The sequence below is a fragment of the Lynx canadensis genome, chromosome C2 (assembly GCF_007474595.2).
Source record: "Lynx canadensis isolate LIC74 chromosome C2, mLynCan4.pri.v2, whole genome shotgun sequence".
Taxonomy (NCBI): domain Eukaryota; kingdom Metazoa; phylum Chordata; class Mammalia; order Carnivora; family Felidae; genus Lynx; species Lynx canadensis.
Genome location: NC_044311.2, coordinates 88,049,460 through 88,337,817, shown reverse-complemented (window position 1 = coordinate 88,337,817; position 288,358 = coordinate 88,049,460). Strand labels below are relative to the sequence as shown.

The 288,358-nt window shown below is 40.6% G+C and overlaps 2 protein-coding genes, 1 long non-coding RNA gene and 1 pseudogene across 7 annotated transcripts in view; 1 reads left to right on the top strand and 3 right to left on the bottom strand.

The window, feature by feature from the left end:
- SLC12A8 (solute carrier family 12 member 8) overlaps positions 1–81,850 on the bottom strand; it is a 116,964-nt gene extending 35,114 nt beyond the window's left edge. The window contains 7 exon segments of the mRNA XM_032594586.1: positions 5,218–5,305; positions 6,833–6,920; positions 21,957–22,070; positions 67,798–68,029; positions 76,376–76,567; positions 81,402–81,548; positions 81,698–81,850. Coding sequence (XP_032450477.1) covers positions 5,218–5,305; positions 6,833–6,920; positions 21,957–22,070; positions 67,798–68,029; positions 76,376–76,567; positions 81,402–81,548; positions 81,698–81,850 — 1,014 coding nt within the window.
- Positions 34,887–46,003, top strand: LOC115524078. The gene is made up of 3 exons (XR_003971940.1): positions 34,887–35,108; positions 40,017–40,127; positions 45,212–46,003. It is a non-coding gene; the product is annotated as an uncharacterized LOC115524078 (long non-coding RNA).
- A 4,099-nt stretch (positions 81,851–85,949) lies between the features above and the next one.
- LOC116738295 lies at positions 85,950–89,808 on the bottom strand (annotated as a pseudogene).
- A 31,493-nt stretch (positions 89,809–121,301) lies between these two features.
- On the bottom strand, positions 121,302–243,924 carry ZNF148 (zinc finger protein 148). 5 transcript variants are annotated; one of them, XM_030330255.2, is made up of 9 exons: positions 243,678–243,924; positions 207,055–207,136; positions 198,733–198,868; positions 188,823–189,171; positions 163,189–163,314; positions 153,448–153,571; positions 151,962–152,045; positions 124,545–124,663; positions 121,302–124,228 (listed from the first exon to the last, which is right to left on the bottom strand). In XM_030330255.2, the coding sequence occupies exons 4-9, from the start codon at positions 189,153–189,155 to the stop codon at positions 122,630–122,632; spliced, it is 2,385 nt and encodes a 794-aa protein (XP_030186115.1). In that variant the 5' UTR covers positions 189,156–189,171; positions 198,733–198,868; positions 207,055–207,136; positions 243,678–243,924; the 3' UTR covers positions 121,302–122,629. The 5 variants fall into 5 exon arrangements, with proteins under 5 accessions (XP_030186115.1, XP_030186116.1, XP_030186117.1 ...); XM_030330256.1 differs by lacking the exon at positions 243,678–243,924 and adding an exon at positions 229,269–229,382; XM_030330259.1 differs by having other exon boundaries at positions 122,790–122,943; positions 243,678–243,867.
- Between the last annotated feature and the right edge of the window lie 44,434 nt (positions 243,925–288,358).

The following is a 288,358-nucleotide window of genomic DNA, read 5'->3' as shown; positions in this document are numbered from 1 at the left end:
CTTGCAGTGCAACATAAGCTCCTGTGTCTCATGCATCTTGCCCCTGCCCCTGCCCCACCACACCTAACAGTCTGGCAAACAGGCTCAGCACATGCCCATGGAATTCATGAAGCTTCACGACTTCACTGTGACTCGTTCCCTGGATGCCTCACAAAATTGGCAGATAAACTGGCTCCATTATCAATCTCTGATCCATTCTGAGATGCAATCCTTCACTTCTAACCTTTGTTTCTGTCTTCTTGACCAAATGCATCCTGTATTTGCTGGTTTTAAAAATACATAAACTCCATGATGAAATTTTATCAAAAGCTTTATAGAAAATCTAATTAGTAGTTCTCTGATCTGGCTATACCTAAGAATCACTGCAGAAGTTTTGCTTTATGAGTGTAGGGTGGGGCACAGACATCCTTGATGTTTCTGAAACCCTCCAGGTGATTCTAATGCACAGCCAGGGTGGAGAGCCACTGGGCAAGGTGCATTGTACCCACCACGCTGTCCTTTCAGAGAATTCTCCAGGAGACGTAGGCATGGTATCTCCTTGCAGAAACTGTATTGCTTCTTATCCAAAAGATTATATATATTTATGTTAAAATTTTTTTTTTTTTTTATTGAAAGCCTGTCCATTTACTCAGATCGGAAATGAGATTCCCTAATTTGGCTTCCTCCTAGTGTGGGGCTGACCCAGGAGCTGGAGTCTCTGGCACCAGGATGCCCATCTTTGACCAGCCTTCCCACAAACACTCCCTGGGATTCCTGCAGGACCTTTGGGCTAGGGGTAGGAGAGGGGACTGTCCAGGTATAGTGACTTGTTATGCCCAGTGTATCAATTGTGTTTACAATGGTCTGTTCACTTGATAATCCTTTTATATAAAATTTTTATTGGGGTGCCTAGGTGGCCCAGTTGGTTAAGCGTCTGACTTCGGCTCATGATCTCACATTTCTGGAGTTTGAGCCCCGCATCAGGCTCTCTGCTGTCAGTGTGGAGCCCACTTTGGATCCTCTGTCCCCCCCCCCCCTCTCTCTCTCTCTCAAAAATAAATAAATATTTAAAACAACAAAAAACCTATTATTCTGGTTATTCTGTCAATTCTGCTGAAAAATGAAATGTCTCATGTCTGGATGAATTATAAAAACTCCATTCTATTTCTCTCTCCCATGTGCATCCTATTTTGTCCCCTCTATCTGCCATCCATCCATCCTTGGAAGCATTCACTGAGGACAGTTTAGGTACCTGGCACAGTGCTGGGCACAGGGTAAGACTTTTGAGGCACAGCAGGAAACCACACAGCTTTGCTCCCAGCCCTTGGAGAATTTAATCACTGTCTCTATTCATACAGAACTACAGACTTGCTAACTGTGCCAGTGGAGATGGAAGTGAGCATTTATTTGAGCAGATGTGTGTCAACAGCTCTTTATGGGGGGAAAAAAATCACCCCTCTGTCATACACCTGTTTGAGCCATCACAAAAAATTCTGTCTTTCCAACATATTATCTGAGGTGGGAACTACCCTAATTTCTTTCCTCAGTAACTACTGATAAAAATCATAATTCCATCTCTCTGCTTTTCCTATTATGTCCCAACTCCCATTGGAGCTTCACTAAGAAATCCCACCTATCCACTGGCTGCTCCCTTCTCCTGAAGGATTGGATTCAAAGTCATTTGCAGGGTGCTCATTCTGCCTCATCCAATTCCTATGTGCCCTTGATGTTACTCAGGAGTATATCCTGAGACCCTTTATAATCCCAAATTGCCTCACAGTCCCCTAGTTTTCTCTCATATCAGACATGAGTTTTCTCATACGGACCTTACACCACAAAATGACCAACAACTCAACTTTCAGTCAAGTTTTCTCTCTCGCTTCATAGCCATTTTCCATCAGGAAATAAAGATGGCTTCACTTCCCGAGAGGCAGTTCCGTGTCCGTGATGGGGAGCAGAGGGCAGCCAGGATGGGCTGGACGGTGGATACTCAACAGCTGGCGAGGCTCCTTCACCAGCCGAGGGCCCTGCCCTACCCCATCTTGCCAAGCACAGCCTGTGCCCTGGGCACTCAAGGTCCCTCTTGAATACATGAAACCATGACTGCCAAATCTATGGATACCTCATTTTTAACAAAGATGCTTTTGGGGTACTTTTCCTACTTAGTTTGTTCTTATTTTGCTAGGTAGCAAGCTCCAGCCTTCCTAAAGTACTTGGTCTTTTGGATGTTAATAAACATTTTTTTTCCTGAACTGTATACAAGTTTATTCTGAAACAATTATTTAATCTGTTCAGTTTTACCCCTACTAATAACTGATCTTTATACAACTCCTTTTCTATAACTGAATAATATTGGGATTGATATTAGGACTGACTTTTTTTTTTCCTATCCTGCTAAATATGCTGGATTTGTAGGGGGAAAAATATGCCCCATCTATAAGGTTATCCCCATAAGTAGTGTACAGAGGAGTCCAAATTTAATAAGCACCTACTATGTACCAAGTATTGTGCTTTACATAGATTACCTCAGAGCCACCACAATGTACTAAAGGTTTTTTAGAAAGTGTAACACTACAGAGATTAACACCCAAAAGCCAGGGAAAAGTTTCAGTGGGGCATGGATATAAAACAAAAAAGAAACTTCTTAGAGAAACTGTAGGCTGGGAAGCCAAATAATTAGAAATAGATCTGAGAAGCTGCTGGAAACCCAAAAAGAAACAGATGAACTGACCAGCTGCAGAAAGAAGGCCGGGGCGGCCAGCAGCCATTGAAGGTAAGTGTTCTGGCAGAAAGCATCCGACAGAAAGACAGAGACATGCCCTGAGGAGCTCTGAGAGAACCAGCACCAAGGGGAGCATCCTGGAGGCCTGCCCTGGTCTGTGCCCGAAGGGGAGACCCTCAGGACACACAGACCAGACTGAGGAGGATTTGCTTCCGCGGGGGCCAGAAGAGCTCAGAGATGGGCTGGCTCAGAACCCAGGCCATAGCTAAGACACGAAACCGGATGAACAGTTTACTAAAACCAGGTGAGGGTGGTGAGCTGGGTCAAGTAACCACGTGGGACACTGTACACTTATACCCTTCCATTCTCCAGGCAGTGCTAATAAAGTTGTTTGTGGCCCAGCTCACTGCCTGAGTATGTGCCTGCTACTGCAGCTGAGTCAGTCCCAAGGAGGAACACCGAAAGCCAAAAGGAGGAAAGCCAAGGTTCAAGGCTTCGAAGGGGGGGGAAGTCCTGTGTGATCCCCTTTGTAGGGGGCGGGCTTTGGGGAGCAGCAGCACACCAGAGTGCCGCCACTTTAGAGTTGCCCTGGTGGGTTCTGTCCCTGTTGACCTACTTGCTGTGCCAGCCCCTGTTTGCTGCTGAGAACCAAGAACAGTATCTTTCCTTTCTTTTAGGTTTTACAACTGTCTATTCTAAGACACAGTCTATTCCTCTCCAAAAAATGAACTCTCCACCTCTCATCCTGATGTGTGCACAATGTCATTCCCACAGATCGTTGCCAAGCACGGTTTAGCAGGTGCCCCCAGCTGGCTAAATGCTTGCCTACCTGTTCAATGTCTGGGACAGGTGGCATTCCAAGCAAGCTTCCCCAGTTCATGTGTCTATTATTAACAGTGGAATTTCCACCCACAAAGGCTTTCCCGTGCTGTCCATGGAGATGTTTTTACTTTCTCATTGTAGCCTTCCTTGGATACAGGCTGCCTCCCATCCCACATACCTGTTTTTAGTTCTTTCTGCAAAGGAGGGGAAGGAGGGAGAGAGAGGAGCCCCAGACCAGGGGATAATTTGCTGTGTTCCATCCAGATAAGAGCCTCAAATGGTTGAAAGGACCTCTGTGAGGGAATCTACTAGAAAGAAACCAGCTTTAGAGGCAGGCGGAGCTAGCCAGCTAGCTAGCCACTGGCAAGCTGCAGACAGCAGCAGGCAGATTCCCCAGGTCCAAGGATCAGCTGTTCCCTGAGGCCTTTAATTCCTCTGATGCAGCCAAGCTTTTCATTCCACAATTAGAGAAAAGGCCCCTTGGAGGTGAAATTCAAGATGGAAGCATGCATACAGTTAAACATGAGGGCTGTAGATTCCTTCCCTGAGAGCAAACCTCTCTCTGGGGGTTTAAGACCTTGGTCCCTGGAAGTGGGGTGACAGTCCTCTCATTACCTGAGCAGCTCCCCTCTTTTAAAACCTGCTTTCATAGTCAAGACCCCTGAAAACATAAGTCATCTTTACATCGTGGCCTACGTATCTTAAAAAGAAACATGTGCTAATGTGGAAACCAAGCCCAAAAGTAGCTCAGAAGAGAAAGTTCAGAGTTTTCTGCCCCAGGCTGCCCCAAGGAGTGGCCAGTGGCCCTCCATGAAGACCAGCAAAGTAGCTTTTGCCGAGCCTCACACCAGGAGAAAATGGTACTTTCTCCCAAAATAGGAGCAGAAACACTCAGAAGTTAACTAAGAAAACTTTCCTAGCCTACTACATTTCTCTGATAACTAACAGGAATCTCAGGGTCCACTCATCCTCTAGGAACTTAAGGAAAGGTAGGAGTTTTTGGGGATTTCCAGAAAAGCATATGGGAATCTTATTCTCCTAGGTTCTAGAGATGCCAAATGAGTGTCCTTGACTGTCACACGACCTCTATCCTGTAAAGGGCAGCTGTGGAACGTGAGGAATTTGCTAACCTTCTGGCAGGCGGCGTGTACAGCTCTTGAAACAAAGATATTACGGCCAGATCAACCCCAGCCCACCCCTGGGAGAGAACACAGAGTCAAGGTCCTCAGAGGGCAAGGCGGGCCTCACCCTGGTGTTCTGGACTCCATCCACTTAGCTGCCTCTTTTCTGCCCATCAGCCTCCTCCTTTTACCGGCTTCCTTACAGCAGCACTTTCTGCTCATGGTAGGAGGTGAGGCTTTTGGCAAAAATGAAGGACTGGTTGAGCAAGGGATTTTTGCTCATGGTATCCTTTGTTTCTGTCCTGATTTCTGACACGAAGAGATGGTTGTGTTCCATTGTTTAGTCACCTGCATGTAAGTGCCTTTCCAGGGGCTGTTATCTGTTTCTAGGGATCTATAAGAAAAACCTCTACCTTTTCCATATTTTTGCCCTTCTTCCCCTGCTACTTCAGCCCTGGGCCCAAGACTCTCTGGATTCCTAGGCAGGGCTGCAAGAGGGAGGTAGCCATTTGTTATGGGAGCAAATAAACGAACCAGCAGACTGAGCCCTTCAGCAGTGCTGGACTCACCCACCTTTTCCGCTATCAGGAAGTCATAGCGAAGGGCCTCTCGGGTGCAGACAGCGCCCAGCAGGAAGACAAATACGATGTACAGAAACCACCTGCAAAAAACCCCAAGAGTGGAGCAGAGCTACATCCCTGACTTCGGCCAACCCCATCCCAACCCACCCCACTCAGCCCCTGGGTCCCGTGGGGACTTGTCTCAGAAGGAAAGAGAAAGGCCAGTCATAAAGCCTCCCTCGCTTGTCTGAGGGGGCTTTCAGTACTCTTTCTCCTCTAGCATCTCTTGCCAAAAAAGTGTATCATTGTTTTGTCTCTGACATCAAAGAAGAAAAACACACAAAGTGTATTGGGAGTGGGGAGCGAGAGGCCCCACTGACCTCTAGGTTGCCGGGACTCAGGCAGGGTTGACGGGCAACCCCCCAACCCCCCTTCGTACCCCTGAAGAACAAGTACATGATCTTTCAGGCTTCTCGGTCCTGCTGTTCCTTGGATCCCAGATGATAGAGAGCCAAGCCAAGTGTGAAAAGGGCAGCAGTGACCTGGCTCTGCCCCCAGGCACCCTGCGACCTTGAAAAAGTCACATGATCCCCGCAGCCTCATTCCCATCTGGGCAGTGAGAGGATGGGCCAAAGGTTTCTCCAGGGGCCTCCCAGCTATGACCTCCAAATGAGGCAGGGTTCTTTCTTCTCTTTCCTTCCCAACACCCCATGTATGCTCTGTTGTCTCCATTCTCTTCCCCACGCACAGCCATATTGAGCACAAAATAGACTGAAGTGATGGTGTCACTATAATAAGCTAAGAGCACAGTCAGCATTTGTGAATATTTTAACGATATCATGGTTGAAATAATACGGGCACTTTTAACTTCTCAAGACATTGTCATGTCTACCCAGTGAAGGCAGAGAAGCTTCTTTCTGTAGTACTGAGAATAAAACAGAAGATTCTAGAAGGTCAGAAGCAGACCCGAGGCCACTCAGTTTGCTCCTGTGGGTGGCACAGTGTGAATTAAAACCCAGGGAGCCTGACAGCCTTGGAGAGGTGCAGGGGAGGCAGGCCGGGTGAGGACGGTGGGGTGGGGGGGGGGGGGTTGGTAAGGAGAGCCTGCTATGTGTCTTTACACACAGTATCTGCTCCACAGTCTCTGGGGCACACATATTCTCATTATCTCTACTTTCCAAGAAAGGAAACAGAGGCTCAGAGAACCAAGTAAAATGCTCAAAATCACACAGCCCCCCAGCAGCAGAGCTGGGATAGAAATCCCAACATGTCTGATTGCAAAACTCTTCACCTTTAAATTCCTCCCAACGATCCTGGAAAACCAATGGTTAAAAAAATCCCCAAGTTCAAAATGGAAGTGGGGGAGGAGGAGGGGCAGGAGGCTGAGGAGAAAGGAAAGAAAGGATTCCTCCTCCTCCCGCATTCCCAGGCAGGGGGTATGAAAGGGCAAGCGTCTGAACCCACCAGACGTGAATTTTCCAGCCCGCTGAGTGTTAAAAGGAGAACTGGAATATGAAATAGATTGGCCACAGTTGGGGCACTCTCAGAACAAAAGGGGCAATCCCCTCTTTTGCCTGGGGTTTTCTCTCCCTCTATCCAGCTGATTGCCATGAGGGGAACTTACTTACGAGATGCCAACAGCTGCTATGGAGCCCAGGGGGATGCTGGCAGCGGGCTCCCTGAGGTCACCCCCCATGTTGAAACCAGCCATGACTCCTGAAAGACACCCAGACAGGGGAGAGGGGTGAGCAGCGAACTCCACTCCATGAATCGCCTTCTCTTCATCAGGGCCCTCTCCTGGAAGCTATCCCACGGCAAGCCCTTCCATCTGCAGTTCTGGCAACTGAGCTTCTCAATCTCCCCTGGCAACTAGGGAGGCATCCGTGGGGCATGAATGGGACCTTTGTGGATTGGATGATGCTTGGGAGGAAAGCCCTGCTGGCCACAAAAGCATCTTATGGTGCAGTGCAAAGTAATGAGGGTGAGTGAGGCAGCTGGCAGGCTGCACAAAGGTCCTGTGGCCACATACTGAGCTCTGCCTCTACCCACCCGCCCCCCCCCCCCCGCCAATTCCCTGGGGAGACTCAGCCTTAGCAAAGCACCTGCTTTCCCCTCTTCAGCAGAGTTCCTTGCTTCTGCTTCCCACTGACTACACTGGGGTTCAGGTGTCCTGGGGGGCAGGTTGCATTCAACAGCCAGAGCCAGAGACCAAAGGGCTCTAAGCAAGTTCTAAAGAACAATCCTGAGAACAGTCTAAAGAACTGAGTCACAAACTCCTCTTCATTATTGCTTCTATTCCCCAACCACACTCATGAGAAGTCATAAATTAGTCATGATGGGGAGGGAGGGCAGTGTGGGATGGGGAGGGGGGACATCGCCTCTGTCCATGCTCACACACAGAAGAATGCAACAGATGATGTGTTCTGAACATCAAAAGTAGGTCCAGCCCACAAGTGCTCTATAAGTCCTGGTCAGGAAAGTTTCACAGAGGGGTGGGTGCATCTCCAATGTGGCCTTGCAGGAAGATTTACATGGGCTTAGGGACAGAGCTGGGTCTAACCCCATCATTATGGATTTATGAACACTTTCAACCTGCCAGTGCCTGTGCTAATGCTCTCCATGCATTTTTTTTATTTTGCTTTATCCTCACAACAATCACATCAGAAAAGTAGAATTATTTCCCCCATTTTATAGAAAAGGAAACTAGTGATCAGAGAGGTTAATTAAAATAGCCGGAGGTCACACATTTAGTAAGTGGGAAAGCTAGGATTCAACCTCAGTCACTCTGACTCTGAAAATTATGCTCTTACCCACCCCCCACCCTCTATAATGCTTGTTGGGGGAGCTCAGGTGAAATGGAGTCAGGTGAAGGTATGGAACCAGGGAGCTAATGAGGGCCTATTTCAAAGGGTGCCCTGAATGGGGGCCCCACACTGGGACTGAACATGGGTTGACCAGCAATTAATTCCATGACTGGGACTTTATCCTCAGTAAATGGTCAAGGATATGAGATGTAGCCAAAAATGTTTATAAATGCTTGTCTATAATAGTGAAAATGAGAAGGAACCTAATGTCTACAAGTAAGGGATTCGTTCAATAAGTGATGATATGTCTTTCAGTAAATACCAGGGCTCTGCGTTATCAGAGATATGTTGTGACATGGAAAGATATTCAAAAGCTATTGTTTCATTTTCAGACGCATATTAGAAAACATATATGGCATGATCCCATTGTTGTAAAAAAAAAAAAAAGGCAACAGATAAATTTATGCATAGGGAAAAAAAAAAGGAACCAGGACATGTTTTAAAAATGTTAACAATGTTATTTCTGGGTGATAGAAAACAGATCATTTTTTATATTATTGCTTATACATATATATATTTCTCAATTTTCTACAGTGATCATTTTGAAACTGGGGAAAACTAATTTTTAAAGGGCTTTTTGTTTTCAAACCACACATTAGGCACCTCTTCTTTCCTCCTGTTTCTCTTCTTCCCAAAATCTTATTAAAAGGGTAGGAAAGGGGGAAATGCATACACGCCTCTAAGAGGAGGATTGGGATGGGGCATCAGCCATAAGTAGACGAAAGGTTGCTACAGATGTCTGGAACACAGAGAACGGCGAAAATGACACAGAGTGAAAGGGAAGGAAAAGAAAGCCTTAGAAAACTTCTCTAGAGGATCTGAATAAACCCGAGGAAAACCAGGGCTGTTAGTGTGGATGTTTACACCCAAAGGAAGCCCTCTTCAAGAACTAGCTGTTCTCACAAATCTATTGCTGTCAAGTTGCCTGTGAAGGAAGAGCCCCTTTAGGGAAACAGACCTACACACACTACAGCCAGGAATCCATGCCAGCAACCAAAGATTGCCAGGGGTGTGATGAAAACCAGCAACAAATACACAAATACATGCATGATAAAAATAGAACAACCTGGGCTGGAATAAAAGTATAAATCAGGACACAGAAGAGAATTTTGAAGAAAATAGTAATGAGTAGCTCCAGACACACCCAAGAAGAATATTCTATCTATAAAGCAAGATGCAATGAAAAACAAAAATAGTGCAAGAACAAAAAAGAACTTTTGGAAATTACAGAAATGATCACTAAAATTAAAAATGCAGAAGATTTGAAAGATAAAGTAAGTATCCCAGAATTGAGAACAGAAAGATGAAGGGGTACAAAATTTGAGGAAAGAAGAGAAGAAATAGAGGAAATATCTTATAGCTACAACATCCAGCTAACAGGAGATGCAGAGAGAACAGAGAAAACACAAGAAATAACCAGATAAATAAGTGAGAAGTAAATAATAGATAACCAGAAGTAAATGTCTCCAAACTGGAGAAGACACGCGTCTACAGGTTGAAATATCCCATAAAGTAGACAACACAAAGATCAAAATATAAAAAGTCCATACCCAAATGCATCGTTGTGCAACTTCAGGAAAAACCCTAAATATTTCCAAAGGTAAAAACTGAACACTTATAAAGGAAAAAAATTAGACTTCTCTTTGGCAACAGTGAATGCTAGAAAACAATGGAGTACTGATTTTAAAATTCTGAGGAAAAATTATTTTGAAACGAGAATTTTAGCCAGATTACCAATTAAGTGAAAGCAAAGTTTAGTAGAGAAGAGCTCAAAAAACTGACCTCTCACATATCATTTCTGAGGAAGATACTAAAGCATGTACTCCAGCAAAATGAGGATGTAAACCATGAAGGAGGAAAACACAAGATTCTGTTTGACTCGGAAATGGAGTAGAGTCCCAGAATAACAGTTGTACCGCAGAGAAACCAGAAGATATTGAGCAGAAGGATTGAGGCCCCAAGAGAGAGGCCTCTGAATAGGAACTGGATTCAACACAATGAACAAACTGGACTAACAAACTGAATGATTTTAAGGACATGCTGACTGTATATTTTGGCAACAAGAGAAAAGAAAGCTTATTGAAACTCCAGGAAAAGGGAAGAAGAAAGTCCATGTCTAAATAGGATTCAAGCTAACATGTCATGACATGATTTTACACAACTGATAAAATGTAAGAACAAAGTAAGTCATTTGGCCACGATATTAGGAATATTCTCCCCTAAATGGCACAAGGACCTCATCAGAATCACAGCAAAGGAAATGGAATTCTAGCTGCTGCTTCACTCTTCAATGAACAACAGCTACATAGTCACAATAGGATATATGTTTACTGTTTTCTGACGTCTAAAAATTGACCTATAGACAAGCACAGAGGACATAACTCTAGTTACAAAATGGAATATGAATATTATCTACCTTGACAATATAAAAGTAAAGCTATGACTAACTGATATCAGGAACTAATTTTAAAAAGAGACAGAGAAAGAAGTAGAACACAAAAAGCACTAATAATTTCATCATAGTACTGTTGAAAAACAAAAATATAAGTCCCATGATCTTTCACTCAAGTCGGCTTAACTGTTACAAGCTTCAGTGCATTTAATAAAATACTTGAGGGGCGCCTTCAGTGGGTTAAACATCTGACTTCAGCTCAGGTCACAATCTCATGGTTTGTGAGTTCGAGTCCCCCATCGGGCAAGCTTGAGAACCACATTAGGTGAGCTTGAGCCCTGCATTGGGTGAGCTTGTGCCCCACTTCAGGTGAGCCCCACTTCTCTCTCTCCCCCTCTCTATCTCTGCCCCTTTCTCTCTAAAAAAAAGAAAAGAAAAGAAAAGAAAAGAAAAGAAAAGAAAAGAAAAGAAAGAAAGGAAGGAAAAGAAAACTTGAAAGATTCTAGCAATGAATCTAGCCTTTTGAGCTAGCCATTAAATTTGGTAGGTAAATAAGGAAAAGGCTAGTGAATATTTTTATACCAGTTGCAACTAATTTTAAGCTAATTCTAAACTTATTCTGTATCTTGTTATCATAAAGGAGAATTTCTAGTGTTTGCTAAAAAGAACAAAGAAATTTCTAATACTGAGCAGTTTGCCTTTGAAGTTACAAAGATTGTTGACTTGTAAACTTAAGACCAAAATGTTTTTTTAATAGATTTGAGCCTCTGTGTGTCTGTGTGTCTGTGTGTATATGAAACTGTGTCTGTTCACTTAAAGTTGTAGACTACAGTTTTCAGAGGATGTTGCCCATTCACCTGCTAATAATCAACTTGTTATGGCTTCCCTGATACTGCTCTAAAGCACAGATACATGGGCATTCACTTTCAAATGTCCTCTCTCTGAAACAGAGCTTTTCCTACTACTTTCTCTCTTTTTTATTTTTTTATGTTTATTTATTTTTTGAGAGAGAGAGAGAGAGAGAGCATGAGCAGGGGAGGAGCAGAGAGAGAGGGAGACACAGGATCCGAAGCAGGCTGTAGGCTTTCAGCTGTCAGCACAGAATCTGACGCGAGGCTCGAACCCACAAACTGTGAGATCATGACCTGAGCCGAAGTTAGCTACTACTCTTACTTTCTAATCTTATACTCTAATAAACTTTTGCCTGCTGCTAAAAAAAGAAAAAGGAAAGCACAAATACAAAAAGATTATACAGATTCCCTTACAATTAGGGATTCCCTTGAGATAAATGAAGTATTCCTTGTAAAAATATTTTACACATAAAAATAAATATGACTGTAATACATTAATCTTAAAACACAACACAGAATCTCAATTTCCCACACCAACAATAAAGAATGAAGGGATGTAGCCCAAAATTGATAAAATAACAGAGATTTAAGAATATTATTTAAAGTTAAAAAGTTAATTTAAGAAAAAAAGCAACGTTAACCATCAAAATTTAGGAAGTCAATGAAGGAGCATGTAAGTAAGCTAAACTCTATCTCTGAACACAGATTCAATAGATTATGTCTTTGATTCATCAAGTTACAGATTCAAGCTTATTGTTTGGTAAATATGCAGCTAGCTCCCAAAGTGCTAAAAATAATTAAAAGTGGTTGCTCCCATGGAGGGGTATCTGGGGTGGTAACGGGTAGAGTGGGACACTATTGCTTTATATTATAAGCACTTCTGTAGGATTTTCCTTTTTGTCATGTGTAGGTCTTATTTGTATCAAAAAAAGGATACCCACAACCTGCCTCACTCTGACCAGTGTTCCTGAGACCAGATCTGTCACGGAGGCTCTGTTCAAAGGCTACGGGCTCACAGCTCACTGCCAGAACTACCTGGTGTCAAGGGCATCCCTGGCCAAATATCCATGTTCACCTGACTCCCAGACCCCACTAACTTCATACACTAATACCAGCCCTTCCTGGACCTCCTAAATTCTGACCTCTGCAAAGGTTCCCACCTGTCACCAGGTTCCCTGGTAACTCACCTGCCTGGCCACATTGCCTCCCAACATCTACAGTGGCCTCCTCATTCTAGCTCCTAGCCCCTAGCAATTTTATGCCCATTCATTCAGCATTGTAAGATTACATACCACTAATTATTCTGCCACTTTAGTACCTCCTACAATTTGTCACATCATTTTGTGCACCTTCCATCAGATCATTTACAAAGACCCACAAGGACTCCACTGATATGTATGCTCTGTCTAGGAAAGTGATTGACTAAGCCTAATTGCTTCCTGCTTCCAACCAGGTTCTATATTCATAACAAAAGCCCTTTTCTTCACCCAGAATCCCTTACAGTCCATGACCCAACCTTTGATCACAGTTCTTGATAGCTGGCCTGGTGTGGGATGCCCTGGGATCCTGGTCAGTGGGAACAGAGAGGATAGACATGGACAAGGCCACCCTCAGGAACACAGACAGCCAGAAGTTGGCTTTTGAGACAAAACAGAGAAGCCAAAGGGTAGGTAGTCGGTAGGACAGACACAAAGCATCAACGACAGGGAAGTACCTGCTAGACAGGTCATTCCTGCCAGGCTACTGTAGTGATCTATGCACACCTGTTAGACTGGCTTGCACACTGACACTGTCACTTCCAGAATTTCACCCCTGCATGACTACACAATTCCCAAGCAGATGAGCACTAGTTCTGGTGAATTCGAAATTTCTCGCTTGCCAGCTGGATCTAGAAAAATTATTTTGAAAAAAAATTTTTTTCAACGTTTTTATTTATTTTTGGGACAGAGAGAGACAGAGCATGAACGGGGGAGGGGCAGAGAGAGAGGGAGACACAGAATCGGAAACAGGCTCCAGGCTCCGAGCCATCAGCCCAGAGCCTGACGCGGGGCTCGAACTCACGGACCGCGAGATCGTGACCTGGCTGAAGTCAGACGCTTAACCAACTGCGCCACCCAGGCGCCCCTAGAAAAATTATTTTGATTTAGTAATTTTTTGCCCATGCTTGTCAAGTATTGTAGAGATTCTCTAGTTTGGCTTTCTGTCTGCTTCTGCTACCATTTTAAGATATCACTGTTAATGTTAGAGCTGAATTTAGGGTGGGTGTAGAAGAACAAATACTATTTCCGAGAGCATTGGTGTCCAGATGTTTTACAGATATTAAAGGGAAAAAAAGCTTGGGAAAATCTTGATAAATAAGGTTAGAAAGTTTTTTACTGCTGGACTTACCAGTGCCTACAATATGCTAATTTTCATCATCCATCGCTAAGAAGAGAAATGTAACACAGCGTTTCCCAAAACTCACTTAACAATTCTACATTATTTTTTAAAGAAAAACTATTCATTACTAGTGTTCCATGGAAGACAGTTTGGGAAACACTTGTGTCCATTTTATAATTACTATTTAATCTTTATACTTTTCTTGGGAGGCTTCCTAAAACTGCTTAAAATGGCTACTTAGAATCAACAATTCTTAAAGCTAGAGGTGTCCTATAGGTTATCTACTCCTACCTCTTATTTTACATATGAGGAAACTGAGGCCCAAAGAGGAGAAGTGATTTTGCCCAAGTTTCAGGCTAACTGCAGTACTATCTTCAAGTTTCCTGATCTCAAGTCAGTGTTCTTTCCACTATGTAATACAGTTTCTTGATTTCTAACACCCATGCTTTTCTTGGATTTCCCTTTTATAACCAAGTAACTGTATGATTAATTTGGGGTTACCTCCCCCACAAGAAGGCTGAATTTATCAGTTATGATCAGCACTATACATTGGTTTACCCACAGGTACTTTCATCACCAGTTCCAAATCACTAGTCTGTGCCTGGACCAGGGCATTTCCCCTCCTGGTAGGTCTTAAACTGCCAGTTCCAGGAAGCAGTTAATTGCTTTACCTGAAACCACATTTCTCCCTGCATCAGGATGACAATGTAGTCTGTGCACATGTGACTTTGGTAAACAGCTTCCTTCATATGGTTTCCTTCATATGCCTTCTGATTTGGTCTTCCACCCTAGTTCTACAGACTTTTAGCATGTTTATTGTCTCAGCTTTTGTATATATGTGAGCTGGTGTTGGCCATCATCTTACCAGCTTAGGTTTATGAGGCTAAACATCCAGAGCCATCCATAGTCTCCTGGGCATTGACATTATGCCTATAGCTGGGGTGGGTGTCACCAGGTGAATATGGTGCTTGGGCTTAATGCCCCAGTTCAAATATCTGACCTAAAAACAGGCATGGATGGCTAGGGGAGGAACTCATCCCCTCTACATCTCAAAAATAAGCTGTGGTTAAAAGAACCAGTACTTCAAGTAACCACTTGCTTACAACATTTGCAAGACAATGGCCATGTCCTTTTGGAGGGTGGGGGGAGTCAACCACAGCACACACACTTCATTTGTTGCCTGCCATCACAATCCCACTCCCCACCCTACTTTCTTATTTGTTACTGAAAATGAGAATTCGTAAGGGGGAAAAAAGTCTAATAGTTTTTCTAGGCTTTTCTGGTTTCTGTTAGTTGTTCATCAAAGAACGACTCTTTCTCAAGGAGGTTCCAAGCTTCCTCCTGGGTGCTTTTCAACCCAAATCTGTGTTCTTAGAAACCTTTAATTTTCTCCTTCAGCTTTAGCTTAATTGTATCTCTGATGCCTATTTTCTTTCTTCTTTTAAGTTCATGAGTTTATTTTTCTCTATCATTAAGGCAGAAGATCCATGCACTAAAGTTCCCATGTCTTCTCTGCTGCCTTTTGTGCTGAAGGAAGCAGTCTGTTACTGTTTGGAGGCAGTGTGGCTCTGAGCCTCAGTTTCCTCGTCTACAAATGGGGATATGATTATTTATCTGACAGAACTGTTGTTAAAGTTAGAATGAGCATTTATAAGGCACTCAGCACAGTGCCTGGCACCTAGGAGGTGCTAAAGAAATGTCCACTCAGGAGAGACGGGCTCCGTCCCTCACTCAGAGATCCTTGGGTTCCTAAGGACCTTGGTGGTCTCTCCTTACCTTCCACCTGAACTCCAAACCTATTGGTTGGTTTTTCAGCTGTTCCCGAAGGAACCTTTCATCCCCTCTTGGCTCCATTCTCTGAGGCAGAACCTGTCAGGCCCCACCCTCTCGATGCCTTAGAGTTTCTGCTGAGACAGTGTCAAATAATGGAATGTTTAAATCCCAGGATTCAATTCAATTCAATTAAATGCCAGATTTGTTGGCTTCTGGGTCGGGGGCAGCTCCAGACAAGCGTGCATTCTCTCTTCCAGCATCCTCTCCAAAGTAGGTGGGAAGCAATGGGGTTCAGTACCTGGGGGAAATAACCTCTCTTTGTTATTGTTCCCTCATCCATAAAATGGAATAATAACAGAACCCATGGAAGGGTCCAGGTTCTATGGAGTCTGACACTTTAAAAACAACACAGACTCATGAATATGAAATTAAGAACAGGGCATAAGCAGGAGCTTACTCAACTGAGGGACCCTGAAGTCTAGGGTTCATTGCCTTCAGGGTAAATCTGTGCTTAATCGAAGCAGTGGGGCTGTGGTGGGGTTTAAGTGAAAGACTATATGTAAAGTGCTCAGCATAGCTCCACACGTAGTAGGCTATTATAATGCTAATGATTATTACAGATATTTATAACAATTTTGATAAAATTATATGTTAATTCCATAAATAAAATTATAAAAAGAAACATGACAATAATTATAAAGCTTCTTTTCTCTTGTTCCTATCCTACTCATCAGAATGCAGTGGAGTGAGCCCCACTCCAGCTTGTCCTTACTTGAGGCTCTCTCTTCCTTAAACCTGTGGACCCCATTCTCTGGGAGTTTCCATTTCCTAGTTCCTCCATGTACTGTGGTCCCTAATCCCTGGAGTGGCTGTGTGTGTGTGTGTGTGTGTGTGTGTGTGTGTGAGAGAGAGAGAGAGAGAGAGAGAGAGAGAGAAAGAGAGAGGGAAAGGGAGAGAGAGAGAGAGAGAGGGAGAGAGAGAGAGAGGGAAAGAGAGAGACAAAGAAACAGAGAGAGAAAAAGCATTCTGTGGGGTGGATATTTGTTTCTCAGGGCAAGTTTTGTTGTGTAGCTTGGAGAAGGAAAGTGCTTTAAGAAACAAAGCAAATGCAGAATCTACTCCAAGGTCCCAGCCCCACCCTGCAGCCAGTACTGCAGGGTGTGGTGGACTTTGGGGAGAAGGACAGAAGGACAAAAGGACATGCTTCATAAATCCAGAGAAGCCACTGAAACCTAGACTTCAGCTGCTCCCCTCAGGAAGTGTCCTGCCCTTGAGATAAAATATCTGAAGTAATTTAAATCATATGTCTGACTGGAGATGGGGACACAAGGTGGGGGGACTTTTGTTTGTTCTTCCAAACTCCTCTCTCCTCTCCACAGCCTGGAGGTTCTCTTGTTCCAGAAGAGGATGGCGTTGGAGGGAGCCCCAGCCATGACTCACTCAGAGCTAATCCTTGGCAAATCCGTCACCATGGAAACTGCCAATCATCCATGCTTTTCATAGCTTAACAGAACATCTGCCAGGGGAAAGCCAAGTGATACAAATTGTTCGTCCTGCCTACCGTGTTTACACTGGGGCCCCTGGAAAACAGTGAGAGAGCCAGAGAGGCAATGTTCCATAGCAGGATGGTGGCCCAACTCTGGTCACTAATTAGCCGGGTGACCTTTAGCAATCCTTCATAAGCCCCTCTGTGCTCCTCCTTCCCCAGCTGGTCACATAAAAGATCAGTCCTTCTCAACCTGGTTGGGCCAAGGGGCAGTGGGAGAGACGGGGAAGCCTATCTCCGGAGAAGCGTGAGGTAAAACAAAAGGCCTGTGTAGATAGTTTCTTCAATATTATAATTTTATATTTGGACTTTTACAAAACAATATTTTCATAATTTAAGCTGCAGAATATAAAGCTTTACTAATATTCTTAGGTAGCAATCTTTCTCAAAGGAAGGACAAATATACCCCTCTCTGGTCCAGAGAAGCATATCAGAATTTCTAGTGTAGGTGAGGGTTTCAGTATCATTATCAAAAGTGAATATGGATTAAAAAGAAAAAGTTGAGGGGCACCTGGGTGGTTCAGTTGGTTAAGCATCTGACTCTTGATTTCAGCTCAGGTCATGATCTCATGGTTTGTGAGACTGAGCCCTGCGTCGGGCTCCTCACTGTCAGTGCAGAGCCTGCTTGGGACTCTCTCTCTTTCTCTCTCTCTCTGCCCCTCCCCTACTCACGTTCACGCATGCTCTCTTTCTCTCTCTCTCGCTCAAAAGGAATAAATAAAACGAACGAGAAAGAAAGAAAGAAAGAAAGAAAGAAAGAAAGAAAGAAAGAAAGAAAGAAAGAGGAAGGAAGGAAGGAAGGAAGGAAGGAAGGAAGGAAGGAAGGAAGGAAGGGTGGAAGGAAGGAAGGAAGGAAGGAAGGAAGGAAGGAAGGAAGGAAGGGTGGAAAAAGGAAGAAAGAATTGAGAGCTGCTGAACTAGCAGATCTCAAATGTTAGTCCCGCTCAGACTCTGGGCCACTGTGTGGCTCTTCAAACCTCAGGCTGCTGCTAATTCCTTGCTGGAGGGAGAAGTACTGAAGAGGGGGGCACCACTCCCTGCCCCCCGTCAGACCAGGCATCCCCTCTCTTCTAAGACACAGGGCCTAGAGAGGCAAAGGAGGGGAAGTGTGGAGCAGCGTGGAGGGGGCCCAGCAGGGTCACACTATTGACACAAGCTCTTGTGGGTGCCTGAGGACACCCCCTGGAGTGCGGCCAGCCAAAGAGGTCCACAGCCCTGCCTCAGGTGTAACTGTGGCCCTGACACCCAGGCAGGGGTCCAAGGAAATGCTCAGGTGGGAAGTCTCTTGAAGGTGTGCTCTGCCTGTGTGGGGGAGGGAGGGCAAGTCAATATTTTCAAATGTCAACTTAAAAAAAAAATTTCCTCTATTCATTTCCCCCCTTGCATTTTCTGCCCATTCAAGAGGAAGTTGACATATATTTCATTGCCTTGAGGGAGATAACGTGCCAGAAGGAAGCAGAATTTGCCTGCAACCTGTTTTGGGTTCTGTTTCTCAAAAGCCTGAGCCCTTAGGAGATTTTTAGAGAAAAGAAACCGCAAAATAGGTGGGGGAAAGCATGGCAGGGGCGGGGGCGGGCAGTGGGGGGGGGCGTGGACATAGTTTGGTACATAGTTTGCTGGGTCCAGTGTAAATAAAAATATAAGATCCCTTGTTCAAAAATTATTAAGAGTTTTAGCAAAAGTAAATCATTACACCGAGCAGGGGGCCTTTCTGAGCGTGGGACCCAGTGGGAATGCATAGGTTCATGCCCATAAAGCTGGCCCTGGACAAAAGTGTCTGCCATATTATTACAGAAGATTGCCCCTGGAGCTGAAGGCAAGGAGATAAAGGCTCATAAGATCTGGAGCCGTGTGGATGTGCAACCCACTCCTGGTCAGCACAGCAGGAGCCCCATAAGACCCCTGGAAGGAGGGCCTGGAAAGTGCATAGGCTCTAAAGCATAGGGCTCCCTATGTACTTGAGCATGTACTTGAACAGATGTGCAGACAGGACATCTGGCTGTGTGTACAATGATGCAAAGCCAGACATGCCTTGGGACTTGGTAAGACCCTAAGACCCTGGAACAAGATGGCAGGGCAATGTAGAGGCATTGATGAATGACTGACATCCATTTTTAATCATCCTGGCAGAATGAAGACTGAGTCAGAGACTGACTCTTTTCATTTCATAAAAATGAAAGAGATGCATTACTTCTGGCACATCTGGATTTGTGGACCAAGATTCTACCTGCCACTCCTGAGGTCTAGCTCCAAGCTCACTTCTGTGGTCAGCCTGGGAGGTGGGGGTCAGGGCGGCGGGTCAGGTAGGAGACTGCTGTGGTGATCTATTGAGAGATGAGGCTTGGACCAGAGTGGTCAGGTGGTAGAGGTGGAAAGAAGTAGGAAGTAAAGGAGAAGTTCCTTTAGGAGGACTTGGAGGGTACTGGTGAGAAAGAGGACGTTATCATGAATAACTCCCCATTACTGGCGTGAGCAATTGTTTGGATGGAGATGCCATTTCCTGAGATCAAGAGTAAAGGAGAAGAACCAGTTGGGGGATGGGTGGGATGGGCTTGGTTCTGAACATGTTGGGTCTGAGATACCCAGTGGATGATGCCAGGTAAGCAACTAAGTATATGATATGAAGCTTAGAGAAATCTGGGCTAGAGGTACAAGTCTGGAAGTCATCAGTCTTGTGAGTGGTCATTGAACAGTAGGCATGGATGAGATTCTAAGGAAAACAGTAGAGAAAGAAGAGAAAAACCCCAAAATTTAATGGGCAGGCAGAAGAGGATGTACCCAAATAGGCAAGTCAGAGAGGCAGGGGGCAGACCAGGAGGTGCTACATCAGAGAAGGCAAGAGAAAAGGAGGAAGTGGAGGTTGCCAGTCAAATGCACTGAGAAACTAGAGATGATAGTTGAACTGAATAGCATGGCAGCCACTGAAGACTCTGGAAAGGCCATTTCAGTAGAGAGGCAGGCTCAGAATTCCAAAAGAAGAGCATGGACAAGGGCAACAGGAGGCAGGAAATGGAGACAGGAGCACAAAGCCCCAGTGCTTGATTGTGAAAAGCAGAGAAAACATGCATTGCTGGAGGCCAGAGTGGGATTCAGGAAAGCTGATTAAAGGCGATTAACATTGTTCATTTTTTTTCATTTGCACAGCTTTACTGAGGTGTAACTAATATACGATAAGCTGCACACGTTTAAAGTGTCATAATCTGGAAAGTTGTGACATAGGGATACACCTGTGAACCTATCACCACAGTCCAGAATAGTGTTTCATACCCCCAAATTTCCTTGTCCCTCCCTCCTGCTCCCCACACCCCTATTCCCCATCCACTGATCTCCCTTCTGTTACTATAGTCTGCATTTTCTAGAATTTTATATAAATGGAGTTTTGTATAATTTTATCTTTTAAAAAAAGTACTTGTTTTTGTCTGACTTCTTTCTTGCAGCACCATTAATTTTTTTTAATGTTTATTTTTGAGAGAGAGAGAGAGAGCGCAAGCAGGGGAGGGGCTCACAAGCAGGCTCCAGGCTCTGAGCTGTCAGCACACAACCCAATGCAGGGCTCGAACTCACGAACCGTAAGATCAGGACCTGACCTGAAGTGGGGCGCTTAACCAACTGAGCCACCCAGGTGCCCCGTGCAGCACTGTTATTTTGAGGTCCATCTGTATTGTTGCAGGTATCAATAGCTCATTCCTTTTTATTGTTGAGTAGTTTTACATGGATGGCTATACCATAATTTATCTGTCAGTTGATGAATATTTGAATTATTTCTAGTTCATGACTATTACAAATTAAACTGCTTTTAACAGTCATGCACAAGTCTTTACATGTTTTCACTTCTCTGCATCGGATAACCAGGAGGGAATGGCTGGGTGTATATTTAGGTTTCTTTCTTTTAAGCCTATATAGTACCTGGTATTCCCAGGCAGTTGCCCATCCACGCACTAACCAGGCACAGCCCTGCTTACCTTCCAAGATCAGACACATTTACGGTGCTATGGCCATAGACTGTTCAATTTTTAAGAAATCATCCTACTGTTTTCCAAAATGGTTGCACAGTGTATGAGAGTTCCAGTTTTTCCACATCCTTGCCAGCATTTGTCACGGGCAGCCTTTTAAAGTTTCAACATCTTAGTAGCTTCTCCTCCTTTTTCTATCCCTATGTTATTTGAGGAGAGGATCATGAGCAAGGAAATAGCCACATGAAGGCAGGCAGAGGGAAGAGGGGAGAAGGACACGGAGACAAGATCAGCCACACTCCAGGCCACTGATGCGGCCTGATCAAGAGTAAAATGCTTCTCTGAGTCTGTGCCATGGGACAAGTCCAGTCTCTAGCAAATGGTTATTTCTTATGATCATTCAGTCCACATGTTCGCTTACCACCTTCCGGGCCAAGGCCTGGAGCCTAAGACAAGATTTCTAGAGGGATCTCAGCTTTGTAATGCTCCTCCCTGGCCACTGTAGAGCAGAAAAATGGGGAAGGTAGGGCAGGGAGATTCATTCATTGTCCAAGGGTCCTGATCTCACCCACACCCAGTACAGGGAGAAGACAATGGCATTTCTCTGCCCCCTGGAGAAGACTCACAGGTTGGGGTAGGGAGGAGGGGAGTTTCTAGACCAAGTTTGCACCCATTCTGTGGTGGAAGGGGCAGCTTGCCCTGCTAAGGAATCCATCCTGCTCAGCCCTAAGAGAAATATGTCTCCTCTACTGACCGGGCCAAGAGGTTTCAATAGATAGGTATGGAGGGGAAGGAAGAATAAATAATGCTGGAGCCTTCAGGAATTATGGAGAAGTAAACTCTCTGTTAATAGCTTTTTAGGCAAAGCTAAGGCCATCTCTAAAGTCAGATAGACATCCTAGGAGCATATGCAGGCCATTTATAATACTGAGTTTTAGAAACCAAGCATTTATACCCCTAATGCAGGAGTGAAAAAGGATCCAAATTACTATACCTGTAGCCGCTGGGAAGAACACCCCAAAAACAGTGAAAAAAGACTCTCCGGGGCTGTAATCTGGCAGAGTGTTGTTCTGTAGCAGTTCTGGTGAATACCCAATAAAACCGTGCTCTGAAATAATACAAAGGAGAGCAAAATGAGTCAAGTGAGAAGATACAGCATGCAGGCTTCCCTAGATTACAGTCCTAGCTTATATAAATTTAAATATTAAAAGGTAGGGGTCTGAGGTGCCTGGGTGGCTCAGTTGGTTGAGCGTCTGATTCTTGATTTTGGCTCAGGTCATGATCCCAGGGTCATGGGATAGAGCCCAGGGTCAGGCTCTGCGCTGACAGCACAGGGCCTGCTTGAGATTCTCTCTCTCCCTCTCTCTCTACCCCTTCCCCGCTCTCTCTCTCTCTCAAAATACATAAATAAACTTAAAAAAAAAAAAAGGTAGGGGCGTGTCTGTGAGAGAAAGGAAAAGGAAGAAGTGTGACAGAATCGGCCTTAACACTTCCAGGGCTGGATTTTGTATGTCTTTATCTACAGATATAGGTAGATAAAATGACTTGAAGGAGAACAATAGTTACCTCTGGGAAAGGGAGCATTTTTTCCTTTTCTTCTTTTTTCTTTACAGATTTCCGTATAGTTGGAATCTCACTGAGCGTGTATCTATGTATTTTCTGTTAATTGAAAAAATTAAGCTACCTTCCCTCTTCAAAAACCTCTCCACGGGTCCCTGTTAGCTGCAGAATATAGTCCAAACTCCTTAAGATGAATATCAAAGCCCTCTACAACCAGGCAACATGCCACCATTTCCTGCCTTTCCTCTGCCCAGAAGTCACAAAAATGACTCTCCCCAAGAACACCAGTAATACCCATTCCTGTGTCCCTGCCTTCCAGACCCTTCTCCCACATCTCTAAGCATCAATGCCACGCTCACTTTTTTTTCTTTTTATGTTTATTGATTTGTGAGAGGGGGGAGGGACATAGGGAGAGGAGGATAGAGGATGTGAAGCAGATTCTGCACTGACAGCAGAGAGCCTGATGAGGGGCTCAAACTCATGAACTGTGAGATCATGACCTGAGCCATAGTCTGATGCTCAACTGACAGAGCCACTTAGGTGCCCCACTGCCATGCTCACTCTTTTTTTTTTTTTTAATTTTTTTAAATGTTTATTTATTTTTGAGAGAGAAAGAGAGACTGAGTATGAGTGGGGAAGGGGCAGAGAGAGGGAGAGGGAGACACAGAATCCGAAGCAGGCTCCAGGCTCTGAGCTGTCAGCACAGAGCCCGATGCACGGCTCGAACTCACAAACTGCAAGATCATGACCTGAGCCGAAGTCGGATGCTTAACCGACTGAGCCACCCAGGCGCCCCGCCATGCTCACTTAAAGCCCATCTCAAATGCTACTTCCTTTGGCTTTTACATCAACTCCTGATCAGAATCAATTCCTCCTAAGTGCCCTCATACTGTGACTGGCCATATTAGATCTTACCCCAACTAGACTCCTTGGGGCGAGAAACCCAGTCTCACAAATGTCTGCCCTCAAGAGTCAAGCACTGTGCCTGTCACACGAGAGGTAGGTGGCAAATATGGGTCACATTAAGAAGAATCTTTCTTTTAGATCTTGGCTATGGGCACATCTCGAATCCATGCTTTCACTTTGACTTGTTCATAGGCTGCTTTTTAGCAAGAACATCTCAGATCCGAGTTCTTCAAAGCATTTTAAACATTTGTACACTGACTTCAATAAAATTTTTCAGGTGGTTTTAAGCCTATTTTGTTTCTTTGTCAAAGGAGGTCACTTTGAAGAGCATCTGTGACATGTTAGTGGGCTGGGGAAGTTTAAGATCCAGATCAAGTATTCTTAGGCTCAGGAACATCCAGGATATCCAGCCTCTGCTTTTGAATCTCATCTCTGAGAATGAGTTAGTTTGTTCCTGTTAACTATAGCCTAAGAGAAGCCAGTCCTGCCCTCCTTCCCTCAACCCCCACAACCACATAGGATGGGCGTCTAGCCACCACTCCAGCCGACCCCTGGAGCTGTGGTGACAGAATTTCCTGCCCGACTGTCCTCCACCTACCTCAGGGCTTAGCTTCCCCCTGGGCCTCAATCCACAAAAGAGCTCCTGCTCACTCATGAGCCCAGTGAGATCACCAGCGCTTTTCACAGCTTCCAAGATTCATAACTTAATAGGAAAAATATTTAAAAAAAAAATAATAAAATGAAAGCTCAGTGAAGCACAAGGGACCCTTGGGAGTCCGGTCAGGACTTAAAATCACTGTCGATTGCTTTCTTCTGCCTGAATGCGGAATTTGTCCTGAGACATTAAATCCCAAGTACTGTGCAACATTTCTGAATGGTTTGGCATCTTCACAGCTGGTCTTCCCCTCATTAACAAAAAAGCAATAATGGCTGAGTTAACTTTAGTTTATCCGCTGGCTGACCCCACTGACTAGCCTTTCTGAGGTGAACACCAAGCCCAGCCTGCCTTGGAACAGAGTTCAGCCAAGCTGGAATGCTGCACAGGTCTGAAGGCCCATCTGAATGCAGGGCTGTGGGCATGCTGGGCGGGCCAGCCGTGCAGGACAGAAACACCCCATCAGGCTTCACTGATCCCTGCAGAGGAGGCCCATGGGAGCTCAGTCAGAGAGGGGTATATGAAGGCTTTGCCTAGGCCCCATGGATGAGTCTTCTCTCCCTCCACCCCACCAAGAACCACAGATTGAGAGCCTAAGTCACTTGGCTCTCATGGGGGTCTGTGAGGAGGCCTGCCTCATCCCCTGTCTCTGCAGGGCCTATGGCAGATGCGGCCCCACGCATTCCCCAGCACACGCTCACGCCGACGTGCTGCTGAGACAGCCCTCTCCCTTCAGATGTGCTTCTGAATCTTTCTCAAGGAAATCATCTTAACTTTGAAAAGAACTTTATGGACAGAAACATTTCAATGCTTTACTTATAATGATGTAAAATGGGGAGTCTAAATGCCTAACTATGGGGAACTGAAGTATTTTAAATGTTTGTAAAGGGCTTTTAGCACCACAGAAAATTGTCCATGTTATGTACGATACATGGTGAAGCAAGAAACCTGGATACCATTTATAGTACAAATACCAAAAGAGTTTCAATATACACGTGTAAGAAAAGACTAGAAGGAAACATACAACATACTAACTATGAATATCTATATAATGCAATTATGAGCAATTTCTCTTTTCTTTTTACAAGTGTTCCACATTGTCTTTCACAAGTTAAAATCGACTTACCAAAAAAACAACTATATCTTTCAGAAAAACAAACAAAACATCCCAGGACTGAAAGCCTACCTTCTCTAGACAACTTCTTTGTAAACAAGTATCTTTTCTTTCTTTCTTTCTTTCTTTCTTTTTTTCTATTTATACTCTATCTGCTTCTAGAAATGATTTCAGTGATTTATGAGAAAAAATAAAAGACGGGGCAGATAAAAAAAGAAAAAGAAAGGAAGAAAGAAAGAAAGAAAGAAAGAAAGAAAGAGGAAGAGGAAAGGAGGGAGGGAGAGGAGGGCAGGGAGGGAGAGGAAGGAAGGAAGGAAGGAAGGAAGGAAGGAAGGAAGGAAGGAGGAAAGGAAAGGAAAGGAAAGGAAAGGAAAGGAAGGAAGAAAATGAAAGAGAGAGCACAGGGCTGAGCAGATCCCACCTGCGAATAAACTAAAATTAACTCAGCCACACCTCCATGAGACACGCCGGAGGTCTCCAAATAAGGCTCTGAGGTAAGATCCTGCAGTGATCACCCTCACACTAGAATCCAAGGCCCAGAGAGATCATTTGATGACTATTTGGTCAAGCCCACTCAGGCAGGGACAGACCTCAGGCACAAGTGCCACTTTCCAGTGGATGAGAAGGAGCTCCAGAAGCTTGCATAATGGATCTGCTTCATTTCCTCTGCCTTTACCTTCCCAGGCCCTTATGACTCCCACCCCCTTACAACCTCACCACCGCAGGCCCCCAGTCCTGAGCCAGCCCCCAACGAGGTTTGGCCCTACTGGTCCCCACCCCAACTTCTGGGGACCCAGTCTCTATCCCACACCCCAAGCCAAGTCAAGCTGAACCTCAAGCGTATGGCAGGGTGGGTGCCCAGTTCAGGCACTGATGTCCCTGCCTGGCTTGTACTTGCTGGCTGAGGCATGGGGTGAGATCAGCTGGTCATATCCAGGGCACAGGGCTGAGAGGACCCCACCTGCCATGTCCTCTTACAGTGCGTCCTCAAGCCTGATGTACTGACATCCAGAACAAAGGTTCTTAATTTGGCTAGTTTTGGCCCCGTTTGAGAATCTGTTGAAAGCTGTCCCCATGGACAGCACATTTTACACATCATTTGGAGGTTCCCAGGCCTTTGAAGTCTCTTTGAGGGACATGTACCCCGAAGTTCAGGACTTCCACACTAGGGCTGCTTCTGCACCTGAGACTTCCACCAGGCCGTGCACCCCTACGGCGTCCCATGCCCTGACTGCTACCATGCCCTGCCTCACAGTGGCAGCAGCCCCAGGTGACACAGCCGGCAAAGTTTCATACCACAGTCCTTGCCAGGCAGTGAGGAGTGTCTCTGTGCACAGGATTGTGCAGGTTCCATCTTCAAGGACATCACAGGGCAAACTCTCTTCTGAACACACTGACGTGCAGCCCTTTATTGAGCACCTCCTATGCACCAATTACTGGGAAGTAAGTCCTCTACAATGTCATCCCCGATTCCCATAACTACCCTGCAAGATCAGATATAAGGACAGTTGGCTCAGGAAGGCACAGAATCTTGTCCAAGGTCACACAGCCAGACCTGCCTGTATTACAGCTGCTGCCTCTCCTGTAGGAGACCAGTTCCCAGATCCCCAGCACTGCCCTCCCCACCAAGAGGGAGCCAGCTTTGGTCCTGGGCAGGCCTGTGGTCTGTAGGACAAACTCTTCTGGGGACATCTTTTCCCCAGGGGGATAGTGCTAAGGCATACAGCATAGATTCTCATCAACCCCTGAAACCCACCCCCCCAAAGATCACAGGATCTCCCTCTCTCCATCTGCAGGGGGCTAACAGAGGGTCTCCCCTGTGGAATGCCACATGTACCAAGGGGTATATGACTGGCTGAGGCTTGAATAGCTAGAAGAAGGCAGAGCCTAGCTTGGACCCAGATCTGTTTGAATTCAAAGTTTTCCATCTACCATACTGTCTCTCTGTAATTCATCCCGAGCTGTTTCCCTAGAGATCTCTAAGGCTTGTGTTTTTGCCCCTGTAAACCTCTCAGTTCCTCTGCTGGTTAAACAGGGAGCCAATCTGGGGCATTCTCAGCTGACATCTTCCAACTCTGAAAGGCCCGGGATGCTCAGTGCCTGCACCTGCCACATGTGAATGTATCTGGGTTTGACCCGAACATCTGTTTCTGTATTTACCAAAAATACTTTGGCCCCATTTGAGCTATGTGCTTTTAGGAACAACAAAAACAGAATGGGGGTGGAGTGGGGAGACATAGAGGGAGAAAATAAATCAAGACAAAGTCCAGGCAGGAATGGGCAGAGGGAAGATGCTTGAAGGTCATCTACAGAAAGCCTTGGCCTTTCTTCCCAGAATCTGGTAACACAGCTCCTCTGGTTGCCATGAGTGGGCCCTGATTCTGCAGGGTCTGCTGTCTGCTCCCAAGGAGTACCCATGGGAACCCAGCCACCTTGCCCTGGCCCAAGGCTGTCTGCCCTGGTCACAAGTTGTGACAAACCGCAGCTCCCAAGCCCTCTTGTCAGGTGGCTGCTGGGAAGCTTCCTGTGGCACCTGTCGCTCCCCCACTCCTGCCGGCCCCACCTCTGGGGTCTGCTGAAATTAGAAGAGGCAGTCGGGAAGTCATCAGCCCCCACATGTGGGTGTCAGATTGCTGCTGCTGACTAACTTAGAAAGTGAGATTTCTAAAAATGACACTGGCAATGGGGCAGGGGTGGGGGGCACCTTGCTGTGAGTAGAGCTGGGGGGGTGTGGGGGCAGGCTGGGGCTTCCGCCACCGGCACCGGCTTTCTTCTTGGCTCAGGTCCCTCACTCCGCCCCCAACCCCGACCAGCAAGACAGCCCTTTCCTGGGAATGGACAATGGGAGAGGTTGGTCCAACCAGGAATAGAAAGAGCGGAGGAAGGGCCTGGGAGAGAGGAAGGCAGGGAGGGCCCCAGAGGGCGGGCTGGGGCCTGAGGGATCACAGGAAGAGCAACTCTGCAAGGAAAAGGAAAGGAGAGGCCGAGGTTCTGGGAAGGGACACACACCAAAACAACGTGGTGGAGGAGTGGGGGAGGGATGGGGACAAGGCCACGAGGAGAGGGGCCAGCAGAGGCTCCCAGTCGAGGAGGAAGTACAGTAGGCCTGCAGTAGGGGAAACACGAATTGGGTGCCTCTCCCAGGAGCCCAGCATCATGCTGCACACACACCCCTCCCCTCAGGCCCTCCCTGATGGTGGTGCTGGAATGGTGGCCTGAGGGTCCGCCCAACCTCCAGGGCTGTTGTGACCACTCTAGGTTGTCACCCTGTGGGGAGAGATCTGCAGCTTATGGGAGAGAACAGGTCTGAAATAGCCTCACAAAGATAGGTCAGTGAAAAAGGGAAGAAGAGAGTGTCCAGGGCCCCATCCTGCTACTAAGTGCCCCACAGAGTTCTTGCCCAAGCAGCCCCCCAATTTACTCAGACACTGCCCAACCCCAGACAGTCCAAGGTGGACAAAGATGGGCAGTTCAACCTGCATGTCTCTGCCTGCTTGCACTGGCCAGTGGAGTTTTTCCTCCTCTGGGCTGTGGTGTTAGCTCCGGGAGCTGCAAAGGGGCGGGGCGGTCAACTTGGGCCCAAAGAGCATGGATTTGGGAGAAGAGAACCAAGAGTCTAGATACAGGGGTTGGTGCCCTGGTTCCTGGGGGACAGTGAGTGAGTCCTTTTTCCCTTTGAAATACAAATTCTGACTGTCACTCTGGGATGAGCCCAAGGTTCCGCACCCCTACTGAGCGTCCAGGTGATGCAGACCACACACCCAGGTGCAGGTGCAGGGCCTACCAGGTGATGTTTTAGATCCCTTCTAATTCTGAAAGTGGCCCAGCCAGAAGCCCACTCTTTTTTTTTTTTTTTAATGTTTATTTTTGAGAGAGAAAGCATGAGCAGGGGAGGGGCGGAGAAGCCGTGGGGGCAGGGGGGACAGAAGATGTGAAGCAGGCTCTGTGCTAATAGCGGAGAATCTGATGTGGAGCTCAAACTCATGAACCGTGAGATCATGACCTGAGCCGAAGTCGGGCGCTTAACAAGCTAAGCCACCCAGGCGCCCCCCAAGAAGCTCATTCTTAACACTCAGTACCCAGAGTCCAATTATACCACTGATTTCCAGCAGCAGACCTAAAATCCCAAACTAGCTTCTAGAACATCACAGCACCACCCCCTACCTCCCTGATGCCCCCTCCCTTCCCTGTGGTGGTGATACAACATGTGCTACAGAACTGTGACATCAGCTTGCCGTCACATTCCTGAATATGTTAAGGAAACAAAGCAATTATGGATTACAAGTACTGCTACTAGGTCTCCTGTTGGTTATTACAGCATCTTGGGTGCCCTCCATTAGTGCAGATAACGAACCTTCATGGTCTAATCCGTGGACCCATTTTGACAACTGAGCTCAGAGATGCAAACCAGCTATGCAAAGCATGAGAGCTGGAAGCAGAACTGTGGCCCTAGCTTGGAGTCCAGCCCGGAGCCCACAGAGTACCGAGCCCCAGTCTGCAGGGCTATCTCATTAAACTGGGTCATAACAATCTCAGTCCATTACAGGTACTCCACAGAAGTGCTCTGAACTTGAACTGGGTCAGGCTGTATTGGTTGGGGCTGTGTTGACCACAGACTGGAGAGACAGAAGGGAAATGATGATAGGTTTGGAAGAGGCTCCCAAGATGCCCACCCACAGCACAGCTTTCCTTCCCCACGGGAGTTCTGGGCGGCGAGCTGCTAGCCTTCCCCACACCACAGTCTCCTCTCTGGCTTTGGCCTCTTTGGAGTTTGGTCCTCCAAAGAGAGGGTGGGGAGAGGATGTGAGCAGGGTTTCCAGCTCCCAGGCCCCCACCCAGAGAGAAAATACACAGAGGGAGGGCTGGGCATTCCAGCAGTGGCCAGAAGGGAAGTCTGAAGTGGGGCTGTGCCTGCCCAGAGGGCACAGGGAGGAGCAGTCTGGAGCCTCGAGGCCCCTGGGGATGGCCTCCACCCTGAAGGACAACTGGCTGGCGGGAACAGTGCCGGAAAGCCCCCAAGGCTGGGCAACCCAAGGGATGAAGGGTCTGCGGGGAGAGGTTAGGGGTGCCCCCTTGGAAGGGGGTGGCTGAAAGTTTCCCATAACAAGAGAGGCTCCTGCCAACCCTTACAATCCCTACAATCTAGGATGGACTGTTCAGAGATTCTTTCTGAGCAAAGGAGTCCTCACTTGTGAAAGGGAGGAAGAACCTTGTCTTGACAAAGAATGATTTCTAATACCCAAGAAATTGTTCAGTCTGCTGAAATGGACTCTATTTTAAATGCTTAATGAATCTTTTCTTGCCTTGGGGTCAGCCAGCTGAGATAAGAAATTTTTGCCTGGAGATGCCTACAGAGAAAAGAACTGTCAAATGCCCCAGAACATGAAAGGGCCTGACTTTGGTGGGAACTTTTCCTGGGCCCAGGAAACAAAGAGGTATCTTGGGATAAGACTAGCAATTGCCACACACCCTGAGTAAGGCTTTATCCCAGTCACTATTCTAAGCCCTTTAAGTATATTAGCTCAGAACGATCCTACAAGATAGGTGCATTTTTCAGGTAAAGAAATCAAAGCACAGAGGAGGCTAGATTCAACCCTTGGCTGCCACTGCTGGGGTCAGTGCTCACTCAAGGATGCAGGGAGCCTGGGAGGGGAGCCAGGAGAATGAGCTGGTCAGGCTGGGGCCCCGACTGAGGGGGCTACAGAGTCTCCAGTGGCCGCTCACAGCTCAAAGGAACCCTGAGAGGAAAATCGGGCCTTCTTATCTCCTAGGGTAAAGGAATGCACTCTCCCGCCAGGATAAGTGGCTGTTTTGACAGGAAATCTCCACCCTGGCTGTGGGTTCCACCCAGCCACCACTTACTCCTTCTGGCCGTCCTGGCCTCTGACATCCCAAGTCCCATCCTGCTTAAACTCCAGGCCCAGAGACCCCGAAATAATCCTAACCCAACTGGTAGTCCCCCAAATGGGCTGTTCCTACACAACTCTAGCCCCTTTGGCCGTCAAGAGTTCTGACCTTCCCTAGTCTTGCCTGGACACCCTCTCTCTGGGGCAGGCAACCAAGAAGGGGGGTGGGGGGTAAGAGGTTAAGTGGCCTCCCGCAGGGGGTTGTCAGCAATACAATCACAGTTGTGTCAGCAAGCCCACCCTCCTGCCAGGCACTCTGCTGGAAATACTCAAATTCCCAGACGCCCCTTCCTCTCCCCACTTCTACAGCCATAGGTACCTCTTTCCCACCACCCGCCCTACCCAAAAAAGAAGGGAAGCAAATGTTCTCTTAGAATTCCATAGCAGAAGATTCAGCATCATAGGACCATGAAATGATAGTGCCACAGAGGCCTTTAGCCTCAAATCCATTTTACAGATGGGAAGACTGAGGCCTGGAAAAGAACCCCGCACAGTTAACAGCTGGTCAGGCAAGACCAGAACCCAGTGTGGCCAAGCCCCCATCCAGTGTGCCCGGTAGGTCCTCACAGGTCCTGTGACAGCACTCATCTCTCTGTTGTCCCTGCCTGGCTACCTACCAGGTGGGGGCAAGAACCATGCTGTCTTATTTCCTGGTGTGTCTCCAGTATCTAGACCCAGGAAACATACAAAACCCATAAAATATTAATAATTAACAATGGAAACAACCCAAATGCTCACCAACAGATGAATGGATAAACAGAATGTGGTATGTCCATACAACATAATATTATTCAACCATACAAAGGAATGAAATACTGACACATACTGCGACATGGGTGAATCTCAAAAACATTATGCTAAGTGAAAAAAATACAAAAGGACAAATATGGTAAGGTTCCAGTTACACGAAACATCTAGAACAGGCAAATTCATAAAGACAGAAAATAGAATAGAGGTCACCAGGGGCTGTGGGGGAGGGATGGGTAGTTATTGCTTAATAGACATAGTTTCTTAGAAGCAGAAAGTCATCATGGTTGCACAACGTGAGGAATGTAATAAATGCCACTGGATTGTACATTTAAAAAATGGTTGAAATGGCAAATTTTATGTCACATATGTTTAACCTCAATAAAACATAAACAAGTCACTTGTTTCCACAGTGCCCCCTGCAGGGACCATCATTGTATCCCTGTTTCTGGCCTGGGCTCCTCTCTGCTTTGCAGATGCAGAAATAGAGAATAAAGGGAGCTTCCTGGCTGCAGCTTTTCAGAAAGTGAGGGGCAAAGCCCCAGGTACGAACAACTATTCCTAGCGGTAGACGCCTCTGGCAAAGGTATGGGAGCTCAGCTCTTGCCGAGTGGAGCTACTCAGTGAGCCATCTCATCGCCATTCCTGTGGGCAGATTTTAGGAGAAAGCACCATATTCTCAGGAGCTTCGGCAGAAATCAGGGCTCCCTTTGCTGACATCGAGAACCTATGGAGTTTTATTCACCAGCGGTGGGGAGTAGGATGGGGGATGGGAGCGGGGATTTGAGGCAAAGCTGTCAAGATGCACAGAATGCAGTTTCTCAATAACACCCATATCCAGCTCCCACCCAAAACTACAGTAAAGTCAAGGGCACTGTTATCCCAGCCTTGCTTTTAGCACATGATCCCACTTTCGAGAACCTCACAGTCACTATGACCCCAGGCCTGGGAGCAGTTGACACAGGTCCCACTTAATGAGAACTGGCCTTAAATGGATATGCCTTTACCCAGGGCTGCCCTGGGCTAGTGCCCATGCTGTGTACACACCTCCCTCCAGGGCGGCTGCTAGGGATGCTCTCCTCTCAGCCCCTCAGTCTTCTGTCTCTGAGAAGGGCAAGCAGGGCAGGGCAACTGCCACCTCCCAGGTTGCTGCAGACCCAGAGAGGATGCAGTTTGGTTTGAGTGTGTTCCTTGATGACAGGTTTCTTGGTCTGCGTGTTCCTTTGTAAGTCTTTGCATGCCTTTCTGCAGGAACAGTAAGGTGTGTTCATACAGTCCCCCCAACAGATTAGGAGCTCCTCAAAATCAGGGACAAGTTCCCTCCTCTCTCAGGATCCTCTCCTCATCCCCAGATGGATGCAACAACTGGGGGTGCTCAGTGGGAAGGGGCAACCATATATCCTGCCTGGGCCGGTCCCAGCTCACACCTGTTGCCTGAGAGTATTTTTCAGTAGAGCCCAGGAAGTGTTCTGATAACCGGCTGACCTGGGGGGCAGGGGAGGCACGATACGGCAGAGAGCAAAGACAAGGGAGGAAAGAGGACACTCCTCTAGGCAGGACTAGGTTGGAGCCTGTTACAAATGCAGAATCTCAGCTCTCTCCTCTCCCCTTCCCACCCCCACCCCTACAGAATCAGAATCTTCATTTTGACAAGATCCCCAGATCTTGAAGCTAGAGAAGCTTGGAGTCGTGGAATATAACCCAGGGACCCCCAGGGACATATGTATCCAGGAAAAACAATGATAGTGATAATAACGTATTGAGCACCCACTTGGTTCCAGCTACCACACCGGACCTCTTACCACTTTGCGCCAACTACGACACTCGTACGTTATCGTATTTTATGCTTTGACAATCCAGCAAGGTAGGCATTGTGACCTGCTCTTCAGAAATGAGGCAGGCAGTCAGAAAGTCCATGCCACAAATTATAGGCTAGCTGGACTCTGAACACCGGGTCTGATTCGAAAGCCACAGCTCTGACAACTGTTGTAAGTATGGTGCGGTGTTTCAAATTGGGCCAGCAGTTACAGCCACTTGTCAACTCTCTACAGGGCCTAGAAATCCACTGGCAAGTGCAATGAATTCCAGGGGCTGTTCCATTGCCCGGTGCTGGCCCGAGCACCTGTGTGCTGGGGTTGGGCCAACGCCGTGCCAGAGGGCTCACTATGTCTTCGGAAACAGTCTCTGAAGATGAACACGCATGGCCCAGCCCCCAGTGAGCATTAAGATCTGTGACTGGAGTGACAAATAAATTAAATGGTAAGCAGGTCTGGGGCCACTTCTGCCACAAGCTCAGCAACTTCTAGCACTGGCCTCGCCGGGGCCAGAGTGGGGGTAAAGGGGAGGCTCACACAGGGCCCCATTCTATAATCTTCAGATGTCTGATTTAGGGCTTCATCTACTACCAGCCCCCAGGAGGCAGCACCTTCCTGCCAACTGCTCCCGTGGCAAACCCCACACTCCCCTCCAGCCAGCGTTCAGAGGCTCCCCAGGCCACAAAGCCAGGCCCAGCCACAGACGCCGGCTCTCAGCTGGTCCTCTCTGCACCACCTACCCTCAGCCTGGGACCGTCTGTCCGGTTCTGTGTCTATATAGGTGGTCGCCTCATTCCCCACCCGAATGTGAGCGACATGAGGGCACGTCTCCCTGACTTTGTCTCTCACAGACCCACCGCAATCCAGCAGGTGCCCCTCAAATGCCTGAACTAGGAAGTGCCATTATTAGCTCTTCTACAGAACCACGCAGGGTATTCTGCCCACTCCCCACAGCCAGAGGCCACTTCCGTGTGCAGGGAGAGGAGCTGGGGGCACAGGCAGGACACACATACTAGCCCATCCCTCAGGGTGTCACCCTCCACTTCCTTGGAACTCCCAGCTGTTCAGGGCTGAGGCAGGCAGGCCCGTCAGTGTGAAAGAGCCCTCCCAAGCCAGTGATTTCATGCTTCAGGCATTTATCCCCAGAACTGGCCAGGGAGCCCAGCAGGCCAAACCCCCTCCTGCTCACAGAGCCAGAGCAGACACAAGGGTAGAGCTGGACAGTGTTAGCTCTCACTTCCTTCTGCAGCCTTGACTGTGTTTCCATGGCCTCCTCAGTCTAAAGGTTGCTTCTCTGCCTTCCACAGTCAAAGCCAACAAATGAAAATAATCACTAGTGGGAGCTGGGCGGGAGTACCCAGGATTCTGGTCAATCACTCTTCAACTCAGAACAAGAGGAAGGCCTGCGGCATGTCTGCTCCTGCCCTCCTCCAGCCAAGGATGAGTAAGTACTTCTGCCCACAGAAAACCTTCAATATATCAAAGGCCGGATCCAAAAAGCCAGGAATTCGGGTACCTAAGGTATAATTTTCTCCCCCTTCCAAAGAAATCTTAAGTATTCAATTCATCTAGTTTTAAAACCAAGAACCACCAACATGAAATGTTATTCTATAGGTAGAACAAATAAAAGAGCATATGCTCTCTTCCTAATTAGGGCAGCAAGGGAGAGGAGGAGAGAAGGAATGGACAGGAGGAGGGATGGCACAAGATCCAGACAGGGCAGAGAGTTCAAGAAAGAAAAAAGAACACTGGGGAAGAAAACCAGAGAGATACAAGCCTAAAAGAAGGAGCGAGGCAGGAAGGAAAGAGGAGACAAACTAGGTAAGTTTTGAGAAATGCTGAAGGTCACAGTTTGTTGTTGGCTCGGAGTGCTCAAGTTCAGAAATCCTTACCAGGACATGAGCCTTTGTTTACAATTCTCCCCAGTTCTAACCGTTAAAAATTCCTCTGTTTGAATCCTTAATCTTTCCCCTTTCTGGGCTAACCATGCCTTTAAGAATCTGGCACTAGTTCTGGACCCTCTCCTAGAAAAATATATTTTTTTTATATAAGATTTTGCATGCAATTTCAGGGGCTTGTGGACCCTAAGTTACAACTGCTTCCTCTGAAAGGTCCACTTTGATTGGGAGACCCGTAACAGCCAGAGAGAAAACATCCCAACTGCCAGATTAAACTCAAACAAGGGCAGGATGTGTTGAATCTTATGCGTATACAAGCCATCATATCAAGCTTTTAAGAACACCATTGGCTCCTTGGACCTTAACATCCTTCCCTGGTTACCACCCCAATAATGGTACTAGAAGCAAGGCTGGTTACTTGAAGGGGCTAGCTGTGTGTTTGGATGGTTAAAAGGTCTGCCTTTGATGGAGGTCACAATCTCTTTATTTACCTGGAAATTAACCTTTTAGAGATCAATGGGATTATTAAATTACCCACAGGCAGTAGGTCCCAAATCTGAACGTGCATTAAAAATTACCCTTGTGCTGGGGCGCCTGGGTGGCTCAGTGAGTTAGGCGTCCGACTTCGACTCAGGTCATGATCTCGCGGTCTGTGAGTTCGAGCCCTGCGTCAGGCTCTGTGCTGACAGCTCAGAGCCTGGAGCCTGTTTCGGATTCTGTGTCTCCCTCTCTCTCTGACCCTCCCCCATTCATGCTCTGTCTCTCTCTGTCTCAAAAATAAATAAACGTTAAAGAAAAAATTACCCCTGTGCTGATTTAAAATGCAGATTATTAGTTCAAAATTTGATAGTCTGATTCAGAGTGTTTTTCTAATGAGCTCCTAGGTGATTCTGATGCAAGCAGTCCCCAAACCAAACTGACACACTGTTCTTTAAAAATTGCAAGCCTGGGAGGATGGGTTTCTGGGCCAGCAGATAAGCAGATTCCCTGCTCATTGTAGTGTCCTCATATACCAGGGGCAGGACTAAGCACATATGCAAGGGAACTTACTATGTGACTAGGTTTTGACCACTGCATCAGAAAGGCTACCTTTACAGGGTAAGAAAGGATATGAATAAGGCAGGACATAAAAAGTATAGTGCCAGGTGAAACTCTCCAAGGGCCTTAGGGCAGTGGTTCCTAGATCTGTGGGCACATGAAGAATCACCTGGAGTATACTTCTTACAATTCAGATTCTCAGGCCTCGGGCTACTAGGAAATATACATTTATACCAGTAACAAGATTCCCTAGTTGTTCTGACACACATACAGGTATGGAAACTTTCTTGTTTATGGTATCCATAGGCCCAAGGGTATGTTGATCAAGATACAAGACCATTATACAAGACAATTATTGCAAAAATGCTTTGAAACACTAAAATGCCCTCAAAATTCTCCAGCAAAGAACAGTGAACATTACCAGGGTTTCCTTCTTGTGTCTTTTTCTTTTCCTCCTCCCCCTCCACCTTCTTTTTCAGGGGGGAAGCCAACTAGAGGAGGTGGGCCACGCTAAATGCCCAGAATGGGTTCCAGATGGTGAAGATTTTGGCCTCTTGGCCTGACTGTCCCTCCCTTACCCTGGAGTACTATACAAATATTATCATTTTCTGGCTGTGCAGTGACATGAAAATGGCTGGGAGGCACTAGGTCCGTGTCAAAGAAACTCATACAGGGAGAGAGTATCCTCTTTGGTCCAGAAGACAATGCCGAAGCATTTTCTGATCTTTACAAGGTGGAACTTCCACATAGGAAGGAAACCATCGTGTGTCCAAACTGATCCACACCAGGCTTGGCATGTGATTGGGGGTTGGGAGGAGGCATCCAGAGAAATGCTGCAAAGACGGCCCCGTTTCAGACTGCTGGACAGGGAGGTCCAAGCACAACACGCTGCAGCTACTCCACCCTCGGACAGGACATCGTGGCAGTGAGACAGCCCCACCCTTGTCTAGAATCCCCCTAATGGCCAGGTACTCCTTTTTACTGTATTTCCTCAATTTGACTCTGATTTTTTTTTTTCATTTTGATTTCCTGAAACTTGGATGTCTTACAATCAACATGTAGACTTAAGGTGATGGTTTTTTCCACCTGAAAATTTAGTGTGTCTCAAACTTGATGGTGTTTTAAAATTGAGAAAATAAGGTTTATCACCTCATTTAACCCTGAAGCAAGCTGTGAGGCAGGTATCATTATTCTCTTTTTTCCAGATGAGGAAACTGAAGCGCAGACAGAGTTCACAGAGCGAGGGAGTGACAGGGCCAGGACTGGAACCCAGTCTTTCGTGCCTCCTTCCCAACATTCTGTGAGCACATTTAAGGGTCTGAAAAATGGCTTCCACCCGAGTTACTGCAGTGCAAGAAAGCAAAAAGTGATTTTCCTCTGACTTCAAATAGAACTTGGAGAAAAAAATGGAAAAATGGATAGGGTTTGTTTGGTTGCTATTGTTTATTTTAGACCATAACTGAAGTTTCTTTATGACTTTAGGAACTTAAGACTGCACCATACAGAGAACTATTCCCGTTTTTTTTTTTTTTTAATGTTTATTTATTTTTTTAAGAAAGAAAGAGAGCACGAAGGGGGCGGGAGGGGCGGGGCAGAGAGAGGGAGACACAGAATCTGAGGCAGGCTCTAGGCTCTGAGCTGTCAGCACAGAGCCGTGCGCAGGGCTCGAACCTAAGAACTACAAGATCATGACCTGAGCCGAAGTTGGACGTTTAACAGACTGAGCCACCCAGGTATCCCCAGAGAACTATTCTTATAATGATCACATCTGGCATGTTTAATTTAAAATGGTCCTCAATGGAACAACAATTATCAATTTCCTGCTTGAATTTACTATTTTATTTACTTTTGAATGTTTCTAATGATTTTTGGCAATCAGGATTTTAAGGTGTTGTACCTTAAGATATCTAGCATTTTCTGTCAGTTTGTGAGGAGCAGGAAAAAATTTAACAGAATAAATCATCATCAAAACAATAAAACCAAAATGCTATTCTCCATAATATTCAGGAAGTGCTCATTTTCTTGAAAGCAGCAGGGAGGTGGGTGGGGAGAGAACCCTCCCCCATATACACACATACATAAACTCAAAGAAAACCACAGCCACTATTGACATATAATATTATTTCTAATTCTTAAGAAATGCCCTTCCAGGGAGGCATTTATTTCCATTTTTCAGACGAGCAAACTCAGAGGGTTTCAGTGACTCGCCTGCCGTCGCATAGCTTGTAAGAAGCCTGGGTTCTGGTAGCACTAATCATAAAAACACAGGGGCACCTGGGTGGCTCAGTCGGTTAAGTATCCAACTTCAGCTCAGGTCATGATCTCGTGGTTCCTGAGTTCCAACCCCACATCGGGCTCTGTGCTACAGCACAGAGCCTGCCTCAGATCCTCTGTCCCCCTCTCTCTCTGCCCCTCCCCAGCTCGTGCTTTCTCTTTCTCAAAAATAAGTAAACATTAAAAATGGTAATAATAAATAAATACATAAAAGCACATATTATTGCCATTAACAATGACCTTCCCTAATCATCTCCATAGTTCATGAGGTAGGGACCATACCTATTTTATTCTCCACTGTATGCTGGAGCCTGACTCCTGTCACCCAATAGCTTCCATAGCTACTGCCTGGTGGGTGGATGGAAGGAAGACAGAGGGAGGCCGAATGGAGTAAGTGTGCAGTGTGCTGGCCCCCCAGGCAGGCGCTCCTTCCACCCTTCCATTCCACTTGTCTGGAGTCTGTGCTCTGACAATCTGTTTGATCGGCTTCATTCTCTACAACTGGTATCACACTTCCACAAGCTGCTCTGATTTGTGTTCTCTAGAACTATGTCCATCTCCTTATTGGAGCCTGATCTATTCTGGTTCCTTTCCCAGTCAGTCACTCAGCAAAGCGTAACTGACAGCCAGCCATGTGACAGGTCCTTTCTAAGGTGCTGGATAGAAAACGGGGTAAGGTGCGCTTCCTGTCCTTGGGGCTCTTCCAGCCTGAAAGAGTGACCTCTGTACTCTCTGCTGAGCTCTGCGTCCCTCAGCACTTTCTGCAACTACCTGCCAAACTCTCTTGGCCTCCACCAGCACTTCTGCTATTTCTTTTGTTTTTTTTTATAAATTAAAAAAAATTTTTTTAACCTTCATTTATTATTGACAGACACAGAGAGAGCATGAGCATGGGAGGGAGAGACAGAGGAGGAAACACAGAATCCAAAGCAGGCTCCAGGTCAGCACAGAGCCCGACGCGGGGCTCGAACTCACAAACTGCGAGATCATGACCTAAACTGAAGTCAGACGCTCAACCAACTGAGCCACCCAGGCGCCCCTGCTATTTCTGATGCTTTGTTTTGTTATTTTTGCAGACATAGAAGAAGGGCCCAGTTGTGATTCTACTCTCTTTTAGTGTGTTCTTGTACTTTTTCACTTAGGCTATGTTTCACGTGCTGGCAGGCAGCATCATACAAAGTTCTGTTGAGTTCTGAGATGGGTATGACCGGAAGGAGCAACCTGGGGAGTGAAAGAAGCCCCCTGTCTTACAGGTGAGGAAACAGAAGGTACATGGCCCTCCCCAATCGCTAGTGGAGCCTGCTGCTCTTGTCAGTGTCCTTCCATGACACCTACCATGCATACCAGTAGATGAGGGGTTGGTTCGGAAAGGGACCACAGCCTGCTGAGTTCTAACGAATGATGAAATCTAAAATCAAGTTCTTTTAGGAGGCAACTGAGGTAGGGTCCTGGCCCAGAGTGCACAGGCAGTGTTTGAGGGGACCCTGGCCAGAGATCTCCCAGTGCCAAATGCTGCAACCGTGGTTCCCATTCCACTCGACTACTGAACAACTTCCCAGGTGCATTTTAAACATCACGCTGTAAGTGTGCTGCTTATTTAACAATTCAGTCAACAGCATGGCTAGGAGCAGCATGAGTTTGAGGGTTAAGAAGGACATGGACCCTCAGGGTCAGACTCTGGCTTCATGGCTTACTAGCTGCGTGGTCAGGAGGAAGACAACCTCTCTGAACCTCAGTTTTCTTATCTTTACGGCAAGGACAATAACAACACATTGACCCCATAGACACCGTAAGGATAAATTGAGATAGACGATGCCCAGTAGAGTGCCGGCACGTGGGGAGTATTAGCTACTATGACCTTCCTTGGTCACTATGCTCTCTTCAGATTTTATATTCAAGAAATCTTGAATAGCGGTTTGACCCACTACTTTTTGTCTCTTAATAAATTATTTCACTTTATTTTTTTTTTCTCTACTTACAAGCAGAAATACACTTAGTGTTTCCAAAAGTATTAATTGTTTCTGGGCCATTCAGTAAAGAAAGTCAGGCAAGGGTACAGGTATGAGATTTCTAATGTACCATCTGATATAGACATGCGACATTAAAATCTGATGGCCTATTAGAAACAAGTTTGGAAGTAGTAAGAGTGGGGTAGCAGTTTGGGAACCACTTCATCGTTAGGTTTTCTCCTGCAAAAAGAACAAAAACAAAAACAAAAACAAAATACCTTCATAATGCAGTATTTTCACTTCTTCAGAAAAGTAACATCAATTCTTGGAGTAGCCCAGGAAGTTTTTCCCTTCACATCTCTAGATCCAGTGTTCAGGGTGAAAGAGACTATGTTCTGGGCTGCAGACTTGTGAGGCAGACCTTATTTGCACATGCGAAAGATAGCCATCTAGAGCACTAATGTGGGCCTGGGGGCAAGCAGGGACCCCAGCCCTGCCCAGGGCCCAGGTTTCTCTCCTGGTGCCTGATTAGGGAGCCTACCATCCACCAGGAGAGGATGTGTGTGAGAGAGACTCAAAACACCACGCACGTGAAACCGCACAAATGAGCTCAGTTCGGAGAAAGCATTAGTCACTGATTCGTGGATGAGGCAGGTCAACACTCAGGGGAGGAAGTCAAGTGCGTGGGTTCGGGTGCCGGGCGCTGCGGCCGGGTGCTTTCTACAAAGCATCTCAGGTGGCCAGGTTAGCAGCGCAGTCACCTCGTGGCTTTTATGTGTGCGTGCATTCACACAGCCAGTGGTGTGGGGTAAAGCAAATACTTACAGCAGAATCTGGGGCATTTTCTTATTATTTTGGATCATAGACTAACAAGAAACAAAACAATCATGGCTCTCGTGGTTAAAATAAATTTTATTTGCTTGTGTTTAAGGAGTGTGTGTTCCTGATGGTGGTGGTGGTGGTGGAGTGTACAGAGAGTGAGGGGTGGGGGGTGGAGGGAGGGGATGGAAACAATGAAGTGGTATTTAGAAACAAGAGAATGAGATCACAAAGCTGTTTTCCCAAATTGCATCTGGTCTTCCTCTCTACCCCACGGCTCCTGGCAGTGTAAGCTGGACGCTTGAGGCCCAGTCCCCTGCCTTAAGGCTCTCCCCCTGTGCACCCACACTAACCCCAGGCAGGGCTCTCAAAGAGCCACTGGGAGTCTGTCACTTCCCTACTCAAAGGAAAAACCCACTGACCTTGCTCCATGTTTAGGATTTCTGTATCTTTAAACCTCCTGTGGAGTTCTAAAGTTATTCCTAGTTATTTTGTTTGTTTATCTGTTTGCTTTTCTAACTAGAAGGACTAAGAAAATCCTCAAGATAAGACATGTCATCAAGCCTATGTTTATATCACATTCCATCTGGGGCTTCTGAATGTTGCTACATTAATTTTAACTTTAAAAAATACTATATATGGTGTGAGCCCAATTATGTAACAAAAAGGGGGATAGAAAAAAGGCTATAAGGAAATAAACTTCATACTTCATATTTTAAAATTAAATATGTTATTCTTAATAAAAATAAATTAACACTATAATTTAGTATATACTATCTATTATGGACTGAATGCTTGCATCCCCACCTAACCCACACCCTCCCCCCCCCCAAATCCATATGTTGAAGCTCTAGAATGGCTATATTTGGAGACGGAGCCTCTAAGGAAGTAATTGGTGTTAGTAAGGTCACAAGGGTGGGGCACTGAGCAGATAGGATTAGTGTCCTTATCAGAAGAGACACCAGTGGGGCGCCTGGGTGGCTCAGTCGGTTGAGCGTCAGACTTCAGCTCAGGTCACAATCTCACAGTTCGTGAGTTCGAGCCCCGCGTCAGGCTCTGGGCTGGTGGCTCAGAGCCTGGAGCCTGCTTCCGATTCTGTGTCTCCCTCTCTCTCTGACCCTCCCCCATTCATGCTCTGTCTCTCTCTGTCTCAAAAATAAATAAACATTAAAAAAAAATTTTTTTAAATAAAAAATAAAAAAGAGACACCAGAGAGCTAGTGACTGCATACACTCTTTCCCAAACTCCCTACCTCTCTCTCTCTCTTCCTCTCTCCCTATCCTCTTCCAACCTGCACATGTACACACACACACACACACACACACACACACACACACACACACACACAGGCACAATGAGGGAAGGCCATGTGAGGATACAGAAAGAAGGTGACCGTCTACAAGCCAGGAAGACATTCTTCATCAGGAACCAAATCAGCTGGAACCTTAATATTGGACTCCTAGCCTCTAGAACTGTGAGAAAATTAACTTCTGTTGTTTAAGCCCCAGTTTTTAAATTGGCTAGCTCCTCTTAGCCCATGGATGAATCCTGGCCACTCTGTAGTGGACAATCCAGGAAACCCTTGATACCTGTCATACTTATGTCTTTTGAGAATATGAGTCATGAAAATTTATTTCTGCCCCAAGATTTCCTTGGAACCTACGGCCCTGCTTTCCTGGACACATCTCTGAACCAGAGATGGCAGTCTGAGCCAAAGGTGACTCCACAGCCTGGTCCTGAAGGAGTCCACCGTCCAAGAGATTCCCCAGGACATCCTATCCAACCAGGTGTTGTCTTGGCAAGAATGTACAGGGAGACTCTGAGAGAAGGCAGCAGGGGACAGCAGGTATCAGCTACCATTGTAATCTCAACAGAGAGACCAGCTAATGTTCTAGTTCTCACCAAGGCAGATCTCTGGAGCACTGGGATCCACAGGGGTTACACAGCAGCCCTGAGTTTCCTGAGCTTCCTCTGTCTCCTCAGAACATGGCTCTTCATTGAACCTAAGGAACCTTATTTCCTTCTAGCTACCCCCCTCCACCCCGTGGTCCTATGCTCTAGCACACCTAACTTCCTGCGCTTTCTCAAATTTTTTATACATTTTTCATCTCCATGTCTTCATATATACTGTTCCCTTTCCTTGGGATCACCCTGCCCAGTTTGCCACCAGATGAACTGCCGAGTAACCTCCACAGTCCATTCAAACGTCGCCCTCTCCTTGAAGACTTCTCTGACACTCCAAGGTAAAGGTCTTCCACCACCCCCTACCAGTGTGTTTTCCTTTACAACATGTACCCCACATCTGGTGATTATTTGGTTAGGGGAGAGACTGTACCTTATCCCTGTGTATAAACTAAACTTCTAGCATTGGGTCTGCACATAGCAGTGCTCAGAAAAGGTTTTTGATTAACTGATTGCAGGGAATTGATTACAGAGAGGGAAATAAAGCTTGGGTGGGAGAGAGACAGAGACAAAGGACAAAGGAAGGACAAAGTGGCAATAAAGGAGTCAGGGAAAGACAAGGCGTCAGCAAGACACAACTTTAAAATGAACAGTGGAAAATCTTTCCAGGAATAAATGCATTTTCCCATTTGAAGCTAAGGTTTCATTTCTTTTTTTTTTTTTTAATGTTTACTTATTTTTGTGAGAGAGAGAGAGAGAGAGACAGAATCTGAAGCAGGCTCTAGGCTCTGGGTTGACAGCACAGAGTCCCATATGGGGCTCAAACTCACAAACTGCAAGATCATGACCTGAGCCAAAGTTGGACACTTAACCAACGGAGCCACCCAGGCGCCCCAAGCTAAGGTTTCATTTCTAAGTAAACTATTTCTCTGTTTATTTTCAGTCCTAGTGAGCCCCGTTGCCCATTATAGAACCCTCTTTAGACAACTGAAGCTTTTTCCTTAGTCACTATTCCCACATATTTCAAGCACAGAGTCCTATTTTCCTCAGAGCAATACCTAAAACTTGTTTCCCTATAGGCTGCAAACTCTCCAAAATGGGGGAGGAAAGCTCGCTCGTACAGGTACAGTCACTTGGGAGGGTTTCCACGATGCTAATTCACAGTTTCCGACTGGGATGATGAAGTACCACCACCTAAGGTCACACGTACTGGAGATAACAAGTAGTCACAAGTATTTATTGTGACCCTAGGTCACAAATCACATTGTGGCAATCCACCAAGAGAAAATGCCTTCTTCCTATCTCTTCTACAGTATCATCCCAAGCAGCTTCATAAACACTCAGAAACCTTATGTTTCAAAAATATTATTAAGGTTTTCACAAATGGCTCCCCAAATCAGAGGTACAATCCCCACAGGGTTTATAGTCTTAAGGACAAGACCTCAGAGGCTGCCAGAGCAAGAGAGATAATTTCTTTTTTCTAGAGAAAAAAATCTCTAATTTAAAAAAATGTTTAAACATGGTCAGTCTGTCATTTAAAAATATTAACACCAGACCTTTGGGGTAAGATGGCAGACTGAATATCTGTACCTAATTTTGTTCCTTCCACAAATCCCACTAATACATAGTAAAGAGGGTTGTTTTGTTTTGTTTTGTTCTGTTTTTAGTATCTAAATCCCTAAGTATGGGGAAAACGGCACCAACATTTTGGAAGCTGAAACACGCTGGGTGGTCCAGTGGTCCTGAGATCAGACCTGAGAAAATGGAATCTCAAACCAGCAAAGGGAAGCTGAAAACCAACCTGATTTACCCCACAAAATTCTCCAAAGTCTCAGATGGATGGCACCAGGTGTCTGGCCATGGGAGAGAAGGTGCATTAAAACCAGAAGTCCAAGGCAGACTCTCTGGGAAGTCAGGCACCTGGTGCTCTCTGGCCAACAGAAGTCTGCAGCGTATTCATTCTCTGGAGACGGCAAACCAAGGACTTTGACTGGAGTGCCAGGCCCAGCTGAGAAAAATCGAGTCCATGTTTACTGAATACTGAAGCAGGGGTCCCCAACCCTTTCCCCCAACTCAGCTCTCACAACAAGGGTGGCTTGACTCATCCTTCAGGCAGACTGGAAGATGCCTCTTTGAAGAAAGTGAAACATTTCATGAAGCACCTAAAAAGATGATCCTGGGAGAGTGTCCCCAATAGCTAGTGTACCCAGACTAAACTGACCGGACCCAGCTATGAGCTCAGACTTCCAATCGGCCTTTTCTCCCTACTCTTACTCTGGAGCAGAAAGCCAAGAATGACCAGATATCTGATAAGTCCCTCTGATAGGGATGATAAAGACCCAAACAAAAGGAAAAGGGCAGCTTAAAGGAAACAGAAACTTTGCAAAGATAAGAAAACTCTGAAAAATATATCAACAAATACTCTGAGGGCTACAAGAAAGTATTGCATCCTTGAAGCAAACCAAAAAAAAAAAAAAAAAAAAAAAAAAAAAAAAAAAAAAAAAAAAAAGGATGTCATTAAAACAATAAAATGAAATGTAATAATCAAAAAACTAAGAAAAAGGTCTTGATTATTAAAAACAGTTTAGCAAAATAAGAAAATTGATTGAAGGCATACAAGACTGAGTTAAGGGAATCCTCAGAAAGTGAAGATAAAAATAGGTAATAAAAAAAATCCCAAATAGTAAAAGTACCAGAGAGAACAGAAAGTGTAGAAAAATATCACCACTGAAATAATTCAAGATGATTTCTCAAAACCGAAAGATACATTACCAGACCAGAAACGGCCCACCCAGTGCCCAGCATAATATAAAGAGAACCTCATGTTCGTGTATTGTTTTGAAATTTCAGAAAACCGAGGACAAAAAGAACTTCCTACTAGTTTATAGTTACATGTAAAAGATTATGAATCAGAATGGACTGCTTAACAGCAATACTAGAAGCCAGGAGACAAGCAATCAGAAGTTTAAAAGAAAATAGTTTGCAACCTAGAATTTGACATCCAGCCAAACTATGGGTCGAGTGTGAGCACAGAAAAAAGAATTTTCGGACACAAAAAGTCTCAAACCACTTCTCTCCCATGAGCTCTTTCTCAAGAAGTTACTGGAAGATAACCTCCATCAAGATGAGACAGCAAGGGCACCTGGGTGGCCTAGTCAGTTAAGCATCCAACTTCGGCTCAGGTCATGATCTCATAGTCCATGAGTTCGAGTCCTGCATCAGGCTCTGTGCTGATAGCTCAGAGCCTGGAGCCTGCTTCGGATTCTGTGTCTCCCCCTCTCTCTGCCCCTCTCCCACTCGCACTCTGTCTTTCTCTCTCTGTCTCAAAGACAAAGTAAACATTTAAGAATTTTTTTTTTTAAAGATGAGAGAGCAAATCAGAATGACATTTCTGATGGAGATCCAACAGAGAGGGGAGATAAAGGAGGGTGAACAGAGATTCTGGGTGAACAACTCTGCACATGCATATGGGGTGACCTCCCAGACTGGAGCAATGGGACCAAGGACATGCTGAGGGCCCTCATCACCAAGCTCTCTGGAGCCCACCACACCTAGTTTTTTTTGTTTTTTTTTAAATTTTTTTTTTCAACGTTTATTTATTTTTTGGGACAGACAGAGACAGAGCATGAATGGGGGAGGGGCAGAGAGAGAGGGAGACACAGAATCGGAAACAGGCTCCAGGCTCTGAGCCATCAGCCCAGAGCCCGACGCGGGGCTCGAACTCACGGACCGCGAGATCGTGACCTGGCTGAAGTCGGACGCTTAACCGACTGCGCCACCCAGGCGCCCCCACACCTAGTTTTTAACCTGAGGTCAGAACACTGGCCTGAGCCTATCTCAGAATCTCATGTACTTGGTTCATCTTGACCATGAACTTGACCATGAAATTGCTGCCCTCACCTCTTCAGCCTACTCGTCACCCCATAGAACTGTTCTATTCGACCGACTGCCAAGGGCTAAGGATGGTAATGAGGACCTCAGACGTAAAAACAGACAGCAGTTCTGTACGCCAACACACCCCTCCAGATTTTAGTACCTGACACATATTACAACCCTGGGAAAGTCAGGGACCTGAATAACTGAAAGTCAGATTACTCTGGTGAGGAAGGAAGGAGAAGCCCCTGGCGGAGAGCACAGGGAGCCCTTGAGGGAGCAACCTTCTATTTCCTAACCTGGGCACTAGATGACATTCTGCTGTTCTTTAACCAGCATGGATGTCTCAGACACTCTTCTGTACACAATACATGTTTTAGAATGAAATAACTTAAGAAAGTAATTGTAATACCAATATTGGAAGCATTAATGTTTTTCCTCCTGTTTAGAGACCTCCCCTTCCATGTTCTTTCTCTGCAAAGTGATGTACTTCATTTTACAGATAAAATCATAACTGTTTATATTTATAAAGTAATATACATTTTGTGAGATGTGGGTATGCCTTCTGTAAAAACTTTGAGAATCTTCGTTTTGCACTTTCACAGTGTCAGGCAAAAATTATATTACCTCGTAAAAAGTGGCGTGAAGACCAGATGAAATTAAGTCGGGAACTAGAAGGTCCCCCATCTCTGACTGCAGGCCTAAGTCTAGAGTCATGAGAGTCTTAGGAGGCATAAAAGTTAAGGACTGAGAGCCTGGGCTCTGGGTGGACTATCCGGGTTTGATTCCTACCTCCACCAACAAGGCAACCTCCAGCAGGTACTTACCACGCACAGCCTCAGTTTCCCCACTTGTAAAATGGGAATAATCATAGTACCTACCTCTCACTGTAAGAAGTAAATAAATTAACACATGTACAACACATGAAACAATGCCTGACATATACTAAGTGCTCAGTTTTATTACTATTATATAGATAAGCAACTGTCTTACTATGCATGGCAACTATCTTTCTACAGAAGAAGTTATTTCCATCGAAGAAATCCATGAGTGTGGGGACTCACTGTGGTCAGCCCTTCTCCTCATGGCCTCCTGGTGTTCCACAACTACCACCATCTTCTAGTCAGTGGCTGCTCGAAGATGCAGGTTGGATGAAGCAGGTGGCCTTCGCAACAAATTGTCCAAGCCTTTTCACACTTGGGACTGGGACATGGTTCCCTAAAAATGGCAAACTTGGCTTGCAGGTGGGCTGTCAAACAGCATAGCTGCCTCCTTCACCAACTAGCATCAGCCAGCACACAGGGGTGAGCAACCACTTTGCTGTAAACACGAGTCACACATGGGCCTCGGGCTGCAGTGGAGTATAGGGCAAACAGCACTGGATGGGGCGCTGGGAGAACTGGCTTGCAACTGTGGCTCTGTGCGACCCAGCAAAGGTCACTCAACCTCTCTGTGCCTAAGTTTCCTCACCCACAGGATCAGGCACATCACCCAGATTCAACATACTGAAGTTCAAGGAATCTAGGCACATGTCAGCTTTCCCTTCAATACCATATAATTAGTGTAGGGGTAAGAGAAGACACTCATGGGACAGTGAGGCTTCTGAAAACACAGCCCATCATCCAAAACTGACTGCAGTTCTGGTGGTGACCTGCTTGGGCTTCCATTCCCATGTCTAGGCAGAGCCCATAACAACGTTATCACTTTTTAAAACATACATCTAAACTAGTTCCTATTGCAGACAATTGGCAGGTGCCCAATTAATAGATTATTCCACCAGACAGTTGAATGCATTGGCCATTGGTCAAAAATGAGGTCACCACAATCCTATGTGCTATAACTGGAAAAGCCTAATGAAAAACAATTGTCTATTTTTTAACAAATAGGAATCCATATTCCCATCTCCCTTAATTTGCCTTGCTTGGTGTGTGGTTCGGGAGCAAAGGAAGATTTTGTTCAAGGTCAAGTTGGCTTTGCTCTTTGACTCCTTTGTTGTGCGTTTGACTGTCCATGCATGTTTCACATCAGCAAATCCCCAGCCGGATTCCAGCTGACCTACAGGAATTTCTAGCCAACATTGCCAGATCCCTGGTCTTTCTCTCAAACCTACACAGTCGGAAAGAACGGGTCAGGAGACTCCTGTCCCAGCCATCTGGACACACATGCTCAGTGGATATGCATAATATGAAGCACATGTGCTTTCTCAAAAAAAATTTTTTTTTTTTTCCTAAGGGATACAGAGCTGTTATTAACAGAGCCTGTGGCATCCTTCCAGCACACAGACATTCCCAGACAAAACCATCCGGGCTGACCTGCTGCAGGTAAGATCTGCACTCTGATTTTACCAGTGATTCATCTACACTCTTTTGTCGAGCATTTAATGCCTCTCCAAGCATCTCCACTCCTTGCAAACAAAAAATCCAGGAGGAAAACTTTCAAAGCCAGTTTCTTCTCAGCTGCAACCCTTCCTTCCTTCCTCCTTCCCAAGACTGTCTGACTGAACTCGCAACCTGACCCCACCCTGGGCTGGGCCCTCCACACAGGCATTGTGGCTTCTCTTGCCAGCTGCAGCCTGTGCAGACAGAATACCTGGGAACTGCTGCCAAAACAGGAAGGTCGGCGCCTCTCAGAAGGGAGGCCTGGGGAGTATCCGTCTCCTAGGTGACTACAGATAAGAGATGAAGGGGCCAGGGCTTTCCACACCTCCAGTCACATTCCAGAGCCTTTCCCTTGTACCCTCAGTCTATCTGATTCATTCTTCATTCATTCACTCAGCAAACATACTGAGCACCTGCTGATATAAAGCCCTGTTCTGGAGCTGGGGACAAAAGGGGATTGAGATGTCTGTCTGTCTCCAGGGGCACCAGTGTTGCTGTGACAGGCCTCTTGGTGTAGGGGCAGCCCTGGACACCTTGGACTTCTCAGGAGCCCCCGGTGAAACCACCTCTCTGCACTCCCACCAGTAGAGTCCCGAAGATAACATGACAAACAAGGCAATGGAGGGTTTGGGTAGGGGACTGGGCAGTAGATGATGCAGCCCCAGCCCCACCTCCTGGGCCTCATCTCTCCCTGAGCACAACAATATGGCTTCCAGAAATTAGGTCCACTTTCTGGTCCCAAGGACACATCTTGTCACAACCAATTGGAAGGTTGGCCGTGCTAATTGGCATACCTGTTGGGCTCTGATCTGGTGCGTGAATAAACCTTTCAAGCCTAAATCATCAACACCGCCTCAGTCTGCAAAAAGCCTTCAAAAGCCTGCTCATTACCAGTCTACAATGGAGCAAGTCTTTAACTGGATAGCAACTAACTTGTATCCATCATGGCAAAATCTGTGTTTTGCAAAGGGGGATTAGGGCAGTAATGAGGACCCCAGGCTGAGCCAGAAACCCCAGTATAGTAGCCCATTCAAAGGATCCAGCCATGAATAGCGGTAGAGGGAAAGAGAGAAGTTCGGAGTAGGAAACCAGGATATGAAGGGGGTGGGGGGGAAGGAGTCAGAAAGGGATGGAGAGAAAGGAAAAGAAAGGAAAAGAAGATAGGAAAAATCTAAAAGAGGGCTGCTTCCCATCCCTTTTACCATGGCCACAAATTCCAGCAGATGGTCGGCTGTCCCCACTAGGGGTCCTGTGGTCCTGTTCCTTTCTGAATTAGCAAAACTTTCCAAGGAGTCACCTAAGAAAGTGCAGAAACTCTTACCTCTGCTGGGGTCAGACGGCCTGAGACCAACAATATGGAGGACTGAGGGCTGAGCAGTCTGGGAGCCAGGCCTCACCGCTGCATTCTCCAGGAAGAGGAATGGGGCCTGAGGACCCAGGAGGGAGCACCAGGTCCTATCCTGATTGACACCATGCCCTGCCCTGAATTGGATCCTGGTCAGCTGACCTTGTCTATTCCCACAGTGCCGGAAGGATTCGGGAACCATGTTTTAGCCACTTCAGTACCTGGTTCTGGCTCCTCACCTAGCCTCATAGTCCTCTGTCTCGTTCCTGCTTCCCCTTCAAGCGCTGACCCATAATATCTCTGATCATGTATGGGAAGGCCCAGCCGAGACTAACAGGTTCTCAGACGCCCTTGATCTAAAGGAGAAGGTGAGCATAAAGGATATGGTGGAGGAGAATGGCTCCATCACCCTTGTTCAAGAGCATGCCAGACCACCATGGAATAGTGCTTTAGAGTCAGGAGCTCTGGGTTCCAATTTTGGCTAAGTCACTTACTATGCAATCTCAGGAAAGTTGCATAACCTCTCAGGGCTTCAATGTTCCTGTCTGTAAAATGGGAATAACCATCCCACCCATATCACTAGGTTGCTTTAAGGTTTACTTAGAACGATATATGGGAACACCTGGGTGGCTCAGTCAGTTGAGTGTCTGACTTTGGCTCAGGTCATGATCTCACAGTTTGCGAGTTCGAGCCCCACGTCGGGCTCTATGCTGTCAGCTCAGAGCCTGGAGCCTGCTTCGGATAATGTGTCTCCTTCTCTCTGCCCCTCCCCCGCTCACACTCCTCCCCCCCCCCTCAAAGATAAACAAACATTAAGAAAAAAAATTTTTAAAGAATAATATATGTAAAGTGCCTGACATAAAGTTGGCACTCATTATAATTTTCCCACATACATCACACGAATAAGCAGGTTTTGTGACACATAGGGCCCTTAGCTGAGTGCTAGCCAAATGAGACAGGCAGAGGAAGGAGGAGCTAGTCTCTGTCCTGAGCCCCCTCTTAGGGCAATGAATTCTTTGGTCTCGTCTCCAGGATTCTGCCAGTCTGAGCAGTATGATACGTGGCCTTACCACTGTCTGGCTCTTACTCCACTGAGTTTGTGTTAGACAGCAAAGCAGATGCTATATGAGCAGGGGCCCAGACAGGGGTTCTCGACCCTGGGTGTACAGTAGAATCACCTGGAAAGTTAGAAAATACAGCCCAATAGGTCCCGCCCATCGGTGCTGGGTGACTTGGTCTGGGGTGAGGCTCCCCTGTCACTTCTAATGTGCAGGCAGCGTTGAGACCCCTACCAGGGATAGAGGCTGGGTCATCGGTTATTCCAAGAAGACTCTATTCCATTCTGCTGGACCAGGGAGGGCTGAGTTCCGAGGCCTGGCTTCTCAGAACTTACTTCACTTCTTTGGGTTCTTGCACCTGTGAGATGGAGAAAATAACCCGGCCCAGCCTCCTTATCTGTGAGGGTCTCGTGAGATGGTGGGTGTGAAAGCTTTCAGTACAGCATCACCTACTGACCACCGTGTAAGTAAAATGCCAATGCCAGGATACCATAGACCATTCTACACAAAGGAGTCGTGCTTCCTCCTAGTACCTCTGTGGGCAGAGAGGAAAGACTGAGCGAGCTACCCTGGGACAAGGCTCCCTGGCCCTCAGAGGCCAGAAAACAAACAGCCAGAATCACGACTCCACACAGAGGCCACCTGGGGCACTGCAAGGCCTTCCAGGCAGGCCTTGCTCCCAGGCTTTGGAAAACCCTTCCCAGCAAAGCTATACAGAGATGCCCTCCCACCACAGGGGGAAAGGAGCCCACAAGGAAGGCTCGGGAAGACACGTGGCTGGGAAGATGATGCTACAGAGTCATGATGGTAGCTGGGCCACTGTCTTCATGCCCTAGGGAAGATGTTCCAGAGTGGGGGCACAGATGTGCCATCTGCACCTGCTGGCACCAGAAGAGGTCGCAGTCTGCATCACCATCTTTCCCTTAGTGTGCGCATTCCTGCACAAATATTTACTGAACTACTATATGCCGGGCACTGTGCATCCCAGGGACACCACAAGCCTTGTCCTCAGTACCCCAAGTGCAGGCTGATTGCAAGCTCCAGGGAAGCAGCCAAAACATTCATGTGTTTTTTATATCCTGAATGGACCAGGAAACCATCGTCGGAAGAGATTATGGGGTATGTTCTTTGGTAAAGAATATTAATCTTTAGGATACCTGCTTTGTATGTTAGGAATTCTATCAGAGAGGATTTGTTGTTTAATACGGAAAAGTGAAAAAAAAAAAAAAAGCCTCTTCTGTGAATTAAATTCCATCTTAGTATAAGTGTGGTGCTATTGGCTTCAAAATGGGCATGCTGTCCCCAAGCGCCAGCCCATTCCGGTGCTTCATCTCCAGGCCTGACTGCCCCTGGGAGCCCTCGGCCACCACACATCGCTGCCTTCTAGTCGTCTCCACTTGGACCTCACTTGAACTCTTATGCTGACCTCTCCCTCTCCCCCACATCTATTCCTGCCAGATTCCTCCCAGATCCCAGTAGCACGAAGCCATCAGCCAGTCAGCCTCGTGTCAGCCACGTCGCTCCACTCTGCCTCATGCCTACATCCCACCCTGCCATCTCATCTGTCTTTAACCTGCCCCCTTTCCTGTCTCCAGAGGCTCTGGAGCATCACTGCTTTCCCAGATCACTGCAACAGCCTCTCAAATAAGTTTCCTGCCTCCGTCCTCCACCCCTACCCCAAGCCACTGGTTTTCCATACCGTGGCCAGAGCAGTTTTCTAAAATGGAAAACTTATGTCACATTTCCCACTGCCCCAAGACAAAGCCCAGGCCCCTAAGCGTGACAGCCCAGGCTTTCAGGAGCTGGCTCCACGTGCTCTGCAGGCTCCTCTTCACACGTGCCACTCGGGGCTCTCTCATTTTCCCAAGCACAGCAGGCTCCTGGGTCTTTGCATGAACTGCAAGATGTGCTTCCTTCTCTTCTTCCTCTGGCTAAATCCTGTACTCCTTTAGCACTCAGAGCTCAGCAGGAATCTGCTCTGGAAAATCTTCCCTGACTCAAGCTGGACTGGGAGTCCCCCCACCCCAAAATCCTTGTCACAGGACTTGTCACTTAATAACCGTTTACTTGTCTGGGTCTCCCGGGACACCGTAAGAGTTAAAATGAAAGAAATGGCAAGGCATGACCTACCGTGAACAAATCTCAAAAATATGGGAAAAGCAAACTGCAAAATCATTCAATCATCCACACTATTTAAATATTTACCAGGTGAGTGGGTCCATACGGTATGATAAAATGTGTGTAAAACTTTCAAACACTAAACAATAATAGAGATCAACGGTGGTATCTACATATGTTAGAAAAATAAAAACACACGGGAGGGACAAATATCAGACTCAGGATGGTAGTCGCCGGGGGTGGGGGGGGGGGGAGAAAAGGGAGTGGAGCAAAGTACTATTTAATTTTTTTTTTTTCAACGTTTATTTATTTTTGGGACAGAGAGAGACAGAGCATGAACGGGGGAGGGGCAGAGAGAGAGGGAGACACAGAATCGGAAACAGGCTCCAGGCCCTGAGCCATCAGCCCAGAGCCTGACGCGGGGCTCGAACTCACGAACTGTGAGATCGTGACCTGGCTGAAGTCGGACGCTTAACCGACTGCGCCACCCAGGCGCCCCGCAAAGTACTATTTAAATTGTACCTGTAACAGTTTACACGTTTTTATTTTTAAGAGAGTTCTGAAACAAAACTGGCAAAATATCATCCATTAAATTTGGGGGATGGGTAGATGAGAATCTGTTACATTATTTCCTGTATATTTGAAATATTTCATCAGTACATTTTTTAAAACTTTTAGTGAGGAACCAGAGTCTCCAATGCCCTCGTTAACATCCTGGGGGGCCTGAGCACACCGCTGTGGCTGCCCACCCCACCACACAATCAAAAATGCAATCCGGTGTCGTAAACACTTTTATCCTCACTTTTGCCAATGAGAAAACCAAGGCTCAGAACAAGTAACCTTGCTCAAGACCACCAGAGGCTTCCAGATTTCAGACCATATTCTTCATATCCAATTCCTACTATTTCATCCAAGAGAGAGCACCTATGTCAAACGGAGTATGTAGAGAGAATTCTAGATGTAGGAACAGGGCTGTATTCATATGTATTTATGACCCAGTGAGTGGAGACATTTCTGGGAAGAAGAGGGTGCAGGAAGGTGCAGAGTTGGAGATGCAACCAAATAAGTAATTTGGGGCTAGCCCGTGAAACTCAGTTAATACAAACCCACTAGGTTTGGACTCTGTCCTATAGGCAATAGAAGGCTGCTGGAAATGTTTAAGCTGGAGAGTAACCTAAGCAAAGCATGGTTTTAGGAAAAGTAATCTGGCTTCAGTGTACAGGAGGGTTGGTTGCCCATAGGAGATGGGTAGAATCAACCAAAAGGAAGTTCCTGGAAGGATAAATTCAGATCTGGAAATCATCTAAGTGCCCCACATAAGAAGTGGCCTCTGCTGATCTAAGGGGAGAATTGTTGGGTTGAAAAGGGTAGGAAGGTTTAAGCTACACAGAGAAATAAAAGTTCACTCCAGCTTTCCAGGCATGGGGAAATGGTGTAGACATTTGGGAGATAACCTAATTATTTGCTTATTGAGTTTTTTTCAGGTGTTTTGTTTTGTTTTGTTTTGTTTTGTTTTGTTTTGTTTTGGCTAGGGGGTGAGGAGGAGAAGATAAATAAAGGGAAGAGGAAAAAATGCAAGACTTCAGTTTTGCTTCTAATTCAAGGTGATGCTCAGACATCCAGGGAGAAATGGAATGGCAGTTGGTGACATGGGAGCTCCATCCAAGAAAGCTGAAGAAGCAGACGACAACAGCAGTGGTGCTGGCAGGATCCCTCTAAAGAAGACAGCACAGAGAAAAGCAGCGCTGACAACTGACCTGTGGTCCCCTGCCTGTGTCCAGGACAAGAAGACTCAGAAAAGAGTCAAGGAAGCATTGTGTTGAAGAAGAAATGGGAAGAGACTGATTCCAGTCAGCACAGGTGGTTGCCGTAGTCTGAAGGTTTGTGTACCCTCCCCTCCAAATTCATATGTTGAAGCCTAATCCTCAGTGCGATGGTATGTGGAGGTGGGCCTTTGGGATGTGATTAGGCCATGAGGGTGGAGTCTTCTTGAATGGGATCAGTGCCCTTATAAAGGAGGCCTCAGAAAGTTTCCTTGCCCTCTGGTCACATGAGGACACAGTGAGAGGACAGCCTTCTACAAACTAGGAAGCAGGCCCTTGCAAGACATTACATCTGCCAGTGCCTTGATTTTGGATTTCCAGCCTCCAGAACTGTGAAAAATAAATGTCCATTGTTTATAAGCCACCCGGTCTAGGGTATTTTGTTATAGCAGCCTGAGTGGACTGAGACAGTGGTCAGTGGTGCAAGGGGGTCAGGTATAAGAAATGAGCAAAGGTTCTGGATTTAAAGACCAAGAGGTCAGTGGGACCTCAAGTACAGCATTTTCAGCAGATGGCAGAGTCAGCCATGCCTGACCCTTGATCTTTTAATAGCTCCTAACAGCAAGCTGGCCTTACAGCTGGGCATAGGCAGACCCAGATCCCACCCGCCAGACTCAGCACATGAACCTGTGCCTGCCCAAGCCGTGCACTGAGCAATAGCCCCCTCCCACGGATGGCAGTGTACCCAGGCAGAGCAGAGCATGTGAAGTGGACTGGAGGAGACTACAGACCCATGCAAAGCAGCCATCTTCCTAGATAACCAAAAAGTTAAGCTTGGAGATGCATAATTTCATTTTTAAATGCAGAACATAGAATTAAAATGTGCCACATGTCACTTTATTTTCTAAAATGTATTTTATCTATATTTGCCTGACTTCTATGGCAATAAAATCATTTTGGCATGACACACATCTTACATAAATGAAAATATAATCCAACAAAATGGCATTTTAGGAGCCTTAAGCCAAACAAATGTTTGAGAGGGCCTTGTTTAAATTAAGTTGCCGTGCTATTTAGCTTTTTACAGTAATGTAGCTGTGTCTCCACAGAGCCTTGTGCAAGGATGCTGTTTTGGAAGAGACAGGATGGGAGATGGGGAGAGAGAGAGGGGCCTGTGCTGACTGCTTGCAGGCCAAGGAGTCAAGAAGTGAGGAAATGGAGATGAAGAGTAAGATCCATTTTTATAGGCAGCATGGAGACGAAATGAGAGACATGACATAGTGGCTTGAGATGCAGGATGAGGTGTGACATAGGAGCCTGAGTGCAGGGAAGGATGCACCAGGTGAAAGACACCAGACTAAATGAAAGTCTGCACCCTGACCATGAGTCCACCAGCCCTGTTCCTCTGCCCTGTTCCCATCACTGTGGCAGCCAGGCTTGTCCGAGGCAGGAGACTGGAGAGTTCTCTGGAAGACACTAACTGTACCAGAGGAAAGACCTACAGAAACTCACATTTGGGAGACTTGGGTGAAACAGCCCAGTGTGCCACACCATCACCCCACAGTGAAGCCTCTCACCACAACTGCCACCTCCGCTACATAGACCTTCCAATGGCTGACCTGTGCCTCCTTATTAAAAATGAATGGGGGCACCTGGGTGGCTCAGTCGATCAGTTGAGCATCCCAACTCTTGGTTTTGGCTCAGGTCATGTTCTCATGGTTCATGAGAGCCCCAAGATGGGCTCCGTGTTGACAGTAAGGAGTCTGCCTGGGATTCTCTCTCTCCTTCTCTCTCTGCCCCTCACCCTTCCCCAACATTGTACGCATAGGTGCATGTGTGTGCACACTCTCTCTCAAAACAAATAAATAAACTTTAAAAATAAATTAATTAATTAATTAATTAATTTAAAAAAATGAATGAACAGGGGCATCTGGGTGGCTTAGCTAGTTGAGTGTCAGACTCTTGATTTCACTCAGGTCATGATCTCCCAGTTATAGGATTGAGCCCTGTGTCAGGCTCCACACTGGGCACTAAGCCTGCTTCGGAGTCCCTCCCTGCCCCTTCCCCACTCATTCTCTCTCTGTCTCTGTCTCTCTCTCTCAAAATAAATAAACTTTAAAAAAGAAAAAAAAAAAAAAGAATGAACAGCCAGGGACTACCAGACATTGAAGAAGGCTTGCAGCACTTAACACAGAGAACAAAACAAGATAATAGAAACAAGGAAATGTTGAGAGCAGAAGAAAATTTGACAAGAAAAAAAAAACTCCTATAAGTTATAGCCTAAAAGAATCAAAACGAGATATTATATTCATGAAACAAGATTCTCAAATTATCAAAGAACAACAAAGAGCTCTTGGAAATTAAGGCTAGTCAAAACGAAAAATTTACTACATTAGAAATAAAGTTGAAGAACTCTCCCATACAGATGGAAAAAAGGAATATGCTAGAGAAGAGAGAAGATGAAAATAATAATAATAACAGGAGGTTCAAGCCAGGAGCTCTAATATCCAAGTATTCAGAATTCAAGGAAAAAATTAAAAATTAAAAAAGAGAGAAAAAACAAAGGGGAAGAAATTGTCAAAGAAATAATTTGAAAATTCCAGATCGAAAGTGCCCCAGGTCAACAAATAGCAATTTTCATCATGAAATCTTAGAACCTCAAGGGAAAAGGGAAGGTTCTGAAGCACTTGAAGAAGAGAAAGAGGTCACTTACCAGGAGCAGAAATCCAAATAGCACCAAACTCCTGGATGCTGCTGAATGCCAGAAGGTAGAGCGATGACTTCAAAATTCTATGGGAAGTGATTTTCAGCCTAGATTTTTATATCTCCTACCAATCACTCCTACCAAAGTGACATTTTCCATCCTAGACAGAAGAGGATGATTTGGGATCCAGACAGTAGGGACAGCACCTGGGAGAAGTGAGGGCAAGTACCAAACAACAGCTGTGATCCTGGCCTGATATCATCCATCCAGAAGGAAGGTGAGGATGGGGTTTCCAAGAGAAAATGTAATATAGGGAGAATTGGGGAAAATGCCTATACATATTTAAAAGCTCTATGGATGGGGCTCCTGGGTGGCTCAGTCGATTAGGTGTTCATCTCTAGTTCAGGTCATGATCTCACAGTTTGTGGGTTCAAGCTCCTCATCGGGCTCTGTGCTGACAGCTCAGAGCCTGGAGCCTGCTTCAGATTCTGTGTCTCCCTCTCTCTCTGCTCCCCCCCCCACTTGTGCTCCGTCTCCCTCTCTTTCTCAAAAATAAACAAACATTAAAAAAATAAAAAATAAAATAAAAATAAAACTCTATGGATATTTTTATAACGGTGATTTAAAAAAACTAGAGGGGTGCCTGGGTGGCTCGGTTGGTTAAGCATCTGACTTCGGCTCACATCATGATCTCATGGTTCATAGGTTCGAGCCCCATGTCAGGCTCTGTGCTGACAGCATGGAGCCTGGAGCCTGCTTTGGATTCTGTGTCTCCCTCTCTCTCTGCCCTTACCCCACTCATGGTCTATCTGTCTACTTCTCTCTCTCTTTCTCTCAAAAATAAATAAACACTAAAAAAAAATTTTTTAAGCTAGAAAATAAAGCAAATGAAAAAAATAGAGCATAGTGGATTGAATTGTGGACCCTAACAAGATATGCCCACACACTAACCCTAGAAACTTGTGAATGTGGCCTTATTTGGGACATAGGTCTTTGCAGATATAATTAAGTTAAGGATCTCCAGATGGGATCATCTCGGATTATCCAAACTGGACCATTTCCAGTGACAAGTTGTCCTCCCGAGTTTCTCACAGAGGAGAGGCAAGAGGAGGAGAAGGCCATGTGACCACAGAGGCAAAGGTGGGAGCAATGTGGCCACCAGCCAAGGAACACCAGGAGCCACCAGAAGCTGGAAGAGACTAGGAAGTGTTCTCCTCTAGAGACTTGGGAGGGGGTGTGCCCCTCCAACACCTCGCTCTTCCACCTCTGGCCTCGAGAACCATGAACTGTTATATTTCTGTTGCTTTAAGCCACCCAGTTTGCGGTGGTTTGTTAAGGCAGCCCCAGGAACTAAGACATAGAGTAAGCTTAGTTTCAGGAGAAGCTGAAGATATACAAACAAGAAAGCAATCAGAGTATGCAATTTGGCTCAAAACTGAGTATCTTTATGTATATGTATTACTTTAAGTACACATAAAAATTAATTTTAAAAGAACAAATGACATATTAGAAAAAACTTTTCAACATATACAACAAACACTGTCTAACACTAATAAAAGCTAACCAGGTATTTGTTTTATTTTGAATTAATTGTGAAGGTAGAAGAGTTACAAATCATTGAAAAGGAAGATAGCACAAAGGAACAATAGGGAAAGATTATAAATAATTCAAAGAAAATAAATATAAATGGCAATAAAAATATGAATAAAATAATTCTCATTAATGATTTCAGAAAAATTTATTTTTTTTAAAGGAGCACAATTTTTGCCCATCATTTCTTGCCAGAAATTTTAAAAAATGAACGTATCCAATATTGTTCAGGGTATGGGGAATCAATAACTCTTACACACTGTCAATGAGAGTTCAAAATGGAACAACTTTATGAGAAGCCAGTTTGGCAGCACATAATAAAATTAAAAAAAAATCTTTTAATGTTTATTTTTGAGAGAGAGACAGAATGGGGGAGGGGCAGAGACAGAGGGAGACACAGAATCCAAAGCAGGCTCCAGGCTCTGAGCTGTCAGCACAGAGCCCTACACAGGGCTCAAACTCACAGACTGCGAGAGCATGACCTGAGCCAAAGTTGGACACTTAACTGACTGAGCCACCCAGACGCCCCAGAACCTATCAAAATTTAAAATATTCTTGACCTTTGTCCTATTAATTCTATTTACAACCCTTGATCCTATAGAAATAAGCTTTAAATTTTGCACAACGATATTCATGTCAGCAATACTTCTAGTAGCAACAAACTAGAAAAAAACTAAATATCCATCAATAAACAAATGTTTAAATATAAAGTATTTTCAGCTTGTTATATGGAATACTATTTATATGTCAAAAAAAGAATGAGGGAATCCCAAATGTACTGACATTACAGTCATGATGTCCATAATATATTATTGAGTACAAGAGGAAAAATAGCAGGGCGCCTGGGTGGCTCAGTCGATTAAGCGTCCGACTTCAGCTCAGGTCATGATCTCATGGCTCGTGAGTTTGAGTCCCGCGTCGGGCTCTGTGCTGACAGCTCAGAGCCTGGAGCCTGCTTTGGATTCTGTGTCTCCCTCTCACTCTGCCCCTAACCCACTCGCATTCTGTCTCTGTCTTTCTCAAAAATAAATAAACATTTAAAAAAAAAAAGAGGAAAAATAGTAGAACAACAGAATTTAAGCACATTTTTACAAAGAACTATGTTATATGTGTTTATGTACATGCACATGCACTTGAAAATAGACTGGAAAGATATTTACCAATCTCCCTTTGGGGAGCAGGAGCAGAAGAAGAGAGTAGGGGAGGGAACTTCCACTTTTTATTTTATATTTCAATATTTTTAAAATTCTTATAAAACATTTGTCTCTGAAATAAAGGGGAAATATAATTTCACTTAAGTGTACTTAAATTTTTTTTTTCTGATTTTAAAATGAACTGTTATGGTTTAAAGTGTGTCTTCAAATTCTTTGACACGTCTCCATTCAAAATTATAGAAACTAATTTCCCTCCCTTTGAAGAGGACCGAACTAAGTGATTCACTTCTAACAAAGAGACTATGGCGGAAGTAGGGCTCTGTGACTTCTGAAACTAGATCATGTGAAGGACAGAGCGTGCGCTCTCTCTCCTTCTTGTTCCCTCTGATTGTTTGCTCTCAGGGAGGCTGGCCACTGCATGACTTGGGGACACGTAAGCAGCTTTCAGGAAAGGACAACATGGAGGAGGAGGGAGGCCTCCCTCCAAAAACCAACCCCAACTTGCCAGCCAGCTCCTCCAGCCCTGGTCAAGCTTTTAGGCAGCTGCCGCCCCTGCTGACGTCTGACTGAGCCTCATGAGAAACCTTGAGCCAGAACCACCAGCAATGCCGTAGCTAAGTTCCTAGCCCACAGAAAAGGCAAGAAATAATAAATGTTGATTGTTATCTTATGCCACTAACTTTTGGGGTGATGTATTTGACAGCAGTATATAAGGAATGCCTGTACCAAGCTCCCTGGGGAGGGCAGAGGTGTGAAAATGAAAGTGCGGTCTTACTTTCCACATTCTTACTTTATACATTCCAGGACTGTTTAGATTTTTTTCTAGTTAGTCTTTTATATTTAAATAAAGAGACAGAAATAAAGTTAGGCTTAAGTGTATTTTTAAAACATTCCTTCCCTGATTTTAAACATAACACAAAAGAAAATGGACAAAGTTGCAGGTCTGACACCAGCCAACCCCAGCCCTCCCTAGAAAGTAGCAATAACCACGCCAGTGTGGTATTGGAGAACAAGCAAAGAGCACTAGAACAGAGCAGGGAGCCCAGAAATAGACACACACAGATACAGTCAACAGATCTCTGACAAAGGAGCAAAGGCAGCGTGGTCTTTTAAAAAATGGTGCAACACCAGGGCAGGCACATGCAAAAGCAAATCTGGATATTGACCTTACACAGTACACAAAATTGACTCAAAACAGATTACAGATTTAAACGTAAAACACAAAACTGTAAAAAGTCTAGAAGATAACATAGGAGACAATCTACATGACCTTTGATTTAATCATCAGTTTTTTAGGTACAACACCAAAAGCATGATCCATGAAAGAAAAATATTGATGTTAGATTTCATGACAATTAAAAACTTCAGCTCAGCAAAAGACATTGTTAAAAGAATAAAAAGATGGGGCACCTGGGTGGCTCAGTCGGTTAAGCGTCCGACTCTTGATTTTGGCTCAGGTAATGATCTTACAATTTGTGAGTTCGAGCCCCACGTGGGGCTCCAGGCTGACAGTGCTGAGTCTGCTTGGGATTCTCTCTCTCTCTTCCTCTCTCTCCCTCTGCCCCTCCCCTGCTCTCTCTCTCTCAAAATAAATTAATAAGAACTTTAAAAAAATAAAGTATTAAATGTAAAAAGACTATCAATATAGAATTATATATATATATTAATAAAAACTTTATAAAAATAAAGTATTAAACGTAAAAAGACTATCAATATAGAACTCTATATCTATCAATATAGAATTATATATAAGGAAAGTCCTGGCTCGGTCAGTTAAGTGTCTGACTTTGGCTCAGGTCATGATCTCACAGCTTGTGAGTTTAAGCCCCACATTAGGCTCCATGCTGACAGCTCAGCGCCTGGAGTCTGCTTTGGATTCTGTGTCTCCCTCTCTCTCTGCCCCTCCTGCAGCTTGTGCTCTTTCTGCCTCTCAAAAATAAACATTAAAAAAATTTATTTTAAGAATAAAAAGATAAGCCATGGACCGGGAGAAAATATTTACAAGACCTACATGTGATAAAGGGTTTGTGTCCAAAATATACACAGAATTCTTAAAACTCAGCAATAAGAAAACAACCAGATTAAAAAATGATCAAAAGACCTGAACAGACACCTCACCAAAGATGACATACAGATATCAAATAAACATATGAAAAGATGCTTAATATTATATGTGATTACTGAATTTCAAATTCAAATAACGAGATGCTACTATTACAGAGAGATACATATCAGAGTGTTTAACATCCAACACACTGACAACACCAAACACTGGTGACAATTTGGAGAAACAGGAACTATCACCAGCTGCTGATGGGGATACAAAATGGCACAGCCATTTGGGAAGGCAGTTTGGCAGTTTCTTAGAGAGGTAAACATAGTCTTACTGTATGACCCAGCATTCATGCTCCTAGGTATTTATTCAAATGGGTTAAAAAGTTGTATCTTCAACAAAACCTGCACACAAATGTTTACAGACATTTTATTCATAATTGCCAAAAGTTGGAATCAACCAAAATGTCTTTTAATTAGGTGAATGGATTAAAAAAAAACTGAGTTACAACTACACAATGAAATATTCAGTGACAAAAAGGCATGAACTAGCGAGTCACAAAAAGGCACAGAGAACCCTTGAATGCATTTGCTTAGTGAAAGAAGTGAGTCTGAAAAGGCTACATACCATATGATTCCAACTCTAGGAAAGGCAAAACAAGAGAGGGAAAGAGTAAGATCAGTGGTTGTCAAGAGTTCAAGGGTGGGAGGAAGGAGGAATGAACAAGTGGAGCACAGGAATTTCTGACACCTTAAAACTATTCTCTACAACACTGTAATGGTGGATACACATTATTATTGTAAGAGCTCACAGAACTGCATAACACAAAGGGTGAATCCTACTCTAAACCATGGACTTCAGGTACCAATAAGGTATCAACATTGGTTCATCACTTGTAATGAACATGCCACAGTAATAAGAGATATTGATAAGAGGGGGAACGGAAGTGGGGAAAGGAGAGGGAAAAGATATGGGGACCTCTGCACCATCTGCTCAATTTTCCATAAACCTAAAACTGCCCTAAAAAATTCAGTCTATTAGGGGCACCTGGGTGGCTCAGTCAGTTAAGCATCTGACTCTTGGTTTTGGCTCTCAGGTTGTGATCTCACAGTTCATGAGATTGAGCCCCGTGATAGGTTCTGTGCTGACAGCGTGGAGCCTGCTTGGGATTCTGTCTCCCTTTCTCTCTCTGCACACCCCTTTCTCAAAATAAATAAATAAATAAACTTAAAAAAATACAGTCTATTAATTTTTTAAGTAGCACTAACCAATTGATGGAAAAGGATAACGCCGCCACCCATAACCTCAGCAGAAAGACAGCCACTGCTGACACTTAGGTATAGTTCCTTCCAGTCCTTTTTCCAGCCTTTTTTCAAATGTCTATGTGCATGTCGTTTTTCCAAAGGGCTGAAATCATTCTGCTAAATGCATTCTGAAGGTTTATGATCTAGTTTTAGTTTGGATTTTTAACTGCAAAGAAAGTAGCCCATATAAAACATCAGTGATACCAAAAACAGATTTGAGAGGGGCCAGTTGCCATGGAAATGATTGAAAATAAATTTCACTTCACACTACACCCTGCTAATGCACTGACCAGAAAGAAGGAGAAATACTTGGAGTAACAGAAGAGCAGCCAAGATAGCTTCTAATCGAGAAGAAGGAAAACACATCGGCCTAGTGAGGTTTCAAAGAGGCTAGAAGCATCAACCTGCAATTTAATTAATTAAGCTTTTTCAGCAACCACGCTGATGGAGGGAGAAAGCACCCAGGAATGGGAGACTGGAGTGGACCCCCTCGCCCCCACTGACAGTTAGTTTTACAGCCAAACAGCCAGCAGGTCTCCCTCCGGATGTGGGCTTGTCTCTGCAGTTGGTGCAAGGCCAGGAAACAAATCATTCCTCCCCTGCGATGGAGATGCTCCAAGTGTTTAGCAAGCTGCAAGGCCCAGGCGCCAAGTGATCGGTTTGGACACTGCATTGGCTCTTAACATTGGAGCAGGTCCTGGGGCAGCCCTCCTGCACAGGGCTTAACCCTTTAGATGCTGGGTCATGGGCAGTCTGGAGGTTCTGGGGCAGGGATCAGGATGTCAGAGTGCAGGGGGCACTCAGGGAGCTCAGGGGAGAGACTATTTTCCAACAGAAGAATTTGAACATATGAAAAATAAGGCCAGAGTAGCGTGTACCAACTGAATTCTGAACTTCCCGCAACCAACATCTTTATGAAAGACAAGACTATTTAGAACACGCGAGGGCAGCCCTCACGGGGAAAGCAGAGCTATTATCACCAAAAGGCAGCTGGTGGTGTAAAGACAGACATCGCTTCCTACCTAGGAAACAGCGCGACTACATATGTGAATAGATCCAGTTTCATTCCCAGCTCTGCCACAGATCACCATGAGTGATATAATCCCCAGTTTCCTCATCTGTAAAATGGGTATAACTGTTCTTCTCTCATGGGTTATGGTAAGGATTCCACGAGCTAAGTCATGTGCAGTGCTAAGCACCAGGCCTGGCACAAAGCAGGCGCTCGCCCCCACCATCACAGGCCCTTGTGCTGCAGGTCTTTTTCTTTTCTTCTCTTTTCTATCATAGAGGATGGCCCCATTTCCCTTTCCCTATCCAGATTCCAATGTAGATGCCTGGCCACTGTTGCCATAAAAAGCCAGAGTCCCCAAAGTGTGAAATATCAGGCAGCTATCTTTTTTCTTTTTTTTTTTTTAATTTTTTTTTCAACGTTTATTTATTTTTGGGACAGAGGGAGACAGAGCATGAACGGGGGAGGGGCAGAGAGAGAGGGAGACACAGAATCGGAAACAGGCTCCAGGTTCTGAGCCATCAGCCCAGAGCCCGACGAGGGGCTTGAACTCAGGGACCGTGAGATCGTGACCTGGCTGAAGTCGGACGCTTAACCGACTGCGCCACCCAGGCGCCCCTTCAGTTATCTTTTTTCTAAGGCACCCATGAACAGCCCTCTACTCTGGAGAGGAACAAAGACTTCTGATGCCAAACCAACCCAGACCACAAAGCTATACCCTTACAGACACTGTGGGCAACAGCATCCCCCTCAAAGCATAAGGATTGAGGATTATAGCTGCCAAGCATCCTCCAGGCCCAGGAAAACCCAGGGTTAAACAGTGGTCCATCCGTTACCAACATGTGACACCATTTCCAAATGGTCCAGAATACACCTGCTGTTTATTCTCCTTCTTTAAGCTTAGTTAATGGACTTATGTTCTTATTTTGAAAGAAAATGTACTATTAAAGAAACTATAGGTGATCAACCTATATCTGTTCCCATCTCCCACAAATGACAGTTGGTAGCATTTGTAATATTTGCATCAAGTCCTTTTAACACAAAAGAGGGGCGCCTGGGTGGCACAGTCAGTTAAGCGTCCGACTCCTGACTTCGGCTCAGGTCATGATCTCACGGTTTGTGGGCTCGAGCCCCATGTCGAGCTCCATGCTGGGCATAAAGCCTACTTGAGATTCTCTCTCTCTCTCCCTCTCCCTCTGCCCCTCCCCCACCAGCACACATGTGTGCATGTGCGAGTTCTCTCTCTCTGTCTCTAAAATAAAAAATAGGGGTGCCTGGGTGGCTCAGTCGGTTAAGCGTCCGACTTCAGCTCAGGTCATGATCTCACGGTCCGTGAGTTCGAGCCCCGTGTCGGGCTCTGTGCTGACAGCTCAGAGCCTGGAGCCCGTTTCAGATTCTGTGTCTCCCTCTCTCTCTACCCCTCCCCTGTTCATGCTCTGTCTCTCTCTGTCTCAAAAATAACAAATAAACGTTAAGAAAAAATTTAAAAAATAAATAAATAAATAAGTGAAACAAAAGAAATAAAATATGACACACAAAATTGAAATCTATCTTCTTACCTACTTTCAAATCTATTTCCTGCCCACTCTCCCAACTACTGTTAATGAATTTAATCTTTATCTAATCCAGTTCTACTTTATTCTTTGTTTTAAATGTTCCTATTTTTTTTTAACAGAAAGAAAACAAAAAGGAATGTGGAAAATATGCTAAATGAAAATGCCTGTGTGAGGAGGGGCTTTCGGGCCTCTGCAGCCAAGATACACCCACTCACCTGCTCCAGGAACAGCACACTCCTGGTAGGCAAAGCTTATGGGGAGGTAGTCCTGCAAACTCACACCTACACACATCTAGAAAGCAGTGCAGACCCCTAGAAGACCCCATCCACTCAACTCCCAAAGGCTTACCTGGGTCCAGGTGTGTGAAAGAGCCCACCACGAAGTCCAGTGTGGACACGGCCAGCAGGAACAGCAGCAGCAGCTGGAGGCGGATTATCCATTTGACACCTGCTAGGTTAATCCCCAGCAAGGCCAGATGCACCGCCACCGAAATTCCTCGCACGGCCCAGATACTCCTGAGGCTCAGCAAATCGGAGATGGACTCAGCAAAGCCGGTGATGTACATGGCCCCTGCGACACACTGACAGGCAAGCAAGGTGGGAAGAGTTGGCAAGAGAACAGAGAATCAGGAACCCGTGGGTCAGACCCGCCCAGCACTGAGGGTTGCACCCACCCTCATCAGGGCTCAGCACCTGGGAACCAACATGGGGGAGGGGTCAGCGAGCCCTTCCTGGCCATGCCCTCTGCCTCTGGCCCCATTTCTTCTCATCTACGTCTCTACCATCACCCAGAGGGGAGCACAAATGCCAGTCAGTAGTGACTAAGATGAGAAGGAGGGAGATGGGACTCGGGGCCAAAGAGCACTCTGGACTTCTCTGTCTGAGTTATTCAAGAGCTAAACAGAATAGAAGCACACAGGGGGTCCCCTCGCAGAGCCTAAGAAAGGCACTAACGCAAACCCCAGTTTTTTCTCCACTTCTTTGTAGGTCACTATTATTTAAAAAAAAAAAAAAATTACCTGAAACTTAGAATAAGAAAAAAAAGTGGGCAGCAAATCCTTTCAATGTCATATGGAACAAAGGCTACCCAAGGACTGGCTAGGTGAATGTACTTAGTTCTACTCATTGTTTACTATTGATTAAACGTGTTAAATGTCCCAGACTTTATGAAGTTACTGTCCATTTATAGATTTTTTTTTCCCAGCAGAGATGCAAATAGCTTCTGTCCAGTGGAACAGACAATCCAAAAGATTCGGTTTCTTATCCTGTAAGACATTAACCAATTTTGTATCAGCAATCTTATCCTTACATTTATTTATGAAATTGCTTCACCAGGAACTAGGTACATCTTACTGGCTCCTCCATTAATTAATTAGTTAAAAAAAAAATCTTTGGTCCATGTATATTTTATATTTGCCTGAAAGTCATGATTTTATCTTTGAAAAAAATATTTAAGGGGCACCTGGGTGGTTCAGTGGGTTAAGCATCTGACTTTGACTCGGGTCATGATCTCGTGGTTCATGAGTTCGAGCCCCATGTAGGGCTCTGTGCTGACAGCTCAGAGTCTGGAGCCTACTTAGGATCCTGTGTCTCCCTCTCTCTCTCTGCTCATGCTCTGTCTCAAGAGAATATATATATAAATCTCAACTTCAAATAAATATTTGAAAATAACACCAACCTCACTTTTCATAATTCCTCAGCACCCTTCTCTCCATAAGGCTTGATCCTTCCCCACCCCCAGGCCACTGGGTCATGGTCATCACTGTGCTCTGTTCCCATTGTTCTCTCAGGAAACAAATTCTTCTTGGGCCTCAGTCAAGTTCCTCCTCCATGAAGCCTTTCCTCATCCCCCTTTTCTGAATAAATATTATGCTTACTGCCAGTAAGTAATGCAATTAATTATCTGGGTCAGTAGTCTATTCTTAGTTCATGCATATAATCTTGTCCCCTACCCCAAGCCACCAAGAATGCAAACATCCTAAGAAACAAAAATGTTTATGCTGATCATACCTCTTCAAAGCCCCTACATTTGCTAACTATGTTGCAAACATTCAACAGATATTTTGTGATATGTTGACTGTATGAAAAGAGTTCTGGGAAGCGGGTACCATTAATTTCCTGCTCTTTTAGGTAAAGACCAGAAGGGCGATATAATTTCTGTACTGGAGAGGAGCTCAGGAAGGAGGTCCCATTCTTCACTGAGATCAGCTCATTTTGCTACTAGACATATACCATCATTGTCAATGTTCCCCAAACTTACACTAGGCATTTCTGTCTATATTGGAGTGGGGAGGGGGGAGCCCAGTAAATGTAAGCAGAAGGAAAGTCATCCTTGAGAGAGAGAGAGATGAGAGAGAAACATCACCTCATGACTCAAACTTACACTTGGCTAAATAACAAGAGTGTGACAGGCATAAGGATGCTGCTATTCTGTCACTATCTGGCCAGGTCAACAGGACTCTGCATGGCCAGATATATCAGAATTTAAAAAAACAAATGGTAACAATGCAGTGATGATCATCACCTTCCCAGGTGTCTGACACCGCACATGTGCAGAGGGTGACACCAGAACTGGAATGCAACCATTTGCATCTGGAGCTTCCAAACCCACCATTTTCCTTTTCTAGCTGGTGAACAGAATTTGCTCACATGAAGTGGGCCAAGCAGTAAAGACTGCCTTTGTCTCCAGTGGCTCCAGGAGAGTCCCTCTCTCCAATTCATAGCTAAAATCACTTTTTAGCCTGAAGATGCTAGGAACAAAACATAAAGGAAAAGCCTGTGGAGGCTGTGTGAAAGGACATGGTGGTTAGGAGCATGGACTGTGAAATCAGACCAGGGCCAAATGCTGTGGCTCCCAGGCTTAGCTGTGTGACTTGGGAAAGTGTTTTAAGCTCTCTGTGCCTCATTTCCTCATCTGTGAAATACAAATAATAATAATAGTACTTGCTTCAAAAGTTATTGTGAGGGGGCACCTGGCTGGCTTAGTTGGTTGAGCGTCCAGCTCTTGGTTTTGGCTCAGGTTGTGACCTCATGGTTCTCGAGTTCGAGCCCCGCATTGGGCTCCACATTGACAGTGGGTAGCCTGCTTGGGTTTCTCTCCCTCTCTCTCTGCCCCTCCCCCACTCGCACTCTCTCTCTTTCAAAATAAATAAAGTCAAGGAAAAAAGAAGTTACTGTAACGGTGAAATGAGATAATTTATGTAAGTTCTTAGAACAGTATCTGGCTCATAGTTTGAGTTATAGAGATACTAGCTATTGGCCTTATCATTTTTACTGTGCTATTATTAGCTACTGAAAAAGAAGAAACAGTAGTTAGCCATGAATTTCATAAAATACTTTGTTAATGTTAAATAGATGATGGTATTGTCACTGGAAATTTGCAATGTAACTTATAAATAAGGATTCTTAAAGCTGAAAAGACTTACTATGAAGGAAACCAATAACAACCACAAATTAAACCGTCTTCTCAAAATCTAAGAGCTTTGGGGTAAGAGGTGAGGGTATTTATGGAATGTGGGGGAGTCAAAGTGTCATAGAGATTTCATATTTGGTAGGCGGATGAACATAGTAAGCAATGTTGCTCGGTTGATAACTATAGGAAAAGTATAATTATGGCTTTTCTAAGGGTGGACTATAACTCTTCTCAGAACAAAAAGCACAGTAGAACTTCCAAATCAGCAAGGGGAAAACATACCATAGAAATAAATTTGAGCCATGTTGGCAAAATAATGAGTTTTTTAAATTTCAAATGATCTAGAAAGTAATGAAAAGGAGAATATTATATCCTAAAACTTGAGAGGCACACTAATCCTGCATTCAGAAGGAAAAAAAAAAAGTATAACCCTAAATATTTTTATTAGTTAAAAAGGGCAGAAAAAAAAATAAAATATTTAACTTAAGACATGATAAAAAAGACCAATATAAATAAAAAGACAGTAGGAAGAGGCATTTAATAAAAGGAAATATGAAATTAATAAAAGAAAAATAACGAAAGAAAGAATTCAGAGAATAAAAGCTGATCCTTTAAGAGAAGCCTGGCTGTCCCTGTCTGTGGAATATGTGACTCTTGATCTCGGGGTTGTGAGTTTGAGCCCCATGTTGGATGTAGAGATTACTTAAAAATAAGATATTTAAAATAAAAATAACAGCTGATCCTTTAAGAGATAAATAAAATACATACACACCTAGCAGTCTGATTAAGAAAAGAAAAAATTACAGATTTTAGGAATGAGAAAAGAAATATAACTACTCTTATAGAAGAGAGTAAAATGATGAATACAGAAGACAAATGTGCCATGAATTATCGTACATTCATATTAGGCAATGCTAAACTACTAGTTAAAAAGCACAGGTTTAGGGGCACCTGGGTGGCTCAGTCGGTTGAGCATCTGACTTTTGATTTTGGATCAAGTCATGATCTCATGGTCTGTGAGTTCAAGCCCCGCATGGGGCTCTGCACTGGCAGTATGGAGCCTGCTTGGGATTCTCTCTCTCTCACTCTCTCTCTGCCCCTTTCCCACTTGTGTGAGCTTGCATGAGCTTCCACAGATGCACTCTCTCTCAAAATAAATAAACAGTTTTTTCAAAAAAGCACAGGCTTTTTTGAAACACTGACCTTGAGGAATATCTATAACTTATTGTTAAGTGAGAAACACAAACCATGGAATAGAGTATAAACTCTGTCCCCATTTTTGTAAAAACAAGCAAGCACTTCAACAATCATGAATTCACATACATAAACACAGGGAAGGTGGCAGAAAAGGATGGTGGGTATTCACAATGGACACCTTAGGATGGGGAGGGAAATAAACTTTTTCTTTACATTATCGCTGATATGTTAACTAGTTACAATGAACATCATTTTGTAACTTTAAAAGAATTTTATAAGGGAAAAATAAAAACAAATATATTAAGATTTGCAGACTTTATGCAAATGCTACACTTAGGTACGGAGAGCACGGTGTGTCTAGGAAGCAAAGTTCCCCCCACACCTCTCTGCCCACTGAGCTTGACACCCCCACCCCAGAGGTATGGACAACACCACAGACCCCTCCCCAGAGAAGTCCAGCTACCCTCCCCTCCAACCATGAGTACACCTCTTCACTGGAAAACATCCCTGTCGACTTGTTTAATGCATAAACACCCCCAGAGTTTATTATGTATATATTTTTAAAGTTTATTTATTTATTTTGAGAAAGAGAGAGAGAGAGAGAGAGAGAGAGAGAGAGAGAGAGCGCGCACAAGCAGGGAAAGGACAGAGAGAGGGAGAGAGAGAATCCCAGTGTGGGGCTCAAACCCACGAAACCGTGAGATCATGACCTGAGCAGAAATCAAGAGTCAGACACTTGACCAATTGAGCCTCTCAGGCACCCCTATTATAGTTTTTCAGTATTTTTATCACCTCTTAAAGTTTATAATCACAGACATTCCTTTTCCCTTTTCTTTCTAATCTTCTGCTGCAGGGAGCTGGGGGCGTCACCCACCATTTCATAGAGAGAAAGTGACCTACTTTCAGGGCAGAACACTTCCACTCCAACGTGTTTATGTTACAACAACTGCACCTCACAATCATGGGCATGTTGTTTTTCATCTCTGGGTACCTACCTAACAGACCAGAGCTGCCCTCCACACCCCTCCTTTCTGACATGAAATCCTTGTTTAAGGTTCAAGCTGCTTGACTGCGTTAACTCCCACAACAAAACTCCAGCCCATATCAGGTCTACGAAAGTTTTCCAGTTCTCCATGGTTTTTGCACAGTCCAGCAAAGACCATGTAAAGCAGTAATTACAGACACAACCATGCAGGTGAAAGCCGTATATTTTGGTATCTAGGGTAAGCAACCTCAAAGAAGCCCTCAGACCCAAAAGTGAATGGGGCAGAGGGAGCCTGGATGACTCAGTCAATTAAGCATCTGAGTTCAGCTCAGGTCATGTCTCACAGTTCGTGGGTTTGAGCCCCGTGTCGAGCTCTGTGTTGACAACTCAGAGCCTGGAGCCTGCTTCAGATTCTGTCTCTGTCTCTCTCTTGCCCCTCTCCCATTCTCTCTCTCTCTCCCCCCCCACTCAAAAATAAATAAAACATTGAAAATTTTTTAAAAGTGAGTGGGGCATAGAGTGAGGAGGGGCTCCAGTTCACTGTTTCCTCCACTGGCCAAGGGGTCACCAACAACTCAGAGAGATGATGGGGAAGGATTTGGGAGGATTCAGGGTTATGAAAATATTTGCAAGCTTTAAAATGATTATTTTAAGTGTTTATAGTCTCTCTATTTTTTCAAGATTTTATTTTTAAGTAATCTGTACACCCAATATGAGGCTCAAACCCACAACCCTGAGATCAAGAGCTTGCATGCTCCCTGACTCAGCCAGCCAGGTACCCTTATATCGTCTAAATTTTTATGCCTGAAACAAGTGTTAGCAAACTTTAACATGCTGGCCAAATCCTGCTTGCTGCCTGTTTTGGTAAAAAAGTTTTATAGGAACACAGCTAAGCCCAGTTTTTCATATTGACTATGGCAGCTTTTGAACTACAACAGCAGAATTGAATAGTTGTGACAGAGATATACGACTCATAAAAACTAAGATATTTACTATCTGGACCTTTATAGTGGAAGTCTGCTGACCCCTGCTCTAGGGCAAGCAGGCAATCTGCTCAGCAGTCATTAAAAATAAATGAGTGTATTCATGCCCTGGAATGACGGGGTTACAGGTCAGTAAGACCCAGGAATAGGGACCCTCAGAAAGCCCAATTACACCCTGAAAGAAGGGTCTCGAGTCAGTGACCTAACCTTCCACCTTAAGAAACTAGAAAAAGAAGAGCAAACTAAACCCAAAGGAAGCAAGAGGAAGGAAATACTAAAGACTGGAGTAGGAATAAATTGGAGACCAGAAAAAAAAAAAAAAAAGAAAAAAGAAAAACCAACAAAACCAAAACTTTCCTTAACTAGACTGACTGAAGAAAAAAAAAAAAAAGGAGCAAGGTCTCAAATGATTAAAATCAGGAATGGAAGGGAAGCCATTACTACCAATTTTACAAACACTAAAAAGATTATAAGGAATCTATGAATGATTTTACACCAATAAATTAAATAACAGAGATAAAATGGACAGATTCCTAGAAAGACACAAACTACCAAAACTGACTCAAGAAGAAATAGAAAATCAGATTATGCCTATATAAGTGATTGAATTAGTTATCAAAACACTTCCTACAAAGAAAAGCCAGGGACCAGATGGTTTCACCACTAAGTTTTACCAAACATTTAAAGAAGGATTAACACTAATCCTTTAGAAACTCTTCTAAAAAATAGAAGAGGAGGGAACACCTCCCAACTCATTCTATCAGGCCAGCTTTATCATGAGACCAAAACTAGACAAAGAGATCACAAGAACACTACAGACCAATATTCCTCATGAATACATACCCCAAATCCTCAACAAAATCCTAGCGGAGTGAATCCAATAGCATATAAAAAGGGTTATGCAGCACCCACACCCTGATCAGAGAAGCCAGCCCAGGTCAGCAGCAGGCAAAGGAGAGGCGTACTGAAGACGCCGGCCAGAGGGGCTCCGGTGTTTCTCACCGAGACCCGAACAGAGAGCAAGCTAAGCAAGAGAGGGTGTAGATGGGGTGGCTGTTCGGCAGCAGCTGCCAGTGTGCAGAAAACACTTTTTCTGTGAACACCCTTCCTCTGAAGCAACCCACACACAGGAGACACGACATCCCAGCTTCCCCTCTACAGGGGCCCTTCGCTGGCCCCCGGTTTGGCACTGGTCCCTGTCGTGGCATTTGTTGCTGCAGGTAAGCTTGCTTACCCAGAGAGCAGGGCTGCAACCTGGCTAGGAGACAGCGCAGAAGTAAAACATCGACAGACAAATTTCCAGGGTAATAAAGTAAACTAACCATGTATTTCTCACTCCCAAGCTACGGAGCTTAAAGATCTTTCTCCAGTAAAGGCAAGTGGCTTTAAGAGTGCAGTGACAATCTCTCTGCCTTTCATGCATGTCACACACACACACACACACACACACACACACACAGACACACACATACACACACCCTTTGCGCTGTTGGAGAATCAGATGTAGTTATACTAAAATAACCCTGCTGAAAAAGAAAAGAACAAACGTATCCTTTCTTTGAGGAGACTCTTGTACCCTTAGACAAATTCTTTTCTTGAAACTGTGTTTTCAACCACCCACCACCCTTTGCACCATCATAAAAGCCTTTCTCAAGCCAAGAAGTGCTTACAAAGAGCTGCTTCTTAATGTCTGTCTTTGTTTCGTCCTCATTAGGTCACCATCCCTGTGTTTTAGCTAAGTAAGTCCCAGTGCTTTTCCCTGCTCACTAGTTTTCTGAGAGCCTGTGTCCACCCTGCTGCACCGCCCCCTCCTTCTCAGACAGGGCGTCCACACACGGCTCTGGCCTCCTCGGCAAGGCCTTCAAGCTGTCAATGAGCCTGGAGCTCCAGCTCATTTGAGAAGTGCCCGCGTCCAGGAAAGTCTTTTGGCACAGGTAAAATGTCCCTTCTTCAGCACTAAAGTGCCCGAGGGACAGGGCCACCCAGCTGCCACCTGGGCTCGGGCCACTGTCATGCACTCCCCTCCCTACAATGGGCATCAAGAATAGTTCCAGCCAAGCCCTGCATTCCTGGGCAGATCAGGATGCCACAAGGCACCAGAGGTAGAGAGGAAGGAGCCCTGGACTCTGGGTCAGGGTCCTGGACAGTGGGCTAAGCTATGCCTCTGAGCTCCCTCTCAGAGCCCCAGTCTGCCCATCTATAAAATGGGGCCAATTACCCCAACTTGCCTCTCCTCAGATCAAATGGGAACATGGATGAGAAGATGGTGGCAAACAGCCAAGTGAGGGAACAGATCCCATATGCTGATGGCCTCAGGGCAAAACTCCCCTCCCCCAGCCCCCAGGCTCACCTGTCCAAACACGTACAGTAGCCCAATCGTGCCACCGGTCTGCCCACCAAGGACCGAGGAGATCATCGAGTAGACACCACCGCTGCCAACACCACAGTGCTCCCCAACACCGATGCCAGACAGCACGGTGATGAGGGCCACCAGGATGACAAAGGACACCAGAAACATGCCCATGAGCACTCCTGTATTTCCCTGCAGCAAAACAGCAAGAAGCAAGGTCAGGGGTTAGGACAGGGAGGCCCTGCCAGTCAGGCCCCTCCCAGGAGCACTAACCACCTCCCCCGACACCTCCAGAGCTGCAACAGGGGTTGGGGAGGAAGAGCTGGGTACCTGAAAAAGGACAGAGGCAGCCCACAAGCGTAAGGCCTGGAAGAAATTTCAGATGAAGGGAAACATCTTTGCTTCAAACTCTTCACTGACTTCCCACTGCCAATAGGGTAAAGTCAAAGCAACTGGATACCCTCATGAGGCCCCTCCCCATCCATCCCCTCCCCGCCCTCCAGTCTGTCTCATCCCTGTGCCCTAGCAGGAAGTCACATGCTCTTCCCCACCACCCTCCTGGGCATGTCTTTCCTGCTCACTCCATCTCCTAGACAGCCTCACTCCATCTCATCCTTTTAGGTTAGGGGCCACCTCCTCCGGAAAACTGTCCCTGGAACCCTCCTCTGGTTTGTACAGTGCCCGGGCTTAGTACTTTCCACAGTATTTGTCAAGTACTGCTTCCAAGCCCATCTTTACCTCCGGGCTGTCAGTGCCAAGAGAGCAGGATGATGTTTTATCCAGTTATGCTTTATTCAGACAGTTTCTTATTTTGCTGATTTTATATTTTTAATGAAATTATAGAATTACTCTTTTCTTCCTTTGTTTGTGTTTTCAAATTGTTTGCATGTGATAATAAAATATCTTGCACCAATCTTTAAGTTTTCAGGACAAAACTGCCACTTTAACATCTTCAAAATTATAAGTGTGCTATCAAATTATTCTTTAGAGTTCACATGGTCTATTTGAGACTCTGAGCATGACCTCTACTCACTCTAGCTTTATGCCACCTCCTAGAAGCTCTATCTTTTCTTTGCCATTTCACATTTGCCTTTTTTCCCCATGATCAAATATGATGTTTCAGGTAAAACGAATGTCAAAGCTGAAAAACAAGAGATCATTTCAGGGCAAAAGGATGCATTTGTGTGGCAGGCAGCTTCAAAGGCAGCCCCCCCATGACCCCCAGCCCCTGGCACACATGCCCTGTGTAATCTCCTCCCCTTGAGTTGGGGTTGGACCTGATGACTCACTTCTAATGAACAGAACTCTGCAGGAGATCACTTCTGAGATGAGGATAGAAAAAGACCGTGGCTTTCATCTTGGGTGCACTCTCTCTCACTCTCTCTCTCTCTCTCTCTCTCCCTTAGACTGCTGGTCCCCGGGTAAGTGAGCTGCATGTAAGGAGGCAGCCCTAGGAAGAGGCCCACATAACAAGGCCAGCCAACAACTGCGCAAGTGATCTTGGAAACAGCTCCTCCTCTGGTAGAGCCTTCAGGTGGGAATGCAGTCCTGACTGAGAGCCTGCCTGTGACCCTGGGAGAGACTCTGAGCCAGCTAGGCTGCACTTGGATACCTGGACCACAGAAACTGTAAGATAATACATAAGATAATACACGTATTTGCCTCATGCTGCTAGGTACTGGACTAATTTGTTACACAGCAAGAGAAAATGAATACAACTTGTACCTTCACTTTGCAGAGGGAACTGACACCTCTGGATAGTCATTTCTCCAAAAAATAACCCAGTGGGAGGGTTCAGAAGAAGCCCTTACAGACTTAAGAAACAAAATAGAGGGGCGCCTGGGTGGCTCAGTCCATTAAGCATCCAACTCTTGATCTCAGCTCAGGTCATGATCTCATAGTTCATGGGTTTGAGCACTGCATTGGGCTCTGCTCTGACAGTGTGGAGCTTGCTTGGGATTCTCTCTCCCTCTCTCTCTGCCCCTCCGCTGCTCTCTCTTTCCCAAAATAAATAAATAAACTTAAAAAAAAAAAGAATCAAAATAAAGAGAGTTGGGGTGCACCTAGCTGGCTGGCTCAGTCAGCAGAGCATGTGAATCTTGATCTTGGGGTTATAAGTTTGAGCCCCATGATGAGCATAGAGCCTACTTAAAAAAATAGAGAAAGCTTACCTTTTTCTCCTTTCTACAATTCCATAACTACCTTGTGTGAAGCAGAGCCCAGGGACCCAGCTGTCACTGGCTACACCTTCCTCTGCCACACAGCAGTCAGACTGATGGGCCTCCCTTGGACACAGGCTGGAGAGGTGCTGGGCAGTGAGGTGGCCCTTAGGAAGAGGTTAAAAACAGAGGTGGATCCCAGAAGCCTAAATCTGCCTGCACAACAAGGAGTCTGAGATGAAGGCTTTGTGTTTTTGTAAGCAGAAGGCCCTGTAAGTCTGGGAAGGGTGTAGGAGGCATAAATTCTTATAGCTACACTAGGGAGTTTGGCTGACCCTACTCTAAGCTTTCACATGTTAACTAAAAAAAAAAAAAAAAAAAAAAAAAAAAGTCACCCACCCCTGGGTGGGTCTGATTTAAAAAAAAAATTTTTTTTAATTTTTTTTAACATTTATTTATTTTTGAGACACAGAGAGACAGAGAATGAACAGGGGAGGGGCAGAGAGAGAGGGAGACACAGAATCTGAAACAGGCTCCAGGCTCTGAGCTGTCAGCACAGAGCCCGACGCGGGGCTCGAACTCACGGACCGTGAGATCATGACCTGAGCCGAAGTCGGACGCTTAACCAACCAAGCCACCCAGGCGCCCCTAAAAAATTTTTTTTAACATTTATTTATTTTCAAGAGACAGAGACAGAGTGTGAGTGGGGGAGGGGCAGAGAGAGAGGGAGACCCAGAATCTGAAGTAGGCTCCAGACTGCAAAGCCCGAAGCAGGGCTCGAACCCACTAAACGTGAGATCATGACCCAAGCTGAAGTCGGACGCTTAACCAAGTGAGCCACCCAGGCGTAACCCAGGCCATGATTAAGGCTGAACCCTGAGCTAATGACCTAGGTAAAAGAGCTCAGGAAGGTCTGGCCTCACCTAGGCTTCCTGAGGGGCTAAGAACCCCATACACCTTGTCACAGCTCAGCTTTCCTCCCCCAGAATTTGCCCATGCGATGGTTAATTTTCTGTGTTAACTTGGATAGAATATGGTGACCATATATTTAGTCAAACAGTAATCTAGATGTTGCTGTAAATGTAGTTTTTTTGTTTGTTTGTTTTTGTTTTAGCTGTGCTTAACATTTACAGTCAGTAGACTTTAAGTAAAAGAGATTACTGTCTAGGGGCACCTGGGTGGCTCAGTCAGTTAAGTGTCCAACTTCAGCTCAGGTTAGTGGGTTCAAGCCCCACGTCGGGCTGTGTGCTGACAACTCAGAGCCTGGAGCCTGCTTCGGATTCTGTGTCTCCCTCTCTCTCTCTCTGCCCCTCCACCACTCGCACTCTGTCTCTCTCTGTCTCTTGAAAATAAATAAATGTTAAAAAAGAAAATTTTTTGGGGCGCCTGGGTGGCGCAGTCGGTTAAGCGTCCGACTTCAGCCAGGTCACGATCTCGCGGTCCGTGAGTTCGAGCCCCGCGTCAGGCTCTGGGCTGATGGCTCGGAGCCTGGAGCCTGTTTCCGATTCTGTGTCTCCCTCTCTCTCTGCCCCTCCCCCATTCATGCTCTGTCTCTCTCTGTCCCAAAAATAAATAAACCTTGAAAAAAAAATTTTTTAAAAAGAAAATTTTTTGTTAAAAAGAGATTACCATCTATACTGCCAAAGGGCCTCATCCAATCTGTTGGAAGGCCTTAACAGCAAAGACTGAGGTTTCCCAAAGAAGAAAGAATTCTGTAGCCAGACTGCAACACAGAAATTCCGCCTGTGCTCCCAGTCTTTGGATTCAAGCCTGCAACATCAATTCTTACCTGAGTCTCACTTGGACTCACCAGACCCCCCAGTCATATATATAGGACATCCTATATATCTCTTATAGATATATAGCTCCTATTGGTTCTGCCTGTGTTCCCCTGAAGAACCCTGACTAGTACATTCCACACCTTGAATGACCCCCTCTCTCTTTCATCTGTGCAACCCAGCTCACCTCTCAAAGCCTGGCTGAACCACACCTCTTCCAGGAAGCTTTCCTGGACACTTAGCCACCATATGTTCATAGCCTATTCCACTCCTGAGGTATTTAATATTGCTTTGAGAAACCACTTGGATTCCTGATGTGAAATCTACCCAGGACTGTTAGCTCACCAGAGGGAAGAACAGGGCCTTCTGTTTCATAATCCCATTGGTACCTTGTAGTGCCTGGAACACATTAGGTGCTCATCAGTGACTCCTGACTGGCTAGCCTTTTGTTTCGAGCAGCCTGTTTAGTTTACTGGTGTCCCAGGAAGAAGGTGCCATGTAAGGGGTTCAGAACCCCTGCTCAGGACACACATCTGCTTGGAAGCTCCCAGGATGCCTTCAGAAAAGACACAAAGAAGAGGCCTTTGGTTTCTCCATGGAGGAAGCAAACGTACCCCCATGATCTCATGCACCTGTGATCAAGCACTGCCATGTGCAGCCTCTCACACAGGTTCTGTGTGTGGTGGGACAAGGCAACCAGTGCCACCAGGAGGGCACCAGACAAGTTGAAAAACACCAGGAAAGCAGGAGAGGGTCAGAAACCGGAAGCAAAACTGCCACCAGTCTGCTCTCTCTGATCCACCTCTAGTCCCATCCATGATGTGCCCTGACTCACATTGCTCATATTTCTGTGCTCATATAACTTAAACCCATGGCGAGGCTCCCATTGGAGGCTTTGTCTGAGGCCTAGGTTCTCAGGATTCTCATTTAAATAGCAATGCTAGCTATATGTGCTTGCTTCTTGTTTCATGTTTCTGGAGCATCTGTGCTTCAGGAATCTGTTGCCTGCCCTGTGGAATGCCCAAGAGTGCAGACCTTTCCGTGTCACAAGCTCACAAGAAACTCCAGGGCCACCAGCTCATCACTCACCACTAACCAGCCAGTCCTCAGGAAAAGGACAACCCCAAAAATGTTGATCATGCAGGATGTGAACACACCGTCCCAGGTCCCAAACAGCACTGGCTCCCACACAAACAGCTGGCTCTTCCACCAGGGCTGGGGCTGGGCCAGCGCCCCCTGAAAACAGAGCACACAGAATTCAGCATGCAGCGCTTCAGAGGGCCAGCAAGGGGAAGGAAAGGGAAGTAGAGCAGGAGGTGGGTAGGAGAACTCCGCTCTGACATACATCCACCCTACTATGCCAGGGCAGGTGTGAATGTGCACACAGTCTTGAAGATTGTTTCTGCAAAAGTGTCGCTGTTCTCTCCCGACAGTGATCCCTGTACCCACACAGGCACAGACTGGTTGTCCAGCAGGTCGGTTCCCTTCTGGCCACTCAGTAGACCACTCCCAGCACGGCCGCATGTAGGCGTGGCCATGTGACTGAGTTCTGGCCTCTGGAAACTAGGTAGAAGTGTTGTGTGTCACTTCTAGGTGAGTGTGGGATTCTAAGTTCCAGCTTTCTGGATAAGGCCACTTTCCCTCCCAGTATCCCCGTCCCACCAGGATAGCAGCTTCCAGCAGTTACTAATCTTCGTGTAGACTTCCTTTATGTTTTTTGAGCCTCCGTCCCTAATACTGCTGTAATGAAATCTGCATATTAAATTACTTCTGTTTAAAATGTCTGGGGCACCTGGGTGGCTCAGTCATTTAAGTGTCCAACTTTGGCTCAGGTCATGATCTCCCAGTTTGTGGGTTCGAACCCCATATCAGGCTCTGTGCTGACAGCTCAAAGCCTGGAGCCTGCTTCGGATTCTGTGTCTCTCTCTCTCTGCCCCTCCCCTGCTCATGCTTGCTCTCTCCCCCTCTCTCAAATAATTAAACATTTTTAAAGGTTTTTTTTAATGCCTGGAGCGGTCTCTGTTCTCTTGCCTGAACACCGGTGTTACGGTGATCTCTAAGCTCCATTCCATCCCACACCCCAGGATTCTAAGGCATCCTTTGGCAGCTGTTTAGAACCAGAGGCTTATTTATAAGCAGTTAAACAGATGCCTACCTTATTTTTCTAATTCAAAAATAACAAAGGCACTTTAACAAAACACTCAAATGGAAACTCTTTACTAAAAAGACTAAACCTTGTGGAAATACTAAAATGACTTGCAGAAAACTAGTAGCAGCTCATGTTGTGAGCTGCTCTTGCACAGGACAGTAGTCTAACTTCACACGTCACTAGTCTTCCAGTACCTCAAACTACCATAGCAGTGATCAGGGGTTCTCACCTTACAGGGACTAGGAAGCCCCAACTATGGACCGGTGTGGACAAGCAGTCTACCTGGAGCATGTATGTGATCTATAAGCACAGTGAGAAGGCAGAAAAGTTAAGACTACAGGAAATAAAATCTAAGGTCAGAGCTTCTGAATGGCTGAGAGCAAAGGATGTGCCCATGATCGAGGACCCAAAGCTGAGGCCAACCGGCCTCGGTCAAAACAAAAGGAGAGGAGCCCAGCTCCTCTTCTCCTCTTGTAACATGCACCCACAGACCTAGAAAGGTCCTAAAAAAAACCATCAGGGCAGTCAGTTAAGCCTTAAGCACTCCATGGGATGGCATAACCCACCAGTCCCTGACTCCAGTCAGAGCTCCTTTCATCTGTGTAGATTTCTGTTCATCTGTCTTTCACAAGCCTACATTTTCCTACCAAGGCCTGTTATAGGTCTGTTATTTATTAGAAACAGCAGTAACAATAGCAGCTCTCAGCAACGAAGAGCAATAATTCAGAGAGTGGCTTTCACCTTCCAAATCAATCTTCTCCTTTGATCCTCACAATGCCCCTGGGAGGCAGGCAGGGAGAGGGCCCCTGTTAGAGCAGAGGAAGGAGGCTGGGAGGAGAGACAGGATGGCCCCAAGTCCACGCCAGACTATAAAATCTGTACTTGGCCCTGCACCTCCGGTTATTTGCCCTTTGCTTTCCTAACAGCCAATTCTGTAGGTTCCCATTTGTAACATCCTGAACTTTGCTAAATTATGAAGACGTCTGTCTTACCCATGGATCTCCTATCATGAATTTAGAAATTTTATTCCTCTTCCATCCCAGCCTTCGCATGTCCACTCTGAAGGCTGCTTTATGTGTTTACCTAATGGCTTATGAGAAGCTTTCACTCCCTGGATCTCATTGGGCTAAATCAGCCTTAAAGAGGCTTCCCAAAGGAGGCAGAAACTTAAGGAGACTCCGTACCCTGAGAATAAAAGTATAAATGGTTTTAAAAGAGCTTGGGGACCAGGTCATGACAGCTTATCTCAGGATGCTGAGGGGAATGTGCTTATTTTCTTCTTCTTTTTTTTTTTTTTTTTTTTACCAAGTGACAAAAGAATATAACTAAGTCTTCCCAGCACCTGCATTTGCTCATCAGAGGCCAGTAGGAAGAGCCTGCGTTTAACTCCAAAGCTGCAACCCTGATGTTCTTGAGAGAGAGAGACCAGTATAAGCTCAGGGAGAGAGAGAAGAAGATACAGAAGCACAGGAAAAAGGGAAAGAGGATGAAACAGAGAACCCTAGAATAAAATGCTAAGTAGGTATTCTAGAGACCACAACGGCATTTCCCAGCCCCCCACCCCCTGCACTGACACGCTGTCTCTAGGCATCAGCATAGAAGCACCACTGGGTGCCCATTCCTCACACCTCTCCCTTCTCCACCATGTCCTGCAGCTGCACCACTTCCAGGATGCCCCCAGCCTCTGCCACTGCCCCACAGCTGACTTTTTAGGAGTCTGCCAGGTAGACGACTCAAACCAGTGACCTTGCAGAGTGACCAGTCAGAGGGCCCACGGCTGGTATGACTCTGACACCAATTCTGATGTGTGGATTTTCCCCCCATACCAAGCATTTCTCCAGCACCAGCTGGGTGTCCTATAATCCAATTTAATTATGATATTTTTTTATCTGGAAATAGTCATAAGACTGGTCAACCCCCCAATTCAGATGGTGGTCATAAGTGTAAATTGTCACCTGTGCTTCTGAAAGACTGGCTCTAAATCAGAGGTTCTCATGACACTCACCTTGAGTTCCATTAGTTTGCTAGAACATCTCAAGGAATTCAGAGAAACACTTCACTTACTAGATTACCGCTGTTATAAAAGCATATAACCCCGGAACAGCCCATGGGAGATGCCCATGGGGGAGAAGTGTGTAGCTTCCATGCTCTCTCCAGGCACACGACGCTCCCCAAATGTCTAGGTGTCTACCAGCCTGGAAGCTCTTCAAACCTCGTTCTTTGGGGGTTTTATGGATGCTTCACACATAGGCATAGTTGATTCAATCACCAGCCATTGGGATTTGACTCACACTCTCCAGCCCCCACCTCTCTCCCTGAAAGTTCCAACCCTCTAATCATGGTTGGTGCCCCGGGCAACCAGCCCCCATCCTTAGGTGCTTTCCAAAAGTCACCTTATTAACATAAACCCAGTTGTGGTTGAAAGGGGATGGTTATGAATATCCAGATACCCTTATCACTCTTATCACTTAAAAAATTCCAAGGGTTTTAGGAGCTCTGTGCCAGGGTTGGGGATAAAAACCAAATATTTATTTCTTATTATAAATCACAATATCATGACTGGCTACTCCACAACCTTAATCTCTCTCTGCCCTGCCAGCTTCTTCCAATTCCCCTTCACTCCTGCTCAGGCCAAGGGCAGAGCCATGGATCTGCACCCAAGCAGACATCCAACAGGAGAAGGGAATATCAGCTTCTCCCCCACACTCTAGAACCTCACACCCAACTCCCTCCTTTATGGGAGGGTAAGGAATCCCCTCATATTTCAGATATGCCCTGCCATGAAGGCTATGGCTCACAGATTCTCCTTCTGCGCCTCTACCCAGTCATTACTATCACTGGGGACAGGAGGAGGGAGAACAGCTGGGGTGATGGTAGGTGACAGTTGGACCAGTTCTGAGCTACCTTTTTCAAAAACATCCAGGGGCACCTGGGTGGCTAAAGCATCCAACTTCGGCTCAGGTCACATTCTCGCGGTTTGGGGGTTTGAGCCCTGCATTGGGCTTCGTGCTGACAGCTCAGAGCCTGGAGCCTGCTTCAGATTCTGTGTCTCCCTCTCTCTCTGCCCCTGCCCCACTCACACTCTGTCTCTCTTTCTCAAAAGTAAACATTTAAAAATATAAAATAAATTTTAAAAATTTAAAAAATCCAGAAAAGTAGTTTTATTATTCACCCTCTGAGCTACTATGCCAGAGCAAGTTGGGTGGTACAGTGGGGAACAACAACAGCGGGGGCTTCTGTGGTGGCCCTGGGCTAAGCGCCATGCTCACACCGGACACAAGGCTGTCTACCAGAGCGGGGAGATGAATGACTTGGAGAAATTTGTCATGTTATCTGGAACCATTTGCAGGGAGGTCCTGCTGCCATGTCATGGACCAAGTCTTGTCTTTCATGTCCAATTTGTCTAAGATGCTGTGGGGATCCACATGGGTGGCCCCAACGGCTGTGTGCCAAAAAATTAGCCAAGAGTTCCCAGATGTCACTAACAGTTAGATAGCTAAAGGAAAGGTCATGTTGTTTGCAGAAGCCAGCTGGGCCCCTGTGGGAGGCTGTGAGGTGTTGCCAAGGTCCAGATGAACACCTGTAGGGTGTCAGATGCCACAGGCCTCATCCTCAGAGTGAGGGCAGACAGAAACCCATGCATCTCAGAACTTACTGTAGTCTCAGCTTAGGATGGGGCAGCTTGCTAACTAACTAACTTTCAATAAGTTTGACCTCAGATTTGTCAGCAATTCCATTTGGAATCACTTTTTTAGAACCAAAGAATCAAAATTTCCAAGTGTAAGCATTTGGTTTGTGAGGGCCTTCTGAGACTTTCAGCTTCCTTCCAGACTTGGAGGATGCAAGGAATGCCCAGTCTCAACCCTGTCTCAAGGGGTCTTGCCCACCCCACTTTCATTTTGGTTTTGGTAGAGGCAGGAGTGACGTTGACCACCGTCTGGATAAGGCTAGAAAGCTTCAGGCTGTTCCTGGTGTCTCCATTCAGTTGGCAAAATGAGACAACCCCATAGGACACCACACAGTCAGTCTCAGTTTGCAAGACCCTGTGGGGTAGAGGGTTACGAGGAGTGAGTTCTAGGTGGGAGGGCAGTGGGTGCAGGGTGGGTGAAACGAGCAAGCAGGTGGGCCTCTATGGTCCCCATCCCTGAACCGCTCTTTTAACCATTTCAGATGCTGAGGATTCACTTAGTTTGAAAACCCCTTCCAGGGGACATAGGTGCTAAGGAAGGGAAACAGAAACTTGCTCCTCACACAGTCCTCTTTCATGGAGGAAAGAGAAAAGGACAGTCTCTAGACCCTCCAGAGTCACAGTAGAGAATCATGAGCAGGTTTAGAAAAAAAGTATTCTCCTCTACAAACTGAAGTTCAATAGAAGAACAGATTTGTTCTCTCTGTAGACTGGTTTTTTTTTTTTTTTTTTCACTTGCAAGACTGGCACAGGCAGGTCCATGCTCAGGGGGGAAATAGATTTCCTTACAGAGCTGAGCTGGGAGGCAGACTGAAAAGCAATCCTGTCTTCTAGCAATCTGGGCAGAGCTGCAATCCGCCCACACTGCAGATTCCTGAGGATGGGCTAGCTAGGTATCTGGCTTCCTGGAAGAGACTTAGGAAGGGCTCATTGTATTCATCAGGCTGGGCCTCTGGCACCATGTGCCCAGTGGAGAAGGTGTGAGATTAGCCAGGCTCCGGCAAGCTGGGCCTGGTTAGGGAGGGGAAATGTCACAGCTCACCAGACTGAACGGAGGGGCTCCCTGCCCAGGACACTGGATACCAATCCACAGCCAGGACCAGGCCCATTCAAGCTGCAGTTGGTGGTACCATATGCAAAAGATACTCTGTCTATGGCTTTGTCTACTGAGAAAAGAAATGCCACTGATTTGGAGGCAGGTCACTAATCACTCCTCAGAATCACATCTTCACTCTGGCTCAAGGGGTTCAATCCCTGGGGGCTACTGACGTCACTCAGAGCTGTAGAGAAGTGTTCAACCACTATGCTGCCAATGTCCCCCTGGAAACAGGTGAAAAGAACACACTGGGAATTCCACTCAGTCTTTACAGGTCTCTGCAAGAAGACAACAGTCTTCCCCATTTCTTCCCACTGTGAGTGACACAGGCGACAGCCTAAATCCCAACCATCACCTGAGACAGCCAGATGCTATGACCAGGCTGGGCCAAGGTGCATCATGACAGCCAGGGCTGCCTGGCTCACTTTTGAGCAGCTCCAGTTCTAAGCTATCTCAGGGAACTATCCGGGGGAGAGGTCTGGTCCCAGCTATTGATAACTCTCCTAGAACCTCATCATCCTCAGATCTGGGCCCCAGGCGTCAATTCCAGAATAATATAAGTCTCATTCCACATTCCATGACATAACAGGCTGTGAGGAAGGGAAGTGGCAGTATCTGATATGGAGCCTACTGGGAAGCAGAGGTGGACACTAAGAAATAAGACAAAAAAGAGTGAGAAACAAAACCCCTCAGAACGGGCACCATAAGCATGCTTAAGGGGCACCTGGGTGGCTCAGTTGGTTAAGCGTCCAACTCACGACTTTGGCTCACGTCATGATCTGACAGTTTGTGAATGCAAACCCCATGTTGGGCTCTGCACTGACAGCAGGGAGCCTGCTTGGGATTCTCTCTCTCTCCTCTCTCCCTGCCCATCCCTCAATCTCTCTCTTTCTAAAAAATAAATAAACTTTAAAAAAAAAAGCCACCCAAGCTCAAAGATGAGTTTCTCTCTGTCTTGAGGACCCTCAGCCTGCTAGAACAAGTTTGGCAGATTCCAGGGGGCACATCTACCTTCATGCTTGTTGCAAGGGTTTTCCTTCTCCAGCTCCCAGGACTAGAGAGAAGCCAGGGTTTGTCCTCAGAGCCCAGGGGCCTGCACCCCACACTGGAAACACCATGCCTGTGTGCTGGGTACTGTAGTTCAGAGATAGAAGTTTTCTCCTGTGACTAGAGAATCTCTACACTTGAGCAGGGTATCTAGAAAGGCAGGAAAATTGTACATGAAATGTGCCCAGAGAAGGAAACACTCAGCTTCCTGCACCCAGTAAACTGAGAGGAGTGAGAGAGAAAAGTTCTGTGGTAGGCAATGATATGTGCTCACGCCCAGGAGCCTTTTGCAGCCACCGCCAGCAGACCACCTGCCAGGCCTTAAGGAACACACATGACATGTGAGATGGTACCTTTTCTCTCTAATGGCAGCTGGAGGAAAAGAAACCAGGTGAGAAACTACTTCTGCCCACTCAGGTCGGGAGAGGGTCAGAGCAAGACACAGCCTGTCCCTTCCCCACAGAGACTGATTGTGCCTGGAATATACACACATGAGCCAGAAGTTTGCTTTCAGAAAGCTAATTATTTATTAATTACACATCAGAGAATATGCCAAGCTGCTGAAATGTGAAGACGCAGGCCCCCTCCTACGGCTCGGAACAGGCACCGCCACGTGCAGGAGCTGGGCAGGGGCTCCAGGGGCCGGGGCCCACCTGTGGTACCTGTTTGAGATGCAGACAGCCACATACTTGCTTTGTAGGGGTTCTGTGCAGTTCAGATGTGATGATAATTGTGACAGCTTTTGCAAGCATGAGGCACGACAGACAATTTTAAATGTGGGTGAAGGTCACCTCAGGGAAGTCAGGAAGAAGAGTTAGAAAAGAGGTCTTACTGACCATGTATTTTCCATTTTCCCCACCTAACTTGTCCTCATGTTTCAGGTAAATCCTCGCTCTGTAGCTCAGCCCTGAAAGCTGCCTTCCGAACCCACGCCCAGGACCAGCATTGGAAAAATTAGCCCCTTTCTGTACTGTACTAGTTCTAGAATGGACACCCAGTGAGTGTTCCATCAGTCCAACTGATGCTAGAAATGGAAATGGTTCTGCAGCAGAGGAGGTCAGGATCCACATGGAGTGGTCAAAGTCTGATTTCCCTGGATTCTAATCTGGGCAGCACCCTTGGTCAATATTGATTTAAACATTGCTAGAAACGCGAGATCTTCGTGGTAATGTGGGTCTCCTCTGCCACAGAACTAGTTTGAAAGCCAGAGTCTATATACAGTAGTTTCTGCAAGCTTGATCTGTGGTTTTTCCGTGCCTGTGCATCCTAATCCTTGTCCAAGGCTGATAATCTCCAAAGGCACAACCTGGTCCCACAACTGCACAGCCCCGGGAGGAGCAAGACTCTCATATGCCATGAAAACACTGATGCTGGTGGTTCTGCCTCCTAGAACCACACGGCAGATTCTTCCCCAGAATAGCCACTTCTGCCCGCTGAACTCAGAGCCCAAAGGCACAGTGCCTGGGACACCTGATACCATCCCACAAATGGCAGGAGCCCACAGCAGCAATGCCATGGCCACTTAACAGGAGCTTCCCTTGCCCTTCCCAGCCTCTTTGGCAAAAGGGCAGAGCCTTTCTTGCAGGACTCAGGCCACCACTAGAAAGTCTACTTGAGTTTAACATCACAGAGCAACATGGGTCCTAACGCCCTCCCTCAGTAATAGGCAAACCAGCTAAATATTAACTGCAAAAGGTTTATTCTTGAGGACATCAGTGGATCAACAGATATTATACCTATTTAAGAATTGTTATGTGATGAGTAGTTCTGACGTTTGGAATCACGTTAATGTTTTACATACTCAAAATCAAATCAAATCAATAAGGATGAGAGAAAAATTAGAATGCAGAGAAATAAGTTAGCCTGACTGTATTTCAGGCAAGGAACGTAACCACGCTGAAGGTGGGAAAGAAACTCACCAGAATAACTGGTTCTTTGACTATGTGCTCTCAGTCTAAAGACAAAAATAAGTACAAATATTAAATTCTAGATACAAAGGTTGTTTTTGACAACTAGATTTGATTCTGAATCTACTTTCTATGAATTGTAGGGTTGAGCAAATAAGTAAATATATATGGGAGTTAAGTTTCTCACGGTTGAAGAGGGGAATTACAACAAAAGAAAGAGGAATGAACAGAAGAATGAACCCTGGGTGATGGACTGGAATGAGAAGTATCAGTTTGAATTTGTGGTTTTTAATATAGATAGAAAAATATAGAGCTGGATGTGTGTGTGTGTGTGTGTGTGTGTGTGTGTGTGTGTGTGTATTCCTTCTCTCTGTCCACCTGAAGGCTCTATAAGCAGAAACACCCCAGTAGCAATGAACATACCTAGCACCCAGATCTTGGTCTTTAAATACCATTCTTCACTTTCTTTTTTTTTAATTTTTAAATTTTTTTTATTTTTTTAAAAAATATTTATTTATTTTTGAGAGACCACAAGTCAGGGAGGGGTGGAGGGAAGGTGACAGAGGATCCTAATTGGGCTCTGCATTGACAGAGCAAGCCCAATGTGGGGCTCAAACTCACAAACCACGACATCATGACCTGAGCCAAAGTCGAATGCTCAACTGACTGAGCCCCTCAGGTGCCCCCCATTCCTTGCTTTAAGTAACGAAGACTCTTTGGAGAAATGGTTGATTCAAGGCTAGGAAAGAGAGAGTACAAAATGAGCCTGGAATATTTTGTGCCAGAAAGCAAGAAAGTGATTAAAAAGAAAAGGATATGTTAAAAGGACATAGGAACTAGCCTGAAGGGAACTGGCCAACTCGGGAATAATTTGAGCATCAAAATAATAACAGCAGGAGAATATTTATGTAATAAAATAAGAATCTGAGTCCATGCAGATGTAAATAAATGAATAAATTAAAATATGAGGAAGAAGGGAAAGTCCTTCATTACAGTAGAAGACTGGCATCTGTAGAAGGAGTGATGGCATTAGAAATGTCACCATTTTGTAATCATGACAGTGACAACTGATTCTGTCAAGAATCATCCATGACTGGGGTGCCTGGGTGGCTCAGTCAGTTAAGTGTCTGACTCTTGATTTCAGTTCCGGTCATGATCTCACGGTTTGTGAGATCAAGCCCTGCTTCCAGCTCTATGTTGACAGCACAGAGCCTGCTTGGGATTCTCTCTCTCTCCCACTCTCTGCCCCTCTCCCACTCATACATGCATGTGCATGCTCTCTCTCTCCCAAAATAAAGAAATAAACTTTAAAAAAAAGAGAATCATCCATGGATACCGATGCCAGTGGGTAAAAGACTAATGAGGAACAGGATATTTCCACAGTCTCAAAGTATCCCCAACAAATTGTTTATTAATTACAAAAGGAAAATCAGTAACTTTAAAGTGGATTAACTTAGCAGACACCACTTTAAATAAGTAACCAAAGTGAACATCACCAAAAATGAGACGAACAGAAGTCCTGTACATCTTAGAGAGGAACACAACTATCACTCTAGAACATTCCTGCCAAAAATACAAAACCTATATCCTATTGTTAGGGGTCATGTCTCAAAGTGAGAGATGTTCTACAAAATAACTGACTTGTGTTCTTCAAGAAATGTCAAGGTCATGAAAGACCAAGAAAGTCTAAGTAACAGTTCTAGATTAAAGAATAGTATGGGGTGCCTGGGTAGCTCAGTTGGTTGAGCATTCGGCTCTTGATTTGGGCTCAGGTCAAGATCTCAGTTTGTGAGTTTGAGCCCCATCGCAGTTTGTGAGTTTGAGCCCCACGTCAGTCTCTGCACTGACAGTGTGGAGCCTGCTTGGGATTCTCTCTCTCTCTCTCTCTCTCTCTCTCTCTCTCTCTCTCTCTCCCACTCTTTCTGCCCCTCCTCACCTTCTCTCAAAATAAATAAACTTAATAAAAAAATTATTTTAAAAAAAGGTAGAGATGTGGCAACTATGTGCAATGTGTAATCCTGGACTGGACTCTGGGCCAGGGAAGAAATGTTATAGGATATTAGGGGGATAACTGGCAAAACTGGAATGCTGGAATGTGGAATGATGGATTAGATAATAGGATTACCAATATTACATTTCCTGATCTTGATAAATATACTGTGGTTAGGCAAAGGAAAATTCTTGTTCTTAGGAAACACACACTGAAGAATTCATGGATAGAGGTACATGGTGTATACAAATTACTCGCAAATGGTTTAGGGAAAAATATAGAATATAATATATATTAGAATATGTAGACATATATATGTGTATATATATATACATAAATGGAATAGAAACAGAGGGCATACTAATGATAAAGCAAAAGGACAAAATGTTAACAACTGGTGAAATCTGAGTCAAGAGTATATGAGCATTCTTTGTGCTACTGCAACTTTCTATGACTATGAAATTTTATCAAAATGTAAAGTTTAAAAATAAATAAATAGTAAGTTCAACAAAAGCTATATTTATACAAGGATCCCAGACACTTATAAAAAAAAAATAGCTTGTATACTCTTGTGCCCAACATGAAACAGATTTTTACTACATGTGAGTTAGCTGAATGAATGAATGAATGAATGAATGAATGAATAAATGTGCTTTAGAAAGTAACATTAGACACCTCTTTCAAAATGGCAGATAAAGCATTGCTGTGCCTTCCAAATTACCATGAAAATGACAGAAAAGATGTGTTGTGTTTTTTTTTTTTAAGTGTAAAACTATACTTATAACTAGAAGGGGAAAAGAAACAAGTGCCAGCAGCAGATTAGACATTTGAGGAAATTCTACAGATGGGCTTAGAGGGGTAAGAAGAAGCAAAAGAAGGAGAAGCAGGGCAGCTGAGAGAAAGGCTGCCTTCCAAAGCACCTGAGAAGCTCCAAGTGCAGAGCTGGCCATCCCCGGGCGTGGACACAGACAGGGCAATCACTGGCCATGACTTTATCTTGAAGTCTTTGTCGTGTGTATGGAAGTAACATGTGTATGGCACTTACAACATTGAAGACAGGGTTGGTAAAGGGCCTAGGTGCTTGCCAAGTTCCTGCATTTTACATTGACGTGGTACAGTCTTAACTCTAAATAAACCGTGAAAAGTTTGATTTGTACACTTAATCCCTAGAACAGCCGTTCTCAAACTTTTTGGTCTCAAGGCCCCTTTACATTCTTAAAAATTATCAAGGACTCCAGAGAGAGCTTTTTGTTTAGGTGTGTTATATCTATCAACATTTACCATATTAGAAACTTACAGGAAGATATTTTTAAATATTTATTAATCATTTCAATATAACAGTAATAATAAGCTATCTGTTAAAATAAATTACCTATTCTCATGAAAAATAACTACTTTCCAAAACAAAAAAGTTTAATGAAAAGAGGCCTTGTTATACATTTTGCCTATCATCTTAATGTCTGGTCTGACACAACACAGCTGGATTCTCATATCTACTTCTGCGTTCAATCTGTTGTAAAATGTTTTTGAAATACATGCAAACAATTTGGCCTCCCACAGTTCTATACTTAGACAAGGAAAGAGTAATTAGTACCACTGATCCCTACGTGAAAAAAATTACCATCCCCCAGAAGAAAAGAGAATTACAAAACAGAGTGACATACTATATAAGAAACAGCTGTAGCCACACAGGGCCAGGAGAATGAAAGGAAACTTGAAAGAAATGAAGATCCTGTTGCTCAGAGGCAGAGGCAGCAAAGCTTTAATAACTTAGTATCATGTTTTCTTCTCCATGAGTCCAAGAATATCACTTGGTTATCCAGTTAAACATACACACACCCCTCACTATTGTAAATGCCATTCTAAATTTTTTTAATGTTTACTTATTTTTTGAGAGAGACACACAGAGAGAGAGAGAGAGAGAGAGAGACAGAGAGCGTGCACAAGCCAGGAAGGGGCAAAGAGAGGGAAACAGAGGCTGGGTCTGCACTGACAGCAGTGAGTCCCACGGGCGAGGGTGGGGGAGGGGGGACAAACTCACGAAATGTGAAATCATGACCTGAGCTGAAGTCGGGCACTTAACCAACTGAGCCACCCAGTTGCCCCGTAAATGCCATTTCTAGGTTTAAAATTTTTATAACCAACTATAACAAATGTGGAAATGCTCATTATAATTACAGGAAGAAATATATAAATTTTATAAACCTTGACAATGTAAAAATAATAATCCAACTAACAAAAAATTAGAAAGGAAATGGGGTAAAGGGATGGAAGAATAAATGTTCCAATGCCTTCTTTTTGTTAGATCAGGAAGCAATAAGTAAATGATTAATAAATTGATAACTTGGGGCGCCTGTGTGGCTCAGTCGGTTAAGTGTCTGACTTCGGCTCAGGTCATGATCTCATGGCTCATGAGTTTGAGCCCTGCATCGGGCTCTGTGCTGACAGCTCAGAACCTGGAGCCTGCTTCAGATTCTGTGTCTCCTTCTCTCTCTACCACTCCCCCACTCATGCTCTGTCTCTTTCTCAAAAATAAACATTAAAAAAAAATTTTAATAAACTGATAACTTGGTCAAGAAATTAAGGTATAAATACATTACTTAAAGGTACAATGATAACCACCATGGAAAATAAAAATGAGAAACCATAAGCATAAGCAGTGGATGTCTCTGGAAAGTGTGGGTGAAGGAAGAAGGGTAGAAGACTTTTAACTTTTTATATCATTCTCTATTGTTTGAATTGTTTTCTTATTACGTGCATGCAGTACTTTTTTAAAAATGTTTACTTATTTATTTTGAGAGAGAGTGTGTGTGCACAAGTATAAAGAGGGAGAGAGAGAATCCCCAGCAGGTTCCTCACTGTCAGCACAGAGCCCAGCACAGGACTCAATCTCACAACTGTGAGATCATGACTTGAGCAGAAATCAAGAGTCAGACGCTTAACCAACTGAGCCACCCAGGCACCCCTTGTTGTTCTTAAACAACAGTAAATCTCCTTTGCGGAACGTGTCATACATAGTTCTTTACTTACACTTGACTGGATATTAAGGCTGTTTAGGGAACTGAGATATAGATGAATAGAGAAAATGTAGGGAGAAGAGTGAAAGACAGAAATCTCATAATTGGCCTTCTATAGTCTAATCTGTTAGTTCATGGGGATTTAGTTAAATTTCTGATATTTAAAAAAATTTTTTTGGGGCGCCTGGGTGGCGCAGTCGGTTAAGCGTCTGACTTCAGCCAGGTCACGATCTCGCGGTCCGTGAGTTCGAGCCCCGCGTCGGGCTCTGGGCTGATGGCTCAGAGCCTGGAGCCTGTTTCCGATTCTGTGTTTCCCTCTCTCTCTGCCCCTCCCCTGTTCATGCTCTGTCTCTCTCTCTGTCTCAAAATAAATAAACGTTGAAAAAAAAAAAATTTAAAAAAAAAAAAATTTTTTTTAATGTTTATTTATTTTTTAGAGACAGAGAGAGCAGGGGAGGGCAGAGAGAGAGGGAGACCCAGAATCTGAAGCAGGCTCCAGGCTCTGAGCTGTCAGCACAGAGCCTGACTCAGGGCTCAAACTCACCAACCATAAGATTATGACCTGAGCCAGGTGGGTGCTTAACTGACTGAGCCACCCAGGTAAATTTCCTATACTTTATTTATGTCTATTTATTTTTGAGAGAGAGAGAAAGCGCACACATGCACACGTGTGTGAGCGAGCGGGCGAGGGGCAGAGAGAGAGGGAGAGAGAAAGAGAATCCCAGGCAGGTTCCACACTGTCAGTACAGAGCCCCACGTGGGGCTCCATCTCATGAACAGTGAGCTCATGACCTGAGCCAAAATCAAGAATTGGACGCTTAACCACTGAGCCACCCAGGTTCCCCAGTAATCCTGTTTTTAACTCAACCTCATTTTTTGCAGCACCAAAAGATACCTGTGGTTTGAATCACATTTTATTTATTTATTCATATTTTTGTAATGTTTATTTAATTATTTTGAGAGAGAGCAGAGGAGGGGCAGAGAGAGAATCCAGAGCAGGCTCCACACTGTCAGCATGGACACAGGACTCAATCCCACCACCCTGGAATCATGACCTGAGCCAAAATCAAGAATCAGACAACGAATCCAGCCACCAAGGTGCCTCTGAGTCACATTTTAAATGTGTCAGATGGACAGGATACTTAGAGTGAAGTCTTTTGTAAAATTGATGTCTTTTCTTAAAATCTGTGTATCTTTTAAGAGAAATTATAATGTGGTTTTGCTATGTGTTGTTCTTTACTGTAACTGCCTAAAATAAAAAGTGAAGCTTACTCAAAATGAGACATGGCTTTCTGTTTTAGGTTAAATTTTACAGACACTGGGATTCACATTAGAGCAAATTTATCACCTGCACCAGACATAACTATTTTTGCCAGAGTGAGGGTTGCTAAGGCCACCAGTGCCTCCCGTTTATCAGAAAGCACCTAAGTCCTGTAACTGCTGACAGGGACTGTTTAGTAAAGAACATCACAGGTTTTTTTACACAGACCAGGGGTTTTTACACCACTATATTTTTCTCTTTATGCCTGTAAAGAAAAAAAAACATGCACACACCAAAATAAGAACAAAAGAAATGAAAATAGGACCTTTCTCCTGAGAAATAGAAATGCCAAGCATTATTTTCTTGGAAATGCATCAGAGCCTATATAGGTGCCACCTCTGAAGAATTTTGTCAAACTATTCTAAAGCATACCACCATAGTCCTTTGATTAGGTATTAAATCCACAATCACCATAGTCCTTTGATTAGGTATTAAAACTCAGAAAGAAAAAAATTAAGAATTAGTTTCAGTTACACTCGGTAATGATTGAGGAGCAGAAAGAGATATTGAATTATACTCGGGTATGTATATTTCTTTAAATCTTACTACAATTATTTAATACTGTTCTGTGAATGTAGAAGTATCTGGTGTTTCAACTGTTATCCTGAAGAGATATATTTTGGTTAGAGAAAGGATAAAATTAATGGAAAAATATCCACCCCATAGGAAGTCACAATGTTCAATCAGGCCACACCAGGGAGTAAGCACCACCTAGTGGCACCTTACTCAAATTACAAGAATAGTATTTCAGAGTTAGTAGGATTCTCCTTACAAGCCCCAGCCTATTAAAAGATGACAAGGACTGTGTTTTTTCCATATCTGGCCATGAATAAAATGTACCCTAAGGAAGTAAGAAGTTTTAAAGTCTCCTAGTCTGTCCATTCACAGCTAGGCAGAATGTAGGAATCATCTTTTTCCTTTCCTATATCTTATGACATTATAACATCTTAAAAATCTTGCTGACCGAGGAAAGATTGACCCTCCCAGGGCTGACCAATTCTTAGAGATAGCAGAGGGCTGGCCAGGAGCATGCCTTTCCTATGCAAACCAACCAACTCTGAGTCTGTCTCCCAAATCACCCCTTTTTATCTAACCTTCATACACCAAGTGAATATTTCCCCTGGCCTAACCCACCCCAGGGCCAGGCACTAGGCAACTAGAGAACACCCCATAGCCCAAAGCCCACCAGAAGTATTTCAACTAGCCAATCCTAAACTGCCTTGCCCTGATTTTCCCATGAAAAAGGCTGTGGTCCAGGCTCTCCCCTAGCTCCTGCTTCTGCCTCCTAGCCAAAGCCTGATGCTTCCCCTGTGGCCATGCATGGCATGGGATCCTCACCTCCTTCTTTTGGGAAATGAAAATAGTAAAATTTCAATGTTATTGACCTCTTCATGTCATCACTCAATCCCCTCCATAAATGAAGATTCTGTGGGTACAAATGAGACAGGATTGTACTTAATTCATTTCAGTGAAGAATCACTTCCATCACAGTCTCTAGGGAACCTTCATTCATAAAATGTCTCCATTCCCCTTTGTACAAATATGCAGCTTTTTTGGCTCAAATGTCATTTTGGGAGTTGACCTTCTAGGCTAAGTAGCAAACAGGGCTATAAAATGGAAAGAGAGAGCAACAAAGAGGAGAGAGCAGGAAGGGTGACAGTGCCCACACGAAAGCCTCAGACTCAACACTGAGAACCAGTTCTGTCCCTTCTTCTCTCCCAGATTCCAGGACTGTGAGCCTCTTTTCTTCTGCCATCTCCAAAAGTTCATTCTGTCCGGGCACCTTTGGTGGCTTGGCAGTGAAGCTACCAGCTGAAGCTTCAAGGCTTCATGTGCATGGAGTCCCTTCCAAAGATTATACCTAATTTTGTATTTGTGATTCGTATCTTAAGACAATGTCTAAAATCAGACAAGCTTCATGCTCTACAAAAACTGGGAGGGCAAGAGGGGTCATGGCTCCAAGGACCCCCGAAACCCCTGATGTGAGCCCTTCTCTTCTGCCCAACTATTTGGGGCCTCAGTTTCTTTACCCGTAAAAGGAGGGGCGAACAGAGCAGTTTTGTCTTAAGTTCCCTTTTCCTTTCTCCTTAGTTACATTCATTTCTCTACATACTAACAAAGCAATACCCTAGAACCTCACATGTGTCTCCCAAGGCTCACTCTGAATATTGGTGTTTTAAAGATTCCAAAACAGGCCTGGTAAACACATGGCAAAAACACAAGCCAGTTCTTCACTGTACACTGGCTGATGGGGGCACAGAAAACCAAAGCAAAGCTTTTGCAATGAAGCCTGACACCAATGCTCAAAATTATACTATAACCTAAAGACAGGATGCATCATGCTAAATCCAGAGCTGTGGTACGGGTTAGCACTTGTGGTTCTAGCCTATCTCTGCCACTCGTTGCACATGTCTTCTGACAAGTCATTCAACACCTTTGGCCTTGTTTCTTGACATGCTGAGGAAGGGGACTGGGCCAGCGGTCTCTGAGAACCCCTCTGCCTCTTAAAATGTTTGCTTCTATCTGCCTCTCTTGTTGGTGCTACCTCACTGCTCTCCAGTGTCCCACAATATGACCACACTCTCTTTTTTACCCTTACCATCCTAAGCTAACCTGGGTACGCCACTGAATTGAGGCAGAGAAAACAGGGAGAGAGCACAGGATGAGAGGATAGAGAAAGGAAAGGGAGGGCAAGGAAGTCAGGTAATGCTGGGTGGGGCATGTTCAGGGTCAGACACGGCTCACCCCCCGGAAGTCAACCTGGAAACACCTCCTCCTACACATAGGCCAGATGCCATGGCTCTACCAGGGCACCTACTTCCTGGGTCTTCATCAGGCTCTTTTCCAGGGTGATAAGCTCAGGTCAGCCAGACTTTAGCAACCAGATTTCCTAAAGAAGGGTCCTCATAGACTATTCCTACAGGAGCCAAATCTCTTGGAAGAAAGCTAGATGGGGAGGAAAGAACACAAGTCACTCATACTAGCTAATCTGCAGCGTTTGGTGACTTGTTTGCATCCCATAGCGTAACACAGGTCCCCTTTAAGTTTCTCTGGAGACCATCTAACCCTGGGAGAAGGAAGACAAGAACCTCAGATTCATTGGAGGCACTCCTTATTCCATAGCAGTTAAGGGATTTCAGTTTTAACATCTCCAGCAATAGCTATTACTGGAGATCCTGGCAATAACATGCACTCAATAAATCCACGGTAAGCTGAGCTCAATATTCTCACTATTCCCGATGCTAAAAGCTTTTGATCCTGCTAAACTTCAGACCTCACTGAGCATGTCTATTTGCTATCTCTCCCTGTCTCAGGCCACCTGCTTTCTCCTGCCAGCTTAATCTTCCTGACCTATCATGTCCACCACAGTCCTCTCTGTCCAGGGACTGGCAGAGACAAGCATGGAATATATGGTTTTTAGCCTTCCATTCTCCTCCCTCTGGCTCCAGCTGTTCCTTAACTTCCCAGGCCCATGTTTCACAAACAGTGTACTCCACTGGGTTTCAGTGTGAAATCTGCTTCATCCAGTCACTGAACACACACTGTATTTAGTGCTCACCATGTGACGGGCTCTGGGCCAGATCTTTCCACATATGGCATAAAAGCCTTGAAAATCAGGTACTCCCACCCCATCTCACAGTTGTGGAAGCAGACTTGGAGCCCTGAATAACTTGCCCAAAGGTCCAGCACAACCAGTGACAAAGTCAGAATTTGGAACCCAGCTTCTCAGGTTCAAGTCATGTTAGTGAAGCACCTGAGGACAGAGGTTGCCAGAACAAGACCTGTACCTGCCAGAGATTCAGTAGGTTCCCAAACATGCACACATACACACATACTCACACACAATCTCAAGCCACTCCACACCCATCTGGGTCTAGAAAGTGTCCCATCTTCCTCAGCTCACCCAGCCCACCCAGCCGGCTATCCTGGACAATGCCCCACATTCTGGTTTCAGCCACTGGAATAATTCTGGATTTGGGATTCAAGTCTTTGCTGTGCTGAGTTCTGCATTAATTCCCCAACTGAACCTTCTGATTACTTATTATCACTACATTCTGGAACAAATACATACTCCTCACCCTAGTTTTATTATTAGCCAACATTCACTGGCTGCTCGCTATTGAACCAAGCACTACACTAAATATTTACATGAATTATCTCTTTTAATCTTTGTAACTCTCTTTATTGTAGCCATTTTATAGGTGAGGAAACAGAGACTTAGCTAAGTAACTTGTCCAAGGTCACAAATCACAAAGTATTAGTCAGTACTTGAATCCAAGCAGCCCATGTATGCTTGACCGCCATACTGTTAACCTGATCTACAGCCTCAGGTCCCAGCTGGTCCACTTACTACTCACCAACACACACACACACACACACACACACACACACACAGCTATACCACCTGGTCTTGAGATAATTAAAGTAAAACTAAGAGTCCACTAATTCACCTCTCCACCTAACTCACAAGCATCCCCACTGTGGCCAAATATCCTAAGAGCTACTTTCTAGTCACAATGACCAAGAGAAGAGCAGATCTGAACTGAAGGATTTGGCACAGGATGCTGCCTTCTTATTCCTCTGTCCTTCAAACTCCAAAGCTCCTAGCAGAATTCCTGACTACCAAGGCTGGAGTGAAGGTAGAAAAAGGTTCATAGGAAACTTGGAGGGCCAGCCACTCCCAGAGTTCAGCTTCACATGTTAGCTACCCAACTGGCTACCTGCTCTCCACACAGGCCTCTGGTTTGCCATCTGAGTGGCTCTGTTTCACCGCTAGGGCAAGAGGCAAAGAGAAGAAAGGCCTCGGCAATAAGCACGCTTGGGTTCTAAGTGCCTCTGTTTTTCTCATCTGTCAAACCAAAATAATCATATTTCTTCCAGAATGTGTTATGAAGATTAAATTAAGTAATGCATATGAAATGTTCATTACATAATAAGCACCCACCAATCGGTAGTATCATTTTCCTACCTGTTCAGCCTGGGATGTGTTACCTGGCTTCACCATATATGTTCTACTGCCACCAATACTTCGACACCTAATGCAGATGGCAGCTCCCTCAATCTCTAGTGAGCTCAGTTCAGTTAAGTAGAACCAGCACTAACTGAACATTTTCTATATGCTAAACACTAATGACAGGTATTGAGGATGCAACAATGAATCAGGGTTCACAACCATAAGGGAGATAGGAAAGGAACAGCTTGTTTCAATGCTACACAGTAAGTGCAGTGATAGAGCATGTGCCTGGAGCAGGGGAGCAGAGTCAGATCATGGAAGGCTTTGGGGGCCAAGAGTTTGAGCTGAATTCTGAAGGCAGTAAGAAGCCATTGAAAGGCTTTTAGCAAAGCAGTCGAATGTATAGATTTCTGCTGTAGAAAGGAGCAATGTGGAGAAAGAGGTTAGGAGAGTATGAATAATCCAATTCAGAAATGGTGCTCAGGACAAGACAGTGCAACGGAGACAGAGAAAAAGGATGAATTTCAAGCATCAAGTGAACACCAAAGGCCTTGACACTGAACACTGTCCAGTCCCTCAATATTTGAAGATTGAGGGAGAGGGAGATGGAGAGAGAGAATACAAAGCCCTTTGTATCTACCACATTTTTAAAAGCAACTATTTTGGGGCAACTGGGTGGCTCAGTTGGTTGAGCATCCAACTTCGGCTCAGGTTATGATCTCATGGTTTGTGAGTTCAAGCCCCGCATCAGGCTTGGTGCTGAGAGTTCAGGGCCTGAAGCCTGCTTCAGATTCTGTGTCTCCCTCTCTCTCTGTCCCCTCCCCCCTCTCCCTCTCTCTCCCTCTCTCTCTCTTTCTCTCTCTCCCAAAAAATAAACATTAAAATATTATAAATAAGTAAATAAAAATAAAAAGAACTCTCTCTTGGTGCACTTATGACAATTTAATTTGCATTGTGGGCATCTACTGCTTGTTTATTTGATCAACCAACTAACATTCATCATCCACTTAAATGCCAGGCACTGCCTCAGGTACTTGGAGGGTTCCAGTGACAAGTCAGTTAAGAGAGAAGTATCAGCAAAGACCACCAAAGGGGAAAGACACAAGCACAGAGCCTGGGGAATGGTGAGTTTTGGCTGGCATGTGGGGCACAAAGAAGATTCAAGGGACCAGGCTTGAAACTCCAGCAGGATCAGCATGTGCAGGACCTAAGCTAAGGAGTTTGAGCTCTGAGTGGTGGACACATGAAGCCACTGAAGGTTTTTAACAGGGGAGAGAGAGGTACAGGTGAGCTTCAACAGATCCTTCACACAAAGATGAATCAAGAATATCTTGTCTCTTTTCTTGGAATCCCTGTGGACAAGAGCCTCATATTTTTCGTGTAGGCATCTTTCTCATGCCCAACATGGCAGCCATTATTTCAGAAGTGGTCCACTAATACATGTGAAGTGTGTTAACACTCACGTATAGTCTTACATAACTAAAGAAAACACATGAGAAGCTGGTCAAGCTAAATAAATGTGAAGACCCCTGACAAATCAAGGTCTCTCTAATGGTCCTCGGCCACACTAAGAGCATGGCCACAGGTCTTTCCATCCAGGAAAGAACAGCTCTGGGCAGGCATTCTGCAGAGTCTCCAGTCTCTCACTTCTCAGCAGCATGAAAACTGGCAGAGTTGAATGTCAGGAGCTAAGTACGAGGGTGTGGGGTACAGCCCTGGACCTGCCAGGGGGAGAGGAGCAGTACCCTGTGCTGAGTACTCACCATCTGTCAGCCACCATGCTGCATTTTTCACATGTACCCATGAACCTGAAGAGGGGGTAACTGGCCAGTTTGGATTCCCCCACCAACTTACAACACCTCCTGCCTCATCTGCCCTTTGTCTCAAGACCCCCAGGTTCTAGAGCCTGCTCTCTTGCTATTGTTTGAGGGCTTGAGTTGATCCTCTCCCTTCATGGCAGGCTTATTCCCCGCACCCCATTATAATGCCAGAACCCCTCCTGCCCTTCTCTACAAAGCATGAGAGAAATCCGAGGGATGGTGAAAACTTCAAGGTTGAGTGATCATTAAACAGCAAGACCACTGCAGGTAGTTTCCTGATTAACACCTAAGCATGGCTTTTTATTTTTTAAAGGAATTAACCGTATTTCTGCAGAGAACTCCTTCAGTTCCATAGCTATGTTGAATATTTACTACAACTAATGATCAACAGGGAAAGAAAAAAAAAAAAAAAGACCTGCAGACATCAGGAAATCCAGAAATCCATTTGGCTTCAGCATATATGAGTTTTTCAGAAATAAATTTACCTTCTTGCACAGGTTTGATTCAAAAGTAAAAGGAGTTCATATTATCTGAGTCCTCACTCTGTTCATGGAAAACCTCCATGGGGCAAGAAGGAATGCTCAGGATTCAAAACCCACTACAAATAATACCAAAGAAGATTTTCTGCACACAGATGATTAAGAGTTGGCTTAATATTTTCTTGATTAAGCGAGAATACCAAAATAAACTTCTGAGATAATTACTTTTAAAATAGTCTACCATAGCTGGGAGAACTGGACAGCAACATGCAGAAGGTTGAAACTAGACCACTTTCTCACACCATTTACAAAAATAAACTCAAAATGGATAAAGGACCTAAATGTGAGACAGGAAACCATCAGAACCTTAGAGGAGAAAGCAGGAAAAGACCTCTCTGACCTCAGCCGTAGCAATCTCTTACTCGACACATCCCCAAAGGCAAGGGAATTAAAAGCAAAAGTGAATTACTGGGACCTTATGAAGATAAAAAGCTTCTGCACAGCAAAGGAAACAACCAACAAAACTAAAAGGCAACCAACGGAATGGGAAAAGATATTTGCAAATGACATATCGGACAAAGGGCTAGTATCTAAAATCTATAAAGAGCTCACCAAACTCCACACCCGAAAAACAAATAACCCAGTGAAGAAATGGGCAGAAAACATGAATAGACACTTCTCTAAAGAAGACATCCAGATGGCCAACAGGCACATGAAAAGATGTTCAGCGTCGCTCCTTATCAGGGAAATACAAATCAAAACCACACTCGGGTATCACCTCACGCCAGTCAGAGTGGCCAAAATGAACAAATCAGGAGACTATAGATGCTGGAGAGGATGTGGAGAAACGGGAACCCTCTTGCACTGTTGGTGGGAATGCAAATTGGTGCAGCCGCTCTGGAAAGCAGTGTGGAGGTTCCTCAGAAAATTAAAAATAGACCTACCCTATGACCCAGCAATAGCACTGCTAGGAATTTACCCAAGGGATACAGGAGTACCGATGCATAGGGGCACTTGTACCCCAATGTTCATAGCAGCACTCTCAACAATAGCCAAATTATGGAAAGAGCCTAAATGTCCATCAACTGATGAATGGATAAAGAAATTGTGGTTTATATACACAATGGAATACTACGTGGCAATGAGAAAAAATGAAATATGGCCTTTTGTAGCAACGTGGATGGAACTGGAGAGTGTGATGCTAAGTGAAATAAGCCATACAGAGAAAGACAGATACCATATGGTTTCACTCTTATGTGGATCCTGAGAAACTTAACAGGAACCCATGGTGGAGGGGAAGGAAAAAAAAAAAAAAAAAAAAAAAAAAAAAAAAAAAAAGGACGTTAGAGTGGGAGAGAGCCAAAGCATAAGAGACTGTTAAAAACTGAGAACAAACTGAGGGTTGATGGGGGGTGGGAGGGAGGGGAGGGTGGGTGATGGGTATTGAGGAGGGCACCTTTTGGGATGAGCACTGGGTGTTGTATGGAAACCAATTTGTCAATAAATTTCATATATATAAAAAAAAAAAAATAAATAAATAAATAAAATAGTCTACCATAAAGTTTCCATTCAGCTTCATGTCTGGGTGCCCCTTGTTGGATCTCAGACCCCCGCACGGCACAAGCCTACCTGTTGGGCTGCCTCATGGAAGAGCTCCTGCACTTGAGACATCTGGGCTGTTCTCCTGGAAATGGGGTCCTGGTGGTCTGGGTGGGGAGACCCCTCTGGAAGGTAAACACCATCTTTGGTCAGGCTGGCTCTTCTTCCCTCCATCCGTAGGATCCATCCTTCCTGCATACACCACACACAGCCCTGACCAAGGAAGGGACCTTGTTCTACCTCATCTGGAAACACCCCTTTCCTCTCTTTGGTACCCAAATCTATTCCACACATCTTTCAGAACTTCCCTGTGCTCACACCTTGCTGTCCTGGAGCCACACTTGCCCCCAGAGCTTTCTTCCCTGAGCTCCTTCAGTATGGGGGTCAGAGCCAGCTGCCAGTTTACCCAGCCCCAGAGGACACAGTCTGACACTCCCCTCTCATCCTTGTGAACCCCTCTGTCCACAACAAAGGCAGAACTGGCTCCCTAGAACTGGTTGCAGGTAGTGAGTGAATACAGATTGGTCCATGGGCGGAGGGAGACAGAGGAGCTTAGGTGGTTCTTTGAAGGTCCCCTCTGGAGCAGGGCCAGAAAGGGTAGGGGAGTGGAGACAGCAGGTAAGCAAAAGAGGACTGAGCATCATTATAAGAGCTTGGTTCTCTTCAGACGGGCAGTCTTCCCCTTGGTACAGGAACCAGCTTTCCCTGGAGCAGGGACTTTGCGCCCTGCCTGTTCGCCCCCTTTCCCTAGCACGGGGATGGGACAGAGACAGGGCTCATGACATTTTGGAAGGAGAAAAGGGAGAATGAGAGGGGGGTATGGGGGCAGAGTTTGTCATGTGAGAAGAACACGATCAATGACAGCAGCCAGAGAAGGAGAGAAGGGAAAGCGCCCCGAGTATTCCAAGAAAAGAGCTGGGAGCTGGGGGCCGGGAGACTGCGAGGATTTGGCGGGCTGCGGAGACGAGCTGGGTGTGAGGGAGACCCCAGAAAGGTCCCCGCGGCTCTCGGCCCCGCTGCCAACGCACAGCCAGGCGAGTCTGGAACGAGGCGCGCTGGGCCTGGCTTGACCCCCGCCGCTCGGGCCCTCGGTCTGCGGAAAAGGACCCCCAGGTTTCCGGAGACGCTCCGGGTCCGCAGCCCTGGCTCCCGCGCGTCTGTCAGCATCCCCACTTCTGCGAATCCCAGATGGAGCAGCCCACACCCGCCTCTCGATCCTGGGGAGAACCCACCATTCCTTTCCTGGGCGCGGGGCAGGCATGCGCGCGTCCGAGTGTCCGCGTGCAAACGCTCAGGTGCACACGCGCGCCCCGTGACGCGGGGGCGGGGCGGGGATTACCTGAGCAGGTGGCAACGCCGGGTTCCCTTACTACCGGACAGAGCTCCTCCGGGGAGAGGAGTCGTCCCCGAGACCACCCTGTGCACTCCCCACCCACCAGCCCCGTCCACCCTCACCTGCCGCAGGGTCAGCGAGCTCTAGCGCGGGGCCCGCCTTGTCCCCGCTCCCCTAGCCCCCGCCACGTGGCTGACCAGGTGTGCTCTGCGCGGGTCCCCCTGTCCAGCTGGAGAGGCGGGTCTCGTCCGGGCTCGGCCACCCCAGCCACGCCTTCATTCGGGAACCTCGGTGCCAGGTGGAGAGGGAGGGGCTGCTGAGATTTCCCGTCCCCAAGGGTGGGGCCCGCACACCTAGCGCCTCCCAGGAGGGCTCCGCTCTACGCGACAGAGCTGCCAGGCCTGGGAGGAGGGGACGGGAATCTGGAGCCCCGGCCGAGTTACCGGGAGGGGAAGTGGGGACTCCGCTAGCTCTCAGACGTGACCGGACCAGCCACTGCCGCTGCAGCCCTCGGCCAATTCAGTGCCACCAGCTGAGGTGGCCAGCCCTGGGAAATAGGACGCGGCGCGATCCTACTCACTGCAGTTCTGAGAAATTGTCCAACCTTGCACACCAGAGTGAGAAAGGGCGGGGAGCCCGAGGGCCTACAACTCCCACACTGGCCCCGTGGCCCCCCTGGGCGGGTGCAGAAGCCTCTGGGCAGGAGAGGAGACTGCGCTCCAGAGGTCCCCCCGTGCGGCTGGCTACCCCACCAGCTGACCCTCAACTCGAAGGAAGTGCAACTCTTTTGCCCTTCACCACCTTCAGCAAGACTGAGAACCGACTTCCCCAGGGAGTGAAATAAGATTTCCAGGACTCCAGCTTGCAGGGGGGGGGGGGGGGGGGGACTGAATTAACATACAGAGGATTAAATTATCTCCATTTCCAATCTGGCATATTTCCTAATCCTTAAATAACTTGCTAGGCTTCCATGTGGGCTTCTGAAAACAGGAGGGCAGCTGGGAGTACTTCCCACGCCCACATGAGCCTTTGTGTGAAAATCCCTAAAAATAGAGGTTGTTCTTTTAAAAACAAAAGGGAAGGCAAAACCATGGGAACACTGACAAGAGTCCCAACATCTCCTGCTCCAGTAAAGGCTTTTTTGGTATGGAAAGATACATAGCATAAAGTGTGCCGTTTTGATCATTTTTAAATGTACAATTCAGTGGCATTAATTACATTCACTATGTTGTGCAACCATCACTGCTCTTTTTTCATCACCCCAAACAGAAACTCTGCACCCATTAAGCAATAATTCTCCATCTCCCCCTTCCTCAGCCCATGGTCACCTCTAATCTACTTTTTGTCTCTATGAATTTGCTTCTTCAAGGTATTTCACATGAGCAGAATCAGACAATATTTGCTCTTCTGTGTCTGGCTTATTTCAGTTAGCATGTCCTCAAGGTTCATTCATGTTGTAGCGTGTGGTGGAACTTCATTCCCAGCAAAGAAGTTTTTAATTACCCATCTCTGCAAGAGGAAAGACTCCCAGAATAAATTACACATTAGCCGTCTGTAAACAATGGATAGATAGGTGGGCAGGATAACACTGTCGTTTTATTGGAATTGACTGTGTATCCGTATACTACATCTACATGGCCAGTAGACTCATTTTTATTATTCAGTTTGGGGTCACACATGACACTTTTATTTTTTGCCTTAAAAATAAAAGGTTGGTTTCCTGTTTGCTATCATTTTCTGACGAGCTTCCCTCTAAGTGTCTGTGTGAATTTTGAACAATACACATTCACTTCCATTTCAGCCTGAGCTAAAAACATTAGAAAAGGAAATCCACACTGCTGTTCATAACCACCTTTTTTGTTACTCATTACTTTCTAAATGAGAAGTTCCCTTCAAAGCTTATAAACATCTTCAAACCCAAGAACAAATGTTTGTTTATTTTCCTTATGTTAAAGCAAGAGAAACCTACCCATCTTGCTTAATGTAGATTTATCTTATAACAATGATATATTTTTTAAAAAAACCCACATTTGCTATATTTAAAAACACTACCCTTGTATATCCTTTGAACAGAACAATTCCATTTTTAATATACTACCCTATCTGACCTAGTATAAGGATGTTAACTGCATCATTAATCTGTAATAGTTAAAAAAAATTAGAAGCAAAATATCCATTAACAGAAGATTATTAAATAAGTTATGGTACAGCCATGCTCTGGCAACCAGTATTGGAAAGAATTAGGTGTTTTTATATGTACTAACATGGAACTCTGTTCATCACATAATAAGTAAAAACACCAAGTTGCAGAATAATGTGTAATTATTTTTTATAATGCAATGTATACATATATGTAGTTTGTATGGAAAAACACATCAATCTGTTAATAGTGATTATCTCTAAGGAGTGGGATTGAGATAGTGGGAGAGGAAATCTACTCGGGTGTACAAATTCTGGATTTTTAATGGTTTTTTTTTTTTTATGGTCAGCACATTACTTTTGGAGTCTAAAAACTAAATAAGAAAATTAGAAGACAATGTGGGGCAGATTGTATTTTCTGAAGATGGTTACACTAACGTATCCCATCTCTTATGGTCTTCTTGCAATATGACATTAATGTTCCTTCAAAAAGAGATGGGTCTATGTTCCCTATGCTTGAGCCTGAACAGACCTTTGTGAGTGCCTTAACCAACGGTAGGAATGGAAGAAATGACACTGCTTGACTTCCTAGGATAGAATATAAAAGCAGTAGGCAGTCCATCTGGCTTCCTTGCTCTCAGATCACTTGTGCTTGGAATTCAGCCACCATGTTGTGAGGAAGCCTGGGCCACATGCGGAAGACACAAGTGGGTGTTCCCACCTATAGCCAGCATCGACTGCCAGACATGTGAGATAAGCCTTCAAATGATTCCAGTCCCCAGCTTTAAGTTCTTCCAGCTGAGGCCCCAGACATTATAGTAAGGACAAGCTGTCCTGACTGTGCTGTGTGAATTCTTGACCACAGAAACCACGAGACACAATAAATTGTTGCTGTTTTAAGCCACAAAGTTGTGGGGGTACTTTGTTATTCAGCAATAGATAGTGAATACATAATGCATCCAGCCAAGGTAAAAAAAAAAAGGGGGGGGGGATTTTTATTCATTTCATTGTTTGGACTTACTAGTATTGCAGCCCTGTTAAATAACAAAAGTCATAATATTGTTTTTAAACTCACTTGTTTTCCACTCAGTAACAACTCCAGTTCAAGTTGAAGTTTGTAACATTGAAGTTGTTGTTCTGTGGGCCTTACCCCCACTTAGCCACTGACGAAAGCTCCTTCACCTCTTTCCCTTCCAGTGATTGGTGCTAAGAATTGCCCTCTGTGTGAAGGCAGAAGAAACCATGTCTTGAGAAATGACCTCATTGGTCATAAAGTCTGAACTCTGAGGAAAGATCAGAGCTTGGAGACATTCAACCAAAACAGAAATGTAAAAACAGGTTGAAAACATTAAATCATGATGTAAATATGTATATATACAAAATTACCTCACAGCCTAGGCGCTGGAACCAGAGTCAGAAGGGTCACAAGAGGTGGGTCAGCTCGTCCTCTCCCTAGGCTGGACTTTACAGTCACCTGGGGGTGGTTTTACCCAGGTCTGGGGTGGAGTCTGGGCATCAGTATTTTCTCTTAATTTCTCAGGTGATTCTAAGATGCAGTCAAGGTTGAAACCCATGGAATTTCTAGCCCAGTAATTTTCGGGGAAGTTTTTGCCTCTCACTTAAAATACTTGAGGGATAGAATATACCCTATCCACAGTGGTGTCTTACTCTAGTTATAACTTTCAAAGACAAAGAGAAGTTGTGAAATATATTACTCAGGGAACACAAGTAATTTACTATCCATCTCTTTCTTTGTAGCTGGTCATTGTGATACACCTCCCTGGGACATGCCTATTTAAAAAAAAAAAAATCACAAGACTTCTGTACACATTCAGAAAAGTTTGCTGGCTTTGAGGGTGGAGTTGGGATTTGAATGTACATCTGGTTCCAGTATTAGGCTCTCTCCTGTACACAAAACGGCCTCTCTAATCCAGGTGAAGAGATAAGACAGAAAAAGGTTGAGATGTGTTCCCACAAGTCCCAGAGGCAAGAAGGACACTTGTTTGAAGGGCCGGCAGGCATTACTGGGAGTTGGAAGGGGCGACTCGAGAGCTGCAAACTGGACATAAATACAAACCCCTTACACAGGCTGAGATCTCCTAGTTCCCAGAGAGGTGGGGGCAAGACCCCAGGAAGAAGAGTTTTGCCTTGCCTATCTGGGGTAGGGCTGAGTGGAGAGGGAGGGGCTGCCACTTCCCTGCTGTCAGGTGTCTCCAGCTCCTGTTGAGATCCTGTTTCTCCTCCAGGATCTATACTGTTTGTTGATTCTGGGAGTTTGCCCTCTGACAGGAGGAAGTCATTCTCCCTCTAGCAGCCACGTGGCATCTAGTTTGAGCCAGGACCTATTGGGACCAGAGAACACAGGAGATGCAGAGAGAAGCCTAATGAACCAGGTCCAGTTCATGAATGACAGTGGCAGCCTTAATGGACGGTGACAACAACACAATTAGCCTTCAGCACTTGCTTAAATACCCGATATGGAAGACCCATGGACAGATGAGAGAAGTCAGACCTGCATTTGGGTCCCAGTTCTTTCTTTCCACCATACTCTTTCATGTGTCTGAGCCCTCATTTCTCATTTACAACATGGAGTTAATGATAAAGCCTGCCAAGCCTACGTGACAGAGTTGTTATGAACATTCCAGAATTTTGATGAGGACTGAAATCCAGCTCTGTTTTCCAAATACACCATCTTTCCTCTCATTTTGAAACTCACAGGGGCAGTTTCGTGGTCCCACTGCTGCTATCCACAGGACCTCAAACTCCCAGGAAGTGCTTCTTCTGTTGCACCCATGAGCTCTTTGCACCCTCAGATGTGACTCACAGGGCCTGACTGGTCTCTTTCAACCATATTCACCAGGTATCTGTTCCTCCCCAAGCACTGAGCCCAACACTGGCACACGATGAGGGACATGATGGCTCTGGACAGGCAGGAAATCAGATTCTCACACTAATAATCAGATCATGACAAATAGCCATCTATGCTGAAAGCAACTGTATGGAGGGCAAGGAGTCTGTGGTTGGGTGGGGACGTGCAGAGGGGGAGGGTAGTTATGACCTAACGGAGATCAGGATAAGCTCTTCTGAGGAAGTGATGCTGGGGCTGAAATCAGGGTGGGGAGTTAATAGGTAGAGTGTAGAGAAAACAGTCTTTGTGGCAGAAGGGGCATGACTGAGTGTGAGAATCTGAGAGCAATTCGGAAGTGGAAGAGCAGAGGGTGAACTCACTGTGGGGAAGGCTGGGGCTGTAGGCAGTGGCGGTCACCAGGGCCAAGGCAAGGTGCTTAGTGTTTATTAAATAGCAACTGAGAAGCTTCTGAAGGGTTTTTGCATGGTTGTTACCTGTAGAAAGGACTGGAGGCCATCAAGAGATAATGGGTAGAAACTTGTAGGAGCCCAAGCAAGACTTGAAGGTGGCTTGGCCTGTGGTTATGATAAAGGGATGAAGGGTTCCAAGGGATTCGAGAAAGTCACAAGACCTGCCTACCATGAGTTGTCAATCTGATCTGATCATAGAATATTTACCGAGTCACACCCAGCAGTTAAGCATGTCCTCACATGTGGACATGGCCTTTGTTGGCTTCTTCCTTTTATTCCCATGCTACTGAGCAGGGGAAAGTGCTGGGACCGTTTGTTCATTTATGGAATCCTAGCCTCCTGTTCTTCACTTGTTGTCATATATAGAGAAGCTCTCATTTCCCTGCAGCCAGAGAGTAGTAAGGAGCCTAGGGGGAAGTAATTGGCCCTAGAGACATGTAGTCCTGGCCACATCTTCTAGCCCATTTCTACACTAGGGTTTTGGAAACAGGTCCAACACATCAGATGCCATGTTTCTCACTAGCCACTGATGCTCGCATGTGTCTCCAGTGGGAATCTTGTTTAGAAGTTTGTGGCTGAGCGTAGACATCCAGTATTCTCAGGCTCCTTGATCACAGCATCATCTTAGTACCATAAAAACTCCACCATCAGGGGTGCCTGGGTGGCTCAGTCGGTTAATCATCCGACTTCAGCTCAGGTCATGATCTCGCAGTCCATGAGTTCGAGCCCCGTGTCAGGCTCTGTGCTGACAGCTCAGAGCCTGGAGCCTTTTCCAGATTCTGTGTCTCCCTCTCTCTCTGCCCCTCCCCTGCTCCCACTCTCTCTCAAAAATAAACATTTAAAAAAAAAAAGGCACCACCATCATTTCTAATACCTTCACTGTTTGTGCCTTTTACCACATTTACTCTTCATTCATTCATTCCTGCTTATGGGTAAGGCACTGTTCTATACTGTGAACAAAATACCACCAAGAATCTTTTCCTGATGAGCAATTAATTTTGAATTTTTCTGAAATATTACTAAAACCACTTAAGGTAAATAGATCTAACTTGCATGAAAGGCCAAACATCACATACCATCAAGCAGCTGTTCCCGTTTGGTGTATACTCACTATGGCACACACCATATAGTCACTAAGGAGGAAAACAAAGGAGATAGCAATAACTGGAGAGAAATGGTGAAAAATAAATGTAAGAGAAAAAGGTGAATGAGCAGGCCACGCCCACCACACAGACCTGTGTCCCTTCCTCCTGCCTGGTGAAGCTGGCTGCAAAATTCCAACCTTACTGTTGGCTTTTTGCCTCATGGGCAGTCAGGTTCTTGTTCCTGATTAACCAATAGCTTGGAATGGAGTAGTTCAATATGTTCTCACTTTTGTAGGATATTTTTGCCTCTTTTTCCCCCCTGCAAGCTTACTGACTTTAAAAAATTCACTGCAATATACATCATTCTCAAAAACGTTGCATCCCTTCCAGGGTCTCTGAAAATGGAATCTCTTCCACCCACCTCACTAACTAGCTTTTCCTTGCTGGTCAATAAAATCCAGACAAACCCACTCATACCTCCCAATTTTTTGAAAGAGGATATTGTCATCAAGTCAGGAACTTATCACATGCTCTGCTTTATAAGAAATGAAGCTTCCAACACTTGTCCAATTCTGCTCTAGCTCCTCTTTGTGCCACTTCTAAAATATGAACTAGGAAATGTTTAGTGCTTTATAGTTTACAAATCATCTCAAATGACTTGATATTGACAGCAATTCCGAAAGAACTTTTATTATCTCCTTACAGATAAAACATCGAGGCTCAGGAAGGGTAAGTGACATGAACAATGTTACACAGACAGACCAAGGGAGAACCACCACTTGTCTCTTTGATTCTCTCTTGCTCATTCTGCTTCTTAACCTGCCCATGCAGCTTGTAGAATCTCATGACCCTACACCCCTGCAGTCTCACAATACTCAAGAAGATCACATAAAGGTCATTTAAAGCTGTCCCTTGCAACACTGGTTATGCCACCTCTGAGCACCACCATCTGCTCTCAGATCATGAGGGCCAACTCAGCAAACTGCACAGCACAACTTCTCTCAGTGCATGTTGCCAGCGAAGCCGAGAGTGGTTCTGAATGTGTTTGCTCAGTTGTATCCTCTTTCTGCCATTTCATTTTGTGCTCTAGCAATCAGTCTTAACTCTCATTATCAACACAACAGTTGTGGGACAGTGCTGGAATTCCCATAAAGAAACAAAGGAAAACTGTTATTCAGGAGGTTTAAGGGTAAATTTCATAGTGGTCCAAACACCTTGAAGGAAAACAGTCAAGGAAAGGAGAATGTAAGATAATTAGGGGTTAGTGGAAGTTATTTGACTTAAAGAGCATCATAAACATAATCATAGCTGGGAGTACTGACTCATGTGTGACTCAAATGATTTAAACTAGTATTAATACCACTCCATGAAGACTGTGCTCGAATGACTAATTAGCACCGGTTCAGTTAGCTCTCCTATTTCCAGGAAAGCATCCTCCAGCATCCATTTCCAACTCCCCACTAAGATATAGGTACCCCTCAGGTTCACGAATCCCTAGAGCACATTCATTTCCCACTCCTGTAACAGGTACATTCCTTCTGAACAAAGGCTAGTCTCATTTCCACAGTCCAGGTTTGAATTTTATCCGTGAGTTTGGTATTTTAATTAGGCAATATTTTTAACGTTATTTCCACTTTATTTGGCCTGTACATATTTTCTATCTTCTGCAACCAATTTATTAAAATTATGTTCTCTAGAAAACTGTCCTAAAGAAATCTACTACTTACCCATTTGATGAGGTCTGAGGTATTTAGCTACACAGCACAGCATCCAATACATCTTATGCTTTAATAATCTAATGTACAGTACCACACCCTGCAACTACCACCACCTCAAAAACCTCTCAGATGCCCAAATAAAGATGTTAATTGACTTAACCATTTATGTGCATCTAGCACAATGCTTGTTCCTTAGCAGGCGATGGATCCTGAATACTAGGCCCCAGCAAGTAAGAATTCAAATCATTAGAAACATAAGTACCATCACAGGTAATAATACATTTCTTTGGCTCCCTTGGCCACCTTAACACAAGCATGAATTTCAGAATCTTACTATGAACGGGAGCAGCTAGGGAAAATTAAGTTATGATTTTAAGAGTTCACCTGAATGCGTAAATATGCAAAAACTCAAAATGTTCTCCATTTTTCCATTCAGGTCCATTTCTAAACTTGGGTTTTTCAAGTAGTTTGAAAATCACTTTGAAAATGGTCATTCTCATTTACAGGATCACATTTCACATCCTAGCTCTTACACATATGCACATCTGCATGGGTGTGTGCATGATGTTTTACTATAAATGTCCTTTTAAAGACATTTGAAAATGACAAGAGGAACTAAAATTTTACCTTTAGTGCACTTAAATTCTTCTGCTCCATTGACTCTTTATAAGCCATCAAATGGATATAGTTTATCCTAATACCTTTTCAGGCTGGGGGTGGGAGGGAAAGACAGGACAGCCAGCAGTCTGCAAAAAAGTAAACTTCTATCCAAACATAATCATAGAAATCTTCATACTCCTTTTGTGCATGACAAATTGTCAAGTAAGACTCTATGATAACATTAATTCAAGTGACTTCAATTTCATTTTTTCTTGTAATCTTCAGAAGGTAGAAGTGTCATGTAGAGTATATATCTCCCCACCCCTCTACCTACCATTTCTAACCATTCAAGAAAAACTGAGATCTAGGAAATGGATTAATAGACTATCAGTGGTATTATTATGTATGGTTACTTAAAGCACCATGCTAATAAAGCCAGGGTCCTAGGATTAATCTCTGCAAAGGCCATTAGTTTATATTGTTCCAAGGACCTGGACTGCACTCCTAACTGCAGACAGCTTTCTTACAATGTGTCACAAGACAGGGGATTGGCAAGGTGGTAAATGGATAAAAAACAAAACTATCTTCACTAATAGGGGGTAAAAACCCACATATGATGGGTTTACAGACTCTTACCCATAAAGAAAAAACAACAACACATAATTTTTAAACCTATGTTAAACATATTTCAAGTCTACAATATTGGACAGTAACATTTGACTCCTAAATTTTAGAACTGCCTATACATTCTACACAAAAGTAAAGTTCCTGCTGATGGTTACTCAATTTGTACAAAAACTGTGAATTCCATACAGACATCCTTCTCTTTTTAATATTAATCTAGGCACCAGTTTTTAAATATTTACCATTAGTTATTTGGTTCAGAATATTGTGAAAAAGTCAGCTAGGAAATTATTCATAAAACTGTATTCTGTATTTTTTTTTTATTTTTCAAACAGCAAGTGTCCACATTTAAAATGCAGAATTTGCAAATATAAATTAGTCTAATAATTCAATTAAAAATAAAACAAAACAGCTTCCTTTAGTATCACAATACATAAAATGGTATTATAAACTCCAAGTGGCAAGGTTAACTACATGACAACAATGCCAGAAGCTGTGAAACTCATTAAACCACTTAATGAATAGGTCAGTTTAAAGAACATTTCTATGTTTCATGACTATGCATGAAACAAGCTTTCATTGTATTATAAAGGCTCAGCAATTCATTCATGGCATAATACGGGGTCAAGCAAGATTTTATTTTTACAATGACAATTAAAAATTGCATTTAAACAAACAGAAGTCCTCCCAATTGTTTGAAAACAATTCTCTTTGGAGGGTAAAATATATTTTAAAACACACTGACTTACCAAATTTCAATTGTCAGGCTGCTGACTACTGAGCAAAAATTTGTATTTAAAAATATCACAAATATCTTTAACAGTGAAAATTTCAATGTGGTAAGTTTCATTGCAAAGTAATTTTCACCTGAGTAGATTTTGAAATTTAGTGCTCATATATTTGGGGGTAGGTGGGGAAGGAAAGACCCACTTGTCCAAGATACTAAGTTTACAGTGGATTCCTTCACATAGATAGCCCAGAGGGTTGAAGAAACATCTGCTGTGACCTTCCCAGGACACATGATGCCCCTTTCTCCTGGAAATTTGTTCTGATATTACGAATTCTCAGTATCCATAATATTTCCACTTAGTTACCCATTCAAGCATAGCAACCCAATTCAGTTTTATACAACAGTGTCTATAATATGTACAGGTTTAATTAGGAATAGGAAATAGAAAATAAAAATTTACAGTGATTGAGAAAGGGTCAGAAAACGGGACAGGAAAAGTAATACTGTATAATCAGAATATCCTATTATCCTACCAGTTTTAATGACAGGGTTTTTCCTTTATTAGTTGAAATACAAAGAAGGCATAGGGGATCCCAGGAAAATAACACTATATATCAGAAAATTCAACGTGCTCCACCATCAGGATTTCCATCACACATTTAATTTCTTCTGTACAATTTTTATAAATGTGTTTTTCTTTTCAAAATCGTCAGATTTCCAGATTAAATTCAGCACTACACAGTATGCCCTTGAAGTAAAATGAGGTTACCTGCTTTATTTGGATACCAAGTTCCCTTCCAGACAGCATTAAAATAAAGACAAGACTACACAGATAAAATCCAGTATAATTCAAATCCAACAATGAAAAATTCCCCCCATATTGTTGCAAAATTCATTCTACTGAAATGCTTTGCTACAATAATAAAAAGCATACATTACATATAAAAGATACCAGTGTACTAAAAAGTGACAGAAGTGGACTAGCAAATCCTTCAAAGCACATTATATAAATGACTAGCATTTAAAAACATTTCTCCTATAAAATGTAGGTCATATACATTTATAAATTGGCGGTTTTATTTCTAAAGCAGTGATGTGTGTGTTCAAATAGTTAGCTGTTCTGTACAGTATAATATCTACTCAATTCAAACTACAATAGGTTTGTCTTTCTTTGTATTGAAGTTGAATAAATTCATCTGTTCAGCTGAGAAATCAAGCTTGAAAAATACATATCTAAAAATCAAAGTAGAAAGTTTAGAATTACTGAAATGTAGCTATGAAATATGAAGAGAACTATGTCACAATGGAGCTGAAGTCACCTCAAAACTTATGGGCTTGAATCTAAAACAGAAACAAATATTAAATCCAAAGCAAACCACAAAGTTAGGTAGCAGTACAGAAGCAGGAAAAAAAAAACAAAAAACAAACAAACAAAAAACCACACCCCCTTCCTTCAGTGTGATGGGCACTAAGTTTTGCGGTCTTCCTCCATCTTGCAGAAGAGTGGTAAGGCCATTCAATGCTTAGTGAAAGTGAGTACAGATGAAGTCAGATTTAGCCTGTCTCCCCTGCAACTTCAATTATGCTGTGTAAACAGTGTTATGTTCCAGTAGGAGGAACAATGGAATTTACTTATAAAAACTGATTAAAGATAATCATTATTAAATGAAATAAGGAGAATAACTCTGAAATGTTTTTAGAACTTTCCTGATGCTACTTGTACAGTTAGCACTGCTATGTATTATTGCTTACGTACAGTACAACATCATATGCCTTCTAACATAAAGCAGTACTGTGATTTGTTTGTACATATTTACAGATTCTTAAAAACAAGCTGTAAAAACATTACATACTTTCAGACAATACAAATTAGCACATTGGTACTCACTTCAAAACAAATGGAATGCATAACATTAATAAACATCATAAAGGAAGACTCACATAAAAGTCCTTGATTGTCAAGACACGTTTATATATAAACTCTAACTGTGCAGAATTAAAGATTCAATCATAGGTACATCCTTATTTGATGAACCGTATTTACAGCATGGTATTGCATAAAAAAATAAAATAATGTTTACAGGGTTTTACTTTTTTATCCATTGGATTAAAGAAAGCAACAAACACAACAAGAAATGTTTGTCTGCTTTAGTTTGTTTCCTACCAACGTTTAAGTGAAAAAAGGAAACACGGTTTTATTTGCAGAATATAGCAAAACAACTGGAAAATTATTTCCCTGAAATAAAGCAATTTGAAACGGAAAAAGTTTAAATTAAATTGCAGTGTCAAAAAGTTTCTCATTGATTATAATAGTGCTTCTTCAAGTAATTATACTGTGAAAAAACAAGTTCTAGTTTAAGATGTTCTATGTCTAAGAAATGCGGTACTACAGTAATGCCTACTTTTAAAGTTTCCCGGCTTTTTTTTTTTAAACAGCCCTTTAAAAACCCAAATTGATAAAATGAAAGAAGTGGCAAAAGATCTAACCTAGCTGGCACTTTGCAAGTTTCTCTCCCCTGTGGTAATGAAAGCCTACCCTGAGCACAAGACCTCTTTTGCCTGTCAGAAAGGGAAAATTACCCGACCACTGACAGTCCTCAGCCAGAGCTAAAAGGATGGATTTGTATGGTATCAAACAAAATCTGCAAGTACATCCAAAGATTTAAGAGCCACTCAAATATTCTGAACCAAATGAATATGTGTACAATAAGAAGTCAAAAAAAAAAAAGCTTTACAAGATGTTCAACAGAGATTACCTCATCTAACCTGATCTGCTTCCAATCTTCAAACAGGAGAGTAGGTCCTAAGTGCAAAAGCATACCTCACTCACATTGACCAAAAGTTTAATGGTATAAGAGCATGTTTTAATGGAACACTTTGCTAACTGAAATGAAAAACACAAATTGCAGAAGGATTATCTCATATCCTCAATATTCTGATCTACAGCAGCACATAAAGGCTACTTACTTTTTACTATTAATGCCCAGATACAAATTAAGTAACTTTCTAAAGCAAAGTGGGGAAACCCAAACTGTTGAGATGTTTATCCTATGATGATAATACATGGTAATTCTGGTAGGCATTTAGAATTTCACAGTAAGAGAGCCACAACTACTATACTTAAATGGTACGTCAATAACTTATGTCAAAGTATCAAATGCTTACATGTGGTAGAAAAGTCTGCCATTATGTATATTTAAAGAAATGTGCCGAAGACAGGAATGCAACACCTGAAATTTTGCTTGTGGTAACTACCATTTTCAAAGGCCTGCCTTCCTTGGCTTACCCTAACTGCTCAGCAGTAGAGTCACACTCTAAAAAAACTGTGCTGGTGATATTAAAGCAAACAAAAACTGTACACTATACCAGGACTGAACAAGTTGTTGAAGAACAAAATTTTTGACCAGGCTCAAAAAAAGAAAAAGGAAAAAGGAAAAAGGAAAAAGGGAAAAGGAAAGAGAGAGAGAGAGAGAGAGAGAAAGAAAGAAAAAGAAAAAGAAGAAAAAGAAAAAGAAAAAGAAAAAAAAAGAAAAAAGAAAAAGAAATCAACACAGGAAATAAATGCCTATTATCAAATAACAGTATGAGAAAAATATAAACACCTATATAGCGTGAGCACAGTTCCATTTTTCACATCTCACCTGAATAGAGCCTTCTTGCAATTGCATGATGTATAACACAACACACACTATTCTTCAAAGTCAGTAATGGCAGAACTTAAACATCTACCTCAGAGAAGTCTAAAATTCTTGAAAAGTTTGGCAGCAAAGAAAGCTGTCAAATAGGAAAATTAATATTTCAAGCAAAGCTTAATAACCAACGTACAGAGGAAAACCACATTAAACATAATTTATATTCATTATCATAAAACACCAAAATATTCAAAATAAAAGTAAAAGATGTTAAGGGTTGATATTTTCTTTGTTCCCTTTATGAGAACAGTCTTGGGATAACATTAAATAAAAGAAACAATAATTTAAATGTGTAACATTCTATACTGAAACAAAGACTGCAGATCTATAGGGCCAATATAAAAGTTAAAGTGGAAATTAGCAACAATAAAGTTTCACCTTCCAAGAATATTAATTTTAGAGCATCACTGGTGCTACATCAGTATGTGCATTGTGACAAAGATGGTGGAAATTAAAATAAGCAAAAAGTTGGAACAAATTAAAGAGGATAATAAAATCAATAGAAGTAATGTTATTTTCCAAAAATTAAAACTGTCCAATGTGTAACTCAAAACCATCATTCTTTAGAAAAGTATACATATGTGTATATATAAAAGCACTATTTATGGTACCATGCTGTATTATTTTAAGACAAAGTATATATATATATATATATATTAAAAAAAAAAAAAACATTCGTGGTATAAGGATAAAGTCTGTAGTTTATTTAGATTTTGAAATGCAACAAAAAGTTTCCGATCACTCATCTAGCTGAAAAAGAAATTGTAGTTACTAGAATTAGTAAACACTTTTGGTTTGTAAAATTGTAATGAGCAGTGTTCATTAAAAAGTAATTCAAGATAAAATAAGCAATTAAAATGCCCATTTCTTTAGTTTCTCTGGATACTGTTTAATTATCCAATCTATCAAGATTCTAGAAAGAGAAGGATTAAACCAGGTTTTACAGTTCCAAAGATATCCAATTTCCTTTTATTGCCAAAAATTAAAATTGTCAATTATGAGATGATTATGACACAACCATATCAAACCTAAAAATCTAATTTTTTTTTTTACTTTGAGAAATCAAAAATACCAAATAGATTCTAAGTGCTCTATGTTAACTGAAGTGTATATGTAAAGTAAAATACAATTAAGCTTTAAAACGTGGAATATACATTTTGTGTAAGCATTATGTTCTTGGGAATGTAATCTACAGAATATCTTTTTACTAAAACTTCAAAACCTTGATACCTGCACATGAAAAATCATAAAAAATATCTAAGTACAACTGTACAAAGAAACTGACACCAATATGCATACTTCCATTGAGAAGTGAATGCTTCAACAGTTACGTATTTTGGTAAAAGTTTTGAAAGTATGCATATTTTAAAAGTAATTAGGCTTTTAAATAGTGGAGTCTTAGACTATCAGATTTGTATTACTTTCTTTTCTCAAAAAAAAAAACATGTCAATATAATGCAAAATGAAAATCAAGGGTATATGGCATATCATTCTTTTTAAACGGTGGTTTCTTGGTTTCTTTTTTTCCTCCTATAGGACACACTAATTTATTTAAGCCATAATCTCTTGACATTTAAACTCTGAAGTTCACTCTGTCTGTAAAGTATACTCAGATTCCCTGCTGAAGTGCAATGACTATGCTGAAAAACTTAGAAACAGTATGAGTAAATTTCACACAATTACTAATCTCCTAAGAATGTACAATGTTATCAATTAGGAAACAATTGTGCGAAAGTCTTTTTTTTTCCTTTTAAACTCGGTGTAGGTGGAATAGCAAGTTTCTGTTCTAAAACAAGTAATGCATTGCTTCTATAAAGGTGACAACATGTAAGGCAGTTCAAAGAATGCTGACTAACCAAACAAAATGCAGTTATTGGATTATCTTGCTATTCATATCAGCTTAACTTGTTATAACGCATTGCTCTTAAATCTGTACAGCACTCCATTTACACAGAGTAACCCCACTCTTGATTAATCTGTTCTAAAGTGCCAGTATTATTTACACTTTTTTTTAGCCAAAGGTCTGGCCAGTTGTAGCATCAGGTGAAGATGTCATCCCAGCTCTATTATCATTTACATTCACCAAGGGAAATTCTGGAAATTCAGCACTTGTCCCTGGTCCCCGAAGGTTCACCTGTCCATTGGCAGTGCTAAACTGAGTAGCTATTCCAGCTCTTGATCCATGATATGGAGCGCGGAAGGGCTGTTCAAAGGAGCTCATTTGGTAAGCTTGGTGGACAGGCTGAGCCTCAGCTTTTTTCTGAGAAGTCACTTGATCCAAAAAGTCCTGTGTTGATGTGGCAGAAGCATGGTTTGTCTCATCACCTGAAAAGGGAAATGAGTGCTGTGAATCACCAACTATTAGTCCAAAGTGGGACTTATCTGGAGTTGTTCTTAGTGGAGAATTCATTCCTGATCGAAAGCTATTGATGGGCATGGCTGCATAGACTTGCTTGTCTATGGAAGAGAATGCTGGCTGATTTGGAAGGGTCTGGTTATCAGTCACAAAGTTAAGGCTCGGGCTATTCAAATAGGCATCATTTTGGCTAGTTCTGTCCAAAGCCTGCTGCAGAAACTTTGAGTATTCCTGCAACATGTTGGCTTTATCTGATGAGGATGCTTGGGAGCTTGATCCAACATTCTCTGCCTGGGTGACCTCAGGTACTTCTGAAGAATTTATTGATATGCTAGAAGTCACCTCAGTGTCTGCAACACTGAATGATATCTCATGCTGTCCATTAGCTTTATGAGAGTAATGATCCAAGAGAGTCTGCAGTACCTCATCTGGAATAACATTTTTGTCATGGTTACTCTTAATCTCCACATTCAGTGCCTGTGAATCTAATATGGATGCCGTAGTACTTTCATCAATGACACTTGCCACAGCTGCTTGTGTTACAGAAGGCTGAGAAGCTATGGTGCCCACATTCAGCGCATACTCCCTACTATTGTTACTGGCTGCTTGAAGGTATCGTTTCTTCTTCAAAAACTGCATGGCATCATCATAATTAGTACTACTGTGCACAGGTTTACTGGGCCCCTCCTGCAAATTATCGACCTGATCAATATCAGCATTGCCCTCTGAGTCCAGTAAAGCTTGTTTATCCACAAGTTCAAAAGCATACTTTGAAACTTTGCTCTCTTCATATGTGGATAAGGGAGAAATTGTTTGATTCTGCTCCAATGGCTGCTTCAGACTTCTCTTACTATTAATTTTTTTGAGAACCAACTTAGGTGGATGTATTTCTCCTGATGCATCTTCTAAATGCGATCCCCCAACTGAAGAATGTGGCATTTCAACAGCATACTCTGCTACCATATACTCATCTTTTACTTTAGTACTTGAAGAATAAAGGGGCAGGTAATCATTTTTGTCTTTCTTCAGGTCAGATTTGTCCAAAGCACTTTCTTTGTCCATCCCAGATGATTTTTTCTCAGTCTTCTGCCTTTTCTTTTTTGGCAGTGAGTTATCTTTTGGTGATGTAGAAAAGCCAGAATCTTCCTCAGATGTCAGAAGGCCACCTTTGATGGCACATCTGTTTAGCTTTTTGTCATGATTTTCATGGCACATACGTTTATGTTTCAATACACGATCTGTTCTGGAAAAATACTGTCAAATTCAGATTTCAGCAGTGAGTTTTTGTTTTAGTTTGTGTTTTTCGTCAAGCAAGAAAAGAAAAGAAAAAAGTAATTAATATAAAAATAGAAGCAGAATAATATAAGCAAATCCAAATGAATTTGTTGAGCCGTTTGCAAATTATAAATCTAATCAACAGCAGTTGGGAGGTTCTTCAAATAGTTCTAGTAGTGACATTTTCTAATTTACTAGAATGATTTTATAATTTAATTTAGGATAGAAGAATTTCAATGTCCATCATACCTCAGCAAAATGGTTAAAAAAACAAACATTTTAAACCACCTCTTACCTGTAAACAGTATTCACACTGGTAAGGTTTTTCTCCACTATGAGTTCTCTTATGCCTTTCCATGTGATACTTTTGTATGAATCTCATACCACATTCATCACAGCGAAATGGTTTTTCACCTAGTACATGATATAGAAAGTTTAAAACAAAACAAGTGTTATGACAAAAACTCTACCCCTATATTAAATATATCTTCCAATTTAATTTGTAAAAAATATTTTGCTTTGGGGTGCCTGGGTGGTTCAGTTGGTTAAGCATCCGGCTCTTGATTTCAGCTCAGGTCATAATCTGTTTGTGAGATGGAGCCCTGAGTCAGGCTCTGCGCTGACAGCATGGAGCCTGCTTGGGATCCTCTCCTCCCTCTCTCTGCCCTTCCCCAGCATGCGTGCTTGTGCATACTCTTCCTCTCTCTCTCTCAAAATAAAAAAACATTAAAAAATATTGTGCTTTATAAAAATAAAAGATTGGCATGTGCCACTGGGAAGAAAAGACTGAAAGCAGGCATACTCAATTTCCCTGCCTTTCTATTATGTGTGTACATAACACACTCTCTGTGGAGACAAACAGTACCAGGAACGTACAGCAAGATGGACATGGTTTTAGTAAGAGTAGTTGAAGCTTTTAATCTTTTTTATTCAATCATACAAAATACTATTTTAGGAAATTTTTTGAAAAAAGAAAATGTTACCCATACATAGTCCAACACAATGCTTGGATACACCTTTTCAATTCTTCATTTCTTTTCAACAAATATTTGTGGTTAAATGAAATCTGAATCCTAGGAAATAGTCTTAAAAATCTAATTCATTAAAACATAAAAAGAACTTAAATTACAGACTAAATTTCAAAAGGTTTGTTTATAACTGATCACTTTTCTCAACTCAAACCAGAATTTCTCAGGCCCTTTTTTTTGGCGGGGAATGAATCAAACCAAGTACTGGTCATTAGACACATAACCCCGGCTTCCACCCCTTCCATTTTATGTTTTAAAGTGTCATAAGGACTTTTTGGGTGTAAGGAACCATTACTATGGAGATCTAAAATAGTTTTTACTGATAAAACCACAGTAAACAGAAGGGTGTGATAATAAGTTACCTTGAATAGTATGTTTTTGGGAAGCAACTGTTTCTATCTTTCATACATTTGACAAAATCTTATGGAATACTTGCTCTCTAACCCATAACCCTGCTGCAGGTGATTAAAAGTGTAAGATTCATTACTTATCTTCATAGAGCTTGGGAAAACAAGACGCACACATTAGACAGACAACTAATAAAACTATGTCCAGCTCCAGTTTACTTTTACAACGTTTTATCTCACTACCTTTCTTCTTAAAACTTTTCCTCCAGCCAAATCAAAATACCTACCATCTTGTGCTTTTCTACCTCTGCTACAATTCACACTGCTCCTTTAGTCAAGAATGCCTACCCCTGTGTGTTCAGGCACTACATTCCCTTCAAGTTCCAACCCAAATCTTCTGAGATCCTTTGCCCTATTCTTTCAAGGAAAAGTATCTTGATCTTCTTTAAATTTCCATAGAACTTCATCTGTGGCTCTCCTATGGCACTCATTAATTCATCTCAATAATTATTTTGTACATCTCTATTCTACAAGATCACATTTAAGGGCAGAATCTGAGCCTAAATTATCTTTATGTAGCTCAAAATATTTTGTGCACTTAAGTGTCAAATGAATGGCATAAATGATTATTATAGTGGATTACTAGTGGGAAAAATGTTACTGAGCTGGTATGATTTGGAAAAGCTTCTTGCCGGTGTTAGAATTTAAAGTGAATAGCACTTAAAGAGACTGTGTATGTAATTAAAGCCAAAGAAAGAAAATGTAGTGGGAAACAACAGAGAAACTAAGGGTTTAGTTACTATAAAACGTCTAGGAGAAATGGTGCCTAAGAATATAATTTAATTTGGTGACAAGTAAATTATTTGAAACTTTCAAGAATGCAACTTCTGTAATTGCTATGGAGTTACCAAATTTTAGGGCCGAAGGGACCTTGTGGTAGCTTTCAAACTGTGCCATTGGGGGCTCCACAGAGACCCCCAAAGGCTGATGCTGTTGTGGCAAATGGCTCTAAGAGTGCCACCCAGATTTCAAGACAGAATAGTTCCACTTCTATATAATAGGGCTTTGAGTACGGACTTCAACGGTTCAGAGGCTAGATTAAGATTAACACAAGTAATCAAGACCAATTCACTTATTCCACAAAACAAAGAAATAATCGAAGCTGGGAGAGAGGATAACTTATTAAGAAAGTTTGGAAGTGAAAGAAATGAGGAAAAGGAGATGAGAAGTAATAATTAGGAGGCAATCTATTTAAGATCAAGTAGTGTTAGAGACTGAAATTAATTTATTTGAAGGCAGAAGGGAAAGAGCCAGTGAAGGAGAGAAATGGAATACTGAACTAAGATTAAAATGAAATATTATCATTAATAATCAAAAGAACAAGATCTCAGAGGACTTAAGATGAAAAGGGAAGGAGAGTGCGGATTATATTTTAGAATAAAAGAAAAAAACAGTTGCATATTTTGACACAGAGAATATAGATGATAGAGTTTATTGAGCTCACAAGTGAAAGTCACTTCTCAAAAGTGAGAAAGGATAAAAGAGAAAATTAGTGGACTGATAAGAATTCCTTTAATGCTGCACGATATTCATGGACTGGCAGACTTAATACTGTTTAAGACGGTTAATACTCTCCAAGCAGATCTACAAATTCAAAGCAGAAATTGAGAACCTGATCCTAACATTCATTTGGAAATGCAAGGGATCCAGAATAGCCAAAACAATCTTGAAAAAGAAAAACTAAGTAGGGAGACTCACACTTCCTAATTTCAAAACCTACTACAAAGCTACAGTAATAAGATAGTGTGGTAATGGCATAAGGATAGACATAGATCAAGGAATAGAATTGAGAGTCCAGAAATAGATCTTTACATTTATGGTCAACTGATTCTCAACATAGGTGCCAATACACTTCAACGGGGAAAAAATCGTTTTGTTTTTTTTTTCAACAATGATGGTGGACCAATTTGACACTCACATAGAGAATAGAGTTGGACCCCTACCTCGCATCATATACAAAACTTAACTCAAAATAGATCATAGGCCTAAATGTGAGAATGAAAACTACAAAACACTCAGAGGAAAACATAGAAATATCATGACCTTGAATTAGGTAATAATTTCTTAGATATGACACCAAAAGTCCAATCAACTAAACAAAAAATACAATGAACTTCATAAAAAATGTTTAATTCTTCAAAAAACACTATCAAGAAGGTAAAAAGAAAAAAAGGTGTAGCTCCTGTGGGAAACAGTCTAGCAACCCCTCAAAATGTTAAACACAGACAATTCTACTCCTATGTACATACCCAAAGAAATAGAAAACAACGACTCACTCAGATGCTTGTACCCCAATGCTCACAGAAACAGTATTAAGAACAGCCAAAAGATGGAAACAACCCAAGTGTCCATCAGCAGATGAATGGATTAGCAATATGTGATATATACATACCATGATATATTATTCAGCCATAAGAAGAAATGAAATTCTGATACATGCTACAACATGGATGAACCTTAAAGAAATTATGCTAAATGAAAGAAGCCAGACACAAAAAAGACAAGTATTGAATGATTCCACATAGATGAGGTTATCTAGAATAGGCAAATTCACGGAGACAAAAGTAGAATAGAGATTACCAAGGCCTGGGATAGGGAGGAAAGGAGAGTTGTACTGCTTAATGGTTAGAGGTTTTCATTTGGTCACATAATATTTTAAATGTACTTCATGCCACTAAATTGTATGCTTAAAAATGATTAAAATGCTCAACTTCATGTTGTGTTGTTGTTTTTCTTAAGTGAAAAGATAACTTCTGGAATGGGGTAAAATATTTGTAAATTATGTACCAGATAAGGGATATGCATCCAGTATATGAAATGAACACTTACAACTCAACAGTTAAAAAGACAATCTAAGAATAGGCAATAGATCTGAATAGACAGTTCTCCAAAGATATGCAAACAGTCAGTAAGTACTTGAAAAGATGCTCATCATTGTTCATTAGGGTAATGCAAATCAAGACCACAATGAGATACTTCACACCCAATAGGAAAGTTAAAATAAAAAAGACAATCACAAATGTTAGCATGGATGTAGAGAATCTGCCCATATTTTCAAGACGTATTTGTAGTTTCATCTTTTACATTAAATCTGATATATCTGGGGTTCATCCTGAGGTCCAGATGACTATCTAGTTTTCCCAACACCATTTACTGAAAAGTTCCACTTTTTTCGATCACTTCTTTAATCAAAATCATATACTAGTAAGTTCCATGGGTCTATTTCTAAACCTTCTATTCTGTTCCATTGGTCTGACTGTTCATAAGCCAGAAAGAAAATGTTTTATGACTTTATAATACATTTTATCATCTGGTTGGGCTAATCCCCCTCATTGTTGTTCTGGTTTATCCACTTTCCATATTACTTCAAAATTATCTTGTCTAGTAACTGCAGTAGGAAAGGGAGAGCTGCCTGAAATGTTTACATTAACTTATTAAAAAATTGGTATCCCTGGGCACCTAGGTGGCTCAGTTGGTTAGATGTATGACTTCAGCTCAGGTCATGATCTCTCAGTGAGTTTGAGCCCCACGTCTGGCTCAGTGCTGACAGCTTGGAGCTTGGAGCTTGGAGCTTGGAGCCTGGAGCCTGCTTCAGATTCTGTGTCTCCCTCGCTCTCTGCCCCTCCCCCACTTGCACTCTGTCTCCCTCGCTCTCTCTCAAAAATGAATAAACGTTAAAAAAATTTTTTTTTAAATTGGTATCTTTTATGATGTTGACCTTTCTTACCACTAAATAAATAAATAAATAACCAACCAACCCAGGGCGGGGGGATGGGGTGGGGGTGGGGGAACAGGGAAGGGGGAAATATGTCCTTCCATTTCATCAAGTTTTGTTTTGTGTCAACAGTGTTTTAGTGATTTCTTCATATGGGATATCCCACATTTCTTATTGTTGATACTGTAAAAAAGGGTGTTTTCTTCTGTTATATCTTCTACTGTGGGTGTGTATATACAAAGTGTATGGTTTTCTATTTTACTGAATTTACTAGTTTGCAATAATTTTTCATTGACACTCATGGGTTTTTCAAGTATGCAATAATATTGGTTGCAAAAATTGGTTTTTGGCCTGTAATATATTTTGTGTGTATGTACTTTTGCTGGCTATTATTCTCAAATATTATATTAAAAAGTAATGGTAACAGGGTTATTAACAGGGGGATCAGGTGTGTGTGTGGGGGGGGAAGTAATGGTGATAATGTGCTCTGTATCTTACTCCCGACTTTGGTACTTTGTTATGTCTTTTGAAAGGAAATAAAAAATAAAATGACTGATACATAATTTCTCTAAGAATAAAATTAACACATAGAAAATCCTTTTACTGCTTTTCCCCTTGAAAGCCAGGGCCCCTCTACTAGAAAAGACAATTTATATAGCATTTGAGTAATTTCAAGATTAGGAGAAAAAGCTTACTTAAAAAATAAGAAGTTTATAAATACTATTTTCAATTCAGGAAAGCTGTAACATGGGGAGGAAAAAACAAGGTGTTCTGCTAATGGTAATCTCCAATACCCAAGAAGCCTCGGGTTTCTCTTCTAATGGTTATCCACTGAGACCACAAATTCTTCGCACTGTGGTGTTTCTCCCTGGTAACTTTAACACTGCACACATTGAGATACTTACGGGTAAGAATTCTTACTCTAATATATGAGTAATTATTGGGCCAAATGATATACAAGTATTAAGGACATAAACTTTATGCATAAAGTAGCTCACTGTGGACTGATATATTAATCTGATTGTTAGCAGTTTCAACTATGCCTCTTCTTCCTCTTCAAACCATTCCAATCTGGCTTTTGCACTTATTTCATCAAATGGTTCTTGCACATCACCTTCAAGTTATCAAATTCAACCAAATCTTTTCAGTTAATTTAGTAGACCTCTCAATAGCATTCAACTCAAGTGATCCTTTTTTTGTTTGTTTGTTTTTAATTAGCTTTCTCTTTGGCTTCCTTCTTTGGCAGCCATGCTCCTTAGGCATCTCCACCTGCTCCCAGCTCACCTTCTTCCCTCCACCTATGAAATGTTTTAGTTCTTTAAGGCTTCCTCCTAAGTTTTTTGCTTTTTCTTTCTTTTTATTTGGCAAGAAGGGAAACTCATCTACTTCCATCGCTTTAATTACACTTAAATCTGAGTTGCAAACCCATACATCCAAACTGCATACTCAACAAACATATCCACTTCCAGAACACCTGGGGATCTCAAATACATTATATCCCACACTAACCTTGTGATCTTCAACCCACAGCTTAGTCCTTCTCTTGATTCCTTATTCATATGGATGGCACTCCCATTCATCTAGTTTTGCACCCCAAAGGCCCACACAACTTTTCTTTATCCCCTCTCTCCATATGCAACTGATTAACAGGTTCCACCTATTAAATCCCTGCCAAATCCCCCCACTTCTTTTCATTTCCCACTGTCATCACCCAAGTTCAAGACACTATCATGCCCTGGACTGGACTATTTATATAATAACCTTTTTATAGCAGTCTCTCTGGGATCCGCTCTCATCTCCTTACAATTCCATACCACTCCCAGATTTTGTTAATGTAAGTACATCTGATCACCTTTAAATCCTATCCATGGCCTTCCACTGTTCTTAGAATTTAAAACAACAACAACAACAACAACAACAACTGGGTTCTCTATCAACTGGCCCCTGCACGTCTGATGTTTCTTCACAATTCCCTCCTTTACTTTCTGAGTTCTAATCAAAGTTGCCTTCTTCCAATTCCTATAAACTTACCATGTTTTTTCTCTCCTCTAGGATCATTTTCTCCTAAAATTCCTCCCCCAAACTAATTCTATGATAGTGAATATATTTAACAAAGTCTTCTTAAAATCTAGGTCAAAAATATTTATGGTAATACTAAACCTATGACAAAATTCACATGGCCTATCCAGTAATACATAGTTCACAACAGAAGGAACGGTCCATCTTCAGCAAATCATAAAAACAGGTAGGTATGACAAAATTTACAAGAATAACCAATATTACACTAACCAAAAAAGATCAGGCACTATTATGAGAAGCACTGTAAATACTTAAGAATACAGGTTCTAGAGCCAGACCGGCTGGATTTTAATGCTAGGCTCAGTATTTCTTAACTGTGAGAAACTGAGCATGTTATTTAAACTCTTAAGGCTTGATATTCTTATCTGTAAAGTAATAAATTAGATAACCTGTGTGAACTAATTTAAAAATGAAACCTGATGTACTTTAATAGTTCAATAAATGTTAGTTATTAAAAAAAGAAATGAAGATGTTAATAATAAATGATTATCATTATATTTACATATTGATTATAGTTATAAACCCAATGGCTAGACTATAATATCCCAAATGCAAACACCCTTAACTTTGATAATAAGTTTTGGAAAAGGGAAACAAGGAGGATTACTGAAATAAATACATGGGCTAGTAATCACATATTCAGTTATTTGCTTAAAACTTTAGAAAATGTATCTTTTGCCTATAGTCCTTCCAGGAGGTTCGAAAGATCATTTATCAGTCTAAGAAGAATGCATAAAAGGTATAACCTCAGAGATATTGAGGGATTCAGTTCCAGACTACCACAATAAAGCAAATATTGCAATGACAGGAGTCAAATGAATTTTTAAATTTCCCAGTGCAAATAAAAGTTATGTTTACACTCTACTATAATCTATTAAGTGTGCAACAGCATGTCTTAAAAAAGCACATTCTCTTAATTAAAAAATCTAAGCTTTCAGCAAGCTGTAATCTCTGATCACTGATCACCGTAACAAATAATGAGAAGTTTGAAATACTGCAAGAATTACCAAAATGTGACAGAAACACAAAGTGAACAAATGCTATCCAAAAAATGGCACTAATAGACATGCTTGACGCAGAGTTGCCACAAACCTTAAATTTGAAGAAAAAAAAAAAAAGCAGTACCTGTAAAGCACAATAGAATAAGGTATGCTTGCACTATGCAAAAAACTATCTTCTATAGGAAATAATCTGAGACTAAACTACAACCAATGAAGTATAAATTAGGTCAGTAATAAAAACTGTGAAGATGCCACAGTAACATTAAGACATATCGGTTAAATCAATACTGACCACAAAAACCCCAAAAGGTTTTAAGTTAACTAAAGGAAAAAGTAATTTTTCCAGGTACCAAATTTTAAAGCCCACCTTTCCAGTACAATAGAATGGCTTTCTTTCCCTAGAATGGAGGTCAGGGAGAAACTTCCAACTTCTGCCATTTTAAACTTTAGAAACATTGATAATATTTGCCCATTTAAAAAAGTAACCGGTTGGGGTCACCACCTCCTCCCACAAAAGAAAATGAAGAAAGAGTTATTTCGTTTCCTTTGGCTTTTTTTCTTTTGTGGGGCTATGAAATTATACATTTACATTGTAATTTTTTAAGTGGTCTAGTCTTCTTAAGATGAAACAGCAAATGGCGGGTGGGGAGCTGTTTTTGGCTTAGGTTTTAGACTTCGCTTTATGAGACAGACAACAGTAAAAAATTATCAGTCACCTCCAGTTAAGAGCAATATCTCAGGCAGACCTTATTCACAATTTTAAAGATTTGAGAGTTGGTCTAGGACTCACATGTGGAACACAAACAAACACTGTCCTAAGTCTAAAATTAAACTGAACATCATACAATTATGGCAATTTCCACATCTTATTTCTCTAATGGGCCAACACATGCATCCAATACACAACGTGTAACAATATCTAAGCATATTAACACTAAGTGATTGATGTCCTAATGATAACACCTAGGCAGTACAAGATCAAAATTAAAATAATAACAAAAGGAAATTTAAGTTAGAATCTCAAATGTAAATTTTAAACAATGAGCTAAGTAAGCATTACCTTGACTTGTAAACATTTTAGTCTGATTTTGAACTTAATATAAAACCCCATTTTCCAGCTACCTCTTGAAAACAAGTGCTCTAGAAAACAATTAAGATTACACTAACCACATAAAGAGGTTACCAAATCAACAGACTCTATTCTATACTGAACTCTATTCTATGCAGTATTCTATACTGCATTCCATAAAAAGAAAGAAACCCATCATCAGCTTATCTTTCTTATTTATGACACTATCCTCATATAAGATTGGGCAAATGCACATCAGCTTTCCTTTATTTAAAAAAAAAACTGGGGAGCCTGGGTGGCTCGGTCGGTTAAGCGTCTGACTTCGGCTCAGGTCATGATCCCACGGTCTGTGAGTTCGAGCCCCGCGTTGTGCTCTGTGCTGACAGCTCAGAGCCTGGAGCCTGTTTCAGATTCTGTGTCTCCCTCTCTCTCTGCCCCTCCCCTGTTCATGCTCTGTCTCTCTCTGTCTCAAAAATAAATAAACGTTAAAAAAAAAATTAAAAAAAATTAACTAGGGCATCAAAGGATGAAGAAGCATTCTCTCAAAACATAGTTTTTTTTAATCACTAAAATATTTTTTCCTAATCTGAGACCTAATCAGGGTCTTTTGATTTTTTGCCCACTGTCTCTATTATTGTCACAATAAAAATGATTTGCCTTTTTACATTAATTGCAGCCAACACTTTTATTTCATATATAGTGCATCTAAGAAGGATGGTATAGATAACCTAACATGGGCAAGTAGCATAACAGAACTTTTAGCGAAGAATTCAGACAATGGGACTCAGAATTAGTAACAATTTCAAGCAGCTATATTTTTCTGAATTCAGCTGTCAGTTAAACAAAGATAATAAACAAGCACAACAGTTCTAGGAACATAGCATGAAGTAGTCAAGTATTCTATTTTTTAAAGTGTCATCTTAAAAATGCGGGTGAAATATGCATTCCAACTTAGAACACCTGTCTGGTTTATGTTTTTAATCTTAACATTTTACTGAGCACCTACCATGTGCCAAGCACTTGCTGGGCACTCTTACAGTTGAATCAACTCTATTCTTATCAATTAAGTACATTATACCCAGTTGCCAGGCTAGGAAACCTTTGCCCAAAGTCATGGTACTAATATAATCAGGCCCAGGAACAAAAACACTAGTGGCATTCTTTCATCTCCAGAAAAATCACATCAGCAGCAAATTCATCTATCTACCTCATGGTTTATCTCAGAGCAATCCCAAACTGTGGACCAATGCACACCAGGCTTTCATCAATTCATTAACAAGTACTAAGTGCCTGTCAGTGTCTGGAAATGACAAGAAAAGAACAAGAGTGGAATAGATGGAACCTAGGTTTTCTTGTGTTTTTTTTTTTTCATACTATTTGACTGTTTGATAAGTTTTCACAAATGAATACACCTTTGAAAACATCACCACATTCAAGACAATGAATTCAACTATATAATCCCTTCCTCTCATCCTTTCTCGTTCTACTCCCCCTTCTCCAGGCAACTTATTATCTGCTGTCTGTCCCTATAGTTTATATTAATTATTATTATATTTTCAAACACACACAAAACAATATAAAGAGTACTTGTACCCATCACTCAGCTTTAATAATTATCAACAATTTTATTTTACCTAATGCTTCCCATTATTTCTTTCTTCCTTCCTTCATTTTAAGCAAGCAAACTTTTTATTGGAGTGTAAGAGTCATAGAGAAAGTAAACAAATCATAATCATAGTTCACTCAATTTTCACAAAGTCCACTGAGTCATTTAACCAGCACCCACAATCAAGAAAAAGAACATCACTAGCATCTTCTAAGCACTTCATGAAGCCTCACTTGGTCACTAATCTCTCAAAGATAATCACTCCTGACACTAGAGATTAGTTTTGCCTTTTAATAAACTGTTATGGAAATTTTAAGCATACAAAAAAGTACACAGACGATACCTTTATCATATTCTAAAAACAGATGGATTGAGGTGTAATATACTTACACAAAAGTATACAAAACATAAATGCAGTTTACTGAATTTTCTCAAAGTGAATAATACACCTGTGTAAACAGTATCCTATCCAAGAAACAGAATGCTATGCATACAGATGCACTTCTACCCTCTCTCCATCAGTATTCACTATCCTGATTTCTGACACATAATTCATTTTGCCTTTTTATGAACTTAAACTGAATGGAGTCATACCGTATGTATTCTTTTGTGTCTGGCTTCCTATACTCAACGTCATGCTTTTAAGATTTATCACAACATCGTGTTTGGTATTCTATCACATGAGCATACTAGGATTTATTGACTCAACTCTTTATGGAAATCTGGTATGTTCTCAGTTTTGGGCTATTAATAACAATGTTGCTTTAACATTCTTATACATGCCTTTTGGTGGATATACGTGTACCATATAAACACAACATGTAGAGCCTTGGCAGATAAAGTTTACTAAAGTGGATGTCCCAATTCACATACCTGACAGCAGTATATAAGAGTTCTGAGTGATCCACATCCTTCTAAGTACTTTGTAGGGTGTGTATTTTCCATTTTAGCCATTCTGGGGTGTGTTCAAGTGGTATTGGATTGCAATCTTAAGCAATTTTCCTCATGGCTAATGAAATTGAATACCCTTTCACAGGTTTGCTAATCATCTGGATATCCTTTTTGTGTGTTAAGTGACTGCTCAAGAGTTCTACCTACCCTTCTATTAGCTTGTCTTCTCCATAACAAATTAGTAGGAATTCTGTACATAATCATCAGGTTTAGTTTTCACTTTCTTAACAGTCTTTAATGAACCTAGTCTTAACGTTAATGTAACCCAATTTATCAATTTTTTTTCTATCATAACTAGCACTTTCTATATCCCAGTGGAAAAGGTTACATCCTTTATATCTCTTTTTCTGTTTTCATTTTTTTTCTCTCTGTGATATTTTCTAGTGACATCAAACCACTTTTCACTAACCTTCTCTTTCATTATCTCTATTCTTCTGTTAAGCCTATGTTATATATATATACTCTGTATATCAAATATTTTATTTTTCAGTTCTAGAATTTTCATTTTCTTTTTTTTTACAGACTGCAATTCTCTGGTAAAATTCTCCATCTTTTTACCTATTTTCTATACCTTTCTACGATTTTCTTTCTATGATTTACAGTCTTTCCCAAATAATTCTATCATCTTAGCCACCCTAAAGACTGTTTTTTATTATCTGTATTTTTCCTCTTACTTTTTTGTGATTCTGTCCTATCACCTGGTATGCACTGTAATTTTTGGCTGAATGCAAAGCACTACATATGAAAATTTGTAGAGGCTCTGGATGATGTTAATGTCTTTTAAAGAGAGTTCACCCTTTCTTCTAAGCACTCAGTGTAGGGACTGATAACCTAAATCTCCAAATGGATTAGGGCAACCTGAGACTGGGTCCAATATCTTCTACTTTCTCCCCATCTTCTACTTCCAAAAAAATGGTCAGTGACAAGCAAACTGCCTTACTACTTTAAAACTTAGTACTTAGTACCAACTTCAATACTTTTACAATGGAATTTCTAAAATTTTATATAATCTATTTTGATGGTACCAAGTCTTTATGAATTTCATTATGGACTCTTAAGACTATTCACTGTAAATGAGAATCTTTGCTTACTGAGATTGTGCCATTAATTCAATATATGATGCAGTAACAGCATTTTAATTGCTGCAAGCAAAGCACAAATCTGACGAATTACATTGTATATAATTAGAATAAAAACAAACAAGTTACAGGTTAAAAATACTTTCCAAAGGTAATTTATTTTCCATATGATGTAAATTAAATTCTTTTAGTGCTTCATCACTCTGGTACTAAACACTGACTCACAGTTTAACCCGTTTTTTAGATAACAGATGTTATATAAGAATTCTTATATTATCCATTGAATATAAAAAATTATTTGAAATATATAATAAAACTTATCATCCATATTAACAAGGAGAAAAATGAAGCCTAATATTTTTGCCAAATTTTTAGTTTTGGGTTTCTGCATATTTCAGAAAATAATTAATGTAGATTCATTACTATCTTACTTTTTATTTTGTATTACATTTAGAAATAGGAAGTTAATATTGTACATAAAACTGAAATTAAATGTAGCATTATTTTGGAAAACACGAAGAGGTCTTTCATGAAAATCATGTTTTTCTATCAATTTGAAAAAATAAGTCTATAGGAGAAAAAACTGCAAAACACATATCTGCTACCAAACACATTCTTTGATACTTTTAACCATCCCTCAAATATCTGTATTTGCATACATATGGCAAATAAGCACATGAAAAGATAATCAACATGTTTGGTCCTTAAGAAAATGCAAATTAAAACAATGAAAGACAAGTACATGCCTATTAGAATGGCTAAAAAAAAAAAGAAGTATGACAATACCAAGTATTGTCAAGGATACAGATCAAATGGACTGCTTACAAACTACTATAGAAGGCAAAATGGTATAGCCACTTGGGAAAACAGTTTGGTGGTTTCTTATAAAGTTAAACATACACTTAAAACATGACCCAGCAATTCCACTTCTAGGTAGTTTCCTAAGCAAAATGAAAATGTGTTCACAAAAAAGCTATATGCAAATTTTAAAAGCAAATGTTTATAGAAGCTTCACTCATAATCACCCAAAACTGGAAACAACCCAAATATACCTCAACTGGAGAATGGGTGAACCAACTGTGGTATATCCATACAATAGAACAATGCTCGGAAGTAAAAATGAATGAAATAACCGATGCATCAACAGCATGGATGACTCTCAAAGGCACTATGATAAGTGGAAGAAGCTAGACTCAAAGGATACAAACCACATGGTTTAATTTATAGGATATCCTGAAAGAGGCAAAGGATGGGAATTGGAGAGGAATTTGGGGGAGTGACAACTGTTCTCTATCTTGACTGTGGTGGTGATTACACAAATGTATAAATTTTATACATTTGTATACAGTGTATACACTAAAAATAGTAAAGCTTATTGTATGTATATTAAACCTCAGTTTAAAATAATGAAAAAAAGAAGTTTAAAGCCAAGAAAATATATTTCCCTTAAGAAGAAAAAGGTAACGAAAATTTAAACTATCTAAATGTATACGTATACAAAACACCAGAAAAATCCCCAGCTATTTTGCAAAATAAAATAAATCACTATTAGCCCATCTTCCTCCAAAAGATCGAAAGCTTTCCAACTCACAGAGGAATACATACAGTACTAGGAACTAAAGTTCTCTTTTGATTATTTTGATTTTCTCAGTGAAATAGGAAACAGACAATCAGCTGAAAGTGAGAGGGTAGGAGGAAATGTTGGAGGTTTATGAAAAGGAGGTTTATGAAAAGGTATGAAATATTTGGGAGAAAGGTTGGCAAGCTTTTTCTGTAAAAGATCAGACAGTGAATATTTTAGGTTTTCAGAGTCATACAATCTCTGTCACAGTTACTCAACTCTGGTACTGGAGGGAGAAAACAGCCACTGACATTCCATAAAGGAATGGATATGGCTATGTTCCAATAAAAGTTTAATTACCCTAACAGGCAACAGGTGGAACTGGCTCATGGGCTGAAATATGGACCCCATCCAGATGAGTGGTAGACTGAATGGACTGTGAGGGAATACACGATTTCCAAAAGGCATTAAGGGCCCTACTTAATGTTTAATGTGACCCTAATTCAGCACAGCTTTGTTTTATTTCAGAAACGGCAAGAGTTAAATTTCCCAAAGTTGTAATTTAGCCAAGTGAGTACTATGTATGAAAGAGAACAAAAAGTATGAGTTAAGCAAAGTAGTGATTACGAAGACAACAGAATTTAAACTGGAAAGGAAAGAGATGCTGAGGAAAAGGAGCGCTAGTGAAAAGGAGGTATAATGACTGGACTGTAGGTCCTAGTAGAGATAAAAGATTGTTGAAACCTAAGTACCAGAAAGCATCAGCAGCAATGACAGGAGATAGTGCTTAGAAAATGAGAAACTGAAATCATGAAGAGATTAAGGTTTGGTAACCACTAGCATAAGGTATGACCAAGAGTGAGGTAGAATGAATGATAAGATCGTCAATAAAGCAGAGGTCTAAGAACTGACAGAGTAGGACAGTCAAAGAATAAACTTTGACACTGGTTGGCAAACTTACTCTATAAAGAGTCAGATAGTAAATATATTAAGTTTTGTGGGCAAAGAGGTAAAAATCAAGGATATTGTATACATACTTCTATAAGGAAAAAAGAACTTCCATGTATATTTTATTGATGAAATTCAACATATAATAATAATAAGGGTGATAATAACAGAATAGCAAAGTAATAATAGAATATAATTTCTGACCATACAGATGTACTAATGAGAAGACTGGGATAATTTTTTATGGGAGGATGTTGTGTTTCACTGAATTGGGGTTGGAAGTTAATGTTCCTTATCATCAAAGTTGATTGCAAATGTTTATCTGCTAATGCTGATCTGTAATGAGATTTTATGTATTCTTTAAAACTCTTTTAAAAGTCACAAAGATACTGACATTAATCCATGAAAATAGAATTTTAATTAAGAATTATTCATCACTTGGAAGGCATTTACAGAATTCTGTTAGATTCTTTTCTTGATATTTGCCTTTTAGCATGCTATTACATTGGAGATGAATTACTTGCAACTGAAGGAGGAGGTGGCGTTACAGTTGAATGGTTGGTGAAATACAAAAATTTCTTTTGCGCTTGCATCAAGGTCTAAAATCTAATGAAAATATAATTTGAGGCTGGAAAATGTATCTACCCCGTATTTACGTGGGAATGGAGATTTTGCCTCTTGTAACTGGTAACAATAGGGGAAGTGTATAAAGCAGCATTTTGTGATTCAACATTAGCAGCTTTCAAAACGACTTTACCACAGAAGTTTCACTACCAACACTGTTTTCCCCTTGTAGCATTAGGTTTAACTTACTAAGAAACATTTTCAAGTCTTCAGCAAAACCTAATTTTCAGAGCCATTTTCCACTGTTCTATATAATAGTGGTTGGGAGTAGTTCTCATTCAGAAAAATTCTAACGTTACATCTATATTTGGAAACTCCCAGGGGTGCCTGGGTGGCTCAGTCAGTCAAGTGTCTGACCCTTGATTTTAGCTCAGGTCATGATCTCACAGTTTGCAAGTTCAAGCCCCACAATGGGCTCTGTGCTGACAGTGTAGAGCCTGCTTGGGATTCTCTCTCTCCCTTTCTTTCTCCCTCTCTCTCTCAAAAATAAACATTAAAAAAAAAAAAAAAAGAACAACAACCTCCCAATGAAACTTTACCAATTCTAACATATTAAACTGCTATTAGAATAAGTCAGGATATTCGCTTCTGTTTCAGAGGAAAATTCATGGGAGCAATAAGGGTTAAATCCATTAGAGCAAATGAAGATCGCAGTTGATAACTACTGGTTCAATGACACATAATAAATTCAAATGTTTCCACAAAGTACCGCTCAGGTAATACAATGAACAAGCTTTAAATGCTTTACATTTTCTCAAGCTCTGTAAATTAGTTCAACTAAACTTTTTCAGCTCCACACATATTTCTCCCACAATCAGTTGTAACACATCTTAGTGGAGTCCACTTTGGATTATAGTGAAATAATGTTTTCTTGTGTATTCTTTTTAAGAAAATAAAACCACCTTTATTGAGATTTAATTTAACCATTTAAAGTGTATCATTCCATTTTGAAAATATTCTTGCCTACAGTTGTTCCACAGAGGCTAATTCTTCAGTCACTTCAAACCTGGCACAGTATCCTTGAATAAGTAACAATTGAGGAGTACTGGTAACATCTGTCAACTAATCAAGAGCCAAGGAAACTACCTGAAATCATTTCCCTTATTTTTTAATTGACTATTGATGTTGCTCCATGTAGGATTTCATTTGAAACCCAGGGTTCCACAATAAAGGCTGAAAACCAATTGACCTATACTGCCTTCACTCCATTAGTTACTTCTGTTTACACTGCTATTAAATTTCATCTATACTTATTCTTCCTTTAAAATATCTCTCACATCAATCTCATTCCATTTCTGGTCTTAATGTCTTGTTCATAAATTCAGATCCTCATTACTTTGCAAGAGTATGATCGTGGCATTCCTAAGAAACCTCATAAAAACAATTGTTGCAATGAGAGAGAAAAAGAAAGATTGGGATTCATTTCAGAAGTTACTTTCAGTAGAAAAAAAAACTTAAAAAAATTTTTTTATCATTTATTTATTTTTGAGAGAGAGAGAGAGAGAGAGAGAGAGCGCAGAGAGGGGCAGAGAGGGGCAGAGAGAGAAGGAGACACAGAATCTGAAGCAGGCTCCAGGCTCCAAGCTGTCAGCACAGTGTCCAACGTGGAGCTCAAACCCAGGGACCATGAGATCATGACCTGAGCTGAAGTTGGACGCTTAACTGACTGAGCCACCTAGGCGTCCCAGAGGAAAAAAAAAAAAAAACAAAAAAACTTTGATAGGTGATTAGTCAATCTAAAACTCAAATACTCCTGACCAAATAAATCCTGATTGTTAAAGAACAATGGCTTCAACTTTCAATTCACCACTGTAATGATTTAATGTAAACTTTGTTTATACACAATATTCAGGAACATATTTATCATTCAAGAACTGTCATCCAAAATGTTAAAATAATGCAAATGTTAACAGCTTAGAAATACAAAATATCACATGAAATACAAAGGGAAAAATGACCAAAACTGCTATTATTCTGCTAGAACAGTCTGTTACCATTGTCTATTTCTTGGCTACAATCTAATTCTTTTTAATATCATAAAAAACCTACACAACATCAGTTAGCCACTGAGCAAATTCTCCTATTAAATAATAGAAGTCTCAACGGTTAAGTGCAGCATCAAGCAATGTTTTTGGTAGGTGGCCTCTACCCCTCCTTGTAACGATAGTTCTCTTCTCCACCCCTGCTTCGCATTTCATCTCCTTAATAACAGCCCCTCAAATATCTCCTAGTCCCTAATCATTTATGCCCATGGCTTTAGCATAAGGAAATCCTGGTATTTTTCACTGAATCCTAACAATTTAAAAGAATACCTTTCAGTTCCAGGTTCCCATGAGTCCATCCTCCATTTCCTCCCAATTCTGGCATTAGAAAAATAAAATGTCTTAACAGGAAGACCTGTCTATAGGTATAAAGCTACCTTCTTAAGACTCTAGAGTTACTGCTGATCAGACTTCATGTCCCTCCCCTCTATCCAATGATACATAACTAAAAAGTAGATGAAGCAGGTAAGAACACACCTGACTGAATTTTAAGGATGAAGACCACTCTTCCATTATATAAGCAGAACAGGACTATATATGAGAATACTATTGTAGCTTCAAACAATAGCAATATATGCTATTCTTTTGGTGCCAGTATTTATTTTTTCACAATTGTGTCTGTCTTTTTAAATTTTAAATAATCTATAATCTAGTCAGCTTCCCAAGGTAATTAAGAGTTGACTGAATATACTTTCTAGAATAATTAAAAATGCACACTGAAAGTTCTTGCTCAGCAGTTATTCTTTATATGCCCTTAGAAAGTCAAAATCAAACTAGATAATGAAATGTAAGTAAAGAAGAATCAGTTAAGCCTTGGAAAGAATTTACAGATGGATGAAAATATATGGGGAGGGGGAATCAATAAACTTCTAGTTGATTTATTTTCTATGTCCTGTAGAAAATAAAGAGTAGGAAGTATTTCCATCAATGACCAATAATGCAAACAGCATAAAAGCAGCACAGGAGATGGAGCTGAAGAGATAAATTAACTACCTACTACTACATTAGGATGTCAGTCCTATGACATGTTTGCTTCCTAACAGTATCATGAAGTTCATGTGACTCTCTCCAAAAGATCTATAGGAGAGCAAAAAAGTTATAAAATATGTAGAAGCAGTTCCTATTATTGTGGCTGCTTTCAAAGAATGTTAAGACAGTTCCATAACATTCAAATTAAGAGTTGAAAATGATAATAACATTTAAGAACTTGTGAAAATCAGAAACTCTTCAGAGATAACGTCTAAGGAACTTAAAAGTATCCAGGAGGGGTGCCTGGGTGGCTCAAGTCAGTTAAATGTCCAGCTTTGGCTCAGGTCATGATCCCATGGTTCGTGAGTTGAAGCCCCACATCAGGCTCTGTGTTGACAGCTCAGATCCTGGAGCCTGCTTCCGATTCTGTGTCTCCCTCTCTCTCTGCCTCATATCCATTCTCTCAAAAATAAATAAACATTAGAGGCACCTGGGTGGCTCAGTCGGTTAGGCGTCCGACTTCGGCCCAGGTCATGATCTCACAGTTCGTGGGCTTGAGCCCTGCACCGGGCTCTGTGCTGACAGCTCAGAGCCTGGAGCCTGCTTTGAATTCTGTGTCTCCCTCTCTCTCTGCCCCTTCCCTACTCACACTCTGTCTCTGTCTCTCAAAAATAAATAAACATTGAAAAAACATTTTTTTAATAAAAAATAAACATTAAAAAGAATTAAAGTATCCAGGAAAATAAGAACAAATAACCTTGATAAGTAAAATCAGATCGCCTTACTCTATATCCTATTTCTTCATCTTTTGTCCAAACCAGACAGTACATTTTGTCAGCCACTCTTCCATCAAAGACCCTAATAAAATATATGAATCCCGAAATTGTCATTAAGAGTTGTCAAATGAAAAACTTTTTCAACCAATAATTTTTTTTTTTATCAGCCAATCCAAACATCTGAAAATGTAACGAATTCTAGACGTGAAAAGCATGAATGTTGGTAATCCACTCAAATGAATTCTGGAATAATAAGTAGTAGTTGTCAAAAAGCTTCAAATACTGAAGGTCTTCAGGTATTTGAATTCAAGGAAATAACTGTGTATTCTTCCAAAAGAATGTGTACAAGAAACCATCAGATTTAGATTCAACTGTCTTAATGCTTCATCTTCTGTAGAGTATGAAATAATAAGGAGTAGGGGGGAGTCAGGGAAAGACCCATATTAAAGTAACTTATCTTGTTCTAGACTAACCACATTTTCTAAAGTAACTAAAAATGATTTTAAAACAATCAAAACTGAGAAACTGCTGCCCAGAAGTAACTTTCAAAAAATTTAGAAGTTCTATGTGTTAAATTAAATGTGGGGAGTCCTTTTTTAGCTCTTTTCCTGAGAATTAGTGCATCCTATACTGTCCAAAAATGAAGAGAATCTTGGGCACCTCAGTGACTCAGTTGATTAAGCATCTGACTCTTGGTTTTAGCTCAGGCCATGATCTCAGGGTTCATGAGATCGAGTCCTGCGCCAGGTTCTGCATAGACAGCATGGAGACTGCTTGGGGTTCTCTCTCTACTCTCTCTCTGCCCCTTCCCCACTTGCTCTCTCTCTCTCAAAGTACATAAATTTAAATATTAAAAACAACAATGAAGAGGATCTAAAGTCCAAAATACATAACTCTGTTTCACTGCAATACTCCATTGGTTTCCAAATTTTGCCTACTTCTCACAACTTGGTCACAAAACTGAAGTAATATTACATTCCTTAAAGCTTAACAATGTTGTTTCATTTGTTTAAAAACCTTTAATACCTGAAAATAAACTTGATTAATACATTTGCAATTATCTGAATAAATTATTCGTTTAGTTCTAAACAGTTAACAAAAAAAGTAACACATTCACTAAATTTCCACTTTTCTTCACAGACCAATAATATACTTCCAACATGGAATTTAAATGCCCTGATATTTTATAATGCTTACAGGATAATAAATTTGTCACTCCTTAGCCTGGCATCAAGATTTGACAATACAGTTCTAAAATCAAGCTTTCTAGTCTTAGCTCTTCACCCCCACTCTACACCATCCCCTTTTCTGCTCTATTCAGAATGGCCACTTATACACTGTCCATCTTGCTTTTGTTTACTCCACATCAGGTGGGACCTGCTCTTACTCCTACATCCACAGACTTCATTTCAGGCAGGCACACCCAGTTACCTGCAAGCTGTAGGGCCAGGTCTGTTGAGTGGCTCTGCTCTTACCCGAACAAAATAAAAACCTCCATGTTTAAAATCAAAAGTTTTTGTCAACACAAAATTTTCTTGGTGCTTGATCTACCCTTTGAATAGCATACTGGTTAAGAGAATGAATTCTGAAGACCTGGACTGTGTTGTTAACCAACTGTGCACACTGAGGCAAGTTACTATTTAATCATTTTGACCCTCAGTTTCCTTACCTGTAAAAAAAAAAAAAAAAAAAAGAAAAAAAAAGGGAAGAATAGTACCCTCTCTTTGAAGGACTGCTGTGAGGATAAAGTGAGATAACTTATGTACTGTTTAATTCAGTTCTTGGCAGAGAACAGGTACTCAATAAATTTATTTGACATTATTATTAGGGTCATGATCTGAATTCTTAGGAATTTCTAGCTTTTTAACTATCTTAAAGTACCTGCCTCTTTTCGGTTCTTTTAACCTAGCACATTTAGCATACCTAGCAGGACACACTGCTTGTCCTGTTATGTGGCATCTCCAATTGTCCTGATGTCTTTCAAAATGTCTGTCACTCTCTCTGTGTTTCTGAACTTATTATCTGCTTACCTATCTTTGCCCGAACATTCCCAACTTCAATACACCAGATTTTTCTCCTGGTCCTGGCTTCATCATGCTTCTGCTCTACTACCTATAGTTCCTGTGATGACACCTAACTGCCATGTAACACATGGAAAACTCTAACATCTTCCACGAAGCCACCAATCTGAATCCTCACTGGCCTAAACACTTCAAGCACATGTTGTCTGTACTTGCTTGTACAGGACTTGTCAAATTGTGAGTCATCCCACTCACATGTTCACTCATTCAATAATGATACAAATAAAAGAAGGAGACTACTTCGAGATTCCCAATTTGTTAAACTAGAGACTGTCAAAACAAACGATAAACTTTTTTTTTTTTTTTTAACTACAGACACTATGAACTAACAAAGAACATTTCACATGGATTTGAGGGGAAGGGACTCACATACACAAACTATACACAATTGAAAACTACGCAACTTTCATTATACAGCCTCTGGTTCTCCGTATTTTGGTACTAATGCATAATGTTAAAATGGAGTTAATTTTCAGAATGACTTCTCTGAACAAATAAAAAAACTTTAAAAGTATGACATAGTTTTATTTATGTACGTATGTGTGTGTATACACATGTGTATATGTGGGTGTATGATTTCTTTTACATCTTTACTGAGATACTTGGTTTTATAGTGTTAAAGCTTTATATGTATTTTATGTGTAATCAAATCTTTTAGTGTGAACTATCAACAGTTTTACAGAGGGAAAAAACCTGGTTTCTGGCTTTGTTAAACCAGAGAAATGTCAGTCACAGCAATCTGTAGTTAGTTCCCTGCTTAATCTTTCTTGGCAGGCTCTGCCCATGCCAGTGCTAGTATCTAGCTTCAGCAATCATAGTGCCAGCAGCAAGTAATGCAGGCAACATCCTCAGTAGCAAAAACAGTATTCAGTTCCTTCATCTCCACAAACAAGAGTTAAACTCTAACTAGGTCTGTAACATTTTCCTTTAATGAGACCTCTCTCTATTATAGCTAATAAACTACAGATTGGGGATTCAAATAAGAGAAAAAAATTGTATGTTTTATTAATAACTGAACTATAATGAAGGAAGTACAAAGTGTTGAGTTAATTTAGTCAAGGGTGAATCAACATTCTTACTCCACCCCACTAGCCCAACTGGTTTTTAAAAAAAGAAAATGCTATCGTTCAGCCTTTTAACACGGTTTCGAATAAAAGTCAGAGTCAAAAGGAAAAGCAGCTCAACATGTTTCAGGTGTAAAGAGTGCTAACTTAGGTGACAGGTTTTCCAGGTTCTTATGTTTCATCTATACAATTGTATGTATGAAGAACTAAAGCTTTAAAAAAGCTTTTTCTTAATGTTTATTTTTAAGAGAGAGATGGACACAGTGTGAGCGGGGGAGGGGCAGAGAGAGAGGGAGACAGAATCTGAAGCCGGCTCCAGGCGGAGAGCTGTCAACACAGAGCCCAAAGTGGGGCTCGAACTCACAAACTCATGACCACGATCTGAGCCAAAGTCGGACACTTGACCAACCGAGCCACCCAGGCGCCCCCCCAAAGCCTTAAAAAAAAAAAAAAAGGAAAAGAAACTAATGAAAATGCTTAACTCTGAATGATTTGGTTTATTTTCAAAATCCTTTTTATTTTAGGGAGGAAGAACATTCTATAAAAACTTCCCCACATACAAAAATGGCTCCTGACATCTTACTAATGAGATAAAAATAAATTATGAAAACTGCCATACTATAAAAATAACCATGATTTGCTAAAACAGGCAGAATATCAAGATAGGTATTCTGTGGTTTACTATTTATTGGAATTTAGAGAACTAATACAAAATTAAAATAAAATATTGAGGGGCAGCTGGGTGGTTCAGTCAGTTAAGCATCCGACTTGATTTCAGCTCAGTCATGATATCTCAAGGTTCGTGAGATCCAGCTCTGCATCAGGCTCTGCACTACAGCATGGAGCCTGCTTGGGATTCATATTCATTCTCTCTCTCCCCCTCTCCCCCTCCCAAAACAAATAAAATAAAATAAAATATTGAAAATTATATTAAGTTCTTTACACCTCAAACCCATACCCCCTTCTCCATGGCAGTAAGACTGCCACTTCCTTAGAGTAAAAGTGTGACAAGGTGCCTAGAGAAGAACATAACTGGATATATGTTATTTGAAAATTTAGTCTAGGGGCGCCTGGGTGGCGCAGTCGGTTAAGCGTCCGACTTCAGCCAGGTCACGATCTCGCGGTCCGTGAGTTCGAGCCCCGCGTCGGGCTCTGGGCTGATGGCTCAGAGCCTGGAGCCTGTTTCCGATTCTGTGTCTCCCTCTCTCTCTGCCCCTCCCCCGTTCATGCTCTGTCTCTCTCTGTCCCAAAAATAAATAAACGCTGAAAAAAAAAAAAAGAAAATTTAGTCTATATATGCATTTGAAAATGCAAAGGAAAAGACACCGTAGATAAAATAAAAGTACATGATGACATCGTAAATCTGCCAGTGACAATGAATGCTTAACTTTGGTATGTACGTGACCCTAAACAAAATGATCAATTAAGATGTTTATGTTCAATCTTGGCTTCAAGTCCACACCTTCTCTCCCATATTCCCAAACATACCGTAAGCAAAGGGCCTAGAACACATTCACAAAGAAGACAGAAATCTCCCATAAATGCCAAAAATAGCAGTCCCAAGAATATTTGCCCTTTTCAATGCTTTAGGCTACAGCTTTAACCAGAATTTCATGGATCAGCCTCTAGATGAAACAGTACTCCCCCTAAAAATGATATTTCATAGGTTAAGCCACATTCTGGAAACATTATTAAGTGATAACGTGTCCAAGCTGAGTTTTACAATTTTCTATTTGAAAAGCAAATCAAGCTTTTGGTTTTTAAAAGCCACAGATTTCTTGATTGGTGACAAAAGCAGTCAAGCAGGTAATGATTTTCAATCGTGTTGCAAACAGAGCAGAGTACAGGCTTGGAGGCTGGGAAAGCTAGAGGAGTCAGTAGAATGAGGCCTAGAGGAATGAGGGAGACCATAAGGAAAACTGAGCCTGTAGGAACTAGCAGTTCTTCTCATGACATGACCTTTGAGGATCAGTTGATAAATGACTCATTACCTTCTAGACAATTTAAAAATGGATAAAAATACACAAAATTTCTTTACTGCCATAACTACTTCGATGCATTCTTCTAAATTAAGAACCTAGAGAGAGAAAGCCTTGACATGGGCAAACTTTAGGGCACTGCCCCCCTCTCCAAAACTAAAAGCCATTTAAAACATGAAAGAAGAACAGTAAGGACAGAATAATACACGTTGGAGAACATATTTGTGGTTCTAAATATATATTCCCAGATAGGTATAGCTTACAGGTATCTCGATTACAAGACAAAAATACCTTACTGTCTTCAGAAAGAGTCCATAAAAAGAACCAAGAAAATGAAGAAGGAAAAGCAATTCCCTTTTTGTCAGCTCCATCTGGGGGGTTGAGGTGGGGTGAACAGTGAAGCAAACTGAGTCTCTCTTCAAAAGAAACTTTTCTCTGTTAAGGAACCATAGTTACTGGTTTGCTCTGGTTGTTCCTCTCAATTTCTTATCTTTTTCTAACTGTATCCTCTATAACATGAGAACCCCAGCCTTTGCTTCCGTCCTTTTTAGATATTACTAAATATCTTAGGAAGATATTTACTAAATAACTTAGGAAGGCTAAGCTGTAAGTGGCTTAGTGGCATAGCAAGAAAAACTCAAAACAGTCCAAAGATATTGTTCTGCTTCTAGTCCCATTCTGCAGTTAAGTGATTTCACATGTATATCTGGAGTCACAGAGTTAAGTTGGAATCTTAGCTCCATCATATATTTGCCAGATTATATAAATTTAGAAAAATTTCTTAACTTCTTCTGTGTGCTTCATCTTACTTCCTCAACAAAAAATGTGGACAGTAATAGCTCCTCTTTCAAGATTAATGTGAGAACTAAATGAGCTACTTAACAAAATATTTATTAGCACAATATCTGATCTTAGTAAATTATCAATAAATATTAACTACCCATTATAACCTGTTTAAATCCAAGATACCCTTCCTGGCCTAGCACAGTTGTTTTTCCAGTGAGATTACAGAGTTGTGACCAGCACATTAAAGAAAAATTTACTAGAACAGAACAGAAAATAGCAGAGTGCAGTAACAGAAAGTACTGTTTCAAAAATCTTTTTGTCAGATACACACACACACACACACACACACACACACACTCCCCTCTCTCCCCCCACCCCCTCTCTCTCAACTGAGCCTCCTGCAGTTTTTCTGTGTTCCCTTCCCTATATACCCTTAATAGCTAACACATCTGACTCTTGCTCAAGGGCACAACAGCATGTTGTATAAAACTCTACAACACTTCTCACACTGTGCTTGTTTATATGTATGTCTCTCCCATTAGAATATAAATTTCATGGAAACTACCTTATATTGCCTATGTATTTCTGATACTGAAAAATACTGAAGGCTCAGTAAATTTTTGTTGAATGAATGAGTAAATCATCAAAACCTAATAGGTATTAAGAACATACAAAATTATTTAAGCAGTTTGTCATTACCTGATCAGGTTTTATTACTGTACAGAAATATAAATTTGGCTACAAGTTGCATAAAATCAATAAAGTTGTTCTTTCTCCCAAAGTGCCTATTACACTCCCTTCCATCTGGAAGTGATGAATACATGTTTACTTAAGAAACTGAAATGGATGTTGTGCATAATGATCTCTGAAAAGTAGAACTTTAAAGTATATACATGTGCTGCACAGTTGGAAGTTTTATTTAAGGAGACCGGCCACATTCATGCTTCTTTGTTAGGGGCAAAAAGAAAGGGCAGTTATTAGGCAGAAGAAGTTGCTTCTTTTATATGACAAACTGTCCAGGATGCCCTTTCGTAGGTACTACAGGTACCTTGAGAAAACATCGAAATAATAACACTGGGCAGATACTTGCTTAATTACTTAATATAGAAAAATATGAAGAACATTAGTATTTTCAATATTCATATATCACCATCATTCCCAAATCTGTTTAAATGTAAGAATCAAAGTGATACCAATTCACCAACCCTGCTTTTGTTCCATCACAAAAAGGCAAAACACTAGAAATAAATTCTAAAGAAACACTTTTCACCATGCTTATAGACATCAAAGTCAAAAGCTAACAGTCTACTAAGTTAAGGTTATATATAAAACTTGGTTTTACATTTGTCAAAAAATAAAATAAAATAAAATAAAATAAAATAAAATAAAATAAAATAAAAGCAAATAAACACCTGCTCTAAAATAAGACTTAACTTTTTAAGGTATGGGTTCCTTTATAAGTGATCTGAAATATTTGTTTCTAAATCATTAACAACTTAGCCCAAAAAACTGGAAGTCTCCAATTTATTAGGATTACAACTCTCTTGACACAGTAAGCTATATACATGAACTAGTAAGGGAAAAAAAGTGTGGTATCTTAGGGCTCAGGCATTTTGCTTCTTGCCACTAATTAATATGAACGATAATTACCTAACCCTAAACTTTTGAAACATCTTAGGAAAAAGCTATTTCACAAAAATCTTCTTACATCCTTTTAAATATATTTTATTATGAAATTCTATTTCAAAGTAATTTATTGGGCTTGGACATTAAAGCCAAGTCTTAACAGTTAAGATTGATTTATTGAAAGGAAAAATCTAAACTATGATATACACTCTTAAGAAACAAAACTGATGAAAAGTGGCAAGCAGCTGCTATCTGTTAAAAATTTTTCCCCATATTTGGAATGATAAACTTAATGACCCTAAGAAGGGTGGCAACACTCACCAGTATGAATCTTCTCATGTCTCTGTAGCAGGTACTTCTGTATGAAACGCATGTCACATTGACTACATTGAAATGGTTTTTCACCTTAAAATAATTTCACATCCACAAATTAGTTACTGGATAAAACACAGTTCATAGTTACTATTTCTGAGGAAAGATAAATCTTGAAAGCCCAAATTCTTGAAAATTCCAAATTATCCATAAAATATTTTTATACTATTCATTAATTTAACAGAATTTTATTTCCTCAATTTTCCCCCCACAATTAGAAAATACACATTCTCACAATCATAGAAAGATGAGATCAAATCTGCTCTATATCTGAAAAAAAGGAAAAGGAAAGGAAAGGGAGAGAGAGAAGGAAAAGAAAAGGAAAAGAAGAAAGAGAGGGAAGGAGAAAACAATCGAAAAATCAGAAGACTAGAAAGAACTCTACAGGTTATCTACGGTATCTTAAACATCTCTTCTTCCTTTTTATCCAAAAGAAGATCCACCCACCTTGTTCTCTGTGGCTAACTATCACTTTATGCCCTTTGAATTATTTTCTCCAGGACTTTGGGAACTTTCAAACATCTTTTTCCTTTTTTTTTTTTTTAATCTTGTCTCTTCAATCATTCCTTCTCTGCTGGAACCTTTCCTAGTAAGTATTCTTCAGGTCTGTCCTTTGCAAACAAACTTTCCAGAAATCCTGAAACACTCCAACCTTATTACTTTCTCTCATTCCTTTTCACCATTTCTTAATAGAATAGTTTACCCCATGTTTCAAATCCTCCACCACCCACTTGTGCTTTAACCCTTATACTCTGCTTTCTTAAAAGCTACTCGTGCTCTCTTTGCTATTTATTCTAACAGCTCTTCTTCAGTTCTCTATTCCTCTCTATCCTCTATGAAGGTTGTGCCATTGCTGATTATACCCTCCTTGGAACTGTCTCTTCTTTTAGCTTCTGGGATACTGTAATTTCCTAGTTCATCAAACGTACCTTACTACTCTATCTTCCCACCCCATATCCTTTAATTTAACCTACGTGTCCAGTGTGTTTCCCCAAGGATCTGTGATTAGTCTTTAGTTCTGCTCTCTATAATGTCATGTTCTTAATTATCATTTTTTAATATCTGATTCCCAAATTCATATTTCAAACTCCATCTGGATGTCTTGCAGAGAAAAATAAATGTTGATAGGCTTTTAATAATACATTCTTTAACAGTTTCTCTAACTGAAAAGAACACATTAAGCCAGATAAGTGTTTAATTATATTATATATAATTATATAATTATAATTAATTAATTATGCAAATTCGTGCCCATTGTTTTCTCATTTAAAGTTTTCCTGGTTTCCTTCTGATATTCTGGCCTATGAAATCTCTGATTTGAAATAAATACCTGGTTAGTTACAGTCTTAGAAATGAATGACATTTACACAAAGATGAAAATAGTAAAGATAATAATCTCTTAATGGCCACAGGCCCATTTTAATTCAAGAAATACCTGTATGAATGAACACATGTCTCTGTAAGTGATAGTTCGTTCTAAAGGCAGCATTGCAGTGCTCACAAACGTGAGATTTAGGGGTTTTCAAACCAAGTGATCCATCCTCATTTATTGTAAGGATCTAGTTAAAAACAAAAAAAGATAAAAACAAAAGAAGTCTTAAAAACATAATACAAAGGTAACGCTTTTAATTTTTTTATTTGTTTTTTAAGTGTTTAATTATTTTTGAGAGACAGAGCATGAATGGGGGAGGAGCAGAGAGAGAAAGAGACACAGAATCCAAAGCAGGCTCCAGGCTCTAGGCTCTGAGCTGTCAGCACAGAACCTGATGCAGGGCTCAAACCCACGAACTGTGAGATCAAGACCTGAGTCGGAGTCCGATGCTTAACCAACTGAGCCACCCAGGCGCCCCAAGGTAATGCCTTTTAATGCAAAGAATGGTCACCAGAAATCATGACATTTTTCCCCCAAACTTGAAAAGGTTATTAGAATAATGTTATCACTAATTGTAGGAAGGTACAATGTGACTCAGAATGGTAAAAATTATTAGTAAAACCTTGGAATTGGTTAAATAAGATCTCAGCACTCTGTCCCTTCTCCAAAGCTGATGTCTAACAGAGTCCCTAAGTGCTCTCTGCTAGGGTGAGTATAACTTTATTTTCAATTTCAAACTGTCACAAACATAGGACAAAAGTTTTATGTTTTAGATACATATGGCATAAATATCAATCAGCATAGGACTGGTTAAATAAATCATGGAAAATGAATACAATTTAATGTTATGTGGTTGTAACATAAAATGAGAAAACTCTCTATATATTTATAAGGAAAAAGCTCCAGGATTTGTTAACTAAAATATTCAAGGTTTAGAATTTTGTACACAATTCTGCATATTTTTGTATATAAAAAAGTACATACAAGGATATATATTTGTATATGCATAATATTTAAGAAGGGTACACATAAAACATGTATAGTAGCCTTGGTTGTGATGGCGGGAACTTGGCAGAGAGGAGATAAAGTGGGAGGGGGACTCTACACTGTTTATACTTAAACGCTTTTCTGAACTATATAAATGCTACCTGTTGCATTCCCCCTCCCCCCTTTTTTATTTTTTTTATTTTTTTTTATTTTTTTTTTATGAAATTTATTGACAAATTGGTTTCCATACAACACCCAGTGCTCATCCCAAAAGGTGCCCTCCTCAATACCCATCACCCACCCTCCCCTCCCTCCCACCCCCCATCAACCCTCAGTTTGTTCTCAGTTTTTAACAGTCTCTTATGCTTTGGCTCTCTCCCACTCTAACCTCTTCCCCCCCTTTTTTAAAGAAGAGAAAAAGAGCAATCTAAGTTTTCAAGTCATCCAGCATAGAATTTCGAGTCTGGTTCAGTCTAGGATGTCTAAGGTTATTTATTCTAAGACTACTAAGCTACTGTTGAGCACATTCCTAAAAAACATTTATTGGATAAATAAATCAGAATGGCTATGGAGAAGGAAGATGGGTGACAAAGAAATCAACCTTATCTTCCTGGGCTTCATGAGGTTGAGACTATTATGGGCCTGGTTTGGGCAGGGCCAGATAGCAGCTCACCTTTGGGTTTCATGTATTCCAATTTATCAATCATTTGTTCCACATGCAACATTAAACTGACTCATCGGACACACAGCAGAGTAAAAATAAATAACCTTTTTTTTTTTCATTATTGAGGAGAGAAGAAATGAGATAGCAGACTGTGATGTGAAGATAACAAAGAAAACTAGTAGGAGATCAGATGAGGAGAAGCACAGCAAGTAAGAGGGAAACAATACTGGAGGTTGGGGGCATATAGAGTGGGAACTATGAAACTGTGTCCCACATAGGGTACAACAATCTATGTAACATCTTAGGAAATACAAAGGCCTGCGGAAACTGATTCGGGCCTGTAAACACAGCTATGACCCTTTCTCAAACCTAGAAAACAGGAGAGGTAAGAGGGGAAAGGCTTTAATTTTTTAAAACATTTTTTTACTTTAAATTCAGGAAGACAACTCAGCCTGTACTGTATGTAAATCAATGGTAATTATCATGCAAATTACACAGGATATTTGGGTTCTGGGCAAACTGCCAATGTGGTCAACAAAGCTTCAAAGTCTTATGCACCAGAGTCATAAAGAGAAACATTTGGCACAAAAATGGAAGTGGGTGTCACAGCTTCCTGATGAGAGTCAGTGAGAAGAGAAAGCTTCATCTCTGGCCAGTTTAAAATTTTTTGACCCCTCCAAGTCACAAAATAATATGCAAGTTAACACTGGGCAAAACAAAACAAAACAAAAACAAAACCCACACAAAATCTTTTAAAACAAGATTCAAAATATCTCGAACATAAAATAAATAACAAAAAGATGTTAAGCACTTTATATAAAACATAACCAAAAACAAGATAGCACCAGGTATTTTTCCACATATGTTGATAACAAATACAAAGATCCAAGTGCTAAAACCCATGGCAGCTCAATAGCTTTCTGTGGCATAGCAACTGCAAGGAAAGGCTCTGTAAGGAACCAATCTGGCCCAAGTTACTTAATGTGAAACGGATGTCATCCCTGACTGTACAAAGCCCTTTTATGAAGAGTTAAGGAGTCCCAGGTCATTGTTTTCTGGCATTGGAGGTAGTGCTGCCTTTTATTAAGGTGGATTTTATGGATGAAACAGCTAACACTGACTTGTGAATAAGAAGACTGAAAAATCTAGCATATTTTTAAATTCAAAGAAAAATTCTTGGACATTTTATATTTAATTTTTTTTCTTTTTTTAGGCCAGAATAACAAACATATTTGTATAAAAGATACTGAGTAAAATTCATCTTGCCTCAGAACTCCAGTGGCTCTTCCAATTTGTAATCTGTTTTAAATAAAACCATGTAATTTTGTTGTTTTACTCATCACTATAGCCCCAGTATCCAAAATGGTGTCTGGAACATAGTGAGACTATAAATGTCTAATGACATGGCTACCTGCTACCCATACTAAACATCCTCACAGCTCACCACGTTATTCTTTTTAAAAATTTCTGCCAAAAGTGATGCCTTTCAATTTTTCAAAGTTACTGAACAGCGCCAGAGAGGTGGGTATGCCAAGAACAAAAGTCCCTTAGTGAAAAGAAATGGCACATTAATATACGAAAAATTTTCTTCCTTGGTATAAATGTGGCTTCTGTTCTTGTTCACAATCTTTCAAGATCTTTTTGTAGAAGGCGATCTACCAGTTAAATGTGTCTGCCTTAGAGATTAGCAGTCCCATTTGCTACTAACCCAGTACCATAAAATATTTTTGCTTTTCTTTTCCCCCCTCAACATATGAACACGATTACAACCAAAGATTTTAGATTTCAAGGTGTAAGTCCTAAAATGCCTCCTATAATATCGCCACATGCTTTATCATGCTTCCTGTCACTCCCGCTTTTGGAGAAATATGGCATATTATACGGACCAAACAATTGGGCTTTATCATGAATAGAGAAATTAGTAAGAGTCCAAACAATACTCAACATATTTGATTTTCTTAGCTGTTTATAAATTTAAGAGAGAATTTCTCAGTAAAAAATTTCAAAACTGAATGGAACTTCTCAATTAATCCACTTTCTTAATCTCATGGTCCATTAGTAGATATAGACACCCCTCAGTGAAAAAAAGTTTTACCGTCCGAAAAGACAGACATGATTTTCTCCATTCTCTATCTGCTACGTACTATTAAAAGTATTAAGGCATATTTTAAGCTAATGATTGTAAATTTTATCATACATTCTTTTTTTTTAAATGTTTATTTTTGAAAGAGAGAGCAAGTGAGAGAGCAGGGGAAGGACAGCAAATCCCAAGCAGGCTCCATGCTGTCTGCACAGAGCCTGATGCAGGGCTTGAAACCACAAAACAAATCTTGAGATCATGACTTGAGCCCTGAGCTACCCAGGTGCCCCATCATACATTCTTAAATCAATGTAAACCATCTTCTACACCAACAAAAACCAAAAGACAATGTAGAGGTGATAGTTTAAGTTTCTCATCTGTTGTGAGTCAGTTCACTGCAAATGGGGGTGGAGAATGAGATCTTCTAAAATTCTCTTTATTCTGGGATGCCTGGGTGGTTCAGTTGGTTAGGCGTCTGACTTCAGCTCAGGTCATGATCTCATGTCTCATGAGTTTGAGCCCCACATCAGGCTCTGTGCTGACAGCTCGGAGCCTGGAGCCTACTTTCGACTCTGTGTGTGTCTCTCTCTGTCCCTACCTTGCTCACACTCTCTCTCAAAAATAAAACAGAACATTAAAAATAATACATTAATTAATTAAAAAATCTCTTTATTCTTCAAATCCTATTAGAAATAAAAGAATAGTGCAATTTCAAAGACATACGACAAAATAACACAGCAATAACCACCACAACATCTTGACCATCCTGGTTATCTCTGATATCCCACCCTCACACTGTCACTTTGATTCTTCAGATTTTTACTATCTCTCCATACTAGATTTTATATATTACAAATTTCATTTTAAAATGAAAAGCTTTTCAGGCCATGTCATGGGATCAAGCCCTGTGTCAGGATTCATACTGAGTATGGAGTCTGCTTAAGATTCTCTCTTTCGGGGCAGCACCTGGGTGGCTCAGTTAAACACCAACTTCAGCTCAGATCATGATCTCACGGTCCATGAGTTTGAGCCCCGAATTGGCATCACTGCTGTCAGCACAGAACCAGCTTTGGATCCTCTGCCCCCCGCCCCGCCCCTTCCCTGCTCTCTCTCTCAAAAATAAGTTAACATTAAAAAAAAAAAAAAAAAAGATTCTCTTTCTCTAAAATAAAAAAATAAACAATAATTTAAAATGACAAGCTTCTGATAGTGCCAGAACATGAAATTCACTATCTTGTAAGCATGGTACAATAACTAATGTTCAGCATAATAACCATGAGTTTTAGAAAGAGTCATTTCTCTCAGGTTTCCTAAGTACTAGGCAAAAAAAAAAATGTGCAATAGTTTTTAAAGAAAGGTTTACATCAAAATATTTTTTAAAGTTAGGGGGGTTTGGTTTTATGGGAAAATTATTTATCCAGAATACGGAACTCCCTGGGAAATGAGAGAAATAAAATATTAATACTTCTTTTACTAATGTTCCTCTTCATTTTTCTCTTAAATACTATTCTGTACTTCTATTCCTGGTCTTATAAGCAGTTCTTCAGCTTCAACACCACTTCTTCCACAATCAAGTTAACGCATAGGAGAAAGTATGACAAATGCCTGGTAATATCTATTTCTCTGTCCCCTTTAATTAAGTTTTCTCAATTTTATATAATTTAAGATCTTTTTGATACCAAAATCACAAATCTTTTCGGGAACCAATGGTTTATAATAAATTGCTGAGAAAGGATTCTCTATATTTACAATCTATGTGAGTTGTGGAATATTCTATGCTTTCTGAGTTCAACATAACTTTGAATAATCAATTTCTACGCAGACCACCTAAAGTATTGTAACAAACATAGTTCCCTTCTTCAGCACTTGGTAAGAGATTCTGGCATATAATAGGCAACCAAATTGTTTGCTGAGAGAATGAATGAAAAAGGAGATACATTTCAGAATAAAGAAGCAATTAAAAGTACTCTGCTCTATCTCATTCAATTACTAAGACATTTGAAAAGACCTATAAAATGTATACAATACTGAATTAAGACAATATTGTTATATTTTACTGAAAAAGATTCTTAGGGGCAGCTGGGTGGCTTAATCCATTAAGTTTCCAATCTTGATTTCAGCTCAGGTCATAATCTCACAATTCGTGTGTTAGAGCCCCACTTTGGGCACAGCACAGAGCCTGCTTGGGATTCTGTCTCCCTCTCTATGTGCCCCAACCACCTCTGTGCTCTCCCTCTCAAAAACAAATAAATAGGGGTGCCTGGGTGGCTCAGTCAGTTAAGTACTTGACTCTTGATTTTGGCTCAGGTCATGATCTCACGGTTTCATGGGTTTAAGCCCCACGTTGGGCTCTGTGCACGGACCAGGTGGAATCTGCTTGAGATTCTCCCTCTCTCCGTGTCCCTCCCCTGCTCTCACTCGCTTTCAAAATAAACGTCAAAAATTTTTTTTTAAATTAAGATTTTTAGAGTTCATTGATGTTAACTCAATAATCCTCATAAAAACTTTGTGGTGTGAAATGTTACTTCCTGATTCACATAACAAGTCAGTATCAAAGTAATATCTCATTTGTTCAGAAACTTCTAGTATTAAGACTTGAGATTCCCAAGCTTAAACATAAATCACAATTGCCTTGGACTCTTTTAAAGTACAAATGGGAAGCCCCACAACAAGAATCCCCAGGGATGAGGCCTGGGTATTTAAACCTGGAAAAGCCAGGGCAGGGTGCCTGGGTGGCTCAGCTGGGTGAGCATCCGACTCTTGGTTTCAGCTCAGGTCATGATCTCACAGTTTGTAAATTCAAGCCCCGCAACAGGCTCTGTGCTAACAGTGTGGAGCCTGCTTAGGATCTCTCTCTCCCTCTCTCTCTACCCCTCCCTCACTGTCTCTTGAAATAAATAAAGAAACTTAAGAAAAAAAGTTTTAACTGGAAAAGCCCTATAGGGGATTCTAATGACAGCCAGGAAGACACCCACTAACATGAATGTACTGAGAATGAATTAAGTTTACTAAGACTTTTCACACATTTCTAATAACTTCAGTTCTCCATAGTCCTAATCCACAACAAAACAGAAAGAGATTCAAAGGGGCAATGGAAGTAAGTATAGCAATGTAAAAATGAATAGCATGTCATTAAAAAAATGAGACAATGAGCAAGTATAAGCAGTCAAAAAATACTTAAAGTCTACCAGCCAGGAGTTTTCAGGGTAAGGGGGAAAAAGCCCTAATATCTCAAGTCCTCCCAAAGGGCTTCGTTAGAATACATACGAGTTTTGTAAACATTTACATCATCAACATAGACATTAGACTAGACATTATAGTTCAAATGCGTTATATTTAAAAAGAAAACACATTAAAAATTTCCAATGAAGTGGTTAAAATTAAATTAAATTTGGCATTTAAAAGGGGCAAGATTTTATTATGTAGGGAACTTACTTTCATAAAACAGCTTAATCCAGGATAGTACCAAATAACTTGACCTAGCTAACATTCCTTAGTTTGACTACCCTCTTCTTCTTCAGAGATGTTGCCAAGTGCATTTTAGCAATTTTCAATTTTTAAGATGACAATGCTTTGCCATATGATAAAGGCTTAGAAAGCAATTATTGCTTCAAATCCACAGCAGCTAAACATGACATAACAATACAGTACTTCTCACTACAAAGCTTATCTTGAAAGGAGCCACAATTATAGGGATGTAGAAGCTCTAATATTTTAACTAAAAGTCTACCACATTAGTTATATTTCCTATACAAGATCCCCAATCTAATATGACACAATGGTGGCACACACTCAAAATATTCATAATAACAAAATTCAAGATCTGGGAAAGGTTTTAGGGGAAAGTGGAGTCCTCTAAGCACAACAAGTTATAGTTCTTTGAGAAACTTAAAACTGTTTTTAAGGAATTTAAAACAAATAACACTTTCACTTATAAACACGAGATAACCTTTTCTTTCTCTTCTTATAAAAAGGCAGAAACAGTTACTTTAATGAAAAATATTATGTGCAAATTTTTTAAAACAAACTTGAGAAAATGTAAAATAACACACTGGTTCTGCCTCAGCTCAAAGTTCTAAGACTCCAGATGCAAAAATTATTCACCTGGAGACTTCAGACCAATGTTAAAAACCATCCAAAACCATTCTCTGTTACATGTAACGTGTCAAAACAATTCTCCCCACTTGCCCTTCCTCTCTCTCTCTCAAAATAAATAAATAAACTTTAAAAAGTGTTTAAAAAAATAAAAATAAAAAATTACTGTTTTTCTTATTGTTTTTGTTATTCTCAAACCCTCATCTCCCATGTATTATTTCTGGTTATTTCACTCTCCTAAGAATTCCCTAAAAAGACCTTTCCAAAACATTTTCTTGTATGTAATATACGTAAAATAGGCCAAATCCTTTATCTAGCAAGTACATACACATATACTTACAATACATTATAAATGAGTTTACCTACAAATTAGACAAGCAAAATAGCTTAAAACCTCTAAAACTCTGATCTGTATTTACAAACACCTAGAACATATCACCAAATAAAGATTCCAAATAACATCCTACTAGAAGATAACAATCTGAGTTTTAGTCAGAATTTCAGAATACATTACACTCAATAGCACCAGGAAAAAAAATGGCAATGTCAAGGAGAATGTAGAACTTACACAAATCATGTTTTTTAAAAAGACTTTATTCCCCATAGAGTGGCAGTGAACCCAAAGTAACATAATCTCTATTGCAATTTTATAAATTAATTTTTTCTCAAAACCCTGTATTGTTCTATACATGAAGAACTTGATTCATTCATTAATGTGGGGGAAAAAAGTATCATATAAATCACTGGGGAAAAAATTAACCCCCAGAAAAGAAGGGGAAGGAAAACAGGAGGGATTTCACAAAACATGAAAACATATAAAATGCCAATAATTATGGCAGGGAAAAAGTTTAGTATGGCCAGTAATAAACCAAAATTTAAACTATAATGAGATGTCCACTTTAAGCTACAAAAAAGAAAGGTCTCACACTTGAGAGTAAAGACAGACACACATCAGGTCCACTGTAGGTAGCAATGTAACTGGTACAACATTTCTGGAAGGAGTGATACTGTGAAGAACCCTTTTTAAAAATTCATGCCCTCTGACTCAGTAACACACAAATATTTTAAGTGCGGCATGATTTAAAATGAAGGCAATGAGAACACAACTTCCAACAACACAGCAATCCCCGAATATAGTATGATGTATCAAAAGACATCTTTATAAAAACCATTAAGAACTTGAATGTAAAAATCACTTACACACTGTTAAAAAAATCAGGAAGTTCAATCTATTAATCTTTATATACAAAGCTGGCTCTAGCATATCACGGAGTCCAAAAATAGACAAAATATATAAATAATGATTACCTAAATCACAAATGCAAAAACAAGTAGCCATCAAAATTAGGTCATATTATAATATGACCTTATTAAAAAATCCTTCTTCACTATATGAGGGAAAACAGAATTTGAAAAGTTAACTATAAAGATATAAACATACTGCTCAAAGTTCAGATACTTCTTAGGAATACCAAATGTCACCTATAGTCAACTATTACTGTACTGAAGAGGAAAAAGAGCAGACAATTACTACTAGTATTTACTAGGTCACTTATTTACGAATCCATCATTTACCCATCAAGTATTTATTAAGGGTCTAATATGCCTACTATTCCAGGCATGGAGTTTACATTGTAGTACAGGTATCCCACATTTCCCTGATGAATAACTGGTTAATTTTCTTGAAATTGTAATATTAATATGAATGAGCAGCAAGCGCAGAAAAGAGAGACATGGAAAAAGAAAAGTTTGTTTTTAGAAAAAAAGATAAGGTGAAAAAAGTGGAAAAATTGAAACCAATCGCCCACCACCTCCATGCAGACATGCATCCCATTCTCCTGATATAACATTCCAACTTTACGAAGCCACGTGAAATTTTTATGTCTGCTTTATAATCCAGCTAGGTTCCTGCCCATAAGATTAACCAACAGTTTGGAATCAATAGGTTAGGGACCACCACCTTAATATATTCTCTTACTTTTGCAGGAGAACGTTGTTTCCGTTTCTTCTTTTTCTGTAAGTCTACTGGCTCTCTGATTTGCTTTTTGTCTCTCATCAGTTGCTCAGACACATCAGTAAAAGTAATTTCCTGCTTTACACTTATCTGTTAAAAAAAAAAAAAAAGAGTCAATTTTACAAATAAACAAAAAGTCCACTGTGACAAAGCCACTGCATGGTTAATCCTTTACTAAGCCTACATATAGGTGCTTCCAAAATGATTATGTGTGTGTGTGTGTGTGTGTGTGTGTAAGTAAATAATGTGTTGAAGAGTTCATTAACAGGCAATACAGTAATAAGAATCAAGAGTATACAAACTGAGAAATAAACCAAGATTTTACAAAAATCTATCTGGAAGAGAATATTAAAGACATTCTGGGAAAAGATTATCAGACCACAGAATAAAGCAGAAGTCAGGACAAACTAACATCAATTTCATTCCCATATTTAAGGAATCTGATGAAGTTAATTAAAAGCACAAAAAGGGGCCTAATTCGAAAATTCAGTAAAATACTGGAGGACGAAGGGAGTGTTTAGACTTCACAGGAGGCTTTCTCTTGATATACAAAATATGAAAACAACACAAAAATCCTAAAAGATAATCCACATCAGGGGCACCCGGGTGGCTCAGTTGGTTAAGTGACCGACTTCAGCTCAGGTCATGATCTCGCGGCTCGTGAGTTCGAGCCCCGCGTCGGGGCTCTGTGCTGACAGCTCAGAGCCTGGAGCCTGCTTCGGATTCTGCGTCTCCCTCTCTCTCTGCCCCTCAACTGCTCACGCTCTGTGTCTCCCTGTCTCTCAACAATAAACGTTAAAAAAAAAAAAAAAAATTAAAAAAAAAAAAGATAATCCACATCAAAAGAAAGGTCAAAAAATGAAAATTTAATTATCTGTAAACTCAACACTGACAGTATCTTAGCTTAGCCTGTATTTTCCTGACCTGTACATTAAATCATCACCAAATAAAGATGTTTATAGAACTGCATATAACTTTAGGTCACTGCTATGTATAAGACAGGATACTAATTACACAACAAATAAATGCTACAAGAAACATTAAGATGTCAACATTATTCCATCTTCAGCTCTGTTTTCACAGATATGAAAAGAGGTGCTTGTTCTAAAACAAAAACGCACCAAGGTTCTTAGATCAATAATGGTAATGTCAATTCTCATCACAACTGATGATCCTCAGTCATCCATTCTTTAGTACTACATTTTCAATCTATCCTTGAAATGAAAACAGAATCTTAAAACTAAAAACTGCTCAACTCAACAGCCTCTGAAATATATTACACATCCTGACCTTTCCACCATGTAAGGACACAAGAAGTGTCCTTACAATAAATGTACAACCATTACAACAAATTGTACAACCATTACAACAAATGTACAACCATAAATGTCCAATAAATGTACAACCTGGAAGAGGGCCCCTACCCTACCAGGCTAGCACCCTATCCTGGACTTACAGCCTCCATAATCAGGAGAAATAAACTTCTGTTCTTTATAATGTAAAGTAAAACAACAACTCCTTAATAATAATCCAGAAAATTCAATGTACTAGTGGCTACATTTTTCAAAAAATACACTAAAAAAATGGTGCACAAGATTATAAACATCTTACAGAGTCAGTGGAAAGTTGGAAAATATAGCTATGTAGAAAGGGTTCATGAGGAAAATGCAACATAAGCTAGGGTTCAGGCTGACAAAATAAGGAATTGGAAGCTTTCATAAATTCCTGAAGTGCAGGCAGTATGAGAATCATAAATCAAGGAGAAGCTTGGCACAAAAACAGGAGGTTAATGATTAGTTAATAATTCTATCAGGTTATAGAATAGTAGTAGTGAACATTCTTAGGGCTTATTTTGGTATCATTATTTGGAACATAAAATAAAATGGTAAAATCACCACCAACAAGTCTTTGGAATACAAACATGTTCCCACCACTGAAGTGATGTGTACTGAATATAACTAACGACTTGGGTTCGGTGTGAGACAGAAGAATGATTACAGACTATGTAACCAGTTGTTGAATGGCTCTGTCCCATTTTGCAGGGGCACGAAAAAGTAGTTCCAACATTTCTGTCAGTTTCTACACTGCAAAGAAACCATGAAAATGTAGCATGCAGCACTAAGAAACAGGAATCCTTTTTAGCCAAAGTGCCAAGTAGAGTAGAAGACAAATTCACAAATAAATCCTGTAATTACCAGATATTCACAAACCAAAGAGTGAAAAAGATTAATAAATGTATCTAAGCCTTTCAGTTATTTCCACATATACAGAAAATGGTATTTGTACTAGCATTTTTTTTATTATAAGGAACAGTTTTAATATACGAAAGCAGACTCAAACCTAGAAGTATCAATGGATCAAAACATTGTGAATGTCAGGCACACAGGAAATTACATTTTTAGAGTGCACCAACAGGCTTATTACTCATTAATGGAATAAAGTAATCTCCTCTATATATAACATAATAACACACTAAAGTATACTGATCCAGCCTAAGGTGCTGAGAAAAGATGGAGGTAACTCCAAACCATAAGGAAACGTATATGATGTCGGTAAGTCAGTTAAGAGTCAGTTGCAAAAAAATCTGAGAAAAGTTAAGTCTTCTTTGTAAGACAACCATAATCAATAAAAACATGAAACTTTCTTAAGCAAGACAAAAGAGACAATAATCATCCCTAAGTTGTCTATTCTTTCCTTGAGAACTGTCTTTACAAGAAAATCAAACTTTTAGTGTTATTTTTCATCTAAAATAAACCAAAGTACAATTAATCAAAGCAAGCATCAGCAAATACATGATATATAAAGAGAATGGTTTGCTGGATTTTTCAGATATACTCATTAAAGCATCAAGAAAATCAACGAACTGAGAAATATGTCAGATAAAAAAACAAAATAAAAACTCTGGTCTACTTCCATACTCCTCTAACTTCTTCCACAACACCCTTAGAAGAGGTAGAGTCCTATAGTGTCATGCTTCCAACCCCTTGCCACAGCTCAAAGCTGGTTCTTTATTACTACTTCTAAAATGTATCCCTTAATTACCTTGTTTTCCTCATCTTTTGATCTTTCTCATTTCATTCTCCTAACCTTAAATATAAAGAGGTCTCTGTACACTGAAAAAATCCTTCCTTTGATTCCCATGATCACTAGTAACTCAACACCAGAATCCAGAACCACTCTTTTTCAAAACTTACTTCATTCCTGGCCCAAAAATAAACAAATGATCCTACTTACATATTTAACTATTTCATGCTCTTGTATCTTATCTTGATATCTGCAAGTAAGATACTCTTCTTCGGTATTTCTCATAATAGCTTTACTTACTCATGCAACAGCTATTAAGTGCTTGTTGTGTCCTAAACTCAGTCTAAAATAATACAACAAAAGCTTTAAATTTACTAAAATTCTAATGTGTACATAACATAATTCTAGATATTGAGAATATATTCTAAGCGTAAGGTCTCCTTCTCCATTTTTTACTCCTTAAAAATGTACATGGGGAGTTTTGATGCATTATAAAAAAATAAAAAATAAAAAAACAACCTAGCAATTCAAGACAGCACATGTCAGGCTCAACCTAAATGAATGGTACAGGGAATAAAGGCAGGAATCAAAGGGAAAACTTAATGAGATTGGAAATAACTGCAAAAGGCTTCATGGATGAAATGAAAGACTTAATCAGAGCTGCAGGTTTATCTATGTATCCCCCTTTTATTTTTTTTCCTTCCAAACCTGCTACCCTTCCCAACTTCTTTCTTCCAGACTCAATAATGCTAATAAGTTAATATGACAAATGTGAAATTTACTAAAATAATGTTACCAGACAGAGTATACAATGAGCAAATATTTCATTTGGTTGCCTATTTTAGTCTACCCAATACCCACAGCTCCCAGGAAAGAAGGTGAGTCCCTTACTATCATTTTGGACTCTTCCTTCTCCTTATTCTCCGTATCTCACCATCCTTATCCAGCAACATCCATTTCACTCTAATTAACTTTATCAAATTTGCTACTTTAGGATATTATCATCTCCCCCATATAGTCTCCCATGAAAAAATTAATATAAAACTGTTTTCTTGTCATATCCCTAGTGAGGAATCTATAATAGCCCCTTGTTGCCGGTGGTATCAATTATAATCTCTCCAGCTCAGCTTTCTAGATTCTAGATGATCTACTTTACAGAAAAGATGTAGGTCACTTGGCAGAAGTATCTGTCCTTACCACCCCTCCTCTCCATTTCTGGAGCCATATGTTCAATTTTCAATTTCCTCTCTACTCTGTGCTGACTCTGTTCCTATCCATCTCCAAGGCTCTACTGCTTCACTGCCTCTCTAAAATAATTTTCCTTATTCCACCAGCTGCGTTTTCTCTGCCTAAAAGCACACTTATAGTTCCCCTATAAAGTCATTTCTTGTAAACCAAAATTTTTCTAACAATTTCCTTCTTCTTATGGACAAATTTTTACAAAGAATAATCTGTGATAAGAATACTGACAAAACAGGGGCGCCTGGGTGGCGCAGTTGGTTAAGCGTCCGACTTCAGCCAGGTCACGATCTCGCGGTCCGTGAGTTCGAGCCTCGCGTCAGGCTCTGGGCTGATGGCTCAGAGCCTGGAGCCTGTTTCTGATTCTGTGTCTCCCTCTCTCTCTGCCCCTCCCCCGTTCATGCTCTGTCTCTCTCTGTCCCAAAAATAAATAAACGTTGAAAAAAAAAATTTTAAAAATAAAAATAAAAAAAGAATACTGACAAAATAGGGGCACCTGGGTGGCTCAGTCAGTTAAGCATCCGACTCTTGGTTTCAGCTCAGGTCATGATCTTGTGGTTCATGGGTTCAAGCCCTGCATCAGGTTCCACGCTGGCAGTGTGGAGCCTGCTTGGGATTCGCTCTCTGCCCCTCACCCACTCATGTGCTCTCTCGCTCAAAAATAAATAAACTTAAAAAAAAAGAAAGAATATAGGCAAAATAACTGCTCCAAAATTTAGAGAGATGATTATTCTGAGTAAAAGTAGTACGTATCCATATAAAAAGGATGTGTTTATCACTAGAAAGGAACTGTTCCAAAGTATTGCCTAGGAAACAAATTAAATCAAGGTGACTACAAATATAACAAGTGTTTGAATGAAGGAAAATGAAATCACAATTAACTACACTGCAAACATACGGCCTAAAGAAAGAATGCTAGCAATATTGAGGGGGAATATTCATGGAGTCCAGAAAAAGAGAAAGTTAAGACCAAGAGTGTTTCTGTGTGTGTGGATATGTCTATTTCCAGGATAGTTTTGGCAAGAACAGTTCAATGTAACTGGTCAACAGGAGTATTTCTAATTCCAAGCTCACGGATTCACAGATTAGGTCAAGGAGGAGAAGCGGTGCACTGAAGGAATAGGCCTTTGTGTGAGTCATGAACTCTTAACTCTCCCTTCTGCCTGACCCACGATTGCATTCAAAATTTTGAAAGGAGCTACATTTGCCAGGGTTTTGAGGAAGTCCACAGTTATCTTCTGGTTTTGAAAGGTTCAGGGATCCAGTTTACAGCAAACACTGTAGTCTGTTTCTCTGTATTTCTTACTGTAAATCTGTATTTTGGCTGGTAAACTAGCAACTTATAAATTAGAGATAACTATAAGATGAAGTAGATGAAGTGCTCCAATCAAGCTATCTTACCTGAAACAGTGCTGACCCACCCCCATCCTACCTGGACATTCCTTTCTTTCAACTACCATAACATCATGATTTAAGTTCTCTCCTGTTCTTCATGGAAGTTCTTCCGAATCCATCTTTCCAGTATATATGTACCTTCATTTTGTAAGAATTTCAGTAAATCTTTACCAATGATTTTCAAAGTGTGGTCCAGGGACTCCTGAAGGTCCTTGACACCCTTTCAGGTGGTCATGAGATCAAAAATACTTTCATAATAATACTTTTTTTTTCTTTTTTGCTTTCCTGAGTACAGAGTGCCATTTTCCAGAAGCTAACATGTGATGTCACTACAGACTAAATGTATTAGCAAATATGAGAATCCAGTTACGTTACAATAAGCCAGATAATATACAGATTTATCTAACTGTAAAACAAATTCTAATTTCACAGAACTAGAACATATAATTCTAAAATGTATACAGAACCACAAAAGACCCTGACTATGAAAAGCAACATTGGGAAAGAAGAACAACGCTAGGGATATCACCATCCCAGATTTCAAGATATACTACAAAGCTGTAGTAATCAAAACAGTATGGTGCTGGCACAAAAACAGACACATAAATCCATGGAAGAGAACAGAGCCCAGAAATAAACCCACACTCATATAGTCAATTAATCTAGGACAAAGGAGACAAGAATATACAATGGAGGAGATACGGTCTCTTTAACAAATGGTGCTGGGAAAACTGGACAGCTACATGCAAAAGAATGAAACTGGACCACTTTCTTACACCATACACAAAAATAAACTCAAAAGGGATGAAAGACCTAAATGTGAGGTGTGAAACTGTAAAACTCATACAAGAAAGGCAGTAACCTTTGTGACATCAGTTGGCCAAAGGAACATTTTTCTAGATATGTCTCCTCAGGCAAGGAAGATAAAAGCAAAAATAAATTATTAGGATTACACCAAAAGAAATTATCTTTTACACAACAAAAGAAATTATCAACAAAATGAAAAGGCAATCTATGGAATGGGAGAAGACATCTACAAAAGATCTTTCTGATACGGGATTAATATCCAAAGTATATAAAGAACTTCTACAACTCAATACCATAAAAACAAGAACAAAAAATAAATAATTAGAAAGTGGGCAGAGGATCTGAATAAACATTTTTCCAATTAAGACATACAGATGGCCAACAGACACAAAAAGATGCTCACTCATCATCAGGGAAATACAAATCATAATCACCAGGAAATATCACCTCCATCTGTCAGACTGGCTAGAATCAAAAAGATAAGAAATAACAAGTGCTGGTGAGGATGTGGAGAGAAAAAAACTCCCATGTACTGTTGGTCAAATATGAATTGGTGTGGCCACTGTGGAAGAGTATGGAGGTTCCTGAAAAAATTAAAAACTAAAAAAAAAAAAAAAAAAAAAAAAGACAAAAAAAAAAAAAAAACCCCTGAAATACCTTACAATCCAGTAATTCTACTACTGGCTATTTACCCAAAGAAAGCAAAAACACTAACTTGAAAAGATATATGCACCCCTATGTTTACCGCAGCATTTACATTTACAGTAGCCAACATACAGAAGTAACCATACATAAATGGATAAAGAAGATGTGCTACACGCATACACAATGGAGTATTACTCAGCCATAAAAAAGAATAAGATTGTACCATTTGCAACAACATGGATAGACCTATAGAGTACTATGCTAACTGAAATATATCAAAGAAAAATATCACATGATTCCATTTCTATGTGAAATCTAAACAACAAATGTACAAACAAACCCAAAAAAGCAGAAACAGATCCATAAATCAGAGACAAAATGGTGACTGACAGCAGGAAGAGAGGTGGGGGACTGGGCAAAATAGGTGATGGCGAGTGGGAGGTACAGGCTCCAGTTATGAAATAAGTAACAGGGATAAAGGGTACAGCATAGGGAATATAGTCAGTGGTGTTATAATAGCATTGTATGGTGACAGATGACAGCTACACTTGTGGTAAGCATAATGTAACATACAGAGTTAAGAATCACTATGTTATACACCTGAAATTAATGTGACATTGTGTGCCAACTACACTTCAAAAAAACAATTAAAAAAGAAAGACAGCCTCTGTTTAGGAGACAGAAAAAATACTGCAATTGATGGGGAACAGTTAGCTAATGATCTGCCCATATAATTTTTTAAAAATATGTTCTACATTAACTTTGCAACTCAATTTTTTATAAATAAATAAAATTTTATTTCTCAGTTTTAATTTCTAAAATGGCAAAATATGATATAAGTAACCAAATAAACAAGAGTTACTGGGAGCACTCAAAAATTTTTTAAGAGTAAGGTCATGGGGTGCCTGGGTGGCTCAGTTGGTTTAATGTCCAACTTCAGCTCAAGTCATGATCTCACGGTTCATGGGTTCGAGCCCCATGTCGGGCTCTATGCTGATAATGCAAAGCCTGGAGCATGCTTCAGATTCTGTATCTCCCTCTCTCTCTCTGCCCCTCCCCTGCTCACACTGTTTCTTTCTCGCTCAAAAAGTAAATAAACATTAAAAAAAAATAATTTTTTAAAAGAGTAAAAGGGTCATAAGACCAGAAGTTTTGAGAGCTGCTGACCTAGATACATCTTAACTACAGTTTGCATTCCCTTCCTCTTCTCCATTCAATCTCTTGTAATACAGATGCCTGGACTTCACTAACAAAGAAATTAGTATAGATGTGTGTACATGTGTGGGTTGGTAGACATACATGTATTTCCTAGTTCTGTCCATTGAGATTACCAAGGGGCAATGGTGTTTAACACACCTAGCACCCAGAACTTCGTTTCTAAATGCCATTATCCAAATAAAAGCAACTGGGGCTCAGTGGAAAAGTGACTAATTTCAGAGGTGGGCCAGGGAAAAATATAAGATGACCCTGTAACATCTTGTGGTACCACAAACTAAAGAGCCAGAAAAAGGAACAGCACATGTCAAAAGGACATAAGAACCAGTCTGGAGGAGCTCTTAATGGACAAACCTGGAACAACTTGAGCAACGAAATCAATAATGCCAGCACTGGCATTCCCTTTGTTAATTACAAAGGGAAAAGTAGTGACCTTACAATGGGGAAAACTGGAAGATACCACCTTAAATAAGAATTAAGATTTGTATCACCAGTAATAAGATATAGCCACACTGTGTACCGACATCACTTCTGTGGGGTTGTCAAAAATTCAACACTTCGATCTAATCATAAGAAAACATCAAACTCAAACTGAGAGACGTTCTACAAAATAACTGACCAATAACGAATCAAGTGTCAAGGTCCTAGAAGACAAGACTGACAACTGCCACAGAATGGAGGAGACTTAAGAAGATGCAAAAACTAAATGCAGTGTAGGATCTTGAATTGAATCCTCAAAAGGAAAAAAAGGACATTAGGGGATAAATAAATGAAATTCTGTACTTTTACCAACATTAACTTCCTGGTCTTGATAACTGCATTAGGGTTTATATGCACTCTACATGATTTTTACAACCTTTTTATAAATGTAAAATTATTACAAAATAAAAAGTTAAGAACACTAAATATAAAAATACTTAGCATCCCAAACTTACCATAGTGTATACATTAAATATGTGAAGATCTTCTGCATATCAATTATACCTCAATAATGCTGGTTTAAAAAAGTTAGCATTTATACAGTCATCTATACATTTGTGACTACACCTCAGCATGATAAACAAAGATTTATCTACCATCTACTGTGTACCAGGCACTGTCCTAGGTGCTAAGGATACAATGGTAGCAGGGTTGGGGGAGGCAGCACATGATCTAGCCTGTACAGTCTACTGCAGTTAATCTGACAGTAACACTATTTTTATCCCATGTTCAAAATAAGAAAACTAAGGCCCAGGATGGTTACTTATCTAAAATCCTCTTTTAAAAAAAATTTTTTTTAAATGTATATTTATTTTTGAGAAAGACAGAAACAGAATGCGAGTGGGTTAGGGGCAGAGAGAGAGGGAGACACAGAAGCAGAAACAGGCTCCAGGCTCTGAGCTGTCAGCACAGAGCGAGACACGGGGCTCAAACTCACAAGCTGTGAGATCATGACCTGAGCTGAAGTCAGACGCTCAACCGACTGAGCCACCCAGGGGCCCCTAAAATCCTCTTAAGTAAGAGGAGAAATCAAAATTTAAACCCAAGTCTTCCAAATCTAGCAACTGAAATTCTAACTGCAGTGATATGTGAATTAATTATTACCTTCATGTTACAAATAAGAAAACTAAAACTTCAGGGAGGTGTCTTACCCAAGCTATGTTATATTTCAAACACTAGGACTTAAACCAAGATCTTGTATCTTTTAGCTCAGTGTTATTTCCATAACTATTAACAGCTTCTTAATAAATGTGAATTATTAAAACTTCTTTTAAAATAATTTTTGCATGAACATTTTATTTCTCCAATTACGAACAACAGTATGCTTGCTACCAGAATATGGAAAAAAATTCTAGTGGTTCTAGAATGTCTACTACAAAAGGGAAAGAAAATAACTGAACAAATAACAAAGTGGACAAAACATCATCAATATTTAGGTGAAGAATAAGGCTTGAGTTTCAATCCCACCTCTTCCAATTACTATCTGGCTGAACTCGGCTTCCAGAAATAGTATGGAAAAACAAGAAAAGCTTAGGTGGGGTGTTAAAGGAAATAAAACCTAATTCCAAAAAGTATTACCAGCAGCGTGAGACCAAACTAAAATTTAATCACTTACAACTTTCTTCACGCATAAAATGGAGGAAATAATCCTCACAGAATTTCTGCAGAGTTGAAAGAGATTATATATGGAAAGTATTGCCTACGATACATAGCAGTAGATAGTTCTTGATGCCACTCATTATCATAATCATTTCTTCATCTCTTAATCGTGGTAATAACAATATCCAGCTTATACACAACAGAAAATCAAATGAGATAATATAAAGAGCACCTTGAAAACTTTCAAGTTCCAAATATTTATAGTTATTAATTATTATCCTACAATTACAGATGTCTAATTGCTTAGATACAGAGGGTTACCAATTTCTACATAACATCTCCACTTAGACATCCTATTATCTGCAACTCAATGTTGCTAAAAATAGCTTAATCTTTTCTTTCACATCAGAACCTTCTTCCAAATTCTCCACCTTTCAATATGCTGAATTATCTCAGCCTCCTGTCTGAAGACATGTTTTAATTTACTTCTCCACTGCCAACCTAAGACCAAGTACAGCTGTTTTCTTTTCCTCACATCATATTCAAATCTAGAAATTCTATTTCCCATTTCCTATTCTAGATCATTTATAAAGATATTAAGTTGGAAATCTCATACACTACTAGAAGAAGAATAAATTGGTCAACTTTGTGGACTGCAAATTGGCCAGGATATATCAAGAGCCTTAAGAAATCTATACTGAAGAAATAATTTCACATGGCAACATGTTTACATATAAGAACATTCTTTAAGATAGTAAAAAAAGTGCAAACACTCTATATATCCAGTAATAAAGACTGAGATAAATTACACCTATTTGACATTATACAGTTATGAAAAACCTTACTATTGGATAATATTAATGATGTAGTGAAATGTTCGTAGTTTGAGTGGTAAATATATAATTATGTAAGCAAATATATTTCACAATTTTATACAAACACACAAATACATATGCAGCAAATTGTATAGAAACACAAATACATACACAGAAAAACAAACAAAAAGGAAACACTAAAATGCTAACACCCAAATGTTAGTAGTGATTACCCTAGAGGAGTGACATTAAAGCAAAATTTTGCTAACTTCTTTATACTTATAGAATTTTTACCTTTTTATCAAATATGTTACTTTATAATCTTAAAGAGATGTTAAGTCCAGTATTAGTATAAATCCTTGGTATTAATCAAAGAGAAATCTGTTGGTCATTATCTTAACATATTAAGTTGCTCTAAGAACTAAAACATTAGGCCAGCAAAGTGAAACTGAAAAATGTCTATGGGTGAGTGGGGAAAAAAAGTCAACAAATAAACCTTGATCCCTATCTCACATCATCAGCAAATATCAACTGCAAATGGATTATTAATCTAAATGGGAGAGAAAACCATAAAGCTTCTAGAAGTTAACAAAGTATCTTTGATATTAGTCAATATCTTTGTGACTTTGAGGAAGGCAAAGAACTCTTACATAAGATATACAAAACATAACCAAAAGGAAGACTTCTAAACTGAATGTTAACATTAATTTCTGTTTATCAAGAGTAAAATGGCAAATCAGACTGGAAAACACAAGATATACATACAAAGATCAGATAGACAGATAGATAGATCTCCAACAAATAAACTACCAATCTGTAAGAGAAATAATCTAGCCAAAAAATGGACAAAAGATAAGCATGTGCCTTACAAAAAAAATAATATTCAAACTGACAGTTAAGTATAAAACAGTTAAACAGAAAAACTCAATTTTGTTAGTTATCACTGAAACACAACCTAAAATCACATTGCAAACTACTGAACCAAAATGGCTAAAATTAAAAGGACTGACAGTTTCACATACCAAGGATATGGGCAATTACTATAAATTGGCAGAATCACTTAGAAAAACTTTCCCAGTACCTACTAAAGCTGAACATATGCATACCCATCAAATTCAACCCTAAGTATATAACCAACAAAAATGACTATGTACACGCACCAAAAGACACATCCAAGAAGAGTCACATCAATACTTTTCATAATAGCCCACATCTTGAAACAATCTAAATGCCTATTACACTAGAATGAATAAATTTTGATATATTTGTACAAATGATGCTTCTACAGAAATAAGAATTAACCACTATTACATGCAATAATGTATGGATATATCTTACAATCTGAACCATAGAAATCAGATACTAGAGAGTATATGATTCTATTTATATTCAGTGCAAAATCAGGTAAAACCAATAGGCCATGCTAAAAGTATTATGGTAGTGGTTATCTTTAGGAATTAGATAAATTCCTAAATTAGATTGTGACTAAGAAGGAGAGAGCCTCTGAGAGATCGGGGCAGTGTTATACAAGTATGTTCAGTTTTGAGAAAATTCCTTACAAGTTTTCTGTATAAATGTTGTATTTCAATAAAAAGACATACCACTAGAGAAAGGGTGTTACAAATCTGCAGGTACATATTGATAAATACAAGGAACATGCTTGTATATATAGGCATCTATGTCTATACCCATATATAAGGATGATCCTTTCATGATTACTTCAAACAAATCTAGAAACAACACAAATATCCATCAGTATTGCCTTAAATAAAGCACACCATTTAATCAGTCATTAAAATAAATAAGCCAGGGGCACCTGGGTGGCTCAGTCGGTAAAGCATCTGACTTCGGTTCAGGTCATGATATTGCGGTTCATGGGTTTGAGTCCCACACAGCTCTGCGCTGACAGCTCAGAGCCTGGAGCCTGCTTTGGATTCGGTGTCTCCTTCTCTCTCTGCCCCTCCCCCTTTTGCACTCTACCTCTCTAAATAAACAAACACTAAAAAAAAATTTTTTTAATAAAAAATATGCCAGTTTTATATACAATAACAAAATCTCTACAAGATGTGTTTTAAATGAATATAGCAAATTTCAAAATGATACAAATAGTATAATCTATGTAAACCAAAATATATGATATTTTCATAAGAAATACATTTTAAAAACATTATATATAGATATACACACTCTGCATGTTTGTAAATTAAAAATTTCCAAAATGCTATTAATATTAGTAGTTATCTCTTTGGAAGTAAAGTAAGTAAGTACTGGAAACAACTTTAACTTTTTACTTTGTTCTAAACTATTTTAATCTTTACAATTACTATGTAATCGTTTTATAATAAACAATATCATACCATTATTTTAAAAAAATGATCTGAGACTGATCTAGCTAGGCTGACAATAATAGCTAGCCTTGTCAATAATGATTTTCAATTTGTGTTCTACTGTCCTAAGAGTACAATGCTCATTCAGTACTATTGTCCCACAATTCCGGATCAATTACACATCAAAGATCAGACAGAACTATATTAAAAGTGTTAAGAGACTAGCTATGTTAATTAAAGCCATCTAGAAAGAAGTCTACTAACAATTTATGTCCACATAAAGGAAAAACAATAAATTAAATCAAACAACTTTAAGAGTGTAGGAGGATACTGAAAAACAGATCATTCTGTGTTAGCTTCCTGAAATAATCTCCTAGAATAAATACCTTGATTCATCAGCTTATCAAGTGAGTTGAAATTAATATGACTCATACCAGGGCAAACTATGAAGCAAAATTACTTAACTCTATGTATTCTGCTCAAATATTGATTCCTGTCAAATACCACACTAGAATCTATATAGCATGTGAGTAAAGTCTTGTTTAAAAACAAAAACAAAAAAAACCTTGTTGATACATTTTACCATCTCTTCTCCTTAAAATAAGCTCAGTTAATGAATCTATTTCTGAAAAATGATCTCCAAAGGGTATGCTCAAGTAAAAAGTATTTGAATGGGAAAAATAAAAGCACTTCTTAAAACATAGAGCCCTAATAACAGCCAGTGCATTCACCTCAAAGACAAGGACCTCAACAGCCAATGAACATTAACAAAACTATTTCTAAATCCCTCACATGAACTTCAAAGAAATGTAATGGTAATAAGAATTGGCTACAAGTAATAATTGACTCTGTTATATTTATATATATACAAATTTTTTTAAAAGCTTACAATGTAATGGGGATAACAAGTTGGGAGATAGCCAAAAAGAGAAGAAACATATCCTATCCAATGACTATTTAAAAGCAAATAAATACAAAGGCAAACAGAATTATCACCTTCCAGGATGACTGTGAAAGATCTTTTGTTACCAAAAGGCAATCCAATTCTGTAATTAAACTAGAGTACAAAATATGTGGCAAAACTAAAAAGTATCTTAAAATCACTGAAATGGGGAAAATGGGTTTTTTTCTTTTTTAATAAAAAAGTTACCCATTACAAGACATATACTCAAATTACTAGCATCAGTGTATGTTAGGTGTTTACTGACTAGAGCAAGAGGTATATGGGAATATATCTATATAATCCTCCTTAAGTTAATAACAGGATTTAAGAAAATTTAAAGACTCAAAAATCAAACAAAGGTCTTACCAATAGCCAAATACATTTTGAGTTCCTTAGGCCATCAAATAAAATAATCATAAATATAAAATGCATGCAAGTATTCCTACAATTTTCTTCATGCTGCTTTATAGCACAAAAACTCATGGCTAAAATAAAATGCCACACAAATGCTGAATATAAGAATTAAAAGAATAAACCAAATACTTTTCTTCACATTCCTAAAATAAATTTAGTTTCTGAGTGAAGAAGCTTTCTGACTCAGTGTATCCAATAAAACTTTTTGCAATGATGGAAATGTTCTTTATCTTTGCTGTCCAAAACAGAAGCCACTTAACCACCTGAAATGTGGCTAATGAGACCAATGAAATGAAAAACTAATTTTACTTAATTTTAATTTAATTTAATTCGTTTCTTTTTTTTTTAATTTTTTTAATGTTTATTTTTGAGAGAGAGAGAAAGACAAAGTGTGAGTGGGGGAAGTGCAGAGAGAGAGGAGACACAGAATTTGAAGCAGGCTCCAGGCTCTGAGCTGTCAGTACAGAGCCTGACGTGGGGCTTGGACTCACAGACTATGAGATCATAACCTGAGCCAAAGTCAGATGCTTAACCAAATGAGCCACCCAGGTGCCCCTTAATTCAAGTTTCTAATAAATTAGAAAACAAAGTTCTCTAAATGAATAAACTGTAGACATTCAAAAGTTCGCCTGTAGACTGGAGCTGAAAATGTAGGGCCACTGAGGGTGGGTGACTGATACAGAATAGTAAGGTTAAGATAAATTCTGAAAATTAGCAGTTATCACAAATGAAGAACTTTTATTCAACTGTCACAAAACACTTGAGAGTTTACATAGGCTACAGAACCTGAACCGTTATTAACAATCTAAAAGAACTCAAAACTCAACTTTTGTTTTGAATTAACAAAAAAATAAATAAAAAGTTAATATGAAATAAAGTTTTTTTATGTCTTCCAAACGAACAAATAAAAGAGAATCATTAATATGCTCAATATGTATTTTTAAAAGTCTTTATTAACACAATCTAAAAAGGATGCAAGGCCTGGTAACTTAAGTTTTCACACTTTTGGGGACCTGAGTCATACTGTTCTAGATCACTGTCCTCTCTTTAATTCAAAAATGTATATTCATGATCCCAAGATTTGCCCTTCACCACATGCCATATTAGCAGGAATGCATAAATAAAAAGAAGGAATATGATTTCTCATGTCTGTTGTGTTCTACTATAAAGCAATGTTACACAAATCCTAAATTCTGCCTTTGGTGTATATAGTATGAGACAACTTTTCATTGATTCATTCCCAGCATGGACTCAAATTTATCATTACCTAGTAGGAGTAACAGGACTCAACTACAAATTATCTATACATATGGAATATGTAACAGACATTTAAGAAGTATCAGAAGAATAAGAAGTTACGAAAAGTTCAAAATATGCTGGTAAATGAAAACAGTAGATAAATAAGCAACATCATTCCATGCCTGGTATGCATATGAAAAAAGCATAGGAGTACATATACCAAAATGTTAGGAGGGACTATACCTGGTGGTGGGGATATAATAAGGTATTTACCCTGGAGATATGTACATCTATGTTCACACAAAAACCTATGCATGAGTGTTCATAGCAGCTTTATTTGTAGTAGCCACAATGTGGAAAAAGCTACAATGTTCTTCAGTAAACGAATGGTTAAACCGTGGTACATCAACACCATGAAATACTATTCTATAATAAAAAGGAACAAATTATTGATACACACAACTACTCACAAGGCTCTCAAAGGCATTCTGTTAATTGAAAAAAAGTCAATCTCAAAAGGTCACATACTGTAGGAGTCCACTAATATAACACATAAAATGACAACGACATAGAGGTAGAAAATAAATTAGGGGTAGGATAGCCAGGGGTTAGGAATGATGGTGTTGGAAGAAGAGGTGTGACTAGGGGTCGCACCAGGGAGGTCTCCTCATGATAGATTCATTCTGTTATCTTGATTTCGATGGTGGTTACACATTATCTACATGTGTGATAAAGTATACAACACTGGACATATTATAGCACTGTCAACTGCCTGATTTTGAGACTGTACTATAATTATGTAGAATTTAACCACTAGAGGAAACTGGGTGAATGCTACACAGGACCTCTCTGTACTAATTTTGTAACTTCCTATGACTCTGTATAATTTCAAAATTAAGTTTCAACAAAAGTAAAAGAATAAATCTTGTCCCTTCCCCTTCCTGCCCCTCCCTACTCACCCGCTTTCCATGAATCATTCACTCCTAAAGCCATATGTTGTAGCATAACAGGGTACGAGATCCCAGACAAGATAAACAGTCATCTGCTGCACAAATCAAGATGTCAGAATGTACGTAGGGTGAGGAGGTTCTTCACATAAGACAGCTCAGGGTGAGTTGTCAGAACCCAAGCAGCAAAAGGAAGGGTCTGTATTATACAGGAAGAGCAGCCTGGAGCAACGTGTCAGAAGCTAAGTGGGTGCGGAAGGTATCAATGTATGAGTGTGGACCAGAACCACGTACAAGGAGGGCTCCATGTGGTGATGAGGCCCAGGACAAGTTGTCAAAGCACATGCAGGGGAGGGTATGAACTGCAATGGAGTATAGGAGCCTGGGTAGAGGGAAGAGGGCATCTGCACAGGAAGATGGGGTGACAAATGGTTTTACACATGGGGGGTAGGGGAGGTCTAATCAAGTAAGTAAATATATTAATGATAATGGAAGCCAGGTTTCTCACTGTCTAAGAAGGGAGTTATAAAATACAGAAGGGAAGGGTGCCTGGTTGGGTCAGTGGACGAGCATGCAAGTCAATCTCAGGGTCATGAGTTTGAGCTCCAAGTTCGGTACAGAGATTACAAAATAAATAAAATAAAATAAAATAAAATAAAAGTAATAAAGTACAGAAGGGAGAAAACTGAAATATACTCTGTGGTAATGGACCATAATCAGAGGGATTAGTGTGAACTCAGTTTTATAATACTGACAGGCAGATATAGAGACAGTTATAGATGGAAGTGGGTATATAAATGTATGTAATTATGTATATACATACATTCCCTAGCTCTGTCCACTGAGAGCCCTGGAAGCAGCCAAACCCCAAGAACAATGAGCAACACATTAGGCACCCAGATCTTGCCTTTTAAATGTCATTTTCCACTGAAATGAACTAGGGCTCCTTAGAGAAATGGCTGACTCCAGGGGTGAGGCAGGAAAAATACAAGAAAATACAAGACATCTTGGGGCAGAAAGCAAGGATGTGTTAAAAAGATTGATGGGATATATAAAATGAACACAGAAGTCAGCTTAAAGAGGCTCCAATTGGCCAAATCTTCAACCAAGCATTAAAATAATCATAGTAATAGATTTTAACCCAGTTAATAAAATTCCTAAGCCCATGCTGATACAAATAAATAAATGAATAAATTAAAAGATGTAATGAGGAATGAGATTAACGTTACAGTGACAAAACCTGCCAGACATCACCTTAATCAACTTATCAAAGTGAACTATCAGAATGGGGCAAATAAAAATCATGTGCCTCCTGTTAGAGTGCAATGAGGGAGAAGACACAGCATCACTTTTTGCAATATCCCTCCCAAAGTTAGTACCTTAAGTACCATTAGAGTAAAAACCAGATAAATCCAAACCGAGAAACATTCTACAAAATATAAGGTAATTTTCAAGTATTATGATCACAAAATTTTATTTTATTTTTTTAAAATTTTTTTTTCAACGTTTATTTATTTTTGGGACAGAGAGAGACAGAGCATGAACGGGGGAGGGGCAGAGAGAGAGGGAGACACAGAATCGGAAACAGGCTCCAGGCTCTGAGCCATCAGCCCAGAGCCTGACGCGGGGCTCGAACTCCCGGACCGCGAGATCGTGACCTGGCTGAAGTCGGACGCTTAACCGACTGCGCCACCCAGGCGCCCCGATCACAAAATTTTAAAGTGAGAAACTAGAGGTGCCTGGGTGGCTCAGTCAGTTGACTGTCTGACTCTTGGCTTCAGCTCAGGTCATGATCGCATGGTCATGAGAATGAGCCCTATGTTGGTCTCTGCACTGAGCATGGATCCTGCCTGGGATTCTCTCTCTCCCTCTCTCTCTCTCTGCCCCTATCCTCTCTCTCTCTCTCTCTCTCTCTCTCTCTCTCTCTCAAAATAAATAAATAAACAAAAACAAATAAAGTGAAGAACCAAGACAAAAGAAAACTAAAGAGACACGTCAAATAATGCAATATATAATTTTTTCAAATTAACTATTGGAAGACAAGTAGAACAGTAAAGAATATGTGTCAAAGACCAATCCAAAATATATAAAGAATTTAAAAGCTCAATACCCCAAAAATAAATAATCCAATTTAAAAATGTGCAGAAGACATGAACAGACATTTCTCCAAAGAAGACATAACAGGTGGTCAACAGACACAGGAAAAGATGTTCATCATCATTTATCATCAGGAAGTGCAAATCAAAACTACAATGAGATACTACCTCACACCTGTCACAATGGCTAAAATCAACAATACAAGAAACAGATATTGGCAAGGATGTAGAGAAAAAGGAACACTCATGCACTCTTGGTGGGAATGCAAACTAGTGCAACCACCATGGAAAATAGTATGGAGATTCCTCAGAAAGTTAAAAATAGAACTAACCTATGACCCAACAATCACACTACTGGGGATTTACCCAAAGAATTAAAAAACACTAACTCAAAGGAATACATGCCACCCCCCCATGTTTACAGCAGCATTATTTACAATAACCAAGATATGGAAAGTGTCCATCAATTGATGAATAAAGAAAGATGTGGTATATACATATACAGCAGAATATTATTCAGCCATAAAAAAGAATGAAAGGTTGCCATTTGTAACATCACGGATGGAGCTAGAAAGTATTATGCTAAATGAAATACGCCAGTCAGAAAAAGAAAAACACCGTATGTTTTCACTCATATGGAATTTAAGAAACAAAACAAAGGGGAACTAAAGACAGAGACACACACAAATCAAGAAACAAACTCTTAATTATAAATGGTTACCAGAAGGGAGGGGCAGTAGGAGAATGGGTTAAATAAATGATGGGGATTAAGGAGAGTCGTTATGAGTACTAGGTGATATGCAGAATTGTTTAATCACTATATTGTACAACCGAAACTAATGTAATACTGTATGTGAACTAAACTAAAATTAAAAAAAATTTTTTTAAAGTGTCAAAGACCAAAACTAGTCCAACTTGACCTGACATTTACAAAATAACCCACCCAATAACTTCCAAAATACATTCTTTTCAAGTGAGTATAGACCATTCACTGACTAATCATATATTGAGTGCTAAAAGAGTCTCTCAATGAATTTAAAAGGATTGAAATTATCCACTGCACATTCTCTGACCATAGTAACGATCAATGACAAAAAAATACCTGGAAAACTTTGAAACATTAGAAGTTAAGCAAAACACTTCTAATTCATGAATCAAAATGAAATCACAAAGGAAGAGAAGTTTATAGCTCAAATGCTTATGTGAAAAATGAAGAAAGGTCTAAAACGGTCATCTAGGCTCCCATTGTAAAAGCTAAGAAAAGGGGCATCTGGGTGGCTCCATCAGGTAAGCATCCGACTTTGGCTCAGGTTATGATCTCACAGTTTGAGAGTTTGAGCCCTGCGTCAGGCTCTGTGTTGACAGCTCAGAGCATGGAGCCTGTTTTGGATTCTGTGTCTCCCTCTTTCTCTCTGCTCCTCCACCACTCACACACTATCTCTTTCTCTCAAAAATAAATTAAAAAATTTAAAAACAAAAAGCTAAGAAAAGAGCAAAGAACAAAGTAAGTAGAATGAAGGAAATAAGGAAATAATAAAAATGAGTTAAAAATGAAATTCACAAAGGTTAACAATCTATAAAACCAAAACCTGATTCTCTCAAGAGACCAATAAAATTGATAAATCTCTACCCAGACTAATCAAGAAAAGGACAAACTATCACTACCAGGAATGAGAAAGAAAAAAATTATAATAGATAAGACAATAAAAGAATTTTAAAAATTATGAAAAATTTTGTTCAGTTAAACAAGAAATGGACGAATTCCTTAAAAAATACAACTTATCAAAACGGATTTAAGAAAAAAAATTTTTAATCTGGAGAAGCCTTATATATGTTTTAAAATTTGAACACGAAATTTAAAACTTCTCACAAAGAAAACTCAGTCCCAGATTAGCTTCAGTGGTGAAGCCTTTCAAAAAGACATAGAGTAGAAATGAACAAATCTTAAACAGACTCTTTCAAAAAATACAAGAGGAAATACTTCCTAACCCATTTATGAAGCCAGTATACCTAAAACAAAGATATTGCAAGGAAACTAATATTCCTCATAAATGTACACTTAAAAATTGTTTTAAAAACAATTTAAAACCACCTGGGTGGCTCAGTTGGTTAAGCATCCGACTTTGGGTAAGGTCATGATTTTGCGGTTCGTGAGTTCGAGGCCCACATCAGGCTCTGCACTGACAGCTCAGAGCCTGACCCTGCTTCAGAATCTGTGACTCCCTCTCTCTCTGACCCTCCCCGGATTGTGCTCTGTCACTCAAAAATGAATAAAAAGCTAAAAAAAAATTTTTTTAATTACTTTAAAAGGTTAGTAAACTGAATCCCGAAATGTATAAAAAGGATGACACATCATGACCAAGTGTAGCTTATCCTAGGAATACAAGGTTGGTTTAACACTTGAAAATCAATCAATGCAATTCACCATATGAAGATAGTAAGAAGAAAAAAAATCATTATCACCTAATAAATGCAGAAAAAGCATTTAAGTTACACATTCATTTATATGAAAATATAATCTCAGCAGGGGTGGCTGGGTAGCTCAGTCAGTTTAACGTCTGACTCTGACTCTGAACCTTTACGTACCTGTAACAGTCACAAAATACACAGCCAAAGTAAAAAGAATCAACCGCATTTGGGGCGCCTGGGTGGCTCAGTCAGTTAAGCCTCTGACTTTGGCTCAGGTTATGATCTCACAGTTTGTGGGCTTGAGCCCTGCATGGGGTTCTGTGCTAACAGCTCAAGGCCTGGAGCCTGCTTCAGATTCTGTGTCTCTCTCTCTCTCTCTGCCCCACCCCCGCTCACACTCTGGCTCTTTCAAAAATAAATAAATGTTAAAAATTTTTTTTGAAAAAGAAAAAACAAAATCAACCACATTTCTATATACTGGTCATGAACAATTAAACATTGAAATTTTTAAAATACCATTTACAATTGCATTCAAAACATGAAATATTTAGGGGTAAATATTTCCAATAACTCTACACTTAAAACTACATAACAATGCTAAGATAAATTAAAACCTAAACAAAGTGATATGCCATGTTCACGGACTAGAAACCACTATTGTTTAGATGCTGATCAAGTCAACATATAGAATCAATATAATCCCAATAAAAACCCAGCTGGTTCTTTTTATAGAAACTGAAAGGTTGATTCTACATTTTATACAAAAATACAAACAACCTAGAATGGTCAAAACAGTCTTGCAAGAAGAATAACAAAACTGGGAGACTACACTACCTGATTTCAAGATTTACTATACAAGATTCAACAATCAAGACAGTGTAATACTGATGCAAAGATATAGACACTGGATCAAACAAAATGAAAACACAAGAGAAACAGCTTAACTTCTAGAAAGACACCCCCCCCTCAAAAAATGAAAAAAAGATTCATACAAAAATGTTCATAGCAGTTTTATCCATAAAGGTTGAAAAACAGAGATAATACAACCAACCATAACAGGGGAAATGAATAACCAAACTTTAGGATAATAAGGCAACAGAGTATTAATAATAGAGTATTAATCAACAATAAAAAGAAATGAACTACTTACTGATCCACTCAACCAACATGGATAAACCAAAAACATTATGCTGAGCAAAAGAAGCCAGACATAAGTTATATATGATGCCATTTGCATAAAGTTCTCAAGAGGACTGATTAGGAAGAAACACAAAGAAACCCTCTAAGATGACAGAAATATTCTGTCTGGACTGTAGCTTATACAAGTCTATGCAGTTGTCCAAACTCTGAACTTTAAAATTAGGAGCTGAGAGGGGCGCCTGGGTGGCTCAGTCGGTTAAGCGTCCGACTTCAGCTCAGGTCACGATCTCGCGGTCCCTGAGTTCGAGCCCCGCGTCGGGCTCTGGGCTGATGGCCCGGAGCCTGGAGCCTGCTTCCAATTCTGTGTCTCCCTCTCTCTCTGCCCCTCCCCCATTCGTGCTCTGTCTCTCTCTCTCTGTCTCAAAAATAAATAAACGTTAAAAAAAAAATTAAAATTAGGAGCTGAGAGCATTCACTTTAAAGTTTTCCTCAATTAAAAAAAAAATTTTTTTTTCACTCAAAATATATTTGACTGCCTACCATAGCCGAGGTATTGAAAACTTGCAAGAAAAAAAAGTCAATTATCAAAATGAAAAGCAAACAAAGAGAAACCTTTTAAGCTAAGAAATAAAAGCCAGTAGACTGCCAATCAATTTTGATAATTGACAGGTATATACACAACATGTACAGAAGTAACAGGAAAAAAAAAAAATCACAGTGGATCTGGGCAACTAAAGTAATTAAAGTATGAAGCTCACATGGAGCACTCACAGACCACTTTCATAAAACACTCCTTCACAAATTTAAAAGAACAGAAATTATACAATATATGCTCTCAGACCACCAAGGACTTAAACTGAAAATTAATAACAGAAAAATAGCTGGAAAATCCCCAAATACTTAGAGATTAAACAACACACTTCTAAATGATATGTGGATCAAAGAAGGTATCTGAGGAGAAATTAAAAGATATATTGAACTAAAGAAAAATAAAACAATTCATCAAAATTTGTGGGATGCAGTGAAAGCAGTGCTTAGAGGGAAACTCCTATCACTGAATGCATATATTAGAAAAGAAGATCTAAAAATCAATCATCTAACCTTCCAACTTAGAAAACTAAACAAGACCAAATCCAACCCAAAATAACAGAAGAAATCACAAAAATTAGAGCAGAAACCAGTGAAATTGAAAACTAGAAATCAACAGAGAAAATAAAAAACTAACTCTTCTAAAATATCAATAAACTTGGTAAGACTCTACTAGGGTCTAGCAGAAAACAAGGAATTGTCCAATAGGTATGAGATTCAGTTTTGCAAGAAAAAACAGCTCTAGAGACCTGCTGAACAATAATGGATATTAAAAGGATAACAAAGGAATACTGTGAGCAACTCTATGCCCACAAATTTCAAAATCTAGATGAAATGGGCCAATTCCTTGAAAGGCACAATCTGTAAAAACTCACACAAGAGAAAATAAATAATCTGAACGGGTCCTCCATCTATTAAAGAAACTGAGTAATTAATAACCTTTAAAAACAAACAAACAAACAACCTTCCCAAAACTACCAGGCTTTATGTACTCAACTGAGTTTATCCTACATTTATGAAAGAAATTATACCAATTCTCTACAATCTCTTTCAGAAGTTAGAAGCAGAGGGAATAATCCTAGCTCATTCTCTAAGGCCAGAATTACCCTAATATCAAAATCAGAAACAAAGATATTACAAAAAAACTAGCCCAATATAACTCACAAACAGATACAAAAAATCCTCAACAACATATTAGCAAATTGAATCCAACAATGTATAACAAGAATTACACACAACAACCAAGTGGGATATATTAGAGGTATATAAGGGTGGTTCAGCATTCAAAAATCTATCAATGTAAGCCATCACATGAAAAGACTAAAAAAAAGTAAGGCTATTGCAAAGGGCTAGAAAAGTTGGTGGGCACATGTATTAGAATACAACTATAACTATTATTCATTCATTTACACTATGTGCCAATACCTGGGATATGATGGAAAATAAGACAAAATTCATGCTCTCATAGAGCCTACAATCTATTAGACAGACACTGAACAAGTAACCACAAGTCCCTATTGCAGAGACTCAACCTGGACTAAACAGAAGTGGCAGGCTGATAATGATGAACCACTAACTAGATTAAAAAACAGGAAGGGGGTATGGCTAAAGGGAATATTACAAGCAGGATGCATGAAGGTTCTGAAGCAAAAGAAAAAGTACAGTGTATTAGATATACTAAAAGAAATCCAAGTCTAATATCACAGAAAGGATAGAAGAGGATTACGGTTTTGTTGGTCAGTCATCAGGTAAAAAGAAAAACAAGAAGGCAAAAAAGTTATGAGTGCCTACAAAAGAATATTTTAGGTGAGAAACAATGACATTTAGGATAAACAGGAAAAACTAAAGGTCGATATGCTTTTGAAAAAGGTAATGAAAAAAATACAGACACCAGGAATTGCCAAGTTACAGAACCCGAAGGAAAAACCTTCAGGTGTATGATCTTTTTCTAGTTATACTCAAGATTCAATCTTTCTACTCTTTAAGGAAACCAAGAAGTTGAAACAAAATCTTTAAAATTTAAGCACTTAAAATTTAATACACAGTAATCCTGGAAAAGATAAGTTACTAAATGTATACAATACAAAAACTTGATTTTGCCTTTTTCAAATGTGATTTCTGTCAACATTTAGTGTATCCATTTAATAACACCCAGTTAACTATTAAGACTTTAAACATTTTCTGAAATTTCTTCAATGACTTGAAGCATTACTTAACACAAAATTAATTATGTTTCTAACTGTAAGTTACATTAATTTTAAAAAGGAATTACTTACAGGGACATTAAGTGCATACTGTAGTCCTTGAGGAAGTCTTTCATGTGTTTCCATCTGCTCTTCATCATTTTTCACTGTCTCCTCATGGACCATGAGTTCATCATGTGATATCATATCCTGTTGTCTCATTTCGCTTTCTTGTAACACTTCATCTGCAGCAAGGATCTCCTGGTGAGGCATACTCCGATCTTGAAGTACCGACTCCTGCAGTTCCCCAGACACGGTAGACTGGCCAGACACTCCACCCATTACAACCATTGCCCTGGAAGACTGCATTTCGTCTATGCCGCCACATTTAAGAAATAATCCTTCCAGTTTGTCGTCAATGTTCATGCTTAAGTATAACTGCCTAGAAAGACCAAGTTTGGCAACAAAGCATAATAAATTAGTTTTATATGTCTACTTGATCCTTTTTAAATTTCAATTATGAAAGGTACACACTTTAATAGAAAAACTTTATTCATGTAATTCGTATTGTCTCCAATTTTAAAAATATCAAGATAAGTTTCCAAAGGCTGGTGGAATAAAATGCAACTTCTCATTTTTGACATTAAGGCAAAAAATCGTAATCTATTTCATTATGAAAAATGAGTATGACATAAAGGAAATTGGTGGGAAGTATCTGTAACAAAGGAGTCATGTTCTTTAATATATTAAAATGTCAAAAAAATTTTAAAGGTGTATAAAGAAATAAAGTGACAAACCACTATCAGGCAAATCATAAAGAAAACTTAGAAAACAGTCACTAAATATACAAAATAATAGTCACTTACAGTAGTAATCAAAGAAATGAAAATTAAAACAGAACTACCATATTTCATCCACCAAACTAGTAGTGACTCTTTAAAAAAATATACGTCTTGGGGCGCCTGGGTGGCTCAGTCAGTTAGGCGTCCGACTTCGGCTCAGGTCACAATCTCGCGGTATGTGAGTTTGAGCCCCGCGTCGGGATCTGTGCTGACTGCTCAGAGCCTGGAGCCTGTTTCAGATTCTGTGTCTCCCTCTCTCTCTGACCCTCCCCCGTTCACGCTCTATCTCTCTCTGTCTCAAAAATAAATGTTAAAAAAAAAAATTTTTTTAAATATACGTCCAATGTTGCGGTAGGTTTAAAAAAAAAAAAGACACTCATTATGAACAGTAGAATAAATTAGCTCAATTACTTTCAAAGGCAATTTGGTACTTTCTATCAAAAGCCATAAAAACACACATATTCTTTGAACTGGTAATTATATTTATAGAAACCTATCCCAATGAAACAAAATATATACGTGAAAAATCACTACAGTAATTTACATTAGCAAAAAAATGGAAATACACTATTCAACAAACAAAACTGGTTAAAATATATTCATACATATGTCTTAAAACTATAGTGACAGCTATACAACTCAGTAAATTTACTAAAAATCCCTGAATTGAACACTTAAAATGGGTGGATTTTATCATATGTAAATTATATCTCACAGTTTTTCTCAAAAATAGACTCAGAATAATGGCCCTTGGGGGTGGGGGGGGGGGGGGGCTGCTGATAACAACAGGCAGGCAATGGGGAGTGTATGGGAGCTAGCAATATTTTTTTCTTGAGTTGAATGCTGGTTGGACAGATATGCTCACTTTGTAAAATTTCAAGTTGTACATCTGCAAAATATGCATGTTTTTGTCAGTTACTACACTTCAATAAAAAGTAAAAATCTGCTGACACTACAAAACAGTAATGAAATTATTCTTGAAAAATATTTGAAAATGTGGGGGAATATCCCAGTATTAAAGGAAATGTATGTGTGCATTTAAAGATACAGAAGTTTATGTAAAATGTTAACACCATTAACATTACCACTGGTGGTGAAATTACCAGAAGTTTTTTCCATATTTACATTTATCTCTAATTTGAAAACTTACTATAATAAAATTTTACTTTTTATACATGCTTTTAAATTTGTTAAAATGAAATAAAGGTGATACTTTCCTTACTAATACTTTTTTTTTTTAACATTTATTTATTTTAGTGAGACAGGGACAAAGCACCAGTGGGAAAAGAGCAGAGAAAGAGGGAGACAGAAGCTGAAGCAGGCTCCAGGCTCCGAGCTGTCAGCACAAAGCGTGATGCAGGGTTTGAACCCACGAACCACAAGATCATGACCTGAGTGAGTCAGATACTTAACCAACTGAGCCACGCAGGTGCCCCACTAATATATTCTTAAACAACACATGATTAAATTTAACAGGTCATGAGACCTAGACACTACCAAATAATTATATTATTTCCTCCATTATTGTAGAAAAGATAGGCAATATTAAATCTGCCCTTCTAACTTTGGTTGCTGTAAATTCAAATTCCACTGTGTTACTCCAAGAACCAACATAATGATCATGAAAGCTAAAGAAACTTCATCTCAAAAAACATGAAAGCACTGGTGCAAAGTTTGTTTTTCAAAACTGATTTCTACTATCAGACTGTGTAAAAATAACATACATGCCCTCTGCAAAGGGACAAGTCCAAAAGTAGTAAATGCATTTAACTATTTGTCTCAGTTTAGTCACCTCTTTCCCAAATCAATCAGGTAGGTACTAACTACTGCCTTGATCATAGCCTTCAAAGGTAAAATAAATGATCAGTTAAATTCAAATGTACTACTGAAATTTAAATGCACTTTCACTTACTAAGGTTATCACTTAGGAAGAAACCTGTACTTAAATGAACAGCTCCAAAAAAAAAGACCTTGTAAACAGCAAAGTAAAAAAAAACACAAAAACATAATTCATACTTGCTAATCCTATCTTCCCTGGTACAAGATATTATCAGTCTAGAATACATAAAACAAAGTACCAAGAATCTGATTTTTACTTTTCAAAATCTTTAAATAGCAAGCTTGAAATCTACAGGACGATTTTAAATAAATCACCAAATAACTATTCTCTTCTAATATTCTATTTAGCACATTTCTTAGAAAATAAACTATCCTACAACTAAATGAAACTTAAGCCTTACAAGGCTAACTAAAATTTGCCTATTCTGGCCGTTTCTTTGGAGGTTCTTACCAAATCATTACATTCTTCTAGTCTATTTACTGTTTTCTTAAAGAATGTGGAAAGCCCCTAACTTGAAAGGGAATTTTGATACCCAAAGCTAACCTTTACTGCAAGTCATCATTGTTGCTACAGCTACAATATACCCTTGACCCAGACAAGCTCACTGCTAGGAATATACACAATCCTATAAGGTAATTCATCAAAATTAACCAAAGATACATGTACAAGGATGTTTGCTGCACACCTTTAGTGGAAAAAGACTGGAAACTAAGCATTCACTGATATAAGATTTCTTAAATTATGATTCAACCCTACAATGGAATACACACCATCATTAAAAGGAATGAGGCTGCTATATGTGCTGGGTGAAAAGTTCTCCACAATACATTAAGTGAAAAAAATCAAGGAGAAGATACACAAATAAAGTGAGCCACTGCTTGTATCATACATCTCAACTAGTAACTGGGCAGAGTAAGCCAGACAGGAAATTAGACAAGGCTCTCAAGCAAAAAAGTTAATTTCACCTCGCATATAGTACAAGAAAAAGGACAAAACTACACTAAGAAAAATGGTAAGGAGGGGCCCCAGGGTGGCTCAGGAGGTTGAGCATCTGACTCTTAGTTTCAGCTCAGGTCATGATCCCACGGTCCTGTACTGACAGGATCCCAAGCTTTGTGATGACAGTGTGGAGTCCACTTGCGATTCTCTCTGTCCCTCTCCCCTACTCGTGCTGTCTCTCTCTTTAAAAAAAAAAGGTGGGGGGGGGGTGCGCCTGGATGGCTCAGTCAGTTAAGTGACTGACTTCAGCTCAGGTCATGATCTCATGGTTTGAGAGTTCGAGCCCCGCATCGGGCTCCGTGCTGACAGCTCAGAGCCTGGAGCCTGCTTCAGATTCTGTGTCTCCTCTCTCTGTTGTTCCCATGCTCATGCTCTGTCTCTCAATAATAAATAAATGTTAAAAAAAATTTTTTTTTAATGATAAGGAAAGTGCATTTTTTACTGTCCCTGAAGCTCTCTTACATGCACTTATCATCTTTAACTTTCCCCCTTCTAACTCCTGCATGGTCTCAGTCAAAGCTCTCTTGTGCTTCACTGCACATTCAACAACCCAAATACAACAAAAGGTCCCATGCTCAAAAGGTCTCTTCTCTAACTTCTGTATTTCCAGGGAGGATCGGCCAAGTATAAAGAAAGGAAACTGATTTAATCAATCCATGTTAAAATGTGAATAGTTATAAATGTCTCTTCCCGCTAAACCATCAAAAAGCCAACTGCTTTTTGACCCAAATATCTACACAATTAATGGAAATTCAGCTGTTAGGGATATTACACAGCTAAGAGGAAGAAAGAAATGATGCTTCCTTTAAATCATGTTGCTAACATAAAAGAGTGCTCTAGAAGAAAAAAAGAAACAATTATTCTGTGTTCCCAGGAGCCTCTGTCCAACTGGGGAAAAAAAGAAGGGCTAGGTAGAGTAACAATAAGCAACCAGCCACCCTGAGTCCCTTGTGATGACACATTATTTTGTAAGGGATGGTGGGCAGCTGACAAAGGGTATAAAACACCAGAGCTATTAAGAGCCAAAACAAGACGGACAATGATGTTCTAGGGCTAATTCAGCTAAAGGTGAAATGGCCACCCAAAACAGATCATTAAAAACTAGAACAGAGCAAAAGAGAGGAAAAAAGGAAGGAGCCAGCCCACCTCAGGCCAATTTCTCCTAAATCTTCCTTTAGCAGATTACTTCAAACTGTATTCTTTTCCCCTTTCCAAGTTTTATTCTTCCCTCATCTCCATCTCTCTGTCAAAAAAGTTGACAGGTACAGCAAAAGGGATATTTAGGGGGTCACAATACAGTTTCCTGCTCCATTCAATTATCCCTCTCCCGCACACTCCTCGCCATCCTTTCCTATTGAAAAATGTTTGGTTCAGCTGTACAAAAGTAATCCAAATTGTGGCCAATTAGGTAACCCCTAGTCATTGAAGCCTAATGGCAATGCTCTAGTCAAAGAGAACATAAATTATTAGCCATCACTTTCTCCTATCTTCCACAAGAGACAGCTGACTCTCCTTGTCATCACCTTCTAATTTAATGCTTCTAATCAACTGTGTGCAACCAATTAGAAAGCTTTATAGATTCATAAGATGAAATAAGAGTAAATAAGCTTTGAGTCAGGGTTTTCAATAAGGAATTAAACACATGGACTTTTAATACAAGCATTTGCGATAATTACTTCTAGGGTGAGGGGACTGTCTGGGCTTGCTTTCACAAGACAAAGTTAACAGAAGCATAACATATGGACAAGCTGGCCATTACTACTCATTTTTAATCAAGTATGCAAATGCCTACTGGTTTTTTTTATGCATTAATAAGGAAAATATCTTTCCAAATTTATTAATAGGTTTGGGTCTATATGATAAAGTTCATAACTTGCAGAGGAAGGACAACTAATGTGTTTAGGATCTACTAGATGTAAGACACTGTGCTGGGCACATTTACATATATTAAATCACCTAACATTTATACTAAGGAACACTCAAGACACTAACAGTATATCCCCATCTAACAGATAAAGACACTGGGTTTACTCTAAGTCACACAGCTGGAGGTAAACTGGGATTTCAAAACAGGCTTAGCTGGTTTAGTGCGCTTTTTGCCACACCATACTAACCTCCCAACTTGAAAGGCTCTGAACACGTTAAGAACTCAATGACCTCCTCTTCTCACTCACCTTAGAGGCCACACTATCACCACTGCTTGGGTTGCTACAGCAATCCAAGTTTCCTCAGTTGGCTTCTCCTACCTCATGGCTATCATGGAAGAACTTTGTGACTATCATAGCTATCATGGAAGAACTTTTTCTCCTTTGGAAAGAATGGACACTTCCTACATTTGTTATTTTCCCATTTCCATCTATTATTCACACCTTAGTTAATATCTCCTGTCATTCTTTTTTTTTTTCTTTTTCCATAGGTTTACATATATACCCTCTTCATCCTTCCATTCTTCCTTCAAACCTTTTCCAAATTACTTCAGGAAACTTCCTCTTTTACCTCCCCATTTTCACTTGAAAATCAAACAAAATAATCCTAAATATGGCTGACAAATAAATATAGGAGCAGTTCTAAAGACATACCTGTATCAAAGAAAAAACAGCTGTAACTTTTTGGAAGACTTCTGCCATAATCATCTAAAAGTTTTGAAAACACCTAGTTCCCTTTCAGAATGTACATGAATATTCACCTGCCACTTTATGGCTTTTAATTAAATCTGCATTCAAGCATGAAAGAAGTATTTCTCACTTAAAGACACTGATTTTCTGTATATTTATTGAGTTTGTTGTAATATTATTCTCCACCAACTTTTATTGAACAATGTAGAACTTCCAACCATAAAAGTCAAAACAGACTATAGTGGGCAAGCTTAGGAATTAAACATCATTCTTTTTTCGGGACACCTGGGTGGCTCAGCTGGTTGAGTATCCGACTTTGACTCAAGTCATGATCTCGTGGTTCATGGGTCCAAGCCCTACATTGGCCTCTGTGCTGAAAGCTCAGCCTGCTTCACATTCTGTGCTTCCCTCTCTGCCCCTCCCCTGCTCACACTGTCTCTCTTTCTCATAAAAAATAAACACGAAAAAAAAATTTTTTTAATAAACATCATTCTTTTCTATAAAGAAAAATAATTTCCAACTCAAAATATTCTCCCAAATCAACAATACCCTGCCTTGTACCAGAACCCATTCTACCTATAAGCCTCACTTGTAGGCAGAAAAAAAGTACTGAAAAGAACTTATTCTTAAACAGATAAAAAAGAAAAACTCGGTTTTACAACTTACTTCTCACCCAAAGCATTTTCAGTAAACTCTTTGCTGTCTGGAGAATGCCAGTTACATTAACTCGGATATTAATTTTTCTAACCTATGTAGGGTCAGTGAGAAATTACAATTTAGCAGTATCAGGATTGGAAACACAAGTATCAATCAGCTTCAAGATCAAATGGTTAGACAAAGCCAGAGACAAAGAAACCCATGACCAATATGGAATTAAATAATTTCCACTGGCCATTCTTAAGAAGTTTCCTATTCTCTCTCATCCTTCACAAGCATAGTTTTATCTAAACAAAAACTGCTTCACCTCTAATTCAAAAACAAAGTTTACTTCTCTTCTAGGCATATTCTACATTCAGAAACCCCTTCAGAAATATCTTTGTACAACTACAATTTTGCATCTATAAAGCTGAGCTTATAAACTACGCCCCATGACAATTTTTAAGTTGCTACTTAGTTCAAAACATTCTAAGAGGAACAAATGGGTCTTTCTGACTAGTGCCAGCAATGGTAAAAGACACAAAATAAGAGAGATTATAGGCTAAAATCCATCATTTTATACAATATAACAAAAAAAACCTTTGACCATTTTCTAACCACAGAAAAATAATCTATAAATATTTAAGTCAAAGTTAACGGGCATTTCTATATACTGCACCCCCCTCAAATAAAGCAGAATCTAAGTATATTCTGCATTCCAAATACTCATCACCAAAGTCTTCTAAAACAATGTAACAAAAAAAATAGTGATATTTGAATGTTAAAACAAAATTTTCAGCAACTCATACTGTTTAAGAAACAGCTATAATTTATCTTAAAAAGGAGAGGGGGAGAGAAGTTTTAAAAAAAAGTCCAAGCAAAACAGAACCCTACCTTCTGCTGGATCTACTTGTTTCATCCATCACACCTCATCCCAATATCAACAATTCAAATATTAATGTTAAAAATACTTATTCTGTTAGGAAACTATGAGTTTTCTACAGGCTTGTATAAGAAAATGAATATCAAAAATACTTGTTAAAACAAACTTCCCTCTACACTACGAACATTAAACACCTACGTTATTTTTAATATGTACTACATAGCAACCAAAACTCATTTCAGAACAAATAAGTATTAACTATTAAAACTGACATTTTTTAAACATTAGATAAATACTCTCACTTTAATAATACAAACACTATTTGTGAAGCACAGAACTAAGGATGCATTTTCACCTTCAATGCCAAGAACATCTATAATGTCTTATACTATTCCATCATAAAATAAAGTCAACCAGCCGACTATACTATAATAAGTATATAAATTTATCAAAACTAAAGGGTACCAAGGCTAAAAGGTTGACATAAAACATGGTGGAAAACTGATAACTAGTTTGCAACCCTTTAATAAAATCTATAATAGAATATATAATATTTGATACTTGTTTCAAAACAGTATTTACAACAGGACAAAAATCATAAAATACAATGTACAATGAAGTATTTTTCATCTAAAAATAACTAATTGAAGTATATAATATCTTTGAGAAAAAGTTTTTCTGATCTTATCTAAACATTTAGAATAACACACTCTTTAGAATTAGAAGGAACTAGCTAGAGATCATTTAGCTTTGTTTATATGTAAAGAAATCCTTCTATCCAAGGCCTCCACCCCCTTGTGTTAGTCTAAAATATTAGATAAATCATTTCAACCTAATGATAGTGAAACAAGATGAGGAAGTATCTCAAGTCAATTTTAACTTTTAATACCTTATTCCATTTTATGATATCAAGACTAGCAGTGTTTATTCACAAAAAATTTGAGAACTAGTCACAGAACTTGAACTGTCTCAGAATGTCCAGGCCAAGAGTTAATGTCTTGGATAATAAAAATTGTATTTTAATGTTAATCCAAACTAGACAAATGGAAAGTAAATCTGACACAAACCCTAACTGACAATAAACTCCCCCTCCCTGAATCTGTTCTTTTCTTCTTGCCTAATAAGTGAGACAAACTCATTTCCCAGCCTCCCTTACAGCTGACTGTAGTCACGTGACAGTGTTATAGCCATTGGAATATAAGGAGAAATGACATACATAACTCCTCTTAAGGGAAGAAAAATATCCTTTCTTCTTCCTATTGACATGCATAACGGTAACCATCTTGGACAACAAGAGAGAAGCCACATACTAAGAATAGCAAAAGACGACAAAGACGCCCAGGTCATGATGACTCAGGAACCTCTACAAAATCTCAAGATTGTTTTCATAGAGCAGTGCCTGGGGTGGCTCAGTCGGTTAAGCATCCAACTTTGGCTTAGGTCATGATCTCGTGCTTCATGAGTTCGAGCCCCGCACTGGGCTCTGGGCTGACAGCTCAGAGCCTGGAGCCTGCTTTGGATTGTGTCTCCCATTTTCTCTGCCCCTCCCCCACTCACACTCTCACTCTCAAAAATAAATAATTAGAAAATAAATATATTTCTATCTTTAAAGTCTGTCACAGTGGTCACATCTATATTTTAACTAATATCTCTAATATAAATGATTAATGAATTACCTACATGATTGCTTCCTTATATTAGTATAGGCATATATGTACAAATGTACAATAACTGGGATGTTTTTTCACATTTCAAAAATTATATGCCAAACACCATTAAATTTCATCAATTGGTCTCATTTTACCATGTATGAACACAGAGTTTCCATGGAAATTCTGAAAAACTTAACATGGATATATATGTGTTAATGATAGGTAAAAAATACACTCTAAGAAAAGGGTTAAAGGAGAAAATATCTTCCCATCTAAATTTCATTTACTATTACATAATAAGCTACACATATTTTTGTGTTAAACAAAACTTAAAATCAAAAATGATATCATTACTTATCAATTTTCTCTTAACACTGTTTTCTCAAGAAAAAATTAAAATCCCAGGTTTCTACCAGATATAAACACCAAAACAAACTACAATACAAAAACCAACATGAAATTCTATCACCCAAAATGGTTTCATGTTTGAAACAATTAACTTATTCATGATTATAAAACACAAGTGTTGACATTACCTGAGACTAAGATAAAAATGAAGACTTCAAGGAAGGGAATGCTGTAGAGTTGAAAAAGAAATCATGGTTGAGTTTCTACCTTTCGTAAGCTTCAAATACCCTCCACACCACCTTAATCACTTATGCCATCCAAGTCCTACAAAAAAAAAAAAAAAAAAACAAAAATTACTTAGGAAGGGGGAAAAAATGTATAAATACAATCTGGAGAAACTGGTATGAATAATGAAGTGATCATTCTTTGTAAATACAAAAACTATGCCTGAATGACCAGAACAATGACTTGCTTTTAAGTCTGAAACCAGGAGAATAAAATAGTGGTAAATAGAAACTGTACAATAACCTTGGCCTTATAAAGAACAATTTGCTTAAATCTGAATCTACAACTTCAGAGATAAGGGATGTTGAAGGAAATTCAGAGGGTTATAGACCTAAAAAGTTAGAAAAGAGAACGCAAAGAAACCACTTAAAAGATTAAGCAAAGATTAAGAAACCACTTAATAGCACTATTTACTGCTTTGTAAAGTCTATTAAGTGAAGAGGGAAGAAAATACAATACCAGGCTTGATAAATAAGAAAAGAGAACTAGTCATGTACAGAATATTTATTCACAACAGAAACAATTATAGTTGTAAAATGCTATAAAATATTTAGATACAGAAACATAATCAGCCAGGTCATCTTTGACAGAAAAAGGTGACAATAAGATGAGAATAATTAATCATAGGAAGATGGTGTACCATATCCAAAAAATACAAATAAAAATGAAGAACATAAGCTGTACACAATAAATCTGCCTGACAGTACTTCTGGGCAGAGTAAAGACTGAAGAGTTTATGGAATTCCCTACCATAGGTCTTTAAAAATATTAGATTCCTATCCATCAATAATAGTTTATATACAGTCCACAGGAGACCAGGTGATATATGAAACATAATATGATTGTATATCAATTTTTACAGTGGTGTAAAAGCAAGAAAATGGTCTTCCTCATCTAGAACAAAGTAGTATTTCCATCTTTGAACTTCCAAAAAATATAATACTAATTTACTTTTTAAAAATATTTCAATGCTGTATCCGTATTTTTTCAGAAGTTTACTTGTTTATTAACTAATCTCTACACCCAACGTGGGACTCAAATTCATGATCCCAAGATCAAGAGTCACGTGCTCTTACAAATGAGCCATCCAGGCACACCTGTATCCATATTTTTTTAGTTTAAATTCTGAGCACCTGGGTGGCTCAGTCAGTTAAGAGTCCAACTCTTCATTTCGGCTCAGGTCATGATCCCAGGGCCTTGGGCTCGAGCACCATCCGTGCTGAGCGTGAAGCCTGCCTTGGATTCTCTCTCTCTCCCTCTGCCCCTTCTCCTGTGCTCACACACTTTCTCAAAGATAAAATTAAAAGTTTAAATTCTGATGGGGCTATTCATCCCTTAGTAACCTTCCATCTCAGAAATTTCCTTAATATTCATGCATGTCGATTTTTCCAGATAAACTTTTGTCCAAAATAAAACTTATTTTCTTTCAATAGGATTGTATAATATACAAACGATAGTGAAATGACAACAGTAACAATAACCTAGGCAGGGGGAAGAGAGAGTCACAATACGGAGTTGCTTCAATATATTATCTACAATGCCCAGTTTTCAACAATAAATTATAAGATTACTAAAGAAATGGAAAGCATGACATTTATATTAACAAACACTACAGTATCTGAGTATCTCCAGACGTTGGTTTAAGCAAACAAATGTTTCAAAACATCTATTATACATATGTTAAAAGAATCCATGCTTTAAACTTCTTTAATTATGAAAATAATCAACAAATAACAGATTCTCAATAAATGTACAGAAATTATGTAAAAGAACCACACAGGAAACTCTGAAGTCAAAGAGTACAGTAATTAAAACAAATATTTCCTAGAAGTGCTCAACAGCAGATTCAAGATGGCAGAAAAAAATTAATGACCTTGAAGACATCTACTGAAATTATCCAATCTGAAGAACAGAGAGAAAAGAAGTTGAAGAAGATTAAACAGAACCTCAGAGACCAATTTATCAACACTTTTGGAGAGGAAAGAACAGAGGGAAACATTTTTAATAAAATATCTAACAAAACTTCCCAGATTTTACTTTTAGTAAAAAGAAATAAAATCTATAGGTCTTAGGAATTCAATGAATCTCAGGTAGAATACAAAAAGACCCACACCTAGACACACCATAGTGAAATTGCTGAAAGCAAACACAAAGTGAAAAATAATGCAACCATAACAAGAAAAATCACTCCGCACTGTACAGGGAATTCAACATGATTAACACCTTTCAATCATAAACAATAGAGGCCAGAAAACAGTGGAATGACATATTCAAAGTGCTGAAAGAAAAAAGCTGTCAACCAAGATGGCAGCAGAATTATCATCCAATAATGAAGGCAAAATAAAGTGTCTCAGACAAAGAAAGGATGAGAGAATTTTTTACTAGCAAACCTGCCTAACAAGAAATTTTAAAGGAAGTCCATCAAGCTGAAAGAAAAAGACAAAAGACTCAGATACAGAGGAAAAACAGAAGAGCATCAAAAATGGAAAATATGTAGGTTAATCTAAAGGACTCTATAAATATATTTTCTCATTTCTTCTCTCAGCATCTTTTAATGACATAAGAATATATGAAGCAATGATTATAATATATTGCTGGTTTTATAGCATACATAAATGTGAAATATATACAATAACAGTGGCACAACAGAGGAAGGAAAAAAATGGGAGCTATACTGGAGCAAAGTTTCCATATTTTACTGACAATGAATTAAAGTTAATATTAAGCAGACTGTTAAAATGCATAATGTAAACCCTAAAGCAACCACAAAGAATATATCTTTATATTTATATTTAATAAAGAAAAAAAAATCAATGGAGTAATTATATGATACACTAAAAAAATACTTGACATAAAAAGAGGCACTAAAGGAGGCACAGAGGAACAAAAATAAGAGACATACATAAAACAAGTGGCAAAATGACAAATGTAAACCCAGCCATGTCCATAATTAAATGTGAATGGTCTAAACAGCCCAATGCGAAGGCCAGAGGGTGTCAGAATGGACCAAAAATGCCCACAAGATTTAACTATACTCTGTCAACAAGAGACACACTTTACATTCAAGACTGAAAGTTAAAAGATGAGTGGGAAAGGATATTCTATGGAAACAGTAACTGTAAAGAAGTGGATAGTTCTATCGATAACATAAACATATTAGTATTTGCCTTAAGACAAATATTACTGATGACAAAGGAAAGTATTTCATGAAGATAAAATATCAATAAATCAGGAAGATACTGTTAACAATTATAAATGTATATGCACCTAAAAAGAGCCCCTAAATAATGAAGCAATAACATTATTGAAAAAACAGAAAATTCAACAATAGTTGGAGATTTCAATTCTCCATTCTATATAATTGATAGAATAACTAGACAGAAAATTAGCAAAGATACAGAAAACCTGACTCATACTAACAACAAACTAAACTGGCTTATACAAAAAACCTCCATAAACAACAGAATACATGTTGTTTTCAAGCACACAAGGAACATTCTCCAGGTCAGACCAAAAAGTAGGCTACATAACAAGTCTCATAAATTTAAAAGGACGGAACTCATACAAAATACGTTCTTCAATCATAACAGAATTAAATACCAGTATTAAATTAAATACTAAATTAGAAACTGGAAAATCCACATGTGTTCAGGAATTAAACTTCACACTTCTAAATAATTTAGGAGTCAAAAAAGAAATTAAAAGAACAATTAGAGAATATTTTTAACTGAATGAAAACAAAAACATCAAAATTTATGAGATGCAGCTAAAGTACTTAGAAGGAAATTTATAAATTTAACTAAACCCTAAAGTAAGCAAAGGGAATAATAAAGAGAGCAGAAATTAACGAAATTCAAAACAGAAAAAAACTTGATTCTTTTTTTTTTTTTTTTTCAACGTTTATTTATTTTTGGGACAGAGAGAGACAGAGCACGAACGGGGGAGGGGCAGAGAGAGAGGGAGACACAGAATCGGAAGCAGGCTCCAGGCTCCGAGCCATCAGCCCAGAGCCTGACGCGGGGCTCGAACTCACAGACCGCGAGATCGTGACCTGGCCGAAGTCGGACGCTCAACCGACTGCGCCACCCAGGCGCCCCTTGATTCTTTAAGATCAACAAAACTGACAAACTTTTAGGTAGACTAAGAACAAAAAGAAAACACAATTACCAAAAACAGGAATGAAAGAGGGGATGGTAATACTGACCTCACAAAAATTAAGTTATAAGACGGAAATACAAGGTTATATGTAAATAATGCCTCAAAAAATTTTTTAAGAATTATAAAGGAAGGAATATTATAAGTAAATTTATGCCAACACATTATACAACTTTGTAACATGAACAAATTCCTAAAATGACACATATTATCAAAACTGACTAAAAAGGAAATAGAAAAATCTGAATGTAACAATTAAACAAACTGAATTAGTATTTCAAAATTTCCCACAAAGAGGAGCGCCTGGGTGGCTCAGTCGGTTAATATCTGACTTCGGCTCAGGTCACAATCTCACGGTTGGTGAGTTCGAGCTCCGCGTCGTGCTCTGTGCTGGCAGCTCAGAGCCTGGAGCCTGCTTCGGATTCTGTGTCTCCCTCTTTATCTGCTCCTCCCTTGTTCACGCTCTTTCTCTCAAAAATAAACATACATTTAAAAAAAAATTTTTTTAATTAAATTTCCCACAAAGAACAGGCCAAAATGGCATCACTGATGAATTCCACCAAATATTTAAGGAAGAAATACTAATCCTTCACAAATTCCTTCACAAAACAGGAAAACGGTACATTCTGAAACTCAATCCGTGAAGCCAGAGTTAACTTGATACCAAAGTCAAAGAAAATTACATGAAAACTACTCAGCGATGCCTATAATTATAAAATTAGGTAAAAAAAAATTCTTACAAAATACTAGCAAACTGAATCTAGCAACATATAAAAAGGCCTACACACCATGACCAAGTAGGATGTACCCCATGAATGCAAAGGTAGTTTAACATCTGAAAATCAAGTAAGATAATACACTATATTAAGAGAATACAGGAAAAACCCATATGGGAGCCTCAATAGAAAAAAAGCACCCAACAAAATTCAACACCTATTCATGATAAAAACTCTCAACAAACTAAGACTAGAAAGAGAACTAATAAATGAGTTCAGCAAAGTCACCATTAACGAGTTAAACAAGATCATAAAATATTAAATCAATAAATAAAATCAATTTTATTTTTAGAGTGATATCATAACGTTCTATCAAAAATTTGAATTGATGGGGCGCCATTGAGCCTTCCAGCTCAGGTCGCGATCTCACTGAACACTTAGTGAGTTTGAGCCCCGCATCAGACTCCCTGCTGTCAGCACAGAGCCCACCCACTTCATATCTTCTGTCCCCCTTTCTCTCTCTGCCCCTCCCCACCACCTGCTGGTGTGGACGTGCACATGTTCTCTTTCGAAAGGAAGGAAGGAAGGAAGGAAGGAAGGAAGGAAGGAAGGAAGGAAGGAAGGAAGTAGAGACAAGAACAGGAGGAAGGAAGGAAAGGAGGAAAGGAAACGGAAAGGAAAGGAAAGAGAAAGGAATAAAAGGAAAGTGCTAGACCACTGTCAAGCACTTCCTACGCCTCCTCCGTTCTTCTTCCTACCTGCTGCCTCCTCCCCGCCCCCCCCCCCCTCCCCCCCCCCCCTCCCGCTCCCCCCCCCCCTTCCCTCCCCACCCCACAGCCCCGCCGACCCCACGCCCAGCCACGCCCGCCCCAACGACACCGACCCCCTTTTGATTGATTCAGGGGCACCAGGGTCTGTTAAGCTCCAACTTCAACTCAGGTCATGATCTCACAGTTTGTGGGTTTGAGCCCTGCATTGGGCTCTACGCTGACAGCTGAAAGCCTGGAGCCTGCTTTGGATCTCTCTCTCTCTCCCTCTCTCTCTCTCTCTCTCTGCTCCTCGCCCACTCACGCTCTGTCTCTTTCTCCTTCAAATATAAACATTAAAAATATTTTTTAATTTGAATTGGTTCAAATTTTCTTTCTTATCCCTCAGTAGAATTTCAAAATTTTCTTCAGACTGCTCCCATTTTATCTTTTTAGTTATTATGAATGTATACCTTTTCTTACACAATTAGTCCTAATGCCTATTATATTTGTATAAAAAATTATTTGTGTATATTACTTTTATAAGCAGTTCCTTTACTGAATTCTCTTAATACTATCAATACACAGACAAGCAGATGAACTGAACAGAAATGATTTCAGAAACATGTTCTCCAAAAACATGGAAATTCAGTATATGAGAAATGTAGCATTTCAAAATGTAAAAAAGAAATGCATCATTCAATAATTGGAATGGGGACAACTAGTTAGCCTGCCGGAAAAAAAGGAAAGCTAAATCTCTACATCTACTGTTTATAAGCCAAATATATTCAACATTAAATGAAGATTTTAAGCGAAGTAAACCATAAAAAAAAATAACAGAAAACCCATATAACTTTTTCAAGTACCATAATTCACTGAATCTAAAACTACCAATCTTAAGCTACATGACTATTTTATGTGTTAACTAAGAAAGAAAATAATAATAATGTCAAATTATGACAAACCAGCAATTCATGTCATTTCGGAGATGTGACAACACAGAGGAAAAAGTGAGCCCTACAATCAACGACGGAGACCTTTTAAACTTTATACAGAAACCCCCCCATGCCCAGCCATAAAGGAAAAGACTAAATTCAATCATAAAAAATGAAAACTTCCATAAGGTAAAATCAAAATCATAAGATCAGAAGAAGAAAAATTCAGTGAAAATAATTTGCCTAATGAATGACTAGGGACTCAGCACAGGACCAAAAAGATCACTGAAAATATACATACAGCCAATAATGGAAAAATGCTGAAGCTCACTCATAATGAAATTTTGGAAAGCAATACTAAACAACAAAATACTAACAAATTATTAAAAAGTTTGACACTAGCTAGCGTGGTCATTGAGCTAGAGATTCCCATTTTCCTAGACTTACTGATATTGGAATAATCCTTTTAGGCAATTCATCCACCTAATTATTAAATGGACATGCTCTCTGGCCCAACAATTTTTCCCTTAGGGATTTATACTGCATGTACTTTTTAAAATTTATGCAAAGACATGTCCAAGAATATCTACCATATTACCATTTATTATAGCAAAAGCACCTGAAAACCTAAACAGCCATTAATAAGTAAGCAGTTAATAAAATTATGGTATACCCAAATACTGGAATACTACACATAATGAAAAGAGAAGAAATGATATGCAAAAATGCAGAAATTAACAACAAAAAAGATATATTGCTAAACAATATGTATGGTGTGATCTCAACTGTGTAAAGAATATGTAAATACAGGTATACATATAAATATCTGCATATATATAGAAAATGTCTGAAAGAATACACACATACATATACACACATACTACAGACATAATACACACATTAACTGTGAAAAGGAACAAGGAAAACCTTTTTTTTTTAACCTTATAACATTCTCTAATGCCTAAGTGTGTCTCATCTTATAACAAACCTGGGTAAGGAAATGTTGAAGGAGTGAGAAATGTTGAACTTGACAATTACCAGAAAACTTGGAAAAAGAAGGAAATCTTAAAATACAGCCACTAATATTGTCACATACTCATTTTTAAAGAATTCTCAAAACTAAATTTACGAGAATCTTCAGAATTTTTATAATCATTAACAACTGACATGCGAATATGTGCCACTGACAGATATGTAAATACCCTGAAAACTGTTAAATATTTAATTTTCTTTCACTTGTTTGAAGGATAAAGCACAGGCCTAACATATGTACCAACATAAGCCAACAAGAAAGGAGAAGATCATCTGCCTTCCTAAAATAAGGGAACTGGGCCTAAAAAAGAAACATGCAAGTAATCTAGTTAAGTGAGAAAAGATAATGATCTACATCCTATAAAACTAATACCATTAACTCTTTTCAATGTATAGACATTCGTTATTTATATATAGCAATACCATGCCATATATGTGTGTGTGTGTGTGTGTGTGTGTATATATATATATATATATATATATATGTCATGCTTATATGTAAGTGGGTATAAAAGGAAAAACGATCATCCAGTAAATACAGAGTGCTATCCAATAGTTGTGATTAGTGCTGTTCATAATACAAGCACATGGGCATCTATCACAGGTAAAAATAAAGACTGAGTAAAACAGTGTTAGATTACCTCTATATAGTATGTCAGGCAAATGCCCATCCCACCAGATCACTTGGCTGAATTTCCAAGCTCCCGATTCCTCCCCTCTATCCTATAAAAGTACAAAAATACAGGTTATCTCCCAAAAGAATCAGAATTAGACATATTCTTAAAGTCAGATAAAATAATTATACCTAGATATGCTAAATCTAACAACATTCTTTCCAAGCCAGATACTGGATTAATAGATATGGTTGGATTAAATAGAATTAGTAGCAACTAATACTTAATGACCCATCAGTGATAAATGGTATTCCAAGGAAATGACCAGAACCTAATTGGACTTTTTCAAGCTTAATTTCTAGTTGAGGATTAAGATCTCTTTAAAATCAGAGCAATAACCCAAAATTATCTTAAACAACTTTGAAATAAAAAAAGGAAACACAAAATGTGCTTCATTAAAATCTTATGTTGATACTCTCCATTATTCAAAGAGTACTACTTCCTGACGAAACCCCAAAATAACATTTCCCTCAGCTCAAAAGTCTAGCTACATTAATATAGCTTTTAAAAATACAAAAACATTAAGTATTTAAAATTTTCAAGGTGGGGCACCTGGGCGGCTCAGTCAGGTTAAGCATCTGACTCTTGATTTCTGCTCAGGTCATGATCTCACAGTTCATGAGTTAAGCCTGCATCTGGCTCTGCACTGACTGAGGAACCTGCTTGGGATTCTCTCTCTCCCTCACCACACCCCCATCTTTCTCTGCCCCTCCCCCACTCGTGCACATGCTGTCTCTCTCAAAAAACCATTTAAAAATTTTTTTCAGGGTCGCCTGGGTGACTCAGTTGGCTGAGCATCCAACTTCAGCTCAGGTCACAATCTCATGTTTAGTGAGTTCAAGCCCCATGTCGGACTCTGTGCTGACAGTTCAGAGCCTGCTTCACATTCTGTGTCTCCCTCTCTCTCTGCCCCTCCCCCACTCATGCTCCCTCTGTCTCTGTCTCTGTCTCTGTCTCTGTCTCTCTCTCTCTCTCTGTCAAAAATAAACATTAAGGGACGCCTGGGTGGCTTGGCCGGTTAAGCGTCCGACTTCGGCTCAGGTCATGATCTCACGGTCCATGAGTTCGAGCCCCGCGTCGGGCTCTGTGCTGACAGCTCAGAGCCTGGAGACTGTTTCAGATTCTGTGTCTCCCTCTCTCTCTGCTCCTCCCCGTTCATGCTCTGTCTCTCTCTGTCTCAAAAATAAATAAACGTTAAAAAAAAATTTTTTTTAATAAAAATAAACATTAAAAAATTTTTTTATTTTTTTTTCAAGGCAAAGGTATTTAATAATACCAATATGGTCCATACATATTTTTTAAGTGTTATGCTATAATCAACCTTTTAACAGAGACTAACACAGAAAGTTAATATCCTATGTTGGTACTGCATTAATACTGGACACATATAATTTCCTTTATGCAACTGGGGTATTTTTTGCTGGCATATGAAAGGGAGGTAATAAAGACAATGAAGACTGAAAGCTGAAACTTTATTAGAAACAAAGAATAGGCCAAATTTAATTTTTTATTCAGAAATAACAAAGCATTTATATAACAGCCCTAACACACATTTTCAGGGCTCAATAAATATCTTGCAAATCAATAAAAGCTATAAACATAAAAGCAAAACAATTAAACTTTAAATCTTGAGGAAATAACCAATATATTAATCCAAAATTATGTTTATATAATTTTATCGAGGGATCACAAACACTACAGCCTTTCTGATAATGCAGCATTTTCTATTCCTCAGCCAGTCAGTAGCTTTGTTGCTAAAATAATTACCAATCAAGAAATCTATTTAAAATTTTTTTTCTACTAAGCTCTTAATTGCCTGCCTCAAAGCTTTGTTTCCAAGCACTCAGAAGAGCATATATGCCATCATTCTCAATTATGTAAAACAATTTTTGAATACATACTTGCCATAAAACTGTACTATTGTGGTGGACATTATTAAAAACAGGTAAAGTAAAGCAAAACTGTATTTGCACTACACTGCTATCTATGGTCTTCACTGTGTTCAACTTTTAGAATTTTTTAATTTAATGTTTATTATTTATTTTTGAGATGGAGACAGAGTGCAAGCAGGGGAGGGACAGAGAGAGAGAGAGAGGGAGACAGAATCCAAAGCAGGCTCCAGGCTCTGAGCTGTCAGCACAGAGCCTGACATGGGGCTAGAACTATCAAACTGCGAGATCATGACCTGAGCTGAAGTCAGACACTTAACCAATGGAGCCACCCAGGTGTCCTCAACTTTTAGATTTTCTAAAGCTATAGAACAGTGTAAACTTGAACAGAAAAAGCAGAGCAAAGTCTACATACAAGAAATAAAAATGTCTTCTAATTATATATTTTAGTATTACATTATGAGTCTTTTTGAAAGTTGACTGGGTATATTTACCCCGCAATCAAGACAGTATTTCATATGCCATCATGGAATATGGTAAAATAAAATCTACAGACTGGACAAATGTTTTCGAAATGTTAATATTCTGTTGAAAACATTTTCACAAAAAGCCTACTCATCTTCTTGCATCACTTTTGATTCAAAGCCCTAAATTAAGGCTATCATACATCAAAGAACATAACTAGACATGTTAAAAGAGAAACAAAAAATAAAATAGTAAAGCAAAAAGAAAAAGGAAACATGCCCCCCCACACACACATACACACCCACATGCACAAAATATTATTACCTCAAGGTCTAAACCTGTAACAGAAACTTTGGAATGTATTTCCCATTACAATGTTTCCTCTACCATGGAAACACACAGTTTTCCCTAACTCACTTGCCACACAGTCTCTGTCTGTGGAACTCTAATTCATTTAGCATCATCTACCAATTTCACTTCTCCTTCCAAGTCTCTATTCTTCCTTTAAATCTCCCACTCCTCTCTGCCAACAATAAGGAAAGAACCTACCAAGCTGGAAACTGAAGACCCTGCAAGTACAAAAAGAGAGGTACAAAGCTCCTGAACCACCCAAAGGTCAATTATAATCTTCCTCTTTCAACATGCTTCACTCCCTCACTTCAGGAGTTATAGTGAATATTCCTTCTTGGCAATTCCTAGGATTTAAGATTTTGCTAGCTAAATATTCCCTAATTGTATCACTTGTGCAGATATAAACAGTGAAATTAAGACTAAAACTGTTTTAAGGTAGCAGTATATTTATGCTGTCAATAAAAATATTTTTAACCAATGATAGATGTTAATATAACAGATCCATACTATACTGTGAATATGGACTTTTCATTTCACATGGTATAAACTCTCACACTTAGTTAATAATTAAGGCAATTTTCTACCAATACCAATTTTAATAACTATGGCACATTAAGAAAATAAATGAAGTATTTTTCAGGGACCATTAGCTACTGTCCTCCCATTATTTAGTTTTGAAAGACTGGCAATATTCCAATATGCATACCAGCAGGTGGGCTGATTCATTAATTAAGCCAACATTTTTGTCATTAATTTGAGACAATGTTCTGATCACCTGATATGCATGTACAACATGCTATCTAAGATTCCTAAGACATGCATAAAATACCACGGTCTCTGCCCATAGGAGTTCATAAGGTAGCAAAGATGCTAAGTACACATACAACAAATAATGTTAATAATAGTAACATTATGTAGTAAGGGCTATAATTAAAGTTTAAACAATTTATTATAGAAAAAAATCAAAGCAGAGAGCACTCACTTCTTCCTCTGCTACCTTTTCAAATGAAAAAGAATTAACCTTTTAATGTTCACTTTACTTTTAAAGATGCAATGAATATATACTTTAGACTTTGCTTAGCAGTGTTCCTAGGACTTTGCAGGTATTAACTCTCATAATCCAAACAACAAACTTATGAGAGTGGTGCTATTAACTACTCACATTTTACAAGAGAGAAAAACTGAAGGGTTAAATAACTTACCAAAGGTTACAAAACTAGTAACTGGCGGAACCAAAGTCCTTATAATGGTCTGCAAGGCCCTCCACAATCCACCACAAGGCCCTCCACAACCCACCACCACCACCTTTCAGACCTCATCTTCTATACTTTCCCCCTTGCTCCACTTGAGTCCAGTAACCAGACTTTATCTCCCTGTATCTTCTACCATGCCATTGCCTTAGGCCTATTGTACTGGCTATTCTAGGCCTGGTATACTTTCTCCCAGAGATACTTATAACTAAATCCTTTACCTACTACTTTCAGTCTTTGCTCAATCATCATCTTGTTAATGAGGCTTTTTCCTGCTATGCGATTTAAAACTGTCCCCACATGCACTCACACCCAATCCCCCTTTTATCTGTTATACATTTTCCATAATAGTTACCACCTCTTAACATGCTAGGTAATCTACTTGCTTATGATGTTTACCGTTTTCTGCCCCTAACTATATAACATAAGCTCCACAAGGGCAGGAATTTCGTTTTGTTCACTGATCTTAAGACCCTAAAACAATTGCACCTAGTAGATACTTGGTATTTTTTAAATAATTATAAATAAAGTTGAACTCCAATACAGAAATCAAGCTCCAGAAGCTTAACCACACACACGACACTATCTCTCAATTACGGAATCACAGAAAACAAAATTGAAGCATCTAGAAAAGTCACATTAACCTAATGCAGCAGAGAACCTCGTATCAAAACCAGCCTAGTGGGGATTTGGCAACATTACCCTTCAGCTTGGGAATTTCCCTAAAAAGGCTTGTTGGTTTTAACAATAAATTAGCATACTGAGGAGTCTACTATATACATTGTATCAAATAGACATTGTATCAAATAGAAAATAATTCTGAGCAATGTAAAGAATAGTTTAATCCCAGCTAATTTCCAGTCTTTGTTTTAAAAGACTGTTAATAATGAATTTCAGAAGTACTCTGTTAGAAAAGCTACAAAACGGCATGCACATTAAAACAGACAGGAAGAAACTTCTTCAGTTCCTTCAAATTTTTCACACCCTCCTAGAGAAACCTAAGCAACTTCATTAAGTATTTTCAAAGTATCTTTATGTTGTTGGCCCAGAGTACATTCAGTCTACCAAATTATGTTTCAGCTGTCATCTTTGTCTAGAAAAGTAAGATTGCAAAAGATGAGGTTTTATGAATTAATGATCGAAATTCAGATAAGAAACTCCCACAAAAACTGTCAAGAATATAGAGTTCTAAGACAATAAAAAAATTTTTTTTCAAGTGGGGCGCCTGGGTGGCTCAGTCGGTTATGCCTCCAACTTTGGCTCAGGTCATGATCTCATGGTTTGTGAGCTCAAGCCCCTATGTCAGGCTCTGTGCTGACAGCTGAGAGCCTGGAACCTGCTTCGGATTCTGTATCTCCCTCTCTCTCTGCCCCTTTCCTGCTTGCACCCTGTGTCTGTCTGTCTCTCAAAAATAAAAAATAAATTTTTTAAAAAAATTTTTTAAATAAAAATAAATAAATAAATGAAAGAGGGGTGGGTACCTGGGTGGTTCAGTTAGGTAAGTGTCCAACTCTTGATTTCGGCTCAGGTCGTGATCTCATGGTTAGTGGAATCTAGCCCCAAGACGGGGCTCCACGCTGAGCACTGGTTGAGGATGCTTGGGATTCTCTCCCTCTCTCAGCCCCTCCTGCGTATGTGTGTGTGTGTGTGTGTGTGTGTGTGTGTGTGTGTGCGTGCACGCGTGTGCATGTACAGGCACATGGACATAGTCTCTCTCTCTCAAAATAAACTCTTAAAAAAATTAAGAAAGAATGTAACCAAAGCTTAGCTGTTTTATAAGTATTTTATTATATCATGTACCTTAATGTTACTTCCAAATATAACCACTGTAGAAAAGCCATTCATTGATAAAAAATGCATAGTTCTTGGTTAATTAAGATTATCTCTTTTAAAGTGTCATTTTAAACAGAGAGGGAAGCAAACCATAAAGACACTTGAATAGAGAACAAACAGGGTTGCTAGAGGGATTCTGGGTGGGGGAATGGGCTAAATGGATGATGGGCATTAGGGAGGGCACTTGCTTGGGACTTGGGATGAGCACTTGGTGTTGTAGGTAAGTGAAAGATCACTAAATTCTTTCTACTCCTGAAATCATTATTACACTATATGTTAACTTGGATTTAAATTTAAAATATAAAACAAAGTCATTTTTAGTTTCACTGAAATGTGTATGCTTACAAAATTTTAACTATTGATGCTTCTATGCACTGCCAAATAAAAAGGCTACCTCTTGCCCTTTAAATGTAATCAAGAAAAGCACAAAGCAATGAAAAGAATAATAGCACATATGGTATAAGAATCTGAAACAAAAAATGCTTTAGCATCTTTTAAAGTCCTTTAGCATATTTTAACTACATCACACTTTAAGGTTAATTAGTCAAGTTCTGGTTTTACATTAGTTCTAACTTTTGTGATTTATATGAATAGACATACATAGACATGCATAGACATACATGTTCTTTAATTTACACCAGCTGCTTTGAAAATTAAAAGGTATTAGAACTCTATCTGAATGATGGTCATCCAACAGTATATTTTTCATGACCTGATCTATCGCAAGCAGGAATGACAGACAGCCCAACAAATTCAAACCAACCGCCCCAGAAATTACCCTGACCAGGTCTCTCTTCGTTTTCTTTTTAAATTTTTTTAATGTTTATTTATTTTTGAGAGAGACAGACAGACAGGGTAAAAGAGAGACACAGAATCCAAAGCAGGCTCCAGACTCTGAACTGTCAGCACAGAGCACAACATGGGGCTCGAACTCAGGAACCTTGAGATCATGAGCTGAACCAAAGTCAGACGCTTTACAAACGCTTTAACTGACTGAGCCACCCAGGGGTCTCCTGCCCAGGTCTTTCTACAACCATTTTCCATTTCCACTCTCAACAAAAGTCAGGCCAAAATCTTATAAACTTTGCAATTAGTGTAGTTAATCCACTTAGTTGAGAATGAAAATCCTACAAAGTGGTAATCAAATTCTTAAAAGAAAACAGCCCAAAGTGAGTAAAATAAGCCCATGAACTGAAAACTTTCACCTGTCCTGGACCTTTTCAAATCACCTAGCCAGTAAACATTTGTCAAACAAGAAACTTGTCCACCACAAGCATTTTTATAAACTCCTTAGACTAACTTTTAAATCTAAATTACATGTTGAGGGGAGACACCGTCCCAAAACTGTGGCAAACTATCAAGCAACTATGTAATCTTCCCCCAATTTTACTAACAGAAATTCACTATTAAGATTAATAAGCCACTCTGAAATCACTGTTGCACCGTATAACTTGAATGTAAATTTTAAAAAAGTAAAAAAAAAAAAAAAAAATTAATAAGCCACTAAACTCAAGGAAAAGCTGCTTTACTTTTACTTGTACATAAATTTTTACTGAATACACATTAATTTGTAAATATTTTATACTATCATGATCAAGATGACTCAGGCACTATAAGCATACTCTATAATAAAGTATTGCATGGTATACAAAGTGCTTTCACTTGTCCCATTTCACCTGACCTCCTACAATTACTTAAGCAGGTATTAATATTTCTGAAATTCATCAGGTTAAGTACCCAAGTTTACACAACACATAAGTGTCAAAGACTTCAACCAGATCCTCTGCCTCCTAATAAATGTCTACTCTAACATAGCACCACCACAGGAAAGGTCTTCCCAAAATTAAACTATACTTAATGTTACCTTAATGTACTGGCAATCAAAAAAATTTTTGAAGTATATTATCAATGAACATAGAATTTTAAATTAAAATGCTATCTACAGGGGCACCTGGGTGGCTCAGTCCGTTAAGGGTCCTGACAGCTCAGAGCCTGGAACCTGCTTCAGATGGTGTCTCCCTCTGTCTCTGCCCCTCCCCCGCTTGCCCTCTGTCTCTTTCAAAAGTGAATAAACATTTAAAAAAATAAAAATAAAATGCTATCTACAATAGTTACCATGTAAATAAACAGAAAATTAAATTCATCTGCTTTTTGTAACATAAAAATTATCCCACTCTAATAACTAAAGAAACCCTAAAAAATTTTAATACCCAATTAAAAATTAAAGTTTAGGGACACTGGGTGGCTCAGTTGATTGAGCATCCGACTTCAGCTCAGGTCATGATCACGTGGTTGGTGGGTTCGAGCTCCACATCAGGCTCACTGCTGTCAGGCAGAGCCCACTTTGGATCCTCTGTCACCCTTCTCTCTACCCCTCCGCCCGTCTGCACTCTCTCTCAAAAGTAAACATTAAAAAAAATTTAACATTTATTTACATTTGATTTTTTAAATGTTTATTTATTATTGAGAGACAGAGAGACACAGAGCATGAGCAGGGGAGGGGCAGAGACAGGGTGAGACACAGAATCTGAAACAGGCTCCAGGCTTTGAGCTGTCAGCACAGAGCCCGACGCGGGGCTCGAACCCACGTACCGTGAGATCATGACCTGAGCTGAAGTCGGTTGCCCAACCAACTGGGCCACCCAGGCACCCCTACATTTGATTTTTTTAAAGTGTCAAAGTGAACAAAAACGTCTTATTAAAATATTATTACAAATCATAGACAAAACTGGAATTATTACTTCTCATATGAAATATAACTTAAAACGCTCACTTAATAACTTATAAATGGTCCACTAAAGTCAGTTCATCTTTTGACAATTTTCATCTTATTCAATACCAGAGTCAATCATTCTTCTGTCCTCTGTCTAGAATGCATGCATGGAATTACACTAAGCACTAGACACAATGTAGAGGTGTGCCCACAAATAAAACAAATGGTTTTTAATCTGATTAGGAAATTGAGATTTGTCACCAGAGTCGCTCAAGAGAATACCTCAAAAAGAGGCTGCAAAGAACTCCAGTGATTTCTCCCGATAAATGCAGTAAATATATTAAGTTTGAACAATTCATGAAATATGTCTGTGAGATTGTTTTTCTAAATAGGAGAAGTTGATGTAGCAAGTTAACTTGTCATTTAGAAACACAAGCTTCTACTAACATAGAATGGACATTTTCTTATTTGGGTCAATTTATCCTCAATTAGAAAACCAGGAAATGTAAAAGCAGGACATTTTATCTGCCCATTTCAATCTATAAATTAGAAACAGATTACACTGGCTGCATAACACAAGATTTTCAGTATTGTTTTGAAAAATATTTGTTAATATTAAAATACTATAATGTATCACTGGAATTACTAAACATCTTAAGTGTAAATAATTAAACACATCCTTGAAGAAAGCACTCAGAATTTATAACCTCATTTTTAATTAACTACATAACAAGATTCTGTTCATGTGACAGATGCCTAGTCCTGACACCCTCTTGAACTGGTTATGACTGACTTCCCCAAAACTTAGGTGTCTGATATTCTGATTTGTAACTGAAGCAAACATTTATATAGTGCTTAAAACCTCACAAAGCACATATCCGTATGCTATTATTTTCAAAGCTGATATAACCTACTGTCTGGAGATCATGATGGTTGACAAAAATTAAGGAACTTGTATTTCCAGTCTAGGTAAGATGGCACAGAGCTGTGTTCCCCTGCCCCTCCTCATTAAGCACAATTATAAACCATGGAAATAACACAAGAGACAACCAGAGGTAAACTCTGCAAATAGTAAGGCAATGAACCAGTTTGGGACTACAAGTATGGAGAAACAAAAGAACAGCAGGGTGTTTTTAGTCCCCACACCCAACAGAAAAAGGCAACCCAGACTGCCATTTCCTGACCACCAACTTAGCAACAGAAGGCAGACCAGGCAGTCACATTCCTCCCCCCAAATTACACTGGAGTCCCTCTGCAACATAAAAGGAAGATTAACTGGAAGCCCAACCAACAACAAAACTGAGGTAAAAAATTCTTCCTTACCCATTTGGCATGAGACTCCTGTTTTCCACCTAGAGATACAGAGACAAGTAGGCAAACTGAGGGACCCAACCACAACAAGCCGCTAGCTAGTTTGGGCTAAGACTCTCCTCTCTCACCCAGGGACAGGGGGACAGGGAAGAATGACATGGGAGGAATAATAGGAGGATCTACCAAAATCATCTCTCATCTAGATATAACAAGAAGCTCCGCATAGGGAAAACCCTTTTGCTCCGTCAGTCACCACCAGCAAGGACTACTGGCAACCCAGCAGCATCGGATCAATTAAGGTGACCACAAAGGCTCTGAAAATTAAAACTGCCATTGGAAACACAGCCTACGAAAGGGGGCCAAGATCTGTATTCTAAACCTAAATAGGCGGACTGTCCACTAAAATGAAAAATATAAATAGGGCTCAGAACTTCCTAACTAAAGATAAAATAGAAAGGACTCAAGAAGTCATGATTAAGAAAAGATAATCAACTAAGGCCAATGCAGACATGCATCAGACACTGGAATTATTTGACAAATTATCTTTTATTTAAAACACAATAATAAAAATGTTTCAGCAATTAAGAATTTTCCCAAAACAAGTGAGAAAATGGAAAATCTCAGCAAAGACACAGAATTTATTAAAAAATAAAAGCAAAAGAAAATTATAGAACTAAAAAATAATAGAAAAATTTTGAACTCACTGCATAAACTCAATACAAACACAGAGATGATAGGGAAGAGAATCACTGAAGGTCAGTACAGAAAAACAGAACTCACCCAATCTGAACAAGAGAGAAAACAGGAAAAAAAAATTAAGTCTTGGAGAACTACAGGCCAATAACATAAGATCCAACATTCTTATCACTGGAGTCCCAGAAAGGAGAGGGGCTGAAACAGTATTTGAAGAAACAATGGCTGAATTCAAATGCGGCAAATACAAACTTACAGATCCAAAAAACTGAGCAAACCCAAGACAGAATAAACACAAACAAATTTACACCAAGACACATAGTAATTAAATGTTCAAAATTAAAACCAAAGAAGAAACTTTGAAGGCACCAGAAACAACCGTATTACTTATAATGGAAACTTTAAATGACTCCAGATTTCTCATTAAAACCAGAAATTTATTTCTCACAATTCTGGAGGCTAGAAGTCCAAGATCAGGATGTCAATATGGTTTGGTGAGGGCTCACTTCCAGGTAAAAGACTCCTTTCTGTATCCTCACAAGACAGAAATGGCCAAGGGAGCTCTTCTGGCTTCTTTTACAACAGTACCGATCCCATTCATGAGGGCTCCTCCCTCATACCTAATCACCTTCCAAAGGCCCCAACTCCTAATAGGATTTCAACATGAATTTTAGGGAAATACATTCAGACCACAGCAAGGAACAAAGGGGCCATTTTTAAAAAGCATTCCCAAAAGAAGAAAAACTAAAAGAATGTGTCATAAAGACTGGCTGAAGAAAATGTTTCAAACAACAGGAAGAAAAGAAATATGGGTATACACAACAGATTATCTTTTCCATCATTAGCTTTATAAATCATACCTGACGACTGAAAGCAAAAATTACGACACTATTTCATACCCAAGACAATTATGTTTAAAAGTTGAGAAGGTAGGGGGCACCTGGGTGGCTCACTCGGTTAAGCACCCAACTTGGGCTCAGGTCATGATCTCATGGTTTGTGGGCTGGAGCCCAGTGTCAGGCTCTGTGCTGACAACTCAGAGCCTGGAGCCTGCTTCAGAATCTGTCTCCCTCTCTCTGCTTCTCCCCGACTTGAGCACCCACTTCTCTCTCTCAAAAACAAACATTAAAAAATAATAATAATAAATAAAAGTTGGAAAGGTAAAGGGTAGAACAGAAGTGAAATTTACATACTTCAGTGGAAACTATAAAATGTGGATACTAGTAGACTGTTATAAATCACATATGCATACTGTAATAACTACAACCACTGCAAAAACTACAGCAAGACAGACTCCAAAACATTATAAACAGACCTTCTACAAATTATAAAAGATGGAATCCTAAAAAATGTTCCAATAATCTGCAGGAGGGCAAGAAAAGAGAAGCAAAAACCAAAAGCCAGAGAAAATAAGCAAAAAATAATAAAATAGCAGCTATAAGGACTGACAGATCATTAATTACCTCAAATGCAGATAGTCTAAATAAACCAATCAAAGACAGACTGGCAGAGCAAATTTTTTTAAATGGCCCCATATGCTGGTAACAAGAAATGTGGTACCATACGTTGAAAAGAATGCTAACACTATAGCAATACTTTTTTTTTTTTTTTAGAAAAGCAGAGTGGTTATATTAATAACACATTTAACCAACAGAATTGAATTGATATACAGATGAAACCTGAACAACTCCCTCACACAAAATCCATGTATGACTTCTGACTCCCCAAAAACTTAATTCCTAATAGCCTACTACTGACCAGAAACTTTACAGATAAAAAACAATCCATTAACATACATTTTGTGTATTACATTATATACTGTATTCTTAAAGTTAGATAAAAGAAAATGTTACTGAGAAAATAAGGAAAACACATTTACAGTCCTGTACTGTAAAAAATCCAAATATAAGTAGACCAGCACAATTCAAACCCATGTGGTTCGAAGGTCAACTGTATATGAAATACTCCACCCAATGACAGCAGAACACACATTTCTTTTCAAGCACCCATGGAACATTCACCAAGGCAGATCATATCCAGAGCCACAAAACAAACCTCAACAAATTTATAAGAATTAAAATAATAGAGTGCATTCTCTGACCATAATGGACCTAAACTAGAAATCAGTAACAGAAAGACAACAGGGTCACCTGAGGGCTCAGTAGGTTGAGCGTCTGACTTTGGCTAGGGTCATGATCTCACGGTTAGTGGGTTCGAGCCCTGCGTCGGGCTCTGTGCCAACAGTTCAGAGCCTGCAGCCTGCTTTGGATTCTGTGTCTCCCTCTCTCTCTGCCCCTCCCCCATTCATGCTCTGTCTCTCTCTGTCCCAAAAATAAATAAAAACGTGGAAAGAAAAAAAAAAAATTTAAAAAAATAAATAAATAAATAAAATAAAAAATTTAAAAAAAAGAAAAAACAAAACCTAGAAACATCAGGAAAAAACAACACAATTCTAAAAAGTGCATGGGTCAAGGTGGAAATTTCAAAGAAAACTTTAAAATACAGACACATAAAAATGAATGAAAATAAAAACACAACATGCCAAAATTTGTGAGATGCAGCTAAAGCAGTAATTAAAAGGAAATCTATAGCACTAAATGCTTACAATAGAAATGAAGAAAGATCTCAGGGGTCCCTGGGTGGCTCAGTTGGTTGAGTGTCTGACTCGATTTCAGCTCAGGTCATGATCTCACGACCCTTGTGGAGCTTGCTTGAGGTTATCTTTGTCCCTCTCCCTCTGTCCCTCCCTCTCAAAAAAAAAATAAATACATAGTAAAAATAAATAAAAATAAATGAAGATCTCAAATCAAAAACCTAATTGCCTACCACAAGAAACTTAAAAAAAAAAAAAAAAAGCAAAATATATATAAACCCAAAGCAAGCAGTAGGAAGGAAACAATATAGAACATAAATTAATGAAATTGAAAACTGGAAAATAGAAAAAATCTGTGAAGTAAAAATTTTGTAAGTATTTAATAGGACTAACAAATAAAAAACAGAGAAGACACAAATCACTAATGTAATGATTCAAAAGTGGATATCACTAAAGAACTTGCACCAACTAAAATACAGTAAGGAAAATACTACAAAACAACTTTACATTCTTAAATTTATCACTTCGAAGAAATTTCTCAATTTATCAGAATTATACTACCTAAACTAAGCCAAAGTGAAATAATCTAAATAGTTCTATAACCATTTAAGAAAAATGAATTCTTAATTTAAAAGCGCCCAAAAAGAACACTCCCAAGCTCAGCTTCACTGGGAAGTTCTACCAAAAAAATTTAATAAAGAATTAAATTCCAGTTGTTCACAAACTCCTCCCAAAAATAGATGAAGGCACATTTCTTAATTTATCTTATAAGATCAGTATCACTGATACCAAAACAAAATAAAGATGTCACAAGAAAAGAAAATGGCAGGGCGCCTGGGTGGCTCAGTCAGTTGAGCAGCTTTTGATTTTGGCTCAGGTCACTATCTCACGGTTCATGGGATCGAGCCACATGTAGGGCTCTGCACTGACAGCTTGGGATCCTCTCTTTTCCCTCTCTCTGCCCCTCCCCAACTTGTGCATGTGTGCTCTCTCAAAATAAACATTAAATTTTAAAAAAGAAAATGACAAGCCATTATCTCTGATTATAGACATTAAAATCCTCAACAAATACTAGCAGACCGAATTCACTAACACAGAAAAATGAATATGCACAATAACCAAATAGATTTATCTCAGAAATGCAAAATTGGTTTAAGATCTGAAAATCAAGTAAATACACCCTACCAACCGAATAGAAGACAAAACCTTTATTTTTTGTAGATCATCTCAGCAGATGCAGAAAAGCATGTGACAAAATCCAACATCCTTAAATAACAAAAACATTCAAGAAATTAGGCACAGAAGAGAATCTCCTCAACCTGATAAAGGCCATCTACAAAAATTCTAATGTTATACTTAATGATGAAATACTGAATGCTTTCCCCCATGACCGGAAACAAGACAAAGAGGTCTACTCTCACTACTTTGATTCGACACTGTACTAGATGTTCTAACAAGGAAAATTAGGCAAGAAAATTAAAAAGCATTCACATTGGAAAGGAAGCAGTAAACTGTACCCCTATTTACAGATGGCATCCGATATACATAAAACCATAAAGAATACACTAAAAAACTACAAGAATAAATAAGTTCAGCAAGGTTGTACAGTACAAGAATATACAAAACTCAATGGTATACTAGCAGTGAACAAAATATGAAATTAAGAAAGTAATGTCACTTATAATAGTAACATTACTTTACTTTACTTAGAATAAAGTACTTAGAAAAACTTAACCCAAGGAGGCAAAAGACTTGTAAACTGAAAAACACAAAACACTGATGAAAAAAATTAAAACACAAATAAATAGAAAGACATCCCATGTCCATGGATTATTAAAATGTCCATACTACCCAAAGTGATCTACACCTACAGATACAGTGCAATCCCTACCAAAATCCCAATAGCAATTTTACAGAAGTAGGGCAGAAAAATCCTAAAATTCATATGGAAACACAAAGAACCCCAAATAGACAAAACATCTTAAAGAACAAAGCTGGAGGCCTCACATTTCCTAATTTCAAAACGTAATACAAAGCTACAATAACTAAAAAGTAATAGTATTAGCATAAAGACAGACATACAGACCAACATAAGAAAACAGAGCCCTGAAATAAACCCACATGTTTACAGATGACTGATCTTCAACAAGGGTACCAAGAATACACAATGGGGAAAGGATAGCCTGTTCAACAAATGGTTTTGGGAAAACCGGATATCCACATGCAAAAGGAATGAAATTGGACCCTTATACTATACACAAAAAATCAATTCAAAATGGATTAAAGACTTGAGCATGGGGTCTAAAACTATAAAACTCCTAAAAGAAAATAGAAGGGGGAAGAGTTCATAACACTAGTCCTGGCAATGATTTCTTGAATATGACTCAGCAAGTCCACTCCTAGGTATACACCCAAGAGAAGTGAAAACAAATATTCACATAAAAACTTGCACATGAATGTTCATAGCAATTATTAGCTATTATTCATAATAGCTAAAAAGTAGAAGCAACCCAAATGTCAGTCAACTGATGGATTTAAAAAATGTGGTATATCTATACAACAGAATACTATTCAGCAATAAACAGAATGAACTCCTGACACATGCTACATCGTGTAACATTATGCTACATGAAACAAGCAAAACATAAAAGATCACCTATTGTATGATTCCATTAATCTGAAATGTTCAGAATAGATAAATCCATAGACAGAAAATAAATTAGTTGTTGCCAGGGGCTAGGACAAAGGGCAACAAACAGTCGTCTTTTTGTTTGTTAATGGACAGAGTTTCTTTTTAGGGCGATGGAAATGTTCTAAAATTGATTGTGGTAATGGCTGCACAATGTTTGAATACGCTAAAAACAACTGAATTATATACACTTTCAATGAATAAATTATATGGTACATAAAGTTATATCTCAATAAAGCTGTTTAAGGAAAACTATATGCCTAGAATTTGCTTCAAAAAATATGGAAGATCTAAATTAATGATGAGACATTTGTAGTCATGGATTGAAAATCTCTGTATAATAAAGGAATTCTCCCAAATTTAATTACAAATTTATTCAATTCCTATCAAAATCCCAGCAATACTTTTTGGTATACATCAACAAGATTCTTCTAAAACATATACGAAAAGGCAAAGAGACTACAAAAGCTAAAACAATCTTGACAAAGTGGAAGGAATCATCTACTTGATCTTAATACTATTATACAGTTACATTAATCAACACAGTGTGGACTGACAAAAGGGATAGACACCTATATCAATGCAACAAAGAACCCAAAATTAACTAGACTAACACAAATATGCCCAACAGATAATACAATTCAATGGAGGAAAGATAGTCTTTCCAACAAATAGTACTGGAACAACTGGACATCCATCCATCCGCAAAAAAAAAAGTCTTGTCCTAGGGGTGCCTGGGTAGCTCAGCCGGTTAAGCATCCGACTTCAGCCCAGGTCATGATCCTGCGCTTCATGGGTTCGAGCCCCGCATTCAGCTCTGTGCTGACAGCTCAGAGCCTGCAGCCTGCTTCAGATTCTGTGTCTCCCTCTCATTCTGCCCCTCCCCCGCTTGTGCTGTCTCCCCAAAATAAATAAACATTAAAAAAATTAAAAAAAAAAAAAGTGTTGACCTAAACCTCACAACTTTATATAAAAACTAAATGGATCATGAGTTTAACGTAAACATAAAACTACAGAACTATCAGAGACATCCTTCAGGACTAAAGAAAAAGGTTCCTGGATTTGGCACCAAAGCATGATTCGTAAAAGAAACAGACTTCATTAAAACTGAAAACATCTCCCCTGTGAAAGAACTTGTGAAGAAAATGAGAAGATAAGCCATGGAGTGAGAAAATGTTTGCAAACAATGTTTCTGATGAATTCTTATCTGCACTATATAAAGAACTCTCAAAACTTAACAGTAAAAATATACATATATATTCAGATTAGAAAATAAGCAAAAGGCATAAACAGCCAATACATATAAAGATGTTCAATATCATTAGTCAATAAGGAAATGCAAATTAAAACTACAATAAAATATCACTATATACCTATTACAACAGCTAAAATAAAAAATAGTAACAAATGTTGCCAAGCATTTAGAACAAGTAGATCTCTCATAAAATGGTACAGTCACTCTGGAAAAACAGTTTGGAATTTTCTTATAAAACTACACTTGCCCAAGGCGCCTGGGTGGCTCAATCAGTTAAGCATCCGAATTGGACTCAGGTCATCATCTCGCAGTCCGTGAGTTCCAGCCCCTCGTTGGGCTCTGTGCTGACAACTCAGAGCCTAGAGCCTGCTCCGGATTCTGTGTCTTCCTCTCTCCTGCTCACACTCTGTCTCTGTCTCTCTCTCCCTTTCAGAAGTAAACATTAAAACAACAACAACAACAACTAAACTTGCCCTTGCCATACAACCTAAAAAGCTCACTCTTGGGCATTTATCTCAGACAACTGTACACAAATTGCTATACATGAATTTTCATAACCACTTTTTTTTTTATTTTTAATGTTTACTTATTTTTGACAGAGAGAGAGACAGAACATGAGCAGGGGAGAGGCAGAGAGAGAGGGAGATGCAGAATCCGAAGAAGGCTCCAGGCTCTGAGCTGTCAGCACAGAGCCCGACATGGGGCTCAAACTCACAAACTGTGAGATCATGACCTGAGCTGAATTCAGACATTTAACCAACTGAGCCACCCAGGCGCCCCTCATAACCACTTTATTTCTCAACAGCAAAATACTGAATATACCCAAAGTTCAACACATGAATTTTGATTCAAAAAAGTATGTTATTAATACATTATTCTTAAAATGACAAAACTACAGGGATGGAAAATAAGATTGCCAAGAGACAGGGAGGGGTTTTGAGGTGGAATGCAAATACAAAGGCCTAGCAAGAGGGGTTTTCTTTGTGATGATGGAACAGCTCTGTATCTTCACTGTGGTAGTAGTTATACGAACTTACTATGTATGGGAGAAAATTGCAAAGAACCATACACACACACACACACACACACACACACACACACACACACAAATGAATTCAGGTTTAAAAAAAAATGGTGCAGGGGCGCATGAGTGGCTCAGTCGGTTGAGCGTCCAACTTCGGCTCATGATCTCACTGTTCATGAGTCCAAGCCCCGAGTCGGGCTCTGTGCTGACGGCTCAGAGCCTGGAGCCTGCTTCAGATGCTATGTCTCCCTCTCTCTCTGCCCCTCCCCCAATCATGCTCTCTCTGTCAAAAATAAATAAACGTTAAAAAAAAAATTTTTTTTTAATGGTGCAAAGTAAGTATTTCCGGCAGTTCAGTTAAGAATAATGAACCAATGTCAATTTCCTGGTTTTGATGTTACTAGAGCTTTATATGATTTGTCACCACTGGGAAAAGCTGGGCAAAGGATATACAGGACTCTGTACTAATTTTGCAACTTCCTGTGAGTCTATAATTATTTCAAAATAAAGTTTCTTTAAAAATATGAAAGGGGAGAAATGAGGTAGGGGTATAGATGAAACAAGAATGGCCATTAATTGCTAACTATTGAAGCTAGGTCATAGGTATATGGAGGTTCATTGTACAATTCAATTTTTTACCCATTTAAATTTTTCCAAAATAAAAAGTTAATGAAATTATAAGAAGACCATATATCAAAATATTAACAGCAGCTTTTCCAGTTGAGTTTTTTGCTAATATGCACTGTAAATTTCTTCTATAAATTTTTTACTTAAACCATTTAAAGAAATCTTTGCTCATACGATCCTTTGTCTTCATTTGTTTTACTCATTTACAAAAAAGTACACTATCGAAAAAAAATTTTTTTAAGTTTATTTATTTATTTATTTTAGAGAGTGGGGGGAGAGGGGGCAGAGAGAGAGGGAGAGAGAAAGTGAATCCCAGGCAGACTCCCCTGTCAGTGCAGAGCCCCACGCAGGGCTTGAAATCACAAACCATGAGATCATGACCTGAGGGCAGTCAGACACTTAACCGACTGAGCCACCCAGGCACCCCTCTACTGAAAAAAAAATTTAAACATAAAAAGAACCCCATTGATACTTCTTCCTCCGACAATAATAGACTGCTTAATTTGAAAATACTTCATCTTAGGCGCCTGGGTGAGCTCGTGCCCCGCACTGAGTGAGCCCCACTTCTCTCTCTCTGCGCCCCCCACCTCTGTGCCCCTCATTCACTTGTGCCCTCTCTCAAAAAAAAAATTTTTCATCTAAATACTCAATTTATATTTCACCCAATTACAGTTCACCTGAAAGTTCCAATATCTTTTTCTAAAATTAAACCAAAAGGATCTTGCTAGAATCGATTTACAGCTAGCACAGTAATTCACCATTATGGTGATCTTCACACAATTCTGCAAAACAGATGTCTAAGTTCAAGACACCCACAGATGTCTGAACAGCTCCAATTGGGTTTGCATTTGCAATGTTGCCTAAAGTATCATAATTAACTTTAAATATGTTTTTGTTTTAAAAGTATATGTGGTCTTTTTCAATTTTTCAAACACTTTTTTAAAAAGCACATGCTGAAAAGTTTACAACCATTACAAACCATGCTGATGAATTCAACAAACACATGTGAATCTGAAAAAGTTATCAATAATTCACTAAATACTGAGATTCTCACAATGCAATTATTTAATTCAATTATTTAAATGTATTTGTATATCAAGCAAAAATTATCAATACTGTTTCCCTCAGTAATAATCAAAATTAATTTTAATTAAGTAAATTAAATTATAATACAAAGAAGAGACCTGAACTCTGTTCTCTGTGAGAACTTGGAAGTCACAATCCCTCGGAAACTCCATTATCTACATACAAAAAGCCTTAATAAACTTGTTAATTTTGCAGCTCCAAAATCACATGTATTGATGACCTAAAGTATAATTCATAACCTTTGACCCATGATCATTCTAATGACAACTCTGGAAAAAGATTCCTAACAATATGGTACAGACATGTTAATTACATTATAAATAACTTTTGTAATATTTAATTTGGGAGAATGTTATTTTCAATATATGAGGTCAAGGGTTCTGAACATCAACACTACTGACATTTTGCACTGGATAATTCTTTGTTGTAGGGCTATCATGTGCACTGTAGGATGTTTAGCATCTACCCACTAGATACCAACAGAATCCCCCAGCATGGCAACCAAAAATGTCTCCAGACATTGCCAAAATCACTTCTGGTGGAGAATTATTGCATTACATTAATAAATGTCCAGGGTTTTTTGGAGATGGGAGGAAGAAAGAATGTTTTTGTGATTTAAAGGCCTAAGACAGGGGCGCCTGGGTGGCGCAGTCGGTTAAGCGTCCGACTTCAGCCAGGTCACGATCTCGCGGTCCGTGAGTTCGAGCCCCGCGTCAGGCTCCGGGCTGATGGCTCGGAGCCTGGAGCCTGTTTCCGATTCTGTGTCTCCCTCTCTCTCTGCCCCTCCCCTGTTCATGCTCTGTCTCTCTCTGTCCCAAAAATAAATAAACGTTGAAAAAAAAAATTTTTTTTAATAAAAAAAAAGGCCTAAAACAGGTTAGGAATGAACAAAATAAAAAAGTTCAATTGCAACTCATATACTATGAAAAGAAATGGTACTCTTTCAAAAAAAAAAAAAAAAAAGGAAAAGAAACAGAAAAGGTACTCTTTTCTGTGAGGCCTACCGAAACACGTTAATAACCAAATATTGTTATGTATAGCTAATGTAATAATAGTAGTGAGAATAAGAGTATATAAAGCTGAGGAGGAGAAAATCCACAAGTATCCCCATCTGTACCTTTTCAAGTATCTTCAATAATAAGAGCCAAGTTTTTAAGTCAGAGATTAATGAAGTTAACATAATGCCTATTCTCCCCAGCATTTGTGAGAAGGCTAAACATTCTCAAGTTACCTGCTATTCTCTAACCAGGGAGAATATCCGCATGAAAAACACAACTACCCACAGTTAATTACAATAAGCATCGATCTATTTTAATCAAGTGTTAAGTGTGCTACAAATGCCATGAAAAGTAACACTGAAGAATATCCTAAAGTTCCTTATATATTCAAAGAAAGACCAAAGACATGTGGAGAAACTTCGTTTAAATGTTACAACAGAAAATATAAATGTTCACCCATTCACTTTTTGGCCCTTTAAAGCTCACTACAAAATCAACTCAGCCATATTTTCCACCAAACAGAAAAATACCCAGTTTCCTTAGTCTATTCTTGGATAGGTCACCAGACTGGGAATAAGAGACCCAGAGTCTATTCCCAGTTGCAAAACAGACTGGTAATCTCAAGCAAATTATTCACTCAGGTTAAGGTTCTACGTGCGTATCATGCTGACAATACTGAAAATCTGCCCAGAAACAAGCACCGTGAAACCCAGGACTTCCTCCTGCACCCAAAGGACAACTGCAAACGTATTTTTAGATATATTAAATCTAAAAATCTGAATAGGATTTTATTTATAGCAACATTTAACATAGTTGAAATTTCAAAACTGTGTGGTGCCTTTACCATTGCCCCCTATAAAAATAAGAAATGCTCTTTTTTTTTAGATCACACCATGCCCAATTTTGCAAAACTCTACGAACTACACGATCATAATTATGTAAAACAAAACAAAAAGCTGTTTTTAATTCAAGCTCTTGGGAAGGGCTTTAACTTTTGCATTTCCTAACTTTATCTAGCTTTTAGTCTTGTACGCAGAGTTCTTTCCTGGCACTGTAAAAAGTGCTTCACAAAGTCTGGAGAGCAAAAGTTTACCCCATAGCCTCATTACGGAGAGGCCTTAGCACGGTTCTTACCACTAAACATGCAGGTTTTACTAGCGCAACCAATATACGTATCCCGGCGTACATTTCTGTTCTTGATATCGAGTAAAAAACTATTCGTCTAGCAGACCAAATTACCCATCTGACCTTACGGCACACCGTAAGACGGTAAACACAACCCAGTCCAACAGAAAATTTGAAAAAAGAAGGAGAGAAACGGGGGGGGGGGGGGGGCCTGTCAATTAGCATTCGGCGGTCCCCGCTGACAGGCAGACACTTGTTGGCCGCCAAGAAGCCACTCACAAAGTTCGCCATCTCGCTGCGCCGCGGGCCCCGACCCGGAAGACGGGCGTCTGGGAGGCCTCGCCGCCCGCCGAGGCACCCCGGCAGGCAAAGCCCCGGCTTCTCGGCGCTCCTCCGCCGCCTCCCTGCACACGGGCGCACTCACGCACGCGCGCGCACACTCACACGTACACACACAACAAAAGGAAGCCTTGCGAGCCGCGTGCGGAGGTCCGCTGGGGGCGCTCCAGAAAGCTCCTCCTCCCGGCCCCCACCGCACAGCCCGCGCGGCCTGCTCACTTACTGAAGCGCCCTGGGAGAGGCCCGGTTGTGCGGAGCGCCGCGCCAGTGGCCCTCCCGGCTGTGCTCTGCCGTGGCGGCTCTTGGGCCCAGCACGGCGCAGCCCCTCGCCTCCGCTGCGTCCGCCCCCCGGCCGAGCGCAGACAAAACCCCGCCAGTGCGGGGGTCGGATCCGGGCCCGGGTTCCCGACTGCCCCGGCTTCTCAAGAAAGGTAACTCTTCCGCCTAACTGTCCCCACCCCTACAGACCGAGGGACGTTTAAGCCCCCTACGTTACCGAACCACTATTCAAAAGTAGTATCCAACAAAGCACTCCTCACGATGAGAAATCTTTCAGTAACCTCTTCCTTAACCCCTCCAAGTACTCTGTTTCTCCACACCTTTACTCGATGCAGTTGTCCCTTGCCTTCCTGTTTTTAACCTAAGAGCTGTATTCCCCTCAAAAAATCACCTCCCCTAAACCATCTCTCCAATTTTACTCTTGAATTTACTTTTCTAATATCAAGCTTCCTCATAAATTACATCTCCCACTTACCTATTCAAAACCTCTCCACAGCTAACTTACAATTTTGATCAGCTCCCACCAAATCAATTCACCTAACTTTCTCAAAACTGCATTTTGTGTTCCCTCATTTCCTCCAAACTAACAGTCTCCAACTTAATACACAAATTTGCCCCAAACTGCCCTCAAATTTTGTGAACCTATTCCAGAATGGCCACCACAGTCACTAAAAAATTCATTTCCCAAGCACACTCCCAATAATCTGACAATGATCTTTCCAAATATTCTCTACTGATTCACTGGAATCACTCATAACTCAAGACTACCATGCCCATTTCCCTAAAGACTCTAATTATAGAGCCTATTCAAATTAACACAGTATGTGTCATTAAATGTGTACATGTTGACAAACACACATATATGGGACCCTGCAAAACATCAAGTATGTATTTCATTCTAGCCATTATAAAAGGGCTTTTCTCAAATTTACAAGGAAAACTCCTTAAGCCAACCAAGATTTTCAGGTATCCAACCCCTATCTTGTGAAGTCACTTATCTGTTAAATTAATATAATTACCATTAAACATTCTCTGTTTCCACTACAATAATGCCCAACACCTTCCTTAAGATGTCCACCATCAATCAGTCTAACCCACACCACCCACTTGCCAAGGCCTAGCTATGTCTGAGGTATGTCCTGGAAACAACTCTAGACCAAATCAGGCAGCTTACAGCAGAAAAGTGAGATGGGCAAAATGACCTCCCTGAACCCTGTTAGGCCTTTTCAAAGCTCTGGGTCTCCACAGGTCCTTCATTATTAAGTTTGGTGACTGACTAAATGTAGAAGGGAGGGTGGGAAACGTAATGAATGACCTGGGGCTGCATTCTGGAAGTAATCCTGAAGCAAAGCTGCACCTGGGTCAAACACCAATAATACCTATTTTATGTCTTGTCATATTCTTCTCACTGCCACTAAATATGCTCTCTCTGAAACATGGAGTAACATCAAAAACCCTGCTCTAAACAGGGAAGATCAGAAAGTATTCTTTGTTCAGAGGATGACCATGTGAATTAATCATGTAAGGAATGTAATGCAAATACAAAGGGTCTGAAGGATACCAGCACTGGACTGGTAATAGTTTAAAATGTCAGCTTCCGGGACCACAGCAAGGCACTGAGAGAGAATCTCAAAAACCACAGTCAGGTAAGCACCTGAGAGTCAAGCCTTTGATAATACAAAGGAAAAATTGACAGACAACAAAGACTGACAAAAATGAATACAACTGCAGAACTGGACAAGCAAAAGTTTGAGAGCAAAGCCAAAGCATTAGAGGCCTGGTCTAGGTCTTAAGTATCACCAATGGAAGATGATAAAGGTTTCAAGCACTGAGATTAAAAAAAAAAAGAAAAAAAAATCAAAAGGGGAACCTAGTGGTTCATTCAGTTAAGCATCCAACTCCTGATTTCTCAGCTCAGGTCATGATTTGTGGGACTGAACCCTGTGTCGGGCTCTGCTTGGACAGCCCGAAGCCTGCTTGAGATTCTCTCTCTCTTTCCCTCTCTATGCCCCCCACCTGTTGGCACACTCACTCTCTCAAAAATAAATAAATAAATCTTAAAATAAATAATAAATAAATAAGTAGTAATGTTAAACTATATTTTGGTTTTGGAGTTGGCAATATAGCTCCTTTAGACATGTTCAATAAATGACAAATAACTACAAACAAGACAGTGTATTTAGAACTATATTTCTGGGGCTCATCTCTATATAGATATTTTCTCATCTATATAGAAAACAAAGCAGCCACCCTAAGAACAATAAGAAATTTGGAGATAAAAGTCACTATAGACAAAACAACAACAGCAACAACAACAACAAAACTACAGAGGCCATTTTAGACGGCTTAGGATGTCTCCTTCCTAATATCCACCCATTCTTTCTACTTTTTACCTGAACCTCTCTATCTATACAAATTACCACCACACAGTTTCTGCAAGCAAAGACTGATATGGTTTTGAGGAACTCAAGTAGAGTTCAAAAGATCTCAATACCTCTATTATTATGCTATTTTTTAAAATACTTACACATATGCACTATTATCTTTATAAGATCATGGGTGGCAAGGACTGTCCTTATATGCACAAAGAAAGAACAGGCTCCTGGCATTATTTCCTAGATAGCGTTATGCTTTCCCCCTATTTTCTCTGCTGCAACAGACTTACTCTCCTTTTCATCTTATTCAGATTCAGGCCAAGCCCAATCTCCTCATTCATTTCTGTTCTACCCATTTACTAGCTTCTATCAGTTTATCCATGTTCTACTGTCAACAAACTACCCTGTGTCTTTTGCCTTTCATATTAGTATACCTCCACCTTACCTTTTTTTCCCTTGCACATGAATGGCTACGATTTTGCAAGTATAATTTATTTCTAAAGAAATTTAAAGAACTGGTGAATGTAACAAATCTATTTATCTCCATCCCCACACCACAAGTCAGATATTATCATCTCTTGCCTGGATTGTTGTGACCACCCCTGCATCTTATCTCAAGCTTGGCTTTTTCTGAACAACCTGCTTCTCTCCTGACTTAACTATCCACTCTTCTACTCCTTCAGCTTGCTAAAAGACCAACTGCTTCTTGCTCCCAAGGGCCACTCCTATCACTAAAATATCTCTTTGCAGTTTACACTACTTACTTAAACCATTCCACTTGCAACGTCTACCAAGCTCCGGAATACACTCCCATCTTCCTTCCCCAAAGACCAATTCTACTTTGTCCCACAATCAGCAATTATTCTCAGTAACTTCAACAATGATGCTGAAGTACTTTCTACACCCTGACCTTCCTCAACTCCTAAAACCTTCAGCTGCACTTCAGCCACTCACACATATATAATGAAAATAGGTCATCAACTGGAAGTGCTGTACCACAAGGATTGTAACTTCAGAGACCTCCCTTTTTTTTTTTTTTTTTTAAACCACGACTTTATTTTATACTTCTACACCTGCTCTTTACGTCCCTTTGGCTTCACTTGTCTCCCCACACAATTGAAATCTGTCCATCAGCCATTTAATACTGCCCTCTCTAGAACATCATGACCTTCTATTATATTCACCATGCACCTCCCTAATGACAGACAATCTTCACCATCTGTTTTCTTCACACCCACACACTGGGTGTTAAGTACCACCAGAAAGCTATGAAATCTTCCACAACTGATTTATTCTAAATACAACTCTCTATGTCATTGACTAATTCCAAGTCATTTTCATATTTAAGTCTATAATCCCATCAAATACTCAATAACTTCCATAAAATTCCCTCAAATCACACCTTCTCCACCTGTAATGAAATCCTCTTTACAGCTTCTAAAATGCTGTATCTTCATCCATCTGCTACTTCTTGCCTCCAGTTTTGGAAAAAGAGCTGTTCCTCCTTCTTAAAATAAACTTCTTAATACAATTCCTACATTCAATGTTTCCATATTCTCCCAACCTACTCAGTCCTTTACCCTCATGCACTCTGGTCTCTGAACTGCTCTCCTGAAGACCAAAATAAAAACAATTCCATGTACCAAATCATATGACCCACCACCCAAGTCCTTATCCTCTCTTTGGCAATGACACTTGAACTACCTCCTCTGGGTTATGTCACTGTACTGCAGGATTCTACTGTGGTCTCTCCAGTTGCTGCTTCTATCTCCAATGACCACTGGTCCTCTTCTCAGCCCAAATAGTGGGTATTTTCTCCAGTTCTATCCTGGAGCTTTCTACCATTCTCTCTCCACTCCCTTCAGGATCTCATCCCTTAATACTGCTTCTACATTTTCATTCCTCATATGGATATCTTCCCCCAGCTCCCAAAAATAATCTTTAAACCATCACCCTCTGCTACAATCTAATTTATTCCTTAGGAACTGGAATATATAATGATTTTTTTAACTAGATTCTTCAATTACTGCTTCAATTAACACCTCAATTATCAGTACAAAAATTTCATGCCATTAGCACCCTACCAAATCCAGAATTAGCAGCTTCAATTATCAACTCTAGGTACATATTCCCAAATCTCTATTGGACCTCCTTCCTCAGCTGAATCCAGTATTTCTAACTCTAGCTAAATAATTCCCCTTGCATAATTCCATTTGGTGCTTCACACACTGGCCATGTATCTTAAAATGAAAGTAATTATTCTTCCCCACCAAAACAGTTCTGTTAACTGATCCAATAATTTTTGTTAATGGCACTACCATTCTCAGTTACCCAAGAAAAGCCCCAAAGTTTCCCTTTTCTTTTTCTTTTCCTCCAGTTTCCCAAAAGCCCATTTGCCGTCAAACCCTTCAATTCTTTCTTTAAAGTATTTCTTCTGTATATCTCTTTTCTTTGATTACCACTAACACCATCACAACTTAGACTCTCAACACTTCACACTTTTGTCAGAGCCTTCTGACTTTGTCTCCTAATCACTAGGTTCTCTCTTCATTGCAAAAACAAAACAAAAACAGGTCACCATATTTTTATTCTTAAATCACCTCATTTCCCCAGTCAAAAATCATCAATGGTTCCCCCACCGCATACTGAGTCAAATTAAAAGTCCTTAGACTTCCAGGGGTGACTGGGTGGCTCAGTCAGTTGGGCATCCAGCTCTTGATTTCGGCTCAGGTCATGATCCCAGGGTCATGGGATCAAGCCCTGTGTAGGACTTTGCGCTGACAGTGTGGAGCCTGATTGGAATTCTCTCTCCCTCTCTCTGCCCCTCCCCTGCTTGTGCTCACTCTTCTCAAAATATATAAACTTTAAAAAAAAAAAAGTCCTTAGATTTCCAAAAAATAGAAACTAGCCAACAGTCCAACAATCATGAAATGAATAAATACACTGTGATATGTTCATAATGGAATCCCACAGAGCAATGAAAAAGAATAAACTACTGCTATACGCATCATGGATGAATCTCACAAACATATGTTAAGCATGAGAAACCAGACACGGATGTATGATTCCACTAATAAGAAATTCCAAAACATAAAACTACTCTGTTGCAATAAAGATCAGAATAGTACAGCTGACCCCTGAACAACACAGAGGCTGGGGAATCCAACCTCCCTCTCACCCCATGGTCGAAAATCTGGGTATAACTTTTGACTCCCAAAAACTTAACTACCAGTAGCCTACTGTTGACCAGAAGCCTTACTAATAGCACACTGTAGATTAACACATATTTTGTAGATTATATGTAATATATACTGCATTCTTATAATAAAGTAAGCTAAAGAAAAGGTTAAGAAAATCATAAAAACACAGTACTGTACCATAATTATCAAAAAAAATTCCACTTATAAGTGGATCTGCACAGTTCAAACCCATGTTGTTCAAGGGTCACTGTAGTTACTTTTGGTTGAAGGAGACATCAACTTGGAGTGACAAATGAAGGAGTCTTCTGGAGTGTTGGAAATGTCTACCTACAAAAATTCATTGACCTGTAACCTTAAGATTTGAGCACTTTATCTTTTTAAAAAACCTGTTTAGTCTAGATTTTTAGATGTTTCTTCTACTTTACAGCCTTATTTCCCTCCATTCATAAGATGAACCCTAGCTAATCTAGACCATGAACCCCTAAACACATCCAGAACTTTTCTGTTACTTGTATCACACTCTCTCCTCTTGGAATACCAATCCTCACCATCTTGCCTACTATAACCATATTTATACTTCAAGGCCTAATTTGCACACCAACTCCTCCACAAAGTCAAATCAGCCACAGTACTTCTGTCATAGACAGTCATAGACAGACAGGGACATTTCTGTCCCTGGTCAAACTCCTGAAGAAAATGAACTCCATCATATATAAACATGGGTCCTTCACATTGCCTACCACAGAATCTTGAACACAGTAAGTATACAAAAATATTCCCTGAAGAAATTCTGGCAGTCCTTCAAAAGCACCCTTCAATCTCAGCCCTCTTTCTCAAACCTATCCACCATGACTGTCTCTACTTGGAATTCAAATTCCCCAATTTACATATTTAATCATTAAACAAATAACTGAGGACCCACTATATGCAAGAAACTGTAACTACCTATTCTAATGTACCCCCACTGAACTACCCCAACATGTATTCGTCTCAGCTGTTGCCTTTTGAATCTTACCACAGCTCTAAATTCCCAGTCATCCTCCCCTCCTCTCACCATCCAATCACATCCTACCCCCTCATTTCTAATCCTGCTATCAAACTAATCCAAGCCCTTCTTAAGTTTCTCCAGTAGCCTCATAACTGAGTTTCTCTCCCCCAATCTTACTCTACCATCACATTGCCACCAATCTATCCTGCCAAGTATAGCTATCAGCAGGTTAAGGTATTTAATATACAGTCTTTGCTTCCATTCTCTACTCAGAAAAGTTCAGAAGCTATACATTAATGATACATTAACATACTTTAATCCTATGCTAATATATCTTCATCCTCAAATCTTCACCACAACCCTTGCCCAAAGGTGTAAGAATTAAAAATTTCTTGATGGGAAAACGGAGTCTCAGAAAGGAAGTAATTCTCTCCATAATCATAGCACAGGTAAACAGAAGGGCCAAGACTAAAACCTAGCTTCTGTTTTGCTTCCTCAGCACAACACTACATCATGTCAAATACAAACTATTTAGCTTAGCTTTCAAGGCCATTCATTTTCTACTCAACCCCACTGACTCTTCCTACCTTTTATCATATTATGCCCTATTCATGAACTCCATGTTCCAAACTAGAAGCTGTGATCAACTATTTAGTCACAAAATTAGTTTATGAGTGACAGACATCTTTTTTTCTTAGCCAAACAGAATAGAATGGAAAACACACGAGTGCATCCAACATGTAAAGGTTATGGTTATTGAAGCTTTTTGTTTTATACATACACACAAACATTCACACATGCATATATCAGGTGAGGATGTGACATGTATTTCTTACTGTGGATTAGTTAAAAAAAAAAAATTAAAAACTCACTATTCCCCACATATCCATGGCTTCTCAACTCCGAGTCTTTGCTTTTGCTAATACCTCAGATTGGAATGCTCTCTTTCCATTCATTTCTATCAGCCAGAATCCTATCCATCCCTTCAAAAACTAAAATGCCACTTGCATGCCATTAAGGGTAGTCCCAGATTTTCCCCCAAATATTTTTTCCTACCTTTTAACTTCAGTAACATTTGGTTTTTCTTATGATACATTGGTCATGATGTAGTTATTTGTGCACAAGTTCAGCTCCACTACTAGAATATAAATCCCAAAGGATTTATTCCTGACTCCTCTAACAATGCTTTTGCATGTAACAAATGTTATCTGTTCACTAAAGAGAATGCACCCCACCACTTTCTGAAACCTCAGTTATAAATCCACATCATAAATAATTTCTGCTACATTCTAAACTTGTTTACTCTTATCCTTCAAATTGTCTTACAATCTTCCTCCCCAAAATAACCATTTCGAGTAATCCTCTACACCTTCAATCTTCTCTTGCTGTCCTCTAAACACAACCTTACCATACATCAATTATGTTTTCCTTCTTTCAGAATCATACTTTCTGTAGGATAACCTTTCCTTCTCCATCTGGTTGTCTTCCACTCTATTCCTAGTTCCCTAGCATTCATAATAATAGACCTTATGATCTTTAAACAGATTCTTTCATTTTCTCTTCAACTAGACCTCCTCAATTATTTCAATTCATTTACAGTGTACATATTTCTGTCAGCCCCCATAAAATCCTTTGTAGAAAAAGGGCAGGTAGGGGTGCCTGGGTGGCTCAGTCTGTTAAGCGTCCAGCTTCAGCACAGGTCATGATTTTACGGTTCATGAGTTTGAACCCTGCATTGGGCTCACTGCCATCAGCAGAAAGACCACTTTGGATCCTCTGTCCCCAACTCTCTCTCAAAAATAAGTAAACATAAAAAAAAAAAGAGAGAGTGAGAGAGAAATAAAGAAAGAAAAAGAAAAAAGGCACGTAATGAATTGAAACAGAAATAGATTATTTAGATCTTCTAAATTATCCGATACTTACTTTCTCATTCATTCATTTATTCAACAAGCATGTGTCTACTAGACATATGCCCTCAATTCTGTCTATTCTATTCTGTAATTCAGAAAGCAGCTTTGAGAAAAGCATGCAGGAAAATGCCAGGATAGCAGAGCCAAGTTGACTCATGCTCTTCACTCACAGAGACCAAGTAATTTGTGGGGTACAGGCTCATAAAAGGAAAAACTAAAAGTTACACTAGACATAGATGGAAACAGATTTCCCCCCTCCCCGTTGTTCCAGGGAGCTCAAAATCTACCCAGCAAAGAATTTGAAAAGGAACAAACCAGTAGGAGTAGCTAAAATGAAATAGGCAGAAAGCATTAAGACAAAAATAGATCCAGACTCTAGGTTCATTCTAGGGCTGCAAGAGAAATTTGGAGCAATTTAGTTCCTCTCCTGAGATCCCTAAGGAATCCTTTCAAATATCTAGCTAAAGTATGGTACACTTAAATCCTTTCCCCAAACCTTAGCCAATATTCATTTCTCCATTCCCTGAACTCCTACAGCATTCACTATCCATAAAACTCATTTGGGAGCTTAATCATAAACCATCTTGTTCCCAGTAATGAAAGTGTTTATTAACAAATTTAGCCAGAATTTATTTACATATTAAAATCAATGAGGTCCTCTTTAAAGTAGTTAAACCTTGGGAGGCTACCACTTACTCATTTATTCACTCCATCCATCCAACCAGTTCATGCACTTAGCTAACATCTAGTGTTCACCTACCTCCAAGTGAAGTTATCGCCACTCTTCAAAGTATTTCTGACTTCCTCACTGGGAGTGTTTTCCAAAGTAATTCAGTTAATAAGTCAACCACAAAAATCATTCCTATATCTGTGACTAACCGAATTTAAACCAAAACTATTCTTTATTCACTCTCTTTGCTATCAACATATCTTCAGCATTTCTAAAAATCAAATCTTTCAAACTAAAAAGATTTGTCACCAATAAGGCTATTCAGAATAACATTATGCCTCATATTGTTTGTAACTGTGCCCTTCTAAAGGGATTATGAACTCTGAGGATAGGGACCATGTTTGACCCACCTTTAAAAGCTCCATCCCCCCAGAGCACACAATAGGTACTTAATAATAGATAAATTGTATAGAATGTGCTAGAGGCTCAGAAGGGAATTCAGAAAAGGTGATCCAAAAAAGTTCTGAACTCTACTACTGAAAACGACTACCAAAATACAAAAATTCTCACCTGGAGGTATACTTTTTTTTTTTTTTTGAAGAGAGAGAATCTTAAGTAGGCTCCACGCTCAGGGCTCAATCCCATGACCCTGGGATCATGACCTAAACCGAAAATCAAGAGTTGGATGCTCAAACGACTGAGCCACCCAGGCGCCCCTGGAGGTATACTGCTGATACTTGTTTTAAAAAATCAACTTTCTGAAATCTTACACTATTACTAAATTACTTCACAACTGTCCTTCTCCCCCTAAATGAATATAAATACTATAAATTCCTTGAGGCAAGAAATTGCACCTAACACTTTTTTATTACCATACCAAAATGAATTAAATCAGATTCTTTTTTTTTTTATTTTTTTGTTTTTTTATTTTTTTTTTTTTCAACATTTATTTATTTTTGGGACAGAGAGAGACAGAGCATGAACGGGGAAGGGGCAGAGAGAGAGGGAGACACAGAATCGGAAACAGGCTCCAGGCTCTGAGCCATCAGCCCAGAGCCTGACGCGGGGCTCGAACTCACGGACCGCGAGATCGTGACCTGGCTGAAGTCGGACGCTTAACCGACTGCGCCACCCAGGCACCCCTAAATCAGATTCTTAAAACAGCTAAAAAATCTCTAGTCATTTAGATCTGAAGTAAGAAAATAGAAATTAAATCAGCCACCAACTCCAGATTTAAAATTTATTCAGATTAAACTAGCCTCAGATTAGAAGAGAAACTTTGGTCCACCCCTTCAGTGTTTTTGCAGGATTGTTCTAGTCACATTCTAATCCATTCTGTCTTCTTCCCTTAAATCTAAAGGCTTCACCAATCAGATATCCGTTTTATCCCTCACTCTCTAAACACACAATTTAGTCTACAATACTCCCATGGTGTTCAGCAATTTCACACAGTCCCACTATTATCACGACAGTGAACCCTACTTTCTATCAGTCATTCAACAGGTTATTTACTAAGCACTTAAACTGTTCTGAGTTTCCCCAAAGATTAAGAAAGTCTCAGCTCCAGAGTAGGGTACAGTCTAGCCACCCTCTGCAAAACAAAGAGAGAATAATTCCCATAAGCAAACACAAGATTTAGCAGTATATAATCTACATGTGAATGCTTTCTTACTCAAAGAAGATTCTCAAGAGGTAAGGTTACTTAAACAAGACTTCCAAAGAAAAGGGGAGCAAGTTCTTTCTATTCTTTCCATATCCATCATACTAACTTGGTGATGTTAAGCCCCATATACAAATTTCAAAAACCCAATATTTTATTAATCTAGCCTAATATATAAGCAGCATACTTTTTCCCACCATATTTCCACCATATTAGTGACTTAAATATGCATATTTCCTTGTAACTGCCACAAATCTATCTCACCACTGTAATTTTAAATCCCCTTCACATCCACCATATCCAAATGTTCTCAGAATTCTTTACCCTTTCTTCAGCCTCCCACAAAATTACCACCACCTCCATCATACCCTGACCTTCATCCTCTTCCCCCTGCGATCACACTTCCCCATCCCTCCCTCCCTCCACAAAAAAAGAAACACATTATCCACACCGATTCACTCCTTCCTAAAAACTCTTATAAGAATTGCCATAGAAGCCTGGAAAGAACAATAAGGAGTCATTTAATCCATTCCCAGAGTCCTCACTCTAAACTCTCCAGAAGACTGTCAAAGAACATTGCACAGTTGACCTGATAACTAATTCCAAGATGAATAACTATCATTGCCAAGCAACTCTTCCTCATCACTAACCAGCAACCCTTTTGCTGCAAAGATGTCTCCTACAACCTAGTTTTTCTTACAGATCCATCCATCAAACTTCCCTTTACCTTCTCACCCAGTCTATTTCCAGTATAATTTTAAATGCTTTCTATTTAAGCATATTATTTAAAGATATACAGTTAATAAAAAAGCTAAAATAATAACTATCAAAGGTTTGAAAGGAGGAGAAGGGGATAATATCAGTGACACGAATCCGTTTCATTAACAGAGGTCTTTCAACTCCTTCATAATGTCTTTTTAATCAATCAAGAAATTACAGTACATGTATATTACTTGGAGACCTGAAGAAAAGCATGATACGAACTACAAAAATTAATGCTTACAAGTAGTAGCCTCTGGAAAGTGGGATTGTGATGGACAGGTGAGACAAGGGCTCACCCTTGTGAGCTTTTCATTATAAGCTCTCTCAGAACAATTTTACTTTTTAATTATGTACATGTATAATTCCATACAATTTAAAAGGGGGAAAAATAATGATGACATACTATATTTAAGTCCATTAAAGTTACAAAAATTAAAAGAAATGATAATATACAGTGCAGGTGAGGGGAAAGAAAACAGACCCTCTCATTCTGTGATGACAATAAAAATGGGTACATCCTACGATGTAATATACTGAAGCCCTTGAAAAAAGTAAATTTAAATATACTGACATAAAAAGTTTTCCAAATTTAAAAAAAGTAATCCTGGCTTATTTCCATTAAAAAAATTTTTTTAATAAAAGCCCCTCTCATCTCTAATGCTAAATTCTCATCCTCCTTAGATATATTTGCTAAACGAATAAAAGACTGAATTTTCCCATCCCTCTCCCAAACTTCTTCCCCATCAATCCCTCCACCCTCTACTTCCATAAAAAGATATTTCATATTACCCTTTCTTCAGCTGAATTAATATTACAATGTTATGTGTACAGTCTTTCTTAACAATAAAAAGTGAGTAATTTTCAGGCAAATCTTAAGAGTATGGTTCTAGCCTAGATTTCCCTCTTGGAAATCCAGTCTGGTGGGAGCTAGAGAAATCCAATAGGCCTTGGTTCATTTCCTGATATGAAAATGCTAATATTCCCTCTAATTTGGCTCTAGAATCATCTAGTCTCTTCAGGTTCCCCTAAACCTCAACCCAACCAGTCCTGACCTCCTTGCAACCTAAGACCAAAACAGATATTCTAGATCCTCCATTCTGCAGGCCCATACTTTGCAGACTGATGCATTTTCTTCAATACCACAATGCCTCGGTGAGAGTATACATTCAGGAACCATGAATAGCAAAAAGTCTCCCACCAGCTCCAGAGTTATGGAACCAATCCAGTCAGACTAATTTGAGCTCCAAATGGAATCTCCAAAGAAAGGCCACTGTGCATGGACTCCCCCCACCCACCATTAATTATAACCCTGGGGTGAATAATATGGCATCAGTTCTCCTGGACCAGATAAGCTGGGCAGTGAAGAAGAAAACCGCCAAGTCCAGTAATTTCCATTCCGGCATTAGTGTTCACCCTGACTCTAGTAAATGACAGTACTTTAAATTTGCTAAAATCTAAACTCACGGCCTAGGGAATCCCTGGAGGCCAGGCGTTTTTTTTACCGTCTGTTTCAGAGATTCTAATATTCACTGGTGCAGGTTTAAAAGGTCTCAGATCAAACTACAGACTAAGGTCTAATTCTCAGTGACCCCCAACCACTGCGGGACCCACACTTACCAGATGTCATCTACAGAAGAGCCCAAACAGGTTCAGAACTAGGCCATCCCGGCCCATCTGGAATAACTCTTTAGTCCTTGGGCCAACATTTATTAATTCTACTACATCTGTCTATTCTATCATGCATTCTCTTCATAGTCTCTAGTATTTAGCACTTCCTCTGGCTTCGAACGCTATCCTTTCTATTCGCGGAAACTCCTTGTATCCGTTCTTTCCTTTCCTTAGAAACGCTTCAGTTCTTTCCATAACGAAATACCTAATGTATCTGCACAATGAACACCCTCCAGACTCCTGGATACTCCTCCACGGGCACCCTCTGCATTCCTCCACCTATCCGGCATCTTTCCCTCTGGCCGCTCTCCCTGAACACACTCCCACTATGTTTCCCGCAAGGATTCCCTTTTCTCCAACCCCTGCCCTTCCCTTCCCTTCTCCCAAAGAACACTCCGGCAGCAACAGTGACTGAGGCCTGCGGTGCATAAAGCACTGCACCAGGCACGACGGACAGAGACCTGGTGTTTCTCTAGCCTTTTCACACCCACACCCAGCACCCTCCGGCCTCCCCCTGCAAACCTCCCACCTCCTTCCCTACCTCTGACACCCGCCTCAGGCCTCGGAGGCCGCCTTCTCGCCTCCGCCACCCCCGTCATTATCCTTTCTCAACCCCCCAACCCACCATCCGCGCCCTGCTTCCTCCCGTCCCCCAGCCAGCTCCTGCGCTTCGCTCGGCCTCGGCCGCTCCCCAGGCCACCCCCAGCCTCGCCACGGCTCGCTCCCCCCCCCCACTCCGGGGTCAGGCCGTTACCGCCGCGCGCTACCCCCGCGCGCCGTCGCTTCCCCCTCCCCCACCCTCCCCAGGGCCCGGGCCTGCCAGGCCCAGCGCTTTACCGCGGGCGGGCGCCGAATCGCGCGGTCACCGACTGCAGGCGGCGGCAGCTCCAACCCTCCTAGAGGCCTTGAGAGAAGGGGAAGGGGGGAGGGGAGAGAACTTTTGCTGTGGCAGCTTCAGCAACAGCTCCCACCCCTGCGCCTTTCTCCTCTTCCTCCCCCTCCTCCTCCTCCTCTTCCTCCTTCTCTTCCTCCTCCCAGAGCAGTCGAGACGCAGACATGCCGCGGCTAGAGCGCCGCCGCGGTCGCCGCCACTGCCGGCGCGGTGGATTGTGGGAAGCCCCGCACACGGGAAGCGCTCCGCGGCGCCCTCCCTTCCTGGCCCGGGGACCAGGTTGGGACGACCCAGCGTGGCTCCGATTCCGGCGCCTGCGTGTCACTGGCCCAGCGTGGCCGGGGAAGCTGGCCCCAATCCTCAGGTTTCCCGAGCTGGGCCCGGATGAAAGCAATTCGAGAAATGTCGGCACTGAGGAAATCTCTTTGATAGGGAGTCAGCCTTCATCCATAATCCGTGCCTAGCGCCCTGAGAGGGCTCGGGGGTCGGGTGCGTTTCAGGCCCTAGGAAAAGGAAGGGGCGGGGCCTAGGTGAAGGACCTACTGACCAAAATGCCTTGGCTTTTTCATTTCTCCTCTCTTACCTGCCCTCTCCCCCGCTGCCTCCAGTCGTTGGCCTTCACCACCCCAAATGCCACCGTTTCCGGAAACGGCGCTCCAGAGCCCTTGAAACCAGCAAACCCTGTTAGCGTCTGCAAACTGAGAAGCAGAGTGCGAGTCTAAAAAGAAAGATCAGGAGATCCTGGACCCTGTTGCGCAAGGTCTTACAGGTTTTCCCCTGTCACATCACCTGGGGCCCAAACCTCACTCTTTCTGGCAAAGATTTGGTAATGATCTATATAGAGCTAGAATTACAGTTGTGTCGTCCGTTGGAGGCCCTTTAAGTGACCTTAGCCAAATTGTGACCTCCTTAAACATGCTTTTATTCAACTAACATTTTTTAAGCACCGTGAGGTGCTTGTGCATACTGCAGTGGTTTACAATTACTCATCTTTGTGTCCCCACCCTAGCACAAGGTCAGCCGTGTAACGTAAAAGATGCTCAGTGAATGTTGAGTGATTATGAACAAGGGATGAAGCACCTTAATCACGATTTCTTCAGAACAGTCTGAAGATTTATTTAGCATCTCTCTGCAGTAAACATAACCTCTGAGGAGAGAGGGAAATGAAAGGCTTTACAATATCTATATAACCATTTCTGGTGTTCTCCTTCCCTTGTCCACGCCCACCTTCCCACCCCTTGCCAACTGAATGTTCATTTGAATACTGCTTTTTGGCAAAGCTCCAAACTCCCGCATTATGCACTTGTGATGGCACTGAGTTAGATTAGTGTCTGCAAGGTTAATGTTCCCCCAGGCATTAACGTGATGCCTGTTTAGAAATAGCTAAGGCCCAGAGGGTCAGCTTAATTTAGACACAGGTAACTAAGAAGAGCACGGATAAACCACAACTCCACAATCAACTCTCCATGTGCTTTCTCCATTAGAAAATATAAATTTTAATAAGATGACAATGCATATTCTGAATGCTAATTGCAATAAAACAGTAATACAAGTTAGAGCATAAGACAGTTACCTGGAGGACAGCCTTCTGGCAACTTCTAGTATCTGCAATGGCATCGAATTCAGGTGTTAAAATAAAAAACACCTCTGGCAGCAAAGAAACACTCTTGAATATCAGGTAGTAGAAAAACTAATAACTGAAAAGAATTGAAGGACTGGTGATTCCACTCAATGGGTTGAGATTGATTGATTGATCGGTGTGCCTTTCAGCATAGTTCTCTGCTCAGCACCATAACAGGAATAATAGAGAAACAACTGTCTAACAAGGGCAGACTAAAGAGGTAATGACAGCAGGAGAGATGATGGGGAGCAAGTTTAAGGCTTTTGTAGGTTAAACTTCTAGAAATGTTTCTCAGCCCCAATTTACTTCTCCATACTCCTCTTGCTCACCTCCGCAAACACCAGCCCTAGGCATTCAGCTTACTTTCCTTTCTTTTTTTCTAATTTTTGTTTGTTTTTTTTTTAATTTTTTTTTCAACGTTTATTTATTTTTGGGACAGAGAGAGACAGAGCATGAACGGGGGAGGGGCAGAGAGAGAGGGAGACACAGAATCGGAAACAGGCTCCAGGCTCCGAGCCATCAGCCCAGAGCCTGACGCGGGGCTCGAACTCACGGACCGCGAGATCGTGACCTGGCTGAAGTCGGACGCTTAACCGACTGCGCCACCCAGGCGCCCCTTTCTAATTTTTGTTTTGAAGTAATTATAGACTCACAAGAAGTTGCAAAAATAGTAGAAAGAGTCCCATTTAGCCTTCACCCAGCTTCTCCCAGTGGTGACATCGTATAGAGTTCTAATAAGTTATCAAAACCAGGAAATTGACAATGGTACATTACCTTTAACTACACTACAGAACTTACTTAGTTTTTACCATTTGCTTTAAATCTGCATTTATGTGTGTGTGTGTGTGTGTGTGTGTGTGTGTGTGTAGTCTTATTCTATGTATAGATTTGTGTAACCGCCACTACAACCAAGATACAGAACTGTTCTATAACCGCAGAAGAACTCCCTTATGCTACCTTATTGTATTCATAAATTCACCTCCCCTTCTGACCCCCCTACTCCATCCCTGTCCCCTAGTAACCACTGATCTGCTTTTTATGTCTATAGTTATCTCAAGAATGTTATATAAATGGAATCCAACAGCATATAACCTTTGAGACTGAAGTTTTTACCTAAACATAATGCCCTTGAGGACCAGCCAGATTGTTGTAGGAATCAAACGTTCATTACTTTTTGTTGCTGACTAGTACTCCGTTGTATGTATCAGGTTGTGTTCATTCATTCCCCAGATGAGGTACAGTTGGGTTGTTTCCTATTTTTTGCTATTACAAATAAATCTGTGTACAGGTTTTTTGCATGAACTTAAGTTTTCATTTTCGTCACATAAATGCCTGAGAGTATGAGTGATGGGTCATGTAGTAAATGTGTATTTAATTTTTTAAGAAACTGCCAAACTATTTTCCAGAGTAGCTATATCATTTTACATTCCTGTTACCAATGTATGAGAGATCTAGTTTCTCCTCATCTTCACCAGTACTTTGTGTTATCACTCTTTATTATTTCAGCTGTTTTAATAGGTATGTAGTTCTCTCTCCCCAAAACTGGCTTCTGAATAGGATGCAAGGTATATCTGTAACTCCTACTTTCCTTGGTGCGCTTTTAAACAAGCTCACAGGGGCGCCTGGGTGGCTTGGTCGGTTGAGCGTCCGACTTCGGCTCAGGTCATGATCTCATGGTCCGTGAGTTCGAGCCCCGCGTCGGGCTCTGTGCTGACAGCTCAGAGCCTGGAGCCTGCTTCCGATTCTGTGTCTCCCTCTCTCTCCGCCTCTCCCCTGTTCATACTCTGTCTCTCTCTGTCTCAAAAATAAATAAACGTTAAAAAAAAAAAATTTTAAACAAGCTCACAGGCCCCTTTCATTGAAGGATTTCATCACATATCACTGAAGAGAAACATAATTCTTATGGGTAAATTATAAGGTTTCTTGAAATATTAAGTTTATATAGCTAATGTCTCTTTTTGACACCCTTTTTGAGATAGCTCCAGGAAATATCTGTTAAGTGGGCCTAGAAATTTCTTTTAAGAGATGATCTACATTAGACTATGCTACTCAGGGAGTGCCAAGCATCAGACTTCTGCTCAGGTCATGATCTCACTGCTTGTGAGTTTGAGCCCGGCATTGGGCTCTGTGCTGATACTTCAGATCCTGGAGCCTGCTTCAGATTCTGTGTCTCCCTCTCTGCCCCTCCCCCGCTTGCACATGCATGCTTTCTCTCTCTCTGTCTCTCTCTGTCTCTGTCTCTCTCTATCTCAAAAATAAACATTAAAAAATTTAAGGGGTGCCTGGGTGGCTCAGTCAGTTAAGTGTCTGACTTGGGCTCAGATCATGATCTCACAGTTCATGAGTTCAAGTCCCACATCAGGCTCCGTGCTGACAGCCCGGAGCCTGCTTCAGATTCTGTGTCTCCCTCCCTCTCTGTTCCTCACCCACTCACACTCTGTCTCTCTTTCTCTCAAAAATAAATAAAGATTTAAAAAAAAATTTTTTAAAGACGAAGCTGCTCAGGATATAGTTCACAGGTGGCAAACTTAAATGCCCAACAAGCCAAGCAGGTAACATGAATAGATGAAGAAGGGCAGGTGCAAAGACAATCGACAGTGAAAGGGGCTATGAAGAACCAGAGAGCTCAAATCAATCTGAAGGGCACAGCCACTACTCATTTCCAGCTGATGATTTCCTAAAGATCAAGAAATGAAGAGAAATCAGGAATCCAGTGAACTCTCCCAAATATCAATGTTGGCAACTAACTCCATTTCTTTAAAACAGGAAAGCATGTCAGACAAAACATGTCTGTGGGTCAGATGTGGCATACAGCCATCATTCTATCTTATCTGAGATGCACTTAACTCATGGAGGGCTGACAGCACTGCTCTGACTGGCAGGATTTTCAGTGCCTCCTGGTGCCTCTTTCCTTTCCTCTGGTTCTGGAATGGTTTTTCAGTCTTGTCCCTCTCGCTTCTGTAGGAGAGGAACGTACCATCTCTTGTCCCCAAAGATTTCACCAAGTCTTCAAAACCTCCTGTACTAACCATCCTCCAGGTTTCCTGGATGTCTCAGGCTCAGAAGTATGTGGAAGGACTATCTCTACCCATATGGTTGACTGCAGCACAAGCTGTTTGTCAAGGCTGGTTCTACCTTAAGGAGAAATGTGGCTTCTTTTTGCAAAGCTCCAAATTCATAGCCTTGTCAGAGATTGGTCCACAGGAGCCTGCTCTCACTACATCTTGTCATTCCTATAAGACCCAGGAGAACATGGCTTTTCCTGTTCCCATGGGCCATCTCAGCCTGAGACACTTCCCCCTGAGTTTCTCCCTCAGATCTGAAGGGCATTTCCAGATCATTGATATATTCTAAAACTAATGACCAAGATATGGAAACAAATGCCCATTAATAGATGAATAGGTAAAGAAAATGTGTACATATGCAACAGAATATTTATTCAGTCTTTAAAAAAAAAGGAAATCCTACCATTTGTGACAACATGAATGAACCGAGAAGATATTGTACTAAATGAAATCGGTCAATCACAGAAAGACAAATACTGTATGATTTCACCTATATCAGATATCTAAAATAGTCAATCTCATTGAAGCAGAGAATAGTGGTTGACAAGGGCTGGAGGGCAAGGGAAATAGAGAGTTGTTATTCAATGGGTATAATAAAGTTTCAGTTATGTAAGATAAGTTCTAAAGATCTGCAGTACAACACTGTACCTGCAATTAACAATAAGGTATTGTGCACTTCAAAATTTGTTTTCTTAAATCTCATGGGCACCTGGATGGCTCAGTTGGTTAAGTGTCCTACTTTGGCTCAGGTCATGATCTCACAGTTCATGGGTTCGAGCCCCATATCAGGCTCTATGCTAAGAGCACGGAGCCTGCTTAAGATTCTCTCTCACTCCCTCTCTCTCTGCTCCTCCCCAGCTCATGCGCTCTCTCTCTCTCTCTCTCTCTCTCTCTCTCTCTCTCTCTCTCTCTCTCTCTCAAAAATAAATAAATAAATCTTTAAAAAAAAACAGCAAATCTCATTTTAAGTGTTCTTACCACAAAAAAAGACAGACAGATAGCCATACAAGGAAACTCTGAGAGGTGTTGAATATGTCTACGGTCTTGATTGTGGTGATAGCAACAGGGTTTGCATATGTCCAAACTCAGCAAATTGTACACATTAAATATGTGCAGTTCTTTGTATATTAACTGTACTTCAATAAAGCTGTTTTTTTATACATTTTTGAAAATTTTTTTTAATGTTTATTTTTGAGACAAAGAGAGACAGAGCATGAACGGGGGAGGGTCAGAGAGAGAGGGAGACACAGAATCTGAAGCAGGCTCCAGGCTGTGAGCTGTCAGCACAGAGCCCGATGCGGGGCTCGAACTCACGGACCGTGAGATCATGACCTGAGCCGAAGTCGGACGTTTAACTGACTGAGCCACCCAGGCGCCCCTACATTTTTGAAATTTTTTAATGTTTATTTATTTTTGCAAGAGACGCAGAACATGAGCTAGGGAGGGGCAGAGAGAAAGGAAGACACAGAATCCAAAGCAGCTCCAGTCTCTGAGCTGTCAGCATGGAGCTGGACCATGAGATCATGACCTTAGCCAAAGTCCAGACACTTAACCGACTGAGCCACCCAGGTGTCCCCAGTAAAGCTGTTTTCTAAAAAATTAATGAATGCCCTAACTCTCTCCTACTTAGGATGTAGAGTGTAGATAATAAATTCTGGGTTTTTTTTTTAAGTTCATTTTTGAGAAAGAGACCACAAGCAGCGAAGGGGCAGAGAGAGAGGATCCCAAGCAGGCTCTGCTCTGTCAGCACAGAGCCCGATGTGGGGTTCGAACTCATGAATCATGAGATCATGACCTGAGCTGAAATCAAGAGTCAGACATTTAACCAACTGAGCCATCCAGGTGCCCCTAGATAATAAATTCTTGAGTTGAGGAAGACAAGCAGCCCTCCACCTCCCTGGAGCATCCGAGTACTGAGTTGCACTAACTTTCATCAGCTGTGAGATAACTATAGTGTGGAGGGATTCGTGGGAAGACATGAGAGAAAAGTCAAGATACACAAGAACACAAGAACTGATGAAAATAAGGCCTTGTACAGGAATCATATCAGTGAGAAAGGAAAAAATAAAAATTAAATGAAAAGGAAGTAAAATAAAACAACATTATGAGGATAATATCCTATTAGAACCTAAAGGTTAAGTCCACAGCCACAACTAAATCCTCCTGGGTTTGAATCCTGCCTCGCTACCATTTACTAGCTTTGCAACCTTAGTTACTTTACGTCTCTGTGCTGTCAAGTTCCCCACCTAGAAAATGAGACTAATAATAGTAACTTCCTCTTAGGGTTGTTAAGAATAGCAAATATTAATACATGTATTTAGAACAATTTCTGGCACATAGTTAGATGTTCTATATGTTGCAAATACAGATGGTTCCTGACTTCCAATGGTTCAGCTTATGATTCTTTGATTTTATGATGGTGTGAAAGCAATATGTATTCAGTAGAAACCATACTTTGAATTGTGCATTTTGATCCTTTCCCCGGGCTAGCGATGTGCAGTGTGATGCTGTCTTGGGATGCTGGGCAGCAGCTCCCAGTCAACCCCAAGACCAGGAGAGTAAACAACAGGTACACTCACATCATTCTGCACCCACACGACCATTCTGTTTCTCACTTTCACTATCATATTCAACAAGTTACGTGCGATAGTCAACATTTTATTATAAAAGAGGCTGTTGTGTTACATGGCTTTGCCCAACTTCCATAGACTAATGGAAGTGTTCTGAGAATGTCTAAGGTAGGCTAAGCTATCATGTTCACTAGGTTGGGGGTATTAAATGCATTTTCAACTTACAATATTTTCAGCTCACGAAGGGTTCATCAGGATTAATCCCATCATAAACTGAGGAAGATCCGTGTTCTTGTTCTTGTTATGGTTATTGTCACTGTTAAAAAGGACTTAAGGATGGTGCTGAACCGAATTTCCTAAAAATAAAATTTAATAGGGGAAAAAAGTCAGTTCCTGCAAGTAGATTGAGGCAAGGGAAAAGAAACCACACAAGTACCAAAAAAATGATTTAAGTGGAAAAGTATTTTACAGGATACTTAGCATGGGGAATAAAAAGGTTATATGATAGCTAGATGGAGCTAGGAAAAAACTAGGCAATTAAACTACAGGGAAAATTTGTAACATTATTCGAAGAATTTATTTCGGAGCATAATCTTTGCCTGAATAATTTCATTTACAAGGCTGATGAAATTGGTCTATTGTGAAGATGCTTACTATTTTCTACTCAGTAAATACCAGTAAATCAAGTTTCTACCTCTTCTCTCTCAAAGTTTAAGCAGAATGAAGACAAGTTAATTACTCTTATATATATTAAAGCTGTGGGTTTCCATAAAAAAAAGAAAGAATGGCAATTGGAAATTTTTATTATTCTAGAGTTTTCAAAGCTTTCATACATTTGCATTTCATTCACACTGCCAGATAGCGCAATATAATGCCCCGATGAATTTTTCTTTCCTGTTTTTACCGTTCTCTTATAATTTAAAACCACGTCAGAATTGTGGACTTCCCAGGAAATATTAAAATTACACTGTTGCTAGACCCTGTTCACTGGAGAGCCTGTGCAGTAGAGTGCAGATCCTTTCATGTACTGTATACCTGATTCTATAAACATACTGTGATGATAATGTCTCACATGGAAATAAGAGAAAACTCTGGGTTAGCAGCAAGCAATAGGGTTTTTTTTTTAAGTTTATTTATTTATGGAGAGAGAGAGAGAGAGAGAGAGAGGGAGAGGGAGAAGGGCAGAGAGAAAGAGGAAGAGAGAGAGAATCCCAAGCAGGCTACGCACTGTCCACGCAGAGCCCGATGCAGGGCTTGAACCCAGGAACCGTGAGATCGTGACCTGAGCCAAAATCGAGAGTCAGGTGCTCAATCAACTGAGCCACCCAGGCACCTCAAGCTGCAGTTTTTAAAACTATTTTTAGTTAAACTTTGAGGAGAAAAAAAAAAGGCTCTCCCCCCAAAGTGTCATGTGTGAACCTACAACACCCTGACCTCTTTCTCTCCTCCCTGATTATAGAATAACCCTGAGATCACCTCTTAGTACTGGTTTTAACCTTTAGCTGCAGTGGCCGCATTGCCATGTGTGTATGTATATGATGTTGTGTGTTGCACATAACCTTGGACCCCCACAGTTTGGTCCCTTTCTCAGCTACCCCTTGATAGTATGATGAGTTAACAAGTTGGTGGGTGACCTGCACAAAGCGAGACACAGCTATTTAATCTCTTGCCTGACATCACCCTTCCTAGGGCAATGCTGTACAGGGCTCTGTAAAAAGTCCTTGCTGTCTCAGCAGCCAATCAACTTAGAATTTTTTTTCTGGGTTTTTGTTTTGTTTTGTTTTCTTTCTAATCAAGGTATAAAAAAGCCCTAGGTTCAGTTGAAGTTCCTGATGAAGAAACACACTGAGATTTTTTTCAGTGATCAAATCTGCATATTTAGGCATGCCTGGGTAGCTCAGTCAGTTAAGTGTCTGACTCTCGATTTCCGCTCAGGTCATTATCCCAGGGTCATGGGATCAAGCCCCATGTTGGGCTTCACACTGCGTGTGGAGCCTGCTTGAGATTCTCTCCCTCTCTCCTCCTGCCCTTCTCCTGCTCAAGTGCGCTCTCTCCCTCTCTCAAAACAAAAAACAAATACTGCATATTTGTATTTCAAACAATGTAGCTAAAACTTGATGTAAATTCCTTCTTCCCTTTTTTGGGGGGCTTAATGAATATCATTTATTCAGTATAAAATCTTTGTATGTTCTATGTGTTAAGAATAAATGTACATTAAATCTAAAAAAAACAAAAATCAAAAAACCTACCCGGTTGCCAAACAATCGTGGAGATCAACACAAAGAAAGAGTTCATTTCCCGAAAAATGACCATTTTCCTACCTGCCAACGTTCACTATAAACATTTATTACAAACTCACAGGACTCAACAGGAGGTAAAAAAGGTACAGGTTGCACTAAAGTTCATCAGCCCTGAGGTAACTATGGTTTGGACAACATCACAGGAAAACATGAGTGAAAAGTCAAGACACACAAGAACACAAGAATGAAGTACTGGGATGGAGGCTGTGTTACCTTCTCATTTGTCAATTGATTGTTCATAAAGGTCGCCATTTTACACTTTCCTGAAGATTACGCTGCTACATAAGAACACAAGCGCTGGGGTTCAGAGAAGGCTAGGACATGGTCTAAGCTCATGAGAAGCTCTTAGACTAATGGAGGAGACAGATAAATGATATAATTTCAGCATAAGATGCTGTGATAACACAGAGGTATACAGAGGGTGCTCTGGGCTCCATCACCGAGGAAGCCTATGGACTAGCATATCAGTCTGATACCAAAACAATGGTTTCCATTCTGTTCATACATCTTAAAATGTACATGTGAAATTCTGTACGAATATCAAACATTATGCAGGACTTTCACATTTTAAGAAGCGTTTATTTCCTGATAAAAAAGTGTAAGCTTTGAAGCAAATCCTTTCCAACTCACATACACACGTGCACACACACACATACACGCCTTGAAATGGTTGCAGAATAATTCTCCATACTGCATGAACAAAATGTGAACAAGTAAAGATGAAGAACAAATGCAAGTTGAAAATGAGGTGAGAGGGGCGCCTAGGTGGCGCAGTCGGTTAAACGTCCGACTTCAGCCAGGTCACGATCTCGCGGTCCGTGAGTTCGAGCCCCGCGTCAGGCTCTGGGCTGATGACTCAGAGCCTGGAGCCTGTTTCTGATTCTGTGTCTCCCTCTCTCTCTGCGCCTCCCCCGTTCATGCTCTCTCTCTCTCTGTCCCAAAAATAAATAAACGTTGAAAAAAAAAAAATTAAAAAAAAAAAAAAAGAAAATGAGGTGAGAGTGCTCTATAGCAGTGATGGTGAACAGAAAAACGACAGCATCGGTGATAAAGTAGATCATTTTCTGGTGGGAAGAGACTTTTATCGTTTCATTCGCTAATTGACATTTTATAAAGTCAACCATTTTACACTTTGCTGAAGGAAATTATTTAGCTATGTAAGGTTTATGTTTCCCTTATGAAAAAAGGGGAAAGGGAATGGCTCAAATCAGTCGATTGGGGTTTACTTTTGTTTGTAAGAAAATGTTTCAGCATCAGAGCTAAAGTTATCACCTCTTTAGCCCCAGGTGCCCTATCATCCGAGTCCCTATGTGTGCTCCTTAGACCTCTAGCATGGACAGATATGGTGTCCAAATACCTGGAGTCCAAAGGGAGAGCTCCTGGTCAGCATGGCTCTGTTAATATTTGGGGCATTTTGTTTCAAAAGCCAGAGAAGTGTACAGCATATTGGGAAAGTTCCCATCTTTTTTTGTTTTTTAATGTTTTGGTTGTTTTACAAGACTAAACATCAGTTATTTGGAAGTTCCATTTATACCAAATACCATAGTCCCCAAGATGCCAGATAGTGGAGTCATTACAGAAAAGAGAAATAAAAATCTTTGAGCAGAATTTAGTTGCTGTAAAACCTTTATTACCTATGGCACACATTGTTGTAAGAAACATTGTTACTATCAGTCTTTTATTTAAATGTTTATTTATTTTGAGAGAGTGAGAAAGCGCCTGTGTGTGGCAAGTGGGGGAGGGTCAGAGAGAGAGAGAGAGAGAGAGAGAGAGAGAATCCCAAGCACACTCTGCACTGTCAGCACAGAGCCCAAAGCAAGGGCTCAATCTCACAAACCACTTGATCCCGCCTGACCTGAGCTGAAATCAAGAGTTGGACACTTAACCAACTGAGCCACCCACCCAGGCACCCTTTTTTTTTTTTTTTAATGTTTAACTATCAGTCTTAAACATTGCATAGGTTGTAGAATCTCAGAAAATAGGGATAATGGCATCAAACTCTGGTTACAGGTAACCTGTGCTTTTTCAAAGTTCATGCTATACCTCTTCACTTTTATGAAAGGCCTACATTAGTACCTGTTTTCAGTGATGGAAAGAAATCCCAAGAGGATTTTCACTTTTACCAAAAAAAAAAAAAAAAAAAAAAAAAAGGATTTTATACCAAAATGTTCAGCATTTGTTCTGCAGGAAGATGTCATAGAGGCAGCATGCACCCGGAGCAGTGAGGGTGACCCCCCCCAAGCTCCTTCTCCGGGAACCACACTCAGCCTCTCAGTATCTAGCTGTCACAGTTCCGAACTGTGTCATCTGTGAGCATCTCTCTGTGCTTTATCTTGATTTATCCTGCATATTCATTAGCAAGCTGTGTCCTAAGGTTTCAGAAAAGCCTAAGAGAAGTCACGTTAGGGGTCTGGAAATGCTCAAACATTTTTTCATATGCATTCACGGTAATTGTTTCTTTGCTGTATGCCATTTCAGCTTACATCAGTTTTCAAAGGAACACTCTACTTTCAGATAGTGGGGGGAAACTATATGTAATAAAATAACATTAAATGTACTGAAAACATGCATGGAGTATGGATTTTAATATTAATTCAAATGTTGGGGCACCTCGGTGGCTCACTCAGTTAAGCGTCCAACTTCAGCTCAGGTCATGATCTCACAGGCCGTGAGTTTGAGCCCCGCATCAGGCTCTGTGCTGACAGCTCAGAGCCTGGAGGCTGCTTCAGATTCTGTGTCTCCCTCTCTCTCTGCCCCTCCCCCACTCATGCTCTGTCTCTGTCTCTGTCAAAAATAAATAAACATTAAAATTTTTTTAATATTAATGCAAATGTTTACTATTTACATTATAGCTACTTCACACTTCATACAGATATGTACCCCCACACACCCCACCCTCTGTCAGTATACACTAGTTTACCAAGGGACCAAAAGCCTCTTAGGCCACAGATAGACATTTTACCTCATTTCTGACCTCTTCCTGAGCAGAGAGAAGAGAATCATGTCATGTGGAGCAAAGACATTAGAATTTGAGACTACCTCTCAAATAATGAAACAAAAGGTAATGTCCCTAGGTCAAGGAGCAGCCCTCACTGTTTTCAGCCCCTCAAAGATGTTTTCTGAGTAACTAGTATGTGTCAGACAATGTGCTGAGTGTTAGTGGCATTCGTTTCCTTGAGAAATCCGTACTTTTTTTTTTTTTATTCATTAACCAAATTGCTACTGAATGTCTGGTACTATACTTAAAACCAGAAATACTACGGTAAATAAGATACTCTTCCTCCCCAAAAGGACTTGCAGTCTTCAGTTGGAGTACAAGATATGAAGAAGCCACTTTGCTTCAGGGGATGCATTCTGAGACGGGGTAAGCAGGGGATCCCAGACCCACCAGCTTCCCCAAGGTGACATTTATGCTAGACCTGAAAGGGGGTGAGGTGGGGGTGCTGGTGGAGCTCAGAAAAGAGGAAGCAGATGACAGTACAAAGTCCTAGAGCCAGAGAGAACTCAGTGCATTCAGGGACCGGCCAGTTATTCAGAATGAATGAGTGCAGGAAGTGGTAGAGAGAAAGAGAGACTGCACTAGTGGAAAGCACCAGTAAGCTCCAAAGTGCCTCGAAGGCCAAGCCAAGGCATCTGCCCTTTGTCCTGAGAGCAGGTTTCCCCAGAGTGTGGCTGGGTGGTAAGCAACAGAAGTTTAGATGGTACACAAACCAGCATTTTTTATTTGGGCAGTTAATGGATTTAATATACATTAGAAAAATATATAACCCATTGATCTGATATATTATTTCTCTTAGGTTACCACTTGAGATGAGGCTGAGTGAGAAAAAGTGATTCAATTTGTAAACAAAAATATTAAATGCATTATTATATGATAGTTGGTACACTAGCAACCATAAGCGACTGGTGTTTGGGGAAAACAGTCTAAGACCAACAGAGTTCCATGGAAAGATTTCATGCAGGGAAGTAACCTGACACGACTTCCAAGTTGGAAAGAAGACTGGTTGTAGAGAATGCAAGAGTAGCGTTTGTAGAACTTCCAGTTAAAGTCCAGATTCTGAAACCAAGTTTAAAGTTGTCCATCAACTGATGAATGCATAAAGAAGATGTGGTTTATATATACAATGGAATACTACTTAGCAATGAGAAAGAATGAAATCTGGCCATTTGTAGCCATGTGGATAAAACTGGAGAGCATTATGCTAAGTGAAATAAGCCAGGCAGAGAAAGACAGATACCATATGTTTTCACTCATATGTGGATCCTGAGAAACTTAACAGAAGACCAGGGGGGAGGGGAAGGGGGAGTGGAAAGTTACAGAGAGGGAAGGAGGCAAACCATAAGAGACTCTTAAATACTGAGAACAAACTGAGGGTTGATGGGGCATGGGGGAGAGGGGAAAGTGGGTGATGGGCATTAAGGAAGGCACCTGTTGGGATGAGCACTGGGTGTTGTATGGAAACCAATTTGACTATATATATATATATACAAGTTGTAAGGGGGGGCAGGGATTTTTCAGTTTAACATAATGGGATAGAATAAAGAATACCAGACGTCATCGCATATAACACAATGCACATAGACCGACAAAGTGTCATTCAACTAGTATGTACCAAACACGTATTGTATGCAAGGTGCAGTCCTAGGCACTGAGAATACAGTTGGTGAACACGACAGACAATGTCCTTGATCTCACAAGGTTGACATGTTGCTGAGGAAAGGACACAACAAGGGAGTAACCAAGTACGTACATAAGACGCTTTAAGAGGTGGTAAACTTTTTTTTTTTTTTTAATTTTTTCAACGTTTATTTATTTTTGGGACAGAGAGAGACAGAGCATGAACGGGGGAGGGGCAGAGAGAGAGGGAGACACAGAATCGGAAACAGGCTCCAGGCTCCGAGCCATCAGCCCAGAGCCTGACGCGGGGCTCGAACTCACGGACCGCGAGATCGTGACCTGGCTGAAGTCGGACGCTTAACCGACTGCGCCACCCAGGCGCCCCAAGAGGTGGTAAACTTTTAAAGGCAATACATCCAAGGGGAGAAATGTAAGCTCCATACAGGCTGTCTCTCACTGCTGTGTCCCAAGAATAGGAACAGTGCCTGGAACATAGTAGCTGCTCAAAAAGTATTCTTTGAATGAACGAACAAGAGATGTGGTTGGCTCAACTTAAGGAGTAACAATAGAAATTAAGAGAAACAGATGGGTTCAAGTTATATTTAAGAGATAAAATACGCAGGGCTTAGTGTGCAAAATAGATTTAAGGGCTGAGAGATAAAAAGAAGAGGAACAATTTCTCAATAGCCTATTCTAAACATAGCAACCAGACTGACCATGGGATTTCTGCACTCAAACCCTCCCACGGCTTCCTATGGTACTCAGAGAAAAACCCCACATCCTTACAATGGCAATAAGGCTGTACATGATCTGGGCTGGGTATCTCACTGACCTCGTTTCTAATCATCTCCCCCTCGTTCTCTCTATTCCAGCCACACTGGCCACCTTGCTGTTCCTCAAAGCCCCAGTTAAATTCCCAGCCAAAGCCTTTGAACTAGCTGTCCTCTCTTCCTGAAATGCTCTTTTCCCCAGTACTCACATAGCACAGTCCTCATACCTGCAGGTGTCTCCTTCTTTGTGAGACCTACTCTGACCACCCCATCTAATACCACAAATTCACTCTCCATGAAATTCATTGCTCTGCCTGCTCAGTTTCCCCCAATAGCATTTATTGTGATATATATCTCACTCTAACACGGTACATAATTTATTTATTATCTTCATTGTCTGTCTCCCCACAAGATTGTAAACTCTCCTAGAGCCTATAACACTGCTTGGCACACTGTAGGTGCCCCATAAATACTTGTTAAATAGGGGCGCCTGGGTGGCTCAGTCGGTTAAGCGGCCGACTTTGGCTCAGGTCATGATCTCACGGTTTGTGGGTTTGAGCCCCGCATTGGGCTCTGTGCTGACAGCTCAGAGCCTGGAGCTGGCTTTGGATTCTGTGTCTCCTGATCTCTCTGTGCCCCTCCCCCACTTGTGCTCTATTTCTCAAAAATAAATAAACAGTTAAAAAAAGTTTCTTTAAATATTTGTTAAATAAAGAAATGAAAGATGACTCTTAGTTTTCTGGTTTGACCAACTGCAACCATCTGGTTTGACCAACCATCAGGTGGCTCACTGAGGCAGGAAACATAGGAAGTTGAGGGCTTTGGTGGGAAACAACAAGTTCTGTTTGGGACATGCTGAGTCTGAGTGTCTTTGAGACCAACACCTAGGTGAGAATGACCTTTACACAGTTGCATTTATGGGCCTGCTGCTTAAAAGAGGGTCACTGGATTATAAATTTGAGGATCACTTGATTATAGATGGCATATGAATGGGTGTCACGGGCAAGAAAATGTATGTAGAGAAGAAGAGAAGAACCTTGAGAAACAGTAGGAGGTAAGAGAGCATAGTCAGAAGAACCCAGGGAGCAGAGATAAAGAGGAAACAGGGAGGAAAACCAGGGGTTGTGAAAGTCCATGGGAAAGTAGTTTTAAGAAGGAAGATAAATAAGTTATCTATAGCTGTGGAACAATTACCCCAAAATTTAGTGGCTGAAAACAATTCCTGTTTAACATCTCACTCTTCCTGTGGGTCATGAAGAGTTTTAGGATATCTTACAAGTCTGCAATAAGGTGTTAGCCAAGGCTGTGGGCTCATCTGAAGGCCTGATTGGAAAGTGATCCTCTTCCAAACTGTTAGCAAACTGTTCCAATTGTTGGCAGGGTTCAGTTTTCCGAGAGCTGTTAGGATGAAGGCCACACACAGATCCTCCTCAGGTACCTTGCAACCTGGGAGTTTGCTTCAACAGAGCAAACAAACAAGAAGATTCAGAGGAAAAGTGCAAGCAAGTCTTTCATAACTTAACCTCAAAAGTGCCACATCATCATCCCATCTCACTTTTGTCTGACTCTCTTCATTAGAACAAAGTTTCCAGGCTCAGTCTACACACCAGGGGAGAGGATTATAAAAGGGAGTGAATACCGGGAGGTGGAGATCACTAGGATCCATTTTTGAAACTGCCTCCCATAGAAGATGTGTCTGCAGTGTTAGGTGTCGAAGAGTATCAAGTATCCAGAAGATTTGGCAATAAGGAGGACCCATTTGTTTTTTCAGAAAGAACTGGCTTAGGGGACTGTGGAAGCAAAGTCCAGACCATACTACACTGAGAAGTGAGTTTGAATGGAAGAAGTAGAGAGAGCCATCCTCAACAATCCTTTCAAGATGCTTAGATATGAAGAAAAGGATAGAGATAGAGTGGCTGAAGGAAGGAATGGAGTCAAAGCTGGATGACAGGCTTTTTAAAAATTGAAGGAGATTTGAACATATTTAAATGTTTTGGGGCAGGCATGAGTAGAAAGGAAAGGATTGTGGTCAGAGACAAATCATGCAGATGGTTCGATAAGGGATGGAGAAGGCCAGTAGTAAGTCCAAGAGAAGATGGTAAGGACTGAATAACCACCTTCTCTTCTTCTCTACATACATCTTCTTTTATTAAGCCCTTACTTGCACAGTCTTATTGTATTGAGTGCTTTACCTATATTATCTCATTTAATTCAGCTCTCAAAGGTAAGACCTTGATCACCATTATATAGACCAAGAAACAGTCTTGGAGAAAATAAGGAACTCACCTAAGGTCACACGATACATAAGAAGAGTAAAATTTTAGATCAACCTGTAGGCCAATGGGTCTCAAAGTGCAGCCCCAGACCAGCAGTAACAGCTGACAGGAACTTATTAGAAATGCAAATGAGCGGGTCCTACCCCAGACCTAGCGAATCTGAAACTCTGAGGGTAGAGCCTCAGTAACTTGTGTTTGAACACACTCACCCTCCAGATAACTCTGAAGTTTGAGCAGCAAGCACTGTCCAGGGTGATACTGCCTCTCAAGGTCCAAACTGGGGCAGATGACAGAATTATTTAGAAAGTTAAGGGAGAGTAACAGGGTGCAGAAACCCAGGATGTCGTCTGGGATTCTAGCTTGGGTGACTGACAGAGAAATCACCAGAAGAAGGAGGTATGGTAGAGAAAGATGGTGAATTTAGTTTTGGACAAGATGGATTCTGAAGTTCTTTTAGGCAAACAGGTGGGACTATCTAGTAGACAAATATGTGTCAGGTGGTTGAAGGACAGGCCATGACAGAGACAAGTCTGTCCCTAACATTTGCAGGGCCTGAGACAAGAGTACAAGTTACCATACAACATAGACCTAAATATTAAAGAGTTATAAATCAAACTAACTTACTGTAAAAATACTGTCTCCATTTACCTTGATACACATATCTACATAATGATGAAAATTTTAAATCATGCATAAAGCAATGGCTTTGATATGACTGAACACTGGCAAAATGACAAAGACACCTTGGGAGTTCTCTTGATGGGTTGGCAGTTGGATGAGTCATAAAATATACACATAATTCATGAATTGCTGTTTATTTACTCCATGAAATTTATTTTTTCATGCCTTCATTTCAGCAAAATTTTCAGTAATGTTATAATGAAGATTTTCACATAATTTGTATTCAGTGGATAACACTGATTCAAAGTGCTAACAAAATAAATGTAACTACTAAAAGTACACAAAATTTTAAATAAATTGTCATGAAAAATATAAATCAAAGAAATGTAAGGATTTAAAAATTATCTTTCATGTAAGTTTTTCAAAGTTATTTTCTTCTAAACTATTCAAAACTGTTAAAATTAAAAAGCAAAATACAAATTATAATTAGTATCAACCATTTAAATCAAAACTATTTAAATTTGAAAGCTTTAATTTTCTGACAATTTAAATCTTATTGAATATTGTTATTAAGATAGAATTATTCTCAACTCTAGCGATGTTCAGATTTTAGTAATCTTTTGCTGCATGACAAAGTACCTCAAAACTTAGTGGTTAAAAATAATGATCTATTAATTTCTTATTCTATGTGTTGGCTGCCGGTTCCACTGGTCTCCCTTGGGCTCATTCATGAGACTGTAGTCATGGGGTGGCTCAGTGGGAGCTAGGAGGTCTAAGATGACCTCATTCACATGTCTGGGGCCTTTGAGGGAATAGCTAGGAGGTTAGGATCTCTCTCTCTCTCTCTCTACATGGTTTTCTCATCATTCAGTAGTCTGAATGAATGTGGCTTCCTTGCATTATGGCTGGATCTTAGCAGGAAAGCAGAAAGTTGCTAGGCCTAAGGCTCAGCCCCTGAAATGACTCAGCCACTTCTGTCCCAATCTACTGGTCGAGGCAAGTTATAAAGTCATCCCAGATTCAAATGGAGAGAAACAGACCCTACTTTTTTTTTTTTTTTAACTAGGCTCCATGCCCAACATGGGGCTTGAACTCATAACCCTGAGACCAAGAGTCATATGCTCCACTGACTGAGCCAGGCTGGCGCCCCAATCTCTAGTTCTTGATGGGAGAAATGGCATGAGTGGACAGGGATGGGAAGAATTATTGACAGCTGTCTTTGCAAACAATTTACCACAAGCCATCTGGTTGGTTATTTCCACAGCTTCACTTATGTATGCCTAGACCTTACCATACACACAAATTTAAAATAATCCTATTAACTAGTTTGTATGATTAACAATAATATTGTGGTTTTTTTTATTTTTTTTTCAACGTTTATTTATTTTTGGGACAGAGAGAGACAGAGCATGAACGGGGGAGGGGCAGAGAGAGAGGGAGACACAGAATCGGAAACAGGCTCCAGGCTCCGAGTCATCAGCCCAGAGCCTGACGCGGGGCTCGAACTCCCAGACCGTGAGATCGTGACCTGGCTGAAGTCGGACGCTTAACCGACTGCGCCACCCAGGCGCCCCAACAATAATATTGTTTAATATAGTACAATGTTCCTCCATCACTCTGTGCAACTATTGTGAATACCAAGAGAATTACAATTTAGAATGTGAAAAGAAGCAAGAAAATGATGTTCAGCACTACTGGGAAACACTTTGTTACGCAATAATCTATTACACAGTCTAAGAAGGAGTTGACAAGTTAATTGTCTAAATACTTACTCTGCTCAAATCCTCTCTGAACTCAGAAGCAGTATCCATCTCCAATGTCAGAAACATAAATTTGGAGGCAGTTGCTTTCTGGGGGGGGGGGGGGACACAGGGCAGGGCAAGAGATGAGGAGAAGTATTTCCCCAGGGACCTGAACAGCACTAGTTGGTATAGGGGATGTTTCAACACATGGGTCACGTTGTACCTGTACTGGATCCTGAATGACAGTGGTGCCTAGGTAGTCCTCAATCAACTTACACTGTGTATGTTTGCATGTGCAGGGACCTCAAAAGTACACAATCTAGGGTGGCATCCTCTTATCTAATGGAGGTACTGGGGAGATCTCATTGGATAGGGGGTAACATGAGAGTGAAGGAGAGATAATCCAGGGAGAGTGGGTAGGAGTGAGAAGAGTAGTGGGCTAAAACGGTAAAACTCTGGGGAATAAACACACTGTTTACAGAATAGATGGGCTGAAATATCCACCAAGAGAGGAAGTAATTAAAGAAATTCTGGCATGTTCATTCTATGAATACTAAGAACTCCTTTCTCTCATTGTCTCTGTCTCTCTGTCTTTGTCTCTGTCTCTGTATATATAGTGTCCATATACACATGGATTGATAACTAAAGTAAAACATAAAATAAAAATAACCAGCAAGGTGTAGAACAATAAGTATAACATGATTTATATTACATTTATATCACACACACACACACACACACACACACACACATACACACACGACTACATAAAAAAAGGACTGAGAAGCAAATACTGCTTCTAGTTTGCTAGAGCTTGGAGGTGCGAAGGCAAATTTTCACATTTTATTCAGCAACTTAGAATAATTTGTTGCCTCTGAACCTGAGTTTTCTTTTATGTAAAACAGAGATAATAGTCACCTTACAGAGTTATTTTTTTAAACTATTGAGGAAATAAATAATTGAGATAAAATTCACTCACCACAAAATTCACCCTCTTAAAGTGTATAATTCAGTTTTTTGGTGCATTCACAAAGTTGTGCAACCATCACCACTTCTAATCCAGAATGTTTCATCACCCCATACAGAAGCCCTATATGCATTAGCAGTCATTCCCCTCTACCCCTTCCTTCCAATCCCCAGGGACCACTAATCTGCTTTCTGCCTCTACGAATTTGGCTATTCCAGCTGGACATTTCATATAAGTGGAATCATATAATATTTTCAAGGCTCATCCATGTTATAACATATAACAGTACTTTATTCCTTTTTATGGCTAAATAATAGTCCATGGGATGAGTGTATCACAATTTGTTTATCCATTCATCAGTTGGCAGACTTTTGGGTTGTTCCCATATTTTTGCTACTATTAATATTGTTGCTATGAACATTCCTGTACAAGTTTTTGTTGTGGACATGTGTTCTCATCTCTCTTGGTTATACATCTAAGAATCAAATTGCTGAGTCATGGGGAGCTTGGGTGGTTCAGTTGGTTAAGTGTCATGATTTCGGCTCATGTCATGATCTTGTGGTTCATGGGCACGAGCCCCACGTCAGATTCTATGATGATAGCTCAGAGCCTGGAGCCTGCTTCCGATTCTGTGTCTCCCTCTCTCTCTGCCCCCACCCTTTGCTTCACTCTGTCTTTCATAAATGAATAAACATCAAAAAATTTTTTTGATTTGAAAAAAATTGCTGAGTCATATGTTAACTCTATGCTTAACTTTTTGAGGAATTGTCAAATTCTTTTCTACAGCAGCAGCACTATTTTACATTCCCATCAACAATGTATGAAGGCTCCAATTGTTCCATATCTTTGTCAACATTTGGTGTAGCCATCCTAGTGGGTATGATGATATGGTATCTCATTGTGGTTTTAACTTGCATGTCCTTGACAACTAATAATGTTGAGCATCTTTTCACATGCTTATTTTCCACTTGCATATCTTCTTTGAAGAAATGTGTGTTTCCTTTGCCTATTTTAAAATCAGAGTATTTGTGGGGAGGCTGGGTGGCTCAGTCAGTTAGGTGTCTTCGACTCAGGTCATGATCTCACAGTTGGTGGGTTTGAGCTCCGCATAGGGCTCTGTGTTGACAGCTCAGAACCTGGAGCCTGCTTCAGATTCTGTGTCTCCCTTTCTCTGCTCCCCCCCCCCCCCGCTCGTGCTCTCTCTCTCTCAAAATAATAAATTAACATTAAAAAAAATTAAAATTGGAGTATTTGTCTTTTTATTGTTGCAGGGTAAGGGTTCTTTATATATACTGGATATTAATCCTTTATCAGATATGTGACTTGCAAATATCTTCCATTCAGTGGATTGTCTTTTTACTTTCTTGATAGTGCTATTTGAAGCGCAAAAGCTTTTAATTTTGATGAAATCCAAATTATTTATTTTTTTGAATTGCTTGTGCTTTTGGTGTGATAGTTTTAAAAACATTGCCTGATATAAGGTCACAAGGATTTACACCTGTGTTTTTGAAGAGTTTTAGCTATAAAACTATATGTTTAGGCTCTTACATTTGGGTTGTTGATCCATTTTGAGTTAATTTTTATATATGGTGATAGGCCACAGAGTTCTTCTGTGGTCACATCTTCTTTTTGAGAAAAAACATAATCACCCAGGTTGATTACTCACCTTATCCACCATCTTTGGTAACTGCTAGTTGTTTCCAAAAGATGAAGACTTGGCATAAGTAGAGATTTCAAAGCAGAGGCGGTTCTCAAAGGCAGCCTCAGCACCAACCTAGTTAGTGGGGCACTTCTGGCCCAAGCATAAACCTTCCCAGGATGACTGCATAGGAAGGAAACCATGCATTTTGACATAAATATTTGTCATGAAACTTCACAGTTTCATCTTGGTGTTCCTATGTTCATCTCCATATGTATTTCATCATATGAGCTTTAGGTAGAATTAATTACCTTTTGAGGATTTACTACTGCCCAAATTCTTCACTTAAGTCTAAGCCCCAGCTACCAAAACATGCCAGATATCTTCTCTGAATCTTCAACATTCCCAGGGGCTCCACACAGGACTCTCTTTGGGACAGTCTCACTGAAATCTCAGTGTTTTCAGTGGGGAGTTGGGATGGGGTAGGGGAAACTTTGCCGCCAGGGTACATTTGGCCACGTCTGGAGATATTTTTGGCTGTTACAACTGAGGGGGTACTACTGGCAGCTAGTGGGTAGAGACCAGAGATACTCCTAAACATCCTACAATGCACAGAACAGCCCTCCAAAACAAAACTGCATCCAGATGTCAGTTGTGCCAAGGCTGAGAAGTCCTAACTAGACATATGAGAGTTGATTGTGCTGACATCTTGGACTAGGGCAGGAAGATGTGATGGTTCTGGAATTAGATGTACCTGGGTTCAAACTTCAGCTCCTGAGCTCCTCTTAGCACCTCTATGGACTTGAGCAAGTTTCTTAACCTCTTTGAGCCTTAGTTTCTTCATCTAATAACACATATATATGTGTATATATACATATACATATACATATACATATGTATATATACATACAGATATACAAAATGTATAGCATAGTGGCTGACACATATTAAATACTCAAATATTAGCTCACATGAACATAAGTGATAATAATATCTTAATAAAAATACCTTAGGGCTTCTTTAAAGTCAGGTTTAGTGAGTTAATTTAGATAGAGTGAAATCATCCTTTTTAAATGTACAGTTCAGTGAGTTTTGACAAATCTGCGCAACTGTGTAACCACACACAATCAGGGTATCGGTTTCATCATGCCCCAGATTCCCCCATACCCTTTGGTAGAAAAATCCCCACCACGTTGATCTACTTTCTGTCCCTGTCATTGTTTTGGCCTTTTCAAAGTGTCATGTAAATGGAATCGCAGAGCATGTAGCCTTTGAGTCTGGCTTCTTTACTCTCATAATGCTTTTGCAATTTCACTATGATTTGCATGCATCAGTAACTTTGCTCCTTTTTATTGCTGAGTAGTATTCCGTAGTTGATATGTACGACAGTCTGTTCATTTACCAGTTCACAAAATTTGGTTGTTTCCAGTTGTTGGGCTATTAGGAATAAAGCCGTTATAAAAATTAGCATAAAGGGCTTTGCGCCGACACATGCTTTTGTTTCTCTTGGAATAAACAAGTTTAACACCAGGAGCGCGATTTCTGGGTACTATGGTGAATGCATGTTTAACTTTGTAAGAAACCGCCAAACTGCTTTCCAAAGTGACTGTACCATGTAGCATCGTTGACCTACACCCTCTACAACCTAGCTAGCGCCTGGTGTTGTCAGATTTTTGTTTTGTTTTGTAATTTAATCTCTGTCATCCTAGAAAGTAGGTGGTGGGTGGTATCGTGGTTTTAATTTGCATTTTTCCTAATAACTAGTGATGTTGAGTTCCTTTGTTTTGATTTCATTTTACCACATACAGACCATTTTGGATCCTTTAAACCTCACAACAACTATATTAGGTAGGTAGAAACAAAACAGCATGTTCATACTGACAAGAATACTGCCTTCTCTCCACCCCACCATCTCCAAAGTGACTGCTTCCTCATTTCCCATAAGAAAAGAAACGTCTGGTTTTGGATACTCTCTGGCAACCTCGAGCTGTGGCCAATCTGCGTCATTCTTACTGTGTAATTAGAGGCTAGGTGCCCACGTGTCTCATTTTTAGGATCCTGTGGGCTACATTTGGCCCAGATTAGGTTATACTTTAGGCATTTTGCTGCATATCTCTTCTTTCTCCCTCAATGTTCCTTTCCTCAGAAGGCGCTTCAAAGAACAAACAGATCTGGGTAGGAGTGAATGAGGAGTCTTGCTCTCTGAGGATGGTGGGGTGATAGAGACCTCCACCGGGCGCTCTCTCTAAGCAGGAAAGCAAAGAAAACCCAAACCCACCAGCCCACGATGGCGCAGAGTCCTGCCTTCAAACCCAGCAACAGCGAGAGCTGCTCCACATACTAAAATCATCGGTCCACAGGGATTCTGCCTATGTTACCAAGTGGACATCGGCCTGCCCACAGTGTCTGTATTTTCCTCTGCCTCCTTCGCACATAGACCCCGTCACCCCCTCCAGTTTTCCTTGCCCTCCTAGTTATGGTTTACCAGAGAAAATGTAAGATCCGTTGTTAAATTTGAATTTCAGGTAAACAATAAATAATTTTTGGCACAAGTATATCCCATGTGATATTTGAAGCCTTCCTTCACCGCCAGTGTTGGAGAAGTTAGCTTATTTTTATTAAGGAAATCAAGCTCTTACTTGGGGAGAAAGAAAAGAACCTATTTGATTTTTAAACCTATGTTTGTTTCTGTTTTGTATTTTCCCCAGGCACAGGGTATATAAACAACTACTTATTTTCCCCAGCCCTGCATCAGCCATGACACTTCAGAAGCATAAAGCACCAGAGCTAGGTGGCAGTGACCTACCTTTCAGTAACAATTCCTGTAAGAAACAGAAAAGCAAAGCTGCTTCTGGGCTGGCTTTGGGTATAGTCAGATGAAAAACTGACTACCCCTCCTGTTAGCCTCAGCATGGCTAGGAAGGAGGCGAGCCAACCTCTCTTAAAAGGTCACTTAAATTCATTTCAGGAATCAGCTTGATGTAAATTTAACATTAAACTTTTTGAGTTATTGCACTATTCCCACACTCACCAATAGCAAGCCTCCCCTGTAGAGAGGGCACAAGCCAATTCAAGTGCTCCATTATCTCACACAGGTGAACAGGAAAATAAATGCAAAATATAAATAAAAGTGAATGCAGTAAGCATTGCTTGTAAAATATGAGAGAAAAAAAATTTATTGACTCCTTCCTATGCCCAAGTTCCCTATGAGCATCGCCCAAACGCATTTAGTTTTACTTAACATATTTATGAGTTGTGTGTTCTACAACTCTGAATAGGTTAGGAATTTCTCCAACTCTAGGGGAGTAGCTTGGATTTGAATTAGGATCAGTGTGATTCTCGAAATGGGTCTCCCTACTAATCTACACAAGTCTAGTGCCGTCATTACTCAGGGGGAAAGAAAGAGAAACTTCCTAGTAAAAATGTTCAGTAGTGTTATAGGAATTATAGTCAATCAGCCCCAGAGCACAAGGCCTATGATTCCACCAAGTAAGCAGGGCCCATCTAGGCAGCTTTGACAGTGATGAGAAGGATGGGTTCCAGGTGCCCCAGCCGTGGACTGTTTCAGAGGCAGTACTGGGGCTCCAGTGGAGTGTCAGGACTGGGTGTGGGTGTCCAAAAATCATTGACACAGAGGAATAAAACTATCTTATAATTTCCAGAGACCAGAGCAGGAGGAAATGAGAGCCCAGCAGGCAGGAAAATCCAATCACGTTTCTAGCCACCATGAGGTACTGTGACTCTGAGGTAATGTCTGGGCCAGCCATGGCTTGCTTCGGAACCGAGACCTGTGTCCTCAGGTGTGAATGCCAACAATAACAAGAGTTAACACTCACAGAGCTCTTTCCAGGTGCTAGGCTCTCTGCACTGAACATCTATAAACCATTTAATCCTCACCACAACCCTTTGAGAGAAATCATCTTATTGTCTTCCTTTCATCTGTGAGGAAACTGAGGCAGAGAGAGGTTAAGTAACTTTTCCAAGATCCCACAGTATAAAGTGGCAGAGCTGGGATTCAAAGAGGACAGTCTGGCTCCAGAGTCTGTGCTGTTAACCATCCCACCATACTGCTATGTGCTCAGTATCTGCACCTGTCCAGGAGGCAGACCCAGGCAGTGCTAGTAAGGTCTGAAGAAAGGGTCAAAATTATGAGCTGGAATCAGCTTACTAAAGGAGGGGAAAATCAATGGAGAAGGGCCACAGTTAAAGGACAGAGGGAGAGTGGGAAGCTGCTGAGATACACAAAGAAAGAACAATCAGAGAGGTGGGGAGGGAATCAGGCTTGTGCAATAGCAGGGGAGCAGAAGGAGGAGAAAGCTTCAGAAAGAAAGGGCATCTACAGTGCCCAGTGCTGCAGAGAAATCTAGAAGAGTAGGGGCTGAGAAATGGACATTGGAATTGGCAATTTGAAGCAGCTTGCATTGATAAGATTTGGTTATTCTGTAAGAAAACAGATTTGGCTTCAATAATAAGGCCAAAACAATAGTGTGAAGTGTATTTCCTCTCACACAACCGTCCAGCATAAACACTTCAGGACTAATATGGCCATGCCATCTTATTGGGGACCCATGTTCCTTCTGTCTTGTCTTGTTCTGCCATCTTGAGCCTAAGGTTTCTATCTCAGATCTAAAATTACTAGTTCATGTCATCCCTCCACAGGATGAAGATAAAAAGGAAAAGTGGATGGCATGCCCCATCCTTTCAAGGGAATACCCAGAAGTCACATACATGGAAACACCTACCTGCACGGGAACCTGGAAAATGCCACTGTTGGCTGGGCAGTCTGGTACTCAGCTAAAACTGATGGGTTCCATTTCTAAAGGAATAAAAAGATCAACAGACATTGGGACACAACTCTCTGTCATAGAGGTCATTGGTCATTTTTGCAGTTAGTTTCATCCAGGGGGCTGTAGGGAGTTTGCAGGGAGAGGATGGAGTGCACAGAGAGGGGGAAGTACCATGTGAGAAGGTTGGTGCTCACTGGATATAGAGGAAATGATGGTATTTGGAGGAAGAGCAGAAGAGGGAGATGGTCTGTACAAGAGGGGGAGAACTAGGTGTGTTAAATGGAATACAGAAAAAATCAAGAGGGGAGAAAGAAAGACCAGATGCTGGAGAGGGTGAGGACAGCTGGAGAGGTCAGCCTTGGACACTGCTTTCTCTGAAACCAGAGGGAAGGAGAAGACAATGTGTAAAGATACAGAGACATTTTAATGTGGAAAGCAGGGAAGTGGAACAAGCTTGGGTTCAGGTGGCCCCAATACCCAGTCATGTGGGTGAGATCATCTGCTCCATAACTGTGTTTCCAAATGTGAAGACTGCTGGGAGCCCACAAGCATCTAAGAGCGATGCTCCATTTGCCAGACCAGCATCCGATCAGCTGGGGCCACGCTGCATCTCAGGAGGAGGTTAGTGAATATGCACTCTCTCTCCTACAAAGTTAGAATCTGATGGCAGAGCTCTTTCTAACCTGGGAAGCCAAATACACACTGTGGACACAGTTGGCTCTCAATAAATACTTGTTAAGTAAATGAATAAATGAATATATGAATGAGTGAACGAACAAGCACCTTTCGCATTCCGTCACTTCGGATACTTGCACAGGCTCAGGACATTTAAATTCCTCTTCAGGCAGTATAATTCCTTGCAGGCTGACATTCGTTTCAACAGATGCCATTTCCAAACCAGCTTCCATCTCCTCCAAAACATGAGAATGTTATATCCCTGGAATATTGGAGATGCTGTGGGTTTTATTGGGCAGTATCTAGGTCCTTTGTTAGAGTAATTAGAGGAGCTTAACCACTCAGGTTAAATGTTAACTGCCTCTAGTTTAAAGAAATAGCATCAATAATAGGTGGTTTTTTTTTCCCTAAAAGGAAAATATCCATTGAGGGAAGTTCTTTGTGTGTATTTGTTTCCAAATGCCATCTGTCACAAGGTTTCAGATGTCGGGCAAGCCATGACAGAGCTCAGGAATCCAGATATTTCAGACAGAGAAACAACCTCCCCTCAATCCCCCATCCTCAGTTTATGTATTAATTATTTCTTGTCTCTACTTTGTATTTCAGAAGATTATATCCAGGAAGATGATGAAATTAGAGGGAGAAAATCATATCAGATGTCACCTTATCAGCCAGCAAACCCCACAAAATCAGAAAGCCTTTTATTATAAAGTCACTGTATGTGGTGATGTATTCAGAACTAAACAAACAAAATGACTAAGAGCTAGTGGCTGCTCCCTGGGCCGGTGTCAGCATAGGCCTGGTGGCCCCCTCCTGTAGGAAGGTCCCAGCCCCGTGACCGCTTGAGACCTTGGCCCTCCCCCGAGTCTCTTTCTGAAACAAGCCCATTCTGTGGTGAGACACAGAACATCTTCACTGCAGAGGGAGACTCTCCGGGTTCAAACTATTACAACTGCAGGAATTACAAGCAAGCAGAATGATTACATCATTTCTAATTACAATTCCTCTTTCTGGCTCTAACATGAGGAAACAGTGTGCCTGCTTTTATCCTCACCTCCAGACTGCCAGCTTTCCAACCAGCCTTCACCTTCTGAAGGACAAAGCTGCCTCTGGTCTTCTACCCCTTGGAAATCTCTCTGAACTTGCCTCTTTCTAAGACAAGACATTCTTTAAAGTATCTGTTAAAGCTCCAACTCCCTGGCACGAGACAAAAACAGGTGTGTAAGGGAGCTAAGACAACTGTCTTCTTCCTTCCTCAAGAGGAGTGGCTTTTGATGAACATATTTGGGGCATTACCTCGGCCTCCACTATGCTCTCCTAGAACACCGAGCCTGCTGATGTTCTCTTCAGGGGAGCAAGGCACTCATACCAACATCAGCTATTGGTCTCAATCCCTTCCTGCCTTCTAGATTATTCTAGCAGCTTTTGGCCGGGGACCACCCAGTCATCCAATATCACTTTTGTTTGACACCAGCCAGCATTGCAGAGGGACCAACGGGGATTCTTTCCGCCCATCACAAAGGGAACACTTTCTTACCTCCCTTTTCATTGTTTTCCATCTATGAAGCCCCTCTTTTCCATACTACAAAGATAACACACAGAGCAGACCACACGTTTTCAAGATGTTTACTAACAAAAATTAAAGGAGTAATTGTACTAAAACTACAAAGTGGTGTTTATGTCTAATCTTTTGTTACAAATTGGTGCTAAATCTTGTCTGTCCTCCTCTGACCACACAGTTATGATCACTTCACATCTACGGCTCTCTCAGGCCTAGCTCAGACCATTCCAGAGTCCCCACTCCAGCATGCTCCAGCCTGGGCCTGGCCTCCCCTTCTCATTATGGAGAAATTAGACTGTAGTGGTTTTGTGTGTGAATCTTGCCACGGCACTCCTTGATGCATCTGAGATTTCATACCCAGCATTTGGTTCTGGGTGTCATAGTGACAGATCTGAGAGAACAACCAGGTGGCAAGGGGTCTAGAAATCATCTTATGCCTAGAAAGGTCAGAGAAAGTGAGGACACAGGCTAGAGAAGAGAGGACGTGGGGAGTGGACATGGCCGCCATAAGTAGTCCAGCCCTGGAAGAGGGCAGAACGGGGACTGATGAGGCACACTTGTACTTTTCAGCCCAACCCAAAGATGTACATTTCTTACACAAACCCAGCTATACTAAAGCAGTACAGACTGTTCTAGGACACAATAAGTGCCTCTTTATCTAAATTGTACTAGCAGGATTAGCTGGCCCTCCAGCAGAGATGTTTCAGACAGGATTCTTTTGTTGGGTGAGGGCTGGCCTTCCAAACCCATCATTGTTTATTTCTACGAAGAAGATGGAGAGAGAGCCCGGAGGTTTGGGGGAACTAAGACTGTTAAACCTTGCTGCCTGCTTGGCTCTAGACATCAGTCAGCTTTTACCTATTATTATTATCCTTTGAAATTCTGACATGCTCTCCAGGAATTTAAAATATTCCTTTCTGCGGGATGACACAGCTTGCCAGCTTTAAATTTTAAACTTCAAATCTGCTTTGGAACTAAAAGTTTGCTAAACTTTTAAAGGTTTCTAGCCACAGGAAAAGTGACTTGAACTTTGGAAATTTGCTTTTGAAATTTAGACCTATTGACCGACTTACTGGTGAGCTTGAAAGTCCCTCCGGCATGTACAAGCAGCCTGTTTAACTTACCTTTGCTCTCTGATAGATTAGGCCTGCTTGCCATCTAGAACACTCTAGAGGAGTGGTTCCCAAATCTGGCTGCACATCAGCATCACTGGGAGCTTTAAAAAAAAAAGAAAAAAAGTGAAGTAAATGCCCAGGCCCCCTACTCAGAGCCACTGATTTAACTTGGCTGCATTGGACTCTAGTATGGGTAAGTTTTAAAGTTCTCTGGCTCACTCTAATGCACAGCCAGAGGTGAGAAGCTGTTCTTGAAGGTTCGAGAGCTGCCATTTGACCCCACGTTCCTCCCAGACACCATTTCAGATCAAACCAGTTTACCTGTGTTCTAGAGGATTAACAATGCTGTCATTTTCCAAAACACCATTCAGGAATGAATCAGTTCCTTAAATCTGTTGTTTGATTCTCCATAGACCTCGTGTCTCAAGTCCAATAGACCCAACAATGATGGTGGAGTGAGGGTGGGGTGGAGGTTGAGAGATGATTTTACGTCTCAAATGACAAAATCGGTGGGGTTATAGTCAAGCTAAACTCAGCTGCAGGTGTTCTGAGCGTTTCTCTTGGGTGCCCTTGTCAACCCAGAGCTTCCTGATGTCTGGATGAAAATGTCTTTCTCTGAAGCCTCAAAGTCTCAGACAAGAGAAAGCATTCCTTTAAAGAAGCTTTTTGACATGCCGATGCACAGCTGTTTATATTCAAGAATAGCTATCCACTCGGAAAATCACATCTGTGCTGACATTGGAATAGAACTGCCCATGGGAGTTGATGAGCCAGCAGGACCCATCCTTCTGGATGGTGCTAAATCCATATCATCTCCACACAAAAGTAAACTCCACAGACATACAGACCTCATGGCTCTTCCCCACTCTTGTAGAATAGCATCTGCCGCAAAGGGGGTGCTCAAGAAATTTATTCAGTGGGTGAATATGTGAATAAATGAATCAGGTGATAGCCAGGGCCCAGACAGAACTCCAGAAACTACCCAGATGACTTGAAAATAAATAAAGTATTGATTTCCAAATTCTGGTTTCCCTAGAGCTTCATATACATGCTCGGACACCAGCAGAGGAAGACCTCAACAACTTCACATGTTAACCTGGAGAGCGACTGGGCAGCAGGACAAAGACAGGTCGATACATACGAAGCCTTGGATCTACCACTAACCACTCAGCCTAAACTCTCCCATTGTCAGAGTTCCCTAGCCTCCATCCCCCTACACAGAGCTGCCTCCACCAACCCAGGGGCACCCTGCTATTAGTTATACTAATTAATCCACTCCTATCCAGGGGTAGCCCCTCTCTAATCCACTTCCTGTGCCCCAGGCCTCAAGCCCATCCCCCCACACCCTTGCATAATCCTAGTTTTAGCAATTACAGAACACTCCACCCTGCCCAGCTGGGTGATGCATCACCAAACCCTCCTCAGAGAAAGCAGATGAGAAAATCTTTTTTTTTTGTACCTCGAAAAATTAGAACTAGGCTTGTCCAGCCCCGGCAGTGTTAGCAATCATCTGCTAGAGAAGCATACAAATTTGAGTAGAAAAAAAGCCAAGCAGCTGCATTCTCCCAAACCCCAGGGCCCTAGAACACACCCCACAGAGAGTAGAGAGATTCTTTCTTGGAACATGGAATGTGAGACTTAGTCAAAAGATTCCAAACTAACCATCTTTCTCCTGAGCTTTCCCATTATCCACCTAGAAGAGACCTGGGTATAAAGGGAAATGTTCACATCTGACACTTTTTAGTTTCCCTGTCAGCTTGGCCGCAGACCACATGACTTGGCAGAACTGAGCAGTTCTCCCTGAGCTTCTGACTGGTACAATAAGGAATTTTTACTTTGAGGCTCGGTCAGCTTTCTGATGAAAGGAATTCACTATGTCTCAATGTAGGTATTGCCTGTGTCGATGTGCATGTGGAAAAATCAGATGCTTGGACCTAAGAGTTAACGTATTGAATCTCTTGTATTTGTCACATTCTCTGGCTGAGATTCAAAATGAGGGATTAAATGCTGGCGACCTGGGCACTAGCATCATGGGCTCTAGAAATGTCCCCTCTGTGATGCATCATTTATACTTTGGAGATTGTTCCCTAGGGACCACACCTCTAGGGATGTACATCTTAACTGAAGAGGGAGATATTCAAGCAACTCGATCTGTGACAATAACCTGTGAATGTTAACTACAGGTTGTGGTCTAAGAAGAGCAGCATTCAAATTTCTAATCAAGGGGCCATTGTCATTGATAATAATCATTCCCTCTCTGCTTACGTCTATCTCTGAAATATGCATCTTACACTGGGTGGAAAGTGATCACTTGTTTAGGAAACCCCACTCCGTCCACATCATCACAACCTCTGAGAGGTTCACTTAATCGGGATGGCAGGATTAGAGAGGAATAGGCAAGACTGAGAGACACTACATTTAAAGTAGCATCTAGTTAGCAGCCGCCTGATGTAGCTTTCCCCAACTCTCCCCTAAAATACACACAGACACAGAAAAAGATTAAAACTCCAAGTCATCCAGTCATTTAAAAAATATTCATCTGGCAAGCGCTGAGTAAACAGTCACTGCTTTCAAGGAATTTCTGGTCTAGTCACCAACCCAAATTCTGTCTTGCTAACTATTGCTGTGTAACAAACTACCCCAAAACATAGGGGCTTAAAACAACATTTTTTCCCCATAGTTCCTGCGGGTCAGAGTCCAGGAATGGCTCAGCTGGGTCCCCTGGCTATAGGTTTCTCGCAAAGCCATCCATAGTCATCTTAAGGCTCAAAAAGGAAGGACCTACGTGCTTCCTCACTCATGGGGTTGTTGGAGGGATTTGGCTCCTCAGTAGTTGTTGGAATGAGGATCCCTTCATTCCTTGGGATATAAGCTTCTCCATAGAGCTTATCACAACATGGCAGCTTAGGAGTTTTGGGGTTTTTTTTAAGTTTGTTTATTTATTTTGAGAGGGGGGAGCAGAGAGGGAGAGGGAGAGGGGGAGACAGAGAGAGAGAGAGAGAGAGAGAGAGAGAGAGAGAATCTCAAGCAGGCTCCATACTGTCAGCGCAGAGCCCCACACAGGGCTCGAACGCACAAACCATGAAATTATGACCTGAGCCAAAATCAAGAGTTGGGAGGCTTAACCCACTGAGCCATCCAGGTGCCCCTGGAGGAGTTTGTATACTAAAATGAGATGGAGTAAACCTGGTGACAAGCAGAAGCACCTCCAAATTCCCCACCCACCCCCCCACTCGTTACTGGGATTTGAAAGGTATCTTAAATGTCTCATGCCTACCCGTCTACATCTAGATTTTCTTCTTGTCCCTTCCTTCACTGATTTATCCATTCAAGTAATACTGTGGGGCTCTCTCCATGTACCAAGAACTATTGTAGGTAGTGGGAATACAACAGTGAACAAAATACATTTCCAGTTCTTAGATTGTTTACGTTCCCGTAGAGAAGACGGGTAATAAGAAATATATAGTGTACCAGAGGATAAGTGTTATAGAAAAAATAAAGTTGAATAAGTGGGGGAAGTAGTGCTAAGAAGCGCACGTGTGTGTGTGTGTGTGTGTGTGTTATGGGAGGTTATAATGTGAGAACTGAGCAAAGAACCAAGGAGGATAGAGCTCTTGGGGTGGCGGGGCACTTGGCATGTTCAAGGAACAGCAGTGAAGTCAACGGAGCTGGGGCAAAGTCAATGAAACCGATAATAGACACAAGATCAGAGGGCTGGTTGGGTAGAGGAAAGTAGTGGAGTTCACCGCACAATATTTTGAAAGCTTTTGTAACCCACTTCAAGACTTCGGATTTTCCTCTGAGATGGGACACAAGGGTCAGATTTGGAGAAGAGCAGTAACATGATCTATGTAAGACCACTAGGTTGCTAGGTTTGAGAAGAAACAGTCAGTGGGGCAAGAGTGGAAGCCAGGAGACCAGTTGCAAAACTATGGGAATAAACCAGGCAAGAGTGGTGAGAAGTGATTGGATTCTGGATTTATTTTAAAGAAGAACAAATAGGATTTAATGAAAGATTGAATACAGGAATTGAAGAAAAGAGGGCATTAAGGACAACTCTATCTTTGGGCCTGAGCAACTGGTGCCATTTATAGGGAAGAGGAGCACTGGAGAGGGAGCAAGATGGGAAGGATTTAGAAATCAAGAATTCTATTTCAAATATGTTAATTTGAGATGCTTACTAGACATCCAGATGGACATGTCAAGCAGGCAATTGGATAAATTAATCTGGCATTCAGGGGAATGATTCTGGGCTAGAGATAGAAATATGGGAGTCATCAGTTTGTAGACATTATTTAAAGCAATAAGACTTGATGAGTTCACTAGGAAGTTAGAGTAGATAGAAAAGAGATCCAAAACCTGGTCCCTAGGGCACCCCAACATTTAGAGGGGGGTGACAGGAAAGCCGCAAAAAACTAGCTAGGTAGGAGGTAAAGCAAGAAAGAGCAGTATTCGGGAAAACAAGTGAAGAAAGTATGCCAAGTTTTTGGATCTTCCTTTTGTTCATCTGTTTTTCTTTCTCTCTTTTTTTTTTATTTCTAAATGTTTGTTATTTATTTTTGAGAGAGTGAGAGTAAGAGTGAGTGAGAGAGAGAGAGAGAGAGAGAGAGAACCTAAAGCACGCTCCAGGCTCTGAGCTGTCAGCACAGAGCCCAACGTGGGGTTCCAACTCACTAGCTGTGAGATCATGACCTGAGCCAAAGTTGAATGCTTAACTGACTGAGCCACCCAGGCACCCCTGTTTATCTGTTTTTCAAATGCTGATGTACATAAGAATCACTCTACAAGGCTTACGAAGAACAATACCTTTTAATTACTTCATGGGAAATTTAAAGGATTTTCAAGGTAATTTTGACTTGTCTTGATGTTAGCAGTAGATGCTGAGTGAAGAATGTAACTGGGGCAGGATGGGACCCACTGCAGGTCCCTCGGTGCTAGAAGATTCCAAAGTGCCATAAGGACAGAGGCACTGTTTACTGGGGAGTCAAGTATTAAGAGGTTATTTCACTGAATGTTTTGGGATTATTGCAATTTTTAAAACTTTTTATTATAGACAATGTCAGATGTGGAAAATCAACAGAATGGTACAATGAGTAATAGTCTCTAAGGTGTTCCTATCACACAGTTCAACAATTATCAACTCATGGCCAATCTTGTTTCTTTTATATTCCATTCACTCACCACTTGAAACAGACTCTCAATATCATATCATTTCATTTGTAAATATTTTACATGTATCTTTAAAAATAAATAATTTTTTCACATTAATACAGTATCACTATTACCCCAGCAGTTCATATAATTTCTTAATATTGTAAGAAATCCAGTCAGTGCTCAAGTTTTCAATTGTTTGATAAATATCATGACTTTTTAAGACAGTTTGTTTGACTCAGGATCCAAATAAGGTCCGTACATTGGGGATACATCTTTTTAGATTCTATACATTCTCCCTCTACCATTATATATCCCCTAGGAAATTGTTGAGGGAAGCAGGTGGAGTTTCCTGCAATCTGGCTTTTGATGATTGCATCCTCCTGTTGGTGGTGGCAAATGTTTAGCATGTTCATCTATCCTCTGAATTTCCTGTAAAAGGGAATTGAACCTAGAGGCTTGGTCAGGTTAGATATTTTTGGTAAGTCTACTTTATAGGTGTTGCTGTGTTCTTCCACCAGGAGTCCCTTAATGTCTGGTTGCAACTCTTTCTTTGTGATGTTAGTAGCTGTTGATGATTCAAGCCTAGAGCCATTATTACCTTACGGGTTGCCAATGGTTGTAATTCTATCTTTCCTTCTTCATTTATCAACTGTGATACTTCTATAAAAAGTAACTCCCCTACAATCTGTATTTGGTTTCTCAGTGATACAGTTCATACAGGAAAGGCTACATTAATGCTTGATTTCCTACCTTTATTTAAAATAATGGGCTGGTCTCTAGCACCCTTCCACAGAGACCAATCAGGGCTTGAGGGAGCGGCGGTATTGTCAATGCATGGATTTAATTATGTGATGTGTTTTGATCCATTGCAATTATCCTCACTGATATTCAAATTATTCATAATTGGCATTGAAAGCCCCTTCAAATTGGTCTCTGAATCCTTTTGATGCATAATCTTCACTATCTGGTATGATGAGATGTTCAAGTTTATTTTGCGTATTTCCAACCTAGACCTGGAATCCTCCATTTCCCCTAGAAGCCTGGATTCCTTTTAATGGAAAAGGAATTGAAATTGTCATGTACCATATGGGGTCATAGAATCAAAGAGCCAGGCAGTAGGTGTTGAAGAAGACGTCACCTCAGTGAGCAAAGCTGTACTAGAGTCCGCTAGAACTCAGAATTTCACTGGGAACCATTCACACCAACCTCCTCTCAAGCTGTTGATCTAAGAAAAGGATGCTATTATCTCCCAAGCAGGAGATAATTGTTTCATTCAATCTAAGTAAGTAAAAAGAGAAAAAAATGGAGCCCATGAAAAAATGCTACTGAATAAGAGGAAGGACAAATCCCTTCCTCCCTAGATAACAAGAGGAAAGGACTAAATCCCTGAAAATGCAGGCTACTGCAGGATACGGGAAGAAAATACCGGGAAATTGTTTAGTGTCCTTGATAGAATGGAAGAAGAAATGTCTTTCATAAAACATGAGCCGACAGTCACAGGAAGAAAACAAGCTGAGAAGAAAAATAACGAAATAAATAGAAAGGTAAATGCATGTAATAAAGAATTCTAAGGGAAAATTAAAAACACAAGAGCAAAAACACGACCAGGCTATACAGATGTAACACTGTCATTTTCACCTAACAATGTATGAGAAACGTCTTTCCATATGTCACTGAATATTTTTTTACCATGACAGTCCTAATGACTGCACTGCATAGGAAGTTCATTGAACTTATCCCCTCAGATTAGAAAATGCTATATTTTCTAGGTTTTTTTTTGCCATTTTGTGCAATGTGGAGAGGACACATCCTTGTATGTCTTCCTATGCATTCAATAACTATTTACTGAGAATCTAATGATTACTGGGCACAGTGGTATATGCTAGGGTGCATGGTGGTGAAAAACTTAGACACAGTTTTTGTCTTCATGGACCTTGCAGTCCTGCAGGGAAACAGGACAATTACGAAATTTCAACACTTTTGCGGTAAATGGTAAAGAAATTGTATGGTGATTTATTTAACAAAGCACATGGCCAGGAACCCTAAACTACTTTAGATTTTCCTGAAAAAGTGACATTGAATCTGAGATGTAAAGAATAGGAGGAGGTAAGCTAAGAAGAGAATTGCAAGTCATGTTTTAGAGAAAGAAAACAGCTGTGCAAAGGCCTGAGTGTGAGAAGAGCAAGGCACACTCCAGACAAAAGAAATTCAGTGGCCAGTCCCAAAGGGACTGTCTCTGAAGGATAAGCATGGAAGTGTCATGGTCAATGTTTTTGTGAAAGAAGCAGCATTCTGGAGCACAGTGGACACTAGGTTGTAGGGTGGCACGGCCAAAGATAGGGAGGCCATTTGGGGAGCTATTCAGTTAGCCAGGCAAGAGAGCATGGTGGGTCAGAAGAGGGTGTTGGTGGTGAGCTTGCCAGGAAGCAAGTGGATTTTGAAAAATATTTAGGAAAGTCTGGTCTATTTGAGGTGGGCGGTTAAGGGAGAGGGATTCAAAGCTGGATCCCAGGCTTCTGATTTTAGCAACCAGGTGGTGCCATTTACTAGTAACAGGAGAAAGAGACAGGAGAAATGACAAGTTCAGTTGGGCAGTGTGGAATTTTGAGGTTCCTAAAAAATTCCTAAATAGAAATATCCAATATGCAATTGGATATACAGATCTGGAGCTCAGGATCTCTCGTGAGACCTGGGCTGGAATTCTAGATTTGGGAACCATCAGCATGTGAGTTGTAACTAAAGCTCTGGGAGTGCTTACAGAAAGAAGGAGAAAAAAAGCACCCAGGGCAGTCCCCTGAGGAACAGTACCAACATTTAAGGGATGGGCACAGGAAAAAGACACTTAGAAGTAGTAGTCAGAGAGACAGGAGACAGGAGACAGGAGAAATGCAGCTTTATAGAAGCCTACGTCAGGAGTACATGTTTGGCTAATAGCGCCAAATATTTCCAAGAGGTTAAGAAAGACAAGGTCTGAAGAGACTCCATTGGATTGAGTGACCATCTACATTTCATGACAAGAACACAGACAGTGGTGAGTTGGATATGATGGCCAGATTTCACCATAAAGAGTAAGCTTCAGGTGAGAAGCAGTCAGTCTCTCATTTGATAGTTGACCCAATTTGAGAATCACTGTCGTTTACTCAAGGCAAGCTTCACTCATCTACATTCATTTTCGTAATGGTTTTATTTGGGCTTGCTTCTTTCATTTTGTTTTATGCTTTCTAGTTTTTATGTTCCCTCGCTATTTCTTTTTAATTCTGCTTTTTGGCTGAGTACACCATTGTGTTTACTATTATCTCTCAAAGTAAACTTTTAATTCTACTCAGTAGTGAAATGAGAATTTGAAGCCAGGCAGAAGCCAGTGGAACCAGAATTTAAACTCTGGAGTCCAGTCTCAACCACTGTGCTATACTTCCTCTCATGTGACCCAAAACATCCTAATACACACAGCAAATTGACTTGCTCTTGAAAATCATTACACCATAAGGACAATAATTTCATTTCTAGAAATATACCTTAGAGAACTAATCGGAGAATTATACACATAAGTATTCATTGCAGCATTGTTTATAATAGCAAAACAATGTGAATGTATATAGATTTTCCTTTTAAAAAAATAATATCCAGGAGCTGTTCCTTTCTAGGGCTTGACTTGTCTTTTAGTCCGTATTAGTAGTTTTTTGGTCTTAGATCTGAATTTTAGTTGTAAGTTGATCACATCCTTTAAAAGCTGATTGAAGAAATGTTTTCAGTATAAATTGTGCCCTGCTCTCTACCTGAGTGGGTGTTTACCACACCAAACAAGACTTGACGTATAGGAAAGAAACAGTTCAGAGTCCATCTGAAGGTGGCAGAAGGAGCAGGCATTTTCTGGCATCAGAGCTGACGTATTATAAGATCTCAGAAATTTGGTTTTAAGATATCTGGCAATGAAGCAAAAAGAAACACAATCACTTACATAATTTTCATTGTCCAATAAGACAAAGAATTCTAACTAATTCTTCTGTGGAGGCAGCTTTTTCTGGGATCTAAAATCAAGCAGGAACAGGGACACCTGCATGGCTTAGTTGGTCGAGTGTCCTATTTTGGCTCAGGTCATGATCTCACGGTTCGTGAGTTCTAGCCCCGCATCGGGCTCTGTGCTGACAGCTTAGAGCCTAGAGCCTGCTTCAGATTCTGTGTCTCCCTCTCTCTCTGCCCTTCCCCTGCTCACTCTCTCTCTCTCTCCCCCTCTCTCTCACAAAAATAAATAAACATTAAAAATAGTTTTAAATCAAGCAGGAATTGATTATGTGAATCCTCATATAAAGGGCATCAAGGAACACTGAAGACTGTGATATTGTGATTCATAATAGGAAGTACACGTTTGGTCTTCATCCCCATTTCTGGCACAGAACTGTCCAAACCTTTGGAATTTCCTGAACTATAAGAGAAATAAGAGCATCTTTTGTTGTAATATTTGGTCTTGTCCTCAGTTTCTGAAATTACTCAGGGCTGTGAAGTGAAATGAGTGTTTTGTTATTTGTAACAAATCCATTTCAACCACAACTGACTTTATGTTAATGCGGTGACTTCTGGAAAGTCCCTAAAGATGGGGGGCTGGTTACCAAAAGAACCAACCATGTGATTAGAGCTTTTAGTATGTCCTGACCTGGAAGAGAGGAGAAGGGATGGAGGGCAAATCAATTGTCAATGGGTAATGATTTAATCAACCATGTCTATGTAATGAACCCTCCATAAAAACCCAAAAGGACAGGGTTCAGAGAGCTTCTGGGTTAGTGAACACATGGAGAGGAGGGGAGAGTGGTGCACCCAGAGAGCATGGAGGCTCCTTGCCCCTTCCCATACCTTGTCTTATGCATCTCTTTCACCTGTTCCTGAGTTATAGCCTTCCATAATAAACCAGCAATCTAGCAAATAAAAGCTTTCCCTGAGTTCTGTGGGCCATTCTGGCAAATTAATTGAATGCAAGGAAGGGTTGCTGGAACCTCCAATTTACAGCTTGTCAGTCAGAAGCACAGGTGATAGCCTGGGCTTAACCTGGGCTAGTGACTGGCCTCTGAAGTGGTGGGATTGGGAACAGTCTTGTGGGACTGAGCCCTTAACCTAGGGGGGTATGACACTATCTCCAAGTAGATAGTGCCAGAACTGAGTTGAATCATAGCACATTCAGCTGGTGTTGGAGAATGGCTTATTGGTATGGGAAACATATCCTCTACTCCCCACATGTTGGAACTGGATGCTCAGATCCCTTATTTTCTCTAAACAGTTTATAAAGAAATTTTGTCAAACCCATTCGCCTAAGCAGCTCTCTGTGAACCTGCCATAAACGCACGGGGCGAGTTAGCTGTTCCTAACCTAGGGAAGGTACTTATGCAAACAGCTGAAAGGCAGGGTCTGGGTACCTTGTCTTCTGGTCATGTTGCTGTCTTCCTCTCAAATGTGGAGCTCTACCACCAGCAAGGCACTTTCAGATCCCGTGCTTCCTCAGCTTTGCCATGAAAGCACCCTCACGTGAATACGAGCTGGGGGCGGGTGAGAAGAGGTTGTAGCCCAAAAAGGCCAGCTGTAAGCTAAAATTTCTTTGAAGATTTGCAATTTATATTTAAAATCCATGTGAATTTTACAGTCTGTTTCATAATGTGTTATACATAAAAATGTGTTTCCCCCTTAAAAGTTCTAACAAAATTGGTGCTCCAGGAAGATGGGCTATATTTATCCTAGTATGAGTAGCCCTTACCATGCTCCCCACCCCCCACAGACACACCTTTATTTTAATTTGATGTGGGGCCAGTTCTTCCAGAGTCTACATTAGTAAACTGCTTCTTTCCAATATTAGATGTCTTAGAACAGAACATCACATATTTTTCTAACTTACAGAGAAGAGGGTCTGTGTAAGTTCTGCTCAACAGGTTTTTTTTTTCCCCCTTTCTTAAGTTTATCTATTTATTTTGGGAGGGAATGGTACAGAGAAACAGGGAAAGAGAGAATCCCAAGCTGGCTCCCTGCTGTCAGCACTAAGGCTGACACGGGGCCTGAACTCTCGAACTTGTGAATTCATGACCTGAGCTAAGATCAAGAGTCAGACACTTGACCGAGTGAGCCACCCAGGCACCCCAACAGATATTTTTTTTAAGTTAACATTGAAAAAACCAACAAACAAGGAGCTCTAAAGACAGGTCTAAGCTGGGATTCCTGGGTGGCTCAGTCATTTGAGCAGCCAACTCTCGATTTCAGCTCGGATCATGATCCAGCATTGTGGGATTGAGCCCTGCATCAGGCTCCACACTGAGCATGGAGCCTGGTTGAGATTCTCTCCCTCTCCCTCCCTCCCTTCCTCCCTCTCTCTTTCTCTCCCTCTCTCTCTCCCCCTCCCTCCCTCTAAAAGAAAAAAAAAAAAAAAGACAGGTCTAAGCCTATGCAGTACTTGTACATTTTGTCTACTCTTAAGGGTTGAATGTGTCTACCAAAAAGATATGTTGAGGGGCGCCTGGGTGGCTCAGTCGGTTAGGAAGCCAACTTCGGCTCATGTCACGATCTCGCGGTCTATGAGTTCGAGCCCCGTGTCGGGCTCTGGGCTGACAGCTCAGAGCCTGGAGCCTGTTTCAGATTCTGTGTCTCCCTCTCTCTGACCCTCCCCCGTTCATGCTCTGTCTCCCTCTGTCTCAAAAATAAATACACGTTAAAAAAAAAAAAAAAAGATATGTTGAAATACCAACCCTCTCAGAATGTGATTTTATTTGGAAATAGGGTTGTTGCAGATGTTCTGCATGAGGTAGTTATGATGAGGTCATACTGGAGTAGGCTGGGCTCTAATCCAGTATGACTGGTGTCCTCATAAGAATACAGACACACACACACACACACACACACACACACACACACACGGAGGGAAAACAACCATGTGAAGATAGAGGCAGAGATTGCATTGATGTTGTTACAAGCCAAGGAACACCTGAGGCTCCCAGAAGCTAGAAGAGGGAAGGAAGCATCCTCTTCTAGAGACTTCAGAGGGAGCACAGCCCTGCCAAGATCTGGATTTTGGACTTCCAGCCACCAGAAGTGTGAGAAAATAAATTTCTGTTGTTTTAAGCCATCCAGTTTATAGTACTTTGTTACAGCAGCTCTAGGAAACTAATCCATCAACTGTCCTCAAATTCTCAATAGTTTCATTGAAAGTTCCCAAAAGAGAATTGATGTTACCTCACAACTATTATGACTTGGACTTCCTATACAACCATCAGAGAAAGCTACTGCTCCACATAGGTACAAACGTCAAGAATGACCACATTAGGCAGGAGCCAATAATTATTTCTCAAGAAATAAGGATTTTATCGTCAGCATTCATGATTGATAATGACCTACCTGAAGTTCCAAGGAAAGGATGCCTCGATGGTGGACACTTGGTAGGGCTGACCTCACTAGAATAACAAGGCTCTAATGAGAGGTTTGAGAACTCCAACCTGGCATAGGTTTTCTGTGAGAGCAAGCAAATCCCAAGGACTTTGCAGTTGACTTATTTATCCTATAAACTCAGTCCCGTTCAGTTGGCCTTTTCTCTGGCAAAGACTCCTGACTCTTCAAAGCCTAGAATTAGCTAACACAGCTCTGGAGGGAGGGAGGTTGCTGTGCAAATCCTCTAACTGGATTTAGGACTGGGCCAGGCCATCATATGTATTTATGGAAGAATGAAAGGCCTTTTGGGAAAAGATGTACTGTTCTGAAATTGGAGGCCACTATCTCCATGAGCAAGACTTTTAAAGTGCAGGCCAAGAGGAGGCCAATAGGCATCTTGACATTCCATCTTACAAGGAAGAAAATACTTCTTTGTGAAAAAGTATCTAAAGCAGATACTGTCCACTCCTTCCATGGAAGAACTTCAGAATAGCCTCAGTGGTGCAACTATTCTAAGAAAAATTTCCTTTCAATGAACCATCAAAATGAATAAGCTACAAATTGCATCCCTAAAAAGCTAAAAGACTGAACCGTTGTTTGGTACCATTTTTAAAGAGTCATATAAATAGTGGCAACACCAAGACCTAAGACTATGCAGGTTGGGCAGTGGGAGGCACCAGCAGGAGGTAAGGGAGGGGGGTGCGTTCTGCCTCCAGGGCCCTCCCTAGAGGGTGCTTAGCTGACAGCAGCTGCGTTTCTTTACCAAGGTTACAGTCCTGTTAAGTAGCCCTCTCCTACAGCTACACCTCTCACCTGATTCTGGCCACTACTCTCTCTCCCATCACTTCAGATTTGGGGTGTTAACACTGGCCTGAGATGTTTTACCATCCCCTGTTGCTTTCTGCTAAGTGTGAGCAGGATGTCAGGCTTGTGGATGGTTCTGTCTTTAAACATTCCTCAACGTCTCTTCTGCCATGTCATCTTTGCCTTGCTGGGCCCCTGACCCAGACACAGTCCTCACTCCAGGGTCAGGCTAATGACACAGCCACCAGCTGCAAACTGACTAGAACAAGAACACAGAGGATTATACCTTGTCCTTAAGGCTTCTCCCTGGAAATAATACTTCTGTCCATCGTCACAGGCCAAAGCAAGTCATAAGGTATTAGTTATGTGTTGCTATATGACAGATAACCCCAAAACTTAATGGAAAACAATAAATATTTATGATCTCACACAGTTTCGGGATTCAGGAATCTGGGAGCAGCTTAGCTGGGTGTTTCTGGCCTAGGGTCTCTCACGAGGCTGCAGTCAAGATACCAGGGCCGCAGGTATTTGGAGGGTTGACAGGAGCTGGGGGACCTAAGGTGACTCACTAAAATGCCTGGCAATTTAACACTAGTTGTTGGCAGCAGGCCACCATTCCTTGCCACATGGGCCTCTCTAAAGTGCTGCTTGAGTGTTCTCATGACATGGCAGCTGGCTTCCCGTGGAATGAGCAAGTCAAGACAGAACCCAAGAAGGAAGCCTGAAAACCTTTTATGACCTCGTCTCAGGAGTCATATAACATCACTTCCAGAATATTCTACGTATTCTAAGTGAGTCATTAACTCCAGCACATACCGTATAGGCAAACCTAAGCCCCACCTCCTGAAGGGAAGAGTATCAAAGAACATATGGATATTTTTAAACCATCACACATGCCTGCACCTAACTTCAAAGCATACAATATGGCCAGGAGATGAAGTACAAA

Coding starts and splice junctions, on each gene's coding strand:
- ZNF148 (XM_030330255.2), bottom strand. CDS start 189,155: ATGAACATTGACGACAAACTGGAAGGATTATTTCTTAAATGTGGCGGC. Junction 152,046..153,447: donor ACATGTGTTCATTCATACAG/GTATTTCTTGAA, acceptor AATTATTTTAAG/GTGAAAAACCATTTCAATGT. Junction 124,664..151,961: donor ACATGAGAAGATTCATACTG/GTGAGTGTTGCC, acceptor ATCATGTACTAG/GTGAAAAACCATTTCGCTGT.